Raw genomic sequence first — 208,812 nt, forward strand, 5'->3', positions numbered from 1 at the left:
ATGGTTACCTTTAAAGCTGTTTAAGCTTAAGATTTTCATTTCTAATAGAAGAAACAAACTGAGGAAACATTGTGCTCATAACATTTCTGGAAGCCTTTCAGAGGAAGCAGCTGTGGTTTCTTCAGACTCCCAAGTCTATTATGCAGGTTAGCAGTATATTTTATAATGAGTTCTAGACCACCTGCCTTTCTGAGGAAATTAATATTGAGTCAGATTTTGTCTTTTTTGTCCTCAGTGGCTATGTATAACGTTTTCCTATTCGATGAATTTGGGCACCCCATAAAAAAAAAAGTTCACTCAACGTTGTTCAGCTATAGATGATTATTTTTAAGACATTGTCTAAATGTGTTTTCAACAAATTCTTGGCAAGTTTTGAGACTGAAACATATTACTTCCTTAGTAAAACAGCAGATAATGTACATACAGTTTTACTTTTAAGGTTATGAATACCTATAATAAATACAACAGTATTTTAAATGAATTTGACTATAGCCTGACTATACTAAAGACATTGGAATTTCAAAATTTTGTTTTAATTATTTTTCTTCTTCTTACCCCTACAGGAGTTTCAGGGGGGAATCAATGGATTCAGGAAGCAGTAGGAGTGTGGAGAATACAGTAAATAGGGTCTATCCTGGTCAACTCATTCCAAAGATGAACACAAGCAAGAAAATGTCCACCCTGGCAAACCCACCCAGCATCCTGGAAATGCCACGAGAGATTAAGAAAAGCTGTAGAGATAGACAAGTAGAAATCACAATTGAAAGAATAAAAATGGCAAAGAGCATCAAAGAAAAACAAAGCAATGATTTAGAGAAAGTGGCCTTTAAAAGGAAGGCAGATGGTGAAGAAAAGCCAGCTGGAAAGAAAGAGGCAAAGATGATAGAACTTGACAGTCCGTTGATCACCCTGCCCCTGCCTCATATCCCCTTAAAGAATATCATGGATGTGGAGGTGAAGTTGGTCTACGTCGATGAAGAGGACGTGAGCTATGAGTTTGTAAAGTCCTTCATGCCCACTGGGATTCGGCCAATATACCGAGCTGCTGAAATAGTTTACCCTTTGCGTGTGCTGAATTTCAGCATTCCGCCTCAGATTGACAAATGGCTTCAGGTAGCCTTAAAGGATGCCAGCTCTTGCTACAGACAGAAGAAATACGCCGTGGCGGCAGGACAGTTCAGAACAGCACTGGAGGTATGGGATTAAAGAAAATGTAGATTGGTGACAGGAAGCTGTGAAAGGGAGAGCTGTAATTACATTAGCAGCTCTGATCATTCTGTAATGAACAGTGATCATGGGATGAAAATACCAAATGATATCGGGGCTATGCAGGTCCCAGTTTACATAAATAGGATGTGCCTGCAAATTAATATGCCTGTGTGCACTTGACATACAGAAATCACCCCCAAAAGCATATCTCATGCTTTTTCTTTAACAAACTCAGCAGTGAATGGTCATATATTAAATGCAGTTGGTTTTGTAATTTAGATGTACACCTATAAAAGCCAAAAAGTTTTAGTACAGGGGTGGTGAGCAGAATATAGATTCTCAAGAAATAGGCAGTTAATGAGTATACAAAGGGTCCCCTTTTGACATGTAGTCTTCATGATTAAACATAACCATCTTTACTCTTTAGCATGTGCTGATAATTTATGCATAATACTGATTAAAAGCAAAATAACACCATTCTACCTTCCCATCAAACTTCACTTTCCTTCCCATTCTACTAAGCCTTATGAATAATTATTTTTCTCTCTGGAAGCAGGTAAGTTGGTCAATATCTCGGCATAAAGAAACAGCCCATGAGCTAAAATAAATGTGAGACTCACCAATAAAACACAAAAAAAGGTAGTGGGAAAAATTGCACCATCTCATGACTCAATGAATTTATAAAACGACCAGAGTGTATAACCAGACGCCCCACTGGCTTGGCAATATTGGTGACTGAGTATTTCATTAATTACAAAAAAAAAGGTTTTTTCAATGCATTTTATATAGGCCTAGAGGCCACTGGAGATACAAGAGCTGAGTTAAGACATGGTGCCTTTCCTCTAAAAGTCCAGTAAGGTAGATAAACCAGTGAACAGAAATAGAGACGGCATAAAGGAGTGATTGATCCACCATGGGACATGGGGCATGGGCAGTGTGAGAGGTCTGTGATGGAGATTTAAAGAGTAAAGTATTATCTCCACTGTTACTTGCCAGTTAAAATGACTACATCTACAATGAATTATTAATACACAATATGAGACTAAGGTGCCCCTGAATATTTAAAAAGAAACTCTAAGCACAAAAATAGGAGGCCCAAAGAGACATGAAGTGATGAGGTAGCACACAGTAGATGCATCTATGAATATTTCTGCCTTTATAAAGTCTCATTCACACAAAGGGAAAAGTGATGCACTATGTAAACTTCTGAACTATATAAAAACTGACCCCCCAAATTAAGTTATCCACCAACCACTGAGAATCCCCTGCTGTTCTGTGAGCTAAAGACTAGAAAGAAGCTTCTGACTGAGGAAAGGAAGCTAAGTAAAGACTCCTGGAAGAACTGTGGGCACTTCTGTTAGGGCTATTTTCAGCTGAAAGTTTTTTGGGGGAGTGGGGGGCAGGGTTAAAGGTGTAATTTTATAGGTAAATAAAAAGAAACATTTTGACAATGGAAAGAAAAGGCATAAAATAAGACAGAACATAAAATTCAAATTAAGTCTAGGTAGAAGCAAAAGATATCTGCATTCACTGGAAGAAAATATCCACTTTTTTCCATAAAAATCACTGTTCAAAATTGTAAAATTTGAATCAGATTTTAATGACCCCAAGGTGTGTAACTGTACAGGAAGATGCTTGTGTTCTGACTCTACTGTGCACATTCTCTCTCTCTCTCTTCCCCTCTTCTCTCTCTCTCTCTCTCTCTCTCTCTTTCACTTTCTTCCTCTTCTCCCCCTCACTCAAAGGTTTTCTGGAAAGAGTTGGATGCTGACACTAATTACTGGTAATTAACAAAGGTAATTATTTTGAGACCAAAACTTAGCTTAGACATCTGGCCTAGCTTTTGTCTAATTATCTTGGGAGTTAACTTTTGAAATCTTACCTAGAATGTCTCTTAATAAACCAGAGTTACTGGGAATATAAAAGATTTTTAACCTCTTTAACTCTTTCCTCTCCTGAATTTAATTTCTCTTAAATTTAACTTCCTCAGTACGGAGTGTTCTCGGGCATTATTTAATGTCTCTCTTGCTTTTCCTTAGGTCCTAACATGACTTTGAGTAAGATAGGGTGGCTAACAGAGACCACGGCATAATGATAAAGATCACACATAAGAGACAGATGCATCAATATTTCAGTGTGTGGAGTTAGGATCAAATTTTGGGTGCAAGTGACAGAAACCCAAAATAACTGTGTCTAAAGCAAGAGAGGTTTTTCTTCCCCACATAAATGTTAGGCAACCAAGCGCTGGTATGGGGTATGGGGCGATCATCAGGGTGCCAGATGCTATTTTGTCCCTCAGGATGTGGCTTGTACTTCATGATCCAAAATGGCAGCTCCTGCTGGTGTCATCACATACACCTTCTGGCCATCCAGGAGGGGCAAGAGGAAGGGAAGAGGCACACTGCGTCCTGCCAAGCACACTTTATGGAAGTATCAACACCGTTTCTAGTCTTCTTTTTTCTTTTTTTTTCATTAACCCAAATTTAGTTATGTGGCTGCACAAACCTACAAGTGAGACTGGAAAATATGGTCTTTATTCCCAATGGCCCTAACATTCAGGGGTGCTATTACTGAGGAAGAAGGGGAGAATAGATATGGATACTGAAGGATAACAAGCAGCTTTCCCATGGAGGGCTTATTACTTGGGAGGCACTGAGAGGCATACAAAATGCTCGTCCACTGGGTGGTACAAAGTCAGCTGTACAAGTCGACAGCAGACTGACTGTGGTTAAAGGTAAGATGATGGAAAAGAAATAGAAAGTAAAAACTGGGGGAAAACCCTGGAAATTTGTGAATATTATTAACTGATACTATAACTTCCAATTTCTCTAATAAACCCATTAGAAATATTCTGCTTATATGTTAGTTTCCCTGTGTTCTTAACAAAATATTAAATTCTTTTGTTTTTATAAAATAGTCACTAACTAGATAGATAAATGTATGACTTAAAAAAAACTTATTGAAGTGTAGTTGATTTACAGTGTTAGTTTCAGGTGTACAGCAAAGTGATTCAGTTATACATATACATGCATATATATTTTTCTTTTCAGATTCTTTTCCATTACATGTTATTGCAAGAAACTGAATATAGTTCCCTGTGCTATACAGTACGTCCTTGTGATTTATCATTTTTATATATAGTAATACATGTCTGTTAATCCCCAACCCCTAATTTATCTCTCCCCACAATTTCCCCTTTGGTAACCATAGTTTGTTTTCTATGTCCATTAGTCTAGTTTTAGTTTGTAAATAGAACTTGTATCTTTTTATTTTTAGATTCCACATATAAGTGATACCATATGATATTTTTCTTTCTCTAGTATTTTATAATGAACAAGATAAAAATGGTATGCAATGATTCAGAAGATAACAATTTAGCTTCCAAAAAGCAGTCAACTTTAATCTCTTAGGATTTCAGAACACAGGTGTTTATTTAAATGTGCTTCATGAAATAACTTTTTTTTCTATGCCTTCTTTTTACTATATAAAGTTGAACCAGTTAGGTAGGTAAGATTAGCCCTTAGCTCTGTAACCAATTCATCAATCTTTGTTAAAATCAGTTATCATTTGCTCTTCTGTTTGAAATCACAGCAGAAGTCACACCAGAGGGCAAAAGGTATAAACTGAAGATAAAAACACAACTCTATATTAAATCACATTTTTATGCCTAGGTGTTATTACCTGCAACTTTTAAAGAATAAGTATATAAATTCACCCTCTAGTAAAAATAGTAGGGATTCTATTAAAATGAAGAAATATAAGACACTATCCTCATGTAGTTGCATTTGCATTTTAAGCAATACACACATTTTCAACAAATTGCTTAGCTGTCAATAAAAATTATGAAGAGATTAATTAATAAACATTCTAGCTGCACTGTTCATGGGGAAAAGAATAATTATTGATAAAGTAAAGACCTATAGGAAAACTTAAGGTCTGGAAATATACTGATCATATTTTTCTTGTCATTTATAAACATTCAAAGAAATTATTAAAGGTTCTCAAAAGTTTGCAGCATGCAATCTAAACCGTACCATTATTTCAACCTTACTCTTAAGATCTCAATAATTGAGAAACTTTCACTTTTTGAATTAGAATAGATCTACAATGAGGTATCACCTCACACCAGTCAGAATGGCCATCATTCAAAAGTCCATGAATGATAAATGCTGGAGAGGGTGTGGAGAAAAGGGAACCCTCCTACACTGCTGGTGGGAATGTAGTTTGGTGCAGCCATTATGGAAAACAGTATGGAGATTCCTCAAAAAACTAAAAACAGACTTACCATATGATCCAGCAATCCCACTTCTGGGTATATATCCAGAGGGAACTCTAATTTGAAAAGATACATGTGCCCCAATGTTCATAGCAGCACTATTTAGATAGCCAAGACATGGAAACAACCTAAATGTCCATCGACAGATGACTGGATAAAGAAGTTGTGCTATATTTATACAATGGAATACTACTCAGCCATAAAAATAATAAAATAATGCCACTTGTAGCAACATGGATGGACCTAGAGGTGGTCATTCTAAGTGAAGTAAGCCAGAAAGGGAAAGAAAAACACCATATGATATCACTTATTTGTGGAATCTAAAAAAAAAAGAAAAAGAAAAAGAAAAAAAAGGGCATTATGAACTCATCTACAAAACAGAAACTGACTCGCAGACATAGTAAACAATCTATGGTTACCAGGGAAAGGGGGTGGGACGGGATAAATTTGGGAATTTGAGATTTACTAAAAACAGATTTTAAAAAAAAGTTTCTTCTGTATAGTGGAGGGAACTACACTCAATATCTTGTAATAACCTTTAATGAAAAAGAATATGAAAATGAATATGTGTATGTATATGCGTAACTGGGACATTGTGCTGTACACCAGAAATTGACACATTGTAACTGACTATACTTCAATTAAAAAAAGAATAGATCTATACATGCCTTTCAAGATTCGTAGCTTCAAGCAATCCCACTGAACCACTCAAAGAAGACAGAACACAGCTTAACCCTCACCAAACAGAATTTAAAATTCTTCCTACTTCATCACATAGGAACTCCTTGAGGTGCTAATCTTTTTTTTAATATCTTGATGCTATAGTCACTGATCTGTGAAGTTAGACTAATAACTCACACTTATGGAGCTCTTTCTATGTCCAGTACTGTATTTTACATTCTGGGAATATTTACATTCCATTTTCCATTTTTTTCTAACAACAAACATATGAGATGTGACTGTGACTGTTCTTTTGTTGCTAATAAGTAAACTAAGGGAGATATAGGTTAAATAACTTGCTCAAGGGTCAACAGTTAAAAGTGGTAGAGCCAAGAGATAGACCAGGGTGGTCCGGTTCAGAGCTCACCACCTTAACCACTACGTCTTTACTACTCAAAATGTGAGTTTGTTGGAAATACAGAACTTTGAGCTGTGCCAGACCTGCAGAATCAGGATCTGCATGTTAACATCCCAAGGTGTCCTTGTCCGCGTTGCCGTTTGAGGAACTTTTACACTGTGTGAGATGCTGACGTTGAACAAAGTTGCCCTTCAATTAAAACTTTGCAGTTTGATTCCCAATTTAAAATGCTCTATGCCCCTCACTAATTTCATAGGAAAGAATTTCTTTTTAAGCATTTTTTTCTATAAAAATATAGTTCAGAACTTTGGGATTTCAAGGGTAATAAAATTAAAAAAAATTGGAGAAGGGAGAAAATTGATTTTATATTTTTTATTGTGCAAGAACATTACAAAAATTACCATCTATTTCATCATTATTTCATAAAAATATGGAGCAGTTTAACATTGAAAAGATAGAAAGAAAATAGGGCATACTCTCAGAATGAAGTTTTTTTAAAAAAAAGATTATAATTCAACTTTATGAAAAGTTGACTAAATTGTCTTTTTTTGTATTGCCCCTTGGATAGGTAAAACATTGGCCTGAGAACCAGCTTTTGGGAATCACTGTTCTAGAACACATTCTCTTTATGGTAAACACTAGGTATCCAGGACAATTGAACCCGCACCAGGGCCTTCTTATGAGATTACTTCCAGTGTAATGGAATTTGGTATGAGGCAGGTCCATTTTGGAACCCATCCAAGGGGGTTTATTTAATGAAGTAGCAAAGATATCTCATTATAGGGCAGCCTCACCTATAATTGCTCTGCTGAGAATAATTCTGTAACCAATCTCTAGGGCATGAAAATGTGGACATCCCAGAAAGCTTAATGTAAATGGATTCTAACACAGATAGTTCCTAGTCCAACGTAATCAGGAAATCAAGTTGACCAAATTCACTGAGTGCCTGAGGGAACCTCACATAACTGTGGATTTGCACAGGGATTCAGTGTGCATTTCTTAAACTCCTGCTGAGGTCCAGGCCCTTTTATTGAAATAATCATCATAATAATCCTCAAAAACAGATATTATCAGCCCCATTTCACAGATTAAAAAAAAAAAAAACTGATGTTCTATGAAGTTAAAAAGCTTACTTAAAGTGAACCAGCTAGTTTGTGGCATGGCTGAGATCGAATTCAGGTGCCCTGATTTCACGTCAAGAATGATTTACACTCTAGCTTTTCATATTTCAATGTGTATAAAAGTTGTGTAGGAGCACTGTTAAAAATGCAGATTCTGATGCTTCAGGTCCCTGATGCAGCACCCAGATAGAGGCCTCATTTCAGATAAGGTCCCCAGTGATGACCATGCTGCTGTCAGGGACCACTCTGAGTAGCAAGGATTTATGCCATACCAGTGGTAGGTTTGTGAACGCCTGCCCCATTGCCTATCTGGCAAGTTAGCAATAAGCACGTTCATGTGTCTGGTTCACGTAGCCCTAGGTGGCCACGTGGGTCCAGAGCTGTGATGGACAGAGCACCAAATCTGGAGTCAGATTATCTGTGTTTGACATTGCTTCTGATAGCTAATTGCTGTGTGACTTTGAGCAACTTTCTGAATGTCTTAGAGCATTGTTAAGCAGGAATGATAAGAAATAATACTCAACTACAAGGTGCTTTCGTGGAGACTCGCTTGTTAGAAAACATGATGAATTTTAAATCCATGTACAGGGTGTCACTGTATTTCTGAAGTTTCTCATTTCCTTGTACACTATGTGTTTAACTTAAAACTTTAGCACCCCAAAGGATTTTGCCCAATTCAGTAGCTTATCATCATTGTTTTAATCCATATCCCTTTTTCCTTTAATTAACATTAAAAACATACATAGTATTATTTTAATGACATATGAAATGAAACCAAAGCAAGAGACCAAAATAATTCATTGCTTTTTACTCTATTCCCTCTTTCAGAAGCAGTGATCTAAATTAAACACAATTTTGAACTATTAACTACTTCTGACAAAAAAAAAAAAATACAAGCTTTCACTTGAATACACAAGCTGTTATGCTAGAAATAGTTCATTTTTTCTTAGTAGTCACATATAATTTGACTGTTGAACTCTGTATGGTCAGAATTAAATATTTCAGTTTTTACCTTGATTGTTGCCATCTTTGTCCCATTCAGGGACACCATAGCTAGTAAGTACTTAATGATAAAAAATATTTTTTAAATGCTATTAAATTTACATAACAGGAAAATACAAAGCAAATACCTCCCTTAATCTCAAAATAAAACAATAAAATTAGATATAGTCCTATAATTAAGCACTAGTTAAATAAGACCAATCTCCGGAAGAGCAGAATTTGCCATTGTAAGAAAAAAATACGTTAATACCACTAACATTCACTGGCTCTTTCAGTGGAGGGGATACAAATATACATAAAACTCAGTCCCTGCCAGCAAGAAGTCAGAGATTAGAGACAAAGAATAGGCTCCCACTACCTGCATTCCAGGATTTTATTTGCATTTTCAAGTTATGTACTTTTTCTATTTTTAGTTTAGTGTGTTGTTATTATTTATATCTTTAAAGGTTTTTCCTGAAATGTGTCCTTCAAGTGGACATTTAGAAGGAAGGACTTCCTACATACCTTGATGTAGTTTAATTAATTCCAGTGGTCATCAACTTGACCTCAGTGGAATCAAAAATATCAATAGGAGATTTAAGCTACACAAAGGAGAGGTGATGTGTGGTTAAAGGAAGACAATATTTTTCAGGCTGAGTATTATTAGTGTGTATGTTCATGTATGACCGAAGCATTGTGCTGTACACCACAGATTGACACAACATTGTAAACTGACTATACTCCAAGAAAGAAAGAAAGAAAGAAAGAAAGAAAGAAAGAAAGAAAGAAAGAAAGAAAGAAAGAAAGGAAGGAAGGAAGGAAGGAAGGAAGGAAGGAAGGAAGGAAGGAAGGAAGGAAGGAAGGAAGGAAGGAAAGAAGAAAAAAGAGAGAGATAGGGAATGGGAAGAATGTCCAAGGCGACTCCTCTGGTGGCTTCCTGTTCCTATGGAGGCTGTTACCCAAACGGCCCTGGCTCCACGCCCCCCACCCCTGCCCCCAGCACACCCACCCTCCCACTCATCTGACTCTGGCTAAGCTCCCCTCCCTTTCCTGCACAAGAGCTGCCACTGACACAACAAGGAAAGGAGCAACAATTCTTACTCACATGCAGCACCCATAGCCCATAAAGTGAGAGAGCTTGCGGGCAGGGAGATGGGGAGAATCAAAAGGAGGGAAAGAGTAGACAATGGGGCAGGTGAGGGTTGCAAGACAGGCACTGGCTATCGCAGAGAGAACCACATTTCCCCATAGTGTGAGAGTGTGGAGGGTGGGGAGAGGTGACTAGGAGAATTTTCAATAAGCAAGACTGTAGTATAACTTGTATCATGTTACAAATGAAATAGAGTCACATTTCATCTAAAAATATTATGAACCTTGTAGGTTCTTGACATAATTACAATCACCCAGGGGAGCTATTAAATATATCCAGATGCCGAAATCCACCCTTAGAGAGTCTGATACATTCTCTGGGGTTCAGGCAATGACCATGCCTGGGGCACTGGTGTTTTTTAGATTCCCAGGTCATTTTATTGAACAGCTAATAGTTGAGAACCACTAGCATAAAAGATGTTCATCACTTCCTTCTCCTTTAAAATCACCTACAATAGGTGTTACCCCATGTGTGCTTATTTAAAGGGAATTAAGAAAAGCAAGATCTAAACATTTTAAAGCATCAAGAAAAATGTGAATGTCATTGTCATGAAAATGTACACTTAAAATAATCTCAAATTCACTTAAAAAGCAAATTAACTTAATGACTACTTTCCTGTTAACGCTAAGAAATAGACTAACACTAAACACCAGTCAGGATTAGTTAATACGTGTGTCTGAAATATTAAATTCGTCCCATTAGTGATAACCTCACAAAAAATGAATTATTAATCCAAGGAAGCTGAGCAAGATCTTTTTCATGAGCAGAATCATTTCCATAGTTTATGAGTGGTCGTTATGGGTTTGATTCAAATGACAGTAAATGTTAGCGTGCTTTTAAATGTAGTTAACTCTTCACATTGTTGTGAATCAAAACCTAACCAACTCAGTCACTGAAGTCTGACACAACCCTAAACTGTTATTCAGTTTGATGATTCCATGTTGAGGTTCACAGACATTAAAAAAAAGATGATTCTTATCCAAATGTTGGATAATATTGCCTCAAATTTCTCCCACTATCCAACTTTCAAAATTTCCTCCAAGGCTTCCAAAGCCAGATAAAGTTGAAAACAGCAATCCTCTCTCTGTTTCCTCTACCCCTTTCCAGCCTTCACACATCACGCCATGTGATGTTCAAGCAGACTCTGCAGGTACTGAGTCGATGAGATCCACTTGAATTTGTTTACAGAAATGTAGCACAGAGTGAGGCTGTGGTTACTCTCTTGATTCAGATTATCTAGAAGAAAGTTAGGGGAAAATTTCCATTTCAACATATGGTTATTAGTTAACTCTTCTGTTGCCTCATCTGACATTCACTAAAATAGAGAATACTTTCTTTCCACCTGAGAGATGATTCTGTTTCTATCCAAGAGCAGGATGTAGATAGGCAGGGTGTAATAAAAAAGGGAAAACAACTTTCACTGCACTGTCTCAGCGTGGTTTCCTTATTTCGAATGAATTGTTACCAGTACCTTGAACATCAGATTCATATATACTTGAATGCCACTACCAAAGTATATTTTATATCCAAAAATAAATAACTTGTGGAATACTTGTTTTGGTCTATGATGATGATGATAGTGATGAGATGATGATTCAAATTATGCTACTAATCAAAGAATAATTAATCACTGATTTTGTGGGATAAGTAATACTAAGAAATCAACCACAAATTTTTAAGTAACCATTTTATCATTACTTTCTATCAACTTATTGAGTGATACAGCAGTAAGAGAACATTATATGACAGGGATGTGGTTCTCAAAGGATTTAGAGTCAAGCTTTAGACAGAAGTTCTATAACAATAAGGCAATTAGAAATCTATCAGGTGTTCAGTGATGTGAAATGCCCATGCAGAACAAAGGTTTAGGATAGGAACGTTCGATTGGAATCTGTGATACACATTTTATGAGCATGAACTCTGTGTGGCAGGCACTTTATCTAAACTAACACCTCTAATTCTCACAATAACCGGTGAGTTGGGAACTATTATTATTCTCTATTAAAGACAAAGAGATAAAAATGCATAAAGTACTCATGGAAATGCTGAGAGGACTTTGGGTGAATTTAAAGGTGTGAATGAACCTAAAAAGTAAAGAGCTGAATGGAAAAGTAGGGTGGGCAGAGGGGATGGAAAATGAGTATGCTATTTGAGGGAAAACTTACTAGCAGGATGTAGAACTTGAGAAAAGAATCATGAAAAAGAATAAGAACAGCAAGGAGATGGGACGGCCAGAGGAAGGCATTATTATGAAGTAAGAGTGGACAGAGCCAGATTCTAGATGGCCTTAAAAACCAGGCAGAAGAAACTGAAACTGGTATTGAAGGAAATAAGTGGATTCTAGGATAAGGAAGTAATAATGTAAAAAAAAAAAAAAAAAAAAAAGGATTAAGAATCAATGAAAGAAACATTGAGTAATTACTACTTTATCAACCCTTGCTGGTTATTATAGGAGCTACAAGGATGTATAAGATTTCAATCCCAATATTATAGCTCTTTATCCTTTCTTCAGTTACATCTGTAATATAATTATACTCTTCTAATTGTATACATTTTATTTGTCATGACCCAAGATTGATTTCAGGGGAAAACAGCCAGGGGGATGAGAGTATGAAGAAAGTATAAAGAGAAAACTCCAGGGTAAAACAGGAAGGAGTAGAGTGTTGCTACCATAGAAAGTGAAAAGCACAATGGGGGGAAATAAAGCTGGGGGAGCTGGCGGGTGGCCAGGGAGCCATGCAAACTTTGGACATCCAGTAGGTAACAGGAGACCTCTCAAGAGGATTAACGTGGGGAATGGTGGTGACAATGACCTATTTACTTATTTATTTTTGCCACATCACTTTAGTGTATGTAAAGAACAAAAGCAGTGCTCATCTCTGGGTTATAGCCTATTACTGGGCTATGAAATCAATTTAATGAACTGTGACCAACATTACATTTAACTTAAATCAACAGAATTGACCTGAGATACAATGGAAAATATCAGAATTTGTGGAATATTGGAAGATAAGTTTTACTCTGTGAAAATTTTGTTCCTGTTATGTATCCAGGTATATCTATATCTATCTATAAATAGAATGGTAGCTAGGATAAAGAAAAATAGGTCCTTTTTTTGTACTCTCTTACTCTGTGTGTGTGTGTGTGTGTGTGTGTGTGCATGTGCATGTATCTTGACTGTGATGTAAAACACATTTCTTATCATGGATCTTGGTCAAAAATATTTGAAAGCCGCTGGTTTGGAGGCAGATTTGAGAGGGAAAAGACTAGAGGCCGATGGGAGGTTATACTTGTGATAATCTAGGTGAGAGAAGTAAAAGGTAGACCCAGATAAGCAATAGTAAGTATAAAGAGGAGAAACCAAAGTGAAGGAAAGAAGGAAGGAACAAAGGAAAGAAGGAAGGAAGGGAGAAAGGATGGAAGGAAGGAAGAAAAGAAGGATGGGAGGAGGAATGGGGGAGGAAGGGAGTAAGAAAAATGTTCACATTTTGGTGGCAGGTGAGAAACAAAGAAGCATTTTCTAAGGATCAAAGTGCCACCAACTCAGGAACGTGAGCACACTTAAAGAAGAGGATGAATACAATTTTGGATGTGTTTTGTGTGAAGGCTGGTGGCAAGTTCAGGTGATGGCAGCACATTTGTTGGTTAGAGGCACGCAGGAAGTGTAGCAGAGAGTTCCCAACCAAAGATAGATATTTGGAGGTATCATTCATAACTGGTGCCACCTGAAGTGTAGTAAGAAAGAGGGATGAGGAAATAATCCTAGAGAACGTGAGTAACTAAGAAAAGACCACCTCTCAGATTAAGAAAGAATGAGACTAAATTAATGAAGCAAGAACCCTAAGACGTTGCTCCTCATGGACTGGAGTCTTTGGGAAAACATCTAGTTACAGAGTTTCTAAAGGTAGCATTAAGAGTAAAAAATAATCATTAGCTGTCAGATGTCCATGAAGATAACAACTTTAATGGCTATCACTGCAACTCAACTAGAAATCAAGACTGGGACTGGGCACTAGTTTAGCAAGCCTGGGAAGGAAGTAGTTTAGATCTGAAAAGTTAGACTAACCATGTTCATACGTCTCATGTTTAAAATGTGGACTAGAATTAAGCAAGCATAATTTCACAAAATGACACAATAAATCTTTGTCTCATTATATGATTGAGCACAGATGATATAATCTCAATAATTTCTGTTAAAAGAATAAACCATCACCTGCAAATAATGCCTGATTTCATTGCTTGTAATCAAAGGGAAAGCTGTGCTTGCAGGACACAGCCTTTCTCAATATAGCCAACTGCCAGAAGCAATGATGAGGTTGGAAAGGGAAGAAGCAGGAAAAGAGTTCAAAACATTTAGCTTGAATGGAAAGAAGAAATGCAACAGTAGTTCAAAGAGAATATAGAGTGATGGGCTGATTTTCATATTTTTTAAGGATATGGATACTGGACAGGATTATATTGAAAAAGTCCACAGACAGAATAAAAGTAATGAAAAGGTGTGAGATCGCCTAAGGAAGTATTAAGGGATGGGGGTCTGGAAACAAATTGAAAGGTTAGATTTGAACACATGGGAACCTGTTTCACTGAGATAGGAAGGAAGAGTTTTTATGGGCGGAGGGTAAATTGAGAGAATTTTTAGATTTTTTTAATTGAGTTGAAAGCAGTTGAAGAATTTGAAAAAGATTGGACAGACAATAGAGACAAACTAAACAAAGGCTAAATAGGGTTAAAGCAGTGGATTCAAGGCCTCTCTATGAGGGACCATGAATCTATAGTGACAACAAACTGCAAAGTTATGTGATTTTCTACATTGTGTCTCTGACCATCCAAAAGTTTTCATTGACTCAGAATTTAGGTTTTGATGAAATGGATCAGAGGACAGAATTATTGTGACTAATGATGAGAGAGTGATTATAATGGTGAACTGTGGGTCTGGGCTGGGCAGGAAAGGACAGAAGAGAGCGTTCGATCTGAGAGGGTATATAGTGGTCCAGGGACTGACCATTGAAGGAAAGGTAACTGAGGCTAAGGGAGTGAAAGAGCTGAAGAACCAAGAGGTTTGGTCAAGGAGTGGTATTGGAGTGTAAGATTTGACAGCTTATGTTCCATGAGACTGGGTTATTAGTGAGAAGAGTTCAGGAGTTTTAAAAAAATAAGTGAGAGGTCAGGATATTAGGTGAGTCATCCACAGCTGGGTCTGAAGTCACTCAGGATGATGTTGGGACAAAAAGCAAAGAGGAACTGTCATCCAGGGGTCAACTCTTAGTAAATGTGGGGGAATAATCAAGTCTGGTAGATGACAGATTAGAGAGGGTAGAATGGCTAAAGAACATAATGTTCTGTGACACTGAGCTAAGAGACAAGAAGGACAAAAACCCCATGTGACAGGGGCTATAGAGGAGTGGGCTCCTTGGAAGGTCCAGCTTAAATTGAAGAACATAAAAAACATTCAGCCTCTTGAGAAAAAGGGCATGGGGTGATTTGTTTACAGTGGGAAGGGACCATGAACACGAGAGAAGGCCACAGTGGGAGAAGTGGTCTCAGAGAGAAGCCACAAAGCACAACTGGAATGAGACTGGGAGTGTCTCATTCAAAGAGGCGATGAGGGGTTGAAACATGCTTGGGGCAGCAAGTGTGAATTATCCCTTCTCTGCATTCTGACTGGTCCACAGTCTAGCCCAGGTGAAGGTGAGTATGTAATCCACCTGTGCTCAGTCAGGGACAGCTCAGCAAGCTTTATTCTGAAGGAAAGGAGGAAGGCAGGTTTTCATACCCAGCAAAATGTAAAGGGAATGTTCTTTTTGTTACTTGTACCTCTCCTGTGTCTTTTATTTCTATACATGGATTGCACTAACTGAAAAACAGGAAGGGTTATTAGCATTACATAAACTGCTACAATGATAAATCGCATAATCTTATAATATGCCTTTAAAGTCAGTCAGCAAGGTTGTTTGTGTATCTTGATATGTTCACTTATATTTATTGGATTTCTCTTGGTTTTTGATATCCCTAATAGTACTGAATAATTGTTTATGAGTGCTGAGGAGGAATCATATCAATACATGAATAAGCACACCTTTTTTAACAAAAGAATTACCCTAATTTACTTTGAGCACTTAAAAAAGTAATTTAAAATGTTGATAAATAAGAGTTCTGGTGACTTTATTAACATAGTGTGTGTGTGTGTGCGCGCACATACGCATACATACGTGTTTATACTCCATGCTTTTAGTACAATCTATTTGGGATGCTTCCTAGAGCACTGGCTTTGAGATAGGGTGATAATTATTTGTTGGCATGTAAAGTTTTAAACACAACAAATGAACGTTTTGAAATACCAAGCGTAATAGTGAAAAATGAAAACTAATGAAACAGTCAATATTCACACTTTCTGATGCCTTCATAAGGTGTGAATGTTGAAAGCTGGTAACTTTACAACTGGTTCTTTTGTTTTTAATCATTTTTTTAACTGTAAACCTTCACTCAGCAGTGGACCAAAAAAAGGTACCTGAGGATAGTTTAAAGTAGCTCAGCCCTGATACTAATCTGAAATGAAACGTCCTACCATTTGTATGCATTATGAGAGCAGCAATCAAGCATCCACTTAAGCAAAAGAAGTAAGTAAAATAGTATGCTCTCTAACACCGGAGACATATGTCATCTTAGGGCACAGAAAGCCGTTGCTGGCACCAGGGTCCTGCTCAGCATCTCTGGCTCCCACAGAGAGCTGTCCTCACAGCTACTTTAAAGTTGAGTTATTATATATTTCTCTCTGCTTTAGTGGCATGAACAGTGAGGGTGCATTCTAAAGCAGTTCCCTACTGCTAAGTGATGGATTTAGGCGGAGTTCTTCTCAGAGGAGGCGTCCAGAGAACACGGTTTTACACATGGGGACATTCATTTATGGCATCACACAGTTGTGGCCACTGCCACTAGTTAATTTAGGCTGTCAAAGGAGGAAGATGAAAAAAATGAAAATGAATGCTGAAAGGCTTAGGTGAAGCTGGAGAGAGGTGTAGGTGGCTGTGATGGGTTTTTGACCTCCACTTAAGTGCATCCTGACAACAGTAACGTGCACAGTGGAATCCTCAGGGCACTCATCAGCTCACCCACACACAGCGTGACCACCACAAGTGGGGGGAGGCCACTCACCGCGTTTGTATTACGTATTTGACGTTTCTCACTCATTGTTTTAAATAGGTAAAATATTCACATAGTTAAAATTCAAGAGGTATGAAATAGTATGCAATGGAAAGTCTCCTTTCTAGCCCTATCTCCAAACAGCCAATTCCCCTCCAATGGGCAACCACTGTTTATCTTTTAAGTTAGTAAATATAAGCAATATGGTAGTAGTACACAATATTCTTTCTTCAACTTTATTTTTTTTTACTTAAAAGTAAGTCTTAGAGGCTGTTCTATATCATATTTTATCCTCTTTACCATTATATAACATTCCATTATATTGAAGATACATATTCCTCATATGATGAACATTTGGACTGTTTCCAGTGTTTGGAAACAGTGCTGCAGTGAATAACCTTGTATATATATCATTTTGTATGAACACAAGCATGTCTGTAGGATACATTCCTTAAGTTAGAAGCCAAGAGTTTTCACATTTGAAATTTTAACAAATATCATTGATACACTCCCATCAGCCATGTGAGAAGTTTTTTTTATTATTCTCACCAAATCAGTCAGTATGTCATCAAATTTTTTAATCTTTTCCAAAATTATAGACTTTTTATAAATCGGAGTACAAGATAAATTTTCATTTCTCTTATTGTGTGTGAGTTGTGAATCTTTTTCTATGTTTAAGAATCATTTGCATTTGCTTCTTTGTGTATTTCTACTTCTGTGCTATAAACCCCAAATTTCTAAAGGGTTGTTGGTGTTTGTCTTAGGAGTGCAGTAGTTTTAAATTCAAAACAAGTTTGAAAAGTACCTTTTGGGCAAATAAGTTTTCCCCTGTATAATTCTGGTAATTCTTTGCAGAGTAGGAGAAAATAACTTCCCTTTTAATCTGTGTTGGGCTATAAACTTGCATTAGAACTCAATTACCATCCTTCAGCAGTGCCTGTGCTGACCTGATTGGCCGTTCCTTGCAGTGTGAGGTAAATGTCTCTAAAATGAAGTGCATGCCCATATTTTCAAGAAATGGGATAGTAGTTAAGCAATAACATTTAGAAAAAAAATTCCTAGTCTATAAAAAAGTCAGAAAGCTCTTTATTAGTAGTATGGCTCTTGTATAAAAGCATAATTTCTCTTATATTTAGAGACTGTAAAATCTTTGGCAATTTAGAAATTGTATATTATTTGAGATTGTAACACTTTAGATTTTGATGTTCTTTCTAATGCACTAGGTCTAGCATCGTCATCTTTCCTAGAAAATCCTGAGAGGAAAAATAAACACAGTAGAGGTTAATAGCTAGCTAGAGGAAGATTTCACTTGCAATGTTCATCTACTAGGGTGTTTTATAGGTAGCATACAGTAGCACAGTTATATCAATTCTGGGTGAATTTTTCCTTGTTAAATTTTGTTGAGAGAGTTACACTTTAATTAGTGCCTGATACAAACCATTGATTTCCAATAGAAAAATAATGTGGTTCCTTCTCTTACATATTCATTCCAGAATAAGAAATAAAAAGACTGTCAATAATGGCCAAGTCAACCATGATACCCAACTTGGGACTCTCTCTGATGGTAAGAGTGACTTGACAGAAAGGCTGTTTTTCCTTTATGACATCAGAAGGCCAGTGCTGAACTCTGAGTAGCAACTGCTTCCAGGATTACTGTTTTTTAAAAAGTATCAGACATCTATAGGGAGGTTACAGATACATAGATAGATTTCAAAATTATTTTCATTCATTCTTCATCTCTAAGATGCAAAGGAGAAAAGAAACACTTTCATACGTGGCCAAAAAAAAAAAAAAAGAATAGTTTTCTATTGTCCTGAAATTGCTTCCATTCAAATACTTTGAGGTATAGTCTTAGCTCAGATTTGTTTTGTTGTCTGTGTGCTTAAGTCAGCATTTATTAAGTGGTTAGTATATGCCAGCTGTTTACCACCTACACCTCTTTCAGTCTTCACAACTACCCAAAGAAGTGGGATAATAGCCCCATTTTGCAGAGAAGGAAACTAAGGCTCTGGGAAGTCAAATAACTTGCTTAAGGTCAACCTAACTGTAAGTGTCAGTTAGAGCCTGAACTTAGGCTTATGTGATTCCAAACACATAGTAACTATAACCACTACGTAATGCTGCCTCTTAGCAGTGAAGCCCATTTTCAAATAAAATTGTACATGCAACCATGAGCGATATTCAAAATATTTTATAATCAACATAGCCAAATGACAACATAATCATAAAAAGGGCACACAATAACCTGAACAGATGCCTACAACCAATGGCTGAATATGAGTGCAATAAATTTAGGAAGGTAAAAAGGAACTGTTCTGAGGCTACTATGGAGGGCCTATGACTCACCCCAGTGGCCTGCCTGTCACATTCTTTTAGAAGAAGCTTGTTCCATTCTCATTTGCCCTCCCAACTCCCACCTCACTGAAACTGGGGTCTGATACTAAAGAAAATTTTAAAAACTCTCATAAAGCCACTTACTGTATTTATTAATGCATGATCCAATGAAAGAGCTTATATTCCTTTCATTTTTACTTTTCATAAGTAACTGGAGATAAAAATATAGATTCATTCAAATCCCTTTAAAATATCTTTTGGTTAGACCTAATTTTAATATTTCTAGTATCATTTCATAAGAAAACCTGCCCTTGTACATTTCAGCTTGTAAATACATATACCTGCTGGGAAACACATATCTGTCCTTTATGGTCATTTACTGAATGTTCACAACTGTACACTTACAATTCCCCTTTAGCTCAAAATCACTTTTCTTTTTAAAACATTATGGAGAAGAGTATCACATCCAAGAGGGAATTTGGCTTTAAACATTTATGATTCACTTATCTAAATAGTCACCAGGTAAACTGCACAGTGGGAAATTGGATGCTGTTCTTACTGGGAGAAAATCAGACAAAGATTAGAGGGAAGAGTGTAGGACAAGCCTAGCCATCATGAAAACTCATGTACCAGAGCCTCAATACATCAGTGCGTGAGCCAGTTAGTACCTTAATTTTTTTTTTTCAGAAAGTACGTGTGTTGGCTTACTCTATAAAGAAACATAGTGAAAATAAGAGCAAAGGAACACAAGTCAAAAAGGGAACCAAACAGGGAAGAGGCAGAGGAAGTAGGGTGGGAAATAAGAAATTCAATAATCAGAAAACCTAATCTGTGCTCTTTGCTACTCCAGAAGAGCACAAAGTAGTATTCTGTGTTTACCAGGAGCCAAGGTGAAAAGAGAAAAGGAACATTTACTGATTTTAAATAATACTGATCCATGAGAAGAGACAGTCTGTTTATTACTACTGAGCTCTAAAAGAAATCTTTTACATAGAAATCTTTATTAGGAGTATCAATATCTTTTGAGGTCATTGATTTGGAACTGTAAGTATAATTTTAGGAGCATACAAAAGCAATGGCTCTGTTTTCATCTCAAAATGTATAACTTTGGAAGGTTTTTATCTTGCAGCATTTGCATGCTGAATATACTCTTAAGACTTATAGTACCATCATATACATATTAATCTCTGGGAAAGTTTTATTTCATAATCCTATGTCATTCCACAAATTTTTACTGTATGCCTGTTCTATGCCAGGCACTGCATTAGGCTCTGGGAATGGAATCCGAGGCAGTCATGTTCTCTCCCTTCATGAGAATTCTAGTTCAGAAATGAAGAAGCAATGAAAACAAAATGTGGTGTGTGTTCCATTGAGGGGAAAATGAAATGCTACGACAATACGTGGCATCTGACAGCATCGAGAGCTGTGGTTCCCAGATTTTTTATTTCATGAATCAGTACAATATTTTCAAAATAGGGATCAATATAGGTGGCCAATATTTTATTAGCCAAGAAAAGACATTTAAAAGAGAAAAAAAAAAAAAAGGAACTACAATTGACCCTTGAACAACACTGATTTGAATTGCACAGGTCCACTTACATGCAAATGTTTTCCACAGATGTTTTTCACAGCACTATCTGGCCCACAGTTGGTTGAATCCATGGATGAGGAACAGAGGGTATGGAGGGCTGACTGTAAAGCTATACATGGATCTTTGACAGTGTGGGGAGTTGGAGCCTCTAATCTGTTGTTCAAGAGTCAATTGCACTGCCCTCTAACATCATTTCATTTAAAGGACATTTTAAATTAAAAATATAGGGAGATTATACTCTTAGAATAAAGGGCACACTTTCACCAAAAAAGACAGAATAGACAAAGACAATTATCAATCTCAACCTGAGCTATATATAATGTTTTAGCTACAGAAAAATTACAATAAACCCTGATTTTATTTGTAATTTGTAGAAATTGTTACAAAAAAGCACAGTGCTATGAAAGAAAGTATCAGCAGGGGCTATTTCAGGAAGAGAAAACAAGGAGCTCTCCTTAGAAAAGGTAGAACATTTCAACTGCAGCCCAAGGGATGAGTGTAAGTCAAACATGCAAGGAGGAAAAATCCCCAAGCTTTCCCTGTCAGAAAAGTTTAACACTCTCCCCTCTGCATTAGTGTTTTATGGTTGCTGTAAAAAATGACCACAAACAACGCTATTATCAGTCTCACTGACTAAATGGGACTCGCTGGACTAAAATCAAGGCATTGGCAGGACTGCATTCCTTCTGGAGGCTCCACAGGAGCATCTGTTTCCTTGCCTTTCCAGCTTCTAGAGGCGGCCTGCATTCCTTGGCTCGTGGTGCCTTCCTTCATCTTCAGATCCACAATGCAGCATTTTTAAACCTCTCCTGACTTTGACATTGTCTCTTCCAGCCCGCTCTTCCACATTCAAAGAACCCTTGTGATTATACAGAGCTCACCCAAATGATCCAGGCATAATCACTGTATCTTGAAGGCTGCCAATCAGCAACCTTACTTCCATCTGCAGCCTTAGTAAAGTGCTTCCTTCTCAAGTACTAGCTTGTGAAGAAAGGTGATGGGTATGAGATATTACTTGACTTGCAAGCTGACAGGATAGCCTGCCAGAGTTCATGGACGGCAGCAGAAGGCGCGAGACTCCTGAGTCACGGACAAAAGGCTCTGTTACTCATGGCACAGCAGTTAGAATGAACGTCATCACATTTGCGTCAGCTGCATCACCGGGGTGACACAGATGAGGCCTGATGGATACCTACCCCCACCATGGATGGTGTGACAGGGGAAGAACCTCAAGTTTAGGGAACCTGAATCATTTCTAATGGGCAGTAAGGACGCCTTCCCTTTTTTCCAGAGGGAAACACTACCTCAAGGCTGTTCAATATACAAGTATCCTTAAAAATATAATTAAAAAGAATATGAAAATGAATATATATATATATATATATATATATATATATATATATATGTATAATTGAAACATTATGCTGTACACCAGAAATTAACACAACACTGGAAACTAACTTTACTTCAATTTTTAAAAATTACAAAAAAGATAATCCAGAACAAACAATGGTTACTACCTTGCTTGCAAGAAGTACAGAAAAACCAGAGAACCTCAGAAAATTGTCCACAGTATCCATATTGACATATAGACATGCTGCATCTGCTTTTAATAACCTGGTCTATAGTATCTTAAATGTAGGGACTAATTCTTTGAAAAATTACTTGAAAAATCAATTAGTTTTAAGTTAAAAGATTGGATTTTCTCTTTTCAAATACCATTTTTTCAAATTTTTTACTTGTTCAGCTCATCCTCCATTTATTTACGCGCTGCATTTAGACATTTTTCTAGTGCCTACTCTGTTCCTTGTTATTCACCTAGCAGATAATTCCATATGAAAATATATTGATTTGGGGGTAATTTAATAAACAAATGACTAATGCAGAAAGACAGCTTGACAGTTCATAATGAGGAAATAAATATTAGTAAATTTACTAGTGAGAACCCTGCTACAAACAGGAAATTATGAAGAAAACCAGTTGCCAATATGACCCTAACGTGAAGTGCTGTTCTATGAAAACAGTGACTGAGAGAGGGCCTTCCCTAAGAAGTGAAGACAAACAACTTCATTTCTACATATTAAATCCAAGCCCATTCTGACAGCAAAAGATGGCTGAAAAGTTAGAGACCCATTAAAAAATTTTTTAAAAAGGTTACATCTGATATGAGAAGGATCAGCATTTATGAATTTGCTAATGCATCTATTCTCTCTTTTTCTGACATTCTTTTAAGTTAAAGCTACTGATTACATGTATTTCTAGTTTTCAGAGCAGAGAAGGGTACAAGGAAAATATTAGACTATCTAATGATAAAAATGAGCTAGGTCAGAAGAAAAAAGAAATGAACTACATTCTAGCCTCCATGTGCAGAAATGATGGGCATATCAATACGACATACCCTTTGAGCAACTTTTTCCCCAAGAGAGGTAATTCATAAGGGGAGTTGCCCATGTCCACCTGTCTTGTTGTCCTGAGACCAACATTGCGATGACGTCAGACCCAGGGAAAGATGGCAGTCTTTATTCACAAAAGAGAGCTGTTCAGAAGCCAACTAGATGACATTTATACTCTACGTATGTAGTGATTACAATCTTGCCACTCATAATTTCTTATCCCATTAACGATTCTGAAAACCTGAAGTAAAGCACCACCCCTTCTTTTACCATATCCGTCTGCTTCAATAGATCATTGCTCTCAAGTTAAATTTATCAATTTGTACACTATGCTGACAAAAGGAGCACTTACAAATTGCCAAGGAGCATGACAAACTGCAGCAGCTTTCCTTGACAGGAAAAACGCTACAGCAATTCAGTGGGAGGCCGTTAGGAAGTGCAATCAGAAAAACCTGCGTTTTAAATCTGGCTCCTTCCCCATCGCAGCTCTGTGAGCATTAAGCCTCAGTTTCCTCATCTGCAAAGAAAGGATGAAAGTGTGCTGCCCTGTCTCTGATCTCAGGGTGACATGATGTGGTGTTTGTGGAAGCACCTTAACTCATAAGCATAAGGCTTTCTCTCTTTTTTTTTATTCTGGATTTCATTCTCTTTGTTTTATTTTTGTTTTGAAATTTTCTTTGAGGGAGTTCTTCAGCACCTGTTAACAACAGGATTTCTAGTAAGCAGCACAGTTGAAAAATAAGGAGTGTGATTACAATCCCCAATTTATGACCTGCTGAGGTCAGAAATCTCCAAGCAGGTCTCACAATCCGAGCTCTGCCATGCAGAAAGGGCTGCACGTGTTGAGTCCAGGAAGAGCAATGTATTGGCACCTTCCCATTTCCTACTGCCTGGTGTCCCAGTCCCTTCCCTCCTGCTCATCATCGTCCCCTTAGTGCCTGTCTCACTCTTGACTGCAACAAGGCTCACTACACTATACCCCTGACAGTGACAGCTCCCCATCCTTGCCTTTCACGTCCTGACACAAACTGCCACCACCATTTCTTAAGGTCCCCTAAATTCCCAGCCTCCCCTCTTCAGAGCTTCCGCTGGCTCGCTTCCTGCAGAAACTAATGGGCCCTCCCCTCCTCTTCCCTGACGGCTGTCACTGATACAGGCAATCACGCTCTCCATCTCAGCTGTTAACTCCGTGGCCTCCTCTGCCTCCCAGTTCTTTCCTGAAGCTTCCTTTCGGGTATTAATTTCCTCAGTCCTCCACAGATAAGAACATTTCAATAGCTAAGCTAAATTTGCAGGGGACAGCTGATGTGGTCTCCATCAACAGCTCTGACCAGGAGAAGCATTTAGTCTGAGTTCACTGAAATCTGCCTTCCTGAATGTGACATCCTCTGGTAATACTCTCTCCCATCAGGACATCACAATAGCTTCCACGGTCACTAGCCTGTCCAGTACTATTTATCTCTGCTTCCCCAGCATCAAGTACAGGCTCCTAAAACAGCAGGCTCTTAAGAAACAGTTGTTGACTGACTGAATGAATGAATGTGGTCTCCTCCACAGGAGCGCGCTTTGTACCTAAGACATGTATGAAGTAATAATCTGGGTCTTTCTTCTCCAGGCTGGAAGTCCTTAGCTTTCATAGGGGAAGTTTCAATTTCAAGTTACATTCCCCTTCCTCTGGGCTTTCTCTAGTGTTTCTAAATTCATCTCGGTAAACATCAAAACATATAAATTACATTTAAATATCCATTTTATGTATATAGCTGTGTATAAGCATGTGTGTGTGAGTATAAAATTCAGTTAATCTACTTTTCTAAATAAATAAAGTTACATCAACATATAGAGCAGAGTAAACAAAAACTAATTAAAAGAAGTCTCTTAACTTTTAAAAATGTACTTTGGCACTGAGCATCTACTCACAGCTAAGTGGTTTTATTTAGTATAATTAAGTTAATTTTTAGTTTAGGGCAGAGGTTTTGTTATAATATCCTAAAACTGTTTTTAAAAGAAAAATTTGAACCACAGTTCTAGCACCCTGCTGCAGCTGCTGTCATTTTTGTTTTTCTGTATCTTGTTCGTATACGAAAATAACTGTTACTGTAAATACATGCTATACATTTTACATTGCACTTTTGTCACTTAAAATTCCATTGCACATATTTTTTATATTATCATTAATTTTTATTATTATAATTTCATTGGCTTACAGTACTTCATTAATTTGATATACCATAACCATTCCACAATTAACACTGATTTCAAATGTTTCCAGTTTTCTTTCTTATAGAAAATGCTGTTAGGAATATTGCATAGATACAGATTTTTTTCCTAATTATCTAGTCATATTTTAAAATATTCCCTTCTCTCTGTTACCATCTGAAAGGATGTTTCAGTTTCTGTGTGTATGAGTTTTGGTTATATGCATGCTATTTATTTCCAGTTTTATATCAATGCAGTAAAAAAAGTTGAAGCTTATAAACCTTTGAATTTTAATTAAAATTATTTATTAAGCCCTAAAACATTGTAATTTTTATAAATTTTACAGATATACTTTAAAAGGTATAGTCCCTTTTTAAAATGATTGGCATTGTTTCCTTCCAAAAATATTTATAAGTACCTAACTGATGACAGGCACTATGCTAGGAGCCTAGGATGCAAGAATTAACAAGGCATATTCCTGCCCTTATAGCGTTTAACGTATAGCAAGAAATAAAGAAAGAATACACTGTGGTTTATTTATGATTGGATGTTTCAAGGCACTATTACCCTTAAATCCAGGCAAAAAGGGTCCTTAGCCTTGGCCCCAGTTTTCAGAGGACCCCACTCTGTGGGCACTCTCTTCCCCAAGCTGTGACCCTCTTCACTAGACAAAGAGACAGCAGACATCTGTGGGGCATCCTGGACATGCCCATCTGGAGCCCACAACCCTCTCTCTAGATAGCAGGGATGCCAGCATCCCCTGCTCAGATGGTTCAAACCCACTCTTAGGGCCAGAGCAGACTTCTCCAGGTCGACGTGATGAATGTGGAGCTTGTGCTTCTGTGTCCACTAATGGACATGCAAAACATAAATGCTTGGGGAGGGTTGTAACAGGGTTTGAAATGTGTGGTCTGGGTTGTCCACACACAGGCAGAAGCAGCCCTGTGCAGTTCTGGCTGGGGGCAAGAGTGGGACAGGAAGGAAGAGGCCACAGACTAAGAAGAAGGGGCTTAGGCCACTTCTCCCCAAAATCATGTTCTAACTCAGAATTCTGAAGATTCTGAAAAGTCTAATTGGAACCTAGTTTTCCAGGTGCTTGTGAGGATATATTTGTCAAGGTGGGAGGGTGGAACACATTTTATTTAATGGTTTGTTAGCTTGATTTACAGTTTTAAAATATTTAGACATATGGGATGCAGGCCTTCATTTGTATTCTTGCCCCAGGCCTTGCAAATGTTGGGGCAGGCCTGGTCCAAGGTGCTACAAGAACACCTAACAGGAAGATCTAAACTTATATGGCAGTGTCATAGGAGGCCTCTCACAATAAATCACAGTTTAGCAGAGTAGGCTCAGCCACGGGATATTCCACTTATGTAACCACTACGTATATAGGCTAAGGTGGAAAAGTCATGTGCTCATCTTAAAAAATGTGAAAAATGTATTTGATGGAATTCAAGAAACAGTCATGTTCAAATTAACACTTAATATTCTAGAATAACAGCACAGTCAGTATAATAAATGCTATCTACATGAAACTGACATTACATAGAAATGTTAAGTTCTAGCAGTGTTCCCTTTAAATTTAACTGAAAATAAGAATGCAACCATCACTCATTTAACATGGATCTTAAATTTCTGGCCAGTTCATTTTGGCAGATGTTAATTTCTTGTCCCTTTTCTGGTGGTTGAATGAACAGTTTTAAGTGAGAAGAACTGTGTTGTCATTTACTCTGCCACTTTTTCAAAGTCCTTTACCCTTTTCTGGTTTGTCATCCATGTGGCTGGTCTCTACCCCTTCTTGAAGGCATGAGTTCCACAAAATTACTACCTGCTCCTTAAAATACACTTCTATTTATTTCAAATTTTCCTCTTTCAAGATTCAATGGAAACCTCCATTTTCCTCCTTATGATTTTGTATTTGTTTGGTCAACCATCGCCTGGAGCTGCTGTTTAGACCAGGAAGCGACTCATTATTCTCCCAAATGGTTCCCATGTCTCAGTTATTAATCTGCATCAGCTGGAGGCAAATAGCATTCCTTATACCCTCCAGTCTTAACACATAATCAGGAACTTGGCACAGGACAAGAGTGGTGGTGGAAGTCTGGCCTGGCTGACTATGAAGAGCAAGCAGTTAATTGAATAGAAACAAGTCATGTGGCATTTTTAATTTGAGTAAGAATACAAGTCTATTTTAAAGTTGTTTGCCTGGTCACTGCCAGGCATCTGTTAGCTGCTGTGTTTGCAGATTCATTTTCTCTCTCCCTCTCTCCCTTTCTCTCTCTCGTATTTCTAAGCTAGAAATTACCAGATAAGCTTTTTGATTTTTGATATTTAACAAAAGATTGTTATTAAACAACGACCAATGGAAAGACAAGACATCATTAGGAAGCTGCAGTTTTGGTGTTGCTTCCCTGCCCCTTCCCAGATTTTATAATAGAACACATGAGAACTGGGATGCTGCCTGCTCTCAAAGCACCTTTGCAGAGAAATTACCTCATTCTAAGCTTGTGTAAGAGATAATAATTCTTTTCTTCCCAACAGTTTAGGGCCCATGGTAAGTTTTTGGACATCAAGCATATTTATGCAGAACTCTCCTACTTTAAATAGAAGGCAGGGCTTTAAGACGTGTGCTTCTGATCATCCCTGCAGCACCATTTTATAAGTTCATAAATCGGGGAATCCATTCAGAATTTGTCTAGGGGCACTCTGTTCACCTAAATTTAAACTCTTGGCAAGATCAAAAATTGCCTTAAACTGATTCTCCCATTATTCATCAACTTCTATTTTTATAACAAAGGTGATCCCCAAGATACTATTTCCAAAAAATAACAAAATCCCCTGTACGTCTCCACGGGGCCTCACTTCCCATCACCCACATCCCTCCTTTCTTCTCCAACCCCATTAGCACCCACAGCTCTAGGTCTCGGTGAGAACAATCCAGTGACAAGTGAAGGGCACTGAGGCAGATTCACCTAGCATTTTGTAGTTGCAGCATGAGAACCCCATTCTCAGTTTCTCCTCCTGGAAGGAGAGGGCTTCGTTCAGCTCTGCAGTGCGCTCACATGATTTCTATCTTTCCAGCCTTTGACTTATTTCCAGTCTCTAACTACCTGATCCTCTGAGGAATTTCTTGACTGACCCCTCCCTTCTGCAGAGTACTTCAGTGGATCCTGGTAAAAGGATCTGCCTTGGGGCTAGAGAATCTCCTACCTTAGGGTGCTGCCAAAATGCAAGTCTTGTGTCCAGTCCCCCTAACCCCCAGACTTCTGTTCTAGAAAATCAGGTTGCATACAGCCTTACACACTGAGTAATGAAAAGGAAGAAAAGTAAAATCGCAAATAATCTCATGACTCAACAATAAACACTGTTGATATTTTAGGATATGGTATGGCATGCATGATATGGTGGGGTGGGGTGGGGTGTGGTATAGTACAGAAGACATAATACATGAGGCAGAATTATACGAAACAATGATTCATTTGTTTATATAAAATTCAATAGTAACTAGGTCTCATGTATTTTTATGCTAAGTCTGGCAACCCTATTACAGCTCTAATCCCAACAGGCTTGTTTTCCTTTATATATATCCTCACCAGTAATCCCCATTTTCAAAAGTTGAGAACCATTAAAATAGCGTTTTGGGAATAATTTGGCCCAGGACATTGATAATATTTTGCTACTCATACACTAGGTGGAAAAACTGTTTCCTTTATTGATTAGTAGTATGTTAATGAAGAAAATGAGAGAGATTTTTGAGTTATTGATTGGCAGTTACAGCTTCAATATGTACTAACTGGTTGATTGCTGTGTATCAATTATTTCTGTTGACTCTGAATGCTAAGTGATGAAAGACTTTTATTTAAAAGTAAATAAAAGATGAAGTTGCCAGGCTAATATCATACAAAGAAGAAATAAAGTAAATTCATGTGGAAAAGATATAATAATATCATTGTTTTTTCTTCCTTAATGCATGAAAAGGAAATGTGAGAAACCCAAGCTTTGTAACCCCCTACAAAGGATCATTTTATCAATGATCACGGGGTTTTGTTTTAGGGAAAGAGGCTGGAGATTGTTCTATTAATTTTTAATTTTTTGCTTATTTTTAAATAAGGAGCTTATCATGGATATGTTTTTTTCTTTTTTATGTTCTCCATAATACTGTCAACAATGCACTCCCTGAACCTGGAAGTGATTTCAAGTCATAATGAGGACTGCACACAAGATATTTGTGACTTGTCAAGCTCACAAGAAATACAGAGGATTGCACCTGAACCTCTGCCCTATCTGTATCAGCTCACTGTCAATCTTTTGACAGTATCATATTTTCAGACAGTAATTTTATAAATTTGGGCACCTAGAGAAATTCTTTAACAGTCTAAAACATTTTCAGGGTGACATTAACAATAGACATTTTTAGGTATCACATGCAGGCAATAATTGCAAAATGAGTTTGTACTGCAAACCTTTCCAAGTTCTTGTAATTAATATAACCATAATAGATGGAAAATAAAGGCAAGGAGATTTCCTTCTTCACATCCTCAGACCTATTCACTCCTATTCGTCATCACCAAGGACTAGTGTGAAAGATAGCCAGAAAGGTTGAGCACTGGAGAGTCTGCAGATGCTCAATGGGTGTTTTTGGAAAATGACACGGCATCCAGGCTGACAAGGAGCCTGAAGGAAGATCTACAATACTAATTAGGGGGAAAGTAATTCTCATTCATCTGGCTTGTTCTGATATCACTTCTTGGCAGTAAAAAGAGACTAAGATAATGTGCAAATCTGACAACTGGGAAGTCGATGAGTTAAAGTAGATACTTGATATCATCTCTCCTTTCTGGTCATCTGGCGTCTGTGCTATTTTGAATATTATTTTCAGTGCTGAAATGATTTTACATGGTCAGAATCACTCAGGTACAGTCCACAGTGGATATGATACAGCAACAACTAAAATCAGAATCAGTGCATGTTTCTAGTTGGTTCAGTCTAAAAAATATATTTAAACAACTGTTACGTTTTTATCCAAAGAATTACTCATCCTAAAAATATGATGCTTTTAACTCTTTTTTGCTCAGTACATTTGTTCTTTTAACTTTGCCGTGACTGACAAGGGCAAGATTCCTATAGAAAGATATATACATTTCCTGTCTGGGACCCAGTACTATTGTACCAGCACTGTGGTAGCCAGTATTTAAATATTAGATTTAAAAGGTAGTGGTTAAGGGAATACCCTCTGGACTCTGAGTTATGTGCATTCAAATCCAGGCCACGTTGTTTACTATAGCTCTGTCACCTTGAGAAGGTTATTTAAACTGCCAAAGCCTGAATTTATCTGTAAAATGAAAATAATAAAGTGAAAATAAAATTGTATCTACCTCATAAGGTAATACAACTAAAGGGCTTAGCACAATTCATGGCATATGTTAGTCAAATAATTTCATCTATTACTATAAGAAATACTATTAACAAATTTAAGTTACAGTATAATTCTCTATAGAAGGTTATAATTATCACAGTTCCTCATGGATTTTCTCCCCTCACATATGACTAGCTGAAATATTGAGGTAGAAATATTTTTTTCCCTCATTTTCTCCTGGGGGTCCTGCTGTTAGCAGCGTATAGGCAGTCAGGAGATAGGAAGTGATGTCTTCATGTTAAACCTCTATTTCCCAAGCAAGGTCAATATAGAAACTCAATTCCTATTTGTCTGGGTGAATCTTTCCCTTTCTTTCAGAAATGGAGACCATTTTCACAGAGCCTTTAGGAGACTCTGATACGAGGGTATTAGTTGGTGAGAGGGAAAGTAATTGTTCCCTTCTTGTGCACTTGGACTGAGAGACATCAAAGTAAGTTATCACCTGTTTTCACATCCCTTGAAATCCTGATTAGTTCTCTAGCAAATGTACTCTTTTCTATTATGTCTCACCACCAGCCCTGGGAAACAGCATGCCTGCTTTTACACTGAAACTTCACTGGTTGTGATTTAAATAAGTTTTATCCTTGTATGGAGCAATGACTTGCATGTACTATAAAAACTTACTTTTCTCTGCACAGATCCATAAATACTGCTTTAAAGTCCCCTTCAGGAATTCAGATCCACCTATCATTGCTTTTATGACTCTTTTCCCCTACAATATTTAAATTTGAAAATGATACTTTTTTTTTTAACTCCCACTCTTCCTACTATTTACAACTAAAGTCATGAGAGAGAGATGAAGTCTAATTTATAATATGAACTATGTACACTTGAAATTAGAAAACAAACCTTGTGAACAAAACATTTTAGAAAGAAATGTACAAAGATAAGGAGAAAAACTGAATTTGAAATCAGAAGTTACGTTTAGTTCCCTTCTCAGCTATTTATGAACTGTGTGACCTTGGGCAGGTCACTAGATTTCTCAGATTCTCAGTTTTATTACCCACAAAATGAGAGTCAGTGGCTGCATGACCCGCCTATTAGAGCTTCAGTGAAGAGAAAATAAGATAATGTGTAAAAGGATTATATAAATTCCAAATCTCCATTCAAATATTTTTAGTAATACAGGATTAACTGTTCAGCTGCTCTTTAGAAATTCTCTTGAAAAGTTCTGAAGAGTTTGGACTATGCACTGCCCTGCTATGTTTCAGGGCCTGGGGTTCACTACAGCCAGAACATCTTACATCACATAATCTTTCTTTTAACATTAGGATATATTGATAAGAGATTATGCAAAAACATACTGACATTTCACCTGAATGATTAGTGAATAATTTTCCTCTATCCTACTTTTAAGAGAAAACTCTTAAAAGTCACAATATTGATTAATACACTCCCTTCATCTACATAATATAATATATTCTTCAAACTTTTTATTATCCCTGAGTGGCTATAAAATCTCAGCTGTTTAAAATGATTTTTTTCAGATTTATAACATTTCATAAAATTTTTAGGTGTAAAAAATATTTGTACTGAGCTAAAACTGTCCTAGCCTCATGGGTGGTTTTTTAAAAGTGTTATACTCTCCAAAGCATAACATCAGTGTATGTACTGTGAGAAAGAAAATAACCATTGGTAGTGCTAGTTTAAACAAAAAATTTATACTAGACAGAATTTTACACCTGATAGTAACAGTATGGATTAAATGACCCCAGAACTCCATTATTTCTGGGCTTAGAAAAAAAAAATCTCTTGGTATCCACAAACATTAATTTCTAGAATATTTTATATGTTTTTTGTTTGAGCATTAAAAAAAAGTTTTTGAAGTATAGTCAGTTTACAATGTTGTGTTAATTTCTGGTGTACACCATAGTGATTCAGGTATACAAATATATATATCTTTTCATATTCTTTTTCATTATAGGCCATTACAAGGTATTGAATATAGTTCCCTGTGCTGTACATTAGGCCCTTGCTGTTTATCTATTTAATACATAGTAGTTAGTATCTGCAAATTCCAAACTTTCAATTCACCCCTTCACACCCCCTCTCCAGTATACTTTAAATATACACATAAACATCTCTGAAATGTTAAAAAGAGAATTTTGGAAGACAATGAAGCATGCTTGGATTTGACTAACTTAAAAGTGACATGAGTAACATACAAATTGAAATAGAGTATACTAGCTCATATCAATGATACAATTACATTGCCTTCTGATCATATATGCTAATCCTGCTTCTTCCTCTCTGAAAATTCTTGTTTAGAAACATTTATCTCAAAATTGGGGTATTATCCAGATGTCAGCCCCATGGAACTAAGAAGTAAGAAAGATGGAAGTTGCCTTAGGACAGCATTTCCCAAAATGAATTTCACAAAACTCTAGGCCCTCAAGATATTCTTAAAAGAAAAAAGAAAAAAAAAAAAAAGAGAGATTATCATATTAAGTGAAGCAAGTCAGAGAAAGACAAATATCATATGGTATCACTTACATGTGGAATCTAAAAAAAAAGTGATACAAATTCTATTGACAAACCAAAAACAGAGTCACAGACATAGAAAACAAAGTAGTTACCAAAGGGGAAAGGGCAGAGGAGGGATAAATTAGGAGTTTGGGATTAACAGATACTGCTATGTATTAAATAGATAAACAACAAAGACCTACTGCATAGCACAGGAGCTTTCAATTTCTTGTAATAATTCATAATGGAAAAGAATCTGAAAAGAAAATATATGTATATATGTAGGTGTATAACTGAATTGCTTTGCTGTACACCTGAAACTAACATTGTAAGTCAACGACACTTCAATGAAAAATAAATTTTTTTAGAAAGGGAAAAAAAAATGAGTTTGTTGCTGGAAGGGGATTCTGTGGTCAAATAAGTTTGTGAAATATGGTATGCTGTGTCTTCCTCCTAGACATTTGCAATATACATTAGTATGTTAAGTAGTTTTAATAGCCCTGCAGTTAAGCTTATCACCAGCTTATTTGATCTGAGAAACATTTTTGACATAATAACTCCTTAATTTTCTGTGGAACATACAATTTCAGAACTGTTTCTGTCCTGAAGGAATCTGTGGTACTGCAAGGAAAGGAAGGACTCAGAGGCAGTAGAGACCCAGAGTTTCATCTTGTGTCATAACCCACATGACACACCTTTCCATGAGGGTGTATGGATGAGAAATCCAGAAAAGAGATCCTTAGAAAAATAAACCTATTCCTCTGCTTGTGGTAGATTAAATTATTGGTTCCATTTCTTCACCCCAATCCCCGCCCAGTCATAGCGTTATACATCCACAGCCTGGCCTTGGTCTCAGCCCTTGACCTCCATATGACTTGCTTTGGCCAATGGGATTTTAGTGGACCTGAAATGATCAAAGGCTTTAAATGTGCTTTGTCCAGCTGTCCTCTTATACTATTGCCTTTTCCATGAGAAGATCACGTCTCAGATTGCTTCTGTTGCAAGTCTTTGTCAACCTAGAATTGACTATCATCTTAGAGCCAAGTCTCACTGATCATAGCCTAGATTGGCCAATCTTGGCCAACCTTAGCCAACCTGCAGATGTACAGACAAAAAATAATTGCAGATTGTTCTATGCCAATGAGTTTAGGGGTGGTTTGCTCTATAGTGTTTTCATGGCAATTGCTGAATTATATACTGCTCCGTAGGAGTTTGCTCCAAAGTAATTAAGGCTGCTATAAATGTCCAAAATAACCGAAAGAGAACATGGGAGTGAAATCAAGTGATGTGTCATAGGGCACTAGATTTGTGGGTTACTGTTTTTTTAAATTCTCTTAATTCTTAAGTTCTCAAAAACTATGTCCTGTCAAAAGCATATCATTGTTTGATAGCTCACTTGTCTCAGTATGGTTATCCCAACGTTTCTAAAGAAAACATGCCCTCCCAGACAGCCCAGGTTTCCCCACTTAAACAAAATGAGATAACGAAAAACATTTAATTGGCATGAAAATAATTTTAAAAGAAATACATCTGCAGTAATATATTAAGACCAAGGATTCTATAAAAATCTCAATTATTATCAAATGTCTTCAAAGTATTAATTTTAGTTTTACTGCTATTCAGCAAAGAGGATGAAGGAGTAGATCAAAAACTCCCCTGACTCATGACCTGGTGGTTCTGGCATGACAACCTTTGGCCCAGCAGGGTCCTCAACTGCCACCAGTGAAGCCCTCCTCACCAGACCCAGGCAAAGACCCCTATGATCTTTTTTTTTTTATATACTTTTTTATTGAGTTATAGTCATTTTACAATGTTGTGTGAAATTCCAGTGTAGAGCACAATTTTTCTGTTATACATGAACATATATTCATTGTCACATTTTTTTTCTCTGTGAGCTACCACAGTGATCCACAAAGACCCCTATGATCTTGGCTAGAACTGTGCTTTTTTTCTCCCTATCACACCTGCATCATCTCTTCTTCTCATTCCTGTGTACCATCTAGTCCTTCTCTCTATTTCTAGAAGTTCCAGCCCCCTCTGCTCCTAGAATTAATCAACTCTGTTTATAAAATGGATGACTGCAGGAATCAAGTGATTCTTGTCTGTAAAACTGCCTTACCTGGCTGCTCAATAAATGCTGACCTGTCTCTCCCTTTTCCTGCCTATTGTACCTATCCTTCTTTTTCCCTAATGGTAGTCCAGTGAGATAGAGAGAGAAAGAAAGGAGGGAGGGAGGGGAGAGATGGAGGAAGGAAGGGAAAGGAAAGGGAAGGGAAGGGAAGGGAAGGGAAGGGAAGGGAAGGGAAGGGAAGGGAAGGGAAGGGAAGGAAAGGGAAGGGAAGGGAAGGGAAGGGAAGGGAAGGAAAGGGAAGGGAAGGGAGGAAGGGAAGGAAGGAGGAAGGAAGGACGGAGGAAGGAAGGAAGGAAGAAAGAGAGAGAAAGAAAGAAAGAGAGAGAGAAAGAAAGAAAGAAAGAAAAAAGAAAGAAAGAAAGGGAGAAAGAGAGAAAGAAAGAAAAGAAAAGAAAGAAAGAAAGGGAGAAAGAGAGAAAGAAAGAAAGGAAGGAAATCTCACTAGACTACTTTATCTTTCTCTGTGTGTATATGAATATGAGTGAAGTAGTCATAAATAAGAAACCAGCATTATTGATAGCTATTGGTATTCACATTTGTCCTTCTAGGATTTGACTGTGACTAACATTAACAGCCAGCTGAAGAGCACACTATCTAAAGAACACAGAATCTAGATGAAACAGCAGATCTGGATTTGAATCATAGCTTCAGAACTTACTGTATGATAAGCTAGTACCCTCTCTTCAACCCAATTTCTTCATCTGAAAATTGGGAGTAATAATTTTTAATAAGATACCATCTATGAAAGATAATATCTAATGGGATACTATAGATGAAGAGCTTAGCACAATGCCAAACACACAGTCAGCACTCAGTAAATGCCAGCTATTATAATTACTGAATAAGAGCTGAGTTTGTATGTGATAGCATATTTACTTTATAATATAAATTACTACCTTGAAACAAGCACACTGTTAACATTATCTTCATTTTAAAATCACTGCTTTTATGAGCTGAAATGCAGGGGCAAGAAGGAAGGAAGATTTATTGTATTAATTCATCTCACTCCCGCCATGTTTCTAATCTGCTTTACACATAACATAAATGGAGTTTAGGGGTATCCCTGAAAAAAACCCTGAAGGTTAATGTGTATCATCTACATGCTTGACAGCATAAGCAAATTACTGGCTGGTCAGATCAAGGTGAAACACGGTGAAATGAACACACTGGCCACACCTCTACTTTAAGGCTACCTGAAAGGGAAAAAAAAAAAAAAAAAAAAAAAAAAAAGCTTGAAGCATAGCTATTTTAACAAATAGGAGTAGGAGTGATTAATTACTTTTTACTGTCATTCAACAGCTTATCACCCAGGGAGTAACCTCATTTCTCCAATTCCCATAAATTTAATAGAGGTCACATCATGGCCTACTTGGCTGAAAAGCACTGTTCCTGAAACCCTGATGGTACTTTTAAGTCCACCGATGTGTGAACATAATTCTCTGCATCTCTTAGCCCCACACACTCTGTCTCTCCCAGGGAGACACTTTAGTAGATCTATGTGGCACCATGTGGAAAGTTACAAGGGATGAGCTCTCTGATTCATTCCTCTTTCATGTAACAAGATGAGAAAAAATTTAAAACCAATGGGTGTTATTCTATGGCATAGAGATTCTTTCCACTCTGTTAAGGGAGTATAAAAAGATATTTATTAAAACTGAAAACTATTAGTTATGAGACCCTTGCAGTGTGAACACTTAGTTTGGTATCTCAAAAGGAATTGTAAAGATCCCATTGAAAAATTTGCAGGATAAGATGGTGGTTAGCTGTTGTGCCTAAAGTCCATCCCTCTGTATGCATTAACCCACATGAAGAGATTTATGAAAAGAAGGCTAACTGCAAAGGCCTGCCAGATGCTAGGTGGAATTTTCCAAAAAACAAAGCCCTAAGAAAGAACGAATGATAAAACATAGATTATTACCTCTACCTATTGCATGCCCAACTAAGAGACACAGGGCCTTTAGCAACTAGAATGCCATTAGTCCCCTACTTTGTTCAAGGACACATTCCTGGGGCTCTCAATGCTATTTCACCCTCTAATTTCACGATTAGTACTCTCTTTTTTATATCTATGCATAAATGCATAAATGTTAATCCCTAATGGAAATTGACAAGCAATGGTTTATTTCACCTTGAGATATGAAGTTAATGAGAAGAGGTGGTGAAAGAAAGAGTGGTGAACACTGGGGGTTGAAGTTTGTTTTGTTTTTTCCGTCTTCCAATTCTCCTGGCAAAGAAAGTTATCTATGTAAGTTCTAACAGTACTGAGGCTGGCTGCAAGGAGACTCAGGAAGAAACTACCAACCCAATCTCTACCAAACATTTGGCTTAGACCATGCTCTTGTACAGGCAGGCCTTAGGAATCCTGATTCTACACAGTGAAAAGAAAGCAAAAAAAAAAAAAAAAAAAAAAAGAAGCAGGTGTAATCCTAAAGTCATAGTTTCCAAAAGAAAACCATTAGAAGTTTCACTGAATAAGATGAGTGCTACTGAAGAAGTTCTACTGAATGTCTTAACATAGGTGCTAGGTACTAAGGTTTAAAAAATTAGTGAATAGAATAATTTAGGACAATGTGTCTGATGTGAAGGCAAGAGAACTTTCGATTAAAAAAAATCAGTTCTAGCCTCTGTTACTTACTGGGGCAAATCACTAGACCTCTTTTAGCACAGGTTTTCTTCTCTTTTTTTAAATTATGTAAGTTTCAGTAGATTATCATTATAATTCAACATCTTTATTCACTACAAAGTGGTCACCAGCACAAGTCTAATTACCATCTATCACTATGCAGTTGACTCCCTTCACGCATCATTTTTAGTACCTGTCAAATGAGACAAACTGTTTTAACTACTTCATGGAGACATTAAAAAGTCAGATGTAATTATATACATAAAAATGTCTTAGAAATTGTAAAAATTCATTAGTAATAGCATCTTTAATACCTTGCCTTTTTTAGAGATCGTCTTCTACATTCCTGGCTTGATATTATCACTTACTGATGCTTGTAGTTTAAAATTCATTCTACAATTTAATTTTTGATTTGTTTATAATTTTCTCTATTTCCTCCAATTCCCTAATTTCACTTTTTCAAAATAACCAATGAATACTGCCTCTTCAGATTATCTTTTATATTCTGATTTAGGAGAACATCTTCAGGATTTACTGTTGGGCTTTCCAGCCTCTCCATCTTTGGCTCCACTCCTTCTATATTGGCTTCATTCTCAGGCAGATGTTTGTCCCATGTAGTAAAGAAGGGTCCCTCAACACTGAGCTCCTGCAGTCATAACACCTGTACCTCAAAAAAGGCTATAACATGAGGTAGAAACAGTTCTCCAGAGGAGTTCAAGTCTGTAGGATGGGGAAAGAAATGCAGAACATTCCAGAACACCAGACATACATGACTGATCTCATAAAAATTAACAAGGAAAAGGGTAAGTGTGTAAAAGACAAGTGGTAAAGGATCTCAGCAAACAATCCATAAACCACAAATTGTAAATGACTAACGAATAAACAAAAAGGTCTATTCTCACAAATAACTAAGAAAAGCAGGTGGCAACATTTTAAAGAATAGTAATAAGCCCACACTTTCTTAAAGAGCTACTGGCAAAAAAGATGGAAATAAAAGCTATGATTTTTTTTTCCTGGAGTAAAGCACAGAAGCACACAACACCCTTATATATAAGAAAAACTAAAATAAATGAACTAAGTATTCAACTAAAGATATTAGTAAAACAAAAAAAATACTATACAGGAACAAAACAAAATAAAACAAAAACACTTAGGAAAGCAAGAGAAAAAAATAACAAAGGCAACATAAAAACCAAAATCAGTGAATTAGGAAGCAGAGTAGGAGAATTAATAAATTAATCTAAGACTGTGTTGTTTTTAAGAAAACAAAATAATTAAACCCCTGCAATTCTAATTAAGAAATAAACAGAGAAAACAAAACTGTATGGTACTAAGAGTGAAAAAGGGAATGACACCACTGGCACACAGGCATTTAAAATGTTCTAAGAATGTAATATTCTTCAGTGTAATGACAGACTTTGCAATCTTAATGAAACTGATCATTTTCTAGAAAAATATAACAAAATTGATATAAAACATTGAAAACCTTCACAGAACAATAATCAAATAAAAGGAGCTGGGCTCAGTTTTTTTAAACTATTTATTTCAAAATGTTCCAGAGTATTGAAAAAGATGAGAATCTTTCCAATTTGGTTTATACTGTTAGCATAAGCCTGACACCAAAATGTGATAAACATAACTCAAAATAAGTAACGTATTTGGAAAAAATCTAATTATAAATTTCTAAATGAAAATAATTCAGTAGGAATTAGAACAGCCCAATTTAAAGATGAATAAAACTCAAAACAAGCAGTATACACATACACATGGCCAATAAACATGAGTGGTTATGAATCAAATTAAAGTGAGGTGCCATTTTTGCTCATCTGATTAGCAAAGAATAAACAGATTAAAACATTGCTAATAACTAGTGTGCATGAGGATACAGAAAAACAAGAACTTAAATACCTTGTTGGGAAAAGTATTTTTACAACTTTTCTGGAGAGCACTTTCATGATATGTATTTTCTAAAATATGTTTTTTGAATTGTAATATATACACCTGACTCAGCAATTCTGATATGCAAGAAGACTTTATAACAGATAGAGTATTACAATTTAGAAATGATCAAATGTGTGGGCAAAGATGCACAAAGGCTGCTTAATGTATGTTATTTACGACATTAAAAAATTTCAGTGCCACTAGAGAAATTTCTCACTAGGGAAAACATTAAATGGGGAGGTCTCATGAAAAGGATTTGTGTCTTTATAAAAGAGACCCCAGTGAGCTCTCTGACTCTCTTTCTGCCACGGGAAGTTTCAATGAGAAATTGGCAGTCTGCAAACTTAAAGAGGGACTTCACCAGAATTGGACTATACCGCACCCTGATTTTGGACTTCCATGCCTCCAGAACTATGAGAAATATATATATATATATATATATATATATATATATATATATATATATATTTTTTTTTTTAAGCCAACTAGTCCTTAGTTTTTTGTTACAGCAGCCTGATCGGACTAAGGCAATGAGCATGAAACCGATTCTTTGTAGAGTGATTATTAAATAAGGTAACAGATGGAGAACTCTTAGAACATTGCTTGTAACAGTGAGCACTATTTAAATGTTTGCAATTACCATCATTATAAAAAGAAGTAGAGTTAATAATGGGGAAAATAAAGCCAGTGATTTAGCAGAAAATCTTGAGACACTCTCCTAAAATGCAGAGGAGAAACAAATCAGAAAGCCTAATTGACATGAAGGATAGAGATGGAAGATACAACTTTAGAATTACTTTCGTAAGAAAGAAAATGTCAGTTGGAATGAGAATAATAAAGATGTAAGTGAAGGAAACTTTTCTAAGTTAAAAAAGAAAAAAATGCTGAGAAAGGAAACACAAATACCTTACCTCTTTCCAGGCAAAATAAATGACAATAGAACACATCTGGATTCATGGTAGCAATAATTAAGGATATTTTGAATTGCAAGAATATAGAAAAAATGTATGTTTAGGGAAAAAGAATAAATAAGGAAGTTCTTTTAAATTTTGTTGTTTCATCAAAAAAAGTATCGTTTTTTTCTTCTCTATATGTTAAATAGATGAATATAAATAGAGAACTATGTATTTAAAGAAATGGTTATGTCTCAAGAAACATATACTCACCCTCATTCATTTGCATGTGTAAAGCCAGCAAAAATATATTCGCAGCTATGCACGAACTCAGAAAAGTTACCATCCATATAACTAACCCCTCTTGCAAAAACTACTTGGAAGCGGGTGCTAGCAAACTGAAAGATGGTTAAGAAAAAAAATAATAATAAAGTCATAATACAAAAGGACTTGCCAACTTCTCTCTGTGAATATCACTAAATACAACCCTCATCTCATGGCAAGTGTCCTCAAACAGGAGATCACAGTAATAGAATGTGGAGGGGCTGATGCAGCCTTTCACAATGGCTGCTGAATAAAACTTCAGAGCAAAACTTATTATGAATTATTACCTTTATTTATAAGAATCAGTCCATAATTTGACCCAAAAAATCCTATGGAAAATTATTTCCTCGGATATGATTGTTCTTCTTAACTCAAACTCCAGTTAAACGTGATAATAGTTGTACTAATACAAAAGGAGGGGGATAAAATGAAAGATACCTAAATCTTAACATGATTTTTTTTAAAGTAAACTTGACTTTGAGGTAATTGTAGATTCTTATGCAGTTGTAAGAAATAATGTAGAGAGATCCCATTTACTCTAAGCAGGTTCTTCCATTGGTAAGTTCTTATAAAACTAGTCCTGCCACTACAATATTAACATTCATGCATTCCACCAATCTTAAAATTTCTCCAACTTTACTCATACTTGTGTGTGTGTGATGTGTGTGTTTATGTCTTCTATGTATCTATCCACCAAAGCCAAGATACAGTACAGTTTACAGTCCTATCACTATGAGGATTCCTTCCTTTATAACCACAACACCCTTTCTACCCCTAACTGCTCCAATCACTGATCTGTTCTCTATCCCTATAATTTTGTCATGTAATCAAACAGTATATAACTTCTTGGGATGAGCTTTTTTCCACTCAGCATAATTCCCTAGGGATTCACTTAAGTTGTTGCATTATCACTCACTTGTTTATTCTTGTAGCTGAATAATATTTCACAGAATAGATATACCACAGTTTGTTTAATTATTCACCATTTCAGGGCATCTAGACTGCTTCAAATTTAGGGCTTTTATGAATTAAGTTGCCATAAACATTCACATATGGATTTCTGGGTGAACGTTAAGTCTTCATTTCTCTGGAATAAGGGCCCAAGGTGCACTTGCTGAGTTGTAAAGTACATGTTTAGTTTTTTGAGCAACTGCCATATTGTTTTCTCCAGTGGCTGTACCATTTTATATTCCTATCAGCAATGTGTAAGTGATCCAATTCCTGACCATTCTCAGCTTTTGGTGCTGTCACTATTTTTCATTTTAATAGGTATGTCGTGATATTGTAGTTTTAATTTACATTTCTCTGACAACTAATGATGTCAAACAATAAACATGTCAAACACCTTTTTATGAGCTTATGTACCATCTGAATGTTCTCTTCAATAAAAAAATCTGTTCATGTCTTTTGCCCATTTTCCGATTGGATTCTTTTTTTTTAACTGTTGAGTTTTGATTCCATTATGGTAGAGATATACTCCAAATGATTTTAATATTTTTCTCTTTCTTGAGGTTTGTTTTATTGCCCATGATATGGTCTATATCAGTGACTTTTCCATGGGTGCTTGAGAAAAATATGTATTCTGCTATTGTTAGGTGGAGTGTTTTATATACATGCCAATTACATTCTGTTGGTTGATTGTGTCATTCAGACCTTCTGGATCTTTGCTGATTTTTTTTTCCAGTATTTCTATCATTTGCTGAGGGTAGGACATTAAAATATCCAACTATAATTGTAACATGAGGATATTTTTATATGTCTTAGATTTTAATTGAAAACACATAAAAAGAAGCAAAGCATATGAAAAAGGAATGCAAAAATTATGTACAATATAAAATTTATTATATAAAAACATGTAAAGTATGGAAAGAAATATGCTAAAAATTAATAGCAATTATACATGGTTATAGGGTTATGAGTGACTTACTCTCCAACTTTAGTTTTTTTGCAATTTCCAAAACAATATAAAAATCTTAAAATTTTCTGATTGGTTGAATGATATGTATATACTCTTATCTGCAAATATCTGATAAAACTCAGATAATGCCACATTTTTCAAGATTTATTGTTCTCTCCCAGATTCTCATGGATCACTCAAAATTATATTCCAAAAGTATGGTGGGTAAACTTCACACAATATTCTAATAAGGGAGAATCTATTAGCAATAGCAGTCTTACTAACAATGATCCTAATTAAAGAAAACTTTGTGGTTGCATTTTTTAAAATAGGACCCATAACTTAATACTTAATCTTGGTTATTTCTGCTAGTATTGGGCTTTATGTTATCTGTTTTTAAACAAACCTTGAAATTCCTTTGTGCCACAACTTCTGAAAACAGGTTTGATATTTATTTCTTAAAAGAACTTTGAGATGCCTTAGAAAAAGGTTTTATAACTCCAAAGTATTATCTTGTTTTTATAAAATATTGAATATATTTTATAAAATATGTATTTCTTATTAAAATTTGAGCTTATGATTCTAATTTACTACTGAAATCTCATTTTAATATCTAGCTTCTTACCAAAACAACTATACTCACAAGAGTTTTCACTGCATATTCCCTTAAATATGCTTTTAATTTGTCCATGCTTCATTCAAAAATATCATAAATTTCCTTTCAAAACAAAAAATTGACACCTAATTTTTCCTAATTCAGTCTTCTCACCGATAGACTGTATCAGGCAGTTTAAAAGTTTTATTACCTTATCTCCGTGACTTATTTCACCAAAGAGGTAAAGAATATAGCTTCAGACAAATATAACTTGGAACTAAGTCACCATTCCTACATTCAAACAAATACATCTCATATTGAAGTCCTTTATCTTCTAGAAAATTAGCTTCTCAGTCTTTACAAATGTCTGCATGAAATTTTTAAAATTCAACAAAATATCTGGAATATGTTTTGTAATCCTGATACCAGTATTTTTGTGTATATTTACTGTAATTCTGCCTTTAACTTCAACGTATTTATAACAATTTGCCTCATTGCAAAGCTTATTTCAAAGACATAACACTTTGACAAACAAATTAAGCAATCTTTGATAAAAACAGTAAAGTTTTCTATCTTATAGTACTTGACTGATAAACCAAAATCACCACAAATATACATAAACCTACCCAGCAGGCTGCCTGTTTTCCCATTTTAAGGTGAATTGAAAAGTTATCTTTGTCTCTCCTTGCTGTCTTATAGTTTGGTTTCATAAAGTATACTCTTCAGGGTGTTATGACTGATCATTTAATTCCTTTTCTAGCCTTGAATCTCATAGAAGTAGAGAATATTACAGACACTAGAAGACCAGGCATTTATTCTTCACTTTCTCCCAGTGTTCATAGACAAAGTCTTTAATATTATTAAATCTGAAGGTCAGCTTCCTTTTGTCACATAAGAGTTGAATGTCCTTGTGGAAGTTACTTCCTGACTACTCTGTGAATGTCCCAGGCATTTATCCCACAAAAAGTGTGCCAGAGAGGAGACGTGTCTGCTCCATGGCAGAAGAGAGGAACACAAGGGGAGGCAGGGGCAAAGAGTACATTTTGTTTGCTTAAGATTTTATGTTAAAAAAAAAAAAATCCATGAGATTTGAGCATTTAAGATGAAAAAAATGTCAACTTAATTTAGAGGATAACATTAATCAAAGTCTAGAATTTTAATACTATGATATGCTAATAAATATAACTACATAATTTCTAGTCATTTAACTTTTTACTGATTTGGGCTTTATAAAGAGCTATGCCATACAGAAACCTTTTTTTTTTTTTTCTGAAAAACTATTTGTTTAGGTATTTCTGGGTCCTATGGGATCAGACTGGTAGCAAAAATTCATGAAAAAGACCTATCTAAATTAGAATTTAATGGCAGTAATTTTGTCTGACAATCACTAGTAATTACTCAATAAATATACATTGACTTAACTATACAGTAACAAATTTCATCCATCAAATTAGAAAAGACTTAAAAATGATATGAATTCTCAGAATTGACCGGATATCCAGGCAAAAGTTAGTAGCACCAAGTAACTACCAGTTCAAACACCTAGATTCTCTGTCAGTTTATAGTTTTTGGATAAAATTAAGAAGAGAAATACGTTTTAGAACAGAATATAGCCATTCTCAACCAAATTGCACCTTAAAAAATAATTGACAATAATTTAGTGTAAATGGCAAGCCCATCTCAACTGAATCTATGAAAGAAAATTTGGTTTTAATAATATTTAAGCAAACAGGATTTAGAATATAAGAAATATTACATTAGGTGTATATAAAAAGGTGACAACTCTAAATATTACTACCCCTGGTGAGAAAGCATAGGGGAGACAGAAAAGAGCAAAGATATTCTGAATAAGGTCACTTAAATAGAGGTGGAGTTTCCTCTTCCCCATCAGCCTTGATTCTAAGAAACAGTAGAAAACTCTGAGGGAAAAGAAAGTGCCGATCTACCCTTGCCATATTATTGACACTCCTTAATGTTTTGGGTTCTCCCCCCAAAATTAATTTTCTTTTCTCCAGTTTATCTATGGTGCCCAGAAACCACTGACTTCCTGGAATTTTTATTAAGAATTTCACATTCCTGCCATGTTTTTCAGAACTGTGGCCTCTGCCAATAAGTTCTAATAAATTTTCACTTCTTTTCTTTCAATAACATCCTAGAGAATATGATTCAGACTCAAATTAATCACCGATCATGTTAATGGCTCCTAGGAGTTTACTTCTGACACCCTTTATTATATTAAATCAAACTTGATACTGTGCTAGATCATTGCTCAGCTAGGTTTTCGTAAAAGCACTGGTATTTAATATGATTTATACTTGGCTTTCTATTAATATCTTTGCTTATTGTGTGTTTTATTTTTAAAACCGACATTCTTATCTAATGGCATCCCTTTAAAATATATCGTACTTTAAAAATATTTTACAGGAAGCATTTTACAGTAAAATGTGTTACTTAAAGTCACTTAATAGTGAACAGGAACAATTTACTTAATTTATAATAAAAATGTCAATACTTTACTTGTAGTTTGGAAAAGTATGTGTACATATATATGCTTTGCTTATTTAAAAGATCAATTATATGTCAAGGTGATTAGAAATTTAATGTATTGTGTTTTTTTAAAGCTTTGCAGCAAAGGGGCAGCTCTGGGAAAACCATTTGAAGCATCTTCTGAAGATATAGCAAGCGTGGCAAGTTTCATTGAGACAAAGCTTGTTATGTGCTATTTACGAATGAGGAAACCTGACCTTGCCCTGAATCACGCGCACAGGTAAAATGAAGTGTAAATAACTGCAAGAAAGTACCGTCCATGCAAGCGGAGGCTATAACATGAGCTCCTATGGTTAACTTCCATTCCATTTACATATAAGACAAAACAAAAAACATTACTTTACTACCTGGTTTATATTAAGCTAGACAATCATAGAGATCACAAAGGGCATCTCAAAACCTAATGGAAGAAATAGACACATAAATAACTATCTATAATGCAGGACAACATAAAAAGGCAGATAACTGCAGTAGCAATTACTGCAGGAAAAAAAAAAAAAAAAAAAGGAGCAGATGAATAAAGTAAGTAAGGGATAAGAAGGATTTCCAAAATTGCCCAGGATATTGAGAATGGTAGGTGGAAATTTCAACCATGAACCAATGAGCAACGACTTAAAAGTCTGTGGTTTTTTGGTGATGGTATAGCTGATTAAGAGGATGCTGTCTATGCAGGGTGAGTGTGACAGTTGTCCAAAAGTGTGAAACACTTTTTTATCTAGACCTTTAAAGATTTCTTTTGTATATTTCTATTATTTCTATCCCTCTTCAGACCTTTGAATCATTGTGTTATCTTGTGGCTTCCCAGAATCCTCAGGGTTACCCAGGCCTATCTTTTTTTCCCTAAAAATGCCCTCTATCTCCTGTCTCCTAAAGGCCTTGCTCTTATCATGGGTAATACTCAGTTTAATCTACAAAAGATAAAGTGACTATATTATGCCTTTCAAATAACTCTTTTCTTAGAATTATCATGCCTCTATCTCTACTTCCCTGACTTAGAGCAATTTACCTAGAACTTTAGTCTTGCCCATTCTCTGATCTCACATATTCTGGATTTCTTTTGGATACAAATAACAAAACTAATATCAGCATGAAAACGCAATGCCTGCCCTGTTAATTACCAGTAGGAAACATAAGTCTCAATTATACTAAGACTCATTATGTGAGCGGGAGATCTGCCAACATGGTAAAATTCATTTACAACTCTACATTCACTATGATGGCAAAAGTTCCACCAAAGATTCTTCACAGCCCTAAGCTTGTAGACTGCAAGCCTGTAGGCTTAAGCTTAACATTAAGAACCTGCAGACAACAAAATTACTTTGAAATTCACAAGGTAACCTGCTTGAAAGAAATATTCTTTCTTAAGTAAACTGCAGAACCTAAATGCAGATTCTCTTTGACACCAAAAGAAATTCTGACTGTATTTTCTGCAAACATTTTATGCAACCATAGCTTCTGGACATATGGTATATCGAAGAATGTTACTGCATTTCCATTTGAAAGGAACAATATTGGAAAAGCAACATATATTTCAGTATGTCAAAATATTGGAATTTCTGGGCTACTTGGGTGACTTGTGAGTACAATGGAAAAAATAACTGAAATCAGGAATAGTCCAGAAAATCTATAGGCATATGTAAACAATGATGAATTGAGATACACTTGAAAAAAATCATCACCTTCTCCATGGCTTTAACTATACATAAAAAGGGTCACCAACATGGCCTACATATTAAGGAAAATATCTCCTGGACTTTAGAATAGTTTGATGGATTTTCAAATCATTTTTAATAATAAAAAGGATTCCAAATAGTATGGTCATGTCAAAATCTAATTCAGTGTTATACAAATAAGTAATGAACATTTATCAAAAATTGCACCATAATCCAAATACAAGAAGCAATAAAATGCTACAGTTCCTAAGGATGCAAGTATTAGTTTCAATAGGTTCACGATTTAGACTTAGAAACTTCTATTTTAAAACTAAGAGTGCTCTTTCAAGACCCTGAATATTACTGAGGGAAGGATATATAATAGTGAATAGTAAAATAATCTTCCCTATTATGCTAGAATTAATTCTTGTATCCTTTTTATTCTGTTGTAAGATAACTTTTGCTTCTGGTTCTAAGTTGAACCTTAAGTAAGAAATGCAAATCAATAGAGGTTAAACAGTCAATTCATACAATTAATAATGCACCAAGTGAAATAAATCATTTTGCTGGGCCTGTCATATTGCAGAACTGCAGAAGCCAGTGCATATGTTTCTAATATTAAAATGTTTTTGAAGATCTTAGATTTTAAAATAAAATCTGAAACATAAATATATTTCTCAAAATAAATAAATTAATCAAGATACTCAAGTCTATAAATAGCTTACAACCATTAGTTATACACTGAATGCAGAATCGTGCTTTTCTATTATTACCACATTGTGATGGTTGAGACTAATCATGGATCAAAATTAAAATATTCCCTTTTTGCATTTATTTGCATTTGCTGAAGCATCCTTTCTTTAATTTTATGTAAATGTGAGGTCTATTGCATATCTTTAGGAGATTCGTTAACACAAAAATCAGCTTGAAAACCATCATGTAGTTTTGCTTCTGATAAAAATAAATGCACATTGTTTTGTCATGTAGAAGACTACAAGAACCATAACTTTATGGTTTTAGGTTCAGCAAAGATACATTCTGAAATTAATTAGCTGAGTATTGCCATTTAAAATATGATAATAAGTGATACAAAGGCTCTAGGAAAAAATATTAACAATTTCTTTCCTTTTTAAAATAACATATCCAGAGTGGTAGATATGGATATCATTTTTTTTTTAACTTCAACCAAAAGGGATGCCTAGACTCCCTAGTCAAACTCTTTGTTCACTTCATCAAACTAATGTCATTGTTTACCAGTAGGTGCTTGAACATTCCTAAGACTGATTTCTAATTACTGCTATCTTATCAAGAGTAGAAATCCTGCTATAACTTGTTTCTATCATATATATTTTGATGTGTACAATTGTAAAGATTCTAATGATACCTATCACCTTTTTTTGCATTATTTCCCACCTTTAGATTGATGTTTGTTTTTGCTGCAGAATTTTGATGCCATGTGGCAGGCAAGATGAAATCTAAAATACCAAATATGTGGAAATGAGCCTATTTTCAAAATTGTTTTATAATGGTGGTATCTACATTCATTTATTAAACAAATATTTACTGAATGCTTACCAAGAGCCTGTGCTAGACAGTGGGGAGGCAGTTGTAAACAGAAAATATATGATGCTTATACAGAGGTAGCAATTAGAACAGGTAGCGAACAAAGTTTAAAAAAACAAATATTAATAAATATGAGAAAAAAGTGTGATAATGCAATGAGGGTAATAAACATAATTTCATGTTGCAGAGGCAGTACTGTATATTAAGTCAGAACATGGAGTCTGGAATCTGACTGCTCAGGTTTTAATTCTTACTCCCTCACTCACTAGTTACCCTGAGTTTAATTCTCTATAAAATTGGGTTATAATAATAGTACCTAATTCACAAATACTATTTCACAAGGTTTTGTGAAAATTAAATATAAACCCATGGATTTTTTTTCCAGCCATGACAGAGTTACTGGTGCTGGAACTGCCTTCCTGCTATAAACAACTATTCAACTGTACAAAATATATGAGACAACTCTTTTTAGGCATTGGAAAATGGGCACAGCAGGACTTTGATCCTTGAAAGAAGGGTAATATACATGATGAGCCCCACAATCCTCTCAGCTTTTTCCTCGGGTCATTTTCCTGCCCTAACTCAGAGAGATGGAGATCAAGTTTAAAGTGCAAACTCACTGAGCTGAGGAAGCAGAGATTAGAATACCAGGCTGATAAAACAGCTGTAATTTACAGGGAATGTGACCAAAGGAGAGATAGCTATGTGAGGGAGCTGGGGGTGGAAAATTGCATGAGGATTTGCTGCAGGTTCTTGGCCAATGTGAGATGTGATATAGCAGAGATTGCCTGTTACAGGACTAAGAGCTAAATGAAAACACTAAAGGACCTGCAGTGGTGGGAGATACTGAAGTATCAATGTGAAGAACTCTTACTGAGTATCTCAGGCATTCAGCTGAGACTCCAAAAAGACCATGCTTTAAGAGTTAGGACCACGACCTCCAGAAAGGACCACACCTTAAGATTACACTCAAGCCAAAACAGACCTGCCTTAATAGAGACCAAAACCAAGCATGACAAGAAGAGGAGTATTTGTCATTTAACTGACTGATAGGAAGAAAAATTCAACAACTTTGCAAAGATGATATCATAATCTTGGTTCCCTACAAAGTTTCACCCAAAATGTCCAACATAAAACTAAAAATTACTATACATTCAAAGAAGTTGGAAAATCAGACTCATATTTAAGAAAATAAACAGTCCATAGAATCAGGCCCCAAGATGACCTAGATTTGGTAGAAAAAGATTTTAAAGAAGCTATGAAAAATAGGTTCAAGGATCTTGAGGTAAAGATGGTCATAATAAATGAAGAGGTAAGAATCTCAACAGAAAAATAAAAACTACAGAAAAGAACCAAATGAAGGTTTTAGCATAGATTAATACAATATTTAAAATAAAAATATACTGACTGACTTTAACATCAGATTGAAGACTACTAAAGAAAGGATTAGTAAACTTCATGACAAATCAATAGAAATGACCCATTATGAACACAGAAGAAAAAATAAAGATATTTAAAGAAATTAATCAATGCTTCAGTGACCTATCCTAAGAAACAGTAACAAGCAATCCAGTTTACATGTAATTGAAGTCCCAAAGGGAAAGGAACAAGAGAAAAGGGCATAAAAGTAATTACAGAAAATTCCCATATTTGGCTCAGAGGAAGATCTAGTTAGACTCAACTAAAATAAATACAAGGGAATCATATCTAGGAACAGCATAAGCAAACTTGAAAACCCAAGATGGAGAGAAAATACTAAAGGCAGATAAAGGAAAACAACACATCACATGCAAGGGACAATGATACAAATAACAGGTGACTTTTAATCAGAAATAATGAAGGCCAAAATATAATGGAACAAGAAGTTTAAAGTGCTGAAAGAAAAATGTCAAACCAGAATACAGCAAAAAAGTTTCTTCAAAATGAGAGTGAGATAAATAAATTTTTATATAAATAAAAGTATAAAAATTAATCTTAAGCAGATCTGAACTTTGAAAAATAATAAGGAAGATATTTCAAGCTGAAGTAAATGATATTAGTTTAAAATTTGGATCCACAAAAAGGAATGAAGAACACCAGAAATGGTAAATATGTGAATAAACACAAAATGCTATTTTTCATCTCCAAATTTATTTAAAGTTTTATGACTGTTTAAGGAAAAAATAGCATTTTATCACATTATCTAAAGTAAAAATAATAAATAATAAGATTACACATTTAGATGTGAGTTTTGACTACAATATCACAAAAACCCCTGGGAGGAGGCACAAATGGAATTTTACTAGTAAAGATTTTATGTGAGTTAGTACAATATTAACTTTGAGTAGCCTGTGTTAAATTAAAAATGTATGCTATAATCCCTGGAGTAATTATTTTAAAACTCTAAAAGTATACCTAGAAAGGCAATAATGGACTTAAAATTATATACTAAAGAATATTTAACTAAAAATAAGCCAAGAAGGGAGGAAGAGAAGAACCAATAAAGTAAAGGACACTGGAAGATAAACAACAAGATGGTAGAGTTGAACCAAATCATAATAATAATTACATTAAACATACTAAACTAACTGACTAAACATTCCAATTAAAAGGCAGAGACTGTCAGTCTGGGTGAAATCATAAGATTCAACTATGTGCTGTCTACAAAAGGACATAGTTTAAAAGCAAAAGGGAGAAAAATTATATACCACACAGTAAATATAAAAAACTGCTTTTATGTCATATTGTCATATGTCATATTTGGCTATGTTAATATCAGACAAAATAAATCTCAAGGAGTATTACCAAAGATAAAATAAGGCTCAATAAAATTTTGAAAATTTGAAATCTGAGAGAGTATGTTCTCTGACTACAATGCAATTAAATTAGAAATCATTAACAGTAAGATATCTAGAAAAAAATCCCTCAAATACTTGGAAATTTACCCATCAGTCAAAATATAAGAAAATAAAATAACAAAGGGATGGATTTGAATCTCTGCCTCATCACTTAATAGCTTTGACTTTGGAGTAATTTAACTTCTCTTTGCATCAGTTTTCTCATCTTTAAATCTAAGTAAACTGGTTAAAAATCACTCCTGAATCTTAACTGTACCATATTTGTGTTTTGTTTCAATCCCACCACCAATAAAGAAATGCAGATTATTTTCAATGGTAATAATAGTAACAAATTCTACCTATGCATAGAGGAGAATTTTATTTTTAAAATACCATTTTTGAACCCAGCAGATACTCAATAAAGTAGACAATTTGGAAACTTCTATGAAAATAAAACTTTGGGTCGTTATTATTTTCAACTTTGAAGATAATTAAATGCTCAGAGATGATATAAGCTTAAAGCATGATGGATAGTCAGAGTTTTAGACTGAACTGGTTCATAATGGAAGGAACAGATTTTTTTAAAATTTCTTGCAGATCTCATGAAATGAGATATTTTAAATACAATACTCTACCAAAACTGAAGGTTTAAAATTTGGCCAAGAGTGACATCAGCAATATGGCAGAACAGGAGGTTTCCAGCTTGCTTCATCTCCTGGCAGCAATAATTTGGCAGCCACTCACAGACAAAAGTGACTTTGGGATCCAGGTAGGAGGCTGTGAAACTGTAGGGAGTCCAGAACTAAGGAAGGCAATTTTAATAAAGCAGGCTCAAACCAAGGGGGATGACTCACCTATGGTGGTCTTAGCTGCAGACTCAGAATTAGTTCTGACCCCTGCAGACTTGGTTATAGTCCCTCCTCCCTTGATTTTGGTTCTGCCTAAAACACAATATGCCAAGGGACCCAAGAGAAGCCATGCCTGCTTGTGCCTCAGTAATAACCCCACAGACCTTGTTCCTGGCTGTAGACACTGAAGAAACTTGTGACCTGGCTCTATTCCCTTTCAGCCATAGTCCATAAGCAGTCCTTTCAGCCCAGAGACCTGGCTGGAGATATACATATTTGTGCCCCCAGAGATCCTAAAATGTCTCTGTGACACAGCTCCAGCCCCTCCTCACTGCAGTCAGGGAGCAGCTAGACCCACCTAGGCATCTGGGGGGAGACATGACCATCCATGCCTTCAGAGCCATGACTGTTGACCTCACTTTCTGGCTATGAACCCTGAAGTCCTGGGACGCAGTTCCAGCTCCTATCAGTCACAATACAGAGCCAGCCTGCCTTCCCAGGAACCCATCCAGCGGTCCAGTAGAAGCCCTCCCAAGGACCCAAAGGGAGCCAGATCTGTCCACATACCTGATAACAGAACCACTGTCTGCACATCCAACTGCAGACTCTGAAGTGGACCCTTATCTCAGCACCAGCCCTACTAAGCAAGGTCCTAGAGGCAGTTCTGTCCATCCAGGGACCCAGATAGGATCCACACTCACCCAAGACCCTGGTAACAGGCTCATCAACCACAGACCCCACTGTGAACCTAGCAACAGTCAGGTGACCTGGCTCTAATCTATCTCAACTGAAATTCTGCAGGTAATCCCATCAGCCTGGGAAACCAACAGAAGCTAACAAGGGGCACCAAAATACTTAAAGCAAATATTAACAGGCTGAAGGAAGAAATACAATAATAGAGAACTTCCACACCCCCACTTTCAATAATGGACAGATTATCCAGCTTGCTTCAACAGAAAAGCGATAAGGAAAGAGCAAACTTAAATGATGCTAGACCAAATCAACATAATAGGCATATATAGAATATTTCACCCAGTAGCACCAGAATACACATTTTTCCAAGCATGTACAGAACATTCCTCAGGACAGGTCATATGTTGGCCCACAAAGCAAGTCTTAACAAATTTATAAAATAGAAATAGACTCACATAGAAAACAAACTTACAGTTACCAGGGAGGAAAGTGGGTAGGAAGGGACAAGTTGGGAGTTTGAGATTTGCAGATACTAACTACTATGTATAAAATAAACACGTTTATACTGTATAGCACAGGGAACTATACTCAATATCTTATAGTAAACTATAATGGAAAAGAATATGAAAAGGAATATATGTATGTATATGTATGACTGAAACATTATGCTGTACACCAGAAATTAACACAGCATTGTAAACTGACTATACTTCAACTAAAAAATAAAAAGAAAGAAAATAAATAAAATAAAATAGCTTAGCTTAAAAAAGTGGCCATTAAATTCAACAGTTCAATAGCATTTGATAAAAAAAATAATTCTCACAATCTTAGGTGAACTTAAACAAAATCACAATATTAATAATAAAACAGAAGGGAATATTGATAGTACCAGTTTCTTGATATGAAAAAATGTTTGGCTTACTAAGTATCAGTGTTGATACTGCTTGTTGGGGGGGGCTGATAATAATAGGAAACACAAAATAAAAAGACATAATCTTACCTGAATATACATAACCCCAGCCAGGTACCTCACAATGTCTTGCTTTGGAAAAACATATGGGTGACTGTTTTGATGACACTGCCATTTATTTCAGAGGGCATTACATTATCCATACTATTTTTCTCAACTCTTAAAAAAGGACTTCAGTTTAAAAATCATTATTTCTTCCTAGTTCTATCCTTAAATTAATGGTTGTTCCTTTCAACTAAATGAAAAAAGTACAATCTGTATTTGTTTGTTTGTTCATGTATACTTGTATGTTTGTATGAGCTTGCAAGTGTGGAGAAAACAAAGGGAAACCATGGCAAAGCCATTTTAAGGATATCTGGTTGGACTTCTTGCAAGCAGGCACTCTGCCTCTTTGAGAAGTTAGGCATATTAAAATACTGTATGGACCATTAGTACCTTTATATCACTTGCCATTTTATCCTCATGAAAATATATCTACCTATAAAAAGATGCTTCCACTGAGGATTATATTAGACACTCCAAGTTTTCTTTTTAACCTGAAAAAGAATATAAAAAAATGCCAATTTCTGTGGAAAGGCATTATGTTCACTGTACCATACAGCAGGAAACAGCCACAATATCTTTATACAGTGTAAAGTTGACCACAGTGAGAAACAGTTCTCCAGCAGGAACAAGAACAAGCACTTACTGAATGCCTACGATGTAGTAGGTGTGTGTTAGGCACTTCATATGCTTTCTCAGTTAATCCTTCCAATAACTTCCTGGGAAGGGTTCATCGCTACATTTACAGATGAAGGAACTACATCCTAGCAAACCTATGATATCACAGTGATTTTTCTTTCTCCTAAAAAATCTGACTGTCATCACATTTCATCCTGAAAATATTGAGAATCATAGCATCTTTAAAATCTGAAGGGGTTACCATACAGACTGAGGTAGCAGTGACATGTGGTGGGCATTGTCCCTGAAATTACAAAACCTAGATTCAACTCCCATTTCACTGTTTTTTTTTTTTTAAAGCTTTGATTACCTCACATGTGATCTGTGGATAATAATACTTAGCCTGGCAAGTCTACTGTACAATATTGATGCAACACAGCTTTTAAATCACAAGACTCTGTTCTAACATGCATCACCGCTTTTCACCCTTCCTTTTACCTGAAGCCTGCCTCTTCTTTGTGATCAGCACATGAATTAATAAAATATCCCTGTAAGATAAAATACGTGGCCTTATTTGTGAAATAAATGAATAAATAAGTAAGAAAAAAAATGAAGATTAAAGCAAATGAATTTCAAAAAACAATTAAACATGGTCATGTATTACCCAAGGAATGTACGTGTATAAGTGTCCAAAAGTCATTAACACAAGAAATAGGACGCTGATGGCTCAGACATCTTATTAGAAATTTCTTTTCTGAAGAAGAAGGAGAAGGAAGAGGAGGAGGAGGAGAGGGAAGGAGGGGAGGAGGAGGAGAGGGAAGGAGGGGAGGAGGAGGAGAGGGAGGGAGGGAAGGAGGAGGAAGAGAAAACAATGACTATGTCTGATAAGAGAGGAAAATTTGGATGCATAGCAAAGGCAAAAAAAAAAAAACCAAAACAAAAAGAAACTGATCCCTTCTTGAGTTTTCAGTAATAGGCACATTCTGCAGCTGGATCAGACTTCTTGAGTTGCCTGTCCAAGTTGCAAAAGATGTGATTAAAAAGGTCACACTCTGTTTATATTAAATGTATTTATAATCATTCATGCTTATATTTGTAAATTTTTCATTATAACAAAGCCTACAACAGATTAATTAAAATAAGCCCACCTCCATCATTCCTGAATTGCCTCCATTACACTGTCACCCCTTCCATGGCTCTTCTACCCTTGTGTTCAAGTCGACTGCATTTTAGTTTACAATCATCCTGCTTGATGTTTTATGTCTTATTCTAGCTTCCACTCTTTCTCTTCTAAGAATTTAGCCTAGCCTTTGTTCTGAGGTCAATATCTATTCAGCTTTTGTCTTTCCTTCCCATTTACTCACCGATATAAAAATGGTTCATAAATGAGGAAGCAGTATATTAATGCAATGGAGTAAAATCAGGACCTCTCCACAGACTTTAAACGTATCAGTTATTGTTGGTTTGTTCCCCTGCTTTTGATTTCCGTGCGGTTCTTGGAAAACAGAACAGGGGGTGCTAATGCACAGCTCCCATGCTGAGTACCACCTTCAGGAAATGTTGTTCGTTGGGCCCTCAAAGCTGCCAAGAAGGCTGCAGAGACACTCCTTGTGGGTGGGTTTATTCTTACTTAAGAGGATTTTTTTTATATCTGTTTCCTACTTTCTAATACACCAGCTTTAAAATCTATTCTGATGAGCTGAACAAGTGATTTAGCCTTTCTGCAACTTCTGTTAAATTTTCACTAGGACATCAAAAGCATTCATGTACATTCATTCACTTAGAGCACTGAAATGTTCTAAAATATGTAAATGGTGTGGCCTGGGGTAAGTACACATAATAAGAAAGACAAGATATATTTGGTTCTACTTGCTGCAAGATTGATTGATTTTTTTTTTTAAGTTCTAGATTTTCAATGACTAATTCTGTTATAACAAGTAAAGAAAAACAGAGGGGCTGAAACTTTCCTTGTAAGGTAGTGAAACAAGCTTGAGCAACCAAAGGCCTGGTTTTGAATCTCTGCATACCAGTGACTAACCTTGACTTTCACAAGTCACTGAACTTCTCTTTGCCTCAGGTTCTGTATCTCTGAACAAGGGATAATAACAATATCTTCCTCAACACTTGTAAAGGGGGTAAAATGATACTAAAGAAATGAAAGATTTTTGCAAATGGGGAATATCTGTGCGGATATTAACCTTAAAGTCACTATTGTGTTTTATTTTCAAATACATCAGGTGACCAACCTGAAATTTTACAAGATTCTAGAATTCACAAACTTCTTTTCATGAGCACATTTGCTCTAGTTAACAGTGTGAACAGTCAGTCTACCCAGTGTTCATCAACAAAGTGAAAACTATTTTGATGGTACCCATGGGGATGTTTGTTTTTAGCCTCTTAATTTGTTTCCTTTACATGCAAAAAGATTTCCACACAAGTAGTTAAAAAAATGGACTAGTTTAAGTCCAATACAAAAATTAAGCAAATGTAGGGAAATACAACTTCCTGGTGAATACTAGATGTCCAAAAATGTTAGAAACACTTAACTTTGAGGGAAAATGGAGGACTACTCACATTTCCAAATTTAACCAACACTGTTATTAGGGACTAAAGCTTATTCCTATAGATGCTGCCTCACCCAAGCTAAAGCATAAGATTATCATTTGAGTCTTATGCTCAAAGCAACTTCCCCTATGTTTTCTCACACTCTCAGTCCTAAACGTCTTTCCTGGGGTACTTGGCACCTGGAAGTCACTAAATAGGTCATTATACATAGGGCTACAAGTAGCAAGAGACAAACCTGGACCAACCAGTTTTTACTGGAGGAGGTGAAAAACACAGCCTAGATGCCCACACCTGTTCATTTTATAGCTCTTGTCAGTCTGCATTTGATAATTAAATTTTTCTCTTCTTTTCCAGATAAAAATCTCTTGTTGGGTGTCCCTGACTTATTATCTAACGGTTTTCTCATAGTTTAGAAGAGCTGACTACCTTATAAATAAAAGTACCACTCCACTATCCATTTTACTTTTCACAATTTATGGCTGTATTTCATGGATATGGTTATTTTCCCGGAGATTCCATGAGTATTTTATAATCATTGACAACAGACTATTAGCCTCAACAAGCATTTTGCAAATTCTGGGATTATACTGTGACTGGTGTATTTACCTAAACCCTCCCTCATTTCATCTTCTGTTGCTATGGCAAGAATTCCTCATGTTCATCCTGTGACCTTTGCTGATTTTTCATAGAAGTCTGAAGAGCAGTCATATGTTAAGTTACAACATCATTAGTTTGAAAAGAGGTGACTCCTTGGTGGCACAGGTCATAGTTGTGACATATACATATCATATGAACCTTCCTCACTGGAGAAAATGCAGGCCACGTGCCTTTCCCAGGTCGCCTGAGGCAAAATAATTTTGTAATTAGATATAAATGTTCTTATGATATTGCCAATTATTAATGCTTTTAATAGCAAATAGAACTTTCCCACTGAAGACAGTTAATTTCACAGCACTATTTGGTAATTTTTTAAGTGTTTCACAATAAGAGATAAGCAGATGAAAGAAATCTAATCTACAACTTTACTAGATGTTTAACCTGAATCTTTTTGCTTTTTTAGACTTTCATTTCCCATAAATTTTCCTTGTAGAACCTGCTCAATACATACAGGCTTTGAGAAAATCGTTTTTGGTTTTATGGAAGGAAAATAAAAAGAGAGTAACATTGAAAAGTCACATGTACATGCCCCCCAAAAGAGGGGTGGGGAGTATTTTGGTTTTAAGAGGGAGGGCAAAAGGATGCACTGATATAATGCAAATTATTAAACAAGTATGCTCCATGTTCCCCTTTATCTTGACTCTTATAGTTAGAGCCTAAATGCAAAATATGACTATTTACTTTTACAGTGGTCCTCAAACTGGTCTTCTGACCTCATTATATTTTTCAAACATTACTGAGGATCCCAAAGAGTTTTTGCTTTATGTGGGTTACATTTATAAATGCTTATCATATTAGAAATTAAGATGTAAAAACTTAAAAATATATAGTTATTCATTTAAGAACAATAAACCCATTACATGCTAACATAAAATGCATACTTTATGAAAAATAAGTATTTTTAAGATGCATAGAGGAGTAGCATTGTTTCACATTTTTGCAAATCTCTTTAACGTATGGCATCATAAAAGAAAACTGAGTTCTCGTATCTAATTCTGCATTCAATCTGTTACAATATGGTTGAACTATTTGAAGAAATCCAGTTTGACACAAGATGTATAGTTAGAAAAGGAAAGAGAATATTAATAGGCTTTTCAGATAATCCTGAATATTCTTCTTTGATACCACACCAAGACTTAACAAGTTGTGGTTTCTTAAAGATTAATTACAATGAGGATTCTGAAGTTGAATCAATCAATTAATAGTCTGTTTCATTAAAAACCACTAGTTTTCCTTACACTTTGAATGGATTGTTTACCTACTCATGAATTAGTAACATCATACATTGGTTATTTGGAAAATAATGCATCATTTTCAGATTTCTATTATGCATAGTAAATTTTTAAAACTGCACATGTTAATATCATCAGAAAAGTCTTCAAGTATTGGGTGGCTGTCAAGTTCACACTGACGGATGTAAGTTTTCCAAAATTCTAATTTTTGCTTGAAAGCTCAAACTTTTATCACTGGCAATAAATACTGTCAGTTGTGTTCCTTTAAGTGACAGGCACACTTATTTCATTTTCAAGAAACGTCTGCCAAATTCCAAGTCTGATAATCATAGTTGGTTATTTGTTCTTCCAAGTAAAACATGGTGTTCTGTGGAAACAGCAGCTAAGTCAGCTCACAAGTGCAAACAATGGCATGAGTGCACAAATGCTTTACCTCGAGAAGCCATCATAGTTTGTTGAGCAGGAGAGAAGTGCTTTCTGCATATGTCCCATCTAGTCATGTCAAGTATTAAAAAGACATGTGTTCAGGGGCTGAGATTCACAATTTGGGGGAGGCAAGTGCATACAATGATGAAGAATACTCTCGATGTCTACTACAATAGTTTCCTCTCACTGATTTGATTCCAGCAAAAGAGCCAGCAGTTTTATACACCATGGCTTTTGCAACATCAGTGCAAATATCAACACAGTGAAAAAGGAGAATATCTTAATGTTATTATAAAAATAATAATAATATTGTAAACCACCTTGGCAATCTGCAGATCACACTTTGAGAACCACTATACTAGTTTATAGCATCCTCAGTATCCTCCCAGCTTTTGTATCTCTCAACTTTTTTCAAAATAGTTGCAATGATTGTCATACTTAAAAAAATCCTTCCATCATGTGCTTGCTTAGTAGTTGCTGAACCATTAGAAATTTCTTCCACAAAATTAAAAATCTTTTAACTAATGAACAAATCCTTAATAGGATCCTGTCCTCCTCTATGGTGAATTTATTACTTTAGCCAAGCAAATTTACATGGCAGTTTTAATATGGTTTACCATCCTCTATCACCAAGTCATTTTGGGGCTACTCTTCTAATTTGGATTTTCTACTTCTCTTCCTTAAATGTGATCATTTCATAGTGCAGCTCAAGACTCATTTCCTCCTGATGTCTTTCCAAATTTTGCATTTTCCTGTCATTTCAGATCCTTTACACAAAACTTCTGGTTTTTTTCCATCTCCTTTGTATGCAGCCCACAATTTAACTGTTTCACGTTTCAGTTTATTTATTGTTAGCTATGTGTGTATTTTTATGATTTTTCACAATTGGATTAACACTTCTTTTGGAGGTTAGTCGCTTAGTACCTAACATAACTTTTAAACAGAAGCACAAAATATGCTGTTGTAATTATATTCACTCAAATGGGAAGCACTTTTAAAGATATCTGGAAAATATATTATTTCCAAAGTACCGTGAGATGACACTTCATTTGGCACGAGTCACAATAGGTTGCGACTCAATTCTTGGAGCTAATGAGATCAGAATGTCAAAACAGGAGACTTAATCATCTTTGTCAATAAAGAAAGGATTAAATAGCATATTAGAAGATCCCTTTGAATTTCAAAGAGAAATCATTAACATTCTCATTTATAGTATTAGTAATTAGTAGACTTCCTTAATTGGAGTCATTCTGAGTAATGGTGATTTGGTCTATAACTAAACATTTAAATCCAACCAACATTGAGAAGCCTTTCCCAAAATCAAAGTCAACATCCAATTCAAATTTTGGCTTTCAACTTGTAAACTATATTACAGTATATAATCTAGGGGGTTAGCTGGTATGGATACTGTATACATAAATACAAGGCCCATTAATTCTATTAATTCATTAAAGAAAAACCAGAGATGATGTCAGAAGTCCAATAGTCTTACAAAGCATAAGAATCACATCAATAGTTCCCCTTTTGCATAGGAGGTAAGGGGGGCTTTAAAGTAGGTAAAATATTGTTATCTAGATATCATTTTTTAGTCTCTAATACAAGTCTCAAAAAATCATGATGTTAATATGAATAATTTAAATACTTGATGATATATGAATGGTTTTTATTTTGGTATGAAAAATCCCTCTAATTCTCATACTTAAAAAGAAACAAGCATCCCATTTCATTATCCAGTAAAACTATATAGTAGACACCACTATAATTTATTTCATCTCATTTTAAAGATTCCTGCATAATTGCTAGTTGAAGGCAGCATAAGAAAAGAATAGAATGCAGACAGACATTTATTTCCATACAATAGGCTACTCAAAATACTAGTTTAAGTATGTATTTACCCTTCTGGCTCTTTTCTGTAGAACCTGTACAGTGTCTGGAACGTAGTTTACTTCCAATAATTGTTGCTGAATGAATCATAAGTTAAGTTCTGGTAGGTTAGAACAGAGGGGAATTTATTAATTGTACTTTTCAAAGCAATCATTCTAAAATGCATCCCACCGAGTAACACAGAGAATAGAAAAAAGCATGTGCTATTTGTCACTCTGTTCTTGAACCACCACCACCACTTCTCCACCCTCCTCCCCCTCAACATTACACAGACAAATGAATAGGGCTTTACATCTGCATCTTTGGTTTCTTAATCTTGGTAGCTTTTCTACAAAAGAGTTGATAGTTGGTATTTGGTTCACAAACCCTGCAGAAAAGATAATAGGGCCAACACTGTATTATTTTTTAAGAGGAAATGTCAAGAACAAAAAATGAGAATGTCAAAAGATAGGTTGATATACTGTATTCCTTAAAGAATGTTTTGCTGGGAGAACTGACCAAGTGATTTACTAACAGCTTCTACTGGACAGTCTTTGGATTACAATGTAGATGAAAAATAAATGGGAACCCATTTCATATTTACTCTGTCTAAGCATTTGACAGATAGAGAAAAAGATGGGAAGACACAATTACAGACTACAAAAATGTGGGGTTTTTTTCAGGTTTTCAAATTATGAAAAATAATTTTGCATTAGAATTTTTTTCAAACAGTCTACTTAGGTATATCTCTATATCCTTTAACTACAAAGATGACCTTTCATTCCTCATCACATCTGAATACAAGTAGATGAAATTATGTAAAGCTGAAGTTAGACTGGGACATAGGTACAAAAGTCAGTGGAGAGAGGACTCTGGTATATACAGGTCACAAGAGATGTAAATCTCATCAGCAAATCATAGATAACATTAGTGGGCTCAGCCACCGGTAACATTGCTGTAGTCCACAAACATCCATTGAGTGCCCATTATGCGCTATGCATTTGCTAGATGCTGCACATATAAAGATAAATAATACTGTTGAGCATTATTTCTTGTTATGGAGAGGTCTTTAATAAAGAGTAATTAATAAGAGTTGAAAAGAAAGTAAAAAAAATGAAGAGAAAAAAATGTTCTTCATTGCTCAAAAAAGGAATATCACTGCACACTTCTAAAGATCCAGTAGAGATCTTTAGATAAGATCTCTATCTTATTTATTAAATCTTTAGATAAGATCTCAATTTAACTATTTTTAATAATTTTAAGTAATTATTTGATGCATGTTAGTTAAAGATATCAATGTTGATGAAGAATATGAAAGACTAAACTGAATCTGGAAAAATATGGAAGACCTAAAAAAAACTCTTTCTAAAGGTTCATATTTCCTGGTATTGATCACCTATTAAATTTATTACCTGAATCCTTTAATCTTCCCTCTATTTTTCTAAACAGAGAAATCTCATTCTCAAATGCTAAAAATATACTTAAACATAGATGGTAATCATTCTTTAATGTGCACTCACTACTAGCTCTATAAAGAGGACAGATGATATAACATCTCCCTTCTAAACATATATTTTTCAGTACTGTGACAAAATAGCCATTTTTGAGGTATTTATCCCATTGACTCTTCGTTATGTCAAGAAATTAGGTGTTTGCTGCTCACTTGAGTAATTCCATAATTGAATATTTTTTGCATATAATTAATTGTAATTTGATGGGTGAAAGGTCAGGATAGTATTCAGGTTACCCCCTCTGCTTGGCTTCTTCTTTAAACTTGTTTTCTTCTGCTGTGTCATGCTGGGATCTCAAGAAATAGCTGAGAGTGATTTCTTGTTGTTTCCTTAAAGAATTAGGTTTTACTTTCATGTTTGTGCAAACACATACTTTGCCACTGTTTTGGCAGAGCTATGTACTTTGACAATAATATACTGTAATTTTCTTATTTTGAAACCCAATGCCTTCAATTCTAATTTTATGCTCTAATACTTTATAAAATAGTGCAATTTCTCCCATGTAAATTAAATTGGGTCATTTCATTGTTCTATCTTGCTTGCCAATGTAAGATATTTAAAGTGAGTACATGGACTTCTCAATTCTTCTCAGTACGTTGAAGATTGTTATACTTTATTTTGGCTTTTAATTCTAATCATCAATCTTTTGTAGTGAACCAAGTGACCAAGTAAGACACAATGAATTAAGATTTCACTGAATCTTTGTGTAGTGATGGCATTACTGCATAAGTTCCCTTTACATTACAATTCCTTTCACCTACTCAGGAATTTAGGTTACTAGATTGAGATCTGGTATTATACCAACAGCCTATGTTGAAAGAAGCTCTCAGAAGCAACCACATGGAACAATTGCTGATTCTTCTGTAAATCTGTTACTGAAGACAGATTTTTACATTAGAGGGCATCTTTGGATAAAGTGATCTTTCTGACTGTACAACAAGAAATTTTTGAATTGCACAAGTGGCTTGTTTAAAACAAACTTTATGCTCCTCTTTCCATTAGCTATCAGTAAACCTAGATGAAAACATGTAGTCCATCTCAACTTAAACTCTTAGACTCTTGTGACACGTATTTTGTGTACTAACCTCATCCAGGTGTAACCTTAGCTCCCCTACTTTTAATCTTGCTTTCATCATTCAGTTATTTTTTGTTTCATTTTTAATTGTGATAAAGCACATGCAACATAAAATTTACCATCTTATCCATTCTAAAAATGTGGAGTTCAGTAGTGCTAAGTACATTCACATTGTTGTATAACCAATCTCCAGAACTCTTCATCTTACAAAACTAAAACCCTATACCATTTAACAACTCTCTATTTCCCTCACACCACAACTCCTGGGAACCACCATTCTACTTTCTGTCTCTATGAATTTATCTACTCAAGGTACCTCAAATAAATGGAATGATGCAGTATTTGTCTTTTTATAATTGGCCTATTTAACTGAGCATAATGTCCTGAAGGTTCATCCATGTTGCAACTTGTGTCTTAATTTCCCTCTTTTTTAAGGCTGCATAATATTCCATTATATGTATATACTACATTATATTAATCCATTAATCTGTGGATGGACACTTGGGTTTCTTTCACCTTTGGCTATTCTGAGTAATAGTGCTATGAACATAGGAACATACCTTTAAAACCCTGCTTTCATTTCTTTTGGATATATACATAGAAGTGGAAATGCTAGATCATATAGTAAGTCTATCTCTAATATTTTGATGAACTGCCATACTGTTCCACAGCAGCTGCACCATCCTACATCCCCACAAACTGTGCACAAGGATTCCAATTTCTCCACATCCTTGCCAACACTTGTTATTTTCTGTTTAAGAGTAGCCATTCTAACAAGTGTGAAGTAGTATCTCATTGTATTTTTCATTTGTATTTCCTTAATGATTACTAATGTTGAGCATCTCTTACATGTACTTATTGGCCATTTATATATCTGCTTTGGAGAAATGTCCATTCAAGTCCTTTGCCCATTTTTTTAATTAGGTTGTTTGTTCTTTCATCGTTGAGGTTTAGGAGTTCCTTATATATTCTATTTATTAATCCCCTATTAGATACATGATTTGTAAATACTTTCTCATTCACAGTTGCCTTTTCATTCTGTTGATCCTGTCTTTTGATGCACAGAAGTTTTTCATTTTTATATAGTCCAATTTATCTGTTTTCCCTTTGTTCTAAGTAATTTTTATTTTGATTTAAACTCTTAAGTATTCTACAAGCTACCTTAAAATCTACCTAAATCAGAATATAAATAGATAATAATGTAATCACTCATTCTTCAATATTAGGTATTCTCCTAATTTTCCTATGATATTTTAATTATGTAACTTGTTAAGAATCCTTCTTTATTTGTTAATGGCATGAATGTAACAAATACAATTTGTATATCTGAACAAAAATTATCTATATAGGGAGACAATTTCCTTGGATCTCTTGAATTTTTGCATGTCTTATGGACAAGGCATTGACTGGCCTTTGCTCTGAACTATCTTTTCAAAGATGACTGCATGGTAAACAACCTTGGAAGAAAAGACATGTCTGCTTACAGTCTTAGAAGATGAAGATAGTGTCTCCCTCTCAACCTACAAACAGCCATGCTTAAAATCCATTATAAAAGATCTACATTCCCTAAGCTTAGGATTCCTCTCCTGTAATGCAACCTACTGCAATGTGAAGGTGTCACCTGGACTTCTTGGCTTTGCCATCTGGGATTGTGGCTTAAGGAACTGGTACAACAAAAGACTGATGTCCTGGCTACTGCTATGACTGAGTAAGAAATCTCTGGCCCTGGAGGTTCATGTCTTCTACAAGCATCCATGAAACTATATCATGCTAATTTGTTACTTGCAAGGAGGGAAAACCTCAGACCCTTCACAGTGATCAACAATGTATTCTAAGAGATTTTTACGAATATCCCTGAAAGTCATGTAGTGTAATCTCCCACTCAGTCAAGAATTTCTTCTACACATCCTGACAGATGGCATTCTAAATATCACTTAAGTTATTCCAGTAAATGGAAACTCTTCTCAAAGCCTGCAGCATTGGTTATTAAGTCCATCTTTATGTTGAACTGAACTATTTGTAACTGTACAGTATTGGTTTTTGCCTGACTTCATCTGTTAGTACATAGAATAATTAATCTATATTCTACATGACAGGTCTTTGTGTTTGAAAGTACCTACTTAGTCTCCCCTAATCTTAACTCTCTAAACATAGCAATTTCACTCAATATTCTTGACACACTATGTTCTCTAGATCCATTGAACACTGTAGACACACTTCAATATAGTGATAATTCCCATAAATATGTCTCCTATATGGCTAAGGAACAATTCAGTAAAAATATAATTTATTACTTGAACAGAATGCCTTTAGATCACTTAAAATAAATTTTACATACAGTTTTTGTAACTCTATTATATTGTCCTATCACAGTTAGCTTGTAATTTTATAAAATATTCAGATTTTTTTCCACACGGTCACATTCAAGCCATGGTTATATTTGTAGAACAAATTTTTAAAATTCATAACATAAGATTTTTAGCCAGTACATGTCATTTTGAATTTTGCTTCTGTCATCAGATATTAGTTCTTTGTTAGATAAAACATATGCCATTAAGAAGAAATTATAGTCATCCTTTCAATCTCTTAATCATAGTTACTAATGAAAATATTGTCCACAAAAAGGGCTAAGGACAAGCCATTAAATTTATTCTTTCATAATAATCCAGACTATACTTCAATAATATCAATCAGTTGTTCAACAAGTTATCATCTACTGAATGATACCATTAGCCAGCATAAATGTCACCATCTTATCCACAAGGATATCATGCTTTGTATAAATGAAAAATATTTCATATCCCTGGCATTCTCTAGATCTACCAACTATTTCTAAAAGCATATGGCAGCACTTTACTAAGATATTAAGAAGAGTGTCATTCAAGTGGATGAATATCTGCTAATTTACTTTGATAATGACCAAGCTAAGTAAAGAGAACTGGACTGAGGCATTTGCCTCAACAAGAAATTGCTTCCCTGATCCCTAATCTCATATGAAGCTAAAGCCTTAAGCTCTGGAAGGAGTGCTAACTTGCTAACTAACATTCTCATTCCAGAGTTCAGGCTTCTGACTGAGATGTAGAAACAAAACACATCTGTCCCTGGGGGAATAGGTAGGAAATTCTTATGCTTCTATTGCTACTCTTTGGTATGGGTGGAAATATTCTATATCTTTATTGGAGTGATGGTTATAAACTTGTCAAAATGCATCAAACTACACCCTTTAGGAAGGTGAATACTATTGCATGTAGATTACACCTCAATAAAACTGACTTAAATAAAAGTACATTAAAATAAGTTAATTTTCTAAAAATTAGATAATAAATAGAAAGATGAGAAAAAAGAACATGAAATAATATTACCTTTAAAACAAACTGAATTTTGAAATGGTAATAATTACCATTAAAATTTAGGTCTAGAAAGATCTCCCGAGGAACTTGAATGAAGTAAAGGTATGTATCTAGCAGTTTTATTTAGATCATTAAAAATCTTGTAAGTGCACTCCCAGTGGTTACTAACAATACCTTATAAATGAGGAATATATTATTTTTTCCTTATGCTATTAAAATATTTGAATACTCTATTATATGTTACTCTTGATATATATGAAAAGCAGAAATACACAAGACATAGTCTCTATTTGCATTATAATAAAGTGAAAAAGTAATATTAAAAGTTATAACAAGAAAAACCACCCTTCTGAAAACAAACAGTGCTATCCTCAGTAGTTTTTCAATCAAAGAGAAATTAAAATCTATAATTAGAGACTTGGGGAAAAATTATGAGAATAAAATATACTCTATCATTCTTAAGAATACGGTCAAAGCTAAAAATCAGTTTAAAAATCATAGTTATAAATGCCTTCTTTATTTAGAAAAAAACATAAGTGGATTGAATTTTAAGTTAAGAATAAAAGAAATAATAAAATAGAACCTAGAGAGGACAAAAATGTATTAATAAATATAAAAATTGAAATGAGTAAATTGAAACACAGAAAGAACAGTAGAATTAATTAGAATAAATAGCTAAATCAAAGATTAATTTGGTTAAAAAGACTAACAAAACACCAAATCTCTGGCAACTCAATTCCAGTATAATATTTCATAAAAATTATAGTATAATTTTTAAATTTTTTAATTTTGTTTGTTGATATTTTTGTTGATGTAGTTCTGCTTTATTATTCACTTTCTAAATCCTTGAGTTTAATATTCTGTTTATTTAATGCTTTTTTGAATCAGTAATTAATCCAAATCGTCCCTACAAAAGATCAGGACAAAGTCCATAATCATGTTGATAGATCCAAAGGGTATTTGAAAAACTTTAACATTTATTTCTGATAATAACTCTTGACAAATAATATTTTAAGTTAATCCATAATCATAATTATCAGAGAAATACTAAAGCATCCCTAGAGTACTTAACTTAAAAGTCCTTTTAAAAATTAGCCTATGCAGTAAGAGAAGAAAAAAGATGTAAATATTTAAAAGAAGTATCAAACATAATTATTTGTGGGTGATGAGAATAAAACTAAATTATTGCAATATTAAATAATGAATAAAAATAAGTATTTTTAAAATGCATGTCTAAATGCTGGCAATAAAAAGTTAGGAAATACAATTTTTAAAATCCCATTCTTTTTTTTTTTTTATGAGGGGGAGGTAATTAGGTTTATTTATTTATTTCTGTTTGGAGGAGGTACTGGGGATTGAATCCAAGACCTCGTACATGCTAAGCATGTGCTCTACCACTTGAACTATACCCTCCCCCCTAAAAGTCCCATCCTTAATATTCACATATGTAGTGCTTTTCAAACTTTAATATGCATAAAAATCACCTGAGGGTCTTATTAAAATGCAGACTCAGTAGATTTGGGGATCAAGATTTTACATTTCTAATGAGCTCCCAAGTGCCGCTGATCATACTTTGATTAGTAAAGTGTATGTGTATGAGTGTATATATATATCTCTCTCTCACACATTTACATACCTATCCATATATACAAATATATACTATATATGCAGATATATTATCATGTATAATTCTCATTTATAATTTTTAAACTTAAGAATTAACAAGAAACTAATAAAACATCTATGTTAAAAAAGATAAAAGAAAGGTTAAACTATTACTGGGAGACATAAAAGAATATTTGAATAAAGAAGAAAATATGTTCCTGAATGTGAAGACAATGTTATAAACATGTCAATTCTTCTTCAAATCAATCTATGCCTTCAACACCAATGAAAACCACTAAATGTTGGGGGTGGGTTGCATCTTTAAAAAATAAAAACAATAAAGTTCATTAGAAAGAATAAATACGCCATATAAGATAAAATTTTCACAAAGAGAACACCAGGTAGTTCTTTCCCTTCCAGAAATTAATGACAAGAATTAAAACAACTTGTTTCTGTCAGAGTCAGACAGATCAAAGTGTGTATACAAACTCCAGTCATTGATCTAAGTGTGCATATGAACTTAATATATAATAAAGGTGACACATCAAATCACTGAGAAAAAGATAAATCTTTTGACAAGTGCATTAAGACACCTCTAATAATTACTCAAATAGACTTATATCCTGGTCTTGCAACATTATGACCTTGGGACTTAATAAAACAAGAGAACATGCACTCATGCACACACACACATCAAATTATATGAATTTTAATGTACAAAAAAATGTTAAAGCATTCACAAATAGAAATCATAAAAAGCTAAGCTATACCACAGGGAACAAATAGATAAAGAAATTAAACTTTTATCTATCATAATATTTATTATTTTACGTGATCCCATTCTCCTAGAAGGGCTAGTCAATACTGTGGACCTTCGTGGCCCACTACTAACCCTGTCTTCTTTCTTCTGACAACAATTCACTGACTTCTACAATTTAGCCACTCTAACATAATTTTTGTTCTTTTACCAAAATCCCTATCAGCATAACAAAATCAGAGTTATTTCCTCTCTTAAAATCAAATGAATCAATACAGAGATCTGGCTCTGATTATAACTATATAGTCGTTTTTATTTTCACTACGCCCAGTTAGACTGACCATTTTGGTTATAGGTAGACTCCTAGATCTCCTCACATGGCATCAAATGATAAATGATGAAGAACTTTTTAAAGGATAAATCAACATTTCCTCTACAAGCTGTACACAACATAAAATATACCATTAAAAGGGTAGTCATTATGCTGTATGCCAGAAATTGACACAACACTGTAAACTGACTATACTTCAATAAAATATACATATATACAAGAAAACAAAAACAAAAGAAAGGATATGTCATTTTAGAAAGCATCAAATAAACTAATAAAGGTGTAAAAACTAGGCCTTACAATCACTGCAAGCATTTCCTTGCCAAGTGTCTAATAGGGCATATTATAAGCTTACTGTGAATGCTGCAATAATTATGAGTCCCAAAAATATAATATCTCATCCTAACTTTCTAAGCATCCTTTTATAATTATACCTCCACCTCTTAGAGTAGACTGGATCCTGGTCTTCTTTCATCCCTCTTATGAAGCTGTGATTCATGTGGTTCAGTGCACGGTGGTGCCGCAGTTTAAAAGAACCTAGTTAGTTTAGCAATAGTGATTTCTAAACTCATGTCCTCTACTTGTATTTCTTCAACGTCTTAAGAACAACTTGTAATTACATGAAAAATTTTCATCTATTCTTTTTAAGAATTACACTGCAACAGCATTTACCTCACCAACCCTCACGACCCACAAAAATCTCCTCCACTAAAGCCACTTTGATGACTCCTCCTCTCCCTTCTCCCTCTATTTTACTAAATGCTTCTCTCACTACTCCTGCCCACCCCATCCCATACTTCATTCCAGTCAAATCCATTTGGATCAAAAGAACATAGCTGGCAAAGCAAGATTCCTGGAGAACAGCTCAGTAAAACCATAATACCACATCATGGGCAAAGAGATGTCAAAGGCTAGAAATGGCCATGCAGTAAGGATTTTGTCCCATCACACTTCAGACATTTACTGAGAATGCACAAGTGAATGAAGGATTACAAATGAAGAGGAAAGAATTAGCTACAATGTGGAAGAAAAAGTTCTTGCCAGACTCAGAAGACCCAGAAACCTAGACAGAGCACTATTCTTTTCACTCTGATCTAATTTTACAAGATTCCTTTTATAGAAATAAAATACACAAACATGCTTTGTAAATATACTCTTTTTCTGAATTAATATAATATTAGTAGTAGATTAATAGTTCAGTGTTGATATGGAATAAACTCATGTAATAGGCTTTCAATTTCCAATATTTTAATCAGAAATCACCAAAATTCTTGGAGGATTAGTATATTCATTTGTACAAATTACAAATCACAGAATACAGTAAAACTTTGCTAACTCAGGCCTCCCTAATTCAGAAATCATCATAGGGAAGCAGTAAGGTATAATACAAAGTGCTGTGGCTAGAGATGGGAAACAGTAATAAACTTGAAGCGGCACTGCAACTAACTAGTGTATGATTTTAGAAAGGTCCCTTAACCTTTCTGGACTCTGTTCACTTGTGTTTAAAGTGAGGTAGATTATTCAAATCAATCCATCCTATCATCATATAATTCTATGATTCTGTGTGAGCCAGATAGGTGCTTCTTTTTTACTTTACTCTTTCCATAAGCAGTGTTTCTGGGAACGGAATTATTCTCATCTGTGTGTCTGTTTTTTTAATCTAGAGCTCATGAATAGCTTTAAAGGGTCACAGGAATTTCCCAAATTTGGGCAATCATGTTCACGTGCATTTTTCTGAACAGAAGTCCATAGCTTTCATCTGATTCTCAAAAATGCTCTCAAAAAAAGATGAAGAACCACTTATCTCAATAATGAACTAATTCCAAGTGATTCTCATCAACTTGTGGAAACAGGCTCACAAAAATATTGTTTAATAATCCTGTATTTGTTCTGTAACATTTTGTATTTTATGGCAATAACGCAACACACTGTTACAATATAAGTTACACTTCAAACTTTCACTAATGGCTGTCTCCTCATTCAGTGATAGTTGGTGGTCTACATCTGTCTAGTTCACCTCATTATATCAAATGCCTTGAACAGTGCCTGGCTCTCAGTGAGGCAAGAAGAAGAATGGCTACCAGTTTATCTCCAGGGGAAGAAGGCAACTGTGGGGTGACTATCTTCTTATCTGGACTTGGATTGAGATTCCAGGATTCTACGAAATAATGGAAGAATTAGCAAGTAAGGACAGATAGATTATCGTATCCAAAAGTCAAGCTCTGTAATTTCAGTAAAAGAAAATGGAAACTGAAAGTGAACAAGGGCCTTACCAAAAGTGGCAAGGTCATGACCAGAGTCCTTAGCCAATGGTACAGGGGCTCCTTCCATTCCGCTACATTGTCCAGCTTGGGAAGGACCCAGGGCCTAATTATAGAGTGCAAATGAGCATATCACTCAAATTCCAGTTCCCTTCTTGTACCTGAAATACAGCTAACAATCTCCTCCTTCATTACAGGTAGACATACCATAAATTACCTGTGATTTTTCCCTGACTTATTAACTATAATTAAAAAAATCATGCCTTATATGTAATATAAGTTGGATTCAAATTCTTTGCCAGTGTCATGTCTATAAAAGTTAGCCAGTGTTATAAATAAAATGGCTTTCATCATGCAAACTTGGCTTTTCAATAATGCTTGTTTATTTGTCTTAACTGACAATTACAGGAAGGAAAAATGATTCATTCATTAGTATCTTTTAAAATATATAGGATGTAAAACTGAATGAATGTTATTTCATTCCTATACACTTCTGGTAATTGACTTTTAAAAGCTTAATAACATTTGCATTTATTTTATCTTTTCAGGAGCATTGTTTTAAACCCAGCCTATTTCCGAAATCATCTTCGTCAGGCAACAGTGTTTAGATGTCTGGAGCGATATTCAGAAGCTGCTCGGTATGTTTGTTGTAACTTTTGTGAAGATTTATTTCAAGTTAAATTAATTTTATTCTCAGCTTCTGGTAATAGCATAATAGGACTTTCCATTTCTCTTGTGGAATATGATTTTACCAGAATTATTGTCTTATAAATGTCAAACCAACAATTATTGACTATCTTTTTCTTTAATTAAAGCCATTCTGTGTTCATAGCTGTTAGTAAAATTCAAACTTTCCAGGCATGAGGTCACTTATAATGATGGGGAAACTTCCAGGGAAGATGAGAAACGGACCTGACCTCTTGCTCTCAAGTAGGTTCCTGATCCTGGTTGTTAATGACACACTTTTGCAACTACCTTTTTCTTGCGTTCTGGAAATAAAATCCAACCACGTAAAAAGGACCCCAGCATCCCATTTCTAGAGAAGTCAGCATCACTTATAATACCAAGGGTTGTTACAGGTGTCCTAAAGTATTGTCTTTTTAACCCAAAATACGCCTCATAAAAACCTAGTGAAGCAGCTCCTGATAGACTCATCCCCAGAGCCTAGACGTACAGCAAAAAATTGCAAGAATCGTGCAGCAGCCCGAAGGCTCTGCTCAAAATTCCTTCTCCCCTGTAACAACTTAGGCTTTTCCCTCCGAGTCAACCTCATCATATCAGACTCCCCTTCCCTTTGATAAATTCTCTCAAAGAATTTTCTTCATCTCTCAGTATACAGGTCCCTGCTGTTTCTTACCCATCCACTTTACCACCCCAGGAATTTATCAGGAAAGTGTGACTGGTTTCTGCACGTACTCCAACCATAACTACTAGGGAGAAACCCACAGTAACAGGAACGGGGGGCCCAGGTTGCTGGTGGCTACTATCTCTAGAACTTTTGGAAATGACCCGTTCTTGGAAAACGAAGTTTAAAGAATTTAAGTGGATAATGAAATGATTCCATAAAATTGATACCATGAGTTTGACACGAATTCCATTTTATAAGATGGTCCTAGGAGTTACTTGAACTCAATTAAATGATAGATATGGAAGGCAGAAATAATCACAACTACTCTCACTCTGCAGTCAAACAACCAATATGGCAAAACATTTATTTAACTGTGTTCATGTCCACTTTGAATAATTAAAATAGGTCTTTATCAATCTCTTTTTTCACATTTTATTTTTCCTTATACTTTTTTCCTAAATGTTTTATCTTACATATTCACATACAACATCTTCCTAGTTGGTATTTTCTCCACTGAGTTGTCCCTATGGCTCACGGGCTGTCCACACACACTATGTGAGTGAGAGGACGTTTAAGAGATGACAGTAAGCTTCCTTCTGTCCCACACTTTTTAAAGGCAATTAGCTACAAATGAAGCTAATAAGTTCAGCATAGAGAGATACAATTATCTGTAAAATAGTTTCCCTTGAGAAGAGGTTTATTAATGTGTCTTCTGAATTTAATTGAAAGATAATAGGAAAAAGCTAGATGCAACTTCAGAAGTAGATTGCAACTAGTTAAAAGCTGCTAGTGGTGTGCTGGGTAAGCTTGTACAGACTCTAGGAAGTCAACTGTTAAATATTCAGGAATATCAGGAGATGTTAACTTCAGCTGTTAACTGTAGGAGAAATTAGCAATGCTGGGAGAATTTACACTACAGAAATTGGCAAATGTTACAAATCCATACTTTTTGAGTTTAGGAGAGAGTCAGATACCAGCATATCATTGACTATAACTTAATTGTATCTAACCTAACTGTGTGGCTTAAATTTGTGATAATAATTCTTAATGGTTCCTAAAACAAATTAATAAACAATGAGAAGTTGAAAATTAGGAATTTGTCAGTACTCACCATGTAATATTGGCAGTGACTCTCCATTTCTTTTGACATTTATATCCCTGCAGTACAATAAATATATCTGTTTAATAATATTTGATGACTAGCTCAACAATGCTCCTTGAGAAAGTTCCTGATAATTGTTGGCTATAGCATTGTAGACTTTCCAACAGAAGCAGACACAATTTCTTTCATATACAAGTGTTTTTCATCTTGGTTTCCTTGGCAATTATAATCCTCCATGTAGAGTATTAGTCATCCTTCCTCCAACCCCCAATCCGTCACTAAGGAAGAATTAGCTGTGTATTTCTACATACATGAGCTAGACAGCGGGATTCTAGAGCAGAAATAACACACTGAAATGCTTATAAAGCCTATGCAGATAGTGTGTGAAGGAGGCCAATTAAAAGACAAAACGTGCACAAACTAGGGAGAACTGGAATTCATTCACTGGAGTGGCCATACAATTTATTTTTTGGATTAAATACTGCAATAGTGAAAGTAGGCACTATTAAGAATTATGCAAAGAAAACAAGCATAAACCAGGACCGTCATGAGCACACTGGCCGTGCTGAAGGGAGCAGCCTTATTCAAGTCCAGCTAATGTTCCTGTATAGAAATATAGGTTCAATGTAGCAGATTTTTCAATCTTCAAGAAATAGTGTAATAATCTAGAGCTTTCCAAGAAATTTACTGACTTTTAAATGTTGCTAATTATTTCAAGTTTTTCAAACACAGTTCATCTTAAGAAAGCTGAAATAGTCCCATTCATGAAAATGTAATTCATTGAAGAATCAATTTGCCAAGTGACCAGTTTGCAGAATTCACCAAATTTAAAGTTTACTAAAATCTTATTTTGAGAAATAATCTTGCTAATTAATAGAAATACATTTTCTTATGTACATATTTCTCATAAAGACATTCAGCAAATTTTTTAATGTTTTGCAATTTTTCAATTTTTTAAAAGCTAAGGTTATGGAATGATTTATTCTCATAAATACATTCTTCTTATGTATATGATTATTACTCTACCTTTCTATAGTACATCCTATGATTATTTCCTTATTCATATAACCAAAATTTAAAAGTTAAACAGTTCATATTAATTTCTTTCTGATATTTTAAAAGTCCTTTTTTTGTTTATAACATTTCATCATTTTTACAATTCTTTCCCCAATTTTTGGAGAGTGACCAAATTTGCCCATGTGATAAAATGTATTTTTAACTGTTTATAGCAGTTACAACAACTTGTATTTAAGGAGGCAATTTGAATAGCATTCTACTTTATCTTCTGAAACTAGAAAGCCAAGATAGGGAAAAGGACAGTGGGCAATACAGTACAGTCTGGGCTTTGGATCCCACAGAGGTGAGACTAAAGCAAAGAGAGAAACTGAGGGCCCAGAACTCTGGAGTCCTGGCTACCTTCAAATCCATCTGCAGAATTATTATAAATTTTCTAAAGAGTAACAATAAGCTAAGTTTTAGGAGATAAACATATCTATAAATCTAACAAATTGGTCATTCAACAAACTCATCATCTGAGAAGCTGATCTGAAGCCCACAGAAGGCTGTGTGTGGGTCACAGCTTTTAAGCCTGGATCCAGTCTTCTCTCCAGCCCTAAATGGAACCTGGAATTTAATCCCTCAAGAGGCCAGGGCTGAGCTTCCTCCAACCAGCGGAAGGATTCTTTCCCACATCAAATTTTGTGCAAAGCCAGCTGGGGGAAGATTTTGGTCTAAAAGGAGCAGTCCACTATTAGAAAAAGATGTTATTTTACAAAGTTCAATAGCATTAGTTAATTTACTATCTACAACAAATCTGATTTGCTCTTTGATTTTGAAATATTATTATTTAATGTCATGTAAGTTATATAATATTGTGAGAAAGATTAAATAATACAATATGTAGGCCAAAATTTTCTTATCTTTGCCCTTCTTAATGTACTGCACTAAATGACACATTGGCTCTCAGAGCTATTTCATGTTACATTCACCTTTCAGGATTAAAAACACAAGTTGGTAAGATGCTACCACGCTGTATCAGTCTGCTTGTTGATATAATAAGGGTTTTCTCCCTCATAATTAATTCTCAGCTTTGCCTCTCTCACTCTCAACCTGACAGCAGCTTTTAGTTCACTCCGATTTTACCATTTTGGCTACCTGCCATTCTCATCCTCCTCCACATTTGCCTTTTATTCTGATTTCTTTTTCTCTTTTCTTTTTTTTTTTTTTTTTGACTCTTACCTTTTCTGGGGAAAAAAAAAATCCCTTCCTTGTGAACATCCCCTTCCTTCTAGTCATTAATAAGCCTTTCTAAAATCATCTTATTCCTTCTTTAAGACTTTGGCTTTCCTTGGGGATTGCCATTATTTTAACTGATCAGTGATTACATTTGTTTCTGTTTTATCTTATTTTTGATACTCTGAGACAAATTAAAATACTTGAATTTTCTGAGAATCTGCTCTCTGGATAAGTGTACAATGAAAACCTCAAACAATAAATTCCTTAATAATGATTATTTTAGAAATGAATGGTCAGCTATGCCTAAGGAGTGCCACATTAGAGTACTGAATGAGAATTAGTATAAAACTTCAGGTCTGGGCTCTCTGTGAGTATCAAGATGTTCCAGGGTTCTTTGCCAGGCAGTGTGTTTCTGTTAAGTCAAATCAAACCGTGGTATTTTAAGATGCATTAATTCATAGCTACCCTCACTGACAAGCAAGATAGTAGAGGTTAGTAGAGACGGAAGTAGGTGGGTTTCTTGAGACCCAGGGGACTTGGGGATTTGGCTCTGTTGTTGTTGTTTTCTTATGAAAGTTGTTCCCACTGGAAATTGGAAATAATGCATACATAAATCACAATCTGTCAAAAGAAAAGAGTGATCCAAAAATAAATTGAAGTGTTTGTTCAGAAATCTGGAAACATAAAACAGTGGTGTTGACGCAGATAAGCAATCACTCAGGAGTAGTAGTACAACAGCAAGCAGGGAGAAACTGTGTCAGCTTTTTTGGTGCCATGGAACTCAATGATTTTAAATGAGATTATTATGTATCTTGCAAGGGAGGAGAATATACTGACAGGTAGACTCAAGACAAGTGATTCTGAAGAGATGATAGTAGTGTTGGGAGCTTATTTTAACAGTTCTGATTCAACTGGAAGCAGAAAATCCATTCATTCACCATGCAAGATGCTAAAAATACACCACAGGGTTTTTTTGTTAAAATAAGTTCTCATTTATGCCTACAAATAGATTAAATGACGAGTGTAGGCTCATTTTTATTCTTAAATTGGCCATCTGCCTGATGGGCTTTCTTTCTGTTTATTGGAGGCAGTCCACCGTTGCGAGAATAGCTTTAGTGTGGTCAGGCTTAGCCAGTCATACGTAACATACAGTGATATGTTGGAAGGCGGGCATGATCATTCCTCCATTAAGTGACTTTCCTTTTCCCTACCTATGACACAGCTGCATGAATCCTAAGCGCTGTAAAAATATTGCTTCTTAATGTATGATTTCTAAAACTCATATCAATAAAGAGATTTTTAGTCATTTCACATGGCTTAGGTTAAATATCTAACTATAAGACTATACAACACACCCAACTTTTACGTATGTAAGGTGTAGTGTTCGTGATTTTAAGGGAGAAAGTGAAGGTTCAAATATACTACAGCTTCAAGTTTCTAGCCATCTCTTACGTCTTAAAGATTTAAAATTGCAGATTTATAAATGTCTAATTTTATCATAAAAACACCAATTGTATAAGGCTATAATAACATCAGGTGGCTAAAATGTAATTCTGTTGCCTTAAGAAAAGTTTTGAACATGATCCAAATTATAAGTAAATCACACTAAGGATACATAATCTTACATAAATAGAGGAAAAAAAATTTAACTCAGGCTGTTAAAAACAGCATCCAAAAATCCATTAGGGGAAAACAAACATTGATTGACTTTGTGAATTCCTCTCTCTTGCTGATGTTTATCTTTTTTTTTTTTTTTTTATTGTTTTGGGGTTTTTGGGGGGGTAATTTGGTTTATTTACTTATTTATTTTCAATTGAAGTACTGGGGATTGAACTGAGGACCTCATGCATAGTAGGCATGCAGCCTACCGCTGAGCTATACCCTCCCCCCTCTGATGTTTATCTTGGTAATTATTTTTGTCCCTTTTCTCTTTTGAATGATATACTATGCATTTGTATTACCTCTAAGCACTTCTAAACTAATTTAGAAATGCATACAGTTCTGGGGCTACATGTACCTTCTAGGACTATGTGTACTTTCTGCAAATAGTGTAGTGGGTTACAGAGGAAAATGTTTTTCATTGCTATAGATCTAACCTTGCATCTTTAAAAAAGTGGGTGGAGCAATGAAGACAACACAAGAGAGACAGTAATAAGGCTCCGGGGTGTCACATTTTAAATGTGAAGAAATAAGATTTCTTCCCTCCTTCTTCCCTTCAATCAGATGTCTACCTGATTTCACATTTTCTACAAAAATGGAATGTAGAAAAGCAATTAAACATTAAAAGTTTAATGCAAAAAAGCTGATGTTTAACTCAGAGTTCTGAGCTGTTCTCTAATATCAAAGTGTTGCCAAGTAAATTAGAGTTGAGTCTGTAGATGTTAAAATTATAATAAATGGATCAAAACCTCTGTGTTTTTAATCTGTAAATTGGAGATAATAATAGCACCTGTGTCACAGAGGTTATTATGAGGATAAATGAGACAATTCACGTTGTGCACTTGGCACAGTACTTGCCACATCATAAACGCTCAATAAAAAATGAGCTATTATCATTGTTTCAGTTGTTGTTAGCAATCAGAGCTCTCTGAAGATAGATGAAGCTACCTCAAGAGACAATAAGTTTCTCAACATTGAAACCACAATATTTTGAGCAATCCTTTAGCTGAAATTCTGCACAACAAGAAACAAAACTACACCCCAAGACTATTAGATTCTGTCTCACTCCAAGAGTCTGCACATCTGTGTTTTTGGAAAGCCCCCTGTTAACATAGGGGTTAAAGGACAAGGGTTTGGCTGCTTTAAGGAGTTAAAAGGGGCAAGATTCTAGCTTTTAAAATAAATTTTGTGTATGAATATATTATGAATTTTAGCATCCTGTTTCAGTCTGAGTGATATTCTAATTATTCCTGAAGGGAGTCAGACTGTGGAGGTCTCTGGGGTTGGTAGATGGAGCTTTAAATCACATAGAAAAAGAAAAGTTTTCAGGTCACCTCATTTTTACTCTAATTCTCCTTTTTTTTTTCCCCTTTCCTCAATTCTGTCAAAAATAGCAATACCTCCACAAAAGATTTAGGCTGAAAATACTGACACTACCAGAAACTCCAACTGAAATTCATAAACCTTTTTTTTTTTAATACTGGCATTGGTTCATCACACTATTATTCACATAAATTAATCTCGATGCCACTAATTATGAAAATTGCTCATAAGTCAAAAGTTCTGATTTTGTATCTGTCTGCTAAAGAGGAATCAACTACACTAGAGAATTATAGTCAAGCCAGGGAGAGTTGTGTTCTACTCCCAAGACTACAAATAACTGCCTATGTGTGACCGTGGGCAAGTTAATTAAGTAAGCTCTTTGAGTTTCAATTTCCTCAACCATAAAATGAAGATAATAATACTACTTTACAAAGTAGGCATAAGGAGTAAATAAAATAATGAATATAAAACACTAAACTCAGTGCCTCGCACAGAGTTACGCCTTCAGTGATTCATCATTACTACTGCTGATGCTACTGTCGTCGTTGTTACGAGAATGAACAACAACAAGAGCATTTTTGAAGAAAGGTGTTTAAAGTCCTACTACATTCACTCTGACTTAATTCTGTTGAGTGAAACTTTGGCATAAACATTATATTTCTGGACAAGCACCCCAATTTATCTCAATTTTAGCAGCCATCATCTATGACTGCCCCCCCTGCTCTCTGCCAAACTATATGTCAGATGTTTGTCTCGCATTATCATTGTTCCTCACAACTCCGCAAAGAAATTATATTCTGCATTTTGTAGGTGAGGAAACTGAAGCTAGGGTTTGAATGACTTGTCAAAGACCACATCACTGATAAGTAGCAAAGCTGGATTTTGAGCTTCATTTTATCAAGATACAGACTCCTGCGCATGCACACACACACACAGGAAAGTGCACTTGGTATTGTCAGACTTTTTCATATTTGCTATTTGGATGAGTTTGAAATGGTATTGCCTTGTTGTGGTTCACTTTTTTTTATTGCTAATAAGCCTGTGCATTTTTAATATTTATTGGCCAGTCATGTTTCTTCTTCAGCAATATGTTCATTTGTGTATTTACTTTGATTCATTTTTTATTGTGTTTATCTTTTAATCATTGAATTTCAGGACTCTTTATACTTCTAGGTACTAATAATTTTTAGTTATATGTGTTGCAAGTAATTTCTTTCAACTTATGGCTTATATAATCATACTCTTCATTATACCTTCTTACTAAAAAATAAGCCTAAAAACTTAGTCAGGAGTAGTCAAATTCCTTAAGATTTGCACTATTTGACTTTTAAGAAATACTCATCTATTTCAAGCTCAATAAGATAGCCTTCTATATTGTTTTCCAAAAGTTTAAAGTGTTCCCTTTGCCTTTAAAGTTTTGACCCAATGATAATTGATTTTTATATATGGTGTGAGGTAGGAATTTATTATCATGTTTTCCCCTCAATGGATATCCAATTATCTTGATATCATCTTATCAAATCCTTTTGTTATTGGTCTTCAATGTTGATTTTATCTAGATCAGTTTTACATATATGAATATGAATATGCTGATTTCTGGCCTGTGTTCTATTCATTTATCTATTAGTGTGTTGCACTGCCAAAACCACACTACCATAAGCAGGATAGTTTTATAATATATCTTGATATCTAGCAAAGCAAACCTCTCCAACTGATTCTTTTTCAAAGATCTCTTGTCTATTTTTGGACTTTTACTCTTCTACATAAATTGTAGAAAGAGTGAATTTGAATTCCAAACCAAGATAATACAGGTTCTGATTAGGAATTCCCAAGAAAGACTTTTTTACTTTTTGTTGTACTCCACTAGGATTCAAAATGCAGATGGGCATGTAATTCTACCATTTAGCTCTATAAGAGTTTCTCCTAGTTCTTTCATTGAACATGTTAATTCTTAAAGAAACCACTATGTAGGTGGGTCTTCTATTCAATCTGCACTATGCTCAGACCTCAGGCTTTGTCTCCTTTTCCCTATGCACATTTCCTCTTATGTGGTTACTAGACCACAGAGCAAAACTAGCTGTCCCCAAATAGGAAAGACAGACAGATAAAGAGAATCACAAGTTACTGGAGGAGAAATCTCTGAGCAGAAACCTCTATGGGAACCAGTGGTAGGGTAGGAAAACCTGAAGTGTAACTGACAAATTTCTGGATGCTCAATGTGGGAAATTCTAAAAGTTAAAAATTCTAGGAGGGCCCAATCACAGGTCGGAGCCTACACTTTTATGAGTTTTACCACAAGGAGCTCTACCAAGTCCTCACAGTGAATATGAAAGAAAAATCTCCCCATGGTTCCAACAGGAGGAGGGGGAAAGGAATCATTTCGAAATATGCCAGAGCATTCTGTTCTTCTTAGCAAAGTTTGCCTACAAGAGAATGTATTTTACCAGAGCTTAATATACGTAGAGGAAGAGAAATATTTAACTCCAGTCTTTTCTATCCATTTTGTCAAACCTAAATGGTTGGGGAGGAGGTACAAACTGGGGAGCACTGGTGAAATCCACAGTCCAGGAGCGCAGGCTCATCTAATATAACTCACAGACTGAGACTTAAACATAGGACTTCAGAATGCTTCCTCTCCCCCAATATCTTACCACTACATTATCAAAAGCCTATTTGCAACAGTACCTTCTCTGCAATACATCATGTTCCCCTTGTAATAAAAACCTATAAGTCATACTAAAAAGCAAAAAGACACAGTTTAAAGAAAATTAGCAAGCATCAGAACCAGAATCATATGTGGCAGGAATGCTGCAATGATCAGAACAGGAACTTTGAAAAATACATAATTAATAATACACAGCTAATATGCTAAGGGCTTTAACAGAAAAATAAACAACATACAAGAACAGATGGATAATGTGAGGAGATAGATGAAAATTCCAAGAAAGAAACAGAAATGCTAGAGATTAAAAACACTGTAACAGAAATGAAGAATGTCTTTGATGGGCTCATTAACTAGAATGGTTATGGCTGAATAAAGCCGAATAAAAATCTCTGAGTTTAGGATATGACAATAGGAATTTCCAAAATGGTATACTAAAAATCAAAGAGAAAAGAGACTGGAAAAAAAAAGAAAAGAATATACAAGAACTGTGGAACAACTACAAAAGGTATAGCATGCATGTAATGGGAATACCAAAAGGAGAAGAAAAGAAGCAATATTTGAAGCAATAACTTATTACTACAACCCAGATATTACCATCAGACACCAAAGCACAGATCAAGGATATTTAGAGAACATCAAGCAGAGTAAATACCAAAAAACTACACTTTAGCATATTTTCAAATTACAGAAAACCAGAAATAAAGAAAAAATTCTGAAAAAAAACACAAGAAAAAAACATTTACATACAGAGAAGCAAAGATAAGAATTACACCTGACTATTCTTCAGAAATCATGCAAGCAAGAAGAGAGTGGATGAAACATTTAAAGTGTTGAGAGAAAAAAAAACACCAACCTAGAATTCTGTACTTTGTGAAAGTATCCTTCAAAAGTGAAGAAGAAATAAAGACTTTCTCAAGCAAAAATTGAGAAAAATCTGTTGCCAGTAGATCTGTCCTGCAAGAAATGCTTTTAAAAAGTTCTTCAAAGAGAAGAAAAATTATATAGGTTAGAAACTGAGATCTACATAAATAAAAGGATAGCATGAGAGAATGAATAAGTGAAGGTAAAATAAAAACATTTGGTTTTTTTTCATTCTCAATAGACCTAACTGATAAGTTTGTACAAAATAATAATAGCAACAATATATTCGTTTATGGATGCTTATGTATATGCTTATGTATATGTATATAGGCACTTATGTATGCTTACGGATTAGTGAAATGAATGACAGCAATAACTGATTACAAGGGATGAGAGAGAAAATTAGGAATTTTTGTTATTTTAAGGTACTTGCCCTATCTGTGGAATGGTATAGTGTCATTTCAAAGTGTACTTGGATTAGCAGTAAATGTATATCGGAAACTCTAGGACAATAGCTGAAAAAAGTTTAAAAAAAAGAAGTACAACTAATATGCTAAAGTGGAGAAAAAATTGAGTCATAAAATGCCTAAACAAAAACACAAAAGGCAGAAAAAGTGTGGAAGACAAAAATAGGAATAATGACAATAGAAAACAGTTACAAATATGGTAGTTATTAATCTGACTTTATCAATAATCATTTTACATGTTAATGGTCAAAAATAATGCCTAACTATATTCTGCCTACAGGCAACTCAATTTAAATATAAAGGCACATATAGATTAAAAATAAGTGGATAGAGATATATCATGCTAATATCAATCAAAAGAAAGTAGGAGTATCTATATTAATTTTAGAGCAGACTTCAGACCAAGGAAAGTTTTCAGGGATAAAGAGGAGCATTACATAATGGTAAATGGATCAATAAATCAGGAATATATGACAATTCTTAACACATATGTGCCTAACAATAGCGAATCACAAAATATAGGACAAAAATTATAGAGACTTAAGGAGAAATATATGAACCCACCATTATAATTGGAGATTTTAATATCCTTTATCAGAAATAAAAAGGCCAAACAGGTAGAAAATCAGTAAAGACACAGCTGAACTCAACAACTGGATAAAATTGGTATCTCTTGGACTATTTCACCCAACAACAGCATATTATATCCTCATTCTCACAGGGAATATTCACCAAAATAGACCACTTCTAGGCCATAAAATATACCTTAACAAATTTGAAAGAACAGAAATCATACAGTATCTGCTCTCAGACTACAGTGGAATTCAAATAGAAAAGAATGACAGATAGCTGGAAAATCCCCCAAATACTTGGAGATTAAACACACTTCTAAATAACACATGACTCAAATAAGAAATCTTAAGAGAAATTTAAAAATATTTTCAACTAAAAAAATGAAAATACAATTTATCAGAATTTGTACGATGCAGTAAAAGCAGTGCTTAGGGCAAAAATTTTAGTCTTGAATACATATTTTAGAAAAGAAGAAAGACCCGAATCAATAATCTAAGGTTCCACCTTAGGAAATTAGAAAAATTAGAGCAAATTAAATCCAAATAAGCAGAAGAAAATGCCAAAAACAATGAAACTGAAAACAGAAAATCATTAGGAAAAAAACAACAAAACCAAAACTGGTTCATTGAAAAGATCAATAAAATCACTAAGCCACTAGCTAAATATCAGTAATAGGACACAAACTACTATATCAGAAATGAAAAAGGGAACATCACTACAGATTCCATGGACATTGAAAGAACATTAAAGGAATAGTATGAACAACTCTATGCTCACAAATTTGATAACTTAGATTAAATGAACAATTCTTTCAAAGATATAATTTGCAAAAATCACAAAGAAACAATCTAAATAGGCCTATATCTACTAAAGAAATTGAATAGACATTTTGTTTCAAAAAAAAAAAAAAGAAAAGGACTAGGCCAAGTAGGTTCACTGGTGGATTCTGCAAAACATTTAAGGAAAAAAAATATACCATTTCTGTACAATCTCTTCCAGAAGATAAGACCAGGGAAAATATTTTCTAACTCATTCTATGAAGCTAGCATTATCCTAATGCCAAAATAAGACAAAGACATTTCAAGAAAAGAAAACTACAGACCAATATTTCTCACAAACATAGATGCAAAGTCCTAAACAGAATATTAGCAAATTGAATCTAGCAATATATTAAGAGATTATATACCATGATCAAGCGGGATTTACCCTAAATATGCAATGTTTGTTCAGTATCTGAAAATCAATTAATGTAACCCATCACATCAATACTCTGAAAAAGCATATGATTATATCAATAGATGCTGAAAAATCATGTGACAAAATCCAGTATTCACTTATGATAAAAATGCCCAGAAAGCTAATAACAAAGAGAAACTTCCTCAATTTGATAAATACCTACAATAAAAACCTATAGATATTATACTTGATGAGAAAATGGAAGCTTTCCCACTAATATCAGGTATAAGGTAAAGACGTCCACTTTCACAACTCCTGTTCAACACTATACTAGAAGTTCTAGCTAAGGCAATAAGCCAAGGGAAAAGTATACAGTTCGGGAAGGAAGAAACAAAATTGCCTTTATTCTCAGATAACCTACGTAAAAAATCTGAAAGAACTGATTTAAAAAAAAATCCTGCAACTAATAAGCAATTATAACAAGGGTGCAAGGTGCAAGCCGAATATGCAAAAGTCAGTTGCTTCCTATATACCAGAAATAAATAAGTGGAATTTGAAATTTAAAACATATTACCATGTACATTAGCATCCAAACAAATGAAATACTTAGGTATAAAACTAACAAAATATATGATGAAAACTACAAAGCTCAGATTAAATATATCAAAGAAGTACTAAATAAGTAGAGAGATAGTCTATGTTCAAGGATAGAAAGACACAATGTTGTCAAGATGTCAGTTCTTCCCTCCTTGATCTAGATTCATTCCAATCAAAATCCCATCAAGCTATTTTGTGGATATCAACAACTCAATTCTAAAGTTGATATAGAGAGACAAAAGATAGAGAACAGTTAACTCAATCTTAAAAGAGAAGAGCAAAGTTGGAAAACTAACACTACCCAACTTCAAGATTTACTATAAAGCTACAGTAATCAAGACAGTATGGTATTGGGAAAAAAATAAACAAACAGATCAATGGAATAGAGCAGAGAACCAAAATAGACCCACATAAATATAGTCAACTGACCTTTGACAAAAGAACAAAGGCAATACAACAGAGCAAAGATTGTCTTTTCAACAAACGGTGCTGAAATAGCTGGACACACACACACACACACACACACACACACACACTCACTCACTCACTCACTCTAGACACAGGCCTTACATTTTCACAAAAAATTAACTCAAAGTGGATCACAGACCTAAATGCAAGACACAAAACTATAAAACTCCTATAAGATAATGTAGAAACTCTATTACTACAATGGTGGATATATGTCATTAAACATTTGTCAAAACCCATAAGACATTCAACACCAAGAGTGAACTCTAATATAAGCTATGGACTTTGAATGAAAACAATATGCCAATGTAGGTTCACTGATTATAACAATGTACCATGTGGTGTGGGATATAGATAGCTGGGGTAGGTCTGAGTCTGTAGAGACAGGAAATATATGGGAAATCTCCCTATTTTCTACTTTTCTACTTTCTACTTTTAGGTTTTGCTGTGAACCTAAAGCTGCTTAAAAAAATAAAGTTTATTAATTTAAAAAATTTTAAAAATTTACATAGCTTTTTAAAAGATCCTCTAATGGGTGTTAAAGTTAGTAGGCAAACATTTGAGGAGAAATATAATATTAGCATAGTCTCAAAATATCTCCCCCAAATATTTATCAATTGAAAAGGGAAACCTAGTAACTTTCTGGTGAAGAAAACCAGCTAATATCACCTTAATCAAATGATCAAGGTTAACATCATCAGTAATGAAACATCAACATTGTACCCCCTGATTGTATGCAGTGAGAAGAACAACACTTTGATAATGTTCTTGCCTAAAATGCATAATTTCACTCTAATCATGAGAAAACAGCAGGCAAACTCAATCTGGGACACATTCTACATAATAACCAGTCAGTATGCATTAAAAGGTTCAAGAAAAGGGAAAAATAAGGAAATATCAAAGAATGGAGGACACTAAGGAAACACAACTAAATATATTGTGGGATCCTTCATTGGATCCTGGAACAACAAAAACAAAAGGGCATTAAGGGAAAAAAACAACTGACGAAATTTTAAAAAATCTGTAGTTCAGTTAATAGCAATGTGCCAATATTAATTTCCTGGTTTTATTCATTGCACTATATTTATGTAAGTAGTTAAAATTAGAGGAAGCTAGGGAATACTGGGTGGAAGGATATATTTTAACTCTCTGTCTATTTTTGCAACTTTTCTGTAAATTTTAAATTCTTTCAAAAAGGAAAAAAATTTTAAAACACCTGTTTGTGATGTTTGTTTTCAGTCTGTCTTGTTTAAGAGTATCAGCTGTTCTGGGTAGGGTTTCTCTGATCATCTTATCCACCACATTCCCAAATTTGAAAGCCAAGACTTAACATTTTAAAGACATTTTTATCATCTCTCTCTCCCAACCTATTTTGGGATATCCTTTGCCTGCTATAATTTAAGAACATGTTCTTTTCCTACATCTTATTTCTCCTACAGATTCCATCTTAATTTTAGCTTTTGAAGCTTATTCTGCTATTCTTTTATACTCTTCTTTAATTATCTGAATCATAAAATTCTGTGCTAACTTCATTAGAACTGGGGTTAGACAATCAAGATCAGCAATCCAGTTTTATCACTTATAATTGCATTGGCCTCAGCAAGATCCTTAGCCCCCTATGAATGAGAATAATAATAATCATAGTACCTGGACTCGTGTCTCCAAAAGTTGTTACGAGAATCAACTTTCTCCTTTCCCTTGGATTTCCTGACATCATATTCTCTGGATGTGTTTTCCTACTTCTTTGACTTTTCCTTCTCAGTCTCTTATTCCTCAACCTACTGCTTAAAAATCAGTATTTTCAAAGGTTCTATCCCCTTACTCTTTTTTATAAATTGTGTTTACTTTTCCTTGGCCATTAAATTCCCTCTCCTGGCTTCAACTAATCAATATACTAATGACTCTAAATTTATGTCTACATTCTCAGATCTTGCTCCCTGTCTTCACATTTATATATTCAAGCACCTTCTGGTTATCCCCATTTGGCTGTATTATAAGCATCTCAATTAAAACATGTTATAAACTGAACTCTTTATTGCTCTCAAAAACTTAACTCTCCCAACATCTTTACTGTCTAACATAAGGGTCTGATTAATTAAATGGTGAAAATATCCATGGAATACAATGCAACCATTTTAATTAGCGGACAGATAAATATTTAATAATGTGGAAGATACTCTCATCATACTGTTCATTCTTCAGAGCAGGTTAAAAAAAAACAGTATGTGTAGTATGTTTTATTTACAGAACAAATTTGAACACATCTCTCTCCAGACTAATTACTTTAAATGGCTCTCCATAATCTATGGAATAAATCTTGGCCAAAAATTTTTTTAAAGGTCTCTTATAATTAAGACCCTGCTTATCTGTCCAGCCTCCTCTACACACATACACATACAGATGCATGCACACTTTTCAGTACTGATATACTACCCAAGCACAGCATACATGCTATTTCATGCTTTTGCACAGTCCATCTTCTCTGCTCAGAATAGCTTTTCCCTCTTTGGTCATCTCTTAAGCCTTTCTTGGGGCCCACCTCCCTGGGAAGGTTTTACTGACTCCATTTTCTCCCAATAGGATTAATTTTTATTTTTCCGTACTACTTCTGTGCCTGGTCTTGACAGCTACTAGTGTGCATTCTATGTCATAATTATTCTTATAAATGTCAATTTATCTTAAAAGATCATGGGTTTCTTGAAGATGAAAAACTGACCAAATCACCTTTTATACCTTTACCACCCATCTTCATGACTCAGTCACATCGGCCACAATATAAATATTTGTGGAACTGAAATTTCAATGCATATGAAAGCACATAAAGTATCACAAATAGAGTACTCTGAAATTAAAAAATGGTATTATTTCTATTTAAATTCATACTGTAATACACTGGCATTTTAATCCACTCTATAAAGAACAAATTCTCCAAAAGAGGGCTTCTTATCTATATTAACATAATCTGGGTGTCAAAATCTTAAATCTAATAGTAAAGTAGATTAGATCCCCTTAGACCAGATGTCCATATATAAAAATACAGAATGAAAGGGAAGCACCATATTACAAAACTTTATAAAAGCCAACAAAAGAATTTACTGGGAATAATTTGACCCAGACTCTGTAATGAAAACATCTTACGTGACTTGAGTTTCCTCAAGCCTTATCAACCTATGAACACAACTCAAATCATAATAATGGCAGCAACTTCATACACTGACTTAAATCCCACCTGCATAACACAAGAGTTCACCTCTCCTCCACCTTACTTGGGATTCCTGGGAGCTGACTCACAGGCTGTCTAGAAGAAGAACAGAGTAGCAAAGTATGATATGAAGAGGTTAGTTTTTAATGTCATTATCTAAAGCCAAAAAAAAAAAAAAGAAGAAGGTAAAGTCAGAAAAATCCTTCAAAGTCTTTTAAGTCTTTTGTACTATCCACCACCATCATGTACATGGTTTTGCATATACAACCTACATACAAATATGCTCACAAAAATTTAGTATTTACTGTAATGTTCAATGTATGATTCCACAGAGAGAATATATTTTAAAACTGTCACTCAAAGATATCTCTGCTTGGAACACTTCAGCAAATTAATGAAGATTCTATTTTGTTGGCCCTTCTTTTTCACTGCCGTCATTCCATTTTCCACAGATGACTTTATCAGCCCATCTAACTCTTCCTTAGCCCTCATTTATCTAAGTTTTTCCTGTAAGGCCTGGAGGCTCAGCCACTTGTCTGGCAGATTTCTTTTCCACTGATCAGGGAAACCCTTACATCTTTCTCACATTTTAAAAACAGCTTTCAAACTTGCAATGATTATTGCTGATTTGACTGACTCCATTCACCTCTGGGCTTAAGCTTATTGACTAAAATGGCAAGCTGACACTGGACACTTTAAATTGTCATCTTCCCTTTCATCTTTTGATCAATATTTTGGAATCCAACTAGGTTAAATGCATGCATAATGTGATCTTGCTGTTACTGGGGTTTCATATCATTGTTTAGTCTCTGGGTTCCTCATGAGGGAACTGGGAACAAGGTCCAGTCTCAGGGGCTAAAAGGACTCAACTCTCTCTCTGCTACTGTAGTCTGCACACTTCCTTGGGGATTCCCTAATAGTCTTTTCCTAGGTTTGTTATGTTCTAAGTGTAACTGCTCAAAAGAGTATCTTAGAGTCACGAGTCTCTAACAATTGATTTCTGTGAAAGATTTTGCCTTCCTTGAATAAATTCTATAAAATCCTGGCCATGGCACTAGATTCCTAAATCCCTGCCTCTCCTGCACAAATGATTGCATTGTCTTCAATGGATGGCTTCATCCTTCTTCAAAGGATGTCTTCAGGGATGCAAGCCCCAACTCTTTGATAAGAAGAAACAGGAAGAGCTGAAATGGATACCATTTGTACCTGTGTCTTACCTTTTGATCATCCCCAGGACACTAATAACAGTTCACAAGTTCACTTAACAGAGCTACTATTAAATCTCTTCTACTCATAATCAAATGTATTATATGAGGCAATACGAAGCAGGGTCTCCACTACACTCGTCATGAATATTAGATACTTAAAATTCATACTGAACTACCCTAGCCGTCACTCTTCCCTGCCAACCCAGACACACTCTCAAGTCTCACACCTTCCTTCAAGGGATATATTTATTCTTTTCAGGTTTTCATGAAATTTAGAATTTTAAGAGGTTCTTGCTGCAGTCTACTCTTCTGTAACCTGGTATGTTTTTTTCCTCCATGCTCACAGAACTGTTTATTTCTTTCTTTAAAAACAACTCACATGAAAAAATATTTGCCAGCTGTTAATGCTTTCTGAAATTATTAATTTATATTTTAATTTATAAATATGCTACCATTACTTAACGCCTATGGGCACATTTGAAAAACTAAAAACACAAATTAAAAAATAAGACAAACATCATGCAAGCTGTGGTTTAAGGAAAAAAAGAACACTGTCTCTGCCTATATTAAACCCCCTTCAAGCAAGCACCTAAATAAATAGATGGATAGTGTACTGTGCCCCCAAAGAAATGTAAATGTTTCCTTAAATCAATACCATGAACCCGTTTAAGGGTGCATAAACGTCTCCTAGTGGAAGAGTGATTACCTTGTGAACTCAACATTTGCAGTGCTAGAACTCACTTCTAAGGTCTTCCATGTATTCTGTCCCAAAAGCTCAATAACATAAGTATTACTTGTAAGTGACACATAATAAGTGCTCAATAAACAAACAGTTGTTTGCTTTAAAATGCATACCATTTTAATTCCCAACTATTTAACTTTCTTTATGATGTTCACCAAATCTGTAATCTCTTTTTTTCTTTTTTCTTCATCCTTGCTTGTGTTCTCTTTTCATCTAAAAAACAGTAACTAAAAATGTTAGTTTATGCTAGTGTAGTTTTTGTGTGTGTTGGATAATCTGTGAAGTAGTGAAATACACTCTAATGTTTATTAACCAGCCTTTCTGATTCCAATCTATAAATTAAAAGCTACAAAATGAGCATCTAGAAAGCACAATTTCAGCATAAATCAAGGTTTCTATGGATTACATCCACTGATAACTTGCTGGATGACTTTCTTATAGAATGTATCTGAGGAATAAATACATGTAACTCAAAGAATATATACATCTAATAGGGAAAATGCACATTTATGAATTTTTTCCAAAGAATCTTAAGTCAGGGGAAAAGCTAAATAAAATTTAATAAGAATATATTGCAGGCTACTATATAATCAGCTATGCCGGGAAGAAGGAATAGAAGAAGCAGAAAATAAGATTCTTGTCCATGAAGAGCTTACAATTCTACTAAAGAAAAGATTAACAATTCTCTCTAGAGGATTAAACAGGTACACTGAACCATGGAGGATGGCATGTAACAATGCATTCATGCTCTAAAACAGTTCCCCGCTGAGAGAATAGGAGACCACATCATTTATCATCTAAAACAGGAAAATTATGATAGTGAAAAGGCCTCTGTTAATTACCCTCGGACAACAGGCATAGACTAGGATTGCCTTGGGAAAACCTAGGTGTATGGTTACCTGAAGCCAAGAACATGGTCATCTCAGTACTAAACACTCGCCTGAAGTCTTCTCCTGAACAAACATGTTACTCTTAAGATGTTTATCTATCAAGGTAACCTAAAGTGTAGCGGAAGCTGCAGGACAGGGGACCTTGAAAGAGTTCAGATCACTTTGTTTTTCTTTTCTGTTCTCCTCCCACTAGTGACTGTTCCTCTTTGGAATAGCCTAGTTCTAATACCTGTGATTGTTAGTCATGCATGTTTTGGCCAAGAGGATGAGAATCACAAAGACCTGCTTTTTCACCAGGAGGCACGGGCAATGCAGTTTCTCTTAGAAGTGGACTGAGTGAGATCATCACACTTTATTTCCAAAGGGAGAGAGCACTACACTTCATTTCAGCTACTCATACATAAACCCTGGCATCGACATCTTTGCGTACGCTCCCTGCTTCATGCCACCCATCATCGGCCATGGTGTCTTTCACAAACCAAGGTGTCCGGAGCTTTCGGTTGAATGAATAAGTGAATAAATGATAGCTATTGCCTAGAGACAGGAGAATACAGCTTATGGATAACTATTTCTACTCTCCCCTACCTGCAGAGAAATATCCAAATGAGCAAGAAAATGTCCTAGCCTGCATGGCATAGTTCACTTCCCCAATGCACATGTTTTTTTTTTTCCCTAGAGGAACAGGGCTCAAAATATTTAATATAATTCAGTGGAAAATTCAGTTTCATATATAGAATGCCATTTTAACTTCAACAGCAAATCTGTGCCTCCCTTCATTTAATGAAATCATTAGCAACTATTTATTGACCACCTACTATGTGCCAGTCACTGTTCTAGATGCTGGGGGATACAGCAATGAACAAAATTTCAAAAATCTCTGTCCTTACAGATCTTTCAATTATTCATTCATTTGATAATCATGTACCAAGTCTCTGGAGAATTCATAATAATAAATGAGATGTGATCCCTGCCCTCCACAAAATTATACTGTATCAGAGATGACTTTAAAGAATACCAATAACTAATCTACAAGAGGGAGTTAAAAGGCTCAAAGAGAAGACTTACAAGCAATGTGTTATTGCTTATAACACAGTGTGGAAGACAAGAGTATTTAAATGCAATAAGGGTTTAAGAAGGCTGCACATGTGGCATTCTTGTTGCAGGCTCACAAAACTACACTACCTATATTAGTTAAAAGCTTCGATATGTTTTTTAAGTGCAAGAAAAAACTTTAGTAACAATGGAGATCAATACACTTTTGAAGCAGTCTAAATAAGCCTGTTTGGGTATTAGCTTCTCAAAGAAGCAATGTATATTTCATTCTCCTAAATACCACTGTTAGTGCCTGGGCAGAATAATAATTTGCAAATCAAGTACTTTCAAGTATCAGACAGTGCTCGACGTGCATTTCATATAATGGAGCATTTAATCCTCCTAACAATCCTGTGAGGCTGGCACCTATTATTATCCTCATGGTATTATGAGGAAACTGAGGTGCAGAGAGGTTAAGTCAAAAGTCATACAGAGAGCAAACGGCAAAGTTGAAATTCAAAGGCAGGCTAGCTCCCACATCTGAGTCCTCAATCCCTGCAACATATTGCCTCTGCCAATCTGATGAAAATAATTCATTCAAAGTTAATAATGAATGATAATGCCTTTATTTTCAGAAAAGACACAAATGTACATTACCATTTAAACTGCAACCTAAAGAAGTGACTAATGTGTCATTTTTGGCACTTTAAGTCATTGAGCATTTTGGCTGCCGGAGAATTTTTTGATGCCTCACAAATTATCTACCTATCTCTAGATGTACCATTGCCTTGAAAAAAATTACATGCTTGAATGAAGGGAAGTATTGAGAAAAGGAGAAACTGAATCCTATAACACTAGCCTGAGGACAGGAGAAGGTGGGTTTCACCATGGGAGATCTCTGGTGGCCAAAATATAAGGAGAATACAGTGAAAGGAAAGAAAGGAGATGCCAGAACAGTGGCATGGACTATTTAAAGGAGTCTAGAAAAGTGCAGAGAGCAAATCTGAACATATCATAATCTTGCCGAATGTCCACCCTGCATATATATCACTCATAAAAATCAGAAAATTCTTGCATGTTACTTGGATAGGCCTCTGCTATCTTGGAAGAGTGAGCCAGTCTTCCACCAGTGAGCTGTTAACACTTGAACAGATTCTTTATTGTATCTTTGTGGGCTTTTCGCAAAAAGGTTTAATTGTTAGTGATGGTGTTTTGGTATGGTGGTTCTTCTAGATGGATTAAATTGAGAATGCCACATGTAAAATCGTTTTAAAGATCCATTCTCCTTGTGTCACAAGTGTCCTGTGTAACAATTCTGACCACATCAATATAAAGATGTTCCCTGGGTACAAGCTACCTCGCTCCCAGCTCTACATTCAACTCATTCTGACCGTTTACACCATTCCTATCCTTTCAGTAGAGGAACCAGGCTTGCCTGAGCTGGGAGCATCCGACTCAACCAGCTTCACCATCCACATTCACCCTTTGGTTGACAACACCAGTATTGAAAACAATGGCATCAACCTAGTATGTGTAGATTTCATGTTACAGGTTTCATAGATTTCAAATTGTTTTACAGTTATTATTACTTTTATACACACAACCTTCCAGAATATTGGTAGTATTAAAATCACCTTCATTCTAGAGATGGACCATAGAATGTACGGAAAAAGACTGGGATTAAGTGACTTTTCCAAGGTCAAGCATCTCCTGAAAAAGTAAGAGGTGTGGCTCCACAGCCTAGCTTCAGCCTGCACACTGGCCCACACAGTACTTTCCCCTCTCCTTTTCTTTTTCACTATTTGGTGCTTTATTTGGTTTTATTTTATTAATAAAAGATTGCATAACTGTTAAAACGTATATCATTTTAGTAAACTGTAGTTTAAATGGGTGTCTGTTAGCTGCCTTAAAAACCTCACCACAGTGTATATATACTTTGGTTCTACTGGAAAATTGATTCCAAGTTCCGAAGAACCAGCTTACCATATTGGAGCCTGCATATGCCAGCTAATCACTCTTTTCTTTACCTGTAGGTCCCAGGCTCTTGAGAAACATGTAGCTGCATTTATGATAGTGGTCCAGTTGCACAATATAATAAATAATTAAGATGTGTTACCAGACTGTATAGTCTCTACTTATTCTAAGATTTTTTTCTACCCAAGCAGAAATTAGGAGATAGAATGGCAAGCAGTAAGACTATTCTTTTTCCTTACTTCTAGGGAATTACAAGACAGTCCTGGCTAGTTTTGCTGTAAGCTGTTCTTCTGCTGTGAATGGATTTATTTTCTGCTCTGTATACTATTCTTTCCAACTGCTTTACATTTTATATTGGCTCCAGAATCTGCTGGTGTGAACTACTGAAAGCAAAATTAGATTCAGGACTGTCTGTTTTTACATAGCCAGACTCTCCTCTTGAGATTTTGTCCCTTCTGAGGATGACCTAAGATGACATTCTTTGCTTTTTCCTCATCTTTCTTCTTCCTTTGATTCTCCAAGAAGTTGCATAAAACTTCATGATTATGTTTAAGATTAGAGAAACATATGTTCTGGATTTTCACCCATACCAAAAGGTGAGGGTGCCCTCTGGTGATGAAGAAACATCCCAAGGATGGCGGCTCAATTCTTGGTCATGGTAGAGTGATCTGGGTTATGGTGGGGCAGGAGACAGGTCACCAATAAGAGTGTTCCCCCAGAGGAATGCCCCAGAAAGAAACCTTCAAGAATAAGCACTAAGCAAGCTTCTCGGGTTTATCAGACTCCATAAACACTCTTCAGAGAGTCAGGGCAGCGAATTATTTAATTGGATGCTGCTCTGTGATACCAGTCAGTCTCTACCCTGGAGTTAGACTGTTGGCTTCAGGCCAAACCCATTACTGTGTTATCATTATTTATGATTTCCTTGAGACTCAGATATTAGTTCATTCATCTGGAAAAGGAAAGAATTCACTTTTAGATTTTTCTTTTCTCACAAGAGTAGCAGGAAATACTTTTATGGAAACTGCCCCTAGCATCTGACACTGAGTCACCACAGGACCTGGACTATTACCATATTTAAGGACTCAAGTGCCTTCACACATGCTTTTGTCATTTGACTTTGTCCTTAGGAATGGTGCCAATGTCTCAGTTTCCTATTAGCCTATAGTCACTGCCTAGTTTAGGCTCATTCATTATCTCTCAGGAGAATTTCGACAATGATCTCCCATCTCCAGTCTTCTCACCCTCAAATGCATCCTCTAACAAGTTGCCAAGGTTCTCTCTCTAAACCACAGAACTTGCCATGTCATTTAATACCTAAAACCTGCAGGATAAAATCCAAGTTCCTTCATGCCTTCTCCCTGCCTTCCCTGCCTGCTCTAAACTTAGCAAGAAGGTCCTGATGGGATTGTCTCACTCTTCCTTCTTCTAAGCTGTGCACCTGTGTTCAGGTTGTACCCTATACCCAGAATGACTTTCTCAGGCTTATTCTCCCTTTGCTGGACTAATCCTCCTCATCACTTTTTTAGGCTGAACCAGGTTCTCATCTCCTCTCTAGGTCTCCCTCCCTGAACACACCAACTCTCTCAGCTGTATTTGTGTATATATATCAATTATTCCACTTTACTATAATTATCTTTGTGCATGTTTGCCTCTCCATTAGACGTTAATGATAGGAAATGGCTTATTCATCTTAGAGTCCCCATCTTTGTGGAATGAATGAATTCATAAAGTATGCAAACATGAGTCTAACAAAAACATGTACTCAGATCCCTTCCAAATCCATATGGCCCTACCAAGACTCCCACTCCTCCTAAATCCATACCTAAAAAGCAAAGTAGAGACACCCCAGTACAGCCAGAGGCTGTCACTGTTCCTGCTAAACACAAGAGATCTCAGCTGGGTTAAGATCCCATATTACAATCCTTCAATTGTTCCCCAGCCTCCATAGGAAAAAGTCCAAACTCATCTGCCTGGAATCCAAGGCTACCATAATCTGTCCCCAACACAATTTCCTGGCCCTCTTTTCTTTTACACAAACCCTCTGCCTCTCCTCAGATTCTGCATTAATACTTTCCACCTTCAATGCCCTTGTATGTAATATGACTCTTGGACAAAGGGAAAAAAAAACAAAAGCTCTCTTTTTTTCATCACCACTTTGAAATAATGATAGCCATTTTTCAGGTCTTAGCACTCAATCAGTCCATTACAGCCAAAAGTCATCATTTCCCCCTTTAAAATTCTATAGCATTTATGCCCTGTACTTCTTAGGTAACATGATGTACTTAACATTTGCATAGTTCCTTATGGCTATAAAACTGCCTTATATTTTGATTACTCTTTTCAAATGTAGCTGTTACATCAATACTCAAGTTGGCATCTCACAGAGGTCAGCATCACATCCTTGTACTTTCGCCTGTGGTCATGACTCCAGGCCTTATTGTAATAAACATAATAAACTTTTGCTGATAATGTTGGTAACTCCATTCTGGGGCTCCACATAGAAAAAAATAATCATCCAAAATAAAATCAAACTTTCATACATAATCTGAGATGCATTTTACTCATCTAGGCCTCTTCAACCAGGCATACATTTTCTATGGGAGTAATAACACATCTCTTGATACAGCCAGGAAAGGAAAAGTTGACATCGTCAGATTAATAAGCCAGAACAAAGAAGAGCACATGTCTGCTGGTGAGATAAGTATGGGAAAGGGATAGGTGAGGAGGGCCAGGTATCAAAAGGCAATATAATTACCATCACTGTTCAATCAACCACAGTAATGCAGTTTTTAGAGTGCATCAGTGGTTGACAGTTTAGCAAGAAATTAGCATCATGGAAGTCCAACAAAAGATTAAATAAAGTCTTGTAAAAAATGCTCAGGAAAAGAATGGCAACATGAGAATAGTACAGAACCATGGTTAAAAGGCCAAATTTTGATGAGAAATATATCTGTTTCAATTCTGACCCTTTTGCCATCTTTTTAGAAAGTTAGCCTCCTAAATTTGAAGAATCTCAGTTTTCTAATCTCATAGCTTGGTTGTAAGAATTAAATGAGATGTAAAACCAATTTCTATATATATGGTAAGCATTCAATAAATATTGGTTGCTATTACAAATAACAGTACTATTATTATTGTTTATGATGGGGCATCAATTGAGAATCTAGGGATAGGCAGTATTTGAATTTCCAGGCTAAGAGACAGGCAGTGAACTTCAAGAATAATTCTCATCCATTAACTGGGAAATCTTGCAGGAGCAAGTGTGGCTAGAACTCCATAATAACCATATCTGGAATGATAATCAAGGTAGGAACATATTAATTGGATTTAGTCTGCAAAAGGTAGACCCCTGGTCTCAGGGATAACATTCAGCTATTAGAACTGGGCAATAAGGCACAGAGGCAGACTGTGTTATAAAAGTCTAGAAACCAAACTGTAACCTCTTCAATGTCCATCAACTACTGAAATACATGAACCCACAGTTGTACAGGCTGAGCCTCCTGATGAACCTCAAATGACTAGGAGTAGTGGAGTGGGCGAGAGGATGACCAGGGAAAAGTGCAAACAAAAGCAGATATAAATTACTGAGCACCATATTAGCTGGGTTCTCCAGAGAAACAGAACCAATAGGAGATAAATATATGGGGAATTGGCTTATGTGATAATGGGGACTGAGAAGTCCTAGGATCTGTAGTTGGCAAGCTGAAGAGTCAAGAGACCAGGGCTATAGTTCTGGTCTGAGTTTAAAGGCCTAAGACCCCACGAGCCAATGGTATCTAAGATCCAATCCAAGTCTGAGTCCAAAGGAAGAAGAAGACCTGTCTCAGCTTGAAGACAATCAGAAAGTGAATCCACACTTACTCAGCCTTTTGCTCTACTCAGGCCTTCAACAGATTGGATGAGCCATACCCACACTGGGGAGGGCAATTTGCTTCACTCAGCCTATGTACTTAAATGCTGATCTCACCCAAAAACACCACCCAAAAGCAAACACAGAATAATATTTAATCAAATATCTGGGCACACCATACCCCAGTCAAGCTGACACATAAAATTAGCCACCACAAGCACCCACTACTTACCAGGTATTGTAAGAGGCACTATAATGGTAGCCTCCTGTGGCTTAGTCTAGACCGGTGCTTCCAGAGTTGATGGGGATGTTCTGTCATTCAATACAATAGCCACCAGCCACAGGTGACAACTGAGCACTTGAGATGTGCTTTGTGTACCTGAGACACTGAATTTTTCTATTTTAATTTTAATTCACTTAAATGTAAACAGCCACATATAGCTAGTGGCAACTATATCAAACAATACAGGTTTAGGGAAAGAAGGTAATAAACAAGTACACCAACAAATAATTACAAGATATGAGACTTATGCAGGAAAAGGATAAGGTTCTGGTTGGGGTAGGGCAGAACTTATTTAGATAAAATGGTCAGAGTAGGCCTCACTGAAGAGGTTATCAATGTTTAAGCTAAATCCTAAAAGGCCGAAATCTTGAGAAGCAGCAGCCAGATGAATAATTGAGGGAATAGATTCCAGGCCGGAGGAACCACATGCACAAATGCCCCAAGGTGGGAAATTTCGTATTTGCTCTGAGCAATTGAATAAGCCACAGTTGACTGGAGGGTGATGGAAAATGTGTTGAAGAGGAAAATAAGGATAGCGTATTACAAAAGTGGTAGGCCATGGTAGGAGCTTGGATTTTAGTGAGGTAATCTACAGTTACATTTTGTAAAGATAACTGTGGCTGACTGCTAAGTAGAAAATACATGAGCCTGCAGAAAGAGGCTTTTTGTGTGTGTATGCGTGTGTGTGTGTGTTTGCGTGAGTTAATTTGCTAGTGTGGCACTCTTCCCAATCAGAATATAATCTCTTTTAATATTAGTATGTATTTGTATTCAAAAGGAATACTGAATTAGTATTAACTTAAAAAACTAATGGCATGTACATACATATGTTCTTGAGCTTTTTTAAGTACAGGAAAAAGGAAACAACTTCCTAAATATGTCGAAAATAAAGAATTCTGTAGTTAGAACCATCTGATAGACACACGTCTGAGAAGTACCAATGCCAGTTACATAAATGAAACAGCTGCATACAAACCCCAGAAGATTATCCTTAGACTTTGGAGAGAGGTCAATTTCCAGTTGTAGAAGAAAGAAAAGGAGATACTTAAATAAGGTGAAAAGACAACCAGGAAACTGACTAGCATCGAAAAAAAAGGGGGGAGCCATGGAGAAAGATGAAAGCAACTGGAGTCAATTAATAACCCAGGAAGAGAAGATTAATAAATTATTGAGAGGATATGTAGAACCACTATTCAGGTCTAGTTGGGGTTGCATTAACCCTGAATAGAAAACTGAAGCTCACAGACTAAAACTGCAGAAGATGCTCTGCATGGCTGTGAAACTCTGGAATCAGTGAGCAAAGTAGAGCAATGTCCTTCTGTGGAGGTCTTTAAAACAGAGTAGATTCTCATCAGTCTCATTTGAAAGGTTTAAGTGTGATCCTGCCCAAAGGCAAGGTGCTGAACGAATGACTTTTCAATGTCCCAGACAGTCAGCCCAGCGAGACCACACAGTTGATGGTGTGCTGTGATCGTCTTTGTTTACCCATATCTTATTGTTTTACACCACCATGTGGCCACACTGAGTAGAAATGCTATAAATTTTGAATCTGAACAGAGGCCTTGAGAAATGCCAGTAACACATTCTCATACTTTCAGACTGGCACAGTCTGTTCAGGAATATGCAATGTGTAAATTCACCTGGCATGAATGATCCTTTTATAGTATTAATTTGGAAAACAAAACTTATACCTATCTTATAAATAATACATCAAAGTCTTTTATTGTGTATTTGCCACTGTCTAGAAATAGGATTTGGTTCACAATAAGCTGAGTTCGTGACATAAAAATCTTTTATTTTAGATGCATACATATTTGAAAGCCAGATTCTGACCCTTTTACATTTAACAGATGTATTAAGTAAAGTAAGTGTGACTTTTATAAAATGAATTCAAATATAGTATCAAAAGAATAGCAGATCTGCTTGCAGAAAAATAATAATTGTTGACACGTGACAGAAGATATCATGTTAAAAAATAATTTTAAATACAACACATCAGGCCCCTGGGCTCCCTGGTACCTTTTCTCTTTAATTTATGTAATAAATACATCAGCATCCATTAGCATTCATTAAGCTCTCATATGAGCTAAATGTACTGGACTCTACATTGGACAAATTAAACTGGCAAAGCCCAATCTCTCCCTTTGTTCTCATGTCACCTCCACTACAAGAGCATTTTGTTAAATATAGACAGTGAGGCAGCCCTAGGACCAGGCTGCTTGTGTTACAATCCTAGTAAACCATGTAACTCGGTAGACCTCAGGTTTTTGGTAACAAGAATTTGATTTTTTTAGTTTAAATAATGTTTTGTCGTTTAGCCAACAAACATTTATCGTGTGACTGCCGCATTAACAGTGCCAGGCACTACTCTGGACATTGCAGACAGAGCAGAGACTAAAACAAACAAAAATCCCTGCCTTCAGGGAGCTTACACCCTAGTAAAGAGCCAGACAGTAAATAGTTTACACTTTGTGGGCCATGAGGTCTCTGCCGTAATCATTCAACTCTGCCACTGTAACACAAAAGTAGTCAAAGACAACACATAAACAATGCACAAACGACCGCCCATTGCTATGTTGCAGTAGAACTTTACAAACACAACTCGCAGACCCACAGCCCATAATTTGTGAAGCCCTACTGTAGAGGAAGACAGCCATAAACATGACCAAAATTAATAACAAAATAACCACTACGTGGGATGGCGATAAGGACTGTGGAAAAGGTAAAAACAAGTGAGAGTATGGGTAGTATTGGAGCGTGCCTGGGCGGTCCTTACCGAGAGAGTAACACCCGATAACGACCTGAAGGAAGTGAGCAGGGGGTGACTCGGGAAAGAGAACTCTAGGACAGGGGCCGACAGCTGCAAAACCCCAGAGGCAACAGTGTTTCCTCTTTATGAGGAAAGCAGGACCAAGTAGGAAATGAGGTCAGAGAATTAACATGTGACCAGCTGGCATGAGGCTCAAATGCCATTTTCAAGACTGGTTTTCACTCTGAGTGAGATAGGAAGCCCCTGCAGTTTTAAGCACAGCAGGGACCTACTCTGGTGCAGTAATTTGAATGGAATTGTTCTGGCTGCTGTGTTGAGCACTGATGTAGTGGGAAGCAGGGAGTCCAGTTTAGAGGCTGCTGTGGTCATCGTGGTGAGACATGATGGACCACATGGCAATGCTGGAAATGCTGAGAAGTGGCAGGATTCTGAAACAGGTTAAAGATAACCTGACCAGTTATTGGATGGGGAATGAGAGAAAGAAAGGAGTCAATAATGACTCCAAGATTTTTCACCTGAGAAATTGGATGGATGAAGAGGACTACTAGAGACTGGGGGAGAGGAAGCAAGGAAGATCAGGGTCTCAGATATAGAAATAAGTTCAAAATACCTATTAGGTATCTAAGTAGAGGCGTCAAGAAGGCAACTTTTGAGTCTGGAGAGCTAAGAAGAGCATTAAACTCAGGGTATAAATGTAAGAGTTGTCAACCCACAGACGGTGTTTAGAGCTACAAACTGGTGAGACCACTAAGGGACTGATTACAGAAAGAGAAGGGGTCCAAGTGTTGTGCACTGGGGAACTCCAAAGTTAGGAGTCCAGGGAGATGAGGAGATGCCAGCAAAGGAGACTGAAAAGAGCAACCAGTAAGACAGGAGGGAAACCAAAAAGAACAGAGTTGTGGAAGCCACGAGGGGACGCGGATACTGGAGGAACAATCACATCAGCTGTACCTGAGAGTATGTGTAAAATGAAGACTGAGAATTGAGCCACTGCATTAGGAGTGTGGAGACAATCAGGCACACTGACAAGAGCAGTTTCAGTGAAGTGGTAGGAATAAGAGCCTTGCTGGAGTGAGTTCCAGAGGAGGGTTTTTGTTCTTTTGTTTGCTTGCATTCTGTGTTTTGTGTTGTGTGTTTTTTTTAAGAAAAAGAAAGAACTGAGATGATAACTGGAAGTTAAGTGGATCAAGAGAGGCTTTTGGGTGTTTCGTTTGTTTTAAGGTGGTAGGAAGAACAACATTTTTGTGTGTTGGTAGAAAACTTCCAAGAGAAAAGGAGAAATTTAAAGAGAGAGCGAGGGGGAAGGAGAGAAAGAGAAAGACTTTCTGGAGCAGTTTCCATGGGTGGGAAGGTGGGATGAGATCTGGTGCAGGCCTGTGGGTGGGCGAGATTCACACTCCGCCGTGTAAAGTGCTTACTGTGGTGCTTAGCACTTAGTAAAGGCTCAAAACTGACAGATACTAAACCACCGACCATCAAAGGGGTTTGGCTGACATGATCTCACAGTCCCATGCAGCTACAACATTCAGTAGATTAATAAAAGGAAGCTGAATAGAATACAGACAATGAAATGCAGACATTTAGAAGCAACGCTGAATTGCACTGACCAGCATCTAGGATACTGGTCTAAAGGAAAACAGAAGAAAAGTAGGAAGAGTAAGTGATCATTGTTTTCTTTTGATTCATGAAGTGAGTCAGCCAAAACCAGGCTCCCACAAGCTATTTGACTCCTTGTAGATTCTCTGGGTTAATTAATTAATTAATTATCTTTGCCCTTGAGAAATTCAGCATGATGGAAAACCCCTATCTCTTGCCTCACAAATATTGTGTGGTATAATGTTATTTCCATGCCCTTTTCGTATTCTCCCACTGAGTTTTATACTGATTCACAGAGGCTGGACTGTAGGACAGAGCCATGATAGGGCACCAGACAAAGGAAGGTGGGTGGTGGAAGCATAACCGCCACTTCCGTGGGCAGAAAGTGGGGTTGGAGCAACTACAACCTAAATCGTTTTCCTACAGCTCTGTGCCAGGTACTGGAGGAAACACAGTGTACGTATGGAAAACTTCTCAGTAAATGTGTAGCTTTATGAAACCCATGTATAGTTACTTAACACTAGTATCTTTTAAAAATTCTAATAATTGTGTTTCACTGAGGGCAGGTAACAAATTTCAATGAATCTTAATTCCTCCCTTATTTCAATACAGATTTGAACATGTATTCCTTTGGGGGAAAAAAAAAACAAACCCTGAACCCCTGGATATAAGAAAATCATACTTAAGAAAGCAGCAATTTGACAACACATTATAGTAGAAAAAGCAACTTTTGGAAAACATTAATAAAAATGCGAAAACTCCTAATTGTACAATGGTGAACTCAAAACCAAATCATCGAAAGCTTTAAAAATGCAGGAAAGCCCTAGAAACCCACTGTGGTGACCTACTTTCTCTTTTTTCACAGTTATTCCAATCCAAGGATGGCAATCACTAATGTGATAGAAACAGTGGATTTAGATTTTACTTAACTCGACACTGTGTCTATGATACAGGATTGTCTTTTACAGTTTTTCCATGTTTCAAAAGTATAAAGTTTCTTTCCAAAACTGATCAATAATTTCAGTACGATATGTACGTTCTCCCTGAAACATCTGAGGGGACCCATGGCCAGAATGCATAGAAGCTGACATCTGACTGCTGACTGACAATTATACCAATGCTTGCCACCTGTTGCTCAACCTAATCTGTTGATCTTAGAATTAGGCAAACTATGCCAAATCTGGCCGAGCACTTTTTTTTTTTTTTTGTAAATAAAGTCTTATTTGTTTACTTATTGCCTACAGATGCTTCCGAAAGGCAACGGGGAGTAGGTATGGACCACAAAGCCTAAAATATTTACTGTCTGACCCTTTACCGAAAAAGGTTGCCCAGCCCTGTTTTAACTAATGCCTGGTGTCCTCATTTAGCAGTGTTTGTTTCAGCCGTATTTACATATCCAAATGCTGATGGCAGGAGGAATCAGAGTGTAGAATCAAGCCATCACTTAAGAGTACCCAGCTTCTGTGAATACAGTGTGTGCTGCCCCTCAGAGTGAGATTTTATGTTTTTCCTCAATTTCTTAGCTTGTTAAATGGGTATCTACTAGGGGACAGGCACCAAATGTCAAGTAGAGTGACTTTTTAGGTTGTCACAGGAAGAAAATTTTTCCAAGCGTTTCTATCAAAATGCAAATATTTGAGGTTTACTTGTGCTCCTCTCTAGCCTGATTTTTACAACTTGTTTTCTACCTCATATGTGTTCATGTGACATCAAAACCTGCTAGCTCACTTTATCTTGCTAAACTAGGGCTTTGAAAAATATAAAAGGATTCCTAAAAGATTAGTTATTCTTAAATTACTGTCATTAATTTTGAAATGTCAGTGGGCAGCTTCTTTCCAATAACACATGTGTAAAGAGAGAAATACTGAGCTGAATAATCCTTCAAATGGTATCTTTTTCCCAAGGTTGATCTTTAAGAGTCCTAATTTTTGTCTGTCCTGAGCAAGAATCTAAACATTCTAATTCTTCAGCAGAGCACCCCAGTAAGTTTCCAGCTGCTGTGCCTTAAACAACCTATATTTAGGGGAGGAAAATGTCTAATTCAATTTTCAATGATGTCAAGAAACAACACGTATCTGCAGGCAAAGATAAGAAAAACGTTCAAGGTACACAGTGATAGGTCTGCTTAAATAAACAAACTTTTGGTCCTAGTGATTAGGTACACAGGATTATTATATGTTTAATTGGCCAACGTGACAATTTGGAATTACTTCTAGTCACATTTAATTAGATTTGGAATCTCTGGAGGAAAGAAATAGAGAGGTCTAGCAGAGAAACAGTCATAAAAGTAAACTGTTTTTCCAAAGGGTGCTAAGCAATGAATTAATATCCATTGCACAATAGTTTTTAATATCCTCTCAGCTTAATAAGACTAATGCGATGGTTGTACACACTAAATTCTAAAACTAATTCAATTAAGCACAAAGGCTGGGGGAGGGGAGTGTTTGTTCAATTGGAATTTTTTTATTTTCAATTTTAAGGAGGCTAGTTAAATCAGAGGTGAATAATCTTTAACTTGGGTAAAATCTAAGATATGCTTAAATATACAATAGTTAGCTATCTATGCTCTGCTAGGTTGGAAGGCATTCTAGAGTCCACAAAATACGGGTTACTCTATAAGTGCTCTGAAGCTTAATAAGAGGTAACCAAAACAAAGCATTCTCTCATAGTCTTTAAATATTCTTATACTGTACAAACAAAAATCACACAGAAGACAAATGGCGTGTTCCTTCTCTTATACTTTTAGTTTAGCTACCAAAAAAAAAAAAAAAAAAAGAAAGACCTACTTTCTACATTCTAAAATGTGCCTTCTGCTTTGCTTAATATTAGCCTAGTCTAATTTATACATTACAAAATCTTCTTCAGTATTTATATATACTGCCTGTTATGGTCTTCCTTCTGTCCTATAAATTTGTTTTTAAAAAAAAAATCTGTCCTTGTTCGTAGGAGTGCCATGATTGCTGACTACATGTTCTGGCTCTGTGGAGGAAGTGAACAGTGTATAAGCAAGCTCATCAAACTGTATTGGCAGGTAAAAACTGATGTCCCAACTAGGGAGATGGAGCCCATTTCATTTTTAGAACCAAAATGAAGGATTGGTGCTTCAAAGACTGCTGAAAAAGGTAGCTCTGGGCATATCAATCAGAAGAACACTACTCAGTAGTAATGTATTTATAATGAAGTAGATTTTCGGAGACTAATTTTAAGGGCAAAATTCAAGGTTGTTAACCCTTGGCCCATACTTCAGTTTTACAACCCAATATAAATTTTAGACATCCCAGGAACTAGTTTCCCAGGCATGCTGCTATAATGACATGATCCTCTAAAATATGAACATTGTATTTTCATAGATTCTTCTTGATCTATGACCTGTAAAAGATTGCTAGGAGTAATACCAATTACATAATAAATGAAAATACGGAGATTCATCGTATTTGTGGAGTAACACGCAGTATTTGAATAACAATACAATAACAAACTGCAGATCTTCTTTCTTATTTATTATTCAAAATGGAAGCAAGAAGTCATACCAAAGGTCAACTACATGTCAAGAAGAAAGTCATAATTTCTTAGAATTATAAGAAGTTAGAATTTACTAGTTCCATTTCCTTCACAATGTACAATCCTATCCTATCCTTCTCCCACAAACTGTCAATGACTTTCCACTGAAATAGATTCAAAGTGAAGAGCTCACTTATCTCCAAGAAAAAATTTGCTAATTATTAAACTGTTCTCCTCATTTAAAGTGGATTTCTACTCCCTTAAAACTTCCATCAAGTGGTTTCCAGTGAAGCCACACGGACCAAATGGAAACCCACTTTCAAATGAAATTTTTTCAAATATTTGAAAATCAAGTACAGAAGCCAACTCCACCCCCTATATCTCCTCCTCTCCAGACTGTGTGGGAACTTTTTTCTTTGTATTTCAAAATTGTTTAATTTAATTGAATATGAACTTTTCAACCAAATAGAATAAGAGGTGCTAAAACACTATGAAAGTGAGAAATAATTGTCAACAATCTTCTGCTGCTTCTTGATTTTTCCCAGATTTTCACTACTGTGCCTTGGCCACTAGCTTTCTGTCCCTATATCACATGTTATCTTCATTGGACAATATAGTATTAGGTTTACCATATAACATTCTCAGTAATTTATATAGTTCCATCTAAATATTTAGAGCTCAATTTACCTATTGTAAAAATAAAGATTTAAATTAGTCCTAATATAAGTAAGTAACCTGTAAGTTGACCTTCAAGTAGAAAAAAGTTTAATCTCAGAAAAAAATTATTAATTTGCTGATAAGTTTGAGACTTTTCTGCAGGAATCTGGAACACACAAGACAGTAGTAGTTGCTAATATGTACGTAAGTAAATAGCAGTAAAGAATTGCTAGATGTGAAAAATAAGCAAATAATATGGGCTATAGACATAGTAGAGAAAGAGGTAGTTTTATTAAAGAATTTCAGAGGCTTTTGGAAAAAGGTAGGAAAGGAGCTGAATCTTAAGGGTTAGATGATATTAAGCAGGCCTGACATATATACTAGGTCCCAAATGAATGTTTTAATTTATTCATTCATTAAACAAACATATATTGAGTGCCTATTATGTGTTCTACATTGAACCAGGAAAAATAGATCCAATGTTGGATCTATTTTTGTAAATAAGTTTTGTAAATAAATGTTTTTTCTGTTTCCTTTAACCTTCAGAATGCATTAGTACCCCTATTTTACTTATCTCAAACTAAAAATAAATAACCTCTACTTACCAACACATCCATGTTTGCTATACAAAAAAGGAATAAAACTAATACTACTATTTTACTATTCTGCACTAATAAAAGATAATTTTTAAAAAACCTAGTTGTCTTTGTATTCTCTTTTTCTTCTTTAATTTGAAACAACTTGGTTATTGAAAAAGGATCCTTGTCTGGAAGTCATGTGTGATCCAGTACAAGTTCTAACAGCAACATCTAACCTAAAAAGCAAGCTAGTTTCTGGAGGAGCTTCAGCTAAAAAATAAGAAATGACCAGCATAAGGTGTTTGAGAAGGTCTGTTCTTAAAGCCCATTTCAGCTCTAAAATCTTATATTATCAGGCACATCCAAATACGATGTCACACTACCTACTGAATGGGAGAAAATATTTGCAAATGATATGATCAATAAGGGATTTATATCCAAAATATATAAACATCTCATACAACTCAACATCAAAAAACAAACAACCCAATTAAAAAATGAGCAGAAGACCTGAATAGACATTTTTCCAAAGAAGACATGCAGATGACCAGTAGGCACATGAAAAGATGCTCAACATCACTACCAGGGAAATGCAAATCAAAACTGCAATGAGAGATGACCTCACATCTGTCAGATTGGCTACCATCAAAAAAAAAAAAAACAAACACAAATAACAAATGTTGGCAAGGATGTAAAAAAAAGAGGAAGCCTCATACACTGTTGCTGGAAACATAAATTGGTGCAGCCACTGCAGAAAACAGTGTGGAGGTTTCTCAAAGAACTAAAAACAGAACTACCATATGACCCAGCAGTTCCACTCCTGGGTATACATACAAAAAGAAACAAAACCACTAATTCAAAAGGATACATACACTCCAATGTTCATAGCAGCATTATGTACAATTGCCAAGATATGGAAGCAACCTAAATGTCTATCAACAAATGAATGGATAAAGAATATGCGACATATATATACACCATGGAATACTACTCAGCCATAAAAAAGAATGAAAATTTTGCCATTTGCAGCACCATGGATGGACCTGGAGGGTATTACGCTAAGTGAAATAAGTCAGACAAAGAAAGACAAATACAGTATGATATCACTTATATGTGGAATCTAAAAAATACAACAAACTAGAGAAGATAACAAAAAAGCAGCAGACTCACAGATATAGAGAACAAACTAGAGGTTAGTTAACAGTGGGGAGAGGGAAGGGGCAATGTAGGGCAGGAATTAAGATGTACAAACTATAATGTATAAAATAAGCTACAAGGATATATTTATAGCACAGGGAATACAGCTAATATTTTATAATAACTATAAATGGGCATAACCTTTAATAATTGTGAATCACTACATTCTTATACACCTGTAACTTAAAATATTGTACATCAACTATACTTCAATAAAAAAAATACGTGTCACAAAATTTAAGGAAAAAAAGTAACAGAATTAGAAAAGGCATCCTGAAGATAAGTTTCATGAACTAAACTCCTCTAACTAGCCCCAACATCAGCTTAGCATACCACACCAATGTCTCAACAGTTATATATTTCTTTCTGCTAGCCAGTCTCTCCCTCATCTTAATTCAAATGCATATATCTCCCCACTCCCCAAACCGTGCTCTGTTCTAAATCAAAAGTAGGTTTTGGAATATTGCCAGAGTCCCCAGTTCATATCAACTTTAAAGACAGGGCTGCCTCAAACCACCATGGCAATTACACTGTTGAATGTAAAAATGCCCTACACATCAGAGGGTAGAAATTATGTCTGCATGTATATTGTAGACAGCCATTAAAACTGAAGAGACTGAACAGAGGGGCTATTTTCACTATCTTTGTAAGTGGAGAAGTTACTATATATCTGCCTCTCAACCACATACAATCCCTACCACCCTGGCCAGTTATTCATTTAGTGATCTTAAACAGGAAATGGAAATTTCAGAATGTAAAAATTTGAGAACCAGTCTACACTTACTCTCCTACATTACTGACTTACAAACTCTCAAATGCAGAAAAATAGACCATTGCTTTGGTGAGCTCAAGAACACCTTTCAGCTGTATTAGGACTATTTTTCATATCATCAACTCAGCAAGAAAAAAAAAAGGCATAAAGCTCTATACTATATGATAGCTCATACTGGGATATATCACTTTGAATAAAAGTGTTTGCACATGTTATTCTACAATAGTATCACCTCTGCAGAACTAGAGAGGGTTGGAAATAACTTGTCAACCGTACTTGCATTCATGCTTCTGTTACCTGACACTCATCTTCTGTTATCAGCCACTCTCTTCTTCTCAAACACCCTCAGACTTCATCACAATTCTGAACTAATTAGCAAAAACAGAAAGTCCCTAGTCAGGCTGGAAATTAGCCATTTTGAAGCAGTGATTCTTGTGTATTTGAATATTGCTCCTGAAGTAATAGTATTATTCCAAGAAGAATTTTAGAGTAAACTCTAGTGCACTTCCCAAGGCCCCAGTCCCTTAGATCCAGGACTAGATTTAATAGCGCCAAGAGCAGAGCTAGATTTAATAGCACCAAAAAACAAAACCAAACAAGGCATCCTCTTCCACGCCTGTTTACTTTTCCTGTTTTCTCACCTTTGTTTTCAGCCCTGTTCTCAGCTGTGTGGGTTATCTTACGTGCAGCTTTATCTCCTGCAACGTGAGGAACAGAACCAACTCTGGTCTGCATCACTTAGCAAAGTGGAGTGAAAAAAGGCAGTAACAGCTAATTTTGTTGCAGAACTCCCACCAACCAAGTACAGAGCAACCGCACTAAACAGGGGCAAGCTGCCTGATCAGCTCATGCCCTACTTTGACTGTTCTTTTTAAATTCTTTCTTTTTTTCCTTTCTTTCTTTCAGTCACAAACCCCTCTGAGAGTCTGATTCAGATGACAAGCATCAACTAGAAAATACTCATAAACACATACACAGAAGAAATGTGCTTCTTACTTATCAACTTGCATTGGAAATTGATCTACACCTAGTTCCTAAAGCAGCATTGACAGAGAATCATGGCTTTTCCACGCTTGTGAGAAGGTTATACAATTTTTCTAGAATAAGAACCTGAAATACCATATTTGACACTGCATCAGTGTCAACGTTCCATTTGAGGGCAATAAGAGGTAAAATTCTGCTTCACAAAGTCTCTAGTAGCAAATGGAGTCAGAGCTCCTGTAGCTCACGATATCTCATGTGCTTCATGTGTCAAGAAATCCCCGAATTCATGTTACATCATTTCCTTTGTCCTCAGATTATCTTTATTAACTCTTTAACATCAAGGCTATCTCTGTCAGCAATGGGTTTCAATTTTAAAGTCATCTGGACAAAAAGTGACCTTCATAAGAGATAAGCCATTTGCAGAGTGTCTGTAGATTTTTGTCCCCAGAAACTCTTAAGACTTTGTCAGTCTCACCTTCAGCATTGGAAAATTCATCTTTTTCATCCAGTCACCTCATTTAGAATAGAAGCCCAACCAAAAAAGCTCATTATTCTTCAGCAATATTTCTGATAGTAAATTCAGCATTTCAATCAAAAGATTTGCCTCATTTATGTGACTAAGATATGAGCCATTATAAAGCTAGTCCTAGAATGAACTTCTCACCACCAATTTGTTCTAAGATGGGGTTTTCTTTTCTCTTAAAAATTTTAAGGAATTAACCAAACCAAATCTCTCCTAAATCTCTTCTCTGGATTGCCAACAAAATTCTCTCATAGAAAAGAATCTCATGGGGTGCTCTTGTATCTTGACAAAGATTTACTGAAAAGGCACTGATTTGAGTTCTTGGCTCTGAGGAAGTTGAAGGTTTTCACAGAAGTAGAAAGACCTCTTTGGGGATTGTTGGAAGGGTTGTTGACACCAACACAAGCCCATGTAAAAAGCCTGACATGTGGAGCATCTTTCCTCAGTGAAGCAGCAGAAGCTGAGGCAGTGCCAACTTCTCGGGTCCTCCATCTGTGCAGAGAATACCAAGACTTTCCATCCAATTCAAGTTGTATTTGGCAATGAAATGTGCACCATCTTACAGATATCAATGGCCTAAATGGTTTCCAAAGAGAGCTCACCAAAAAGAAATATTTCAAAGGACAAAATCAGGAGCTGGCAGCACTGACAAACTAAAGATTTTCCCCAGGGACATGCTTGAGCAAGATGGTGCATAGTGTGTAGTCCCCTAAGGCCCTTCCATGGCTTTCAGGGGTTCACAGACCACAGGATAAGACCCTTGCACTACTCTTTGCAACAGCCCCTTTTCTCTTTGGTATTGGGCCTAACGGGAGAGATTTACTGCTTCCAGCACTCTAAGTGAAAAACAGCACCCAGAATGATAGTGTCATGTAGTGCCTCCTCCAACCGCACTGCAGTCATTCAAGCTGGAAACCTTTCCAATCCAGTGTCTCCAGACTCCTCTTAATTAAGTGGATAGCTTTCTTCTCTACTCTCAGATTGTATCTGTCACTCATTCTCATTCAGCAAATATTTATGAAGCACTCATTAGTGACTGCATTAGGCACTGTGCTATGTAGGGGAAATACAGCAGTGAACAAAACAGACATCACCTTGTTTCAAAAGCAATATAATTCCAGCACAAAATATTTACAAAGAAAAACAACTAGTACTTAAATTAGACACCCCTTCTTAATCTGGTTTTCTTCTATAGTACCATCAAAGTGAATTGCAAAAAGCAGCTTAGTAAACATATATGTTAAGTTAATCAGTCAACCAAATTAAATACTGGTTTTGCATGAAACTCAAACCAATAAAGTTGAGAATTTGGAATAGTTGTTTTGTTTTCAATTTAAAAATTCAGTCCTTGTATTAATTTGACAAGTATGTGTGTGTGTGTCTGTGTGTTTTAAATTCTAAATTGTGGATACCTTTTGTGCTTTAGTTGAGTTTGGGATTCATCAGAATATTTGGAGAAGACTGCCTTTTTCCAGAAGTTTTTTACTTCACTGATTTCTGTGCTCACAAATTTTTCCATGCAAATTCTAAGGTTTTAGCTATTAGCTTCTTCTTTCACAAGTAGCTATCAAGGTAGCAGCACGCTAATGCATTTCTGTGCACTAACCAGAGAATGGTGTAGGACAGCTTAACACTGAACGGAAGCTGATCTCTTAGGCTACCTTTTTCATTCCAGTTCTTTGTTTATCTTCTTGATAGGGTAAAATCATTCCAGTATTAGTCATTTACCTGGTAAAATGTGTGATATCTCAACCTCCAAATAAAAATAAGATCTTCAACATGAAATTACAGGCAAAGTAAGGTCAAGGATCCACCAAAAAAAAAAATTTATCTTTAAAAAAAACAAAAATTTATTATCTTTAACAAAACACCTACATGTTCAGGAGAAGGGAAAAAAATGTGTTCTCTCTAAAGATTTGCTTCCCTGTGAAAAATTTTTCCACAGAGAGAACAAAATAGAAGTACCATATGAGCATTTCTCTTAATGGCCTACGTTTATAGTCTATTTATTTGGCCGGTCAAGCAGAGAGTTTATAAAATATTTGGACAGGAAGTGTCTGAGAACAAGTAAGGGATTATAGTATTTAGATCAGATATAATTTGAGAAGCGCCAAAGCCACTCACCTAAAAATATTTTCCCTATCAATTGCCATATATTGTGCTTAAATTCCCACCATTTGGCATTAAGTCTCTAGTCCTCCCCAAGTAATATGAAAAAGAAATCTTAAAAAAAAGAAATTTTATCTAGAAGTGTTTAACCTGTTAATTGGTGACCCCTTGACACAGGTGTGGGAATTAGTTTGAGACTTTCTTAGTCTCTTCGGAAACATGAAAACAGAATCCTGAAGGTACACGATGGAAGGAAAGGTAAGCTCTGATGAGGAAAGGTGACCGTGCTCTGGAATACAGGGAAAGTAGACTGAACAGAAGGACCTTATGAAGCTCATGGGTATCTGTGCTTAACTCAGTGGAGGAAAGGAAGCAAAAGGAAACAGGCAATGTAAAGCAGTAAATGAGATCAAGCCTAAGAGTCATGATATATAACTTAAATAGTTTCAATGCAAGGATTCAATTTTGGATGAAGTCGCTTCATTCCTGTATTAGTCAGCTACTGCTACAATAATACTATATAACAAATCACTCTGAGACCCAGTGACTTATAATAATAAGCCAGTTAGCTTGGGTTTGTCTGATCTAGGCTGGTCTTAGCTGGGCTCTGCTAAGCTTACCTCTAAGCTGCAAAGAGGCCCAAGTGTGATCCACATGTCTCTTATCCTCCTTTGACCTGTAACTACTTGATGTCTGTTCTTACAGCAAAATGCAGGATTCTGAGAGTAAGCAAAACCAGTAAGGCACATTTTAAGCCTCTGCTCCCGCCATGCTTGCTAACATCCCATTAGCCAAAGAAAACCATATGGTCAAGCCCAAGGACAAGGAGTAAGACTCTTCTGCTTACTGCAAAGCCATGACAAAGCTGTGGATGTGATATCGTTTTAGGGAGGGAGCAAGTTGAGATCAACAACTCAATCTACCACAACTGCTCTAGACTTTAGTTTATACTGTTTTATGATGACGAAGTTGGCTTAGGAAAATGGTTCTCAAACACTGGTCTAGTGACCATCTGTATAAGAGTCACTTGGGAAAACATCTGAAATATTGGATTCCCAGAGTTGAGTGAGGGCCTAAAAGTCATATTTGTCTACTGCCCCTTCCAGGTGATTCTGATGCACAACCATGGGCTAGATGTTCTCTGAGACCATTTATAATTTTTTAAGTTAATGACCAATTCAGCCAACCATGGAGTTTATGCAGGACTTTCCTAGGTGCAAAGGTAGAGTGGCCAACGAGCTGTAAAGGTGATGTTGACTACCTGAAAATGCCACAGATATAATCCACAAGCCCCAGATTCCTCCCCTCCTACATGCTCCACTCTAGAAATGCCCCCAGTAAGTGAGGCAAACCGTGCTTCCATTTTTAAACATCAACAACTGCTCTCCCCTTCTCGCCATGATATAAGTCAGGTTTTCCTGCCCACCTCCCATCCCCAAAGCAAATTCCTTGGCTGCCTCAGGGTCCTCTCTTGCATTCAATGTTATATCTAGACAACAATGGGCATCCTTGCAATGTTTTTTAGTCACCTGCCTACAAAGAGACTTGTCCATTAAGCTAGGTAATATTAAAATTCTCATTTCATGAATTCTCATATTTTTCAGTCAGAAGGCAGGCTAAAGAGGAAGCATCCAAATTAAGATGAGAGGTATAAGAGAGCTGCTTTTCCTGGGTCTTGGAAAAAGATAAATGTAGAAATGAATTTCTCCTCTAATTATTCATTCCTGTTTATATATTCTTTAATGATATGTTTCTATGGTTACCAGCGTTGTTAAACGCTGCCTGTGTTTCATTTTGCTTTGATGCTATTTGAGGTAGTGTGCCAGGAGGCGAGGTTCACTTTTAAATGAAAGATATAATTGAGGCATCTATTCGATACAAGGTTGAGTGTTCCCAGAAAGGAGATAGTGACCGTGACATTATTTTCCGTTTGTACAGTTTTGTGTGGTTTTTCTATGGATGGTCTGTGAGAGTCTCAGGCATTGGGAAGGAAGGAAGAAAGGAAGGAAATGGAGGAAGAAGAGAGGGAGGGAGGGAGGGAGAAAGGAACCTGAACCATGCACATGTTAAATCCACACGTACGTATCAGTGCGGGTATACGTATTTGGTGGCACTGATTTGGCCAGACCGTCAAGTGGGTGAGGCTGCGTCTCCCTGCCCCCACCTCCCTCCTCACCGCACTGTCCCTCTTCCTCAGTCCCACACAACCATGGCAAGAGCCAAAGCTGTCTTTGAAAAATGAGTCGAACATTCAGTTACTTCCCCTCAGTGTGAATTCTAGTCCGAGTGCCACCTTTTCGGAGGTTGTCTGCCTTCAGAGCCCTAATTGTCACTGAGAAATAAACAGATCTGTCTCCTGCTAAAACAGTGTCAGACATCCAGGTCAGGGAAGAATTGGGGGACGGTGCCTCAGAATGTGCCCTGCAGGGGGCAGCACACTTCACTCGGGCCTCAGCCCTACCGGCTGCAAGAGTGGCGTCACCGCAGGCAAGAAAATTAATCCTCACCCACTCCTGAGAAATAGCTACTTAATACTCTTCTTCAGAAATATATATATATTTTTTTCATGGTGCTGGTTCAGTTTTGCAGTAATAACCATAGGTGATTATTAAATAGAGTCAGCTTTTCCTTTTCTTTTTTTCCCCTTCCTAAAAAGCTTTTTGGGTTTCCGACAGTTCTCAAGGGAGAAAAAAAAAAAGTTACTTCTAAATTTCTTTTTCTTTTTTTCTCATTTGAAAATGATGTGGGTTTCCGAGATCTAAGGCAATCCGAGCCTTCTTTTACTTCAACAAATTTAGGTCTAGCCACTTGACTCCCAGAAGTCCTGTGGCTATTCTGCTAGGTTGCCATGAGGTTATTTTGTTCACATAGAGGCTTGCCTTCCAGTTTAAATTTGTGAACTTGTTGATTCCTTCTTTGTTTTTGTTTGCATCCGAAAATCAAAAATTGTTACGAGCAAAACCAAATTTAGAGAGGTTTATGGTTATCTTTTATATTTCCCATAGATTTTTTATGGGTTATTGATTTACAACCTTGCAGAGAAATTGAGGTCACTTTTTTTTTAGCAGTTGGAGATGTGGAATAACTATTCCATGAAATCATGAAATATTTTAAGCTGTGTGCACCCAGGTATAAGATAATCAGTAAAGCTCAAAGCTTTTAATGTTTTTATTTATATTCAGCCATTCTTTCAGTGGTGTTGCACACCAATTAAAAATCAATTCTCCTCTTTTCTTGAAGTCATATGATTGTATTTTCCTCACTAATTTTTTAACATTGCCTACCCTTCCTGTGCCATAGTTCCTGGTGGAATCACTTCTTTTTCATAATCTCCCCTCTTCCAAATAATGAGACCTTGGCATTTTAAATATCAACTTCTAACATGCAGTATGGTTAACTTTTTTTCAGGATCATAAAGTAACTGTTAACCTAACCTATTTTTATCCAAGAAAGTACAGGTGCTATTTTATATGGCACGGTCTAAACTAGGACTTAGCAACGTACAAAAGACAGTAATAAACCTCCAGAAGACTTTGGGAGGACTATTTCAAGCCCAAACCTAAAGGGATGGAAAACATCATAATTAGCATGGAAAGTCTTCATTTTATTTATTCTTTATCAGGTGGAGGTGGGCCTGCTTTAACATTCACATATAAGACACAAATCAGAGATAAAACTAGAGACTCGACAGATAACCTGGAAGTAGCGTGGCAGGTCTCTTGAAGACAGCATTTCATTTCATTTCGTATCACTTGAAGTTGTCATGTGTTTTTGTTGTCACAGAGTGTATGTGCATGTGTGCGTGCATGTGTATGTATACACTTTTTTATATACACACTCTGACAAGCCTGTTACATTTCTCAGTAGCAATTATCCCCCTTCTGAGACATCTTGATGACGGGAAGGTATTTATAGGGGGACATTTGCCCCATAATATCATTCTCCTGTAACCCGTTGCCTTCTAAAATACAAAGTCCTCGGTAAGGAGCTACAGCCCAGAAAAGATTAATTAAAGGCAAATGAAAGACATAGGAAGAAAAAGAAGAGGTATCTGGTGTCTAGGCAAGATTGAAACTTGAGGGAGAAAAGAAATTCCGGGGAGGTAGGTGTACACCAAGGACAAACTTTGAGTAATGGACTCTAGCACTATAGGCACATTTCTACACAGCACAGTAGCCCCTTTCACTGGCTTCCAGATAGATCAACACCCGTCTTTGGTCTGCGCACCACCAGGGCCATGGAGCTACTTGCTTCCAAAATGACCAGTTCTCTCGCTGGAAGGCTCTATCTATTAGAACTTTTTTCCTCCTGCTAAGGATTCTTATATTTGTAATCCCGTCTTAGGGCTGAACAGGGCTATCGACCTCATTTATGAGTCCGCGTGGCATAAATGGCTCAGAGGACAAGGCTCCGACTGATATAAAACTGACTTGAATCCCAGCTCGGTCACTAAGCAGCCATGAGACCTCCTACATCTTGTAATAGATAAAGACTGAGGTTTTCTCATTTGTTAAGTGGGATAATAATGCTTGTTTTCCAGTGTTGCCTTAACAAATAAACAAAATAATATATCTATAGCACTTTGCCAATGCACAGTGAACACATTTAATTAATTAATGAGTTTTCCAGATTTATCAGTAAATTATCAACAAAACCTACACAGGCAGAGTACAAGCGCAGGTTCCTCTCTGGTAACAGTTCGTCCGTACAACCTAAGTCTTGTCTCCAAATTAAACATCCTTGGACTCTTTCAACCTCTTCTCCAATACACACTTTTTTCAAGGGCACCTTGAGTTTTCCACTCAAAGTCATCTTACGTAGTAACCCAAGAGATAAGACAAACTCTTGGTGGAAAAAACAGTACAAGTCTGGGAACCCAGTTACCGAGTTCTTGTCCCAATCTTACCATTAAATCTACTGTGTGTACCAGCAAGCCACACCCAATCTAAAAGCACCAGTCAAGAAATACAATCAGAAATAACATACTTACCATTAAGGAAAGGAATACCTACTTTTGTAAAACTAAATGAAGCATAGAGATGAAATGTACAATGACAAAAAAGGGTTCAAACTGCGTTGACATTTACCACTGAACACAGAGGCTAAAGCTCATTAGCAATACCCAGTTGTGCTTATGAAATAATTACCAGTAAAGCAGCTACGTATTCCTGTGATACCTTTTGGTGATTCATTTTAAGTCATCAAGAATGAAAGCTCTGTGGGATCCTAAAGAGTCTGGAGGCTGCTGAAACCCACACTTGTAGTTCTGAGTTTCTATCTGTTGGTGTTTCTCTAATGTGCAAGCATAAAATTATTCAGGGTCTTTAGAACAAGAACACACTTTAAATTCTATTTATAAATTATATGTGCTTTGCCATTAAATAAGCTAGACCAACCCAAGCACATTATTAACTTCCCCTATCAAGGAGCCTTTCATTTAATTTTTGTAAATATTTCTCTTTGAGACAGGCATGCTAAATGATAGCATATCCTAAATCTAATGAGCAGCCAGTGGACAAAACAGTCTTATTGTGGCCAGTAGGTGTGAAGGATGAATATTCTGTTTTGTGTTAGGATTACTGTAATGAGGGGATCTTGACCTGGTTTAGTTTTGATGTGGCCTATTTGTTTCTTTTTTAGCATTAAAGTCAAATTTTTCTTGTCTTTGAAGACAGGGATAAGATAATCATGGAAAAAGAAAGAGGAAAGTAATATTTGATATTATACAATTTAATTACGATAAAAATTCAGTGTAAGACAAAGTACTGGCTTAGAAGACTTGTGTTCTTGTCTTGCTTCTGTCTCTTAATTTTCTGACCTCATGTGACTCACCAGAACTAACAAGTCTCATTTCCTTGGTAACAGTTGAGTGATTTTAAAATAATACCTGAGCCCCCTTCCATCTCTTTAGTTCCATGCTGAAGGGACATGGAAATAAAATTGTGCTACAAAATATAAATGATTAAAAATTAATACAGAGTAAATTTGGGGCATTAAATGCTGAAGTTATTCAGCTAATGGAAGTATATAATCACAACCTTAACCCTAATCCTAATCAGACTGGATAGTGAACACTGGAGTGCACGTGCGCACGCGCGCAGACACAGACACACACACACACACACACACAAAATATATGGACACACACACACATGTATATGTTCCAAAATTCTATAGCACTCACATACACTGCAAAACTAAGGTAAATTAAATACTTTAGAATTTAAAATGGTATTTACCATGACTGTTTTTAAACAGGATAGGTTGCAAAGTAAAGAACTCAAAATAGCTATTAAAAATTTGCTTACCTTGGTACAAGTAACCTGTCTGTACAATATTTGGTTAATTTCCAGAAAATGCAAGTAAAAATTAAATATCTTGATTTAAACTGCATGGAGATATTTATAATTTTCACACCACTGGGCTAATAAATGTAATGGCACAGCTGACAAATCTTTCCTTATATTAGAAAAATACAGAACTTATAGTGAAGGTTGCTTAATAAAAGAACTCTGGTAAATCCAAGGCAATATTTCAGCATTAAAATGTCGATCATGAAGGCAGGGGCAAACAATTAATTATTACATATTTTATTCTGACATATTATATTAATAAAATCATCGTTAAAATGTCAATCTTGGCTATTGCATAAATGATATTATGAAGAGGTTTATAAGTAAGTCTCAGGTATGGTCTGCTCTTTAGGGAAATCTGCTCATTAGGTTGAATCTAAATTTCAAAGAAAACTGAAATCTTTCAAATTAAATCCCGATATGTTTAAAAGGATCAAAATTGGAAAATATTGCTCAAATTTTTTATTTTTCCATTTTCTAGAAAATTCTAATCATCATTCAAAATTTATCATTAATGATAAAGAGCCATATTGACCACTAAGGACTAAAGGTTCCCATCTCAACCATTTATCGGTTGAAAGTATAGCAGTGCTTCCTTTGAATGTAATAATGTTAACTCTGAAGATAAAACAATACAATCATAATATTCATCCAATAGTACTACTCACTTAGATGAACTTTAGGAGGATTAAAAGCATTTATCACACTGCTAAATGGGAAGTTATTTTATTTTAAAATACCATCTTTTTCTTTATTTTTTAAAATAATACATAAAGCTTAGTGGGGAAAAATGGATTATGGGGAAGATTCCAATTTTCCCTTATTATTGTTTATGTATTAAGGTAGACTAACTGCTACAATAACTCCAAAATATCAGTAAGTTAAAACAATAAAGGCTGATTTCTCACTCACACTGCAGTCCAATGTGGGTGTTGCTGGTTGGTCCTCCTCCAGTCAGCAACAGGAGAACCCATATTCCTTCCATCCTGTAGCTACGCCTTCCTCCATGTCCTGGGAGTCCTCCCTCTTTAGGCAGCTGATAAGGAAAGAAAATAAGAGATCACACTAGGGGAGGTTTTATGTGCTAACCCTGGGAAGAACATCATTCCTGCCTACATTCCACTGGCCCACATGGCCACACCTAACTGCAAGGGAACATGCCCAACCAAGTGCCCAGGACACACAGACAGACGTGTTCTAAAATCCTACAGCACTCATGTGCACCGCACAACTAAAGTAAATGAAATACTTTAGAGTTTAAAATAATATTTATTATGACTGCTTTTAAATAGGAGGGTAAAACCCAGGAGGTAAAGCCCTAATTTTCAAAAGAGAAAGTGAAATACAATATTTGAGACTCCAATTTTAAATTCTATAGAATTAAAAAGCCATTAATCCTTAGAAAAGTCACTTCTGCCTCTCCAAGTCATTTAAGTCATCTCCAATTCAACGAATTGAGCTGGAAAATTCCCAAGGTTCTTTCCAGATCTAATCTTGTAAGTGAAGCAATTTACTGCAATTATGGTCAACCCTGATATTGGGAGCATTAAAGGAATAATTTGATAATAATCTGTAATAATTTTATCACATTTTCTAATTAGTTGTGACAGGAATTCTACTCACTGAACCACCAACACTGGACACACAGTTTAAAGGTCACAATTTATCCAAAGCCTCCAGCAAAAAGATAAGGAAAAAAATGTCATAATCCTATCATCCTGAAAATGTTTGAGGTTTATGGTTACTGCAAGATTTATCCTGGGCACTTTGACTGCTCTTAAAAATTTACCAGGAAGAACCACCCACCTTAGGTTTAGAGGAAGATAAATCTGATTTTTTTTCTCTTTTGCTAGTCATCTTTTCCCTGTACTTTGATTGCTTCCCTTTACTCTTGATCCTCTCACCTGTCTCTCCCACACATAGTCTTTCTTGTTACATAGTTATCCTGGGAAGTTGATTTCTGAGGGAGCAAAGGGTTCTTTTGATTAGCTAAAGTATAAGGAGAAATTATTATGTTACTGTCTGCAGAGGAAATGAGTTTCCCACATACACTCTTGGTTCATGTAACAATAAGCTTTAAAACGTGATAAACATGAGGAAAATAATAGAGAGTTATTAGGACCCCCAAATGCAAACACCTAATTTCAAAGTTTATGTTTGTGTAGCAGCAAAGAAAGCATAATTAATAACAGTGTACGCTTAACAACAGGACACGTGGACTGATTGTTTTCCCCATTCTCTGCACACGTGCAACATTTATTGACACCAGAGAAATGTCATGCACTGGGAAAGAACGCCTCAACTGCAGAAAATTTTTGTCAAATTGAAAACTATCATTTGAAACTTTCGTTTTTAGCATGGCTTACTTGTTACAAGCTGCAATTTCTCATCTGGACACTTAATTTATTTTCAAAATCAAGGAAAATCTTTGATGAAGAAAGGGAAATTAAAATTTTTATTTTAACGTCTCTGATTATTACAAAACATTCCAGCTTTTAAAATCTTTATATTTTAAAATTTCAATCTGTGTATATTGGACTCTTCATGAAAGACAAGCCCAATTCTAAATTATCAAATTATTACCATCACAAGATGAAAACCTGATATTTTGTTGTCCGGCCAAAAGCAGTCCAAAATTCCCACTATTTTAAATAATAAATATTATAACATTTATAATTATAATGTAATAAATATTTTAAAGCTAATTTTTTCTAAATCGATTCACTAATGAGTTATTCAATAATGTACCAGAAATATTTAAATATACATGAATATATATACTTATTTATTTATAATATTACTCCTTTCCTTTATAAGAGCAATGTGAGACAGGTTCAAAGTCTCAAGATTGTCTATCTCTAGAAAAACAAAAATATTAATATATTAAAACATAGCGAGGATGTGTCAGGATCTGGAGCAAAGATAATCTGTATTTTCACGTCTACTCTATGTTGCAGTATTTCTTCTTGGGGCTGTAACAATTTCCTTTGAGAAGGTATCTTCAGTGGAGAATCCAATCCCTATTCTTGTATACACACTCTGCTTACTCACCTACTTCCTTAATCATCTTCAGGATTGAGGGCAGAAGCCACAGAAGAACCCCATTTCTATTGGCTCTGAGTGGGAAGAGAGGGAGGCCATGCTCCAGCACATACCCTCCTCAGCGGAGAGCCCCGTGGAAGCCTGGATGCCACGCCTTCAGCATCAAGCCAAGAGCACAATGTCGTAAACGAGCAAATCAGGCTGCCACACAAAGCCCACACTTTTGCCACATGCAAAAAAGCTGATGTAGGCTCTTGGGCATCAGTCTTTCTGCCCTGCTGTGAGATGGCTTAGCAAAGTGATCCTGCCAGCAGTCACTTATGCTGCCAGCAGCTGTAAAAGAAATGGGATAGAGAGACTGTTTTTCTTCTGTCCTGGCCTTACTGGGATACCCTTAATATCTTTCTGGAAGCAAACTAGAGGGTTAAATAACTTCACTGAAGTTTTTGATCCAGAATTTAAGGCAAAATACCCTTCCCCAAGATATTCAGAGAGACCATCAGAAAAGTTATTATTTTTTAATGGAGATACCAGGATTGAACCTAGGATCTACCACTGAAATATGACCCACCTGAGATATGACCCACCTGCCCCCTATTTGAGTGTTAGGAAGTATTATGGGTTGAATCATGTTCCCCTAAAAAATTTATAGGCTGAAGTCCTAATCCCAAGATGCAGATTGTGATTGTATTTGCAAATAGAGTTTTTAAAGAGGTAATTAAGGTAAAATTGAGGTCTTTAAGTGAGACTCAATCCAATATGACTGGTATCCTTATAAGAGGAGAGTAGAATACAGACACACACAGAGGAAACACCTTGCAAAGACACAGGAGATCTACAAGCTAAAGAGAGAGGTCTAAGAAGAAATCAACCCTGCAGATACCTCTGGAACTATGAGAAAATTAATTCCTGTTATTTAAGCCACTCAGTCTGTGATACTTTCATATGGCAACCCTAGCAAACTAATACAAGAACTAACAGCTTACAAAAGGCAGTAAAGTAAGATTGTGACCTTAGAACCAAGGTCCAGAGCAGCTTCCTTCTTCGGTACCTCACTCAACACACATCCAGGTATGACTATTTACTCTTTTGGTCTGGACAGGCCATCCCAGAATTCGTTCCAGCAATGAACATATGTAAGCACCAAGCTGGAAAAAATATTCCATGTCATATAAAGGATCTTTATTTTTGCTGGAAGACTGGAACCTGGTACCTAAATAGCTTAAGTTCTTAATTCACATCTCTGAATGCCAGACCTGCTGCATGCATCGTCCTTGTTCATCCTTCCAAATAGCACCCGGCACTCAGCATCAAGCCCAGCTGCACACTCACAACCATCGCTGCATAACCCATCACTACCTCTAGCTAAGTGCTGGCTCTGACTTTGGTGTCAAAATTGTACGCTTTGTTCCCCCTCTGGTTCCTCACACCTGCAAAGGACACTGTTGTGGGCAGTGTAAGTTCTTTCCCTCAGCCATCAGAAATTTGTCCCTCAACAAGTTTAAATTAGAAATTAGAAAATGGATCATGAGCCATCAAAGTCACTGAGGAATGAAGTAAGTAATCAACAAGTTAAATCAGCCTTCCAGTTTAAAATCAACTCCTTACGGCTTTTAATATTAGTTTAAAACTTCTTTCCAAAATACCTTGCCAGTAATAATATAAATTGCTGTGTGTTAAATGATGTTTTTCTTTGTTGGAAAGTTCAAATCTATTATTTTTTCTTATTGGTTATTGGCACTCAGTTGTCTGTGAAAAAATGTATTCCTATAAATAAATATGGATTTTTATAATATGCTATTTTCAGAAAAATGAGATGACTATAGATAGTAGACACTTCCACTTTTTATCCAATGCTCAACCCTCGTTAGAAGGAAACGTTGTAGAAAGGAATAAATTCCTTTTAAAATTTCACATAAATTTCCTTTTGGTCTGTTTCAAATACTAATGGACCAAGTTAAAACAGGAAGCTCAGAGTGACAGCAGGCTTTATCAAGAAAGATACTGTAGATGAGCAAAGAAAATTTAAAGAAATTCTTAAATAGCTGAATTCATCCCAAATGGCTCTTGTGATCTGGAGGAAAAGGAAGTTTTGCTGGGAGGAAGTTGAGAAACAATTTTTTTTTTTAATACCTAAAGGCTTTGCCAGGTATTGGAAGAAAGAAAATATATAGTTTGTCTAGTTAGCCATGTTATTTATAGATAATACTTACAATCTAGATATTTCAACTAGTTTTTTAAAGTACAAATTGCTCTACAGTGTTTGTTCATAAGGTAATTATGTTAGACTTAAGAATTCGAATTTTAAAATCAAGTTAAAAATGACAACTCAGGAAATAGAATTTTTATTTTTACCTTCAAGCAAGCTCAGTTTAGAGGTGTCTGCTTACAAACTTTTCCTCCTTTAATTGGTTTTCTTAATATGAAATAGTATTTCCAGAACTAATTAAAATTTTATTCTAATGAATAGTCAAGACCAAAATATGTTATCTTTGCAGTGCAGTATATAGATTTTTAAGTCATCCATAAAGGTAATTATATTTTTTTACATTCTTAAAAAGTCATGTATTGTTATTGATGCCAAATTGGTTGTTTGCTTCCTCTCAGGCCATGATTGAAGAAGCCATCACCAGAACGGAATCTTTCTCGGTTATGTACACACCATTTGCAACAAAAATCAGAGCTGATAAAATAGAAAAAGTAAAAGAGGTTTTCACAAAAACTCATCCTGCATATGTGGACTATATCTACACAGGTAAGACTCAATGCCTTCAAGGTATCAGCTGACACTCCATTTCCATAAAAACCAATATAGGCCATTTCTGGAGGTTTTGTCTATTATTTCAGTTTCAGGGATACACTGTTTTAATCTGATGAGTCGAACTGGGAAGTTATTTTAAGGTTTTCTATAGGGCAAGCCCTACAGGTCTAGCACAATATTCCTTGTGCCATCGTGTTTCTTTTTTTAAGAGGAGAGGTAAAAAAAACCTAGAAATTCTAAGATTATAAAACATGAAGGAATAACCTGTGGTAAAATGTCACCTTTCCCCATATCCTTCATCAGTAAACTAGGTGACTATAGCAGTTTCCTGAAGATGGATTTCTTTTCCCTCCAGTGCCTGCTCTTTCTACTTTCCTTCTTCCATCTATCTCACACCTTAAACCTCCCTCTTCTTTTATGTTCTTGGGGCCCTGGTATCCAAATGGGATCTGGATAGCCAAGTGTACATAGAGAACACAACACTGGTATCGTCCTTTTTCCCTCTTTCTGTCTTTGGAAGCCACTTGCTTTTTTTCATTCATTCCAGAATACTTTTTACTATCTACTATATCTACTACTATAATACAATGGTTATTCTGAGACAAGGATTTCCTTATACTAACTTAAGAGCCAATCAACAATGACTACCATGTTAAGCAAAATCTCAAAATGCACATGCTTATTACCACATCCTCCTATTAAGACCCCTTCATTTCTTTTGTCAGGGTTTTGGGGCCAGATCACTGAATTGTACGATTAATAATACATTCCATTAGTGATAACTTTTAAGATGCCAGGCAATCGACATTTATTATATCTCCTGTTACTCCCATAACTTTTGAAGTGAGTAAGATGATTCTCATTTAGAAGCAAGAAAATAGCAACCAGAGAAAATAAACAGCTTTTCCAAAGATACACAGGAAATCAACAAATCAGTGGCAGCAAGTCTTGAATTTGAACCCATGTCCTTGCATCGAGCTACACTATTTCCTTCTGATAGAAGCAGAGATGTGACAGAAGTATTAAATTTAAGTCCTATAGAGTCTTTATTTTTTCCACAATGCCTCAAGCTCTTCAAAGCAAAGATATTAAAGATAATCAAGTGATGACTGAATAGTGAATCCCTAAGAAACAATGAAAATCTGAAGGCAGAAAAAGTGAAGAGAAGAAAGCACATGCATCCTGTGATGACCACTGAGGCTAATTTACTTAGTTGGAGCATTTTGTAAGGAAGTAGATAAAAATGTTTCGCAACTCACATTTTTTTTGCTAATTGTTACAGATCATTTATCATTTTATCATGCTTATCTTCAGGATTTTTTTGGGGGGGAGTGGCATAACAGCACACAAAAATTATGTCTATCTAGTGTCATGGAAAATTAATCAGATTCAGCTCTTTCCTTATCTACTGTCAGATACATTGGTAATGAAGAGATTCATTGAGGAGATCACCAGTTTCCCAATTCCTCTACTGGTAGAATCAAGTTTAGTTATATTTAACCTACTTCACAGAGAAGTCGTGAAGATTAATCAATACTTAGGAAGCACTGTTTCCAGTGAGGGTTTAAAAACAATAATAACAGTAACGAGTCAGATTCGTGTCTCATGTAACTCCATCAAACCTGTCATCAAGATGAGTTATGATCCATTGGCAAGATGATTCATGCTAAAGGATCTTATACGTTGGAAGAGAAGATAATTATAAGTTACTAATAATTGTTTCTGTTATTTAAGAATTACTGGAGTGTGACAGTGTTACATGAAAAGGGAGAGAGGAAAGACACAGCTTCTGAAGGAGAACAGGAGGTAGAGAAGGCAATCTAGAATTTCACATTTCAGTAGGACTGGTTAGGTTCTTTGCTCTGTAGAATGGGTACTTTGCGCTAACAGGCCATTGCATTGATGACATTATTTGCCTCTGTTGCAAATGATTAAAGGGTCTCTTTCCAAAGCCACTGCTGGAATGATGGTGAAACTACTGTTATTAACTGTATGTGCAAATCTTAGTGGTATGGTTTCCTTTCCCCCCAGGCAATTCCAAGGTGAGGAAGGGGGCAAGTCAAATGTGGTCTTTAGCTTCAGGATATTTCTCACAGGACATACAGACTGGTGATTAGGGCGGGCATCAGTAGACAAAAGTAGTAGCTAGAATGTAAGTCACACGAGGAGAGATAAGGCCTAGAAGAGTGACCTTGTTTCGTTGGCATGACCCCAAACCTAAGATTCTTCTTTTACCTGCCTTGTAGATAGAATTTAAGAAGCTTCTAGGCTGCCAAAAATTTATTGACTTTTTAATTCAACAAACAGTCATGCACAGGGTGCCTGGACAATCACACAAGGAATGTGTGCAAACATGAGACTTTTTTTAACCTACCCATATTCAACTTTGGTCTGCCCAGAGCCCAAAATATATTCTATTCCACCCCAGAGGATTTGACTCAATCCCATCCAGTCATTTCTAAAATTTAGTCTGCCTTCAGTTACTATCTAATCAAATTCACCAGCTTTTTACCCCTTTCCACACAGGATTTTCTTCTCCCCCTTGCCTTGTTTCAACTTTCAGAGCTCAAGCATACCCACTGATCCCATGGTTAGTGCCGCTTGAGACAGCTCTGTCAGGCTGAGCAGAATCTGATGGGCTCCTTTATCTAACACATGAGGGGACCCAAGGGGACCCGCAAGAGTTCCCCATGCTTCCTCTTGGCTGTAGATTCTTCTTAAATGTGTAAGAACCACCCCAACCATACAAGCTGACCCAAACTAGAGCCACTCTCTGGGAGTCCCTCCCTGCCAGAGTGCTGGCTTGTGAATCCAATCACCTTCTGGATCTTACTCTAGAAATCCCCTCTGCTCCACTGGAGACTGGAAGTGGTTTTAACCCTCTCTCCAACTTGCTGTTATTCTGCCATTTCTCCTCTCCTTTCTCCACGCTCCAGAATCCAAGATCCTCAGGTCAAGAAGAGAATGTACAATGGAGATGGATAGTCTATTCATCTGTTCATCGATTATTTATTGACCACATATATTCCAGGCACTATACTAGGTAGTGCTAGAATATACCTGCTTCTAAGAAAGAATATGACCTTAGTAATTTGTATTTCAGGATGGAAACTGGATTATGTATTTCCTCTCTTGTAGAGAATATTTCAATTAAAACCTAAGCTCTAATTGTGGAATGGAAGGCTTATTCTAATTAAAAGAATGATGGAGGAGGAAACAGTTTGGGGGTACAAGAAAGCCTCTGAAAGTGGCAAAGACTAGCTAATTGTTTACCAAACTATTTTCTTTTCCCCCAGTGCATGTAATTAGAATACACTGCCAGCTTCCTTTACAGTTAGATGAAGCTCATGACTCAGTAATGGCCAATGAGATGTGGACAGAAATAACATATGCCATTCCCAGGCCTAGCCCATAAACCTCTACCATGAAGAACTCTCCCTAGCCAATGACTGAGTGGGTAGGACCATGGAACTAAAGAAGCTACAAGACAAAAGAAGCTTGGATCCCTAAATGACCATGTGGAAGGCAACCCACTGAATACCAATATGAACAAAAAACCAAAATTCTCTTATTTTAGATCTGAGATTTGGGATTTCTTTGTTAAATCAAGTAGCTTTACTCTAATACACTGCCTTACATCCTAACAAGTAGGCAGTGTCCTACTCCATCTACAATGTACACAATAAATTCATGAGAATTCAGTGGAGGATGGGTAAACACTCCTCCATATGCAGTACAATTCATCCTCAGAAACAGAGTCTGTGTACCTTCTCTTCTACCATCTCATCCTTCCTTGGACAACTACACGTGGATGGTCTCATATGTGTTTGTACCCACTCACAGAAAGGGGGCACTGTTTCACAAGAGATGCTGATGTCCCATGGGAGACAGAACACAATTGTGTAGTCTTCATTGAAGCAAGAGAAATTGAGGCCGTAAGTAAGAATTACAGAAATCATCTAAACAAACAATCAACAGATGAAAGTCATAAGATCTGTACCTTGAAGATGTTGGATGGAAAGTCTACCTATCAAAGTTCTGCTGGATAAGTAGGTATTATCATTAAAACTTGGAGACTAACACATTTAATTCTTCCAGCAGAGGTTGGCAGACAAACCTCCAGCTCAGAAACTCTGCCCAAATCCAGGTCACCTTCATCAAGCCTTGAGAGTATTGAGTTCATTACTCCTTGGTCACGTGACAATGCCGTGAGCCCAGCAATAGCTGGCAGAGGTGGTGGTGACGAGCAGGAAGAATGTTCACAACAGAGATGCCCCAGGCAGCATATTCTTCCTAGGTAGCCCCTAATTCATGTTCGTCCTTGTCAGGGATTTCCACAGGAAAAACAGATGCAAAGGGAAAAAAACTGTAAAAATAAATTCATTTTGAAATGCATGTAGGTCTAAATATTATAAATGTATTAAATGGACCAAATAAATTCAATGATTTATTATGAGAAAAACCCACTTCACCCTCAGTGGCAGGCACTAGGACCATACTGCCCCTATAACTTCTACAAGACTGATAAGGGAGGGTTAAAATTCAAATCAAATCGTGAGACAACCAGGCTTATATATCCTCAGGAATTTACTGTGCATTCTTTGCTATTTTGGGGATGTGGTAAGACCCACCAAAATCTTAAAGCCATATTATAATAGAGCTATATTGCATTATGTTTCATGGAGAAAAAATTACTGAATTTTTAGCAGTATAGCTATCCATTTTTCTTATTTAAGGAAAAATCCAGTTTGATTCATGCAGAGTAGTCAGGGTATATAAAACAAATAATAATTCACCAGCTCCAGAATTATGATGTTTTCATTTATAAAGATTTTGCTTGAGATTTTTATTCATATATTCCAATGAAATAATGCAATTCTGTATAGTTCTTATTCTTGCATGGTTGTATTTTAATAATAATAAAGTAATACAATAAGCATATCCTGTCTCCTCTTGATGAAAATATCAAGATTTATTCACTAAATAAATAAATATTCAGTAATGGATCTGTGCTTAGTAATGTTTAATAGAAAAGTTTTCTGGATCAGATATCAATTACTTTAACACTTAGATGGATAGTCATATTTTGTCTTTCCAATGCAATTTAACTCCCAAGAGTAAATATGTATGTTCAGAGGAATAATATATTGTTTTAAAATAGACCTTTAAAATTGCTTTTCACTGAAATTTATAACCTTGTTCTTGTTCAGTCATCATTTACCAGTAAGGATAATACATTCCTATGCTCTCTAAAAACTGAAGTGAAAATCCCTCTTTTTATTCTTTCTTCTTTAAAATATTATAATTTTATCACGAGCAAGAGTTTCCAAGATTAGACTATCTTCCTCTTTCTAACTGACTTTATCAATTGGAAAAGTTTATAGAATTAAAGAGCCTACATTCTCACTATTACTATGAAAGTGTAGAGCCTACATTCTCACTATTATTATGAAAGTGTCCAGCTAGGTCAGTTATAAGGATGATAAATCATCTCCTATCTGTACCACAGAACTTGTTAGAAACAGAGAATCATTCCAAAAGTAAAGAAATGGGGTTACAGTCTCTGTTCTTAAAACATTAAAATGTTGGTCTTCATGGGAAGTGTGGAGCTGTGCTAGCTAATGAAAGTAAACACTCCTCAACAGGCAGTTCACTTGTGCTTTTGCAGTAGCAAGTTACAGCACTGTTTGCCTCTGGTCTCCATCATCTACTGTCTCTTACCCTCTATAACTGCATTTCTCCCAGACATCCCTGGAAGGTGTAATGCATCCTACTTAATATGTTTTCTCACGGGATCTGAGGATAGACAATGCCCCATTTAAAGAAATACCAGTCAGTAATCCAAAAATAAATAAAAGTAACATGCTTTTACTATAGCCTCTCAAGAAAAACCAATGGGTTGGGGAAAGGTGGTGTGGTTGGAATGAGATACATGGCAGAAAACAGATATCAGAGGTATTTTATCCATTTTGCTCAGCAAAACCTTGTAATGCACATGCACACACATGCACACTAAATGGCCACTTTCCTTCTGCTCTCCAAACACACTCCCCAAATTTTTTCCCTCATAAATAGATAGATTAATCCCTTTCCAGTGTCAGTCTTGGTAGCCTTATCAATTTCTCCAGTTCTTATCCATCACCAGTTACCTCAGTATACATAAAAAAGCTCCAAAACCATTTAAAGACAAAGAGAGCTCATTTTAGCAGGTAAGGGAGTAGTGAAGTAAATACTTACTCACGTTAAGACATTTTTTCCTGAAACATTTACTTAGGCTGTCTAATCTAGCCACTCTATAATATTATAGCTAATCATTAGGCACTGCCATCTAATAAATCATGCAGCTGAGCATTGAAGTCCCTAAAGATTCAGCCTTCAATCATAGAACAATGTCTCTACATCCTCAACTTTAAATTCTACAAGTTGATTTTGTGCAGAATTTGAAATTTCTATTTTGTAGTGCTAGCTTTTTTTCCCTTTAGTTTAGCATAATTAGCATTCAGGTCCTATTTATTTTTGCTTTAATACTTGGCTCGGTTAACTTACACCTTTCAGGAAGGAGCTTTTCTTTACGACTTTGTGGTCCACAGATAATCACGGCATTTCACACCTAGAATACAGCCCCATCCAAGCTGTTTGTATTGTTTTCTTTTTACTTGTTCTTTAAAATATTTTTATTCTGAAATATCACACATATAGAAAAATGCATAAAACAAATGCAAAGCTTAACTAATTATTACAGAATAAACATCAAGTTTATTGAGGATCAGATATCCTCTGTCGACCTCTTAAAAATCCCAAACTGCTCCCTACCCCCCACCAAGGTAACTATTTTCCCGACTTGGAAGTCATTATGCTCCATAACCTAAGAAATCATGTCTTTCATAAATTCTGAAAAATTGTCATCATTTAAAAAAAATACTACAGTCCCTTACTTCTTGCTATTCTTTCATTTAAGAATTTTAACTGGACATCTTTTACTTCTGCTCATTTTATCTTCCATACCACTGAAGCTGCTTATTATATTTTCTCTTTGTCTATCATCACTGTCCATTCTACTTCTCCCATTTCTTAATACCCATCAAAAATTGCTCACCCTTCTGATCCAAGTCCCGTGACCTTCCCTCTTTCCTCCTTTTGTTCCCACTCCTATCAACGGTTGCTTTATTAATAACCCCATTTGTTAATAACCATTAAAAAATGTCTACCCTGCTGGGATAAGTCCCTTGACTCTTTCCTTTCTTTCTTTATTCCAATGTTTTATTAGCTTCTGTAAGACCCATGAGGGGAAGCTAAGACAAAAAATTTGGTAAGGCTTCCCCAGTTGTTGCTCTACTTTGTAGCACTAAGGTTATATTTTGCAGCAGTAAGGTTACAATGGAATCCCCTTAGCCATGGCATTTACCATGACCTAGGTAACACACATATTCAGTAGGTGAACATCTCAACTATCATAAATCCTATACCACATGGCTTGCATACAAAGCATATCCACTCATTCACGTGGGGTATTCCACTTGTCATTTATGGAGGAATTAGACAATCTCTCCTCTCAAGGGAAGCCAACCTTGCAATAGCCTTTGATCAGGCTGGCTGTTCCCTTAATTACCCTGCTGTGTGACTGGATCACATGTAGCCAGCTCTGACTGTTCCATATAAGCTGTAGGCCCTGCATCAACCCTAACATGCCCTTCCACACTGCAGCATTTTAAAAAACTGCCCCCTGAATTACTCTCACAATCCATTTGAGTGAAGGGTCTTCGGGAGGCTGACGATATCTATCCACAAAGTAAAATAACCCCTTCACACTATACCCCTTGGCTTCAGTAGTCTGTTTTGCCCACCTCCATGCGGACTATTTTCTTGGTAACCAAATGTCTTAGAGCTACTCTGTGTTGTTCCCATATAATTTTCCCCTTTGAAGGTGGCTGTGGGCTAGTGACCAAAGCTGCTCTAAATCTGAAGTTGGTTCAGCTTCAAAGTCCAACCTAGCACTCTGTTTTAATTTCATTTTTGCTATAACAGGTAACAATAACCAAGGGATTACATATTTTGGGTTTTTTCATGTTAGTTTGCATTTTTATGCATCCAATGAATCAAATTCCCAAAAGTTGGATTCATCTCTTCCATTGGTAACTTTTACATTTTACCTAGTAACTGATCAAAGCACAGCTGCAGTTTTATATCATGGGTGGCCACCCAGGAATCAAAGATTCCTCACCTTCCATCCTTGTATCCTTTCTCTTCCTGAACCACATGTATCAAACATTCAGGATCATTCTAGCAAATTCCACTTCTGATCCCAATTCTGGGAATTTTTTTGTTCCTCACAACACTTCTGACACGAAATACGTAGGAGTTTTCCCCACTACTTCTCCAATTCTCTGCTACCAACTAGAGTTCAACAATTCTATTCAACTTCGGTACCAACTACCTAGAGTTAGCATAAACCCCACAGATTAAGGGCTCAATTCTATAAGACTGACCTTCATTTTAGATGCCAGTCACAAATCCTGGGCCTCCTGTACTTCTGATCAACCAGCTATTAATTGGGGGTTTGCACGACCCTCAATGCAGGTTCTACAATTTTCTAGGATGACTCATAGAACTCAGGAAAGTGCTTTACTTACTATTAGTGGTTTATTAGAAAGGATACAACTCAAGAACAGCCAACTGGAAGAGATACATAGGGCAAAGTAAAGTAGTGTGTGTATGCATGTATGTATGTGTGTGTGTGTGTGTGTGTGTGTGTGTGTGTGTGTGTGTTTATGGAGCTTCTGTGCCCTCTCTGGGTGCACCACTCTGCGTACCTCACTGTACTTCACTACCCCAGAAGCTTTCCAAATCCCATCATCTGGGGGATTTCATGGAGCTTTCATTATGGAGACATGATTGAGTAAACACTGGCCACTGGTGATTAACCCAATCTCCAGCCCCTCTCCCCTCCCGAGTTTGGGGAACAGTTCTAAGCTTCAAATCAAGACTTGGTCTTTCTTGAGACCATCCCCTATCCTGAAGGAAGCTATCTAGGGGCCTGCCAAGAGTCACCTCATTAGAACAAAGACACTCCTATCATTCTTTATCACTCAAGAAACAATTATGTGCCTTAAATAAGGAAAGTATTCTTCCTAGAGAGTCAACTTGAAGAATTTATGGCTGTCTAACCTCTCAACTGTAATATTTTAAGGATTCCATAGTATTTGTAGATACACTGCACTACTAGCTAAAGCCCTCTATCTTTGGTTCCAAGTAGTGGGAATCACAGCTTAAACTTCCTTCAGCATATTTATGTTTTAAAGAGGAAGACATGAAATACATTGCTTGTATAATTAAAAGATCCACAGACAGGACTACCTTTAAGTGTAGCTTGATCCAACAGCACATTCACTGCCCTATTTTCTACAGTCAGCTTTATTCTCAGTTTCTACGTGGTATTCCACTACCTGTACCATACCCTGTAGTGCTAGGATCTTGAATTATAGCAAAATGCTCAAATGTCAATACATATCTCAAATTACACTGTCCTAAAAACAGTGAATGTCTCTTCCACCCAGTTCCCAGGACTCACTCTTTCTCATTGGCCCAGATTACATTATATGCTTATGACTGAACCAAAACTGAAGTCAAGGTAATGCCATGGATTGAAGGACCTAAGTCACTTAGGTCTCACTTTTAGAGTAGGTAGGGATTGAGAGAATTCTCCAAGGGAAAAAAAGAGGGAAGGAGGGAATGCATGTTAGGTAGCCAACCAACCAGTGTTCATTCCAATGGCTGTAAAATTACAGCCATTTAAGGGAATTATAGTAACAATTTATTATTTCATTAACTGTGAATCTAATAAACATTGAAGGAAATAGCAGTATCTTTCATGTTTGTTTGTCTCAAATCTACTTTGGTGGGGATGGAATTAAGGAACTTCCCCAGAATAAATACAACTGAATAAACATAAAAGTTTGGAATCAATAAGAATCCCAAGTGAAATAAAAATGAACTATGCATAAAAATTTAGTGCAATTGTTAATTTTTCCAAGTTTGTACGTGGGCTATGAGAGGAAATTTATATATACAAAGACTGGCTTTGAGAAGTAGACCAGCAGCCTGAAGTAAAAATCAGGAATCCTAGGAATGAAAACCAATTTTTTTCCCTTGCATCTATAACTCTGAAATTATAATGAAGGTCAAAGGGAAAATATAATTTATTATACAAAGATTCATTATACATTATAGCTTTCTCACACATCAAATGCAAAAATCAAAATATGCTATCTACGTTTTTAAAAGTGGAAATTGCTTTATTATTTATGGGGGGCAATAATGATAAGTTAGCTGCAAAGTTGCTGCCTTTTGCTATTTTCTTGCTGATGTGAATTTGTGGATAACTTCCAAGATAGAAGTATTGGCATTAAAAGGAGTACAAGATAAAACTCAGAAAATGATTGGGAGAGAAGTAATGACAAAGTGTTGGCATTATGAAGGGACTGGAGAAGCTAAACTCTGAAACTGATCACTAAAAAGAAGTCGTATAAAACTGACATGGTCCCATCTCACACTGAACAACTGGGACCTTTAGAAATGAGATTTTGCTCTAACCCAAAATGTCAGAACATTTTGTAATGGACAAAGGGCAGAGAAATGACACAGGCACTGGAAAACAGAGAAGGAAATGACACTTAGAGAAAGGTGATGACAGACCCCTAACAAATCTGCATATTTCTCAAGGAGTTTTAAAAACTCTGTGATTTTTCTTTTTTAAAAAACTGCTTTGAAAAGTTTGTTCACAGTCTCTCGGCTGTGGTTACAATGAGGTGTCCAACAGAAAATACTGATGATCATGGCATCTATGTTTTCTATGTTATGTCCAGAGAGCTCAGATTTTAGTTGATAGATATTTAACTTCATACAAAATAAACTGTCTCTCATATATACATAGATAAGTCTGCTGATCTACAATCAGTATTTTACATTTTCACAGATGCTTTTCGGTGCTGCCGATAGGTTCATGAAGCCAGACTCTCTGTTAATCCCATCTTCTTTTGTGACTAAGAGTCCATATTTCCTATAAAACAGGCTGCAGCAAGGGCCCAACCTGAGTCTGAAACTCATTTTTCCATCTTGGTAAAGCTACTCTGCTCGTTTGAGCATCTAGTCCACAGAGTTATCTGATACAGATTATTTTACCTCACTCACCCTTCTTAAATGGGACAGAAACCACTGAAGGTTTAGGTAAAATGAAGAATTAAGACTGTGTGATATTCTTTTCTAAGTTCAGTGGCGGAGAAATAAATCATATCTCAGAAGCTCTGAACATCTCTTTTTTTTTTTTTTTTTTGCAATTCTATTCTTATTTAGACTTAAAATTTCAGGATTTAGAAAAGTTTGTTTTTTAGATTCAACTCAAGTATTGATTGAGCATTTACGAGATGCTTGAGGCAGGAAGATAACCTGAAGATGTGATCTCTGAGAGGATTAAAACTTACTGGAAAGAAGGGACATGCCCCCATGAAACATCAGGAGATTCACTCTGGAGTGAATGGTACAGATGTTCGTTAAGAGTTTGAAGTGGGGGGACAGTGGGTACTGACATACCCAGGGAACCCTTTATGAACTCAGTGGGACTTAAATTAGGCACATTTGGAAGGACAGTGACTAACTGAATAAAGGGAAAATGGGAAGAATAGGTAGGTGTGACTAGGGGGAAAAGCACAAAGAAAAGTTCAGAGGCAGGATAAGCACAGGCTGATGAGAAAGGTTTATACTGGAGAAAACATAGGAATTAAGTAGACTGTGAAACACACACACACAGTTGAGAGCCTTGAATACTGGGAAAGAAGCACTGAAGCTCATGAGGAAGGCTGTGACAAGGACAAAGGTGATGCTCCAGAAATATTCACCAGGTGATGGTGTGGGGGGCATGAAATGGTACCGGTGGCAGTGAGGCTTGTTGGGAAACGTCTTCTGGAATCCAGACGCTATGTGATCAGAAATGTGACCAGGGTGGTAGCAATGATAATGCAGAGAAAAGGGTTAATATGAGTTGTATTACAACGGGCAGATTTAATGAGTTTCTGAGATTCACTAAATGTCAGGGAATATGAGGAAAGAAAAGTCAACAATGCCTTCAAATTTTTAAGTCAGAATAATTGGGTGAACGATGGCTATCATTACCATACATTGGTGAAAAGCGGGGGAGAGGGAGATTGTAGACTTTGAAAAATCACTTTCGAAGAATATGTTTGCTGTATTTGAGGTAACGTTTGTAATGGAGAGAAAATAGCCATGTCCCAGTAGATATTTGGAAATACTGTGTTTGAAACTGGTGAAATTTTGCAGAGACTGTAACTTTGATCCCCAGTCTTTTGATTAGAAATATTAGCTAATGCCCCAAGAATGGAGTCATTCCCCCAAGAGCGTTCTTGTGAAGAACATATCACTGAGCCAGAGACAGCTTGGAGGAGCATTGACTTGAGAGGCAGGAGGAGAAAGAGAGAAAGAGAAAGTGGCATGTATGTGTGTAGGAGAGAGGGGGAGACAGACAGACAGAGAGAGAGGCAGAGTCAGAGATCAAAAGAGAAGAACTATCACTGAATTCCACGGAGGTGACTTCAAGTAGGGAGGATGGCAAGTACAGAAGGTCAAAGAGCATGAACGACGTGAGTACCTAAAAACTGGTCAGTTCCAGCCTTCTGTGGTACAATGAAAGCTTCTTGGTAAAGGGCAAACTTTATCCTCTTTTGCTGAGAGTTAGACATCTTTCATTTGGAGGGAAAAGAAAGATTAGGTTTCTATGAGAAATTTAATCTGCATAATCTACCTTTGATATTCTTTTTTAAAACATCTGCTTCCCTAATGGTAAAAATCTGGAACTGCGTCATGCCTGCAAACTGATTTTTTAATAATAAATTTGGTCACAGTCATCTAAATTTCATCTTCAGTGGTGATCAATTATAAAGGAATGCATTAAGGGATTTATTTCTCCCAAGTTTTCTTCTAACATGACAGGAGCAAAGAAGACATTTTTAATCAGTTCAGCTTTCCTACCAAAGGACAATATATTATGGTTAATTTTCACATCCATCAGAGGCATAGGGCTTTTCGGACGTAGGTAGAGGTTTATGAGCATAAAATTGAGAACAATTAGCACTCAAGTTAATGTTACATGAGTTTCAACATCTGGTAAGTGTGTCGTCATTTTGGGTCATAGACCACCTGTTAGGCTAAATGTTCATACAACTGCAATTTATTCTGCATACAAATGGAATAAAAATGATACTTTAAAAGTTTTTTTTTAATTTAACAGTATGTATGTAGGGGCCTCTCACATTTTAAAATTTCAACTAGAAGTTAACAATGCATTGAACACTAACAGGATGAAACATATAGTATCAACAGGAACAGAAAATACTTATATTCTTGCAAGAACATTTCATAATAAATTACCTACAGTGCTGATATTAATTTCTCCAGTTGATCTAACCACAGTCACTCACTACAGGTCTCCTCTTTATCCACCAAATATTTAAGACCAAGAAGAGGTCAAGCTCTCACAGTCTTACATATTATTTATATAACAGACCCTTCAAACAGTGGCTGCTTCTGGCAGCAGAGCTGCATCAGCAAATGCCAAATCTCAGGATGCCTCCTGCAACCCGCTGCAAACAGCAGCCCATGCATAGCACAGCATAAACTATTCTGAACTTCAGGATTCCAGGGCCTCTAAGAGCATTTCGATGGAGGCTTTAAAGACATGGAGAAGTCCTGCAGGGAACCCTCTCTCCGAATTGGAAGTAGGTGCTGACAGGAGGCTTCAGGGTACCTGGGATCCAGAGGCTTCTATGTCAACAAGCTACATATACTCTGAGTCTGTGAGGAAGTCAGAGCAGCCAAACCCACAGCTATGCAGGGGGCCTCTGCACATCCAGGGTCACCCAGGAAGCCAAGCTTGGCCCCAGAGGATGGCCCCAGAGGATGGCCCCAGACTTCATTACCAGCATGGCTGGGGGGCCCTGGGGCCTTCTTAGTTAGGGAGCAAAACCAGACTGAAGAGCAAACCATAGCCAGGAACACAGAACTTCTCCTGCCCTCCACTTCCACAGTACACTGATTCCTGAAAATGCCAACAATTTAGAAACGCCAGAATCTTAGAGAATGCTAAGGGATGAACCACAATCAAAAGAAATGTGATGACCATTTATCAGAAGAGCAAGCTAGCGTCCATTTTATTTTTACTTAGTTGTCTTTTCACATGACCCAGTTATTGGCAACTTCAGTAAAACTGGTTAAACACTTCTCTTATTTTAGAGGGCAGGATAGTAATTTTTTTGTATTAAAAACTTAAATTTACTTTATTTATCTTTTTTTTAAAGTATAGTTAGTTTACAATGTTGTATCAATTTCTGGTGCACAGCATAATGTTTTAGTCATACATATACATACATATATTCCTTTTCATATTCTTTTTCATTACAGGTTACTGAGAGCAAGACAGTATTAGGTTGGGTGTGTCTGATTATCTGTAGCAGATTTCAAACCAAAAGAAACTTTCTACACTTTTGAATCATTTTTTTTTACCTTTTTTATAGAAATGAGCTGTCCTTTTAAAATGAGGTGGTTTGGAATTCAAACACCAACTGAAGAAGCATCTAATACTTCAGTCTACGTGTTAATGTGCTTAAAAAGTCACTCTTAGTTCTGAGACCTCTTGGGCCTTTGCTGTACTTTGCTAGATAGAGTAAGGAAGTGTGCGGTCTAGAAGTGTGCCTGTTGAAAGCATCTGTGCACTGGCATTGCCCTGTTTCGGTAACATGCTTCGCACTGACCATCAGAGTGATGATCATCATCATGGGATCATTTTGAGATGTAAGCCCTGTGCTTTGATGGCCAGCTGCCTGACTCTCAATTCCGACCCCTCCATTCGCTTACTGTGTAACCCTGGGCAAGCTGGTAACTTCCTGAAGCTCCAGTCTGGTCACCTGTTAAGGCGAGCAAAATAATATACCCTGTTCTACATGGTTGTTGAGTAAGAAAGGTAACCCTGTAAAGTGTATGGCACAGAAGGAGTGCCAGATAAATGTTAGCCCTCCATGATATTTAGTGATTACCTGATCCTGAGTCACCAAAGAAAGATTAAACCAAACTTAATATATTTTTGTGCTGTGCATGTGTTTAAAAGATACTCTGTAATATTTTAATTCTTATAATAATTAGTATACATGTTAACACTATTTGACAGCTGATTGTAGTTTACTTAACCAAAATGTGCCAGATAGCTTACTGTAGCGTTTCCCAAACTGTGCTTTGAAAAACTGGGGTTCTGTGGAGAATTTCAAGGTGGCGTCTGTGTGGGGCAGGTATTGAATGGGGTACAGTGAGGACAGTGGGTGGTCAGTGATCCAGGCTTCAAATGGAACGGCTCTACCTTTACTGATTTTAAATATTGAGCTTCTCAGTAAATTTCAGTTTGAACAAAGGGTTCTGCAGCTAACAAGGCGGGTAGGGGAGTCAGAGAAGATAGGTAAAAATATTCATGGACTACTAGGTCTATTACTTTTTTAAAGAAATACTACAGATAAAGAGTGAAGAAAGTATTTGAACCAATGCCATTTGAGTTCTGATTCTACATTAAAAATGGACCTTTCGATCATGATTCAAGGATATCTGGAATTTCATCATTTTCCCTCTCTGGCATTGTTAAGGAGGGAGGACTCGTTAGACCCTCTGTTCATCATCCTTCATCTGAGAAGTCTGTGGCCATAAACCAAAACATTATTAGTCAGAATGGGGATGAATTAAGTAAATCTGGCCTCCAAGACCCATGGTTGACATCTGTCCCTCTCCCAAAAGTGATTCAAAGCCAAGCAAGCCCAAAGTAGAGTGCAGTGGTTAGGCCCAGGGTCTCTGGCGTCAGGCGTCAGTCCTGCTCTGTCCACTTAGAGGCTGTGTTTCCAGACAAGCCACCTCCTGTCTGTGGACCTCAAACTTCTATTTGTAAAGTAAGGACAACAGCACCAGTTCCGTAAAGTTATCATAAGGATTTAAAGACAATACATACAAAACAAACTCATGACTACCAAAGGGGAAAGGGAGGGGAGGGATAAACTAGGAGGACGAGATTAACAGATACAAAGTACTACACATAAAATAGATGAACAACAAGGACTTACTGTATAGCACAGGGAGCTATATTCAATATCTAGTTACACCCTAAAATGAAAGATAATCTGAATATATGTATGTATACATAACTGAGTCATTTTACTGTACATCTGAAAACTAACACAATATTGTAAATCAACTATACTTCAATTTAAAAAAATTTTTAATAAAAAGAATGTGTACAAAGTACTTAAAACAAGAGAGGTAGAAAATAAGTACTCAGTAAATATTAGCTCTTCTGGTCATTAAGATTGGAGGGCGTTTTAGAAGCATTTTCATGATACAAATTATTTCTAAGTCTAATTACAGAAGTCAGTACATTTATCATTTTAAATTTCCTTCAACTGTAGGAGGGGTGGCAACTAAAGTAACTAGCCTTATATCTTCATTCTTACGTAGTAATTTTTCTCTTTCCTTTCCTATAACATTATTTCCTTAAATCTTAAACTGTGGACAGAAAAAATCAAATTCTCTCAAAAAGACTCACACAGAAAGATACTAAGCCCATAAGCTGGTCCTGAATTTCTTACTATTTTTATGGGGAAAGAGGACCACATAATCTAGCCATATTTTATTGCTATTCTTTGTGTATGTTTATATTTAAGAAATATGAACTTGATATATCATATATTTCATCTTTTGAGCACATACTTTTACTTTGTATCTTTAATTTTTGTATTTATCATTTTTTTCAAGTATAATACTTAAAGTCTAGGGAGAAAACAATACCCTGAAAACAATAAAATGATAAATTCTTTAGTTCTTTTTCTGTCATATTTCAGATCTTCAAGGATTCCACATGTTGCCTCAGACAGTTGACTGGTCATCTTTTCCTCCCCAACAATATCTCTTGACTCTTGGGTTCAAAAGCAAAGAAGATGGGAAATTTTTGGAAAAAGTATCAAGTAGGAAGTTACCAACATTCACAGGTAAATCACCTGGACTTACTATCTGTCACTTCTGTTATAAGGCAGGGGTTGCACATTATTCATCAAGTCTTATTCATCACAAGGCCTAGCATATAGTAGGGCCTTTGTGCCAAAAAATGTTTGTTGGATCATACGTAAGTCCTTCCGATCTTATTTGTGGGTTAGTTAACAATACCTGGAATTCTGGTTCCCCCAAGACCAAGCATAATCCCAGAGTGCCCACCTCCATCATCCCAACCCTCTCACCCCAGCCACACTATCACCAATGCCTAGTCACAGGGCACTTAAAGAACACAACCTTTTGTCATTAGCAATTAGCAACCGTACAAGAAAATTATGCAACAAAACAATTATATGAAATCAAAAATATAGCCAACAACAACGTTCAATCATTTGGATTATCTGCCATTGTATTAATACCTGGTCTACTCTTTTCTTATGTAGCTCACCAAGCTCTTAGATCTCCTGAAGAGTATTATAGTAAATGGTGCTCAGTAAGTCCATTGAAATTTTCAAAAATCAAGAAAATTTTCACGTAGAGTGAAAGTCTCAGACTCGTGGGCTGAATTCATGCCCAGGTTGAATTTACTTCTTCCGCTCTACCCACATAATTAGGGATTTGTGTTTTGTCTGGTACTCTATCCTCAGAGGCTTATCTCAACTTCGAGCTACATTCAAAGTCAGTGGGATATGCACACTTGAATAATACCTGGGAGGAACAAGACAAGAATCAGACACATTTATGACAACCTTTTTTCACAACTCAGGAAAAACATACTCTGCAGAGAGAGGTGAATTGTTATAGGCTGTCTCATAGATAGCTCAATCAGGAAACACAACAACATGAATAAATGATTGTCTCTAAAGGGCAATGTCTCCTCATAGATCTTTCATTATTATACTTGTGGTCTTTGAGATGGGAGTCTAGTTTCTATACTATAGATTTCATATCTATTAATATTGAGATATCGCTTTATAGCTTGCTAAAGAAAAGCATTCTGAAATGGAAGTCTGGGGAAAAAAATTGTATAAAAGTTTATTGTTACAATTTTTAGAACATAAAACTCCCTTCGGTCTGCTAACCAGAGAAGACACAGTGAGACACATGGAGACAATGGGGAAGCGAATTTTGCCAATATTGGATTTTATCAGAAGCACCCAATTGAATGTAGGTATATGAGTCTTTTATATCTGTTCAGCATATAAATATGAGACAATTCTAGAAGTATGGAAAGTTGAATGTACAAATATTGCAAGTGTAGGAGGATTTTAGAAACTTTCGCAGTAAATCTCATTTGCAAAACCAAGCAAAGTTTAGCAAATGATTGTATTCCTTTTTTATTTTAAAACATATTAATTACAATGCTACACTTTGCAATTTCCAGCATTTATTAAGCTAATACCTCTTTAAAGAGCCCTTTCTTTGTGCCTTCTTGATATCTAATTGAAGGTTGAATTGAATTTTTCACTTCAAATCAATAACAAAATTTTAGTAAACACAGTGTTTTCCCTATTTCATGTATTGGGCTATTGCATATAATCATTTCATTACCTGCACAAGAATTCAGAGCTTTTCAAGTTAATTCCTTCACACCATATTGATAAATTGGACACTACTCTAAAAACTGGCAATTGATCTTCATATACTCTTAAGGTAAATTATCTAATCTCTTTCTCTGACTCAGGGGAAATATGCCCTTCCTACTTTTCAGTCTTAAAAAGCCCCAAATAAGACCTGAATTACACTGTGCTATTTTACAAAATTTAAGTCATTGTACTGAAAGTACATAAAGGGAACTTCTCATTAACAGGCTATAAAGGCTGAAGTTTCCCCTTTTAAAATATTTTTCAAAAGGCCTTTAAGCTGGAAATTTCAAAGAATTTTCTTTTTGTGGCTTTTGTATTACATCATTGATTTGATGTTCTTACCTTACAAGGGGAACCAAGGGGGTCATCACAAACAGCTACTTAACATCTGTTCAGCAGTTTATCCGCTCAGTAGCATTATTCAGCATTTTAGAAAGGCTATAAAACCCCTAATCTATTTGCCTGATTTGTAATTCTAGGCACTACAAATCCAAAAGCACATTTTACTGATTTTCCTACCACATAACTTTCCCTTCCCCACAACTGTGCTCTACTCAATTATCTCCCCTATATTTCTAGTAATAATAAATCCACCTCTACCTTAGTCATCTGGGGCTGTCATTACAAGATACCATAGACTAGATGACTTAAACAACAGAAATGTATTTTCTCCCAGTTCTAGAAGTGAAAAGTCTGAGATCAGGGTGCCAATGTGGTCAGGTTCTGACAAAGATCCTCTTCCTGACTTGCAACTGGCCACCTTCTCTCTGTGTCCTGACATGGCAGAGAGCAAGCTCTCCAGTGTCTCTTCTTGTAAGATCACTAATTCCATCATGAGGGCCCCACCCTCATGACCTCATCTAACCCTAATTACCTCCCAAAGCCCCCACCTCCAAATACACCCCTTTTTTTTTCTCTTTAAAACCATATATTTACAAACCTTAATTCAGCAAAGGTCTGTGTGAGAAGATGAGGGAAGGACACCCCCCCTAGAGTGGATGTGGACCCCCCAAAGTCAGGGGAGGGAAGCTGGTGGCCCAGCCAGCCAGCGCTAGGGCCCAAGGTCACCTCAGGCTGACAGGAGGGCAGAGGCAGAGCTTATCCATATGCTGTTAGATTCAACATACGAATTTTGGGTGGACACAAACATCTGGTTTATAGCAGCCTCACTGACTCTCCTGCAAATTTAGGATCCTGTTCTTCAATTAACCCTCTATCACAACCTTCTAAGACACACACACACACACACACACACACACCATCCTAATTAGAGATCCACACATATCATTACTGTCATATTCAGACCCTTGCAAGCAGTGGAAGCCTTGTAAACAAGAACTATCACCATGCAGTATTATTTCACCTCATCTGCACACGGTCAACCTTGCAGTCCCAGTGTGCTGGGTGTTGTGGAAGTGATCTGTCTGTTTCCTGGCTCTTTGGGGAGATATCTGCCATACCTTGCTAGTTGTCAGGAGACCGACCACATCATCATCTGTGGCCAACTCAGATCTCCCCGTGTTGTGAATGCGGGTTAGGCCTATCTCGGCATCACACACTTTTTAAATGCTCTTAACTCATTTTCTTCTCACGTTTCAAGGGGCATTCTGGCCACTCAGAAATGTGTATATGCATGTATCTGTGTGTCTATAAAGGGGATTTGAAAACCATAATTAACAAGCTTCTTAGCATCTAATGAATAACTCAGTCTTCTTTAGAGTAAGTCACTACCACTTTGCTAACTGCAAGGAAATTCATCAACTTTCTTAATGTTTGCTTCTAAGGGAAATAACAGTTTTTAGAAGACTGTCTCAAAGAGCTTTAATGAAATTGAAGCGAGTGAGCCCAAAGGTACCCAGGGACCACAAGTATGTCCAAATATTGGCTTCTAGATTTCTTATTAGATGCCCAAACACGGCTTCATAAAGCAGGGCTGAATAAAATTGGCTGCAAAGGTAACCTAGCTTAATGAAGCAAGTAATGAGTCAGTGAGCAGAAATTATCCCCCCATGGTACCATTAACTGTGACCCAGGAATCCCTCAACAGTGTTTCCAGGATCCCCGGAGGTGTGTTTTCTCTTGTCAGATGTGAAATGCCACCCACCTGAGTGCAAGGCATCACAGTGTCCTTATTAGTTGTTACCCTAGCTCATGACACCTGTAGATAAAGCCTTTTGTGCAAGGCTGTGCTCTGGCTGTGTAACCCTAGGAGAAGTCACTTTACCTATGAGCGTTTTTTTCTCATTTTTAAGCAGGCTGGTATCTGCCAGGCCCACCTCACAGTGTTGTTGTGAGACCAAAAGTATATAATCCATGTTGAAGCACCTCGTAAAGTTTTAGGGATTTTAGAAGTTTTATTTGTATTTGTTTCAGTTTGTTTTGACAAAACTGTTTTCTGGACCTTTTTCTTTATAAAAGCTGTGTACTTTGAAATTACATATTTCTTCTAAAATGAAGACTGTGCAAATATCCTGTGGACGTCTAATTCTTTTGTTTATGTCACTGATGTGCTCAGAGCTACTCACAAAGGCAGGATTAGAGGTGTCATTTCCAGACATGGACTTGATCTACTGCCCACAGTAGGGATTCCCTGGGAACGTCAATTTTCACCTCTCACCATGGGGGTGGTGGGGCAGAGAGAGTTGGTGAAGGAGACAAGGACATTCCCAGTACGAGGGAGGTTTCTACATCTCAGGCAGTGATTCTCCTTACATTCTGACGCCAGCTTCCTTACGTTTAGAGACTCCTTTGCTGGGCATACCACACATGACCAAACAAGGATGATACTGGCACTTTAAGAGTTGTTATCTAAAATACTCCCCCACCCTTCCTACCCAGTGGCTTTTAATCTCACTGAACATCAACCCAAGTCAACCAGTAGCTCTGCTCTAATGGTATTTTCCCTCCTCTGATTTTTGTCCTAATTATTTCACATGCTACCAAATGCTACTGTGCTTTTCCATTCATTAACTTTATTGGCTGCTGTCAGTTTAAAACCTTATGTGCTGTGCTTCCTGGGGTAAATGTTAAAGAGTTAAAATAATAAAATCTCTTGCCATGCATGAAGCTGCCTTCACAGGCTGACTTGCCAAAAAAATGCCCTAACTGACCATGTTTGGAATACCTCGTTAATTTAACTTTTAATTTCCTCCAAATGAAGCATAAAAAATGTTTACATACGCACATTTGGAATGAACAATAATATGTGTTTCCTACCCCTTTTCTTTGCAATTAATGTTTCTAATATGTTATATCAATTGGAAATGCACTCCAAATACTTGGACTCTGCTTTTCAGCAGTACGAGATTGTGCAACTTACTTGCCAAACATTTATCAGTACCTGCTATGAAATCTGGACAATTCTCTGGCTGAAGCCTTCATGTGAACTTGCTATTTACCTAACCTTCACTGTACCTGTGTGAGGTCTTAGCTTCTGTCTTGGCCATTTTACTACACCCTCCCCAGCAGCTCAGGAGCCCTGTGACCACGCCTGACGTCTCCATGAGAGGGCTACTTCCCTTTAGATTTAGCCCTTACTAGCACTCGATGTAAGCTAATTCGTTCATTTTTCATTACTTCCATAAAGCAAGAGCATTAAAGCACTCCTGCTGGCGTTTGTTCATCTTTATTTCTTTTTCACTTTATCTCTCAAAAACCGCCAGCTTGTATACGTAAAATATTAATCTACAGTTTCCTGATAACCAAAAACTGCTGTTGGCTTGGGGCAGAGGATGTGGGGAGGAGGCGGGGTGACTATTAGCAGTCAGTTAGATTCTTTCCCTAGTCACCCTATCCACGTGGAGCACTTCCTGTTTTGTTATGCATCCAACAATCAAGCTAACAAAGCACCATCGCCTTCCATTATTTTTATTTTCCTGATGTTTTGGGAAATTACACTGATGGACTATGTTCCCGAGCAGGCTGCAGCCGTTTCTGCTCTTTGGAGTTGAGTCACTGCACCATTTTCCTACAACGAGCCCCATTGTTTATTTTAAAGAAGGACAAAGAAAGCAATTTTTCTTCAGAAAGAAAACTGTTTCTCCTGCAACTTGCTTTCCTCTCTTTGACAGGATCCCACTGTTTAGCTACATGTTTAAACTAAATGGGAAGGCTGGCTATTCTGTCGATTCAGAAAATGGATCCCCAAATCCACAATTTGCAATCATTGCTCCTATCGGTTTACAGGTTTTCAGATAAATGATTAATCGAAAAGAACAAATCAGCAAGCAGGGATAGAGAAATGACACTAGCCAAATGGCACAGATACACATTAGAGAGAAGTACAGCAAATACGATGCAACAGTGCTCAACCTTCCTTTATTACCAAGGTTCTAAGAGTGTCAACTTCTAGAGACTGGTGTCAATCAAGATATGCAGATGACATTTCAGAAAGAATTGCCTTCTAAATTTAAGTTAAAAATCAGATGTTCTTTAGTAATGCTAGTTTCTAATAATTTTTCTCTTTAGAAGAGGTTCTATTTTAAGAAAGAAAAATTATGTCTGCCTTCTCTAATTTCTGGGAAAAAATCTGCTTTGTAAGTATGCACAAACTAAAATAGTCCTTGCCAGATACTAAGCTTTAAGGTAGTGGTTTGTCCTCCAAATTCGGTTTAAGATGTTTGAATATTTTGGGGGGCACCTAGCTAACATTCACATTTCTAGGGCCACATACCAAGAGATTATGACTCACTGAGTAAGGTCCAGGACTCTTCCTGGTTAACAGACAAGCCTAATGATTCTGGTGCAGGTAGTCCAGGAGGAACCCCACCATAAGGGGATGTTGTTCATCCAGCCTTCTGCTTCTGAGCACCAAGATTGGGAATGAACGCAATCGCCAAACTAAATCCTCCTGTGACTTACCATTTCCCATCATTCTCCAAACATGACAGAAACCCAAAGCTGTTCTTATGTCAGAAGGACTTTTTCCTAAATAGAAATGTAAGACTTTTATGATAAACTTTGTCTTTCCTAGGAAGCAGTATGATTTGGATTAAACTTTTTAGAGAAGGTAATGTGTTCTCTTTCATGGCTGGCACTAGCAGACACATAGGTGAGCCACCTTGATTATAAGTGTGCCCCATTTTAAGAAAGCCCAAAATACTAGCAGATTCACAGGGGTTGGTGGTCCTTACAAGCACACAACAGTCTACTTCAAGATGGATCGTGTCAGTTGCTGAGATGGTCCTAGGAGCCAGAATAAAGCACTACAATACTACAAGGAGAGGAACCAGAGTCCACGGCCATCCAATGAGAACTAAAGATAAAAGCAGAGCTGCAGGTTTAATGTAAGCCATGAGGGCAGACAGAATTCAATTTGTATAATGTTTTTCAGATTCAAGTTGCATAAAAATCTTCCTTTAAATCAACAAGACAACAGACAACTCTTAACTCTTAGGATGCCTTGATGACATAGATAATGTCTTCTACATGGACACAGCTCTGTGGGCTCCCCACTGGAAGAGTCGAGCTCAGGTTCAATTTCAGTCCTCTTTTCCTCTCATCCCAGATTCCTTATGCAGGGCCACCTGCAAACTCTTCTCAACAGTCCTGCAAAGTGTTCCCTTTTATATACATTTTTCTGTTTGAAGGAAGGGCACAGACAATTCTCTAAAATGATAGCAGGAAAACATTTATTTGCACTAGTTACCATTACTCCAAAGGAGCTAAACATATTACAACAAGCCCTGACTTCAATCCCCGGGGAGATGATATTTCTGTGGTTTTATTCTAAAACATTTCCTTCTACTGGGAGACTAGAGCAGTCTTCATGCGTGCTCAGGTGTGATGGAGAAGTTGCAATACGCCAGCCTCCTCAGCCAGCTGCAGAGAGTAAAGGAGCAATCCCAGGTGATCAATCAAGCAATGGCGGAGCTAGCAACCATCCCCTATCTACAGGACATCAGTCAACAGGAGGCAGAATTGGTGAGCATTTGTTTTTCTTTGTTTAAGGCTTTCACAGGCCCTGAGCCAACAGAAGAGTGATATGGTCTGAAAAAGAATGTGATAATAAACGTAGTCCCAGGGCAAACTCTTCAAGCCTCGTGAAGCATTCTAATGGAGAAACTGGAAAATATAGAAAGGTGTGTGTGTGTGTTTTATTTGCTCACCCTGACTAGTTTCCATTTTTTAGAGCAAGACATTTGTGATGTATGAAAATATGGAAAAGGGCTGATTATTCATATTCTGAGTCGGGCTTTTTGTTTCAAGTAAAGTGAAATTTTAATAAATCGTTTTTTTAACTTGAAGATATATTAATGTATGATTCTCTTCAATGGAAAAGTAAGAGGAAAAAAAGAGTAATTGCTGGATAGAAAACTGACCTTACAAAATTGTGTTTAGTGTTTTCTTATTCGCTTCTAGTGTTACAGATATGTTGGTAATGCCAAAACACACACACTAGTACATTTAGATAAGAGAGTGGTTTTATTTGAGGGGAAATGTAGTCCGTCAAAGAGTGTTTTGTTTTTTTTTTTAACTGTATTGATTAGTTAACTCAGGAAAGACAGAAAAAAAAATCTTCAAATAAATGTGTGTATTATAACCATAATTAATATTAGAAACAGTAGTACCTCATTTGAAAAACAATTACTAATCAGTGTACTGGCCATTCAAGGAAGGGTAAAATTTACTCCATATAAAGATCTTGATGTGTTATTAGGAAGGGCTCTTTAATTTGAGGCTCTAATTGAAGGTAGCTAAAACTAATTATAGACCTGAATTGAATTCATGCAGCAAGGATGAGAACAGCCAAAACTGATCACCTGTAATTTTAAGATAACTAAAGGAACCCGCCCTCTTTGAACTTTAAAAGCTGTAACAAATTAATTAAGAAATGGACTGCCAACATTTATAATGTTCATCTGAACCTACAAAAGTGTATTAAATAAATAGTGATATTAAAAAATTAACGTGTAAAACTGTCAGAGTAACCAAATAATAAAACTATGCATACTAAACATTAAAGCTATGAAAAAAAAGTCTATTAATCATGGAATTACTAAGTCAAAGCTAGCAATAGTACTTTCTAAACCTGTATGGTTGTGTGCACAGAATGCTTTCTAAAAGGCTAAGTGTTTATCCTACCATTCATAGGTATTCAAGAGTACAGTAAGTGTGGAGCTTTCAAAGTGCATATTATAGACAATTTTAGATGATTAATGCTCCTCTGAGATAAGAGGAAGCAAAGAAAATGTTAATTTAAGAAGCTGGCATAATGTTGATCCTGTCTTTCTGAAAAGCACATTCAAGATTTAAACGAAAAATACAGGGGAGTTTTCTGCACTTAAGGTCTTCTTAACCACACATCTGTGGCTTTCTTTTTTCTGGAAATACTTATATTTCTAAATATACAAAAAGAACACCAAACTAGCATCACTGACATCCCTTACTAACGTGTTAGTACAATATGCCACTACAAAACCTTGGAAAATAGGATTTCCTGGGATATTTTCATAATTTATACACCTACTAAAAAAAAAAAGCATATATGGATGTATACATGCAGACCAAATATTTAAAAATCATGTATCTTGCAAAATCTCATCGCCTTAAGTAATAGATTTTACTTTCCAACTTCCAAGCAGGGGTTAACTAGATAATAAATCCTCAAGACACCTTTTATGATGCTGTATCAACAGTGACTGCTCAATAGAAGAGTTTTGAGTGACTCAACTCTCTGCCCTTCTGCTTAAGCTGTGCAATATCTAAAGTACAGAAAGATTATCTAAGAGTTCATGACGTTTGACGCCATGGTGAACCGAAATGACGTTTGTCTTTTTTTTTAAGAGAACTTCCTTTTTTAGCTTTGACTGTCACATGGCTTCCTGTGGCTTCATTACTTCGCAGGCACATATGCAGCATCTGTATAGGATTATTTTAAATTGGAATATGGCAGTTTGGGGCAAAGAGTGGAATTTTTTAAACTTGCCTTTGAAATGGAACCTAGAAAGAAAAGTTGGTTATTTTGAAATTTTAGTAAAGAAAAGAATAGGAAAAGAACTTAAATGAGCTAGATCCTTTAAGAGGCAATAAAACAACACAATTTTAGTATGGTCCTCTGGTGAGCTTTTGCAAGATGCCTAGAATTATGATACATTAGCCTCAGGAGAAAATGCTCAAATGCGTTCATGTACTACATGCCATTTCCTGAGAGAATTAACTACTGCCTTCATTCTTTACAACCCAAATCTGTTTTCACAAAACATCAACACTTACTACATTAAAACCTATATGTTTTCTACAAATTTTCAAGAAGAATCTTTCCATTGTTTCAATGTTTTATATCTGCAATAATACTCGGTAATGACTGAAGCAAAGATGAGGTGGCGGTGTTCATTGTCAGAAAGATGAGTAATAAAATCATCAGCGTACAAATGATTTTTTAATTAGGTTTTAATCTGTGTATTTAGAGAAGTTATTTCTGTGTGAATTCCACACTGATAATTTTTATCTTGGTGCCACAGCTGCAGTCACTAATGGCAGATGCCATGGACACCCTTGAAGGAAGAAGAAACGATAAAGAACGTGTGTGGAATACAATTCAAAAGGTAAAACTTTCAGCTGAAGGAAAGAGAGATATTTTTCTCAAAGAAAATGTCCACTTGGGTCAAATGTGTTTAGAAGATCAAAAGAAAAGCAAGCTCTTTGGGTTGTTTTGTTGTTTTCTTTTTAAAATAAACACAGCTCTCTCCCTGGAAGTGTGGCCAAAATCAAACATGGATTTATGTAATCTGTTCCCTCAGGTCTGCTGCTTTTCTGACTGTGGTCATATAAGTTTATGGGTCTCTTGTCATGCTTATTTTCATATTCAGGTTTCATTATCTGCTTCTGCATTATTGGTTATTACAGATTTTTTTAAAGCCCTTTCATCAGTGTTTTAGTCTGCTCCCCAGTGTTTTTCCCCATATTCTGTCGCTTGAAGAATAATGGCTACATTTCAAGGAACTACAAAGAAACTAGCACATTTTGTTTGGGGTGGAGGAGTAACATACCGGTTGTTAGAAGTAGGGGAGCATCCCTTCATTGGTCACGTGAGTTTAGTAAAACACGCACTGAGATGCACCTGGCCCCAGGTACTCAGATTTGTGTGATGCCACCGGGCTCTCTGACAGTGTAGGAAGAAGTAATGTTGGGTCTCTAGTCCAGCTAAAGGTGATAAATTCTGATCAATCTACTCCCCACTCAGTCTCCTCCACTGTAAGAACCCATAAAGGGAGAACTGGTGTCAGGAGATGTGAGGAGAGCAAACCAAAGAAGCCTTCAGTTTAAGAGGTAAAGTCAGCCTTGAGGGATTCTGATGCATCTGCAGAAATGTTTGTCTTCTGTAATCAATTCAGAGGCCCTGTGATAAATGTATAGAACAGAAGTCAACTGAACTCAGCAAATATTTGTCAAATATCTACTGTGCCTGAAAGAACACTGTGTGTTAAGGATATTGTGCTGTGCTGGGCAAGACAAACACTGCCTCTGCCTATACAGACCTATATGCCATCTAGGAAAGAAGTCAGTTACTAAACAAACAGCTACTTACAAGTTCACTGAATGTTATATTTAAAAAGTGGATGTTCAAATGACCTATGGGAACAAACAGAGGAATATAATCTTGTGTGAGAGGTCAGAAAATCCATCTCTGAGAAAGTGATATTTATAAAACATTTAAAGGACAGTGGTAGTTACCCAGATGGAAAGGGAGATTTCCACACAGAGGAAGAGTTTGCACCAAGAATGCAAAGAAAGCATGGCAAATTCAAAAACTGACAAAGGAAGAAGGAACATATTTCAAAATGAAGTGCAGAGGCAGGAGAAGTCAAATCACAGAAGGATTTATAAATTATGTTAAGGATTCGGAATGTTTCAGAAAGCATTTATCTGGTAAACATTTTTGAGACGTCTGTAGGGTGGTAGTGGAAGAACAGACGGAGGGGCCACAGAAACATGGGGATTCAGCTATCAGGTGTGGCCTGATCGACAGCGGTGGGTGTAGGGATGGAGAGAAGACAGATACGAGAAATATCCAGGAAGCCGACTCTGCAGGCCATATTCACTGATTGCATATGGGAGCTTAGAGAATAGACAAAGTTAGAATGATGCCCAGACACTGGGCTTGAGCCACTAGGGCAGAAACAGGGAGTGGTCTGCTGGTGCAAAGGAAGGAAGGAAGCACTTCAGAGAAGCAGGTTTTGCCTGAGAACATAAACTCAGATTCCAGTCAGAAGGCAAAACCATGCCAGATATTTGAAAGGGAATTTAATATAAAGAATGGGTAACTGGGTATGAAATAGGTAGCTGAAAAAGCAAAGGACAACAATAATTTATCACAAAGGAAGCAATTAAAGGAAGCAGCTATCACCCCTTAAGTTTGGGGAATCAAAGAGAAGAGGCTGCAATTACTAAAACTTACAAAATTGAAGCAGGGACCCAGCTGGGCCAAAACTCAAATCTCCTACTAGGAGGCGCTGTTTAGCTGGTGCTAGTGTCTGAGCCCAGAGGAAGGGTCATGAAGGACTGAGACCCAGACTTCTGAAGAGGGGGGCAGTAACCCACTGCTGCTGATGGGGAGAGAAGGATGGCTGTTTTAATGGAGGTAATTTGGCAACTTTTGGAAAAACTAGATTCAACTGCTACTACAGAAAATAATATGTTTCTGGAGCAAAGAAGCTTTGCTGAATAGATGCTCATAGGAACCCCACGCAGACAAGAAGTCTGCAACAAATAAACAGGAAGTAGCAAGTCTCTCCTTTCTCCTTTGGTTTTGCAATGTCCCTCTATCGCCCCTTATTGACAAAGAGCTGGCAAAACAGAAATGGAGTTTGCAGACTTTAAACCCCAGCATCGAAGAGCTAATTATAAAAAGGTGGGTTTGGAGTTGAGACAACAGGCTAATTACTGCAGAAAAGTACATTGAACTTAGGGTGCTGGCAAGATATCCAAGGGGAAGTACAGGAGTCTGGAGTTCTGGATAAAAGACTGAATAGAGATAGACATTTCTTAGTCATTGGAAAATTGGTGGTAACTGAAATCATTTGAATGGGTAACAAGGCTGAGAAAGAACACGGAAAAAGAATAGAAGAGAGCCTTGAGGAGGTCATTTCAAACTTAGGAGACCTCTACAAAGGGGACTAAGAAGGTATGGCAAGAGGAATTGGAGTGAGAGCCAAACCAAATTCAATGTTCATGAGAGTCAAGCAATGTAATTAAACATCTCTACTGACTATAGTGATAATTGTTTAGCACAGGGGTCAGCAAACTATAGCCCACAGGTCAAAACCAGCCAATCATCTATTGTTGTAAATCAACTTAATTGCACACAGTCATACCATTCATTTAAGTACCATCTATGTCACCTTGGCCAAGTTGAGTTGTTGCCACAAAGACCATACAGCTCACAAAACCTAAAATATTGACTATTTGACCCTACACACACAAAAAAATTTGCTGTACCTTTGTACCCTGTTTATAGCATTATCCCTCCCAGAAATATCTGCATTTGTATAGTATATATATTTACAAATCCAAGAGATAATAGAATAGTCCAGTTATGAAATTCCGAGGACTAGCAAAAAAGGTGGGAGAGTGGCATTTGTCTACATCTGCACTTGGTAGACAGCCACCAATTCCACCTCACCCTAAGCTAGTGTTTTGATGCCCACATTCATAGGTGCATGTCACCTGGGCTTTCCCACTTTGCCCTTATTGCAGTTATCTATTACTGTGTTAAAAACCGTCCCAAGCACAGTGGTTTAGAACAATGCAGTATTGTCTCACAGTTCTATGGGTTGACTCAACTCAGCTAGGCAGTTCTTGCTCAGGGTCTCTCAAGCAGTTCAGTCAGATGGCTTCTGTGCTTGGGATTGGAGTCACCTGAACGCTAAAATGTACTGGACTCCAAGATGGCTCACTCATGTGGTTGACAGTTGATTCTAGTCAGCTGAGACAGTTGACTGGTGTGCCTAAATGTAGCCTCTCCGTGTGAATTAGGCTTTAAACGGCATGACAGCAGACTTTCAAGAGAAAGTATCTCAAGAGAAGGGAAGTAAACACCATTAGTCCTCTAAAACACTAGGCCCAGACCAGCATAGCAACTTCCACCATATTCTATCGGTCAAAGCAGTCACGGGCAGCTCAGAGTCACAGGGTTGGAAAAATAGATCCCACTTCTCCAAGGAGAAGTGATGTGTGCCTTTGTGGAGAGAATGCAGTGATAGCATCCATCTTGAAGACAAGCTTTAGCAGAGCTGTGACCCAGGCTGGAAAACATACCTGTAAGCAAGAAGGAGTCAGGAGAACAGGCAAGTCAAGACCTCCGAGACTGGAACTCTGTGGAGCCACTCCACCCAACCACTGGGTATCCAGAAAGATTCACTGGTGAGCAGCCAGTCTTTCCAAATTAAAAGCCCTGGTAATGATCCTAGCTTTCTAAATGGAGGCTCCTGAGAGGTCTTTAGGAAGATGTGAATGGGAAGGAACAGGGTGTCAAATTTTTCCCAAGGGCTTTTAATTTGGTTAATGTGACTCTACAAAGCATGATCCTATCACTTTCAGACAATTCCGGTAGGAAGTAAGTAATTTCCTTTTACTGCTATAGAGTTAATTTGCGTGTGCAGAAAAAAAAATAATTAAAAAAAAGCTAATTGTACAAGCTACACTGTGTTCTGAGCCCACTAGAAGTTGATATCAGCATCGCCACCTCTGAGATCTGTTATCTGTAATAGAAACAGCTGTTGTACCTAATGAAAACACTTGAAATTTTCATCTGAAGCAGCAGAATTATAGCAGCACCTCCTAGTTCCACGGAGTTAAAGGGTCTGTCAGAATCCCCATTACCTAACACAATTTTCAGGGCTCCACCTTGTTATAGGTCTATAAAAAGCCTATCAAGATGAAATCTGATTCATGAGTGCTGACCTCCTGTCTATATTTTGTTATCTCTGAGATTTCTCTAAGAACCCAGAAAGAGAAAGAATGAGACAATTGTGGTTTTTTCCCTAAATCACCAGAACTAAAAGTACTGTGTATTCTGTACAGAGTTTTAGGAAGGTGGCTCTTGTTTTGCTTTGGCTTTAGAGTATTTCCTCTCCAGTAATTAATTCAATAAAGATATACGTATGTTGGTTTAGCTGTGCAAATCCACATATAAGCAGATTATGTCCTCCAAAAGGGTAAAATTTTTTGTGTTGGAAAGTCCCAGGCCACAGCAGGATTCTTTAAATAAGAGCATCACACTTTTCTTGGCTTTAGTCTGTAACAAAACTTCCTGAGAAAACACACCCTTTTGAACATCCCGCAAGTTCTCTAATCACACTGCTCATTCATGTATTCAAGTGCCTGGGCAGACACTGTGCTAGACACTGGAGACACAGTCATGAAAAAGCAGCACCTTCATGACATTTGCATTCTGCTAGAGAAAAGCAGTCAGTAAACTACCTAAAGAAATATGGACTACAAGTAATAAATGCCATAGGTGGAGAAAGCAGGAAAGGAACACAGAAAGTACCAGATGACTGCAGGTGCAACAGAACAGTCATGCAGGATTCACTGAACAAAATCTGAAAGAAATGCAAAACTATGCAAATATCTGGTGAGAAGCATTCCAAGTAAATGAGACAGCAAATGCAAAACCCTGAGATTGGAGAGTGCCTGGCACGTACAAGGGTTTGCAAGGAGGGCAAAGGGACTGGAGTAGAAGGAATAAGAGCAGTAGGAGATGAAGTGAGAGAGGAGAGGATATAATGCTTGTTCCACAGAAAAATAAAAATGCTCTAAGCTGCTGCGTTGAGAACAGATTTAAGGGGGGCAAGGGCAGAATCAAGGAGACGACTTAGGAGGTTATTGCAATGATACAGGAGAGTAATGATGGTTGCTTGAACCTTGAACCCAGATATCAGCAAAGGATGTAAGAAGTGGTGAGATCCTCTTCTATTCATAAGAAGAACAAGGCTTATTTACAGGAAGGCTAGTACAGAAAAAGCACCATGAACTGGCAATTCAGAGGCCTGGGTCTGTCACAAGTTAGCTCAGAAGCCCCTTCTTTTCTCTGGGCCTCCGTTTTTCTCATCTGTTAAATGAAGAAATTGAACTAGAAGATTCAAAATCCCCTCCCAGCTCTGAATAAATGGATCTTTTGAAAGCCAGACCATCAAAATGAAAGAATAAGAGTTATTGTTTACTGAGCTCTTAATATGGGCCAACACTCCTATTCACTTTGCATATATCCACTCACTAATCCTCACATAGGGTAAAAAGTATAATTTATTAAACAGAGAAGTGTAGTAGTTATCCTGAAGCCACACAGCCAGTAAGTGGTGGAACCAGGAACTGATTTGGCCTTAGAGCCTACTCTCTTTCTTGTGCAACTAGACAAAGTCTGACTGCCCAGCATTGTTTTACATGTGGCTGAGCATTCAGGAGAGACGCCAAATGGGGAATTACAGTGACCTCCAACCAAAGTGGAATTTGTCCAGCAACTAGCCCAGTTTGTCTATCTTCAATTCTCAAAGTAAAGTTCTTTCAATCTGAGCCAATCTCTAAGGAATTTTTGGTTTAGTCTACCTTTGTAATCCACCCTTATAGGATCCTCCTCCTCTGTTCCATAGTTTTCCATCTATAACCAGAAAGAATACAGAGCCTAAATCTGCAAACCATTGACCACGAACTCAGCTCCCACTGATGGTACCTTGGGCAAGACACAACCTTCTGAGAAATACAGTATGTTCACACCTTTACCATCTTCAGAGTCTATGATTTTGTGTTACTTAGCATTGAATCCTAAGGCCCATTAGAGCGCTAGGAGCTAGGCCTGAAGACAAATAGGAAAAGGAATCTTCAAAAAAAAAAAAAAGGAGGCTTTAAAAAAAAAATGTGCCAACTGTTAAGTTGGAACATTCTTATTTCTTTTCACCAAAGACTCAGTTTACAGGAACATTTAAGCAACACTGTCTACAACTCAGAAGACAAACTTACGGGTTCTTCATTTACAAAGTCTAAATTTCACACTGCAGAGATCAAAATTTAATCTGGTATGATAAAGTATTGTCTTCTGATATGCCTCTGGATCTCTGGTTTGAGACTAAATAAGGAGAAATGAAGCTTTGTTACTTTAAAGGTAATGAGTGAAACACTTTAGCATATAATCATGATCCTATGAATTTTCATGAGAAGAAATGCTACCTTAAAATTTCATCAAATATTAAAATATAACACAGTACATCATAATCCTTAATGAATCCAACTAATGAAGTTTAGGTGGGTATCTTTAAACCATCATATGAATTTATTCAAAATTATTTAGCTTTTTGTGCTCCTTTTTATCTCGAAATCTTAACTTACAAATCATACTTGTCATCATACAGAAATGACATTCATTGATATACTAATTTGGTCTTTTAAGATAAAAATGAGAATTGTACATCACTTAGCAACTCTGTTCTGTTCAAGGCTGTTGATGTAGGCAGAGGGGAGGGTATAAATTCGGGGGCCTGGCAGGGGCCATTGGTTGAAGAGGAGAGGGAAGAGTAAACTGGAACATTTTACTTTCCACATCAACATTCCAACCTGAGTCCTTCCAGGGACTCTGTGGAGAGAGATCACACATGTGGCACTGTCATTCACTGGCCAGTCATTTGGGCTGACTAATGGGGCTGGGGCATGCAGTTGTGCCACTCTGAAAGTCCTGCTGTCTTTTCAACGATTCAGCAACTGTACCACTCATTTGCAAAGCAATCAGGCTTTTCCTGTGTGTCTTGTTCTTTAAGGAGTCTTCATAGATTTATTGCAATTTGATTGTGAATCTTCTCCGCTTCTGGTTCTGGACTTCCTCATTAGCATATTCCCAGATTCCTTTACAGTGTGCGCTCCAAGCACCGCTAAGCAGTTCTGTCCACAGCGTAATGCAGATCATGTACAGAAACCTAAGCGCTCTTGTTGCTGACCGTGCTGAGGAGGGATGGGGGCAAGGCCCAAGGGGCTGAAGAGGCCAGGTGCCTGGGATGAATCATTACAGTTCCCAGGATGAATAAGTCTGCCAGAAGGTGTCTAAGCCAGCAATTGTAGTGGGGGAGGCTCCACCGAAGCCCTGGCAGAACCTCCTGATTGTGGGCAGAGGCTGAGCCCCGGGGTAGCCAGACCTGGAGGGAGGACCTCATCCTCAGACGCACAGCAAAGCCATGTTTAGTCCGACATGTGGAGAAAATGGAAAGCCTTGGTTCCGGCCATCTCCCCCGCCCACAACACAGCACTCCACATAGATGGTGAATTTCAGTCATCACTTAAACCAAACAACATCTTTCTCCTCTGACTGAAAGGAAAAAGTATATGGGTAATTTGTTAAACATTTTCAACAGGTGCATTTTCTAATCACTGACTTTCTACCTGTATTTGGCCTTTCTTCCAAAACTGGAAATACCTCTTTTATATACTTTGTTGGCAGAAAGTATTCCAAAACATTGATGATTTGGCCGGAAATTTCTGCAGCAGAAGCATTTCTGTGCAGATTTCAGATCTAGCATGGCCCTCATCTAGGGAGCATGAATCCAGGAGCTTTGCCTTTTTAGCCAGGAGCTTATCAAGAGGTAGACAAAGCTAGTGAGCCATTTATTAGGTGCTCACGTACCTAATAAAATACCACGATGTCCAACAATTGATCAAAGTATGTTAGTCTGTTTGAAGCTTGCTTTTAAATAACTATCACAATGGAAACAAGCTACAGAAAAATTTATTTCTGGTAAATAATTAAGTTAATAATGTGATGGAAAAATTTTAAATATGATGACTACAAATATCATCAATGATGACTATTTATCACTAAGTATATGCCAAGCCCTTCAAGAAGTTATTGCATTTAATGACTGCAACATCCTAGGAGAAAGACATCATCATCTTTACTTTGAAAGATGAGGAAAAAGAGCTTTGTAGAATTAACAAGGAAACAACCCCAAGTCTGTAGTGACAACATTTGGTTTTGAATCAGATTTGTTTGGGTCAAAGGCTCTGTTCCTAGTCATTAGTTAGAATATTTAAGCTAAACCAAATACAGCTACTGAAAGTCAGTGACACAACGAACATTGCCTGACCCAAGCTCAGATCCTATAGGACAACCAACAAGACAACCTTTAAGTCTGTTTCTCAGCAGTGAGTGGGACAGGAGCATCAGGGGCTATCGCAGGCATCTGTCCATCTCTAGATCACAGCTCAGAGGCCAGGCTGGCGACTTACCCAGACTGCTTTGAAGCAGCTTCCTAACCAAATCTGAACCCTGGCACCCACCCTCCCCTGGGTCATGCCCTCTTAATGTCCTTCCTCACCATTCCTCCCTTTACAGATGTACTGTGTATAGCTTGCTTTGATAGCTCACCATCTTCCTTCTTCCTGCAACATCAGAACTTTAAGAAAACAGCTTGGAAGTCAGGTCATTCCTGTAGTGTATTTATGGTTGCTCTAAGGGTCATTCTCTGGTATATTACCTGAATAAGTGCTCTGAAATGCACCAGGATCTCAATGAAAACACAATTTCAGAAACACTTATTACTATAACCCCTCCATGTCTTACATCCCAGCACAGAGACCTTGCGGCTGGGACTGGACAGCATACTGTTACTCCTTCACTTCCTGGGAGCCCTCCCTGCCTGTCCCACTAGTGAGCGAACACAGGGAGTTGACTACAACATAAATTGGAAATGCTCATCTTACGCCAAACCTATTAGTGTTTTGATCTCTGTAAAAGACTTTCAAAATGCATCTTTCAGAAGTTCAGTGGAATATTCTCATGCAAGGGAGGGGAGCATATATCTCAATTTCATTTTGAAATGAAGAGTGAGTTCGCTGTTCACTCTAAAAGTTACTCCCTTTAAATTACCTAAGTATCTCTTCTGCTTGGCAGCCCAGCATTTTACTGCATGTATTATATACATTAAGTTTTGCAATTCTTTATAATTTTGGAGAATAACAAAATAACAGCTTATACCACTTGGTAGCTAAATGAACCATAGGACATCTTCCATTCTGTTTTGAAAGTGGGATTAATACAGAGTTCGGAGCAGCTGACTTGTAGATCATTTAATCATTTATAGTGTACTCATTATACCTTTCACCTTTTGGAGAAGGGCAAAAATAAAAGTGCCTTTCCATGCAGCCCCAAAGGAAGGTATGGGTTGTTTGTCATTCTGATTATGACTTTCTTAAAATAGTGCATGTGGAGGAGGGAACAAGACTGTAATCTAAAACACACACAAATGCCATGAACACCAGCACGCCCATATCTCTTAGCCTCATTGAAACTGTGTGTAAAACGAATGTGCACTCTGCTGAAATGGCTTTATGCTAGAGAAGAGGTTTTGGAGAAGAACATGAAGTGGCTGGTGAAAAGATGAATACGGACCTACGCTAGAGCTCCTAACCTAGAGACAGCATGGAGTTAGGCTTCTTTCTTACTGAATTGAAAGGAATTACCTTCCTGATCTCTTATGGAGAGAAGACCCCCTTCAGCTTCACAGTGATTCACTTCATCATATTGATGATTTTTAGACGCAACTGGGAAAACTGATTCAAGAAATAAAAGTACATGAATATATATATATGTTCATATATAACTGAAAAATTGTGCTCTACACTGGAATTTGACACAACATTGTAAAATGATTATAAATCGATAAAAAATGTTTAAAAAATTTAAAAATTAAAAAAAAAAGAAATAAAAGTACATTTTCCCGGGGGGAGGGTATAGCTCAGAGGTAGAGCACATGCTTAACATGCACGAGGTCCTGGTTCAATCCCCAGTGCCTCCGTTAAAAAATAAATAAATAACCCTAATTACCTCCTTTTGACAAAAATCAAAAGTACATCTCCCTGAGGAACAGAAGTCAGAAATCATTTATTAAAAGCCATGATACAGGGCTTCTACTTCCAGGAATCTGGAGAGTCTCAGCAAACAAAATAGAAGACACAAGAAGAACCAAATAGAAATTTTGGAATCGCAAAGTGCAAATAACCAAAATTTAATACTCAATTGAGGGGCTCAACAGCAGAATGACAGGCAAAGAGGAAAGAATCAGTGAAATGAAGTTAAGACAACAGAAATGATCCAACTGAAACAACAGAAAAATAGACTGAAAAAAAAAAAAAGAACAGATCCTCAAGGACCTGTGAGACTATGACAACAGATCTGGCATTCATGTAATCAGAGTCCCAGGATAGGAGAAAATGGGCAGAAATGAAAAAGTACCCAAAGAAATAACAGCTGAAAACTTCCTTAATTTGGCAAAACACATAAAACTATAGATTTAGGAATCTGAGTGAACCCCAAATAGAATAAATTCAAATTCACACCACGATGCAGCACAGTCAGACTTTAAAAACTAAAGACAAAGAAAAATCTTGAAAGCAGCTAAAAAGAGAAATGATTCACTAACTATAAGGGAAAAGCAATTTGAATGACAGCGGATTTTTTCATTAAAAATATCGAGGCCAAAAGAAAGTGGCATATTTTTCAAGTACTGACAGAAAAGAACTGTCAACACAGAATGCTATTCCCAGTGAAAATATCTTTCAGGAATGCAGGAGAAATCAAGACATTCTTAGATGAAGCAAAACTAAGAATTTGTCATCAGCCAACTCACCCTAAAAAATGGCTGAAGAAAGTTCTCTAAATAGAAAAGAAACAATAAAAACTCTGAAATATCAAGAAAATTGAAAGAACACAGCAAGCAAAAATATGAGTGAAAACAGACTGTCTTCATTATGTTTGATGGTAGAAGCAAAAATATTAACATCCTATCATATGATCCTAAATGTATGTGGATCTATGGTTCTCAGTTCCACATATAAGAAGCTTGAAAATCACCACTCCATTCTAACAACATGTAAAAAGCTGAACAGACTAAAATGATCTATAACTCTCTTGAATCTGTAAGAGAGTGAAGGACAGAAGACAAACCACTGCTCCCAAGACTAGAGAGATGTGGCTTTCCAAAGCAGAGACTCATGAGTGGAAACTGTCATGGGAACCAATCCTGAGGCTGGAAAAGCTGAATTATAATTGACAGACTGCTGGATGCTCTGTGCAGGTAACACTGAGTATTAAAAACTCTAGGGGGACCCAGTCATAGAGGAAGTCACAATATTATGAGATTTACCTCCGTGAGCTCAACCAGGTTCCCATAATAAATACAGGAGGAAAATCCCCTTGGGCCTCTGGAAGGAGAAGGGTGAAAAGAATCATTCTGAAATATGTCAGAGCACTCTGTTCTTCTCAGCAAGGCCTGCCCTCAGAAGAAACTAGTTAAACAGAGCCTCACCTATGGAGTATTATCAGGGCCTAACTGTCCTGGGGAAGGAAAATACCCAATTCCAGCCCACACTACCCATCCTGTCCCACCTAAGAGGAGACAAAAAAACTGAGGAACACTTGTGAAGTTCACAGTCCAGAGGCACAGGCTCACTAAAAGACTGAAACCTAATCATATTACTATAGAATTCTTCCCCTCCCCTCACAAATCACCACCACAGTACTAAAGGCCTATTTACAGCAGTTCCTTTTACCCAGTACAGCATGTCCGGCTAGCGAGAAAAAATTACAAGGCATACCAAAAAGCAAAAAATACAATTTGAAGAGACAAAGCAAGCATCCAAACTAGATATGGCAGAGATATTGGAAGTATCAGACTGAGAATTTAACACAACTATGATTAATATGCTAAGGATTCTAATGGATAAAGTAAACAGCATGCAAGACAAGATGGACAATAATAATAGTAACAGCATATTCAATTATGTATGCTTATGTATATAATAGCAATAGTATATTCAATTACGTATGATTATATATATATCTTATATGTGTACGTGTGTGTGTATATATATACACACACACATATATACAAATGCTTATGTTTGCTTCTAAATAAATAAAATGAATGACAGCAATGATATTAGGGATAGGAGAAATTAATTAGGATAATTTTATTATTAAAAGGTACACACACTACCTGTGTAGTGATATAGTGTTGTTTGAAAGTAGACTTGGACACCTACACATCTACAATCAATCAATCTTCAACAAAGCAGGCAAGAATATACAATAGAGGAAAGATAGCCTCTTCAGCAACTGGTGTTGGGAAAGCTGGACAGCTGTATGCAAATCAATGAAGTCAGAAAAATCCCTCACACCATACACAAAAATAAATTCAAAATGGCTTAAAGACAAAAACATAAGACAAGACAACATAAACCTCCTAGAAGAAAACATAGGCAAAATATTCTCTGGCATGAATCTCAGCAGTGTTCTCCTAGGGCTATCTATTGAGGCAATAGAAATAAAAGCAAAAATAAATAAGTGGGACCTAATTAAGCTTATAAGTTTATCTAAAAGATGCCCAAGGGAAAGGCCCTGGGAGGGACTGTTGATCACAAGGACTACTGGCAGAAGTCATATCAGGATTTACATTTGCTTGTGACTCCACAGGTTGTTATCAAAGGCATGTGCTTGCATGAAGAGTTAGTATCAGTTTAAGGCCCCCTGCAGGGCATTTGGATGCAACAAGATGGATTCTATGACAGAAGTACCATGGAGTAGCTTAACTAAACTCTCAGCGAAAACAAAAATAGAAACAAAGAACAAAGGCAACAAATAGAAAATGGTAATGAATATGGTAGATATTAATTAAATAATGTCAATAAATACTTTGAATGCCAATCATATAAATGCACCAATCAAAAAATCAGATTGTCAGAGTGGATCAAAAAATATGTCCCAACTATATGCTGTCTACAATAAACCCACTTTAAGTATACAAACATATATATATTAAAAGTAAATGGATGGAGAAAAATATACCATGCTAGCACTAATCAAAAGAAAGTGGAAGCAGCTATGTTAAATCCAGACAGAGCAGACTTCAAAGTAAGAAACATAATATTAGAGATCAAGAAGGGCATTACATAATGATAAAGGTGTCAGTTCTCCAAGAAGACTTTTTTTTTTAATGTGTGTGTACCTAACAATAAAACTTCAAACTTCATGAGGCCAAAACTGATAGGACTGCAAGGACAAACAGATGAATCCACTATCATAGTTAAGAGACTTCAATACCACTCTATCACAAATGAAAAGATCCACCAGGCAGAAAACCAGTAAGGACATAGTTGAACCCAATAACACCATTAATCAACTAGATATAATGGATCTCTACATACTATCTTATTGAACAAAGCAAAATACACGTATTTCTTAAAACCATGAAAAACACTAATCTGAGCCACATTCTGGGCCATATTCTGAGCCATAAAACATACCCTAACAAATTTAAAATAACAGATATCATACAATGTCTGCTCTCAGACTACAATGGAATTAAGCTAGAGATTGATTACAGAAAGATAACTAGAAAATCTTAGAATATGTGCAGATTAATAACACACTTCTAAATCACACATGGATCAAAGAAGAAATCTCAAAAATATTACAATATGTTGAACTAACTGAAAATAAAAACACAACTTCTCAAACTTTGTGGGATGCAGTGAAAGTAGTGCTCAGAGGGAAATTTACAGTATTGACTGCACATATTGGGGAGGAAGAAAGATCTAGAATCAATGATCTAAGTTTCACCTTAGGAAACTAGAAAAATAGGAGCAAATAAATCCAAAGTAAGCAGAAGGAAAAAAAATGTGTTACAGCAGAAATCAATGAAAGTGAAAATAGAAAATCAATAGAGAAAATCAACCAAACCAAAAGATGATTCTTTGAAAAGATCAATAAAATTGAAAGGTTTCTAGCCATCTAACCAAGGGGAAAAAAAGAGGACACAAATTACTAACATTAGAAATGAAAGAAAGGACATCACTATAGATCCCATGGAAATTAAAAGGATAATAAAGAAATACTCTGAACAGTTTTATGCCCACAATATGATAACCCATCTGAAATGGTCCAATTCCTTGAAAGACACAATCTGCCAAAACTCAGAAAAGAATAAATAGACCTATATTTATTAAAGAAATTGAATCAATAATTAATAACTTTAAGACAATTATAAATGAAAGAGGATAAAGAGATACTAAATTTTTCAATTGAACTTAAAACAATGACACCAGTAACCTGAAATATATATACATATAGACATATATATACAGTATATATATAAATATATGTAATATATCCTAGAACAAAATAAACAATACAAAAAGATCCACTAAAAATACTCTAAATATATTAAAATGGAATTATAAAAAATGTTCAAGTACATATAGGAAGGTAAGGGAAAAAAAGAGAGAAGCAAAAACCAAAGGAAAAAAGAAAGCAAAAAAAAAAAAAAAGATAATCTAAGTCCTAACATACCAATAATTATCATAAACATAAATAGTCTAAATACACCAATTTAAAGACAGAGATTGGCACAACATTAATTTAAAATTATGATTCAACCATATACTGTCTACAAATTCACTTCAAATATAGTGACATAGGTGGGCTAAAAGTCCAAGGGTGGAAAAAGATATAGCACACAAATATTAATATAAGGAAGGCAGTAGTGGTTGTATTAATATCAGACAAAGTGGACTTCAAAGAAAAGAAAGTGACCAGAGGCAGAGAGGACATTACAGAGAGAAACATTATATAATGATAAAAGGATTAGTCTACCAAGAAAACATAGCAATCCTAAATGTGTATGCACCAGACAACAAGGCTGCAAAATACATGAAACAAAAACTGAAAGGACTAAAAGGAAAAATAGACATTTCCACAATTATAGTTGGCTATTTCACCCTCTATCTTTCAACAATTGATAGAACAACTAAGCAGAAAAATCAGCAAGGATACAGAACTCAACAACACCATCAACCAATGGGATCTAACCAACATTTACAGAACAATCCATCCCCTAGAAGCAGAATACATATTCTTTTCAAGTGCCCATAGAACACATACAAAAACAGACCATATCCTGGGCCATAAATAGATCTCAACAAATGTTTAAAAACTGAAATCTTAAATATTTTCAACTGCAATAGAATCAAACTGGAAATCAATAATAGAAAAATAACAAGGAATTTTCTAAATACTTGAAGAGTCCATGGATCAAAAAAAGAAGTGTAAAGGAAACTGAAAAAAACATACATTGAACTGAATGAAAATGAAAATAGAAAATATCAAAATTTGTGGGATACAGATAAAGCAGCAGTGAAAAAGAACTTTATAACACTAAGTGTGTACATTATAAAAGAGGAAATAATTGAAGCCCTGACTCAAAAACCTAGGGGAAAAAAGAGCACAATAAACTCAAAACAAGCATACAGAAGGAAATAACAAAGATTAGAAATCAATGAAGTAGAAAACAGAAAAATAGAGAAAATAAATGAAACAGCTGATTTTTTGAACAGGTTAATAAAATTTACAAACCTCTAGCAAGACTAATGAAGAAAAAAAGAGAGAAGACACAAACCATCTATATTAGGAATAAAACAGGATATCACTATAGACCCTGCAGATGTCAAAATGATAAGGAACTACGATGATGAACTCCACACACATAAATTTAACAATGTAGATGAAATGTGTCAATTTCTCAAGAAACACAAAGTACCATAACTCACCCAACATGAAATAATTTGAATCATTCTGTAACTATTAAAGGAATTTAATTCATAATTTTAAACTCCCCGAAAAGAAGTCTCCAAGCCAATGTGGTTTGACACCAATTCTATACAATCTCTTTCAAAAAACATTAAGAGGAGGAAGCCCTCTCCAATTCATGTTATGAAGTTGGTATTACCTGATACAAAACAGACAGAAACAGTACCCAAAAAAACCCTCTGCAAACTCCCTTATGAATACAGAGGCAAAAATCTTTAAAATATTAGCAAATTGAACTCAGCAATATGTAAAAAGAATTACATGCCATAACCAAGTTGGGTTCATGCCAGGGATGCAAGCAAGACTGCTTGAATATTTAAAATTCAATGTAATCTACCATATCAACAAAATGGTATAATGCAATTCCTATTAAAATCTCAGCAAGAATTTTCATAAATAAAGACAAGGCTACTTTAAAATTTATATGGAATGTCATAGTAAATGGAATAGCTAAAACACCGTAGAAAGAGAGTGAACTGAAAGTAATCAGTCTACCTGATTTCAAGACTTTTTATATAGCTACAGTAACCCAGACTTTGTGGTACTGGTGGACGTGGGTGACAGAAACATAGGTCAATGAAATGAAATTAAAAACCTAGAAGTAAACTCACAAAAATACGCTTAATTGATTTTTTTTATAAAGGTGCAAATGCAATTCAATAAAGGAAAGACAGCCTTTTCAACAAATGGTGCAAGAGTATTTGGACACCCATAGGTAAAAACAAACCAAAAACAAACAAACAAACAAGACACTTGACATAGAAATTGACTAACTTTTAGAAAAAAATAGAAGAAAATCTTTGGGATCTTAGTCTATACAAAGTTCTTTTCTTAGACTTGACACCAAAAGTCTGATCCATAAAAGTCTAATTGATAAGTTAGACATCATCAAAATTAAAAAGTTTCACTCTGTGATGAGCAAAATTGAAATCAGAAAAACCCTGTTAAAAAGGATGAAATAACAAGCTACAGAGTGAGAGAAAACATTTTCAAACCATATGTCCAACAAAAGACAAGTATTTAGATTATATAAAGACCTCTCAAAATTCAACAGTAAAAAAAAGTTGATTCAATTTGAAAGGAGGTAAAAGACACGAACAGACATTTCACCAAAGAGAATGCCAATTAAGCACATTAACAGATGTTCAGCATGATTTGTCATTAGAGAAATGCAAATTAAAACTGTAATGAGATAAATCAATACATACCTATCAAAATGGCTAAAATAAAAATTAGTAGCAGCACTAAATGTTGGTGAGGATGCAGAGAAATTAGGTCACTCATACACTGCTGGTAGAAATGTAAAATGAAGTAACTGAAGGAAATATGACAGTTTCTAAAAAAATTAATTATGCACTAACATATGACCAAGCAGCAGTACTCCTCGGCATTTATTTATCCCAAAGAAATGAAGTCTTATATTCACACAAAAACCTGTACACAAATGTTTATAGCAACTTAATTCATAAAAGCCAAAACTTGGAAGCAATGTACATATCCTTCAAAGAGTGAATCATTAAACTGTGCATCCATACCATGGAATACTACTCAGCAACAAAAAGGAACAAACTTGATACATACAATAACCTGAATAAATCCCCAGAGAATAATGGAGTTATATACTATATGATTCCATTTTTATAACCTTCTTAAAATGACAAAATTATAGAAATGGACAACACATTAGTGGTTGACAAGAATTAGGATAAGAGGGTGGGGCAAGGAGGAAAATGGGTGTGGCTACAAAAGGGCAAGTGTATTACTTCTTACTGATGCATGTGAATCTGCAATTATCTCAAAAAGTTAAAAAAAATATACTCAAACCTTCAGATAAATTATGCCATTAAACTTGAAAACATATTTTTAAAGAGTCCTGGTTTTTCTAAACAAAATAATATCAAGGTTTTAAAAATGCTCTTCAGCTCTATACTAAACATAATTTTTTTAAGTGCTATTTATTATTATGGGAATTTTCAATTAGGAATTGATAATACAGTTTAGCAGGAAGGTTTTTTGCACACTTTGTAATATCTCAGGGGTAGGTGCCTCAGAATTTATGCCTTTTACTTTTACGACTAAAATATTGGCTAACATACTAAATTCACTAAATCAGAAAGGGGAAATATGAGGCTTGTTTGTCTGTTTGAATGCTAGCCAAAAGCTAAAGGAAACTGCTATATTATGAATAGCAGAAAGAACTCCGTTTCAGAAACTAACTTTATTTTAGAAATTAATTTCAAGCCTGTTTGAAAACAATTGTCATTCTAATAAGAATTAAAATTCAAACCACTTTGGATGATAAATATTTAAAAGTATTTGGTCTGGAAACTAACTTGGAACAGAGCAAGGAAACTAACGTTATCAAATCCACTGTTGGTGGAGTGAAATGGCTGCTTTGCCAAGAGGATTTTGGTCCACCCTGCTAATCGCTGGAAACACAGTCTCATTCTATAACCACCACAACAGTCATATAAACACGACATTAATTCCTGACAGATCTGATTCTTATTTCATCTATCTTTTTTCCTCCGAAAAGATGTCTTTAAAAGATTAAAAAAAAAAATCCTTTGAGCACCCAATCCCTAAGGCATGAACATGTACAAACAAACCCCTATAAACAAACCTAATCTTCTCTCCTGAATCGAGACTACATGAAATCCAATAGGAAGTCCCATTTCAAGCCCAGTGTCTTTCTTCTCAGTATAATTTACCCATGCATTTGTATTTGAGATCAACTTCCTCTCACTGTCATTACTGGAAAGAAACCACCCTGGTTCCCAAGGTATATACAAAGCCTGCAGGGGGCATCAATGAAGTAGGAAGCATCAACCAGCAGGAAAAGTGAATTGCAGAAATCACTATAGTCATATTTGAGAGGAAAACTAGAACTTCAGTGAACTTTATGGCTTAGTACAGATCTTCCTTGACTTACAGTAGGGTTACATCTCAATAAACCCATTGTAAGCTGAAAACATCATTAAGTTGGAAATTATTTAATACACCCAAGCTTCTGAACATCATAGCTCAGCCGAGCCTTCCTTAAATGCGCTCAGAGGACTTGGATTCACCTACAGTTGGGCAAGATCATCTAACAACACAAAGCCTATTTTATAATAAAGTATTGAATAGCTCAGGTAATTTATGGAATAGAGTACTAAGAGTGAAAACTAGAATGGTTGTATGGGTACAGGATGGTTGTGGGAGGGTAAGGTTGTTTACCCTTGGGATTGTGTGACTGACTGGGAGCTGCGGCTCGCTGCCACTGCTCAGCATTATGACAGAGTGTTCTTACCGAGACGAGACTCATTCTGCTCGCCACACAACAGGCCAATAAATTGGGAGACAAAGTGTTGGGAATAATGACTTTACTCAGAAAGCCAGCAGACAGAGAAGATAGGGGACTAATGTCCTAGAGAACCATCTTACCCAAGTCAGAATTCAGGCTCCTTTTATACTAAAAAGGGGAGGTGGGTTGATCGTTGCAAACTTCTTGGTGTCAGAATCCTTTGTTCTTGCAGCTGTTAGAGTAGGTCAGGTCATGATGTTCCTGTAAACCTCTAACAAGGCAAATGTTATTCTCTGTTCTGCAACTTTTTATCTCTATGTGAGTGAAAAAATGTTATACCCTTAAAGGTCAAAGCCTTGAGAATGGGCTATCCTCTGTATTTCAGGCTATAGGCAACATTCTGTTACAAAAGGTACAGAACCAGCATGACTGAGCAAGGAAACAGAGCACAGGGTTAGAGCTAAAGGAACAGATCTAATATGGAGTCAGATTTGTTGCTCCCTATTACAGTACCAGACTCCATATCGCTAGGCCAGGAAAAGATCAAAATTCAAAATTTCAAGTGTGGTTTCTACTGAATGTGTATCATTTTTGCACCATCATAAAGTCAAAAAATTGTAAGTCATAAATCAGGAACCATCTGCTGTCATATTAATTTTCTAGGATCGCTATAACAAAGTACCACAAACTGAGTGGCTTAAACAATGGAAATTTATCATCACAGTTCTGGAGGCTGGTAGTCCAAACTCAAAGTATCATCATGGTTGGTACCTTCTTAGGGCTGTGAGGAAGAATCAGTTCCATGCCTCCCTCCTAGTTTCTGGTGGTTTGCTGGCAATCTTTATCATACCTTGGACTGTAGAAATATCACCTTAATCTCTGCCTTCATCCTCACATGGTATTCTCCCTATGTGAGTGTATCCAAATGTCCACTTTTTATAAGGATACCTAGGTTAGGGCCCACCACCCTAAAGACCTCATTTTAACTTGATGACCTCTATAAAAACCCTATCTCCAGACAAGTGCACATTCGGAAGACTTAAACATAGAATTTTGAGGGAACGCAATTCAACTCATGAGAAAAGTATTTGATTTTAAATGACTATGGGAGGGAAAGGTGACTCTCCTTCCCCTCTACTACATCCAAATGACTCCCCTTTCAAAGCTCTATTAGGCCAGTGCTGTGTTGTCCCTTCCTGTTATCAACCCTCTCCAGCTTTGTTCATGTTGAGCTTGTCATTTTTTTCCTTAGTTTGTCCCCATTTCTAACTCTCTATGCCCTAAAACTCATCTTCTTCCTTAGCAATGCCCTTGGTCTCATGGTCAGCCTTTGCACAATAAATGGAAAGCAGTAATATTGCTTTCACCTCTGGTTCACATGCCTTCAATTACCAAATGAAATTAGGTTGGATCTATGCACAAATGAAGCCACAGTCAGCACCACAAAATGACAGTGAGTCAGTAGCAATCCTCCTTCACAAGAAAGCTCTCAAATAAACAGAGGGTCTCCTGACCTCAAGGAATCCCCACACTTTCCACCTACACATAAGATACAAACCAATGTTACAGGAAAAAAATTATTAGAGAAAACAGTCACATAATTATTGGAGAAAATAATCAGTACCAAAAGTGACTATAAAGTAGTTTTGCATGAGGAAAAACATATTATTTTAATCTATAAAAATGTTGTATTTTATCCTGGAGTCCAGTAGAAAAATCCTGTTTTGATGTTCTAAAAAAATTATTAACCGAAAAGAAATATTTTAATATATTTACTAAATTTATTTAGTGCATCAGTGAATAATACAATGCAGTTATAGGGTGAGAAATTTGAAAACCCATTATGAAACCACCAGGCAGTACACAAAGTGCTATTATAATCTTTGTGGAGGACTTAGCCATTTGTCAAGAGCTTTCCACAAACATCAAGCCATTTAATCCTCACAAAAAACCCTGTAAGTAGACTTTGATTATTATTAATTTCTTATTTAAACTAGAGATGAGAAAATTAAAGTTCAGAAATTAAGTCACATCACCAGTGGAAGAACTGAAAATCAAACTCGTCTTATAATTCTAGCTAGTACTCTCTTTCAAATTTATAAGCTAACACAAAACAAACCCATCACTCTTTACATAACAACGTTGACATACCTAAAGATACCACAGATTCCTGTTGTTTTCTCTTCTCCATAGTAAACACCTCCAGATCCTTCAACTTTTCATACAATTTGGTGTTAAGACCCTGGACGTACCCAGAACTGAGTATGATAGCCCAGATGGGATAGGACCTGAGCTGAGAAGGGAAAAAACTATAGTCCCTTTTGAGACATATTTTAAATATTGTAGTCTATCATCAGATCAGTTTGGGCTAACCAGAGAATACTGATGATTTATATTAAACTTGCAGTTAATATGTACTCTCAGAAACTCATCTTCCCTCTCCTTTCTCTGCCCCCTCCTAATTCTGCCTTTTATACAGTGGAATTTTGAGACCTACTCACAAGGCTTTAAAGCAAGTCAAATATCTATACTTGGCAGAGTTATTGAGGTAGCGTCCTTCACAGAGTAGAGGTCAAAAACACAGGTCTATTAGGTAAAGCTGTTTAGCTTTTAATCCAATTTCACTGTTTTATGCATTTTTTAATTCATTTATGTCTTTTCTATTTACTGGGCATACACTTCTGGATTCAAGTATTACTACTACTACTAAATAAATGTAATTCTGACCTATGCAAATACTTCACATAAATTGTTTAATCTCAGTAGGACCCTGTGAAGCCACTGATTGATAGAGAAACTTGGGTTCCAAGAACTTCAATAAGTTTGCTCAAAGTTACACACCAAGAACACGCTGGAGCTGGGAATCTAACCCAGATATATTGGGCTTCGACCCAGCAGGCTGTGTCTCTGCCATGACCACCTTTTTGTTCTGAATAACTGAAAGCATCATTTTTTGTTCATTTTTCTTAGGACTTTTTAACTGCTAGAATGCTTTTCACATAGTAGACTACAAAATAGGGGGTTGGGTTTTTTTCTTTTCAATTAGGAGTTTTGCATCATTCTGGCTTTTAGCCTAGTACTAGGCTATTATTACAGGTCCATTTTTCAACACATTCTTGATTATGTGACCTTTTTTTCTACCTCTTATATTAGTCACTAATCAAACCTATTCTTTTTCCCTAAAACTGTTCATCGAATTTTAGTCCTTACCTCATTAAGATACCATCATTATCTCAAATGAAGAACTTCACAGTCATTCCTAATTCTGCCTGCCTTCTAACCCCAACACAGAATTTTTCATCAAGACTATAGCTCTTACTTCCTAAATGTCTCTTAAATCCTTGACGCAGGTCCTCGTAGTATTTTTCATATCCTATTGCACTGGCACCTAATTGATCCACCTGCCCCTAGTCTCCCTGGCTGCCTTCCACCACACAACAATGGCACCAGATTTATCTTTCTAACCCCGGGGCTAAATATTTTTTAACTGTTTACAAGCTGACCCCAGTCTATATTTCCTGCCGTATATAGCTCTACTCCCAGTACCCCCATTCCCACATCTGTGGTGTTAGTGACTCACCCCTATCAAACAGCCCTTCACCCCTATCAAACAGCCCTGTGCTTTCCCAGACTTGCTTTAATGGGTGCCACTTCCCCTGTCTGGAATGAGATGAGATCCTTGTCCTGGCTCCTATCACCTCCACATTCCTTCAGACAGAAATGTGACATTTTTGCTGACAGAAATTTTTTGTACAAAATTCTTATACAAATGTTTATGCTTTGTTGCAATCTTTTTTTTCATTAACTGCCTACGTGAATATGAGTTCCTCATAAACAAACATCTCGCTATTTTGCTTACCACCTTAGTACAATGCCAAATACACAGTAAATGTTCAATAAATATTTGCATGAAAAAACAAAAGTACTTCCTTTGAGATCTGAGCTGACTAGAAGCCTTACTGTAATATATATTAGTGTATTTAGTTATCTCCACATTTCTTCCTAATTGGTATTTTTTGTTTGTACTGTTAGAATTTCAACTTTGAGATCTCCTGTACTTCTCAGGCTGTCTTCTCTTTTACACTTTCAAAGTCATCTTTATTCTGAATGTTTTAACTCTACACTAAGTCATGACTGACAGACTTTTGTGTGTAAGAATTTAAAAGTCCTGAGAAACTAACTAATAACAATTTCCTAACTCTTTGATGTGGATTATGACTGATACTCATATGACAGGTGAAAATCTGCCCTTTTACTGAGAACTTCAGTTCCCTTCAATCATCTGGCATCCCAAAATTCTCTGCAAGCTCATTTGGTCTGATGTCCGTATCTCAGTAATGCCAAGTCAGCAATGGCACATAGATACACAAGAAAATGTTACCTGCCCATTTTGCAAATGGGTAAATTAGACCCAGAATGACCAAGTAGACTATCTGATATAGTTAAGCAAGTAGATCCTGTACCAAAAAGAAGTTCTAATAAGGACTCTGCTCCCAAAACTGGCTCATTTCCTTCCTTACTTGCTTACATATTTTTTTGTGTTTTATTTCCCTAAGGGCTTTATAGAAATTTCTATCATTTGCAATCTGTTCTTCTTAGTTATATGAATCTATTTTCTCTTCAACCAGCATTTTTCTTTCCTTGACTTAAAAAAAGAAAATAAAGAACCAGCTTTACTAAAAACATGTTGCAGCTGTCCTATACTTCAGTAAGTACAGATGCTAAAATCAACTTACTTTATTGCATATTGTGTCATTCATCTAATGGTATAATCTAAGAGAATAACCTCTGATCTGAAAATTGTGAGGGCACATCTCCAGACTGGACTAACCGAAATTTGATGTGAATACAAGTCATGGAGTATTTTGGCTTAGTGTGTCCTTGGAAATCATCCAAGCTAATCCTTTCTTCACTAAAGGCTCAGAAAGGCCAAGTGACTTGTCACAGGTCAGGATTATAAACCAGACCAAGGGCAGAACTCAGTGTTCCTGACTCTTCATCCAGTGCCCTTTCTACCTTTGGCTGTTCCAAGTATGGAGAAGACAATTTGTTATTACCTTGCCTAGAGAGTCTGAAAGCTAAGCAATGGTAATAGGATAATGAAGGTAGTGATTATTTAATTTGTAAAAGAAAAGAAAGCCTTCTGATATGCTTCATACCAGTCATCACTTTGAATGTGGAAAAACACATTGGTGTCTGAACACACTGGTGTCTTCAGCTCTATTATCAGAGAGTAGGATTATTGAGGGTCTACCATATCCTAGGTACCAGGAATAGTGAAAAATAGTTGCCTGTCTTATAGAGCTTAAAGCCCAGGTGGGAAGATAGATATTATATAAATCATTATAAAACATTAAGTAAAAAAATTACAATATGCAAAGAGATGAATGGGTTGCTGTGGGAAAATGTCACTGAGAGACCCAGCCTGGTCTGGCTTATCAAGGAGGATGTCCCTGAGATACTGATGTTAAACCTGAAATACAGAGGATATGTAAGGGTTCTAATGGGAGTATTCCAACAGAGGGCATAGCATTAGAAAGATCAAGGCTGTAGAGAACACTGAACAGCTGTTCTCTGTTCTCAGAAAACTGAAGATGTACCACATAGCTAAAGCAAATTGAGGGACAGGAGCCAGAATTAGAGATGGAAGTGTAATCAGACCACCCAGAGCTGTGCAGACCATGTTAAGGGCTTAGGACTCCATTTAGGTATTTTAAGCAGGGGGAAATGTGACCAGATATACACTTTTAAAAGATCATTCTCATATCATTAGGAGAATGGGTTGAAAGGGTAGCATGTGGACAGACCAGGTAGGAGGTGAACACATAGGTCGGGTGAGACATACACAAAGCATGTACTCCAGACCTCCCAGCTTAATTTGGCAATACTCCCTATTTCGGTGACACATCTTATGTTTCTTCTCTGTCTTTGTCTTTTTAAATGAAAGGCAACCCAGTGAGTCAACACTGCTCTTAATAAACACAATTTTTTTAAAAAACAGATAGCAACCACCTAATGGATGTTTAAAAACAATTCATTTTCTGTATCATTGAAGGAAGCTTTTTTTTGTTGCATTAGGTCTGTAATTTTAATTGTATTTGGGCTAATTATAAACATTATCATTGTAAAGAACTTTGATTTAGACAATATATTTTCAGTGCAAATAATATGGATCAGTCATCAACTCAACTATGGAAGTAATGGTTGAGTGCCATCCATTACATTTGTTTTGATTGTGCTTTATGTTAATTTTTAACCTATAGTTCTGGTGTAAGTCAGATAATATAAATGGATGGGATACATAGCATAATGCATTGACTTCATGACAGGATCCAAAAATATTCTGTCAAATCATTTTGATGATTGCTGCAATTATCAAATATTATAAACAACAATGTGCTTTTAGAAATTTTTACCTGAAGTAATTTTAGGTTTTCAGAAAGAATTGTATTCATGTAAATAAGTTATCTTATTTTCTAAAGGAAACCAATGGACAGTTTATATCACCTGGTATAAGACCTAACATAACATAGATGAGTGCTACCATTTATTATTCTCTTTTTGACAACCTGAATTACCTTTTGGATATTACTCTGAATGATAAATCAAGTGATTTAAAAGTGGAGCTCAAAATTGGAAAATTGAACTTGTAAGTGCTTTTATCTTAAGTAGATGACATGTTCATGCACCTTGAATAGTAAGTGCTCTAGCTTTGAGCTAACTTTATGACAACAGGATCTTCAGTGAGTGACTTTAGACTCATACAATATGCAAGTCCCGGGAGTCAGGGTTAAGTATGAACTGTTATTCATCGTGAGGGCTCAACTCAGCATAGATGTAAACTGTTTTACTCTATAGTTCTTTCCGACAAATAGTATAATACATTAACCATCACTGAATAATTACAAGTATTCTTTGGAGAAAGACTAGTAATTTATTTTTAAGAACTATTGTATACCATTATTTTATCTTTTTTTTCAAATTTTCCTTTTGATTTTCAAGAAAAATGGCTCTTGCTAAGAAAATGTGGAATATGAATTTTTCTCCCAAGTTGGCCAGAGGCAAACCCACGCTAGAATCTCTGGTTTTGAGGGGGGTAGAGTTTGTTAGTTTTCATTCTTCTTTTGGATAATGGGATAATTTTTCACCATAAATTTCCTTTTGAAATCCCTGGTTTTACTGACCATTAAAGACAGAGGTTGACAATAATCCCATCCCCATAACCAATATGTAGGACGGACAGCAAAGCATATCCCTGCAAATCTGCTTCGTGTCTCTAAGACAGGGGACCCTGAGATGCAGGTCCATGTACCGTTTACTTTTAAATACCCCACCATTTTCCTAAATACACAAAACCCAGGAAAACAATCACAAATCTAACTGTATCTGTTTATTTCTTCTAGGTTGGACGAATTGAAGACTTTCTTTACCAAGTAGAGGATAGTTTCTTAAAAACTAAAAAACTGAGAACTGCTCGAAGGCAAAAAACAAAAATGAAGCGGCTTCAAACTGTGCAGCAAAGCTAGTCACTGGGGAGCAGGGAGTACCACCAAGACATCTCAGAGAAAGGGGCAATGGCATCCCGCCAGCCTATGATACCCCAGCCACCAAGGACTATCGCCAGAAGAACAAGGTGGTGCTCCCCTTGGCTCATGTTCAGCTAAGACGTTCTGTACTTCGTTAATCTTGACTGGCAGCAATAAATGTTCTCAGCAAGTTGGACCTGACTCTCTTTCAGATTCATCTCACTTAGTTAAATAGCTTATAAAATAACCATTGCTGCCTCTTTCACCTGTCTTGTTCTTTCAACACTGACTGAAGTATACCAGGTCTACCCAAGTACACACAGTATATGTGCATATTCACGTGCATTCGTAAGGATTAATCACATACCATATACAGATACAGATAATCTAAATGCAGATTTTAAAAATTATAAAACTAATAATACACTCTCTCAGTCCTTACAGAGAGCCAGCTGTATTTGGTATGGCTGATATTATCAGTTATTAAAATCTCTATTCTTTCCTCTGGGTCCTTCATATTCCCTCCCTTTAAAATACTCAACATAAAGGCATATACCTGATAAGGTAATGAGTCGTAGCCATTACTCAAGACCTCAGTTAACACCAACAAGAGGGTTTGAAAATAGGGTAAGTACATGGAACTCAGATACGGAGTAAAATAGACAAGAAAATATAATTTTTAAAAATAATGGAAAAAATGAATAAGATTTCAGACTACATTAAAAGGAAAAAAAGGAATAAAATACGTAGTGCTGAATTTTTCATTACACAGTGAGATTATAAAGGAATCAATAATTTAGCCTTAAGTGTATGTTAGATTTGTATAGTCATAATTATGCAAGATATAAAAATTTTAAAGTTTTGAAATAAATTAGGACTTTAGTTTCACTGGGTACCATTTGCTTAATTCTTATCTTTATCAAAAAGTGTCCTCTTTTCTACCCACTCCACCCAGAGAACACCATCACTGCCACCACGTTGTTTCAGGTTAGTTGTTAGTATAATTGTAATCAGTTAAAGACAGTGGCATTTAAGAAATTCCTTTTTGTTTCTAAACTCACACCGGTACAGCATCTAAATTCTGTTCTCATAAGTACTGGAAGATAATTTCTTTCTATGGGCACTTGAGTCTGTAGCCAAATGTAGAAGTCTAAGACAAACCGCTCAGCCTCCCATCCTGTCACTTACACTGTTATCCCCTCTGACCATTGTTGAGGAATTTCTTATTATTTAAAAAAAAAAAAAAACTTAACATCTCTAGAAAAACAAAGCTTGTTGAGCTTTGAATTTGAACTTTAGAGTTAACATTTTATTTTCCAAAAGGATTTCTATGTTTTGTAACAGGTTTTATTTTTTTTTAATTGGGTTGGAGTATTAACACGCCTGTTTTCTGAAAGGCCTGTTGATATTCAATAGCTGTTCAATTACTCTATCTTTTTTCTTTGAAAATTAAAGTTCTCTCATTCCACAGAGCTGAAAGATTCTATTTGAAAATAAAAATAATATTGTTACAATGACTAGGTTACAGGTTCACTGTTTGATCACTTCCCCCAAATCCAATACTAAATATCCATTGGTTGTTTTTGGCTAGGGCTTGGGTGAGGAAAGGAAGGCAGTTCTAGTTGGTCTTAGGAAGGATGATATAAAATGGAAATCCAAAACATTCAAATGAAACTTCTTTTCAGAAAAAACTTAATCAACATTCATAGCTCTTTAATGAGGTATCAAATCTTTAGAAACCTTAATAGGTATAACAGCAATGTCCCTAGGAATGAATTTTGCTCATGGTTTCAACATTAGTGTCAAGAACCTTGCATAGCAACAGTGCAGCATAATTTACTGCATCTGGCCTCCTTTGTTTTTGTCTGCAGAGGAAAAATTTGTAAAGCAATATGGTATCAGTGTAAAAAAAAATTAGTAACAGAAAAAGCAAAGTTTACAAGGTGCTTTCAAATCGCTTATTTTATTTCAACTTTACAAGATTTTAATCATGTATGCATTTTCTCCTTTTACAACTGAGAAAACCAACACCCAAAGAGATTAATGCCTTGCTTGACTCCAAAGACTTGTTCTGTCCTATACTTGCTATTTGAAATGTGGTCCATGGACCAGCAGTACCAAGGAATTCATGAGAAAGGCAGAAATTTAAACTCCTCCCCAAATCTACTCAATAAAATCTGCATTTTCAACAAGATCCCTGGATAATTTATACATTGCAACTAAAATCTGAGAATTGCTCTTTTACCATATTGGAAAATATTTCATGTCAGCTTAAACTTAACATGACACAGGGCCTCTTACATAGCTACTCTTAGATTTTGGTCCAAAAATATTTCCTAATATTATCATTTCTTCAAAGGTTTATGCACCAAAAGAACCAATAATTAAAAGTTCAGTAATAATAGGATATGTGCTCTTTCTCTGCCATTTCCTTCTAAGATATATGAGATTTTATTCTGTAACATCTCAAGAACATGAAGTGAAACAAAAGAAGGACATATTGGCGAAAAAGAAGTAATATACACTTGATGATCAGACTGATTTAAATACTGCTTATTGTATAGCTAGTCCATGCCCTAAATGCTTCAATAATCTTGGTTTCCTTTGTCTTCCTCTATCATTTCTCCCACGTTCCTCCATCATTTGCTGATGCACCTGGGTGGGGAGCAGAGCTCTGCTGATCTCTAGAGCAAGGGACAACTTATCTTTCAAAATATCTAAACAGATTCTTCCCAACTTGTCTACATTAGGGCGATCAGTTCTGTCCATAAAATGTATTTAGGGGGACTGCCACTGGGTATACTTCTGTAAGAAATAGTTCAGGTTCAGAAGCCCCACCCTCAAAGGAAGAATCTCAAAGGAGGCCACCTATGATCACATGAGAATCATATGTATTCTGGTCCACATCTTCCTTTAATGCCAGGCACTTGGCCATTCTCAATCATTCCTTGATTATCCTTCAAGGCCCTTCTGGTCTTGTTTGTTTGTATGTGCAGGGGTTCAGAATATGTTGTCCTAAAATATGCTTCACTGGCATATTTATTATTTGAATTAAAGGTACTTGAGAAACAGCCAGTGCAAAAAGAACATTCTGAACTTCCTTTGTCCCCCAGAAAGCAGGAAATAAATCTCCCGTATGAAAGGGACCCTCCCTGTACCAGGAGGTAAAAGACATCCTTATCACCAGACACAGGGAAACCAGAAATCAGGGCCGACAAGGCTGTATTAAACAAACCGTGTTACTTCTTCACTGTTTACCAACGCCAGCCCAAACCCCTCTGCCTTGTCAATTCTAAACAAATGTATTGTTTCTTTGTATTTCCTGCTTTGGTCGCTTCTTTGAGTCTCACATCCTTGCAGGGCTCCTGCACATGCGTACATAAATTAAATTTGTTTTTCTCCTGATCTGAGCCTTGGTCTTGACCCGAGAAGGGTAGATGGAAAATTATTATTCCTCCCCTACAGATGTTTTTCTCAACTTTTCAGTTTCAAACTTTTCAAACCTCTGGAAAAGTGACAAGAACAGTACAATACAACATATATACCCTTCCCATAGATTTCCCCAATTATTAACATTTTGCCTCATTTGCTTTCTCTCTGTTCCTTGTCTTTCTCTCATCAAGTAAAATACATTCCATAGAAAAACTAAACTGTTTCTTTTAATAGAATCACTTTATCATGAATACACTATGCTAATCCCCCATATGCGAAGTCTACATTTGTTCTTCGCATCAAATTAGCCAAGTGAGCACAGCTACTTACAAACTGCTGGGGGAAGAGGCTAATGTTCAGCACACACCACCCTGTCCCTGTCCTCTTCCTCACTGCCAACCTTTCTGTAGCGTTGCTTTGATGGTGACAACAGACTTCAGCAGGGACAGGATTCTTCAAGAAGGAAAAGTAAGTAACAGAGGCTGTTTGTTACTTGCTGGCCAGGTACAGCCTCAGAACTGGTATATTATACTTTTTTGTATCTTCAAGCATGGCAAATCTTTATTCTTTAAGAACAGATGTTGCAATTTTTGAAAACAGTCAAATGTTACTCAGAACCCAAATTAGTCAGTAGAGTAGATGGTCAACTGAATAATGTTACTCTGTGTCCAAGACCAGGTACATCTCTGAAGTAATGGCACCCACAAAGGTAACTGCATTGGAATAAGAACAGCTTTCCAAGATGACTCCTCTCAACAGAACCGCGTGTAACTTGATCGCCACATGCTAGTATGTTTGTTTCTATAAGCTTCTGATGGAACAGAAAATTAGATAAATGAAACCACCTATCTAGAAAGCAACTTGTATATCATGAGCCCTAAAGATGTCTATACCCTTTGCCCCAGTAATTCTACTTTTAGGAAACTATACTAAAGGAATAATCAAATATGTGTTACAAGATAAAAGTTCAAAAGTATTTATCACAGGGTTATTTTAAATATAAAAACAAAATGAACTCAGAGTTTTCCAACATAGGTAATAGACTAAGTGATTTATGCTAGTTTATCCATTGCTTAACCTAATAACAGATAAAAATTTTATAATGTTAAAAGAAAAAAGTAAGATGTAAAACTAAATAAGCACAATTATAACTAGGTTATAAAATATATATGCATATAAAGACTGGAAGGAAATACAATAAGATATGAACAATAGTTATCTTTAGTGGAGACAGTTACAGGTGATTTTATTATTGTTTCCTTTATATTATACAATAAGTATACGTTCTTTGATAATAAGAAAAAAATCCTTAAAAATGCTATTATTTAATATCACTCTGCAGAGAAAGACCAATTCACATCCGCTTTTTCCTGCCTGTTTACAAGAAAAAATTATATATTCTGAAACTTGCATCACAGGTAATTGCTGTTGCATAGACAGAGGCCAGTGGAAATATTTTATTTGCAGAATTCTTTGTGGCATAAAATTTTTTATGACTACCTCCACCAAACACTCCTGGGACACACAGTCCAGAAGATCACTGAATTAACTATATTACCCAGAGCACCAATTATAGTGTTTTACCTGCCTTTAAAAATAAACTGATACCATACGTGAGTTGTCCCTACCGCCTTTGCTTGTGTTCCTCATAACTTTCTCCTCTGATTGTTTGGTTTTGTTCTTTTCCTGTACTCACAGGATATCATCTTATAAAATATGAGATGATCACAGACCAAAGTCCTTTAAATCAAAATGTATTGAAAGTTGAGAGACCACTGGCAGAGCAAAGCTTTGATTTACAGTGGCTTGATTCATTGAGACAGGGCAATGGAGTCCAAGTTCAATCAGATAGTTCACAAGTTGCCTGATGCACTCAGCAGTTTTCCGGGCTCCTGGGACATGGATACAAAGGACTATTGTGCAGCCTTGACAAGCGGTAGATTGCCAAGATGTAATGGAATGTATGACACCTGGGGCAGGCACCTATTTTTGGCAAGTCATCAGAGGGAAAATCAAAAAACAAACCCAAAGAGCACCCCAAAAGGTAAGCACATTCTGCTTGTGCCTCAGTGAAAAGAAGCCATAAACACTCAGACTGAATGAAATAATTAGAGATTAAAATTACTCTCCATGTACATTCTTTAATAAATGGTATGAGAACTTGAAAATTAAATATTGGATATGCTCTTCTGTTGTGATCGTCTATTGATCGAAAGCAATGTGCAGAATTAATACGCATTAATAGTCAAAGCTTTAACTTTCTTTTTCATTAAGTGTTTGGGGAAGTAGAAAGGCAAATATTCACTGACAAATGGGAAGACAGAATCCCTGATACTGATAACAAGCCAGCCTTTCTCTAAGCCTTGTTCAACTGGTTTTCTGCTATGACTAGCTGTGTCAGGCTCCACTTCCTTAAAACCAGCAGGAGAAACTGGTGCAGTACAACTGTTATATGTAAAGCCCTATGAAGAGTAGCTCTCATGGGAACTGCTCAGTTCAAGTTAGCTGGTGATGGTGGTAATCATGATATGAAAAGCAAAATGGGCTTTGACTTTGAACACCTGGGTGTAAGTCCTAGCTATGCTGTAACAAGGAATAATAATTTTTTCCCTACCTAATGAGGTTCAGTAAGGAGCAAATAAGATAATGAAATACGGAATGATTGTTCAACACTGAAGCAATAATACCTCACCTTTACTGACAACTCAGATAAGTTAGTTATTGTCCTCCCTGGTCCTCACTACAATGCTGAGACAGGAAATATTATTATCTCCTTTTACAGATGAGTAACCTGAGGCCCAAGAGGTGAAGTATTTTCTTAGAGCTAGAAAGTAACAAAACTCAAGTTCAAACCCAGGTAGCTTCACTTCAGAGCTGGGACTTGACATACAGGCCACCTCGTTTGATTGTACTTCGCTTACTGTACTTTGCAGATACTGCATTTTTTACAAATTGAAGGTTTGTGACCATCTTATGTAGAGCAAATCTATCAGCGCCATTTTCCCAACAGCATCTGGTGTCACTTGGTGTCTCTGTGTCACATTTTGGTAATTCCTGAAATATTTCAAACTTTTTCATTATTGTGATTTTTTTTACGATGGCCTCTGGTGAGTGGTCTTTGATATTACTATTGCAAAAAGAGTAACACTCGCTGAAGGCTCAGATGACAGTTTGCATTTTGCAGCAATAAAGTATTTTTTAATTAATGTATGTACTTTTTTAGAGATAATGCTACACTATTGCACACTTAACAGAGTACAGTACAGTGTAAGCATAACTTTTATAAGCACTGGGAAACCAATACTTTGTGTGAGTCACGTTATTGCAATATTCACTTTATTGTGATGGTCTGGAATTAAACTCACAATATCTCTGAAGTGTGTTTGCACTGCCTCTCTGTGTTTTCTTCTTATACTTCTATTTTTAAGACCTGGTGGGTCCCAGGTAACATTAGCATTATACATACCTGAGATTGCCCAAAAATGACCCCAGAAGCTCCTCCTCTGTATCCAATACAGTCAGTAGCTGCTGGTCACGGAGGACTATCAACCCCTGATATGTGCCCAGTGCAACTAAATAACTAATTTTAGTTTAAAATTTAAAATTTTTGACTTCACTTTTAAAAGTTCAATTTAAAAATGGACACAATTCAGTTATTGGAAAACTTGGAAACATATTTGCAACAATTTGGGATGAAAATCTACTTTTTAACTGTAAATTTTATGAAATCTAAATACTGATCTAGTATTTCCAAATAAAATTTAGCATCCAAATTGAAAGATTCTATAAGTGTAAAATACACACCTGATTTCAAAGACTCAGTATTAAAAAAGAGCATAAAATGTCTCAATAACAAATTTTATATTAGGGGAGAGGGTGTAGGTCAGTGGTAGAGTGTGTGCTTAGCAAGCACGAGGTCCTGGGTTCAATCTGCAATACCTCCATTAAAAAATAAATAAACCTAATGACCTCCCCATCAAAAAAATAAATAAAAATGTGAAGTTGTTTTTAAAAAATGCTCAGAAAAAGAAAATTTTAAAAATAAATAAACAAACAAACAAACATCTACTGAGAGCATCTGTCTATATGCCACAATGTAGAGTAGACATTAGGACAGTCGTGTGAAATAATATTAAAAGCACTGGCTTTCTCATGAGATCTGGGTCTCAGTCTCCTGATTTGTGAAACAATGATAATAGTCCTCATATAGTTATTCAGAGCCTTAAATTGATCATGTATTTTAATTGCTCAGACAGTGTGTGACACATAATGACTCTTTAAATCTGTGTCCTCCCTCATTGAGAAGAGTGAAAAACAGTCCCTGCCCTGAAAGAGTCAATCTATATAGCCAGAGGGGCAGCAGACCAGCACAGGACTCAGCCTAAGGCATCTGTGGCAATGCTGTAGCCCAGGTGTAAGTAATGGTGCATCTGCGCAGTGGCAGGAGAGGAGGAGGGGCCGCTGCTGCACATGCGTGTGAATGTAGGACAACAAGAAAGTGGGTGGTCAGAGGCCAGAGAGGGCAGGGATCTGATATAGAAGATGTAAGAAACTGAACTGATATGAAGTGGTCCCAGAACAAAAAGTAGGCATTGCTTCCTCGAAGATAAAATTGCTTTCAGCTTGTTTCCTTGTCATTTGCCTTTCTCACAAATGTTTAGCACAGAAAAACCAATTATTTGAGGTATTTAATGAGCTGTGTTCCACATAAACACAATTTTAAACTAAATGTGTTTGTGTTTTACCAGAATTCCAGATTTTTGTAAAATAGAAACATGACTTCCCCTTCTACTTTCCAATTAGGCATCTTTTTTTTTTTTTCCTATTCTAGCTCAAAATCGCAAATTTGTCCACCCCACTCCCTTGGTTCCATACCTCTTCCACATTAGACCCAGAGCCACCTTTCAGAATCCCACAAGTATTGGTCACCGCTCCTCTTCTCACACCATCCATAGCTCCCCATTTCTACAATAGGCCAGGCCACTTAGAATACATGGAGACTTCAAGATCCAGTCCTGCCTAATTTCCTGCCCCATCTCTTGAGCAGTCCTACCCTGGGCCACCCCATATTCCAGAGATGATGGGTACCACACCACGATCATCTCCTGCCTTCGTTACCTTGCTCTCACTCTTCCCATGCCCTTTCCCTTCTTCGCTACTTGGCTTTCACAGCCTCAGTTCAAAATGTCACTTATTTTTCTAAATCTTCATCGATTCACTTCTGTCTCCAATCCCAGGCAGACTATCACACTTTTCTCTCTCATTCACACCACACTTTTTTCACACCACTAGCATAACTCTAGTCATATTGTATAAAAATGAATTGTATACATATTATTTTTCCCAATTACATTGTGGACTTTTAAAGGAAAGGGAGATCATTTTTATCCCTAATTTAATGATGCGGTTGGGTAAGAGATCACCTTATAAAATCAGGGCAGCCAGTCAAAAGCCCTTTAAAGTGTCTAGGATAGGTGAATTTTCCAAAAATATTTATATAAAGAAGAAAAATAGGGATTATAAAAGAGAAGTAAAGAGAAGAGGGATATTTAGCAACTGAGTTTAGAATTCAGCACAACTGGTTTTCAGCCTCTTTCCTAGAGATGAAGTTGCTGTGCTGTGACCAAGGACAACCCACATTGTTTTTCTGAATGTCACTCACCTAATCTTCAAAATGGAAATAGAAATAATAATAATAGATCTTACTTCCCTCGTACTACTCTGGGAGCAAATGAATTGAAAGAGTGGCTGTAAAATTCCAATTTTGAATTGAGTCCAAGGTCATTCAGTTTTTAAAAATGTATTTTTCAGAAAAGGAAAACTGGAAATTTGTTCTAAAATTTTCACTGAAAAAATATTCTCTTTTGTTGAATAATGATAGGAGATAAAACATGCCACAGTTCTAACTCATCCCCCTTTATTAATGAATTAAGCCACATCAAAATGCAATAAAAAGGGTGTAAGAGGCTCCTAAGAATCATTCACATTTTTATCAGTCATTTTCTCTCCATAGAATGTGCATTTCTATTAAAATGATATTACATAAAAATGGAATTTTAATGTGTGAAGATTCTTTAAAATCATGAGACCCCCTGGTAAAAGAGAGGTTTAAAACTATTTTTCCCTCCACAGAAATTAGAAATAAAAGAAATCAGAAATGAATGAAGTTAGAAAATGCAAAACCACAATAGCCACAAGACAAAATGTGCTCTCCAAATATGGAAGTGTCAGGAAAGCGAACTCAGAGACGCCCACAGTTGGGCAGTGCATGGCCAGCAGTGACCACGGGAAATGAGAAGTTCTGCAGTAACAGAAAGACCACTTGGGGTTGCATGAAGGCCCAATTGTAAGGGAAGAAGCAATGTGTGACCAGAAAACAAGGATTGTGATATCACACCATGGTCAAAAACTTGAATTACTTGCCAGCAAGGTATATGCCATGAGAAAGTGCCACAGTAGACAAAAATTATAATAAAGTTGAAAGAATGATCACTCCAGTGGAAATGGGCTAATCAAAGAATAGGAAAAGGATGCTTTTGATAAATCTGTAATTACAGGCAAGCCTTAATCTCTTTTTCAAAACATGACTATAGTGATGAATAGAAAGCATTTCCCCAACAATCCCACTCCTGGGCATATATCCAGAGAAAACTCCAGTCTGAAAAGACACCTGCACCCACTGTTCATTGCAGCACTATTTACAATATTTAAGACATGGAAGCAACCTAAATGTCCATCAACAGATGATTGTACAAAGAAGCTGTGGTATATTTATACAATGGAATACTACTCAGCCATAAAAACAAATGAAATATTGCTATTTGCAGCAACATGGATGGACCTAGAGATTATCATACTAAATGAAGTTAAGTCAGACAAAGACAAATATCATATGATATCCACACATGTGGAATCTAAAAAAAGACACAAATGAACTTACTTACAAAACAGAAAGGCAGACATATAAAACCAACTTACAGTTACCAAAGGGGAAATCTGGGTGGAGGGGGGATAAATTAGGACTTTGGGATTAGCAGATACACGATACTATATATAAAACAGATAAACAACAAGGTTCTACTGTATAGCACAGGGAGCTATATTCAATATCTTGTAATAACCTATAATGAAAAAGAATATGAAAAAGATTACGTATATATGTATAACTGGATCACTATGCTATACACCAGAAATCAACACATTGTAAAATCAACTATACTTCAATTAAAAAGAAAAGAAAGCATATCAAACTGAGAAGCATTGAGATAATAAGCATAAAACTTCATATATATTGTATCTGTAAATATTTGGGGGATGTGAATATTTATCTTGATCATCCCTGAAGAACTCCAGTTTGAAAAAGATAATGAAAAACGTATGTGAGAACAAAAGCTCCAACAAACAAGACTCTTCCAGGGTATAAGCTAAGCACCTTGGAGAGTGCACCACCTACGTTGTTCCCTAGGACATAGCTAAGGAAATAATTTTTCTTACACCCAAGGTCACCCAAGTTCACTAGAAGAATTGAATCTCGCAAGGTACTTAAGTCACTGTTAAGAGTCTTTTATAAACAGGAAAAATTTAGCTCAAAGCATTCAGTGTACTTAAGAAATCTACAAGGTCACAGATCCCTATGACTATTACCTCCCGTTTGGCTTTTTCATCTCACCGTCAATATCAATTCTAACAACATTTTACATTTGCAATATTGTGATTCATAAGAAATATATAGTTGGTCTTCATCCACAGTTCCTGGCTTAAAGCTTCCAAAATCCTTGGAATTTCCTAAATGTGGAGAGTGATAAAGGTGTCTTTTTTTATATTAATGAGGTGACGTATGGAAAGCACCAAAGGATGGGGCTGGTTGCCAAAGTAGCAAACAATGTGATTCAAGGGTTGGAACTTTCAATTCCACCCCTTGACTTTCAGGGACGGGGAAGGGACTGGAGGTTGAATCAATCACCAATGGCCAATGATTTAATCAATCATGTCTGTGTAATGGTGCATCCTTAAAAAACCAAAAAGGATGGGGTTCACAGAGCTTTGGGGTCGATGAACACATAGGGATTTGGGAGAGTGGTGAGCCTGCAGAGGGCATGGAAGCACCTCACCCTTTCCCCATGCCCTGCCCTAGTGTCTCTTCCATCAGGTTCTTCCTGAGTTATATCCTTTTATAACAAAATGATAACCTAGTAAATTCTGTGAGTCACTCCAGAAAATTAATCAATCCCAAGGAGGGGATCTCGGGAAACTCTGATTTATAGCCAGTTGGTCAGCTGGTAACAACCTGGATTTGTGACTAGTGTCTGAATTAAGTTGTCAAGGAGGGGATCATTGGAACTTCTAATTTTTAGATAATCAACAGCTGGCTGATCAGAAGTGCAGGTAACAACCTGGGTTGCAACTGGCATCTGAAGATGTAGGGGGTAGTCTTATAGTACTGAACGCTTCACCTGTGGAATCTGATTCCATCTCCAAGCAGACAATGTCAGAATTTAGTTAACTGTAGGACACCCAGCTGGTGTCGAAAACATTGTTTGTTGGTGTGGGGAACTCCTGCCCCAACACACACACACACACACATGTTGGAATTGGTCTCAGAACACCATTTTAACAAATATTAAATTTTCAAGTAAAAGCTGGTCTTAGTTCCCAAAGCACCTTCATACACATCAGCTCCTTTGATCTTCAACACAACCCCAACTATACGTAGTGCAGTTATTTTCCAGATGAGAAAACAGTCTCGGAGAAGGAAGGTCAAAAGCACATTGAAGATAAAAATCCAAGTCTTCTGGATCCAAACCTACTTCATCTCCCACTTGCATTTCAAACTGCATAACAATCCTGAGAATTGTTCAATTCTCTGAGAAAGAGCAAAACTCTTGGCAAGTGCTCCTAAATTTCTTTAGAGCCCCTTGGAGGATTCAGTGCTGCATTTTAATCCCTGGGAGGGGAAGAGACGGGTGGGCTGAACTTCTCCTGCGTGAGGCATTAGCAACAGGCTCAGGCTGCAGATGGGTAGAGGGAGGGGAGACCAGGGTGCAACGCTCCAAGCAGGGATTAAACATCTAAATCAGAAAGAGAACAGCTGTAGCCCCTTTACGTTAGAGTTTTAAAATTCTGAGCATGCAAAGAACTATAAAAATCACAAGTAGGCCCTGGATCATAACAGATGAATAAGGGATTTATAATCTTTAAACTGCAAGGAGAATGGCTTACATTGGTACCATTTCCTATTTTGATTACAATCATTGTCCTGAGAGCAGATTCATGTTGTGCCTTTTCTGGTTCCTTTTGCAATTCATCACAAGGACACAACTGAATGGTGAGGCCACTGCACATTCTCTGAAAGTCAATAAAAGCCTATGTGTAACTTCAGATCTCTTTTTTCTTTTTTTTTTTTTTTTTTTGGTTGGTTGGTTTGTCATAATTTGATTGGGCAGTTGTTTTCCATTGTGGCCTGTTAGCCATCTCATTAACCTAGAAGGGTGAGATGGTCTGGACAATTAGCTTCCAGAAAATTAAAAAGGTTAAAGCCAAAAGACTGCTACTCAGTGCTTTTCATAAACTAGCTGGGTTATTAAATTCTGATATCTTGTGCCAGGGTCCCGGACTATAATCGTAAGAAATAGCACAAAGCAAGGCTCTTCCCAAATCATTTTCAAACGATCTTCTTCAAAGACTTTCTGGCCATATGTAGTTTATATGTCAATAAGCCTGGGGAAAATACCCACCCCACCACTTCCCCACAACATCATTCTACAATAGAATGTCCTTTATTCCTTAGAAGGGACTTTTTTCAGCTCAGTCTGTCTTCCTTTGTATTACAGGAACTTCTATAAAATAGGTAAGAACCTCTATAACAACCAAAATTCTCTATTTTTCTAGCAATTCATGAAATGCAGTGTGATGATATCAAAACTCACATGCAAAGAAACAAATGCAAAAGTTTTGGAACCAGTGCCTCTGGGCTCTAGCCTGGCTATTAACCATTATGTCCTATAGCAGAGCCATCACGGTGTGCACCTACCTGTATTATTGTGCTGTATGTGCAACCATCTGGAAAACTATAGCTGCACCAACACAAGAAAAGTGAAAAAAGACAGACATGGATTACGTTACATTTTTCAAATGTTACTCAAATCCCACCGTTGGGTAAATGCAAGGAGGACATAAAAATCCAGTAATTTCTAAATTTAAAAGGAAACATTAGTTTCTCCTCTCTGTGCTGATTATTTTTCTCATTCTTGATCCAGCTAGACTGCCTAGCCTTTTATGGCAAAGAAAATCTATCGAGCATAAGAAACTAGTAGCATGCCCCTCAGCTGACCTAACTTTATGGAATTGCACTCCTATCCCTATCACATATATTACACTCCAACTTCTCCTGGGTGCCTTTTATACAAGGTGACATTTGGGATCTGTGGGGAGTTTCCCCTTGCAGGCTGCAAAGCTTGGGGTAAATTCTACCACATGAGGCTTATCTAGGAGCTCATTAAAGCATTTCCACACATTGCTTTATGATGCATATGGAAGCCTCAGGAATTCCAGTTGGATATATAAACAGCCTCTTGTTTGTTATTCTAATTGTGGTCATTATACAAATGTACACGAAATGTACACTCTACTCTTCATTTGCATGTAAATTGGGCAAGCAGTATTTGAAAAAAACCTCATGTCGCCCACTTCTTTTATCAGTCACTACTCATCCCAGACAACCAATGAACTCATTCATTCATCCATTCATTTACTCTGCAAACATGTTCTCTACATCTACTGTGCACTAGGCAGTGTGAGAGGGTAACAGGCGTGGGATATACAAAAGTGATAAATAGACAGTCCCTCCCCTCAAGGAGCATATTCTAGTGGGGAGAAAAATATAAAGAGATAAATTACAAGTCCTATTTGTTTATTCAGTGGTGGAATTCAGGTACAAATAAAATTCTACATCGAGACCCAAGCAGGCAGGTTTAATGGAAATGTTATTTGAGTTGGATTTTGAGGAATGAGTAGGTCATTTCCAAATGGAGACAGCTTAAAGGACACACTTGACAGGGGAAAGAGCAAAGGCAGAGAGAAAATGTGTGTCAACAGAATGCAGTTTTAGAGAGACAGACTCATAGACATAGAAAACAAACTTACGGTCATCGGGAGGAAAGAGGGCGAGAAGGGATAAATTTGGAGTTTGAGATTTGAAAATATTAACTACTATTTATAAAAATAGATTAAAAAAACAAATCTCTTCTGTATAGCACAGGGAACTGTATTCAATATCTTGTAACCTTTAATGAGGAAGAATATGAAAAGGAATATACGTATGTATATGTATGACTGAAACATTAAGCTGCACACCAGAAACTGACACAACATTGTAAACTGACTATACTTCAATAAAAAAAAAGGCTCTGGCTAAGAACATACGGCGACTATCCTTTACTCACTCATTCATTCATTTATTCACTTAGCAAACATTGGTTCAGCAACTATTATTGTGTTGAGTTAAGTGCTTCATGTGGAAACACAAAATGAAATAAAACTTGGTCTCTGCTTTTAGAGTCTGATTGAGAAGGAAAAGTAAAACAATAATGGTGCAATGCCTTGAATTCTTTGACTATACATGCACAGGGAGCCTTGGGAGCCCAGAGGCAAGTCAGAGAAGGCGCAAGGAAGAGAGGGGAGCTGAGGGGTCATTCAGAGCACTGTAGGATTCATGCAAGTTTAGCTGGGCAGCTGTAAAGTGGAAGGAAAAACATTCCTTAGGCAAGAAAGGGAACAGGTACAAAGATCCAAGGCACCACTGAGGAAAGTCAAAAGTAAAAATCTGTAATAAGGACGTTCCAGAGATGTCAGAGAATATGTTAGGAAACTTGTGTGTCTGTGTTGCATACACCCCACCACAGTTGGCCGGGCACGGAACCAGAAAACCTGCAAGAATGCAACACCTAGTTCAGAGTCTTCTGAGGAGTTCCAGGCAACTCCCTGCAATTTGTTTTAAATAGGGACAATAGATGTCTGTTATCAACATTCCAGAAGCAAACTAAAAATTGAACAAATGGCACTGCAAATGTATATGCTCAATATGATTGTGAGGTTCTATGACAGTTACTCAAAATTACAGTATTTTCAAACCAAAGGCTAGATGTTTAAGGTCAGGATGTCTTGCTTATAAAATAGAACTTTCTGTATCAACTCAGAAAACTCTTTGCTAAAACATTTTTGGCAACAGTAGCAGAATTACATTTACCTGGGTTGCTGCCCTTTGACTTTAAGATGACAGGGAAGGTTCCCTCCTTGCCTACATCTCCACGTTTATCCCCAACCAAACATTCACACATTCCAGTCCACTGAGCTCCAGTCATAGTAAATGACTTGTGGTTCCTGAAATACAGAGCTGCAGTTTCGTATCTTTTCATATCTTTGCACATATGGTTCCCAGAACACACTAATTTCTACCTGACCAACTCAGCTCAAGTGCAACTTCCTTGGGGAAGCCTCCCCGTCACCCCTACTCTCCATCTGGGTGGGTGCTACTCTCATGTGCTCCCACAGCCCCCAGGGAATACCTCTACCACAGCTTTTTCTTCCGTTTACTTGTCATCTTCTCCCACAAGACTGTTAACTCCTAGTGGACAAAGGTTTTTGTTCTTTGTTTTTTTAATTCCTATATCCCAGCACCCATTCAAGTGCTCAATCAGTGATTGATAAATAGATGAATGACTGAAACAATCAATTTGTCCTTAGAACAAAACGATTCAGGTTGGAAAAGTTATTGTCATGCATAATTTGAATAGAGAAGACAGTTTTGACTAATCAATAAATTTTTTTTTTGAGTAACTCATGGTTAAGGATATCAAGGGTTTTGACTAATTTAAAGAGGCAGATTTTGGCTCAAAGTAGAACTTTCTAACGCCTAGGGCTGTCCCACAAAAGAATGGCCTATCTAGGGGGTAGGTAAATTATGTATGCCTTTGGGCCAAATTCAGCCCACCATCTGTTTTTGTAAATAAAAGTTATGCTGCAGCAGATCCACACCACTTGTTCACACATTGTCCACAGCTGCTTTCATACACAAAGGCAGAGCTGAGGAGTGCAGGTCTATGATGACAGATGTACTTTTCTATGACAAAAACACATCATACGTTAATTTGTCTTTGACTGATAGTCCTATAATGGGCAGTAATGCTAGCTGTAGAAAAGGAAATCGTCACCTATATAGCCATAGTTTAGGTAATGCTCAACTTCTAAATACAGTTTATATTCTGAATAATGAAGGAAATACAGTTTCGGTTTCAAGCATCATCAGGGCACTATCATCGGAAGAAGTAAGGAAAGGTTCAACAGAAGCCAAGGAGACAGTAACCTGACCTGTTGCTGACTCTGCATTTCCCAGCAGACTTCAAATGAGGCTCTCCCTCTGGACCACAGGTATTAATCAGGGGGCAGTCCTTCATCCTTTGCTGTTCCTTATGAGGCTAAGTGGTCGTAGTGGGAAGTGAGCCTCCTATGAGAAGACCCCTTCGGCTTGCTTTATTCTCACTGACTCAGCACTGCTGGAGGTCAAGTCTCCAAGGCTGTTGTCCATCCTTTAGCAGGTTTATCTACTAGGAATGAAAAATTCTCAAACTAAAGCACTCTGGATGAAAAAGAATTCCTTTTCAGAAATTATTCCATTTCATATATTAAAATGACACACCGTGAAACATGTTTGATGTTGAAGTAAAGCCACATGTACACATCCATTTGGTGTTTATTAGGAGAGTTGAAATGTTCACATGCTTCCACGCTTTCACTTCCAGAGGATGCCCCTGTGGGTAGATGAAGGAAGGAGCTGCCATATCAGGAAGAGAGAAGGCCTTCCTGCCTCCTGCTACACTGAAGAAGGTATGGCTGCAGGAAATTGGCCAAGAAAGGCAGGTTTGGGGCCAAGACATGCATTTACTCCTGCCACGCCATCAGCAAAGCTCAGCAGTCATCTCAGCACATTTCTGGCATTGCCGGGTACCTTGTCCTACAAATAAAGGAGGAACAGGGGCAAGTCCTAAAAATCCCCATTGTAAAGTGGTTACACAGGTTATCTCCAAAGACATTTACCATCTCTTCTTCAATTATCTCCTCACCAACTCTATCAAGTCCCAAAGATGCTCAAACATGCAGGCAGCTGGAAAGACCCCAAAATACTTGTGGAGGAAATTATTGATAGCTGCTGTTTACTTTCCAGTGGTCTCATTTATAGGTTTCTTGTAAATCCTCCTTTCCCTCCTGTTTCTTTATGAAGAGATTCTCTCTCCTTGTTTAGCATGGCTGCTATGCCAGGGAGCTGCACTCTTGCTCAAAGATTTCTCTTGTTATCAGTCTGGAGGAATTGGCTGCTTTAGGAGGAAAGGGAAGAAATCTCTCCAGCATTATGTAATATAAAGGGAGGATCCTATAAGTTACAGCTGCCTCGGCCACTTTGTACAGATATTTGGCGTTTATTCTTTCCTTCCTTCTCCCCCCGCCTTGCCCCTGTGCTGGAGGATACCTGCTGTAATAAACAAAAATAATAGAGGAAATTTGTTCCCATGCAGCCTTACTAGAATGCCCCACTGGAAGGAGTGACTGTAGGGCAGGAAGGGAAACATTCGGTCAATGGGACTCAGAGTGATGTTCCCTCTTCTGAACTCCCGTGGCACCAACTAGCTGAACCAGTCTCTGGCATTTATCAAATCCTGTTCTGCTCTGGTGCCTGCATATGACTGTCTCATCCACTTGAAAAGGGTGTAAAAATTCTTTAAAGTCTGTATAATCCCATATGCTCTCTTTTGGACCACCAATAGCTCCCAGCCCAGGGCCTTGAATCCTCAAGTCATTTGACGAAAAAAAAAATGGCATGTTAATTTTGAAGCCTGTAAAGTTTTAAGAGTAATCAGAACACAGAAGAAAAGGGGGCAGATTTTTAAATACTTCCTCACCGAGACAGGCAGAATGGTATTACCCTCAAAGATGACCAAGTCCTAATTCCCAGAACCTGATGAATATGTTATGTTACATAGCAAGGTTACACTAAAAGTTGCAGATGGAATTAAGGTTACTAATCAATTGACCTTAAAATAGGGAGATTTTCCTGGATTATTTAGGCAAACCTAATATAATCACAAAAGTCCTTAAAAGTGAAAGCAGGAAACAGAAAGGTTAGTGCCAGAGTGATGCTAAGAAAGAAAGGCTCTTCCAGCTATCACTGGCTTTGAAGATAGAATAAGGCACACACTAAGCAATGTAGGTAGCCTCTAGAAGCTATAAAAGACAAGAAAACAGGTATTCTTGGACCTCCAGAAAAAAATGCAGTCCTTCTGACTCCTTGCTTTTAGCTCAGTTCTGACTTCCAGAATTGTAAGACAGTAAGTTTGTATTGTTTGAAGCCACTAAATTAATAAAAATTTGTTACAGAAGCCATAAAAAAATACTAATAGATTCAACTACATAAGACTTACACAAAAGGAAGGAAAGCTTAATATGGAGGCATTTTCTTCCTGAGAGTTTCTGCCTTTAAGAGGGCCTTCAACCCTGTTTGACCAGAAAGTTTCTAAGTGACAGGGACTAAGGAGTCAAGTGCCCATAAGGCAAAATCTTTGGCCTCTGAGGCCCTTGTATGTTTCTGGTAATACCGATTGTGGAAGGCAGAGCTAGCCCCACTCCTATAGGAATTGAGCAGTTGCTTCTGCAGTGTTATTTCAGGGGGAAGGATGAGGTTCCCCAACTTACTTCCCCCAAAATGTCTTTCCCACTTCCCCACTGGGCCAGGAAAATAGGTAAAGTAATATCACAGCCAGTTGAATAGGGTGCCATTCCTTGCTTTCTGTAAGGAAATCTTATGTCTATGGATATCAGGGGTCTAGTTTTCACAATGGAAATCACTTGCTACAGTGCCTGCACAATAAAAATGTCACTTGAAAGTGGTGTCACTAAACCTAATAAGCAGTGGATATTGCCAATCGAGATAGACTCAGAGCCAATGGTACTGGCTGGAAACACAGAGGATGCATGGAGACACAAGTATTTTCCAAGCCAGGGGGGGAAATTGAGAGAACTGGGCTCTAAGACAATCTTTGCTAAGATCACAATTTTGCTTACTTTCAACACTTATAGGGGCAGGCTCCCCAATTCAGTCTTTATCAAGTTGATTAGCCTGGAAGGGCTGCAAAGGCTGCCTCTATTACATCCTCTGAGTGAAACAGGAACCTCCAGGGTTCTTGTAATCGTTCAGTACCGAGGTTCAAGTTGAATACATTTATGGGAGTTGGCCTCTAGCCCACTTCTTATGAATACACATAAACACACCTTTTATTGCTCAATAATGTTTTCCCTTTTGCAACTTTTTATGAAACACTAAAAAAAAATGGGGCTTGTATTTTAATTTTTTAAGAGAAGAAACCATAGAAATACCAAATCTTCCAAATGGGAACTTTTCTTGCCTGCTGCCCCAATCAAAAATTATTTGTCAAGGGGATGGTCAAAGCTTCAACATCAACAACTCAAGGTATTAATTTGGTCCAAATCCAACTAACTTGCTCTCCAGACTGAGTTTCTGCATTTCTCTTTACGAGCCCAACCTCTCTCTCTAGGGTGCTTAAGGTGCAATGCAGCAGAATTCATCAGCTCTACATGCCTATGGGATGTGCTCCCCACCAACTCTGTTACAAATCAGCATTCTCTCATCTTGGCTCTTGTCCAGGAGAACAAGGAGCTCTTTCACACATGCACACCTTTTCATTGCCACCTCTACATCATAAGTCCAGGCCTTCATGACACCCTACCACCCTACCTGGACCATTGCAAGACTTCCAAACTAGTCAACCTGCCTCCAATATCCACATTGTCCAATTTGCATAAGCACACTGCTGTCATATTAATCTTGAAGGAGAGATACAATTATACTACCCCACCTTAAATGCTCCAATAGTTCTCCATTTTTCACCAAGTGAAGCTTAATCTCCTTAACCTTGCATTCAACCTCATACAACCAGGCTCCAATTCTTTCTGATGTACCTCTCACTTCTCTCTTTCGTGCATTCTGCACTGCGGATGGTCTGGACTGTCTGACACTCTGCAGTGCCCCACCCCCACATGCCTTTATTCTTGTCACTTTGAGTTCTTTGTTGCAAGCCACAAAAACTGACTTTGACTACCTTAGGAACAAGGGGATGTGCTGGAAGGATGTGTTGAAGTTCACAGAACCTGAAGAGCAAGGCACAGAAAGGACAGGAAACAGGGTTGTTCAGGGGGATGCTCAGGAGAAGGAACTATTGGACAGTCTCTTTAGGGCACAGCCAAAGTGAATAGCTGAGCCCTAGACTTTTTAGGTTTTTTTTATTATTTGGGATTTTTTTTTGCCACTTTGCTCAGATTCCGGTTTCAAAGAGCATCAAATTGACTTGGCTTTGATTAAAGGCCATCAGAGCACTTGATAGATAATTTTACAAACGTTAGCCAATGAGAGAAGAGAATTCTCCAAAAGTAAATTAGAGTGTTAGTACCAAAAGAATAAATAATAGTGGTTGGGCAATGAAAAGCAACAAATATCTATGACATTATCTCCACCTCGAATATTCATTTTCTGCCTACCATTCTCTGCCCATCATTCAAGACCCAGTTTAGACATCATTTTGAAGCCTGAACTCATCTCTCTTGTTGCCAGTTTCTGGTTGACCTCCTTACTTTCTTTCTTCTTTTATAGTTTTAATGCCTTATCCCCTTCCTCTGTAGCTTTGTAATGAGAGTCATAGCTCCTCCATATGCTCCAGTTTCTGGATCTACAAAAAAAAGATAATAACTATTTCACAAAATCATTGTGAGTAGGATTAGTATCTGTATGTAATGGAATTAGTTTAGTACCTGAGACATAGTAAGCCCTCAGTATACGCTGTTATTGTTGTTATTTCCATTAGCCTGTTGTTAGTTTCATCATCATTATCAGTATATAACTCTTTTAGTCTGCTAACCATGATTCATTCATCTTTATAGACTCCAGTCAAATATTTTACACACAAAACTATTTGCTACTTCTGGTAAATGAATGACTCAATAAAGTCATCAATCAGTGAAGGAAGAAAAAATTTGGAAGTTAAAATTGAAACAGGGATTTCAGTAGGCCTAGCCTTTCTACTTTTACTATCCAATAAGAAGACCCCAACTGTAGGAGCAAGGATTATCATAGATGTTCCAAAAAGTAGACAGGAAAAGAGCTTTCTACTGAAGATTCTGTGGTTCTGTGGTAGTTGGAAATATAGCCCCAGTTCTGTTCTTTGGCAGTGTCTTCAGGAGATTTTTAAATAGATAATGAAAATAAGGAAGGAAGGAAAGGAGGAAGGCAGTGGGAAAGCATTAATAAGAAACTTAGGGTGACCCATGGTGATAGGAAACAGATACCCTAACCCCTGACCTAGTTTACCAACTATATCAGTGGTCCCCCTCAGGAGCCATTCTTGGTGATGCTACTCTGTGCAATAGTTAGGAATGCTCCTCAGGCATTCATATCTCCTTTGGTTACCATCATGGGTCTGTCATCTATGAATTTATCTAAACTTTCTTCATATATGTCTGTATTTTTAATCTTTGCCACGTTCCACTTGTATTGAAGCTTTGCTTTAAATCTCACAAAGATGACTAGGGAAAAACAAGGAAAAAAACTCATCCTTCCAACAGAGAACTGAAGAAAGTTCTATTTAAATCTTACCTGTGCCACCCACTCAACAGCCTAGGCCAGGTGTTTGCCCTCCCCACTTCACTTTGATCCATTTAAAACTGATGGAATAATCTTCAGATTAGTGCATTAAAGGTTAATTAGATTTTAACTTTTTCATGCCACTCAGAATATGAAGGAGATTATATAAATGTCACATCTTATTATAGATTCTGGATAAGAAGCCTTTCCTAATTTGACTAAATTAGTATCCTTCCCAATCACTCCTTTGTCCTCCACAGCATCATATTTTTTACACATTTTATATAATCCCTGTGTTAGCAGAACTTGTGGATGTATAGATTACGCATTTCACTACTCTAAGAGGCAACTGACATTCATGTTTCTCATTCATTATGCAAATTTCCAGACAAATATCAGTAAAGTGTCTTGAGGAAGGGGTACCTTTTTCTACTTCACGTAAAGATATTAAGAAGACATTATGGTTGGATTTGAGATATTAGTATGTCTTCCCTACTTTATCCTTGAGCCTTTTAATAAACTTCCATTTATTAGGTAGATTCAAGACAGCTGACATGTATTGCAAATATAATACAGATGTACACAAATATAATACACCTCCTGCATCAGACTTCCCACTCACAGCATATAGTCCTTCGATCTGAGCTCTTCCTCATGTAGCTGGTTTTTGAGGCCTAGTACTTCCTCTTCCAGCCCTGGTTCTGGGTCCATAAGATACATACTTTAATGCAGGTTTATAAATTAACCAGGCTTGAATGTCTTTGCACCAGATCCCCCATGTCTGACTTCAAAATCTGTCTCAGGTTGAGTGAGAGGATGCCAGACAAATCTGCAGAGAAGGACTAAATGTTGTTCCCATGAACAATATCCTTTATTTTCTCCTCAAAAGGAGGTTGCCCACCCACTGGATTTGGCTCCTTTGAGGCACTGAAAAGTACATTCTTAACCCTCAGAGTACCGCCAAAAATAAATTTGTTTCTAGATTTAGTATTTCCTGGTGGAGTTACAAAAACCACTATTAGTCTGCTCCAGGTATGTGTGTGTATGCAGATCATCAATGTAAAACAAGATTTAACCATTCTTCCAAGAATTGTTGTCATTTCACAGATTTGGGAGTCACAAGTCTTGGGATGATACAAGAAATCATCTATCAAGTATTTAATGAGCTTTTACTTAAAACTCAGCTTTTGTGGAAAACATAGTGGAGACAAAATCCTTGCCCCAGGATGGGAATCGAAAGACGTCAAGTTACTTATTCTACTATACCTCATTTTTCTAATCTAAAATGATAATAATAATACCTACACCACAGACCATTAGTTAATTGAAACAATAAACATGAAATCTTCTAAGTAGGTAATATTCAACAAATGCCTATGGAAAACCTACTGCACTAATTAAAAAGAGAAGCATTGTTCCTGCCTTCGTGGAGTTTTAATGTTTACAGGGTCTTGAGCAAGGAAGCAACCAATGGTGGGCTAGAGGCAGGGTATACAGGCCTGTAGGAGCCAATTATTAAAAATTCAGAACTAGTTGCTAAACCACTGATAGCCTGAAAAGTGAACTGGTTGTTAAACCATTGGTAGCTTGAAATATGGGAGTTTTTACACCACAGAAATTGCCAAGCACTATAAATCAGGCTTTTTTCACCCCCCAGAAAGCCAGCTGTCTAGCACACCTTTGAAAAATATTAAAGTACGAGGAATATAGTGTAGTAGTTAAGAACAGAGATCTGGAAATGGGGAGAGTTGGATTAAAATCCTAACTTTACAATCTACAAGCTGTGAGCAAGTCATTTGAATACTTTAAGCCTCATTATCCTCATTCATAAAATGGAATAGTATTATAATCTACCTGTGTTAGTCTGTTCAGGCTGCCATAATAAACACAGACTGGGTGGCTTGAACAATAGTTTTCTCACAGTTCTGGAGGCTGCAAGTCCAAGATTAAGTTGCTAGCATAGTCAGTTTTAGGGAGGGCTCTTTTTCGGGCTTGCAGATGGCCACATTCTCATGGTTGTCTCCACACTGCCCTTTCCCCAGTGCGTGTGCATGGAGAGAGTGAGCAAGCTGTCTAATGTCTCTTCTCGTATGGACATTAATGCTACCAGATCAAGGGTCCAACCTTCAGACTTCATTTAACCTTAATTACCGACTTAAAGGCACTGTCTCCAAATAAAGTCACCTTAGGGATAGGACTTCAACATATGAATTTTGAGGGGACACAAATATTCAATCCATAACACTATCTCATAGGTTTCTTGGGAAAATTAAATGAGACAGTATGTAAATGCAATGTCTGGTCCTTCTAAAGTGCTCAATAAATATTAGCTACTATTACTTGTTAGAAGTCTGGCTTTGTCAGATGGTGGGAAAGGAAACTATAGAGAGGGAAAGTCTACAGTCAAGAATACTGCTGGAAAACATCAGATAATTAGAGTCTAGACAAAGACATATCCCATTAAATGGAAAATTAATAAGATCTAGAAACTGACTAGACATGGAGGTGACAGGAAGAAATGATCAGATTTAGCTCCAAGCAGCCTAGGTGGAAAGGAACTGATGGAAGAAAGACACCATAAGATGAGAATCAGTTTTAGATGAACTGAAACAATTGAGAATTTAAGATAATAGCCAAAAATATCCAAAATCCCCAATTTCAAATTCTGACAGTATGCCTTCATTGACCAAATATTTCTTGAGCTTTTACTATATGCAAGACACTGTAAGGGATACAAAAATGGTCAGGATATGGTCCCCATTTTTTGTATGCCTATGGTTCATTATGAAGAGGACATAGAAAGAAACTTGTCACACAAGCTTGAAAGAGATTCATATTAGGTGCAATAAATTTTCAAAAGAAAGGGAGATGGCTTCTTGCTGGGGATAAATTAGGATTTCATGGAGGCAGAAGAATGGAGCATGAAGGATAGATTGGATTTAAATAGGAAAATGTGGATGAGGGTGGAGAAAGGCTTCCTCACAGAGGTGTTCCTCTACCATAAGAAAAAGCATTCAGCTGAGAAAAGGTATTCAGGGGACAGTTCAGTTTAGTCAAAGCATAGACAGTGAATTAGAGAAAAGTAGGAAATTAAGCTAGAGAGATCTTTAAAGACCAAACCACAGAGGATCTTAAAATCTAGGTTAAAGAATTTGAACTTGGTAAAACAGTGATAAAGGAAATTAAAGAGAACACAGATAAGCTGAAAGATATCCCATGTTACTAGATTGGAGGAATTAACATTGTTAAAATTGTCCACATAACCCAAAGTGATTCCCAGAATCAATGCAATCCCTGTTGAAATCCCAATCTCATTTTCTACAGAAAAAAAAAAATCCTAAAATTCATATGGAACCATAAAAGATCCCTAATAGCCAAAGCATCTTGAGCAAGAAAACAAAGCTAGAGGCATCACACTTCCCCATTTCAAAATGTATTGCAAAGCTACAGTAATCAAAAGCGTATAGTTCTGGCAGAAAAACACACATGGAGACCAATGGAATAGAATAGAGAGTTCAGAAATAAACCTACAGTCAGCTGATCATCAACAAGGATGGCAAGAACATCCAATGGAGGAAGGATATTCTCTTTAATATACGGTGCTGGGAAAACAAGATATCCTTGTGCAAAAAAGTGAAATTAGACCTTTACCTTACACCACATAAAAGTCAACTTAAAATGTATTAAAGACTTAAAAGAAAGACATGAAACCATAAAACTCCTAGAAGAAAACAGGGAAAAAATTTTTGACAGTGGCCTGAGCAATAATTTTTTGGATACAACACCAAAAGCACAAGCAAGCAAAAATAAGTAAATGGAATTGCATTAAACTAAGAGGCTTCTGCACAGCAAAGAAAACAATCAACAGAGTGAAAACGCAACTTTTCTTGGAAGGAAATATTTGTAAGCCATATATCTGATAAGGGGTTAATATCTATAACATATTAGGAATTCATACAGTGTAATAGCAAAAAAAACCAAATAACCCAATTTAAAAATGGACAAAGGACCAGAACAGACATTACTCAAAAGAAGACATACATATGACCAACAGGTATATAAAAAGATGCTCAACTTCACTAATCACCAGAGAAATGCAAATCAAAACCACAAATCTGTTAGAATGGTCATTATCAGAAACAATAGGAATTGGTGAGCATATGGGAAAAAAAGAAAATCTTTGAAGTAGTGTCAGGGATGTAAATTGATGTAGCCGTTATGGAAAATGGTATGAAGTTTCCTCAAAAAATTAAAAATAGAGCTACCATATGATCCAGCAAGTCCACTACTGGGTATATATCCAAATAAATGAAATAAGTATCTCAAAAAAAAAAAAAAAAACCTGCATTCTCTTGTTCATTACAACATTATCACAATAACCAAAATGTGGAAACAACCTAAGTGTCCATTTATATTCAGTATCTTATAGTAATCTATGAAGAAAAAGAATATATGTATGTATATGTATGACTGAACTATTATGCTGTACACCAGAAATTGAGACAATATTGTAAACTGACTATACTTCAATTTAAAGAAATAAATAAAGTGAAAATGCAGAAAAAAGAAAAAAAAAGAAAGAAAAAAAGAAAATGTAGCATAAACTCCATACAGTGGAATATTACTCAGCCACATAAAAGAAATCCTGCCATTTGCAACAACATGGAATGAACCTGGGGGACATGATGTTAAGTGAGATAAGCCAGACACAGAAACACAAATACTGTATGATCTCACTTATATGCAGAATGTCAAATACTCAGCAAACTCACAGAAGCAAAGAGTATAAATGGTGGTTACCAGGGGTAGGGGGAAGTGGGGAATGGGGAAGTGTTGGTCAGAGGGTACAAAGTTTCAGTTATACATAATGAATGAGCTTTGGAGATCTAATGTACAACAATGCGACTATAGTTAATAATTCTCTGTTGAATACTTGAAATTTG

General features: G+C 36.5%; 1 protein-coding gene across 1 annotated transcript; it reads left to right on the top strand.

Moving 5' to 3' along the window:
• Nucleotides 1-582: 582 nt before the first annotated feature.
• SPATA16 (spermatogenesis associated 16) lies at nucleotides 583-181,737 on the top strand. Its single transcript, XM_010947784.3, has 10 exons — nucleotides 583-1,194; nucleotides 46,374-46,519; nucleotides 73,683-73,772; nucleotides 108,105-108,189; nucleotides 127,482-127,629; nucleotides 144,570-144,716; nucleotides 145,772-145,884; nucleotides 152,061-152,225; nucleotides 154,766-154,849; nucleotides 181,615-181,737. The coding sequence occupies exons 1-10, from the start codon at nucleotides 583-585 to the stop codon at nucleotides 181,735-181,737; spliced, it is 1,713 nt and encodes a 570-aa protein (XP_010946086.2).
• The last annotated feature ends 27,075 nt before the right edge of the window (nucleotides 181,738-208,812 follow it).

This window comes from Camelus bactrianus, chromosome 1 (assembly GCF_048773025.1).
Source record: "Camelus bactrianus isolate YW-2024 breed Bactrian camel chromosome 1, ASM4877302v1, whole genome shotgun sequence".
Lineage (NCBI taxonomy): Eukaryota > Metazoa > Chordata > Mammalia > Artiodactyla > Camelidae > Camelus > Camelus bactrianus.

What these genes read in the sequence shown, in the direction of transcription:
- SPATA16 (XM_010947784.3), top strand. Translation starts at nt 583, where the DNA reads ATGGATTCAGGAAGCAGTAGGAGTGTGGAGAATACAGTAAATAGGGTC. An exon ending in TGTGGACTATATCTACACAG is followed by an intron (nt 127,630 to 144,569) that starts GTAAGACTCAAT and finishes GTCATATTTCAG; the next exon opens with ATCTTCAAGGATTCCACATG. An exon ending in GAAGTTACCAACATTCACAG is followed by an intron (nt 144,717 to 145,771) that starts GTAAATCACCTG and finishes TACAATTTTTAG; the next exon opens with AACATAAAACTCCCTTCGGT.